General features: G+C 40.3%; 1 protein-coding gene, 1 long non-coding RNA gene and 1 pseudogene across 3 annotated transcripts; 2 read left to right on the top strand and 1 right to left on the bottom strand.

The window, feature by feature from the left end:
* Positions 1-21,623: 21,623 nt before the first annotated feature.
* Positions 21,624-202,239, bottom strand: NOTCH2 (notch receptor 2). The gene is made up of 34 exons (XM_082368744.1): positions 201,939-202,239; positions 146,206-146,287; positions 117,876-118,135; positions 113,732-114,067; positions 103,666-103,788; positions 82,593-82,826; positions 81,094-81,249; positions 80,370-80,558; positions 79,315-79,428; positions 78,392-78,505; positions 76,474-76,707; positions 72,632-72,742; positions 66,310-66,502; positions 64,809-64,954; positions 63,113-63,226; positions 52,885-53,004; positions 52,030-52,182; positions 49,099-49,327; positions 48,102-48,303; positions 46,505-46,658; positions 45,938-46,122; positions 44,206-44,338; positions 39,733-39,969; positions 36,909-37,021; positions 35,448-35,953; positions 33,737-34,084; positions 32,752-32,894; positions 32,339-32,549; positions 31,794-31,890; positions 30,144-30,312; positions 29,245-29,546; positions 28,300-28,447; positions 27,205-27,302; positions 21,624-26,272 (listed from the first exon to the last, which is right to left on the bottom strand). The coding sequence occupies exons 1-34, from the start codon at positions 202,009-202,011 to the stop codon at positions 24,884-24,886; spliced, it is 7,416 nt and encodes a 2,471-aa protein (XP_082224870.1). The 5' UTR covers positions 202,012-202,239; the 3' UTR covers positions 21,624-24,883.
* LOC309617479 (ubiquitin-conjugating enzyme E2 D3 pseudogene) lies at positions 87,914-100,728 on the top strand (annotated as a pseudogene). Its single transcript has one exon. The product of its transcript is annotated as a ubiquitin-conjugating enzyme E2 D3 pseudogene (transcript).
* Positions 202,240-202,378: 139 nt separating the features above from the next.
* Positions 202,379-224,707, top strand: LOC309617575. Its single transcript, XR_014238057.1, has 2 exons — positions 202,379-202,689; positions 204,311-224,707. It is a non-coding gene; the product is annotated as an uncharacterized lncRNA (long non-coding RNA).
* Positions 224,708-247,442: the final 22,735 nt, after the last annotated feature.

The following is a 247,442-nucleotide window of genomic DNA, read 5'->3' as shown; positions in this document are numbered from 1 at the left end:
ATAGTGGCTGCACTAATTTACATTCCCACCAACAGTGTATAAAATTTCCCTTTTCTTCACATCTTCACCAACACTTGTTATTTGTAGACATTTTGATAATAGCCATTCTGATAGGTGTGAGGTGATATCTTGTTGTTTTGAATTGCATTTCTATAATAATTAGCAACATTGAGTCTCTTTTCATGTGCCTGTGCACTTACCAAGGTCTGATGTGCTGTCTGTGCAGGTTTCTACAGCTCTGTTCGGACAAAACCCAAGATCGAGTCTTTTCCCCTGTTGTGGTCTTCCCAGATTTAGTGCAAGGTTGTGGCATGAAGTGGGCAGGGTTGGAGCATTTCTTCACCCGGGCCTGGGATCCCAGTGTTGTGGCTGTGGGAATGGAAGCAGCTGGGTTGCTGTCAGAAGTCGGGGCTGCTTCTATGGCACTGTTTGAGAAAGCACCAACAACGGCTGCTGCCATCACAACTGGACATCTCCCTGGGCCTGTGGGTCTCCTCTGTGTCTTTTAGATGGAGTCTTTTCCCAGGACCTTGTTGTCCCAGATCCAGTGCCAAGCCGTGACTTGGAGTGAGCGGGTCCAACGTGTTCCCTCAGCTCAGACTGGAGGGCCCAGAGAGGGGGCAGTCCCTAGGGCAGACCTCTCTCCGCCCAGTCTGGTCGCAAGCCAGCACCTGCACACTCCTCCCGAGTGGAGTCTAGGCTCCTCCAGCCTTTCTACCTGTCCCAGCAGTTCTCCAAGTAGCCAAGGGGGCTTGTCTCCTCCCTGGAGTACGCCAGGACTGAGATGCCCAGTCTATGGCTCAACCCACTCACTCCCCAGGGTGAATGCCTGCCCCTGTGGTCTCCCTTTTCCTCTTAGTCCCTTCCCAAGGGCACAAGTCTCAACCCAATGCAGTGCTTTTCTTCCACCTGATTACATGGGAATTTTTCTTGCAGCCTTGGTCATATAGGAGGTCTTCTGCCAGTTTCCAGTTAGTTTTCCATTAGAATTGTTCCACATGTATATATATTTTTGGTGTGTTGCTTGGGGAAGGCGAGCTCCATGTCCTCTTACTCTGCCATCTTCATTCCCCCACTCTGTAACAACCTATTTTAAACCGATAACAACTCAAATTCAATCGCATGTAATAAAATTATATACAATCTTAGAGGAAAAATACTTTGTAAATTAATCAAGGAGGTAAGTTTGACAGGCTTAAATGTAATTCGGGTGTTCTCTCTCTCTCCTTTGCTGTATGGAGTAGCTGAAGTGGTGCCTTCCCCAGCTCAGGTTCCCTTTCATCTCAGAGCTCTGCTCAGATAAAGTCTGTCTCTGTAAAAGGAATCTTGGTGTGAGCAGCTAAGCCACTTCTCCTGCCCCCATGTTACTAAATATAAATGGAAGAAAAAATCATACGTAAGCACTCTACTCTTTTACATCCCTACCCCCTCTCACTTTATCTTATTTATGACACAAATTACCTCTTTTTATATTGCTTATCCTTAACAAAAATTTATAATTGTTTTAAAGAAAATTCTATACCAGACTTACAAGTTGTTAACTCACCTATATCACAATACTATGGCACTCTTTATTTGTCTAAATATTTACCTTTGTCAGAGAATTATATATGGTTGTATGTTTTTGTATTGCTATTTATTATCCTTTCACTTCAACTTGTGGAACGCCTTTCAGAATTTTTTTAAGATACGTCTAGTGGTGCTGAACTCCCTCAGGTTTTGCTTATCTGGGAAAGTCTTAATTTCTCCTCTGTTTTTAAGGATATTTTGGGCAGGTGTAATGTTCATGGTGACACTTTTTTCTTTCAGTAACTTTAATATATCATCCCACTCTCTATATCTGAGAGATTTCTGCTGAGAGATCTGCTGACCAATCTAATGGGAGCTCCCTTGTATGTAACACTCACTTTTCTCCCTCTGCTTTCAAGAGTCCCTCTTGATACGCGACTTTTGACAGTTTGATGATCATATATCTTAATGTAGGTCTCTTTAGATATATCCACATTAGAGTTTATTGAGCTTCTTAAATTTGTATGTCTCTTTCTCTCCTCAGATTTGGGACACCATTGGCCATTTTTTCTTCAGTTTCTCTGTCCCTTCCTCTGTTCCTCACTTTCTGGGATTCCCATTTGTATATGTTGTTTCAGTGGATCGTATCCCTTAAGTCCCTTAGACTCTCTTCATTTTTCTTCATTCTTCTGACTTTTTCTTCCTCTGGTTCACTAATGATGAAAGGCCTATCTTTTAATTTGCTGATTTTTTCTTCTGCCTGGGTGAGCCCCTCCAGTGAACTTTTCAAATAAAGTATTGTATTCCTCATTTCCAGAATTTCCGTTTGGTTCTTCCTCATGGTTTCTATCTCTTTGTTGATATTCTCGTTTGTTCATGCATCATTTCCCTGATTTTGTATAGTTGTCTATCTGTGCTCTCGGTTAATTCGTTGATCTGTAAGTTTGAGTTTTTGTCTGGCAATTCATATATCTCCCTTTCTTTAGGTTTATTATCTAGAGATGAAATTGGTTCCTTAAACATGTCATGGTTGCCTGTCTCTTTGTATGTCTTGTTTTGTTGCTGTTGTTGTTGTTCTATTTTGGATTTTGGCATCTAAAGCATCAGTCAACTCTCCCAGACTGGTGTCATACAGGGCGGTTTTTCTCCACACAGCCAGGCAAGACAGTCTGGAGACCTCTCAAGTCTTTTCTGTGTGTGTGTGTGTGTGTGTGTGTGTGTGTGTATGTGTGTGTGTGTTTAATGTATAATGTCTATGTATCCTTTCTGGGCTTGTTTATGCAATTTTTTTGAAGTGATTTGCCAGTTTCTATTCAGGAGCTCCCACTGCAAAGTTGAAGCTTATCTGCTGTTGTAGTAAATCACCATCCTGGGGCTCCACCTAGTTTCTGTCTGTAGTGCTGCACACCCTGGTACATGGTTTATATCTGTGCTCTGAAACCCCTCAACCTGCACCTTTGTTCCTGTCAGTACTGGAGTACAGGCAAGACAGACACTTGTCCCTTGGACTGTCCCCTGAAGGTCATTTGTACTTACATTCTACTCCTTTTGCTTCCCAAGGAGAAGATGGGAGTTGACTGTTTCCTCCCAAACATGCTGCATATGTGTGTTTGTGGATCAGGGGATGATGGAGAGGCTCTCTGGTGAGAGAAAGTGGATAGAGCTGCAAATTCTGTAGCCAACTTTCATGAAGATGGCTTCACGCTCATGTGGGGTGTGGTCGTCTTTTTACTGGTTTCTGGATTTCTCACAGAGGTATTTTGTTGGTTTGTACTAGTAGAGGAGTGTCAGGGCTTCCTAATCCACCATTTCGCTGATGTCTTTAGTCTGTTCAGTGGAACGTTTTGCAATGGTAGAGATGTTAATACAGCCCAATACTATAGCCACTAACCTTCTGCAGTTATTGACCTATTAAATGTGGCTATTGTGACAAGGCAACTGATTCTCAAACTTATTTTAATTACAGTTAATTTAAATTTAAGTAGCCACGTGTTGCTACTAGCGGCCATATTAGCCAGCACAGCTATAGAAGGCCCACTTTCCTATGTTTCTAGAAGTATTTAATATCCAACTCTTTAATATAGGCTTATTAGAAAAAGAAGATATAGCTCATTATTTAAAATGACCTTCTCTGATGATTAGTGAGACTGAACTTTATAGTAGCTTAATGCCAATCTACTCTTTAAATTATTTCTAAATTGAGATATAATTGACATATAATGTTATATAAGTTGTAGGTGCACCACCTAATGATTCTCTATGCAGTAGTCTCCCCTTACCTGTGGGGGATAGATTCCAAGACCAGCAGTGGATGCCTGAAACGAGAGATAGTACCAAGCCCTATATATACTATGCTTTTCCCTATACATACATACCTATGATAAATTTTAAGTCATGAATTAGGCACAATAAAAGATTAACCAAAACAACGAATATTAAAATACAATAATTACAACAATATACTGTTATGAAAGTTATGTGAATGTGGTCCTCTCTCTCTTTCAAAATATCTTACTGTCCTGTTCTCACCCTACTTCATCTCATGAACCTCTGAGATGATGCAATACCAATGCAATGAGATGAAGTGAGGTGAATGACGTAGGCACTCTGAAGGGAATTCTCCTTTACAGTTGACCCTTGAACAGGACGTGTTTGAACTATTGGCTAATACAAGATTTCTGCAAAATAAATACAGTACTACATGATCTGGTTGAATTGTGGTTGGTTGAATCCACAGGTGCAGAACCGAGGATCCAGAGAGCAGACTAACAGACATGAGCATCCAAGGCTTTGGGTGTCTGTGGTGGATCCTAGAAACAACCCCCCATGGATACCAAGGGACAACTGCAATATTTTTGGACTGCAGTTGGCTGCAGGCAACTAATAATATGGAAAGTGAAACTGTGAATAATGGAAGACTACTGTATTTATGTATTGCTAAATGATCACCACAATAAGTCAAACTAACATTCATGACTACACATAGTTATACTTTTTTTCCTACGGTGAAAACTTATAAGATTTACTGTCTTAGCCACTTTCAAATGTACAATACACTATTAAATTATTCTTACATTTGCCTCTTTGTATCCTTTGCCCATTCTTCTCTTACATGCTTTGCTCTGCTTTTCGATTTGTTGGCGCTACTAATATATTGCAAATTAATTTGGCCAATCTGTTATTTGTCACCTAATCTATACAGTGTCTTTCACCATACAGAATATTTAAAGGTCTTCTACCTTCTGGGTTTCATGCCATTCTTTCGTCTTTCCTTATCCTATGATTGTAAAAATGTCTGTCTAATATGTGCTTTAACAAATTTCTCTTAGTACATCTCTGATTTTTTTTTTTTTTTGGTATGGAACCCAATACTGTCTTCCAGGTGTGGTATGGTTCTGTTCTGTCTTATTATTGGATCAAGTACTGAATAATCCTATAACTGACAAAGGGCACTCTAAATGGTTTTAACAAACCAATTAGAAAAAGACAGATAATCTAATAGAAAAATGAGCAAAAGATTTCTACAGGCACATCACATAAGAGAAAATTCAGGTAGCCAATAAACAGATGGAAAGGTTTCAATCATATTATTAAACAGAATACTGCAAATTAAAGCTGCTATCTGATGCTATACCCATCAGGTTTAGCAATGATTCAAGAAATTAATAATATGAAGCTTTGGTGAGGATATAGAATGATAAGACCTCTCTTACACTTCAGTGGCAATAAATCAATAAAACGACTTTAGATACCTGTTTGACATTATCTCATATAGTTGAAAATAGGCTCTATGATCCAGGAATTCCATCCCCACCCTACAGAAATGTGTACATATGTACACTAGGATACATGGATGTAACAGTACTCCCCCAAACTGGAAAGAAGCCTAATTTCCATCAGTGGTGACTGCAGCAATGGAGCTAATGAATCTGAGTTATATGCAACAACATGGATATTACAAACAAAACACAAATGAACATATAAGTCAAAATCAGGCAAAACTGAACTTTATTTTTAGGTGTACGTGCATACTTGATAAAAATAAATCAAGGACATTATGAGCAGAACTGTCAGGAAAGTTGTTACTTCTGGGGTGAAGGGAAAGGGCTCTAATCAGGAAATAATGGGATAGGGGCAGGGTATGGTTCATGTAGCTTCCAGGGAGCTCTGGTGTTGGTAATACATTTCTTCAGCACTACTGTTTGCTGTACGTATTTGTTAAAACATTCCTAAGATTTCAAGATCTTTTGTGTATATATTATATTTCATGGTGAAAAAAAAGTTTTTGTAATGTAAATTTTTTGTCTCTTTCTGAGATGTGACAATTACATATGCTTTGTTATCATTAATCTTTAGGTTGACGGATTAGCATAGACTCATAAAGATATCGTTGAAGGGATAGTGCTGGTAGATTAAATATGGCTGGTATTTTTACTTACATTGAAAAAACTATATCACGGGTGCATTGTGTCTCTTCCTTTTTTTTTTTTCTCCTAAAAGATAAAAAAATAGTTTCAATTTTTTGAGATGGCCATTATGATTCATTACATCCCTTTTGCTAGTGAATTAATGAAATGGTTATTATATGGATTCTAAAATGCCTCTGCATTATTCATATTAAGATAAAGCTAAGCACAACAAAGAACAACATTTATTTCTCTTTAAAGTTACCTTCTGAATCTATCCGTTTGGGTTCAATCAGTAGAAAGAAACCCTACAGTAATTGAAACAGGAAAATGTAATATAAAAAAAATATTAGCTGTAACAAGAGAATGGAATAACTACAGATTGGCTATTAACATGTAAAGAGAACTCTAAAGAATATTGAAACAGTGGATATATAATAAAGCAGATATATGATACATGACATGATATATATGATAAAATATGATATGATATATGATATAGCCACCACTCCCAGGGGTGAATTAGAGCATCTGTGGCAGGAAGAGTTAACCTCCTCCTAGGGCTGAGATCCAGATCTCGTTGGATGGGACAGCCTTGGATCACTGAATGGCAGAGAAATCACTGAGGTACACTCTGGTAGGTCTTGCCAGAAATCCAACCTCTCATGTCCTGGGGTAAACTGTTCACAGGAATGTGTCTCACTGAGGCACTGCAGAGCACTGGAGAAAGTTGTTCATGGGGAGGTATGTCACCGGGGCACCCTAATACACTCTACTACAGAACCGCCTGGGGAAAAGTGGGTGCCTGGGATTGCTACTGGTTGCTGGGTGCCTCTGGCTGCCTACACTGCAGATGTGTGGCCCTAGAGAGGCTGCCTGCACTTCAGAAGTTTGGCCTGGGGAAGTTACTTCAACTGCAGGAGGAGCCTGTCTAGGGAGTCACTGGAACAAGAAAAGCAAATCTCTTACTCCTAAAATTTCTCTCCAGCACCCTCTACTGATAAAGCTTAACTTAGTGCCAGCTAACAAAGCTAAGATACTTAAGGGCCCAGATCCATTTGCACAGGCAGAAAGGGTGATTTTAGAGCTAACTGGTAATAAATTGATAATCTAGTAAGTCCACTATGAGGAACTAGATTTGCCAGTCAGGACAGGCAAGATCAAAGAATTCTAGTTAGAGCTCTATTTTCTCTCACCCAGATGTTTGAGGCTGGAACAAGGTGTGAGGATGGCACCCTTAAAGGATGATTCTTCCTGAGGCACAGATGGAATAGGCAAACCTGTTTTTTTTTCTCCACCAATGTTCTCCATTTGGTCAACAGAGGTCTTCCAACCCATACCCCTCAATTATCCAGTTTTTCTCGCTTGACTTGGGTAGATACACTTCTGAACCCTATGGCCAGAATACATGTAATTTCCTCCACAATTTGGTTGAATTCAACTAATCACTAATAGAAAAGGTTCCAATTTCTTTAATATGTTCTCTTGTCCTCTTTAATTGCAACAAGCTCTAAAAATTTATATTAGCCTTTGGACATTTTATGCATATAATTAGTTGGTCTACAAGCAATGACTGTGTTTTTTTTTTTTCTTTCCTTGCTAGAACTAGAACTTCCAGATCAACTTCAGATTGAGAATATATGAGAGCTGACATCTGCATTATTCTTAACTTTAAAGGAAATAAATTTATACGTTTATTATTAAGTATGATGTTTTCTATAAATTAGATACCCTTTATTAGTTTTAGGAATTTTCTCTCTATTTCTAACTGCTGTTATATTTCATAATTTTTATCATGAAGATTTAATTTTCCCAAATACTTTGTTGATTCTACCGAAATGATTGTATGAGTCTTCTTAAGGTGTGATATCTAGTAATTGATTCACTAAGTGTTAACCATCTTTTCTGAGGAAAAAATTATTAGTCATAGTGTATTTGTATTCATCATTATGAACTTGCTTCTAGTTTCAGTTTGGTGAAAATTGATTTACAATGTTTGCCTCTATGTTTCTAGGTAAGTTAGATCTATAATTTTCCTTACTTGTGTTATCCTTGTAGGGTTTTTCTATCAGAGTCAAATTAGATGCATATATTGAGTTGAGGAGTGTTTTATTTTTCATTCTCTGGAAGGTTTATGATAGGCTGTTCTTTTAAATTTCAATGTATTATTATAGCAGCTAGGCCTGATTTTTCCCAAACATATTAGAATAAATTCGTTTACATTCATAATTTTTTATCTACTGTATCTGCCAAAACATCCCACTTTTATTTCCCTAATACTTGTTAGTTGTGCCTTCTTTATATTTTTATTTAATTTAACTATCTTTATTACCTTCCTTCAGTTATTTCATTAATTTCTGCTTGTCTTGATTATTTCCTACTTTCTATTTCTTTGGATTTATTCCGTGGTTCTTTGTCTAATTTCTTAAACAAAATGCTATGCCAAAACAATCTTGAGAAAGAAGAACGGAGCTGGAGGAATCACGCTCCCTGACTTCACACTATACTGTGAAGCTACAGTAATCCAAACAGTATGGTATTGGCACAAAAACAGGCATATAGATCAATGGAACAGGATAGAAAACCAAGGATTATACCCATGCACTTATGGTCAATTAATCTATGACAAAGGAGGCAAGAAAGCTCAATGGAGAAAAGACAGTCTCTTCAATAAGTGGTGCTGGGAAAACTGGACAGCTACATGTGAAAGAATGAAATTACAACACTCTCTAACACTATATACAAAAATAAACTCAAAATGGATTAAAGACCTAAATGTAAGACCAGATACTATAAAACTCCTAGAGGAAAACATAGGCAGAACACTGTGACATAAATCATGGCAGTATGTTTTTGGATCCATCTCCTAGAGTAATGGAAATAAAAACAAAAATACACAAATGGGACCTGATTAAACTTAAAAGCTCTTGCACAGCAAAGAAAACCATAAACAAAACAAAAAGAAAACCTATGGGATGGGAGAAAATATTTACAAACGCTGCTATGGACAAGGGATTAAACTTTAAAATATACAGACAGCTCATACAGCTTAATATATATAAAAAAACAAGCAATCCAATCAAAAAATGGGCAGAAGACCTAAACAGACATTTCTCCAAAGAAGGCATACAGATGGCTAACAAGCACATGAAAAGATGCTCAATATCGCTAATTATTAGAGAAATGAAAATCAAAACTGCAATGAGGTATCACTTCACACCAGTCAGAATGGCTATCATTAAAAATTCTACAAATAATAAATGCTGGGAGGAGCTTCAAGATGGCGGAAGAGTAAGACGCGGCGATCACCATCCTCCCCACAAATACATCAGAAATACATCTACATGTGGAACAACTCCTACAGAACACCTATTGAACGCTGGCAGAAGACCTCAGACCTCCCAAAAGGCAAGAAACTCCCCACGTATCTGGGTAGGGCAAAAGAAAAAAGAAAAAACAGAGACAAAAGAATAGGGACGGGACCTGCACCAGTGGGAGGGAGCTGTGAAGGAGGAAAGGTTTCCACACACTAGGAAGCCCCTTCGCGGGCGGAGACTGCGGGTGGCGGAGGGGGGAAGCTTCGGAGCCACGGAGGAGAGTGCAGCCACAGGGGTGCGGAGGGCAAAGCGGAGAGATTCCCGCACAGAGGATCGGTGCCAAGTAGCACTCACCAGCCCGAGAGGCTTCTCTGCTCAGCCGCTGGGATGGATGGGGGTTGGGAGCTGAGGCTCGGGCTTCGGTCGGATCGCAGGGAGAGGACTGGGGTGGGTGGCGTGAACACAGCTTGAAGGGGACTAGTGCACCACAGCTAGCCGGGAGGGAGTCCGGGAAAAAGTCTGAAGCTGCTGAAGAGGCAAGAGACTTTTTCTTCCCTCTTTGGTTCCTGGTGCGCGAGGAGAGAGGATTAGGAGCGCTGCTTTAAGGAGCTCCAGAGACGGGCGCGAGCCGCAGCTATCAGCGCGGACCCCAGAGACGGGCATGAGACACTAAGACTGCTGCTGCGCCACCAAAAGCCTGTGTGCGAGCACAGGTCACTCTCCACACCGCCCCTCCCGGGAGCCTGTGCAGCCCGCCATTGCCAAGGTCCCGTGATCCAGAGACAACTTCCCCGGGAGAACACACGGCACACCTCAGGCTGGTGCAACATCATGATGGCCTCTGCCACCGCAGGCTCACCCCGCATCCATGCCCCTCCCTCCCCCAGGCCTGAGTGAGCCAGAGCCCCCGAATCAGCTGTTGCTTTAACCCCGTCCTGTCTGAGCGAAGAACAGATGCCCTCAGGCGACCTACATGCAGAGGCGGGTCCAAATCCAAAGCTGAACCCCAGGAGCTGTGGGAACACAGAAGAGAAAAGGAAATTTCTCCCAGCAGCCTCAGGAGCAGTGGATTAAATCTCCACAATCAACTTGATGTACACTGCATCTGTGGAATACCTAAATAGACAACGAATCATCCCAAATAGAGGAGATGGACTTTGGGAGCAACGATATATATATATTTTTTCCCTTTTTCTTTTTTTGTGAGTGTGTATGTGTATGCTTCTGTGTGTGATTTTGTCTGTATAGCTTTGCTTTTACCATTTGTCCTAGGGTTCTGTCTGTCCTTTTTTTTCTTTTTCTTTTTTTTTATTACTTAAAAAAAGTTTTTTTCTTAATTATTTTTATTTTAATAATTTTATTTTATTTTACTTTATTTTATTTTATCTTCTTCTTTCTTTCTTTCTTTCTTTTCTCCCTTTTATTCTGAGCCATGTGGATGACAGGCTCTTGGTACTCCAGCCAGGCATCAGGGCTGTGCCTCTGAGGTGGGAGAGCCAAGTTCAGGACACTGGTCCACAAGAGACCTCCCAGCTCCACATAATATCAAACAGCGAAAATCTCCCAGAGATCTCCATCTCAACGTTAAGACCCAGCTCCACTCAACGACCAGCAAACTACAGTGCAGGACACCCTATGCCAAACAACTAGCAAGACAGGAACACAACCCCACCCATTAGCAGAGAGGCTGCCTAAAATCAAAATAAGGCCACAGATACCCCAAAACACACCACCAGACATGGACCTACCCACCAGAAAGACAAGATCCAGCCTCATTCACCAGAACACAGGCACTAGTCCCCTCCACCAGGAAGCCTACACAACCCACTGAACCAACCTTAGCCACTGGGGACAGACACCAAAAACAACAGAAACTACGAACCTGCAGCCTGTGAAAAGGAGACACCAAACACAGTAAGTTAAGCAAAATGAGAAGACAGAGAAACACACAGCAGATGAAGCAGCAAGGCAAAAACCCACCAGACCTAACAAATGAAGAGGAAATAGGCAGTCTACCTGAAAAAGAATTCAGAATAATGATAGTAAAGATGATCCAAAATCTTGGAAATAGAATGGAGAAAATACAAGAAACGTTTAACAAGGACCTAGAAGAACTAAAGAGCAACAAACAGTGATGAACAACACAATAAATGAAATTAAAAATTCTCTAGAAGGGATCAAAAGCAGAATAACTGAGGCAGAAGAACGGATAAGTGACCTGGAAGATAAAATAGTGGAAATAACTACTGCAGAGCAGAATAAAGAAAAAAGAATGAAAAGAATTGAGGACAGTCTCAGAGACCTCTGGGACAATATTAAACACACCAACATTCGAATTATAGGGGTCCCAGAAGAAGAAGAGAAAAAGAAAGGGTCTGAGAAAATATTTGAAGAGATTATAGTTGAAAACTTCCCTAATATGGGAAAGGAAATAGTTAATCAAGTCCAGGAAGCACAGAGAGTCCCATACAGGATAAATCCAAGGAGAAACATGCCAAGACACATATTAATCAAACTACCAAAAATTAAATACAAAGAACAAATATTAAAAGCAGCAAGGGAAAAACAACAAATAACACATAAGGGATCCCCATAAGGTTAACAGCTGATCTTTCAGCAGAAACTCTGCAAGCCAGAAGGGAGTGGCAGGACACATTTAAAGTGATGAAGGAGAAAAACCTACAACCAAGATTACTCTATGCAACAAGGATCTCATTCAGATTTGATGGAGAAATTAAAAGCTTTACAGGCAAGCAAAAGCTGAGAGAATTCAGCACCACCAAACCAGTTTTACAACAAATGCTAAAGGAACTTCTCTAGGCAAGAAACACAAGAGAAGAAAAAGACCTACAATAATAAACCCAAAACAATTAAGAAAATGGTAAAAGGAACATACATATTGATAATTACCTTAAATATAAATGGATTAAATGCTCCAACCAAAAGACATAGACTGGTTGAATGGATATAAAAACAAGACCCATATATATGTTGTCTACAAGAGACCCATTTCAGACCTAGGGACACATACAGACTAAAAGTGAGGGGATGGAAAAAGATATTCCATGCAAATGGAAATCAAAAGAAAACTGGAGTAGCAATTCTCATATCAGACAAAATAGACTTTAAAATAGACACTATTACGAGACACAAAGAAGGACACTGCATAATGATCAAGGGATCAATCCAAGAAGAAGATATAACAATTGTAAATATTTATGCACCCAACGTAGGAGTACCTCAATACATAAGGCAAATACTAACAGCCATAAAAGGGAAAATCGACAGTAACACAATCACAGAAGGGGACTTTAACACCCCACTTTCACCAATGGACAGATCATCCAAAATGAAAATAAATAAGGAAACACAAGCTTTAAGTGACACATTAAACAAGACGGACTTAATTGATATTTATAGGACATTCCATCCCCAAACAACAGAATATACATTCTTCTCAAGTGCTCATGGAACATTCTCCAGGATAGATCATATCTTGGGTCACAAATCAAGCCTTGGTAAATTTAAGAAAATCGAAATCGTATCAAGTATCTTTTCCGACCACAACGCTATGAGACTGGATATCAATTACAGGAAAAAATCTGTAAGAAATACAAACACGAACTTCCCTGGTGGCGCAGTGGTTGAGAATCTGCCTGCTAGTGCAGGGGACACGTGTTCGAGCCCTGGTCTGGGAAGATCCCACATGCCACAGAGTGGCTGGGCCCGTGAGCCACAATTACTGAGCCTGCGCATCTGGAGCCTGTGCTCCGCAACAAGAGAGGCCGCAATAGTGTAAGGCCCGTTCACTGCGATGAAGAGTGGCCCCCACTTGCCACAACTGGGGAGAACCCTTGCACAGAAACGAAGACCAAACACAGACAAAAATAAATAAATAAAATTAAATTAAATATTAAAAAAAAGAAATACAAACACATGAAGGCTAAACAACACACTACTTAATAAACAAGAGATCACTGAAGAAATCAAAGAGGAAATAAAAAAAATACCTACAAACAAATGACAATGAAAACACAATGACCCAAAACCTATGGGATGCATCAAAAGCAGTTTTAAGAGGGAAGGTTATAGCAATACAATCCTACCTTAAGAAACAAGAAACATCTCAAATAAACAACCTAACCTTACATCTAAAGCAATTAAAGAAAGAAGAACAAAAAAACCCCAAAGTTAGCAGAAGGAAAGAAATCATAAAGATCAGATCAGAAATAAATGAAAAAGAAATGAAGGAAACGATAGCAAAGATCAATAAAACTAAAAGCTGGTCCTTTGAGAAGATAAACAAAATTAATAAACCATTAGCCAGACTTATGAAGAAAAAAAGGGAAAAGACTCAAATCAATAGAATTAGAAATGAAAAAGAAGTAACAACTGACACTGCAGAAATACAAAGGATCATGAGAGATTACTACAGGCAACTACATGCCAATAAAATGGAAAACCTGGAAGAAATGGACAAATTCTTAGAAATGCACAACTTTCCGAGACTGAACCAGGAAGAAATAGAAAATATGAACAGACCAATCACAAGCACTGAAATTGAAACTGTGATTAAAAATCTTCCAACAAACAAAAGCCCAGGACCAGATGGCTTCACAGGCAAATTCTATCAAACATTTAGAGAAGAGCTAACACCTATCCTCAAACTCTTCCAAAATATAGCAGAGGGAGGAACACTCCCAAACTCATTCTACGAGGCCACCATCACTCTGATACCAAAACCAGACAAAGATGTCACAAAGAAAGAAAACTACAGGCCAATATCACTGATGAACATAGATGCAAAAATCCTCAACAGAATACTAGCAAACAGAATCCAACAGCACATTAAAAGGATCATACACTATGGTCAAGTGGGGTTTATTCCAGGAAAGCAAGGATTCTTCAATATACTCAAATCAATCAATGTGATACACCATATTAACAAATTAAAGGAGAAAAACCATATGATCATCTCAATCGATGCAGAGAAAGCTTTCGACAAAATTCAACACCCATTTATGATAAAAACCCTCCAGAAAGTAGGCACAGAGGGAACTTTCCTCAACATAATAAAGGCCATATATGAGAAACCCACAGCCAACATCATCCTCAACAGTGAAAAACTGAAACCATTTCCACTAAGATCAGGAACAAGACAAGGTTGCCCACTCTCACCACTATTATTCAACATAGTTGTGGAAATTTTAGCCACAGCAATCAGAGAAGAAAAAGAAATAAAAGGAATCTAAATAGGAAAAGAAGAAGTAAAGCTGTCACTGTTTGCAGATGACATGATACTATACATAGGGAATCCTAAAGATGCTACCAGAAAACTACCAGAGCTAATCAATGAATTTGGTAAAGTAGCAGAATACAAAATTAATGCACAGAAATCTCTTGCATTCCTATACACTAATGATGAAAAATCTGAAAGTGAAATTAAGAAAACACTCCCATTTACCACTGCAACAAAAAGAATAAAATACCTAGGAATAAATCTATCTAAGGAGACAAAAGACCTGTATGCAGAAAATTATAAGACACTGATGAAAGAAATTAAAGATGATAAAAACAGATAGAGAGATACACCATGTTCTTGGATTGGAAGAATCAACATTGTGAAAATGACTCTCTTACCCAAAGCAATCTACAGATTCAATGCAATCCCTATCACACTACCACTGGCATTTTTCACAGAACTAGAACAAAAAATTTCACAATTTGTATGGAAACACAAAAGACCCCAAATAGCCAAAGCAATCTTGAGAACGAAAAATGGAGCTGGAGGAATCAGGCTCCCTGACTTCAGACTATATTACAAAGCTACAGTAATCAAGACAGTTTGGTACTGGCACAAAAACAGAAATATAGATCAATGGAACAGGATAGAAAGCCCAGGGATAAAACCATGCACATATGGTCACCTTATCTTTGATAAAGGAGGCAAGACTATACAGTGGAGAAAAGACAGCCTCTTCAATAAGTGGTGCTGGGAAAACTGGACAGCTACATGTAAAAGAATGAAATTAGAACACTCCCTAACACCATACACAAAAATAAACTCAAAATGGATTAGAGACCTAAATGTAAGGCCAGACACTATCAAACTCTTAGAGGAAAACATAGAACACTCTATGACATAAATCACAGCAAGATCCTTTTTGACCCACTTCCTAGGGAAATGGAAATAAAAACAAAAATAAACAAATGGGACCTAGTGAAACTTAAAAGCTTTTGCACGGCAAAGGAAACCATAAACAAGACGAAAAGACAACCCTCAAAATGGGAGAAGATATTTGCAAATGAAGCAACTGACAAAGGATTAATCTCCAAAACATACAAGCAACTCATGCAGCTCAATATCAAAAAAACAAACAACCCAGTCCAAAAATGGGCAGAAGACCTAAATAGACATTTCTCTAAAGAAGATATACAGATTGCCAACAAACACATGAAAGAATGCTCAACATCATTAATCATTAGAGAAATGCAAATCAAAACTACAATGAGGTATCACCTCACACCAGTCAGAATGGCCATCATCAAAAAATCTACAAACAATAAATGCTGGAGAGGGTGCGGAGAAAAGGGAACCCTCTTGCACTGTTGGTGGGAATATAAATTGATACAGCCACTATGGAGAACAGTATGGAGATTCCTTAAAACACTAAAAATAGAACTACCATACAACCCAGCAATCCCACTACTGGGCATATACCCTGAGAAAACCGTAATTCAAAAAGAGTCATGAACCACAATGTTCATTGCAGCTCTATTTATAATAGCCAGGACATGGAAGCAACCTGAGTGTCTATCGACAGATAAATGGATAAAGAAGATGTGGCAAATATATACAATGGAATATTACTCAGCCACAAAAAGGAACGAAACTGAGTTATTTGTAGTGAGGTGGATGGACCTAGAGACTGTCATACAGAGTGAAGTAAGTCAGAAAGAGGAAAACAAATACCGTACGCTAACACATATATATGGAATCTAAAAAAAAAAAAAAACAGAAAGAAAAAATAATGGTCAGAAGAACCTAGGGGCAAGACAGGAATAAAGATGCAGACCTACTACAGAATGGACTTGAGGATACGAGGAGGGGGAAGGGTAAACTGGGACAAAGTGAGAGAGTGGCATGGACATATATACACTACCAAACATAAAATAGATAGCTAGTGGGAAGCAGCCGCATAGCACAGGGAGATCAGCTCAGTGCTTTGTGACCACCTATAGGGGTGGGATAGGGAGGGTGGGAGGGAGGGAGATGCAAGAGGGAAGAGATATTGGGACATATGTATATGCATAAGTGATTCACTTTGTTATAAAGCAGAAACTAACACACCACTGTAAAGCAATTATACTCCAATAAAGATGTTAAAATAATAATAATAATAATAAATGCGGGATAGGGTGTTGGGAAATAGGAACCCTCCTACACTGATGGTGAGAATGTAAATTGGTACAGCCACTATTGAGAACAGTATGGAGGTTCCTTAAAAAACTAATAGATAGTTACCATATGATCCTGCAGTCCCACTCCTGGGCATGTATCTGGAGAAAACTCTAAAAGATAATGCACTGCAATGTTCATAGCAGCATTATTTATAATACCCAAGACATGGAAGCAACCTAAATGTCCAATGACTGTTGAATGGATACAGAAGATGTGGTATATATATACAATGGAATTTTACTCAGCCATAAAAAAGAATGAAATAATGCCATTTGCAGCATCATGGATGGACCTAGAGATTATCATACTAAGTGAAGTAGGCCAGACAGAGAAAGACAAATATCATATGATATGGCTTATATGTGGAATCTAAGAAAATGATACAGATGAACTTATTTACAAAATAGAAATAGACTCACAGACATAGAAAACAAACTTAAGGTTACCAAGGAGGAGAGAGGGGTGGGGGAGGATAAATTAGGAGTGTGGGATTAACATATACACACTACTAAATATAAAATAGATAAACAATAAGGACTTACTGTATAGCACAGGGAACTATATTCAATATCTTGTAATAACCTATAATTGAAAAGAATCTGAAAAAGAATATATATATGTATAACTGAATCACTTTGCTGTATACCTGAAACTAACACAATATTGTAAATTAACTATATTTCAATTAAAAATTTTTAAATGCTTATGTTATTGATTCAGTCTTTCTGCTGTGGCATAAATATTTAGATGAGAATTTTTCTACTTAAAAACTTTGGTTGCTGTCCATAGTTCTAATAATTACTATTTCAAAAATAGTGGTAGTATTTGATAAGAATTTTGGTATAGTTACTAAATATCTTCTAACATATTTTATTAATAACTGACATTTATACATTAAATTTTTTTCATAGATATAGGGGTGTTGGTTAGATTTTTTGTTTCTCATTTGATAGTGCCATGTTCAGAGATAACTGTCTATATGATACTGATTCTTTGAAACTACACTAAGATTTTAAGATGGCTTTACCTAGGTATAATTTTTATGAATCTTCCAGATATTCTTGGAAAATTCATTAACTGTTATTGTGACAGTCAGTGCTCTGTATATAATAGGGTGTTGAAAAGGTATTCTTCCTGTCTTGGAGTGTCAGCACAGGCCTCTTGATGTCCTTTAGTCAAACCACAAGGAGCACCCTGGTGAGTCAAACAAAGATAGATTCACTGATGCTTTTTGCTGCAGGGAAAATTACACACTAAGGGGAAATGTGGTATCTCAGTAAGTGAGTGTTAGGAAGGGCTTATTATGGGATTGTACTTGTGTTAGTTGATATTGAGAGAGGTTTAAAAAATTGAGTATCTTAATGAATATTATCAAAGTTGCAGGCATGATCAGACGAAATGTGCTCTTCTCTTTAATTACATCCCCAAACTGGATTTTGTTTATAACAAAGTTTTTGTATAAAGTAATTTTACATTGTTTTATTTACTGAAACCTAAGGTAGGTTTTTAGTATATTTTCTTGGGTTGTCCAGGTATATAGTCTTATTAATCTCAGATGAAGATATCTTCTCTTCCTCCTTTCCAATTCTTATATGTAAAATCCTGCAATAACTATAGTAACAAGATTCTGATGTAACATGATTACTGGTTGGTGACCATCGTCTGCCAGATCCTTATTCTGAAATCTTTTCCCGGAGTGAAGGGAAAGGGGTGATTGAGGAGAGGGAGAGAGAAAAATGAGACAATTCCATTACAGAAAGACACAAGCTGGGTTCTTACATTCCAGTATTTGCTAGCCTAAATTGTCTGAAATAGGCATAAGAAGCAGGTGATGATTTACAATGAGGAGCTTGCAAATCCCTGTCTAATTACAGAACCCAGACTCAATCCCAATATGTTTATGCTGAAGCAGCTAAGTGCCACCAGGTAGTACCAAATAGCAGCCAGGGCCCAGACAGGTATGGATTATCCAGCTGGACTCCAGAACTCCTACCCAGCTAGCCAATAGCTGGCTTGCCTTGTTCATTTAAGTAATTTTGCAATTCTGTGGTCTCAAAATTTATACAACTGAATTTGAAAATATATTTGCTTCATGGATCACCTATTGCAAATAGCAATGTTGTTAAGCATAAAATAATCTCCACAAATTAAATTTATGAAAGCAAATAACTGGAAAAGGAAGGAGGGAGGAAGGAAGGGAGGGAATGGAATTAGTGAGAGGATATAGGAGTCTCACCTATATTACCTCATTTTTGAACATCTGAAACAAATATGAAAAAATATTAATGTATTATAATTTTAAAATATAAAATTATACATAGTTATATACTACAGTATTTATAATATTAGGTGTTTATACATTTCTGTCAGTATTATAGATACATTTTATTGAAGTATAACTCACATTAGTAAAATTCACAAATCTGAAGTAAATTTTACATGAAATTTTATGTATACATTCATGAAATCACCACCAAAGTCAAGGTATTTTCTGTCTCCAAACAGATTTTTCTTGCAGTCTTCTCAGTCAAGACCCCTCTCCCCCAGAAGTACCCACTATTCAGATCTTTATTTATCAGCTGTTTGCTTTTCTGACTTACATAATGGAATCATACAGAATGCACTTTTTAGTGTCCGGCTTATTTTGCTCAACATTATGTCAATGACACCTCTTTATATTGTTGCATGTTATTTTTTTCATTTCTGGGTAGTATTCCACAGAGTGACAGCACCGTAATTTATCCATCCTCCTGCTGATATTGTCTTCAGTTTGGGTGCTCAAAGACAAGGTGGTGAAGAAACACACTAGTTGATCAGGAAAAGAAGTTAAGTCAGGATTATTAATACATAATTTCCCTGCCTTCACGTATCAATGGCAGGCTGTCAATAGAAGTTTTTTAGAAATATTATCATTGGAGGGAAAATGTTTTGGATAATGTTGTGTTTGCACCTTCCAGATCCACTCTCTTCCTTTCTCCACCAAGATTTCTCCTCCAGGAAGCTGACCTGTATCAATGGTTCAATTCCAACAGACTCCTTTATTTTCAGACTTCGACTTGGCTTCAGCAAATAGAAAGTCCAGGGTGGAAGTGTGGTGGGGAATGAGATGAGGGTGTTCATTTCTTGGCTTCCTTGCAGTGAGAGGGCCTGGGGCTCACCATGCCCCTGGCAGAAGTCACAGCTCTCCTTGAGTTAACTTGTTCTATAGGACTCCCTCCTTTCAGTTTCCAGTAACCTCTCCCAGCCTTCACGCCTTTGGACCGGGAAGTGGTAATACATGCTGATGCTAATCAGGACTTTCTGCACTACCCCCTAGGTTTCCCCTACACCCCACACGCATTTCATAATTAGTTTTGATAAATAAGCCCTTCTTGAATTATCCTTATTTGAATTTGCCCACACTTTGCAGTCAGGACTTGACGGGTGCAGATGTTTTAAATGTGTTTTCTTAAGGTCCGTTTCAAAAGAAGGAAAAGTTGTATTCACTCTGTTTCACACACATTCACACACCTACACACACACACACACACACACACACACACACACACACACTTCACACGCACCATGTCTCTCTTCGGGGCTTTTGCAAGCACCTGATTCATATTTCATTTTAAAAATACTATCACCAGGGAATTCCCTGGCAGTCCAGTGTTAGGACTCCGCGCTTTCACTGCCGCAGGCCCAGGTTTGATCCCTTGTCGGGGAACTAAGATCCCACAAGCCGCGTGGCACAGTCTAAAGAAAAAAACAATACTGTCACCAAATGAGGTGAATGACCTCAATATCATGCAGCAAGACTGAGGCAGTGTTTATTGTGAGAACTTGGAAGCAGAGGCAGTAACAAGCTTGTAGTTTGCCTGTTGCCCATCACATCATCACAGTGTGCAGACATTAAAGACGGTTGGTCTATTATCATATTCTGAGAAAAGAATTCACCCCCTCTCCTTGAGCTGTGGGGCCTCTTAGTTGCATGACAGGGAAGCCCAGTCCCTCCCCTGGTGTGACCATGGCCTGGGGTCCTAGTCTATTGTTCCAGCTGTGTGATATGGCAGCCCTTGGCCTCCAGTCCTGCTCTTCTTTCTTGCATTTCATGCCTAGCAAAGCCCTGATAGTCCCTGCACGATCAAGCACTAGGTTTCTACGCTTGCAGTTGCAGGAATAGGATGTGATGGACAGCCCAGATCCACTGAAGTAGGTTTCCATGAAGCAAATTTTCATTGCCACAGAATCTGAAAGGCTCTGAGAAGCCAGCCTGTAGAGAACCAGACTTGGGCGAGACATTCCTTAGCTCTCAAATTCATTTTCTCTTTACACCATTTCAAAACCCAACATGAGGACTCAAATGTGTTTTATATAAAATTATAACACTCAGGATAACCAGTATATGATACCAATTGTGTTTAAAATGCCATATATACCATCAATGTCAAGTATTTGTGTTCAAACATCTCACTGATTGACAAGTAAATGCATGAATGAACTTGGTAACATCTATATATGCAAAATAATATTATATAGCTGTATATTTTAACTCTATACAAAATTTAAAGAGGAATAATATTGGAAACTAATGGTTTAGTTAATAGCAGCATTGGTTTTATTAGTTATATCCCAAATCTCAATTCTGGCTTTAGCAAAATTCTACATTTCCACTGGAAGGCACTTTGTCCTGAGCCACTGCCCACTTGTCACCAGTTAGTGCACAGAGAAGTAACTCAATCTTGTGATGCTTCCTATCTGGCAGAAGCTTTCTCCTCAAAAGCATTTATTTATTCTCTGCCTGGTGAAAGAAAAAAAGACTAGTGCTAGGCTCCGTGGGATTCAGAATGAAAATGTTTTCCCTCTCAGCAAATTATGACATCAGAAGGTAAATCATTGCAAGACCAGTGATGCAAGAATGGAAAATAAAAACCGCAGTGCCCATTGAGCTTGACATGTAACGTTTTTTTATTTTGTGATAAAAATGCTTCCATATAAATTTCGTCTTAACTACTTTTAGAATGAAACTTTGAAAATTAAAAACAAATTGTGCATTTTCCTTACTATGTATAGTCAGGAATATGCAGTCATTTTACTGGTTATGGGTTTCTCATACAAACAGATATCGTATCACTTTTAAGAGAAATGTACACAAGGAAGAAGCCACAGTACCAAGCAGTTATGAATGGGAGCCTCAGGGCATATAAACTTGTCCTCTCAAACAGTCATTATACATTCAGTATATTAGTTAAGGCCAAAATCCCCAAACCACCTGCCAACAGAACATTACACCTTTGGTTCTTTTTTATGCAAGAATTATGAACTAGCAAATTTAATAATAAGATGATATAATGGACTTGCGCATCATAGCTGACTGCTTACATAAAATCTTTAGCTCTCAGTCTCTCTTTCCCTCAAACCTCTCCCTCCCTCACCAACATGTAAGTCAGAAAATGACGCTTAATATAAAAGAAACAAACAAATAAAAAACATATCCCCAAAGGCAGACAGAAGAGGAATCAAAGGAAGAATTTATAAAGATAAAACAAGACTGTGGGGGGCACAGAGGGTGACCTATACCTGGCATAAAAGTTGTATCCCATACAAACTTAGTCTCCAATTCAGCACCCATGTGAGAAAGTGATTCTCCATCTTACCTTCTCTTTTACTAGGTCCTATACAACTCAAGCGTTCTTACAATCTAAGCGATTGATAAATGCTTGAAAGGCAGTGTCTTCCTCCTCATCACTGAAGCCCGTTGTCTGTAATGGCAGCTTTCACATTCATCTCCCCAAAACCCAAAGAGGAACAAGCAAGTTAGGCCTACAGTGTGCTTGCAGATGGAGGAGGCTACAAGGGATCAAGCTACTGGATCAGAGGCTGACACTTTGAGGAAGAGGGGCTGGAACGGGATGACGGAGAAGTGCAGATGTGTGGGGTCCGTAGTGATCCATGTAGATAGGTTCTCCCCACCTGTGAATCAACAAATGGGTCCAAGGATAAAGAGTCACCGTTTAGAGTGATAAAATACTACACACTATGAACGGGGCTGGTAGAGTTGCCATGTGAGAGAATAAAATACAAATGAACAAACAATCTGCTTATGTCAGGGAAAAACAAAAATTTTTTTTAATTCAATGAACTTGGGCAGGACTGGGAAAATCCTTTGTACACTTCCATGCGAACAGACACACAGGGTTTCCATACGAAGTCACAGACAGATAAATCAGGTAAATGGGAAGAACTGATGAATACTCCCAGGCAAGGCAGGAATGAAAACTATCGAAACCAACACGGAGTAGGCAGTCCACCTATTAATATCTGCAAAACGTCCCCCGAAGAACTAATTTTCCATGTGTCATGACATCATAGCACCGGGCAGAAGTAACAGTGTGGAGACAGGACCAGTTGTTAGCTGACTCAGGGAGAAGAGGAAGAAAAGTATTTTTCTCCTCTTTCTAGTGTTGGCTAGAATGCTTCGTCCAACTTGACAGAGGGTCAAAAAAGTTGCCAACACCACAAATACAGGAAGCAGACTCAGGTGGGATACAATCACAATCCGAACATGAGGATGACAAGACAGTGAGTCTGTAATTGCCCATTATCATCTAGAAGGTGACTCTATGAAGGGAAAATATCCCTGATAAGTGTCCACATTAGTTCCCTAACAGAGAATCTCATGATTGCTGGAAAGGAAAAGAAATGGAGGCAAAAAATAGCAAAGGCTACCTCATAGTTCCTCCCCTTCCAACCTTCTTATAGGGCTGCTTAGGCCCTAGAAAACTAGCCAACATTCTATTTCCCACACTCAAACACAGAAAACCCACGTGTTCAGTGAGAACCTACTGGGTGCCCCAGTAATCAGATCCCACAGTATGGAGGGAAGCTAGGTGAAGGGGCCTGGAATCAGAAGGAACATCAGGAAGTAGAGACTACGGTCATCTGACTAGGGGAAGACGACTGTCACAGGGGGCCCTTGAGCGGAGGAAAGATATTTCACTTCTAAACAGCGAGGGAATATTGTTTGAGACATTTTCTTCTTGGAGATATGTGGAAGGGATGGCTCAACAGCTAAGATGATCTTCATCTGCTGGATGTGTGAGTGAAGCAGGCCGAGCGTTCTAATATCAGGGAACAAATGTGTTTCACACTGGCAGTCAATGGAATGCTTGGCAGGGACCGGTCAGCGGGTAACCACTCCTTCGTTGCATGAGTTAGCTTATCTCTTGGTCATTCCAACATTCCAAACCTTTGTCTGTTTGGGTTTTTTAAGGGCGCATATTACCTACACTGCCAAGGATAAACCTTCACACTTACTAGGCCCACAAATGGAAGAAACAACAGATTCTTACTCTTCTTCCTGGTAAGGTTTGTAGGAATCCTGCATGCAGGCAAGAGAATTCAGGGGCAGCCTCTTGAAGGGGGTTCTGGTCCCCTAAATGGGTTCAAAGAGAAATATTTTGTTCCCCTTCTTCTTTTAGGAATGATATTATGTAGGAGAATGCACTATGTCCATTTTCTAAAGAAACATACTTGAAAGTTTTCTGCTGAGAACCATAAAAGTAAACCCCGTGAGACTCCTAGGAACACTGGGAAAATAGGAGGGGAAAAGAAGGCTGCAGGTGCTTTCCAGAGCAGGAATGATTAAAAGCACAAAGGTCCTGCCCTATAACATGCAGGTGGGGTTCCAGCCACAGAGAGGTGCAACAATTACAGCACCAAGTGAAGTCAAAAGACTTTCCAAGGATGAGAATATAAGATAGGTCAACTCCGGCAGAATTCCAGGGCACAATTCCCAATAGGACTCTACTATAGAATCTTCTCATGGATATAGCAATAGCCCCCAAGGCTGGAAATACAGTCCAAGCTGCAAGAATGTCTGCAACAGGCATCAATCTTGTTGCCCACACTGAAGAGAGGAAACGCGGTCCCAAGTCTTGTATTCATCTTGCAATTCCATGAACCTGGGCTTGATGGGCAAGAGATTACAAGGAGCCTTGTCCCTCCCCTGCTCCCAAAACCCTGCAGATACACAGTGAAGCTAATAAAATTGCTTCCTTTGCATCATCTACAAGATAAGAGCATCTCCTCTCCCCTGCCTCCGGAAGCTGGTTCCAGAGATTTCTTCATTTCTGTCCCGGACGACCTTCATTTGCTCCTCAGCAGCATTTACGATAGGAGTTCTGTCCCTACGCTGGAGGCAGAGTGTTTCATGCGTAGACCTGCATGTTGCTGCGTGGTGGCTCAGACATGTGTGCCCCAGGTCCCCGCTGACCTCCTCCAGCACCCCCAGGAGTGGGGCTGGTGGTCACATCTGACCAGTCAGAAGCAGAGTGGGGGGATGAACTTGACCACTGGTCAGGAGACTCTGGGGATGGTGTCAGGTAGGGATGCTCACCCTGGAGGTGACCACTGTGACTGGGGGTTCTCTCAGCAGCATTGGAGGAAGCATAGCTATGCTGTGAAGGGGGCGTGGGATACTTGCCCACAGAGGCTGGAAAGGGATGGTAGGCTGGGAGAATGGTCTGAGCAACCTGCCCATCCTGCTGGGGCATCATGGCAGTGGGGAAAGCCATACTGGGCAAACGAGCCATTTCTGGAATCTGATACATGGTGGGCAGGGTGCCTGCAACAGCTGGAGGGCAGCTGGATGGAGGCTGGGCAGCCCCGGCTGGTTGGGCAATGCTGCCTTTGGGGATTAGCTGGAAAGTCACGATGGGGGGCAGGGGCTCTCGAGGGGCAGGTAAATGCTTCCCTTCAGGCGGCCTGCTCTGGGGAGTTATGCCAGGGTGAGTGCCCTCAGCTGGAGCCAGGACCATACCAAACATCTCGTTGTACTGGGTCTCACTGACCTCCACACGGTTCACCCAGTCCGCTGGGACACTGACTGGATGTAGCCTGCCCAAGCTCCCCGCACCGCCACCGCCCGGGGGAACGATGTGGTGGTGCGACAGCAGCTGGCTCACTGAGGGAAGCACAGTGCTGGCCCCGTGAGCCAAGGGCTGCATCTCATGAAGGTTAGAGAAAGACAGTGCATGCTGTGCATGGACTGGGGCAGGGGGGGCAGCAGTGGCCAACACAGGGTTGGGTGAGGCCTGTAAGATTCCGGGGGATGTAATCATCGGAGAGGATGTGGTATCAGAAACATATGTGTGGGGAGATTCTAGGGAATCGACGGGGGACAGAGTCACTGAGCTCTCAGACAACTGGCCCTTGTCACTCAGAGACTTCTTCCTCCTACTCCCCTTGGCATCCTTGGCCTCCTTGGCAAGGTTAGGGAGGCTAGAGGGCACAACACTCTTGGCATTGGGCCGTCTAGACTTCTTGCCCATCGGGGTGTGCTTCAGACTGAGAAAAGATCTGTTGGGTCCACAGATGACAGGTGAGAGAGCAGAAGTCAGCACGGTGCCTGGAGGGCTCGGGGTCACGTTGTACTCATCCAGCAGGCGCACAATGTCATGGTGCATGCGGTCCCGAGCCACGTCCCGGGGAAGACGATCCATGTGGTCTGTGATGTCCCGATTGGCAAAATGGTCTAACAGGATCTTGGCTGCTTCATAGCTCCCCTCCCGGGCAGCAAGAAACAGAGGGGTCTCTTCCTACAGAAAAGGTCCATACAGAGCACATTTTAATAACACTCTTGAGAATACAGCAGTGTTTCTCAATCTGTTTGTTATCATTCCTTCAGACATTTTTTCCTAACTTCCTTCCTGCATGAAATTTTAGTATCACAGATAAAGTGTATAACTACCTACGTACTGAATGGATATCTGTACTTTATACATAAAGAAAGTTAAGATTATTTTACCCCTCCCCAAGAACCAATTTTGCCCCATTGAGTGCTACATCTCCTTAGTGGGGAACATGTGAGATAAAGCATGTCCCCAAGCCAGAAATTCACTTAAAAGAGCACTGAGCTTATCCAAATAGGGTCCTAAAAGGAATAACAGGTAGAAATAAGAAAGGTATGCGGGGAAGAACCTAAAGCATGTATAGAACTGGGAAAAATAAGGGAAAGTAAAAGAAAGAAGAGACAAAACATCTGAGAGAAAGAACTAACATAAGGGAAAAGAGGAAATGAATGAGAGAAGATAAGATGAGCAAGAGAGGGGAAACATGACATAAAACTCAGAGGAAGAAAAGCAAACAGGAAAACATCATGGTGCCCAAGAACAGGGGGGAAAAAAGTATCAAGAAAACAAATAAGAACAAACAAGTGAAAAGTAAGTGAGTGTGGACAGAACGAAGACCAGGAGAAAGGGAAATGTCAAAGAAGAGAAAGGCAGAAAAGGCTACACCAAAGTTATTGACAGGAGAGCCTGATGCAGACTGAGTACTGAGTAGGCAGAGGGTCAATCCTGACACTTCCCTGGATAAGCCCAATACAAGCACTCCAGCTCTCTGGACCAAGTTCCAATCTGCTTCCATCTTTGTCTATCCTTATCACAAGAGGAGCTACAGGAGAAAAGCGAAGGCCTGATAATCTGAGGCCCTGCTATGCCTGCCCTCCAGCTCAGAGCCCAGACTGTACCTTGTTGTCCTGCATGTCTCGGTTGGCCCCATTTTTCAACAGCAAAAGGGTCGCCTCCACATTATTCACAGCAGCTGCCCAGTGAAGAGCAGATTTTCCTGCAGGAAAAAACATTTTTAGGGCTTCCCTGGTGGTGCACTAGTTAAGAATCCGCCTGCCAACACAGGGGACGAGGGTTCGAGCCCTGGTCTGGAAAGATCCCACATGCCGCAGAGCAACTAAGCCCGTGCGTCACAACTACTGAGCCTGCACTCTAGAGCCCGCGAGCCACAACTACTGAAGCCCGCCCGCCTAGAGCCCGTGCTCTGCAACAAGAGAAGCCACCGCAATGAGAAGCCCGCGCACCCGCTCGCTGCAACTAGAGAAAGCCCGCGCATAGCAACAAAGACTCAAAGCAGCCAAAAATAAAAATAAAAATAAAATAAATTTTTAAAAAAACAAAACATTTTTATAAGCAGACAGAGCAGAAAGGCATGTCCTACTCCTACTATCGGGAAGCATCAGGACTTGTACTAGGAAACCTTGAACTTCTCAGACAGCAGTAGGAAGCCAGTTCTCTCTGGGGCCCATAGGAAAAACCCAAGAATTATGTTCATTTTCCCCTATTCTAGAAATACTTCAGTACAGGCTGCCTAGCCTTCAGAAGATCTCTAAGTAAAAGGATCATCTGTCTATGGTACCACATCCCTCACATGGCAGAATCTACCCTGTCACACACTGAAGGCAATAACCTACTTATTTATTACATGCCAGAATGCATAGTTAGAGTATCTCACAACCCTCACCTCCACAATGAAGTTGGCTCTCACATCCTTATATCAAGAGTGGTGTGCCTGGGAACGTACACAGGGAAACCTTCCATAGACCTGCTTTGAGATCTGAGAACCCTCACTAAAAATCCCTTCCCAGCTTCATCTATGGACCTCCCGCTGTCTCAGATCTCTGAACTCAATATGGTAAAAGGAAGAATGAATGACTGAATGAATCTTCAGTGGATTCGGATCTGGGACAGCTCATTAAGGATCGTGCAACAATCTTCCTCCTTAGAGACTTGCTTTGCAGGTAGGAATCTGAATCCCTGCTTCTCATCCCTACCGTGGTCGTCCACTGCATTCACATCTGCTTGGCAGTTGATCAACTCTGCCACCATTCCCTCCACAGCTAGGCGGGCAGCCAGGATCAGGGGTGTAGTGCCATCATTCATCCTGGCATCTAGATCAGTTACTCGGTTGCGGATCAGTATCTAGAACACGAGAAAATACAGAAAAGAGAGTCACCTGGATACAAAAAATAATGAAGCTAAGATAAGAAATAACAGCATCAGAGCTGAGGCTACACTGTAAGTCCCTGGAGGACAGGGAATGTCTTGTTATCTTTGTGCCCATGGTTCTACCATAGTCAGTCAATAAATATTTGTTGAATGAATGAATGAAGGAATAAATGGATGAATGAAAATACAAATAGGTGCTCAAGCTTTACAATGGCTATGTAAACTAATGTACTTCTACTTTCTAAAGAAAGAAGAGGGATGTGGGAAAATACCACAACCTCAATTATGGTGTATAGGTTAAGATGATACAGCATGTTTCCAATTTCCTCATGAGGGTAGAATAACAGGGCATCAGGTATACATCATGAACTCATGTCGAGAAACCCACCAAGGAGCAGCTGGAAGCCCATATGGTCAGATAAATCTAGAGGGAGAAGCTGACACTAGTCAGAGGCTTCATAACAGGTATCACTCCCATCTGATCTTTTCATTTGGGAGGCATTTTGCCACATCAGAAATAAAACAAAGCTAAGCAGTGATTAACAATCAGAAGACTGGTGTTTTCTGCTATTGGCTCTATTATTTCCTGGCTGCAAACAGTCAAGTCTGTTTGCCTGCCTCCCTTTTCCTGCTTTCCCTTTTCCTTTCCAGCAAGCAGGACTCTATCATCTGCCTTATTCTCTCAAAGAATCATTGAACAAATGTAATGGGATATTAAGTGCCTTAATAAAGGGAAAATATACTAGATCCATAAGGAACCAACTCTTTACCTGGAAGACACCTTGGGCATCAGCTGCCACTGCAGCATGGAGAGGGCAGCGGCCCATGTTGTCCTGGGCGTTGGCATCTGCACCTGCATCCAGGAGGCGCTTGGCAGCATCGGCCCTCGAGTAGCGGGCTGCAAGATGCAGGGCCATCTCACCAGTCCGGTCTGTCTGGGCTTGGAGGCTGGCACCCTGGTAGACCAAGTCCGTGATGATGTTGGCGGAAGAGTCCTCTGCATCTTCATCTTCATCACTCATATCTGAGCTGCCTCCTCGGAGAGAAGCCAGCATCAGTGGGGTGCACCCATCTAGAGGAAGGGAAAATTCCAAAAAGTATTCGAGGAGGGGAAGGACATTAATGTTCAATTAACCCTATTGTTGTTCGACGTGAAGAAAATTATTCTTTTGTGAAGAAACTCTGTGATTCTTGTGGTAATTGGCAACTGACTTTTCCTTGATAACATCCTTTCTGTAAAGAGCAGCTATTCTCTACGTTAAATAAGCTTTCCTGTTCAAGTTCCTAAGTGCTATGTTATTTTAAATTGGACAACTTTTAAAAATATCCACTATTAATAAACTATGTGCACTAAGGTACGAACTAAACAAATTCTCTATCCCTCTGCTTTGGAATATTATTTTTTTGTCCTACTAAAATCTATCCCAAATAATCAACCTATTTGCTGTCGAGCATGGTGTATGTGAAGCAATGTGAAATCCTTCTCTCTTTTCTCATATAAGTTCATAATTTCTGCAAGCCTGTGTTCCTTAAACATTCATTTCCTCGAGCTGATTTCCAATCTGTGAAAGCAGAAGGGAGCATATCACCAAGTGGGACAAACACAGGGATAAGGTGGAAGCCGGGGCAGGCACGCGCAATGAAAAAGGGGAGGCTTGCAGGTGCTGACCTGGGCCGCGGACGTTCACATCCAGCACATCCACCTCCTGCTCTGCCTGCGGAGGAGTGAGAGCCAACGATGGCGTCCTACGGATATCTGCAGCTTCAAGGTGCTGCTGTGTCCATGGCCGCCGATCGATGGGATCATCTTCTTCTGAGAGTAAAGCCTCATCTTCAGCCTGAAAGGAGAAGACGACTCTCCCTATCAATCTGGCCCACGGCAGGAGCTGCAGACAAGGAGCTAGTCCGGAGTCTCCCATCACTTCTAATCTCCCACCCAGTTTTCTCTGTCCTCCTATCTAACCTTCCAGATTATTATCCATATTGGCTTCCCACTGCTCTCATGATGTGGTTCCCATCTACCTCTCCTGCATCGTCTGTACAACTCTCCTAACCTCCCCAAGCCCATACTCTAGGCTTCAGCCTTACTACGTCACCTATATTACCTACCTAACATGCCATCTATAGATCCCCAAAGCACCATTTTCCTGCTTCTGGGCTTTTTGCCTATGTTGTTCCTTCAGCCTGCCATGGTCTCTCCCAATTCTTTGTCTGACTAACTCCTGTCTACCCTTCAAATAGAAAGTAGACTCTAATTCCTCTTGTTGGTCCTCAAGGGCACCCTCTGCTCACTCTGCGTAACTGAGCATGTGTTAAGTACCTACATGGCACTACACGGCAGTTCCCACTGCTGCCTGAAAGGTTCCTCACAATAGGGAACAAGCCTTGCTCAGGGTTGTCTCCTTGCACCCCGTATTTAACCCAGTGCCCAGCACAGAGCAAGCATTCAGGAAGTATTTACTGAATAATAATATTATTATTATAATTTTAAAACCAGCTGCCCTTTATGAAGTATTTAGTATGTGACAGAAAATAGGTAAGGCAATTTACATGTAGTGCTGTATTTAATCCTCACAACAACTCATAGAGGAAAGAATTATTATTATTTTCCCTATCTTACAGATTAAGGTAATTAAATACAAAGAGGTTATAAGTAATGTGCCAGAGTTTTGGACTTGAATCCAGTTCTGACTATAGCTAAAGCAATGTTCTTAACCATCATGGTGTACTTCATGCCTGTATTCCTCAAGCATTTATTTCCTCAAGCTGATTTAGACTATCCTTGGGATACATGCATATCCTAGCCATGTATATCTATGGGTGAATGGTCTCCTTTTTCATGTCAGACTCAGCCCAATGTACCCCTTACTTCTATACGGCTTTAGTTTCCAGGGCTCAAGATTTGAAGCCTCCAAACTCAGTGGTCATTGGCTCTCTTCCACTGATTAGTTCCACCTTCCCTTCCAGAAGGAGAAGTACCCAGAGAGGATAAGGGAGAGATCTAGCCATGAAGGAAATTGCTATTTACACACAGTAGTCCTTATTCCAGTACCATCAGCATGACACTTGAGGAAGGAAGCATGTTTGTTTTATTATTTTTAAAGAGTTCCTTTTGAAAAACTTACATAGGTAACCCAAGGTCATCAGTGACCTAAAGATTCCTGCTTTTTCAGACAACCTAGGATAGCCTCTGCCTGGGCAATGTGTAAAGACTATCACCCTTTTCTCCCATTCTTGACACTCTAGATACCAAAGGACAGAAATATGAAATGCGAGCAGATAATGGATAACAATAGTGGTTCTACCATGGCTAGCTTACCTTGGCTTTCTTTGGCTGGGGCCCTTCATCGTCGACCCAATGTTCACTTGTTCCAGAACCAATCAGGTTAGCCTCTGAGACTTGCACTGAGAGATTTCTGATGTGACGGAATTATGAAGGTGTAAAATAAGAGCAGATGTTATATCATAAAAGAACATAGAAGTTTTCAATACTTTTTCTACCATCACACACTCTCATGGCTATAGTCAGACTCTCAGGGCCTTTGGCCCAGGAAAAATGGGCAATATTACATCCCACTGCCTGAGGAGATATCCTTTCCTTTCCCACTAATCAAGAGCTGACAACAAAAGTGTGCCTGCCTCATCACAGAAGCTGAGGACCACTGTGATTATATGTACAGAACTGAAGCATCCAGACTCTTGTTGTTTTAGAGTCACTCAGTAGGCATCCAGAATCATGGTCAAGTGTAATAACACAGCATGGCCAGAGCTCAGAATATAAAGTCATGATTCAACAGATCTGATTTTCCTCTCATCCATGCTCGTTATTACTGTGAATGGTAGCTTGGTGGCAGACCCCCTTACTTCAGCCCCACGGCATCCTGTCCCACCGGCTCACGACGTTTGTGATTGCTGGAGTCACGGCGAAGGGTGAAGCCTTCAGGCAGCCAGAGGGAGCCATGCTTACGCTTTCGTTTTGCCATGATAACCCCCAGCAGGATAATAAACAAGACAATAACAACAGCAACAGCAAGTAGATAGATAAGCTGGGTGCGTTTTGGGGTCAGGGATTCACCTGAAAGTGCAGAGAGACAGGGAAAAGTAATGAGTAAAACATCCACCCCTCAATATTCCCCCTACATTCCTTTAGAGAACAACTTTGACCTCACCAGCCCTGAGAAATAGAGAGCTGCACATTGTAAACTATGCCCTGTTCTTTCTGCCCCCAAGAGACACCTTTCTCCCCATACTTTCCCCTTAATTCCAGTGCTACTCACTGACAACAGACACAAGAGGGTACGACAGGGTCCCCTGGATGGCGTGAGACGCCAGAAGAGCTGCTGCTGCATCCGTATTCTTGAAGCACTGGTCTGAATCTTGAACACACTGGCGGTTGTCAATTTCCAGGAATACCTGAGAGCTGTGGGAAGCCGAGGGGAAAGAGGTAAAAGGGAAATGGTGAGAAAACGGAAGGGTGTCGTCCAGGAATCTGAGTTACAGAGGGTGACATGAGCCTTCTTCCTCACCCTCAGCCTCAGCCTCTCCACCTCTGGATGCTGCCTCCAGAAAGATCTCAGAAATTAAGATGTTGTCCATCTAGATCCTAAACACTAATTCTCACTTGGGGGATGTCTCGCTATCCTTGGTTTGGCTGAGTCTAAGCATTCTGACTTAGGCAACATGAGACAAAGTGAGAAAATGGAGTGAAGCTGTCTTTGGTGGGCTTCTCCTACCCGTTCCAACGTACTCAACGGTACATAGAGCCACTCTAAAAATACACCCCTGCCCCTTGTTTTTGTTCCTTACTCTCCTTTGTCTCTGCATCTGTACTTCAGCTAGCTATCGAGTTGAACACTGTGAGATATACTAACAATGTGGGGTGTGAATGACAGAACATATGCAGAACATCATCGTCAAAGAGACATAAATGGAGGGTCTTGAAAAGACGGCCAGGATTCATACAAAGATGAGTCATTACTAGAGGGATTTAAGGTAACTCTGGCAAATGGTTAGAGATTCTAGCACTTGAGGAGGCCGTCCTGACATCCTGCCCCCCGCTGGCTCCAGCCCACTTTTCAGGATCCCAAAATCAAGGCAAACCTTTAGCACTAACTGTGAATACTGGGATCATGGGCTTGTGTTACTTGGTTGGCTGTTCTTTTTCTGACCTTTCATTTTTTTAGGTGCAGTTATGACTTCTGCGTATCAAAGTGCTCAGCTTGATAAAATTAAGCTTTAAGAAGTTCAGAAGTTAAAACCTACCCAGCCACTTCCTGTTCTTGATCGCCAGGAAGGGACCTGCGCGTCAGTCTCTGCTTCTTCATGGCAGCTGACTTTTCACCATAATAGGGGTAGACCATGAGGTCCCCCTGGGCATCCCGTTTGATGCGTAGGTTGGTGTGGAGCAGGGTGCCCAGCGCCCGCAGGAAGCTGCGGGCATCCTGGAGCAGCTGTTCAGGTGGCATCAGCACCACAATTACCAGGGTGCCGTCTGCCAGGTTTTCTGGCCGGTCAGCAGCACAGTCCAGCCCATCCCAGCCACACTCCTCACTGTTGCATCCCTGGTCACAATGGTTGTCTTTGAAGTGGTCTGCACAGTACTTGTCGTATCTAGGCAGGGGGAGGCAGAGGAGGAAGAGAACAAGGTAAGGGTCTCAGACCAGAACGGAGCTCTAGTTGGTTTCCCCTTGGAACTAATGTGGATTTTCCTACCCATTTTCTATGGCTCAGATTAGATCCCGAATGCCCCATGAAGCCTTCTGTGACTCTCCTATCCCTGTCTTCTTAGAGCATATATAGTCTACACCCCTTAGTGTCAGTGAGTGCTCTCTGAATGAGAAACAAAACTGTACTCACTACACTCATGGGCCCCCAGGCAGCTCATAATCTTGTTAAATCAGATTTTTAAACAAATCTGGAACAAAAATCTACTTGGTTCATGCTTCCTTTATTTTTTTTTTAATCCATTGCCTCTAGGCTTTCAGAAGTAGAACATGACTCTAGAGAGTGCTTCCAGAAACTGGATCGTAGCCCTGTACCATCAAGAGATGCTGTACAGTGGACCATGTTGATGTGACCCAATTCTTTTCTAATCAAGATTGAATCCCAGCTCTGGAAGGTAGGTGGGGAGCAGTGTGTCCCACACAGGGTACCAGATCTAATTTGTACAGCATCTTTCAAACACTGGGAAAAGGAAATTGAATCCCAAAGCCCAGTGATGCAAAAATCATTTTATTTCCACTCTCCTCTCCTCCCCGACTCACATCCCTTGATGGTTCCACCACCTAGCACAACTTGTGCCACTCTAGCTCAATGAGGAGGTCAGGAGTAGCTGTATGTGCTTTGGCAAGTTCTTGAACCTCCTAGGTCTCAGTTCCCTCACCTGTGAAAGGCCATTAACAATACCTGTGCCTCACAAGGTTGGCGAAAATTAATCAGAGTTAAACTAAATGGGGTGACTAAATGGAAAGTCATTATGTAACCCGCAAAGCCCCGTATAACTGCAACAATGAAGACCTGGAGGGTTAAGCTGCCTAAGCTAGCTTATATGCTTCCTGATAAGCCTGATGGGGAAACCCTGTCTTAGGGAAAGGAATGGGGCAAATAGAGAGAGGTACAGACCTTTCCATCCATCCTGCAGGCAGGTTAAGTGAGAGGCTGCCTGAGAGTGGGTAACAACACTTCCAAAAGTTATTTCCCCCAGGAGACTGTGAGAGCAGCAGGCGAGGAAGCAGAGACAGGCAGAGAGAGGGCGGCTGTGCAGTGAGCGTTCCCGCACCTCCGGCAGCAAGGGGGAGCACAGGGCAGCGTGCGCTGGGACAAGGCTGACGCCAGGAAGAGGAGGGCCCCAGGGCACCAGTCCGAAAAGCAGAGGCAGCTTGGGCTGCAGCACTGGAGCGGTTAGGAGCAAGAACAAGAAACCAGGGCATGTTAGTGACAGCGTCCCTCAGTTCTGGGGGCCCTGGATGCTTACTTGCACGTCTTGCCATTCCTCTGGCACTCAAAGTTGTCGAACAGGCACTCGGCCGTGTTGCACAGCTCATCGCACTGGCTGTTGATGTAATCCCAGCAGGGAATCGGGGAGGAGCAGTTGGCCCAGGGGTTCTCCATGGTGAGGGAACAGTCACCCCCATCCCACTGGCAGGCATGGCTGTTGCAGGCCTCATCGCAGACGCCATCCCGAGCTTTGTCGGCACAATACTGGCTCAGACAGGTGGCAGGAGGGGTGCTGGTGGGAGCTGTGTAGAATTCACAGTGGCTGCCCCAGAACGGCGGAGAACACTTGCAAGAGTAATAAGGAGGCTGGCGCTGCGGGTAGCAGCTGCCCCCGTGCTGGCAGGGGCTACTGGCACAGCCTGAGTCGCAGTCCTGGGGGTTGGGGCAGAAGCAGCGGGGTCCTGAGGCTGTGTGCACACACTGCTCCCCTCTCCTACACTTCACTTGTCCACAGCTGCTCTGGCATCTCGCCCCAGAGAATCCCTGTGGAAATCAGGGAACAAATGAGGATGGCAGGCTGACTCTTGAGGGCATGCCCCATTTTCCCTCCCAATCCCCTCTCTGCCACACCTCTAGGGAGGTGAAGACTAGACCCTTGGCTAAGATTCCTCCGTGTAGCCTCCTGGACCAAGTTCTAGGAAGAGACCTCTTCAAGTCAATCTATAGGTGAGGGCTGGCGGTTCCATAGGATGAATATAGAATTTTCTCACTCTAAGAGCTCAGTTCTAGAAATGAAGTCAACAGTTCATGGTAGGATAAGAGTCAGGTGACACCGTATCTATTAGCACCTTTCCTAAGCGTCATTAGATCACTCATACAGTGACTTTATAGGGGGAAAAAACTCACTTCAGAGTATTAGGTGTCTAAAAAACTTTCCTATGCCATTTCGTTCTTGGCCTTCTTGCTCAGTCCAGGCCAAGGTTACTGGACAGGTTTCCTTTTGGTATCTCTCCACACATAGTGATCTGTGTTAGAGAGGTTTTAGCCTCTGGCAGTAGCAAAAGTGTTTGCAAAGCAAATGGCTAACGTTAGGCTTCCTTCTAGTTGAAGAAGCAGCCTGCTCTCAAATAGTCCCTGCCAAGGAATGTGAGCAGAGTGGCATTTCCAACCAACTCTGTCCCAATCTGGGCAGCAAGACTACCCTCCAGCACAAGACCCAGAAGCCAGAGACAGTAGCCCTGACTTCAAGGGAACGCTCCATTGCCCTTGGTGCTTCTGAAGATTGACAGTCACAAATCAGGGAGCTCACTGTTTCTGGAAGTATTTTAACAGTTCTAAGTGGAAAACTGAAGCACTTTCTCCTAAAGAGGCTATAATTAAGAAATGTCCCCACCAAGACAGTTCCCCACAGAGCTCGGAAACACCAGGTTTAATCTCAGCTTCGTCACAGACTGTGTGGAAGAGAGCATCCTCCTTCAACAGGCAACATGGCACTCACTGGGGGACAACGACAGATGAAACCATCAGGCATGTTGCTGGCCACAGCACAGGTCCCTCCATTCAGGCAAGGCATCTGGGGACACACATCGACGAAAGTTTCACAGTGACGACCTCAGAGTAGAAAATGAAAGGGTGTTTTAAAAGGCAGAAGTAGTAACTGCAAGTTACAGAACAGAACACTGCTGGGATGTGAGCCAGTCAAAGGATTAGAGGAGGGAGAGGTATGAGAATTAAGTTCTAAGCCTAAGGGAACAAAAGAGGATGAGGAAGGCACTCATTGGATCTCAACATGCGTGGCTCATCACCGACTCAGGGCAGTTCCCTCATCTGTCTTATCTACAGTAATAAGCACAAACGGCACACATACGCGCTTGAATCGACTCACAAAACAAGAATCGACTCACAAAACGAGACTCACAAAACAAGATTTTTTACAAAAAAAATGACTAATCCCTCCAAAAAAAAAAAAGGAAAATGACATCTAAGCTTTTTTTGAAGGCACTTTAGCTTTCATGAGTCAAAAGAAACATTTAGCAAAAGTGTTCACTGCATTTTAACACCGTCTATTTCATAAGAGAGGCTACACCAGACCAATACATCTAAATGGTGATTAACATATACACACTACTCTATATAAAATAGATAACTAATAAGGACCCTACTGTATAGCACAGGACACTCTACTCAATACTCTGTAATGACCTATATGGGAAAAGAATCTAAAAAAGAGTGTATATATGTATATATATAACTGATTCACTTTGCTGTGAATTCACTTTGCTGTTACTTTCACAGCAGGAAGTAACACAACATTGTAAATCAACTATACTACGATAAAAATTAAAAGAAAAAAACTAAGAAAAAGGGTGATTTGCAGTTTATAGCGAATTTTCATCAGTGACCTCTCTTTTCAATCATTTTCTAGCCTTTCTGTAACCCGATTGGCACTGTTTCAAAACACAGCTTAATATTCCCAGAGTTAATGATCTCTAGGCACAGTTCTAAAACAGAAGGTATCCTGAGCGCACTGTTCCATGACAAACTGAACTAAGCAAATGAAATTATGCGGGGTACATGGGGCAATGCTGGGGCCTTTTGGCAAATAGCAGGATTCAGGCCCCATCTGGCCTTCAGGCACTTGGAAGGGAAGAGATGGCTTTAAAAATTAAAATGAAATGAAAATAGCAATAATTTTGGCCAACCAGAATTATGGGGCAGGAGTTACAAATGTTTGTTTCTTCAAATCATAGCAGCAGACAATAAGCAAGAGCAGCCTCCACATTTGCACGGGGCTCAGGGACTGATGGTCCCTTGATGTTCATCTCAGCATCAGCACCCCACCATAATCGCAATCAAAGGATTTTTTATTCACAAGTGTAGAAAATGTAGAAACACCACTTCCTAACTAGGGGACAAAGGATTTTTTATTCACAAGTGTAGAAAATGTAGAAACACCACTTCCTAACTAGGGGACCCCAATTCAAGGTGGCCTCCATTCCTTCCTTCATCTATTTCCTTCTTTCTTTGTAAGTGCTTATCATTGTTTCCAGATAAAGGAAGCCTCAGAGGTAATGAAAGGAACAGGAGTCAGTTCTGCTCTTCCGGCTTCTCAAGCACATCATGACCAATACGAGACTACAGACAGATTGTTCATATTCTTTCTGTCCAGTGTTGCCTCGAAGGCATGATGTTCATAATGGATTGTTTCTCTTTTGAGAAATGTACGTAGGCATCTTCTATATTTCAAAATCCATCCCATTTTTAATAAAATTCCCAAGTTCTTAAAGGTAGCACATCTTCAAAATTGGAAGGAAGAATGTCTGGATATAATAGGCTCAGAATGTAGCAGAGTCCAACTTGCCAAACTATTAGTAAGTAGACTACTGCAGACTCTCGTCTGACTCCCAAGGAATACTTCTACAGCATAAGATTCGGATGGACCCCAGAAATGCAAAACAGATTTCTGAGTATCTGATGATACTGCCATATTTAGACATAAACAACTATTTTAGCTCCCCAAAGTCACCAAGCTGCCCTCCTACAGAAATAATTAGTAAGTGTCTATGATAAAGTCCCTATTCTGAGGCAGGACTTGGTCATCTTTATAATCTGTGATGAACACAGCCAAGTCTTAAGACTGCAGGTCATACTTGTGACTTCTGAAGTTTTCCTTTTCAAACCCTCATCAACCAATTTTGGTTAAACACACCCCAATTTGGATCTACTCCCTTTAAGTGTCCTAGAAGACCCTAAGCCTCTCTGGATTCCCACAGAGGTGGAAAGGTCACAGTGGCAGCGACTACCCAGTAACTCAAGTCACTACGTGCCAAAGGAGGCAGGGTGATGAAACCAGAGTTAGATGTAAGGTTCCTGAAAACAAGATGTTATTTTGCTCAGATGAAGAGTTCTGGAGATGGATGGTGGTGATGGTAGCGTAACAGTGTAAATGTCCTCAACACCACTGAACTGTATACTTAAAAATGGTAAAGATGGTAGTAAACTTTATGTTATGTGTATTTTACCTCAATTTAAAAATGTTATTTTGCTCAACCACTCCCAACATTCTATTTCTTTTTTTTTTATATTTCTGCTACAATATGATATAATGAATGTATAACAAGAGAGATAGCGTCTCTCAGGAATAGCAAACATCGATGGAGCACAGACCTAAGAAAAAATTGGGCCCTTGAATTAAGCTGGTCTAGTTTTCCACATATGAGAAAAGCTTCACTCGGGTCTGGGATTTGTCATACAGGGCCCAGTTTCCTCACTAAAATCCCCCTCCGAGGCAGAGTGGCCGGGGAGGCTGGAAAGTCGCTCACCGGTAAAGGCACTGCGGCAGACACACAGGTAGTCGTTGGTAAGCTGTATGCAGTCTAGGCTGCCCTCAGAGCTGCAGGGGTTGGAGAGACACTCGTTGATGTCCCCCTCACACCGCTCTCCAGCAAAGCCAGGCAAGCAGCGACAACTGTAGCCCCCAATCCTATCCACACACTGACCGCCATTAAGGCAGTGGGGACCCCTGGCACAGTCATCAATGTTCTCTTCACAAAGCAGGCCTGGAGGAAAGAGAGGAGAGAGAGAAAATCATGACAATCCTTGGAACGCTGCTTTCCAGCAAGGGAGAACCACCCTTGTTGGCACTTTCACAATTAGTCAGGTTACATTCCTCAGTCTGCAGTGGGAACTTTTAGGTCAGGCAGGGCAAAACACACTCTTGATCCAGGACAGCTGCCATCCTCTCGGTCACCAGTAAGGAAAGAATGTACTCAGGGCTTCACATGTACTCTCCCGCACAACCCAAAGAAGCAGCTCATTAGGGAGTAGCTAGCATTATTTTCATTAATTTATTCATTTTCATTCAAAATATAAAAAGTTAAAAAATTAACTAAATAAATAGATTACAAGTAAGAATTGGAAGAATTCTTGGTAAGAATTGGAAGTACATTTTGAGTGACATAATTGACTTTTCCTGTAAAATAGTATAAGTGCACTAATATCTTATATTGAAAAAACAGAGGGGAAATATCCTGTTGAGAGCTCAAAGGTTATTCCATTTAAAACAGAACTCATTTAATGTGCTGTAGTTGTAAATGAGCCATCAAGCATGAGTATCCGTAAATATTTTTGAGAAAGAAACAAAAGAAATCAATGACTATTCTAGAAATGATTTCATGATTAATTCAAAAAATTACAAAAGAAAGGAAAGCAGTTCTCTATTCCTACCACTTGTAATAGCAAGACTATTGGAAAGAAAAGAAAAATGTAAGAAAAGACCTCATTTTCAATAGCAACAGCAAAAGATAAAATACCTAAGAATAATCTCAACAAGAAATGTGCTACACCTACATGAAGACTTTAAAATAGACCTGAAAGACTCAAAAGGAAACTTGAATAAATAGAAAGACACTATGGTTTGGTTAGGAAGACTCCTCATCATAAAGATGTCAGTCTTCTTTACATAAATTCATAAATTTAATGTGACTCCAATAAAAATACTAACAGGATTTTTAATAGACAATCTGATTCTAAAATTATATAGAAAAATAAACTATAACCACAGCCTGGAAAACCCTGAAAAAGAAGATCCTTAATATTTAAAGCAGAGAGGCATTGATAAATTAATAGAATAATAGAACAAAAAAGAAAGCCCAGAAAACACCCAAATACACATGGGAATTTAGAATTTGATAAAGGTGCCATCTCAAATCACTGTATGAAAGATCAAATATTCAGTAAATTGTGTTGGGACAAATCAGTAGCCATATGGAAAAAGTTCTCCAGTATTCTAGTATTTGAAGAAAATATGTGAAAATTCCTTTATAATCTTACAATGTGAACAGTGTTGCTGACTAGGATTCAAAATACAGAAACCATAAAAAAAAAACTGATAAATTCAACCTGATTAAAAATAAAAATCTCTGCATGAAAAATCTCCATAAAGAAAATTTAAAAACAAAAGGCAATACATTGGGAATATACTTATATTTTGTTTCATAGACATCTGTTCTCTGTAAAATATTAAGATAAACAACATAACAGGAAAAAAGGATACAGATATGAACAGAGAAACCATAGAAAAAAGAAAACCAAATGACTCTTAAATGAGAGTATGTCCATTCACATTGAGGAGAAGCCCATAGGTTTGCTCATACACTGCTATTCAGTAATATCAACCAAAATTACAAATGCACATATTCTCTAATCCAGCAATTCCATTTCTGAAAATTTATTCTACAAATACACTTACACACATGCTAGACAATTCACATTTCTATCATTAGGGCACTGGTTAAGTAAAATATGGTATGCACATAAAAGGGACTGCAGAATAAAAAAGATTAAGGAGGTTCTATATTTTGATATAGAAACATCTCCAACTAAGTAAAAAAAAAAAACAAGTGCAAAATACTGTGTCTAATCTATCTTCAGAGTAAGAAGTGGGTATTAAAAATATCTTTGTCCTTGGCTTCTATATACATAAAGAAACTCTGAAGGATACATTAAAAAAACAAACTCAAGAAAGATATACAAAAGACTAAAGAAAAGTGGTGTTTACTTGTTTGTGAGAGAAGGAGAACTAGGTATATGGGAAGGAGATTTTTTCACTGTATGCTCTTTCTACGTGTGTGTGTGTGTCTGTCTGTGTGTGTGTGTGTGTTGGGGCAGGGGGTTGTATAAAATTGTGGACCATGTGCATACATTACCTATTAACAAACAAAATCAAAAATTGCAAAGTAAAAGCAAACCGGTATGTGCTCCCACTCTCATAGAATATTTGGTATTCTATGGACTGCTAGTAAAATGAACACAGATGCTTATCCTCCCATCAGGATAGAACCAGCAGTCATGAACAGACCTATCAAGTAAAAAAGAGGTCAACCTCAGCCTGAGGCAGAAGAACTGTTACAGTTAGCTCTTGACGTGGGGGTCTGGAGGCAACCCAGGCCAAGATCCAAAGCTCAGGAGTATAGAAAGAAAAGCAATAGTGGTAACTCTAGCAATGAGGCTGTGGGACTTGAGAGTCCTCTGGAATGTTCACCAATGGCCAGAGAAGTCAAGCCAGGAGAAATAAATACCACTCCACATATCCAACCAAACACAACAGTATAATAACTCAACGAGTTCTAAGTATGACAAACTCAAAGAGATCCACACCTACACACATCATAAAAGACAAAGAGAGAATTTTGAAAGCACCAAGAGAGAAGCGACTCATCATGTACAGGGATCCTCAATAAGGTTAACAGCTAATTTCTCATTTAAAAAAATGGAGGTCAAATCACATGGGATGGGATGACACATTCAAAGTGCCAGAAGAAAAAGACTGTTAATAATAATAGCAAAACTATTATTTCAGCCATCCTTAACAAATGGTTAGAAGAGAGAAATTTTGTTGCCTTATGAAACGATCCATTCTAGGACTGATATCTCTAATTAATAAAAAGTTAACGGTTAAAAAAAAAAAAAGTAAGTTAATGGTATAGCAGAGATTTTAGTGTAGATGAATATCCATGTGCTTGCCTACATTTCCCAGTCTCCCTTGAAGTCAGGTTGAGACCATTTTACTACTTCTGGCCAGTATACTGTGAGCAGTAGTGATGGGTGTCACTTCCAGACTGAGGTATTGAAAGCTGCTGCATGACCCTATAAGTCTGTCCCTCTTCTCCTGCTGTGGAGGTCTTGGAGGCCCTGTGCTGCAAGCCACATTTCTAAAATATAAAGAGAGGTAGCCCAACACACTCAGACTTGATTTGAGTGACAAAAAAAAAAAATTGTTGTGTTAAGCCACTGAGATTTGAGGTTTAATTTGCTACTACCAGAATCACACCTTGTCCCATACAGTACAAGTATTCAAAGGACCAAGCTAACAACAAGTCAAAATTAACTTCTACTTCTTTTCAAGTACTGAGCAGAGAACTCAGTACTTTTACAGGACAAATCTTCAAATATTCAAAGGCTGTTTCTCCCTAATTTTTTCTTCCCCGTTAACCTCGTTGCTCAATAACTAGCCTACTAGTGGGGTACTCTTCCATTTTAATTTAGCCAAACTCTGAACTCAAGAAGGGTAAATTATCAAAATTCACTGACACAAAGGTCTAAGACAGTATAAATATTTCTCTAACATTCTATTCTCTTTGACAATGAGAATCGATTTCCCACCATTGTGGATGGCCTCTTACTTTTTATTTTTTTCACAAGCTGCTCAGGGCAGGTACCATTATAACTACATCTCTTCTAAAAAACAATACTCTAAGCTCTTTCCAAGAGATTGTTTGGAGGCAGGGGAATGCCCCTGGCAAAATGATGGCTCCATCATCCACCATCTAAGGTTGTATCTCATTAGGTCTTACTGCAATTCTTTGTTACAGTCTTGGGCCATCAGTGCTCTCCCCTGGGCTTATGAAAATAGGCAAATGTTTTCATGTCATTCATTTCCCCACTTCATGGAGGCAAAACTTGGCAAGTTTAAAAAAATACATGAGCTGGTAAATATGAATTATTTTTTCAAGAGGCCACTAGTTGTCTTCCTTTGAAGCACCAAGAAATCTTGCTAACCAGATTAACTTAGTTGCAACCTTATGTCATTTTCACATTCTGTGTTTCATGGATTCCAACAACAACCAGACAGAATTGGAGTCAGAACATCAGAGCTAGGCAAGAGATGAATGAAATGGCTTGAATTAGCAGAATTCAGAACAATGTTTGATTTTTAAAAACCCACTCAACACTAAAAATGCATTTATAACTTAGAGAATGCCCTGGATGGAAGACAGGTAAGGCTGATTTCATACCCCGAGTGCCTGGTGGGCAGGAGCACTTGAAATGGTTCACAAGGTCGATACAGGTACCTCCGTTCTGGCATGGCTGGTTCTGGCACTCATCCACTTCATACTCGCAGTTGACACCCTGATATCCTGGGACACACTGACAAGAGCAAGCAAAACGAACAAGAAATATTGGCCCACTGTAGGACACAGACCATGAGAGCAAATGAGATCTGGTAAGTTACTGTGACCCTCTTCCCCCAACCCCTACCCAGCCCTTGTACGCTTCTCTGGCATCATCACACTCTCTACTAACCACCTCGTGCAGAGTTAGCTCACATCTTACTGGCATTTATCACTTCCAGCCGAAAGTGATAAAAAGCCACTTGAAGGGGAAGGCAAGGACTGAATATTCTGAGCGATATTTCAGATGATGCCTGTGCAAAACTTTTGTCCCTCCTGTATGCAGGCTTCCCCTAAAATATGCATTCCTGTGTATGTGATGAGGAACCTGTGACTCACTCAAATGGTATGTGTGGATGGTAGTAAAGATATCACATGTATTGATCTCCAGGTTCAGGAAACTACATGTTTAAGTGTGAGAAACTGACTGGTATGGGGTGAGGGCCCGGAGAGGTGGGCTAGCTACCTGGGCTAGAGGTAGGGGTTCCAGGGCTTTTAGGGCTGATCAAGAAAGAAGATACTGACCATGAAGTGGCTCTATTTGAGAAATGCTTTGAGTCCCTCACAGCATAAGATCATCCAGAGGGAGAAAGAGGGTAAGGAGAGGAGGGCAGATGAACTTGGAGGGAAGGGGGTTACAGAGATGGGGCTGACGTGTTTGGTGATATCACTCAGCAGCCAGGCCAGGGTCTCTGGATCAGAGAGCTCTGAAGGGCAGCTGTGGCTTGGTATCTTCATGTCCTGGGGCTTATCTTACCTATGGCTAGCAGTGTCTGGTGCAGGTTTGCAGAATATACAAAGCAGGCAGGCTCTAAGTGGCTAAATTCTACTTATTAAAGCTATGTTTAAAACAACTGGATGTGTAAAAATTTGAGTTTGGTTCCAGTGGTTTTTGAGCTAACAGGTCTCAGCCTGCTGTGAAGAAATAAACAACTTAGGGACCAATATACAGATGCCGTCTTTGGCTCATTTATGATAAGTGGACAAGCAAAGCTTTTCTCAGTGTTGCTTGGTGGTCTAAATTGGGATCAAATCCATGTCTCTGGTCTTTAGTTAAAATCTTGATCTAGCCATTACCAGCCCAGACATTAAGAAGACATGACATGTCCCTTAAAAGACACACACATCCTCAGGTATACACATGTAACAGTATGACAGTACACAGAACAGGCTAAGCAACACTTTTTTGAGAGAATTATTAGTTGGTTGATCAATGACTGTATACAAAGATGACATGGGTCAAAGGGACACGCCTCAAAGTGGCTTCTCCTATCTCAACTGCTATTCAGGGAAGTACCAGGGGCCGCTGGGCTGTGTGGGGCTGTGAAATGCACTCCAGCCAGCGAATGTTGGCTTTGAATCCTGGAAGCAACCCTGTGGAAGTAAGATGGTTCCAGACCTCTGTAAAAATATCTTACCAGAGCTATTTTAACTTATTGCACAGGGGGACTGAAAAAAAAAAAATCTATAAATTGTGAAAATAAGACATAAGCAGCTAAACTCAATATGCTAATGTTCGTAGGAGTTGTGCCATCTTCTGGGAGGTCTCTGACCTCTCCCTGCTCATCTTACTCACCTCACATCTGTATCCACCGATGAAGTCCCTGCAGGTGGCTCCGTGCTGGCAGGGATTGGACGAGCACTCATCAAGCTGATCCTCACAGTAGCTCCCGGTGTAGCCCAGGGGGCACTGGCAGTGATGCGAGTTGCCGGCACTGATGCAGATGCCTGAGTGCTGGCACAAGCGGTCAACGGGCACCCCTGGGAAACCCAGTGGAGGAAGAGACATCATGGAAGAGCATACAACACGTCAGGTTCAGACCAACTAATCTCAGCCGGTTGACACATCAAATTTTATTCTTGTCTAGTTCACAGTCCTCGGTACCAGTTTTATATTAAAAATAAACAAGCCCTGAAAGTGGAATATGCCTTCATTTCACTTCAAGTACCTTTCTTTTTGGAATCTCTAGAGCTGTTCCTCTGCTCTTTCACCTTCTGTTTCAGACCCTTTCTCCAGAGTCTTGCCCATCCACTCCTGTCTTCCCTTCCCTCTCCTCCCACGATAACAACATTTGGCCTAAAATGCTACTGGTCAGTCGATACTTTGTGGACTGACCCTGGAGTCTGAGGGGGCACAGCTCACCTCTGTGGGAGGCCGCCACCTCACAGGAGACATTGGGCACGTCACAGTAAGCACCAGCCCATCCAGATGGACACAGGCACCGGGACTGTGCTTTTTCCTGAATGCAAGTCCCTTTGTTTTTACATGGAGACCGACTACAGAGGTTCACCAGGGTCTGAAACAGGGGCATACACATACATCAACATTCAGACACCAGAAACGAAAAAAAAGTTACACTGCATTTTAAGAAATCAAAGGAAAGCATACTAATTAATAATTTAAAAAAAGAGCCCTCACCCAAGCCTTAAACTTAGATCCACTGTCCCCAGATAATCTAATCATTTTATATAGTTTAATTCCTTTTAGCTCTGCTATTTAAAAATTCTTACCACATAAGTTTAAGAATTTGAGGAAGCCCAATAGGTTAAGTTATCTCCTACGTCACACTTATGTCTAGAAACATGGCCACCCTATGGGGCTACGAAGAAAGAGAGAGTTAAAGCTGTCAGACAGCTCCTATGTGCTATTCCTGAGTGAGAAATCCACGTGGGGCTTGATCAAATCTGTCTGTGGTGAATATGAGTGAAAGGACTTAAAGCCTATTAACAAACCTAAAAACTGTCAAAGAGCTTATCTGATGGGAGAAACTCAGGCTTATGAAAAGCATGAGACAGAGACTGTAAGTGAACTAGCACCTTCTCCAAAACTCACATGTGGTGGCCTGGCCCCCGGGGAGAGGAAGGCCATACTCAACAATACAGACCTTTTGTGAAAGAAAGGGGGAAGGGCAGAGCGCTCCACTAGCACTTGTAGTCTACACTGTGAGAACAAGTAGGAGCCCCGTGAAGAATATCCTCCTAATCCACAGAATCAGCAACAAGCTCTTTAATAGGCAGAGGTGCTTATAGCACCTCTGCTTACAGCAAAGCCTTATTGAAGTGTACTCTGTAAGTCTAGTTAAACTTGGCCATTTATTCCTAAATTCTTTGGACTGCTGTTATTCTATCATGTACCATTGTTTGAGAGGTAAAGCTACAGAAAATTAAACACAATGTTGTTTGGTATGCAACCTTGGAAAAGTCACTTTGCCCCTCTGGGGCTCAGTTTCTTCTTCCATGAAATGAAAGGCTAGACCAGTCAGCTCTGAGGGGTCCTTCCCTTATAAGAGTCTATGAAAACATATATTATTATAAATAGTTGAATTTAAAAGACATGTGAATAGCCTGGTTTTGAGACTGTTACAATATTGCAAGACATGATAATTCTCATTATCCCCTTAGATGTTGTACCTGAATTTTAAAAATCGTATTTTGATTGTTCTTTATTTCCCTTTTTGTATTTCCTAAATGATATCTATGTGCTTATTTCCCACATGCATTTTCTGCAGTTCTTGGTTAGCCTGTTGTAACAATTTTATATTTGTTAATCTATATAATCTTGCCAGTGTCACCATTTTGGAATCTACCAGCTATTAAGCAGCTCTCCAGATTTACCTCAGGGACATCCCTAAGACCCAGAACTTTCTCTTTTGGGTGGGGCTTATTCTGCCTAGAGAAGGAATAGGTGTAATATTCAACTATTCTGAGGGAGCTGAATGAATGGGATGGAGTCTAAGTACCTGACAGTTTTTCCCAGTGTAGCCCAATGGGCAGATGCAGCGGTAGGTACCCAGGCCATCAACACATACTCCTTCATTCAGGCATGGATGAGAGTTGCATTCATTGATCTCATGGAGGCAGAAGGGGCCAGTGAAGCCCACAGGGCACAAGCAAGAGAAGGAGTTAATCCCATCGATACATGTGCCACCGTTGAAACAGGAGCTGAGAAGCAAACAGGGAGAACAACAGTAGCTATGTAATCTGGTTCCTCTGACCTGCTAGTTAAAAACTAAGGTTCCTGGAATCTAAGATATTACAGAGGCAAATACTCCTGAGCACCCAAAACTCCTATATCCAGTAAACTTTACCTTTTTCCAAACTAGAATGGGCGCCAGTCAGCCTGAGTCTCAGCTTCCTTTGCACAGCCAAAAAGATTAGGGGAGTATTTAAAAGTCTGAGCTTATTAGAGGCTCCTAAAGAAAGTGAAGGTTTCCAAGTTTTACCCAGTGCTTCTGCAGCTTTCCATGTATCAAATTTCATTTTATCCCTAAGTCAATTTAATTTATAAGGGAAGTGTTAAATAAATAGCTCTCGACTCTAGATTTCTTTATGGAAGAGAAACAGAACAAATTTGTTGATAATAAAAAAAAGGAAACAAACCTCCCAGAACTTACTTAAGAGGGATGACAAATCTGCAAAGAAATAGGAATCTTTTAATTGTCAACTAAAATGAACAAGAGACCCAAAGGATATGGAATAGAATTATAGCTCTTTCTGTTCCCTATGCAAGCAACAAATGATGATCCATCTCACTAAGTTTTTCAACCTCTAACCTTTGAGCTTGTAACTAGATGTCTACAAGGAATCAGGAACTAGGAAATAAAGAGGTGACTATGGGGTGGGATCCAAGTGGAGGCCTTATGCCTGTCCCTTGATCCCAGTACTGTGCTCTGTAGTTTCCTCCTGTTTCTCCCTTTGCCCCTAAGACACTGGTGCCTGAGGACACGGGCTGCTCACCTCTCAGTGCACTCGTCAATGTTGTTCTCACAGTGGACTCCGTCAAATCCAGCCTGGCACTTGCAGGTGTAACTGTTGACGTAGTCAGAGCAGGTCCCTCCGTTCTTACAGGGTTCACTCAGACACTCCTCCATGTCTGTCTGACACCTGTCCCCAGTGAAGCCCGGAAGGCACAGGCAGGAGAAAGTATTCACTCCGTCTACACAGGAACCTCCATTCTGGCAAGGATCTAAGCCATTGCACACAAGAATTAGAACTCTGAACAGCAGCATCAAGCTAATCTTAGACTCATACAGGTGAGTACCCTGAACTGAGTCACACAAAGAACAGAAACAATTCTGACTTTTCTTTGCTTCTATTTTGCCCTGACTCCTCCATTTATGAAAATGAATGCAGTAACACTTCCCTGAGATTCTTAATAATAAGAATCTGTTTAATACCTGGAATGAACTCTACATATACCACTAACAGTTTTGCAAACTTAATAGTCATAAAACTTGTATGTGTCCCACAAACTTGCATTTGTAAATCAAATATATGCCCCAATACACAGAATCTCAGAAATATCAATAAAGATTTTCAAAAGGTATACGTGGTGGTGGAGTGGGTGGGGTAGGATGGAATAGATATTAATCAGCCCCCTGCGCTAATCTATCTTTGCTTTCTTTTCCCTCACTCCCTTCCTTTCTTCCCCCATTTCATTTTTCAAATGCACACAGAACATTTACCAAAACAGACCATACACTGGGCCATATGACATGCTTTAATAAATTTAAAGTAATTCAAATCATGTGAAGTATGTTCACTGATCACAATGGAATTAAACTAGAAATCAGTAACAAAAGCTACCTGGAAGGAATCAGCAACAAAAGATATTTGGAAACTAAAGAACACACTTCTAAATAACTTATGAGTCACAGAACAAATCCAAATGGAAACCTGAAAGTATTTTGAGCTGAACGAAAAGAACATGACACATCAAAATTTGTGAAATACAGCTAAAGCAGTGTTTTGAGGGAAAATATATAGCATTAAATGCTTATTTTAGAAGTAGTAGAATGAAATAAAATCTAAACTTCCATCTTAAGAAACTAGAAAAAGAAGGGCAAACTAAAACCAAAGTAGGCAATGAAAAGACTAAAGAGCAGAAGTCAATGAAATAGGAAACAGTAAAACAACTGAGAAAAATCATGAAACTAAAACTGGGTTCATTAAAAAGATTATAAATAAATACATACCTACATACCTACCTACATAAGTACACATACACATAATACATAAAGAGATAGATAGATTACTAAAACCAATAATGCTCTACCAAGGGCAACCAGATGAAAAAAGAGAGAAGATATAAATAACCAATATCTGAAATAAGAGAAGGGAAATAACCCCATTTTAAAATAAACATTAAAAGTACAATAAAGGAATATCATGAAAGACTCAATGCCAACAATTCTGACAACTTAGATAAAGTAAAACTCATTCCTTGAAAGATGCAAATCACCAAAGCTCAATGAAAAAGAAATAGATACCCTGAACACCTACTAAAGGAATTAAATTTATAATTAAAAACCTTCCCAGAAAGAAAATTCCAGGCCTACATGTTTAGAAGAAATGATACTAATTCTACTCAAAGTCTTACAGAAAATAGAAAGAGAACACTTCCTGATTTGTTCTATGAGGCCAGCATCACCCTCTTATCAAAACTATACAAATGTAGTATAAGAAAATTAGAGAACAATATGCCCCATGAACACAGATACAAAAATCCTTAGCAAAATTTGGGTAAATAATATCTAACAATATATGAGAGAGAGAACACATCATGACCAAGTAGAATTTATCCCAGAAATTTAAGGTTAGTTCAACATTTGAAAATCAATTAACATAATTCACTTACATTAAAAGACCTTAAAAAACAGTATTACCACCTCAAGAGATACTGAAAAATCATTTGAAAGAAAAGTAACCCTCATTCATTATTAAAAGGAAGAAAATTCTCAGCAAACTGAAGGTAAATTGCAAAATTCTCACCAAATTGAGATAAACTGAGGTAAATTCCTCAATTTGATGCTTTTCCCTTAGAATCAAGAACAAGGCAAGACTGGCTTCTCTCACCACTTCTATTTTGCATTTACTGAAGTCAGTGCAATAATGCAAGAAAAATAAATAAAATGCATACAGATTTAGAAATAAAAGAATACAGAAAAGAAATAAAAGGTATAACAGTTGTATTTGTTTAGAAATAACATAGTTTATTATCTCTATAAAAAAATCCTAGGACTCTAAACTAAACCAGAAGCTATACTAATCTAGAATTAATGATAAGTGAGTTTAGCAAGATTACAAAACAGAATTACTCTTTAAAACCTTTAAAACTCATATTCCTTCTCTTCAAAAAAGAGTTTTCATTATATGATTCTATTTATATAAAACTGTAAAAAATTCACACAAATCTATAGTGACAGAGATAGATCCCTGGTTGCCTGGGAAAGGAAAGTGGAAAGGAGAGTTAAGTTACAAAAGAGATGAGAATACTTCCAGGGGGGTGGACATGTTCAATATCTTGAGTATTGGTTTCAGTTGTCATACGTCAAAACTTATTGACTGGCACATTTAAATACTGGCAGTGTATTGTGTGTTAATTATACTTCAAGAGATGTGCTTTTTAAAAAAAGCTTTCATAGCATTGTTCCCACTTTGTCAATGTACAAAAATCAGTAAGGCAATACTTAGACGTGACTACCCTGCCTTAACTCCTAAAGCCAATAACTTCAAAATGAAGGTTTTTAAAGTACAAAGATTAAAGACACGTGGTCAACTATTGGACGGCCAGCCTCAGCACTGAGAGGCAAGTGCCTCCACTGAGCTCTCCTCTGCCCCCTGTGTCCTCCTCTCGCTGGGGGCTTGGGAGCAGGCTGGCATACTCACTGGCAAGGCAGTCATCGACGTCCTCCTCACAGTCCATACCACTGAAGCCTGGAGGACACTCGCACATGTAGCTGCCCTGGGTGTTATGGCAGAGACCGTGGTTCATGCAGGGCTTGGAGACGCACTCATCAATGTCAACTGTACACCGCTGACCTGGAAACACAGGCGCAATGAATGGTCCAGTCTTTGGAAGCTGATTCCCACAGAAATTTATGTGGGGCCTGAGCTTCAGCTGGGGTAGGTGGGGCTACTCCAAGGATATGCCGGTTGGTCTTCTGCTTTTGGAAGTCCCTTAAGGTTTCTGTGCCCCTAGCAGTTGATGCTAGAATCCCCTGTAGAACATCATGGTTTCAGACTCTGGTTGGAGTCCTCTAGCCCCAGAGACATGCAAAATGGAAAGGCTTTCTAAAACATCCCAGTTAGCAGCTTCTATACAAGGCCTCCGTTCCTTTTTTTTTTTTTAAAAGATTGATTGATTGCTATGTTGGGTCTTCGTTTCTGTGCTAGGGCTTTCTCTAGTTGTGGCAAGTGGGGGCCACTCTTCATCGTGGTGCGCGGGCCTCTCACTACCGCGGCCTCTCTTGTTGCGGAGCACAGGCTCCAGACGCGCAGGCTCAGTAGTTGTGGCTCACGGGCCTAGTTGCTCCGCCGCATGTGGGATCTTCCCAGACCAGGGCTCGAACCTGTGTCCCCTGCATTAGCAGGCAGATTCTCAACCACTGCGCCTCCAGGGAAGCCCCAGGCCTCCGTTCTTAACAAAAAAGGGCAAGCCTCAAAAGACCAGGTCCTCCATGTCATCAGATAACCTGACCATTTTGTTTAAGGCTCTTGGTTTCCCCATTCCCATGTTGTTACCTTGCCAGCCGGGAGCACACAGGCAGGTGTAACTCTCAAAATTTGGTGCCTCTTTGCAAACACCAGCATTCTCACAAGGGTTTGGGGAACAGGGAGCTAATACAGTCTGACAGTTCTTGCCTGTAAATCAAATGACAGAGTTTATTATAGAGAAAAATTCCAAGGAAACTGAAACTCCCCCCCACCCCCACCAAATTCTATACTAAAGGATGATCTCTGAATTCAGGTCTAATGTAATGGATAAGAGCTTTGGAATCTGAGAGACCTATGGACTTTTGTGTCTTGGCTCTGATGTGATTACTAACAGTGTGATCTCATGCAAGTTATCTTCTCTCCACATAAATAAGATGGGAATTAGGATGGTATATAACTCATAGAGGCTTTTTGTGGATTAAATGAAAAAATGCTTACAAAGTCCATATTAGCATAGGGCCCAGTACATAGAGTAAGTACTCAACAACTGTTGGGCTGCTGTCATCTTCATATGATTATCACGAGTGGTTACATGGATTTGGAAACCTGCATCAATCAGGGGTGATAGTTTCTGCATCTTCATAGCTAAGATTCAGCTACTCAGAAGCTTAGCTACACAGATCTACCTTCACATAAGCAGGGAAGAAGTAACACAGTAACTCCTATTCCTCAAAACCTCTGCTGGCCTGTTCCAGAAGGCAATGGGGTTGATGAGAAGGCCATCAGAGGTGGAAAACAGTGAAGTAATACTGAATGCCTAGTAACATCTCTCCTTATATCAACATCAACAACATGACATTGATAGTTGCCCATTAACATTTCCTATCTTAGTATACTGAATATAAGACTCCAGAAAAAAATTAAAAGAATGCATTTATTAAAGGGGAGATAGGCTTTTTCCAAGATGGCAGAGGAGTAGAAGGACATGGACTTCACCTCTCCCCACAAATGCACTGGGAATACATCTACAAGTGGAACAATTCTCATAGAGCACCTGCTGAACACTAGCAGAGGACCTTGGACACCTAAAAGGACAAGAAAGATCCCCACATAACCAAGTAGGATGAAAGAAAGAAGAAGGGAAAAGGAAGAGGAGAGGAAGCAGGATGGGACCTGTACCCCTGGCAGGGAGATGAAGGTGAGGAGAGGTTGCCACATCTGGGGAAGCTTCCTCACCAGCAGGGAGATCAGCTGGGACAGAAGGGGAGACTTGGAGACTCAGAGGAGAGCCCGGCAACTGGTCTGTGGCAGGCAGGACACAGTGAGACCTATGCAGATGGTCCGTGCCACAGCCCTGTGGGCCCCAGCCTGAGACGGGTGCCTGCAGGTGCACACGGGGGCTGAGTGCCAGAACGTGGGGTTTGGAGAGCAGACCTGGGGAGGGGACTGCTGTTGGCTGTGAGGAGACAGCCTGAGGGGAGTGAGGAGCTCCACAACCAGGAATGCTTGTGGAGGAAGCCCAGACCGCCACAGAAGTGAAGCGCCACGTGCAAAGGGCGGGGTCGCCATTGTGCAGCCTCTCTCCTCGTGAGGCGGCCCCTGCCTCCACGGGCACGAGGGAGGGCTCCGGCTGGAGGCGGTTTGCGCACCCCTGCCATCGCTTCCTCTGCCCCCATCCCCCCCCACCCCAGCCTGGGCAGCATGCTGGCCCCCGTAGCCACCTGGGCTCCTTCCAGCCTGACGAGCTCGTGTGCTCCGGCCACCTCTGGAGCAGACTCCGGTGACAGGAACACACACAGAGGTGGGGCTGAAACCACAGCTGAGCCCCAGGGGCCGTGTGACTAAGAAAGAAGAGCTTAAACCTCTCCTCGCAGCTACACGAACCCAGAGTTACACCTCCTCTGATGGCTTCCTAAATTCAGCGCCTGCGAGACATCCAAAAGGACAACAAGTGCTCTTGCAGCTGGGATGGGTCTGACTTTAGCAGCTGTAGGCTTTGTGGGCACATACACAGAGGTTGGGCCAGGTCAGAATCTGAGCTGCCGCCACAGCTCCCACAGTGGGTCCAGGTTCATTACTACTGCAGTCCTGGGACCTGACTTCAGTGGATCTGCGCCAGTGGCCTGGTGAAGACAATGCCTGAGAGTCACCAGGGCCAACTGCCAGCATACCCACAGTTAAAGTGGGACCAAGAGCAATGCCAAGAACAGTGTACTTTGTGAGCCTGCACAATGGGCAAAAGGGGACACAAAAGAGCACATTCACAGGTGAACAGCTCCAAAGGAGGAATACTCAGTGACTCCTCTCCCAGTGGGAGCACTCCAATCCCACCTACCTTGCACTGCAGATGAGGGGGCCTCTACTCCAACAACTAGGGATCAGGCCCCGCCTGATCAGGCCCCGCCCCTGACAGGACAGTGACAACCACAGAGCAAAGAGGAGGCCCTGCTCAATATCCAGGACCAGCTCTGGTCACCACAACACCAATCAAACTCCCTATCAAGGGGATAATGGTACAAGCCTCTGGACCAACCTCACCCACCAGGGGGCAGACACAAGAAGCAAGAGGAACTACAATCCTGCAGCCTGTGGAAAGGAGAACACAAACACAGTAAGTGTGACAAAATGAGAAGTAAAAGAAATATATTGCAGACGAAGGAGCGAGATAAAAACCTATAAGAACAACTAAATGAAGAGGAGATAGGCAATCTACCTGAAAAAGAATTCAGAGTAATAATAGTAAAGATGATCCAAGATCTCGGAAAAAGAATGGAGGCACGGATCGAGAAGATATAGGAAATGTTTAACAAAGACCTAGAAGAACTAAAAAACAAACAAACAGAGATAAACAATACAGTAACTGAAATTAAAAATACACTAGAAGGAATCAATGGCAGAATAACTGAGGCAGAACAACAGATAAGTGACCTGAAAGGCAAAATGGTAGAAATCTCTGTGGTGGAACAGAATAAAGAAAAAAAGATTGAAAAGAAACGCAGACAGTCTCAGAGACCTCTGGGATAACATCAAATGCACCAACATTCGAATTATAGGAGTCCCAGAAGAAAAAGAGAAAGGGCCTGAGAAAATATTTGAAGAGATTATAGTCAAAAACTTCCCTAACATGGGAAAGGAAATAGTCACCCAAGTCCAGGAAGTACAGAGAGTCCCACACAGGATAAACCCAAGGAGGAACGTGCCCAGACACACATTAATCAAACTAACAATAATTAAATACAAAGAAAAAATATTAAAAGCAACAAGGGAAAAGCAAGAACTAACATACAAGGGAATCCCCCATAAGGTTATCAGCTGATTTTTCAGCAGAAACTCTGCAGACCAGAAGGGAGTGGCATGATATATTTAAAGTGATGAAAGGGAAAAACCTACAACCAAGAATACTCTACACAGTAAAGCTCTCATTCAGATTTGATGGAGAAATCAAAAGCTTTACAGAGAAGCAAAAGCTTTACAGAGAAGTAAAAGCTAAGAGAATTCAGCACCACCAAACCAGCTTTACAACAAATGCTAAAGGAACTTCTCTAGGCAGGAAACACAAGAGAAAAGAACAAAAGAGGAAAGGAAGAAAAAAGGATCTACAAAAACAAACCCAAAACAATTAAGAAAATGCCAACAGGCACATACGTATCAATACTTACCTTAAATATAAATGGATTAAATGTTTCAACCAAAAGACACAGACTGGCCGAATGGATACAAAAATAAGACCCATATATATGCTGCCTACAAGAGACCCACTTCAGACCTAGGTACACATACAGACTGAAAGTGAGGGGATGGAGAAAGATATTCCATGCAAATGGAAATCAAAAGAAAGCTGGAGTAGCAATACTCATATCAGACAAGATAGACTTTAAAATAAAGACTGTTACAAGAGACAAGGAAGGACACTACATAATGATCAAGGGATCAGTGCAAGAAAAAGATACAACAATTGTAAATATATATGCACCCAACATAGGAGCACCTCAGTATATAAGGCAAATGCAAACAGTCATAAAAGGGGAAATTGACAGTTAACACAATAATAGTGGGGGACTTTAACACCCTACTTACACCAATGGACAGATCATCCAGACAGAAAATTAATAAGAAAACACAAGCCTTAAGTGACACATTAGACTTAGATAGACTTAATTGATACTTATAGCACATTACATCCGAAAGCAGCAGAATACACTTTCTTCTCAAGTGCACATGGAACATTCTCCAGGATAGATCACATCTTGGGTCACAAATCAAGCCTCAGTAAATTTAAGAAAATTGATATCATATCAAGCATCTTTTCTGACCACAACACTATGAGATTAGAAATCAATTACAGGAAAAAAACCTGTAAAAAACACAAACACATGGAGGCTAAACAATATGTTACTAAATAACCAAGGGATCACTGAAGAAATCAAAGAGGAGATCAAAAAATACCTAGAGACAAATGACCACGAAAACATGATCATCTAAAACCTATGGGATGCAGCAAAAGCAGTTCTAAGAGGGAATTTTATAGCAATACAATCCTACCTCAAGAAACAAGAAAAATCTCAAACGAACAATCTAACCTTACACCTAAAGCAACTAGAGAAAGAAGAACAAACAAAACCCAAAGTTAGTAGAAGGAAAGAAATCATAAAGATCAGAGCAGAAATAAATGAAATAGAGACAAAGAAAACAATAGCAAAGATCAAGGAAACTAAAAGCTCGTTCTTTGAGAAGATAAACAAAATTGATAAACCTTTAGCCAGACTCCTCAAGAAAAAGAGGGAGAGGACTCAAATCAATAAAATTGAAATGAAAAAGAAGTTACAATGAATACCACAGAAATACAAAGGATCATAAGAGACTACTACAAGCAGCAGTATGCCAATAAAACAGACAACCTGGAAGAAATGGACAAATTCTTAGAAAGGTACAATCTCCCAAGACTGAACCAGGAAGAAATAGAGAATATGAACAGACCAATCACAAGTACTGAAATCGAAACTGGGATTAAAATTCTTCCAACAAACGAAAGTCCAGGACCAGATGGCTTCACGGGCAAATTCTATCAAACATTTAGAGAAGAGTTAACACCTGCCCTTCTGAAACTCTTCCAAAAAATTGCAGAGCATGGAACACTCCCAAGCTCATTCTATGAGGCCACCATCCCCCTGATACCAAAACCAGGCAAAGATATCACAAAAAAAGAAAATTACAGGCCAATATCACTGATGAACACAGATGTAAAAATCCTCAACAAAATACTAGCAAACCAAATACAACAACACATTAAAAGGCTAATACACCATGATCAAGTGGGATATATTCCAGGGATGCAAGGATTTTTCAGGATCCTCAAATCAATCAATGTGATACACCACATCAACAAATTGAAGAATAAAAACCATATGATCATCTCAATAGATACATAAAAAGCTTTTGACAAAATTCAACACCCATGTACGACAAAAACTCTCCAGAAAGTGGGCATACAGGGAACCCACCTCAACATAATAAAAGCTATATATGACAAACCCACAGAAAACATCATTCTCAATGGTGAAAAACTGAAAGTTTTTCCTCTAAGATCAGGAACAAGACAAGGATGTCCACTCTCACCACTATTATTCAACATGGTTTTGGAAGTCCTAGCCATGGCAATCAGAGAAGAAGAAGAAATTAAAGGAATCCAAATTGGAAAAGAAGAAGTAAAACTGTCACTGTTTGCAGATGACATGATACTATACATAGAAAACCCTAAAAATGCTACTGAAAAACTACTAGAGCTCATCAATGAATTTGGTAAAGTTGCAGGACACAAAATTAATACACAGAAATCTCTTGCATTTCTATACACTAACAACAAAAGATCAGAAAGAGAAATCGAGGAAACAATCTCATTTACCATCACATCGAAAAGAATAAAATACCTAGGAAGAAACCTACCTAAGGAGGCAAAAGACCTGTACTCAGAAAACTATAAGATACTGATGAAAGAAATCAAAGATGACATAAACAGATGGAGAGATGATACCATGTTCTTGGATTGGAAGAATGAATATTGTGAAAATGACTATACTACCCAAAGCAATCTACAGATTCAATGCAATTCTATCAAATTACCAATGGCATTTTTCACAGAACTAGAACAAAAAATTTCACAATTTGTATGGAAACACAAAAGACCCCAAAAAGCCAAAGAAATCTTGAAAAATAAAATCAGAGCTGGAGGAATCAGGCTCCCTGACTTCAGACTATACTACAAAGCTACAGTAATCAAGACAGTATGGTACTGGCACAAAAACAGAAATATAGATCAATGGAACAGGATAGAAAGTCCAGAGACAAACCCACGCACCTATGGTCACCTAATCTATGACAAAGGAGGCAAGAATATACAACGGAGAAAAAGACAGTCTCTGCAAAAAGTGGTACTTGGAAAACTGGACAGCTACATGTAAACGAGTGAAATCAGAACACTCTCTAACACTGTACACAAAAATAAACTCTAAATGGGTTAAAGACCTAAGTGTAAGGCTGTATACTATAAAACTCTTAGAGGAAAACATGGGCAAAATGCTCTTTGACATAAATCACAGCAAGATCTTTTTCAATTAACCTCCTAGAGTAATGGAAATAAAAACAAAAACAAACAAATGGGACCTAATGAAACTTAAAAGCTTTTGCATAGCAAAAGAAACCATAAACAAGATAAAAAGACAACCCTGAGAATGGGAGAGAATATTTGCAAATGAAGCAACTGACAGGGGATTAATCTCCAAAATATACAAATAGCTCATGCAGCTCAATTAAAAGAAAACCAAAAAACAATCCAATCAAAAAATGGGCTGAAGATCTAAATAGACATTTCTCCAAAGAAGACATACAGATGGCTAAAAAGCACGTGAAAAGATGCACAACATCACTAATTATTAGAGAAATGCAAGTCAAAACGATAATGAGATATCACTTCACACCAGTCAGAAGGGCCATCATCAAAAACTCGACAAACAATAAATGCTAGAGGGGGTGTGGAGAAAATGGAACCCTCCTACACTGTTGGTAGGAATGTAAATTGATACAACCACTATGGAGAACAGTATGTAGGTTCCTTAAAAAACTAAAAATAGAACTACCATACGACCCAGCAATCCCACTCCTGGGCATATATCTGGAGAAAACCATAATTCGAAAAGATACATGCACCCTAATGTTCACTGCAGCACTATTTACAATAGCCAGGACATGGAAGCAACCTAAATGTCCATCAACAGAGGAGTGGATGAAGAAGATGTGGTACATACATATGATGGAATATTACTCAGCCATAAAAAGAACGAAATAATGCCATTTGCAGCAACATGGATGGCCCTAGAGATTGTCATACTGAGTAAAATAAGTCAGACAAAGACAAATATCATATGATATCACTTATCTGTGGAATCTAAAAAAAGGGGCCAAATGAACTTATTTACAAAACAGAAATAGAACCACAGATGTAGAAAACAAACTTATGGTTACCAGGGTGTAAGTGGGGGGGAGGATAAATTGGAAGATTGGGATTGACATATACACACTAATATATACAAAATAGATAACTAATAAGGACCTACCGTATAGCACAGGGAACTCTACTCAATACTCTGTAATGGCCTATATGGGAAAAGAATCTAAAAAAGAGTGGATATAGGTATATGTATAACTGTTTTACTTTGCTGTACACCTGAAACTAACACAACATTGTAAATCAACTATACTCCAATAAACTTTTTTTAAAAAGGGAGATAAAGTTGTTTTTAAAGTCAAGTTACAACACACCCCTGTCAGAATGACTATCATCAAAAAGTCTACAAATAAAAAATGTTGGTGAAGATGTGGAGAAAAGGAAACCCTTGTACACTGTTGGTGGGAAGGTAAATTGGTACAGCCACTATTGAAAACCGTATGGAGGTTCCTCAAAAAACTAAAAACAGAACTACCATATGATCCAGAAATTGCACTCCTGGGTATATATCTGAAGAAAATAAATACACTAATTCAAAAAGATACATACACCTCAATGTTCAAAGCAGCCTTATTTATAATAGCCAAGATATGGAAGCAACCTAGGTATCCATCAATAGATGAATGGATAAAGATGTGATATGTGATACACACACACACACACACACACACACACACACACACACACACACACACACACAGGAATATTACGCAGCCATAAAAAAGAACTAAATTCTACCATTTGCAACAACATGGATGGACTTAGAGGATATTATACTTAGTGAAATGAGTCAGACAGAGAAAGACAAATACTGTATGTTATCACTTATATGTGGAATCTAAAAAACAAGACAAACAAATGAATATAACAAAATCAAAACAGACTCACAGATATAGAGAACAAACTAGTGGTTACTAGTGGGGAGAGGGAAGGGGAGTAGGGCAAGATAGGGGTAGGGGATTAAGAGATACATACTACTACGTATAAAATAGATAAGCTACATAGATATAATGTACAGCACCAGGAATATAGCCATTATTTTGCAGTAACTTTAAATGGAGTATAATCTTTAAATATACTGAATCACTATAGTGTATACCTGAAACAAATATAATATTGTAAATCAATTATACTTCAACAAAATAAAGTCAAATTACAACTAACTCAATTTAAAATTTTATCCTAAAATTTTGTATTCAGAAAGAAAAAAATATTACCACAAATTTTCATCAATATCCCTAACCAGTTTTTAATGTGTCTGGTCAGAATAATGGCTCACAAGGAAAGGCAACGTTGCCTAGTTCCCTTCACGCTGGCCAAATTCAATGACACTTAGAACACTTAGTGACACTTAGCACTGAAATTTTAATCTGCATAGGTTTCCAGTCTAATATAATTTCTCAAAATTCACAAGTAGCAAATTCTTTTAATAAGATCCTAATACACAGAAAAAGCAACAGCCAGCATTTAGTCAAATATTCTTATAGTATCTGAATAGCAAGAAGACAAATATTTTCAAGATGACCTGTGCACCTTAGTCATATTCAGGTAAGTCTATAATGTGCCTGAGCATAGTGACACCTGCTTATATCTCCCTACAGCCATCAATTCTCAGTCTTTATGGTTGTGAGACCATCTGCTCAGTACCAACAAATGTGATCAGCACTATCCCTGTGAAATGGCATTATTTAGACTGTCTGCCTGGGGATAGCTAGGGATCTCCGATAACTTTGATTTTATCAGTCAGGCTGGCTAAATGCACTTTCCCTGCATGAACGTTTCTTCTAAAGAGGTGGCAAAGATAACAATGTAGTATCAAGTCTTTCAGGTAACAGAGGCGTGCTTCTGGCCACTCTGCCGCTCCAAACAGCCTAGAGTCACTGGCAACAGCTATAATCAACAGCCTAAGACTCCAGGGGAGCAAGAACTCAGCCACGCTCCTGCCTGCATGCTATGCACTGGAGAAACATGCAAAGTCATTGCCCATGTTTCTGTTTTGTTCCCCACAGATGAAGAAAAAGCGAGCCACACAAATACAACCAATCACAAGATGGCAGTAACGAGGCAGGAGACTACAAAGAAACGTCCAAGCACACTCCTAGAATACTACCTGAAACAAGGAACACCTGATATGCAATGAAGTCACACCCATGTCTTCTGCGTGTGCGATCGCCATCCAAGGGGTAGTGCCTCTCTGAATAAGATGCAGTGGCAATGAACGGGAGGAGAAGAATGACAGGAGGACAAGCTTTGGATTCAGAGAGACTTAGGGACAAATCCTAGATCTACCACTTACCTATGTGACCTTCAGCAAGTAACCTCTCTTTGCCTCAGCTTCCACATGTATAAAATGGTGATAGGAACTTCTAAATACTTTGTAGAATTATTGTGAGCACTAGATCAAATAACCCAAAGTATGTAACGTGTCCGGCACATAGTAAACGACCAATAAGTGGTAGTTGTTGTGTTAGCAAAACTCAGACTAAGAGCACAGGCCACAGAGACTCTGGGTCCATTCAAATAATGACTAGACCATCAGCTATGTGTCAATTCCAGCCATATATAATTTAAAAAAATTTTCAAACCCTAAAAAATAAAGGCAGCAAATGAGTTTCCCCACCACTTGCAACTAGAGAGGCCACATTTTTTTTTTCAGAGCTGAAGACCCAGTCAGTGAGGGCAGGAAGGGTGACGAGGGAGTGATTCCTCAGAGCGGCGTCACTGCCCCACAGACCCCATCTCTGAGACCCAGAGGTTTGGAATGACAAGGCAAGACCAAGCAACCCTTCTGGCCCTTGCACTTGCAGGACTCACCTGTGTATGGCAGCACACAGTGGCAGGTATAACCACTTATATCATCAAAGCAGGTTCCTTGGTTCAGACATGGATTCGAAGCACATTCATCAATATTCACCAGACAGTTATAGCCTGTAGACAGAAAAGGGGAAACACCAAAGACAGTGAAACTTTGTTACCCTCCTCATTATCTCATTTACTAAGCAATCCTCTCAGTGGTAAACGTTAAACACCTCAGAAATTGCATTAACTTCTTCAGGCCACTGGAACGCCTGTTCATTCATTTCAGTGTCAAGTCCCTGACATAGTCAGTCAGTAAAAAGTGCTTAATCCATCAAAAAATGAATGGAAGAACAGTATATTCTAATAGCTTGAAAGTCTAATGCACCTCCAAACATAACTAATTTCTCCATTATGGACCATGAAGTTCATTAGGGTAAAGACCTACTGCTATATCTAAATAGAAGCTCTTTCTATACAGAGTATCTGGTCAGGGCTTAAAAACAGCCTGTAAGTTATCAAGGGATAAAATAATCGAATACTTAATCAAAGCCTCTGATTTATGCCCACTCTTTCAAATGCACAGTCTCTACCATCGATGTGGTAGGGCTTCCTGAAGTCACAAAGCTGTTTCCCCTGATCCAAGACACGAAATCTACTCCCACTATGAAAAAGAGAAAAGTAAGGAAGCATTCATGGGGACAGGACTGTACCAAATGCCACACGCCTTTGTACCTTCAGTAGGGCCTGACACAGAGCCTTAAAACTGAGGAACTACAGCACTGTACAAAAGAAAATGATGGTCTAGGAGTACAGAGGTCTGGGTTCAAACTGTACTCTGCTACTCAGTAGCTGTACAACTTTGGACTTTACATTTTGATTTTTATTTTGTTGATCATCAGCAAGTCTCAATGAGACAAAGGAATAAAAGTGTTTTTTAATCTATAAGTTTCTTTGCAGATGTAATATATCTGAATGTCAGAAAATTACTGACTAAAATATGGTCTCAGAAAATTTTCAAGTAATCAAATAAAGTGACACTGAAACATACTGATGTATTACAGTAACCTGGCACAATTTTTGAGAGGTGAAATCAGTGACCATATGGATAGCGAAGTACACATGTGGATGATTTACCCACAGGTTTCTCTCTCTTGAGTATCTAAGAAAAAAGCGATGGGAGAAATACAACAGAGACAACTCAAAACGTGATTTCACACAATACCCACTATTATGCATTTTTCCAGAAGGCCATAGGTGACTATGTATCATCTAAGAATATCTTAATGTGTAAGAGAATTTGTTGGAAAGGTTTTAAATACATGGATTCTTCCATGATATTATTGCTACAATTACAGTAAAACAAAATTTTCATTCTACTACCAATATCTCTTTTGAATTATCATAGAATCAAGCCTACACTGGAGCTTATAATTATAACACCTGTCCAAAGTTGTGTAGGTGGAGTTCTAGCTGTTCACCTTAAATGGTACTGTTTCAATAACTCACCTCTCTGCTAGTCTGAAAATAGAATCCATGTATAAATCTATTTATGTTTTTATTCCCCAACTGCCCTATAAATATTAAGTACTCAAATTATGTTTGCTATATGAATGAGTAGGAAAAAAGGGAAAGGAAGAAGTGAGTCAAGCCATATGCACCAACAGAAAGGCAGAGAGAGAAGGGAGATAAAAATATGCACTTCTGCTTTCACCTTTAAAGCCCTTCTTGCAAGTGCACCTGTATCCATTCACCAGATTGTCACAAGTTCCTCCGTTCTGGCATGGATTAGAAAGGCATTCATTTCTGTCCACTTCACAGTTGATGCCAACCCAGCCTGCGTCACAGAGGCACTTGTATCTGAAAGAAGACAGAATTATTTACTGTTGGGGGATGAATGTACAATTGAGTCATAGTTGAAATACACCATTCTGAAAAAATGAAGGACCAAGGAACTCTTGGGTAAGCTAATCTCATTTCTGATCCTCTATGGACCTATACTTGGGTCACCATGTGAATCATGTGGGCCCATCTGGAGTATTCAGTAAACACACCTTCCTGGCCCACAAAGATGCTAGAGAAACTAAGTAAGTATAGGGAGTTTTCATATGTAAACAGTGGTTGGTACAACAAATCAGGACAAATTGAAAGACACATTAACACAGATAAATCTGCAGTTTCTTTTCTTCTATATAAACTAAAAGTAACGCAAGCCTTAGGATCACTTGTTTCTGGTGTAAAACAGACACCCAGGAAGTAGGGTAGTTATCAGAGACACTAAGCCACTCTGAAGAGCTCCTGGGATGTCTGACTTCTGAGACATGCTTTGTTCTGACCTGAATCCCTGCCCCCAGAAAGCACTGAGGGTACTGAGCAGGAAAAGGAACAAAAATGAAGGTATTTGAAATATATGCACATTGTTCACAATCTGAACATCATTAGCACTTAGAATGTGGTATCAGGAGATAATAGCCTGCTAGTCTGGAGATCCTTTAAAAAAAAGTAGATGGGTTGGGATTCTTTGAAGGCTGCTATACTCTGAAACAGGAATACTGGGTTAATTCATCTTGGAAATAACTTGATTTCCTATTTACCTCTAAATACACTCTTCGTTCTTTCACCTGTTGTAAGCATGGCAAATGGTAATGCCCAGAGTCCTGTCCTCTGACAAGCACAGCAAGAGTACACGACTATCTCATGGAACCTAACATCACACTCTGTGATTCTAGAAAATTACTTACCAACACATTATACAACTCTCAGGGGCTTGCGAACTGTGAACATTTCATCAGGGCCATGTCTAAAGTTAGCTGAGACCAGATCTACTTCAGTGGCACCCACTGGTACCGTGATAGAACAGAGTTGGGCTTTTTTTTTAAGCAGGAGGGAAAATCAAATAGAACATCCCTCAGAACTCAATCTTGCAATAAGTACTAAAAGTGCAATTGCCAAAGACTCATAAAATTACCCTGGATTCCTCCCATGTGCTGACTACCCACATGAGGAAAGAGACATTCCTCCTTATTTTCCACCTACTCAGTCACAGAAGGTAGAGAAGAAGTGGCGATTCGGAAGACTATGACGCAGACTACCGAAATCTTCAGCGAAGTCTCAGCTCAAGTCCTGACTGACTTCTACAGGGTATGGCCAATACTAAAACTCAACTGGCTTGACACAAGTCAATAAGAAACTGTTAATACATGACAGCTACTCACCCACTGAGGCCCCCAGTACAGTTTCCATGGACACAGGGATTGCTCAGGCACTCGTTCACCTGTGAGTAGCAGCTGGGATGATGGGGCCCCTCAGGGCATATACAGCGGAAACCGTTCACATCGTTGATACATGTTGCACCCTTGCGACAGGGATTGGAGGCACACTCATCAATGTCAATGTTACATCTCTGCCCTGTAGAGAAGGGAGACAGTTTTTGTCAAATACAAAATGCTTAGGGAATAGACACAGAACTATGAGATCTATTGTGTTGATACCTTCATCTTCATAGGCTATAAGATGCCTTGGGCACCGCATGTCAAGACTTAAGGAATAAGACATCCAACAGCACTTAGTGCCATGCAAGGAAGGAGCAAAGGGCACTGTGCTTTGATAATAAAGCTAACAAAATGCTGGAACAGTGTTGTAGTGTTTTGACATGCATTTCTTCACTCCATCTTAGAAATGGGGAAACTTTACAAGGATTCAAAGAGAACATCAAATGTTACCAAGGTTGGCCGCTCCTCTTGTTGCTGTTTGGAGTATTCTCAAAGGAGCTTTCCTTATCACTGCTTTCAGCTGGTTTACTGCATTCATTTTTTCAGTTAGTCAATCTCTTACATTTCCATATATGGTAAATCTCAATTAACAGGAATGTTTCGTGAGTAGACTATTAATTTAATGGTTAAATTGGTTAAAAAGAAAAGCCATTTTACTTTCACTTTTAGAGTTGTATTAATCCATCTTCTGTCTCAGGAAGAAGAGTATTCTAAGCATAATTTTATTGTTCTCTGATCATTGAGAAAACCATCCAGGGTCTCTCAATCTAGACCAGTGGTTCTCAAACTTTAATGTGCAAAAAGAGTTGCTAAAAGTACTTGTTTTAAAAGGAGATCCTTAGAGCCCCAAAACCACATTTTAAATAATGTAGGTGATTCAAATACTACATTTTGAGAAACTCTGATGTAGATAATTATTAGTAGTTTATCATCAAATAATAATGTAAATGTTCAGAATATATGAAATTGAACTGAATACGTTCTTCCTCTAAAATATATCCAAGACTGCACTTTGAAAAGATGTCTGCTATAACCTTCACATTTATTTCTTTAAGTGGAATAAAGTATGCCAGTTACGTAAGAGTTTTGCTTTGTTAAGTTTTGAATAAATGAGATTTAACTATATATTCCAAAATGATATAAAATTTTAAAATAACCCATAATTCTGTAAATGAGTGGCAACAAGCAACTGCTATGAAGGAATTTATAAATTTCTAAGAAGACAATTTTCTCATTTAGATAAAAACAGGCATTTTCATTTAAGAAAGAGCAACCCTGCATTTAGAACAGGAAATTCCAAATGAAATAGATACACACCCCTTTAAAGTATGGGTATTAACATTTTTTCACCCTCCACTGCTCTCTAAACCATTATTGGTGGTTCTTGAGGTAAAAACCCATAATCTGGTAGTAGTTGCTATTTTCCTCTTAAGTGTTTTATTAATAACTTATTTTAAAATACTACTTTCTTAGCTTCAACCTCTGGTTTTTTTTTTGATGTTTGCCACTGGCACCAAGATAAGAGCCAGAACTCTTCAAGTGTAGCACTATCCTCAGCCTGCAATCCAGTGGAGAATGAGAGGAAAAAGCCTTTTCATTTTCTGTCCTTTTTTTGGGAAGAATCTTCTCAGAAGCCACTCCTCTCACATTTCCTTCATTTGCTTTTAAAGCTCTTTGCAGAATCAATTTTCAAGTCATCTTTAGCTGAGAGGGTTAAGTACCTCTTTGTGCAGTCTACTTGGTGGACCGACAGCTGCTTCACTCTCAAGGTCCCATGCTTAAAGTAGCGTTAGAAACCCCAGCATCAGAAACACCCAGCACAAGGCTATGTGCCTTGTTGGGCTCAGTAACTACTGAATGAGAAATTAGCCAATGTTTCTTATCTTGTAGGTAGGTGCCCAAAAAATTAGTATTTAATGAATGAAAGCATGGTATAGTCCAGACTCGAGAGTCTGGTGTTGGATGTCAGAAGTTCCGTATGTGATTCTGGTCATTCATTCAGCAACATTTTCTAGGTGTTCCCTCTGTGCTAGACACTGTTTTAGAAAATGTTGGCTAAAAAGATAATTAGGGAGGTCCCTGCCTTCTGGGAACTCACAGTCCTAGCAGTGTGACTCACTAGCTAAGACCATGGACACATCAAGCTCTATCTTTCAGTTGCCCTATTTGTTAAATGAGGATAATAAAACTTCCCTATCTGCTTTCTTTGTTTTGTTAATTTTTAAATTAAGACATAACTGACATATAACATTGTGTAAGTTTAAGGTAGACAATGTGCTAGTTTGATATATTTTATATATTGCAATATGATTACCACCACAGAGTTAGCTAACACCTCTATCACTTCACATAACTATCATTTCTTTTTGGGGTGAAAACAGTTAATATCTACTCTCTTAGCAATTTTGAAGTTTATAATGCAGTACTGTTGACTGTAATCACTATGCTATGCATTCTATCTCCAGAACTTATTTATCTAGTAGTTGCAAATTTGTACCCTTAAACAATATCCCCCCAATCCCTTATCCCCAAGTCCAGACCCTGGTAAACAGCATTCTACTCTCTGGTTTTATGAGTTTGGCTTTTTTATATTCTGCATATAAGAGATATCATATAGTATTTGTCTTTCTCTGTCTGACTTATCTCACTTAACATAATGTCCTCAAATTCCATTCATGTTGTCACAAATGTCAGGATTTCCTTCCCTCTCACGACTGAATAATATCGCATTGTATATACACAACATATCTTCTTTATCCGCTCATCCATTGATTTACACTTAAGTTGTCTCACTACCTTGGCTACTGTGAATAATGTTGCTATGAACATGAGTGTGCAGATACCGCTTTGAAATACTGATTTCAGTTCCTTCAGATATATACTCAAGTGTGGGATTCCTGGATCATATGGTAATTCAATTTTTAATTTTTTGATAACTGCCATATTGTTTTTCCATAATAACTGTACCATTTTACATTTCCATCAACAGTGTATAAGAATTTCCTTTTTTCCACATCCTTGCCAACACTTGTTCTCTCTTCTCTTTTGAGAACAGCCATTCTTTCAGGTGTGAGGTGATTATCTCACTATGGTTTTTTCATTTCCCTGATGATTAGTGACATTGAGCATCTTTTCAGGTACCTGTTGGCCATCTGTATGTCTTCTTTGGAAACAGAAGGTCCTTTGCCCATTTTTCCCCCTATTCTAAACATTTGTTTTCCTTCATCATTTATACATTTTTTGAATGTTTCTGATGAATGCAGTCTGGATTCCAGATCATACTCTAAATCTTTTTAAAGGCATGATCTCATTTTCTACCACCTTTGCCACAACTCAGTGCTCCTCACTCTCCTCGTGCTTAGCAGGGTGCCTGTTCAGGATACGCCATTATTCGCTTGACTAAGGGCTGGAGAACCAAAAGCAATTGCATGTTCAACATTTATAAATTTATAATTTATAAACATTTATACACCTTACTCCTGATTAGAAAATACTGTAAGAGATTTAGAGAGAGACAAGACTGTAAACCTCGTATCTATTTTTCAAATTGTATTTTGGTGATTTTATATAGTTGTATAATGACATTGTAATGAGGATTAGCTATATTGGTAGCTACTCATGATTAGCCTTTCAAATGTTATTTGAAAATCACTAGGGTTTGGTAGATTGTAAAGCTTTCAGAACCTCACCTGTTTCAGATGATACTGGATTTCAAAATACAAATAATGATTTACAAGTTAAAAATACAATCAGTCTGTGGCTAAATCATGTAGCTCTGAGAATTAGAGTGAACATTGCCAATATCCTCTATCTGGAAATTATTGGGTATTTTCCAATAATATTTTCCAAAACTGGGTATAGCTACTCCTGACTAATGTGTTTTCATTTTTAATTGAGGTATAATTGACATAGAACATTATATTAGTTGCAGGTGTACAACATAATGATTTGATATTTGCATATATTGAAAAATGATCACCACAATAAGTCTAGTTAACATCTGTCACCATACATAGTTACAGAATTCTTTTTCTTGTTATTTGCCCAATTTTTAATTGGATTATTTGCTTCTTTACTATTGAGTTGTATGAGTTCTTTGTATATTTTGGATATTAACCCCTTATCAGATACATTGTTTGCATATATTTTCTCCCACTCTGTAGGTTGCCTTTTCAACTTATTGTTTCCTTTGTTGTGCAGAAGCTCATTAGCTTAATGTAGTCCCATTTGTTTATTTTAGTTTTTGCTACCTGTGCTTTTGGTTTCATATCCAACCTATGGACTTTCATGGACTGTTATAAAAAGTCAGCAAAATAATGGACATCAAGGTGAAACTGAAAAAGTAATTTATAAAACTGGAAAGTATTCTACAGAAGTACCACATGATTTCTTACTTTTCCTATTCAATCATTTAGTATAAAGAGGTCTGCAGAGAACAGAGAATTTAGTCTTAAAAAAAAAAAAAACCTCCCTTAAATCTGTTCAAGCTGTTATTAAAATTGTAATTAAAAAATAGTAGTATTAAAATAAAACAAAGGCAAGACTAAAACAGCTCATATTTACAGGTCATGAGTATATATCACAGTTGTCTCTGATATTTTCAGCAACTGACTTAAAAAAACAAATAGGAAAAACAGCTGTAGAAAACTGTTCCAAGAACAGGGTACCACCCAGTAACCAAAACATTCCATTTCTTGGTTATGCAGTTTCATGCTACACCTTAAGTTTATTTTAGAATATTTTTAGCCTATGTCCTCCCTCTTTGACCTTCCTGATTTGCTAAATGTTAAAAAGAGAGAGCATATGATTCACTGACATTTCCAAAAAATTTAAGACCAGTCTAAGGCTTACAAATGTAAAAAGAAACCACAGCAGGCACCTACTTAGGCTGTCCAGTGAGGTGAGAATGAGTATGGACTCTAGAGTAGGACCCCCTGGGGTGGAATGCTGGCCACAGTGCACTAGTACTGTTACTTAAGCTCTCTTGAGCTCTGGGTTTCTCATCAATACTGCAGAAATAATAATAGCAGTGACAATTCAATGAGGGTAGGCACTTAATTTAATGCCTAGCTCAAAATAAAGCCTTGAAAAATGCATATGTCATTCTATCTAGCAGGAATTTTTGTGTATTCAGTTGGCTGTCACTTAATGTTGGAGTAACATGTTTCAGGACACAGAAGTACGTCTGGCTATACCAGCAGTGCCGGGCACTAGATATAAGAGCTTTCACCACACCTGTCTTCTGAGTTATCTTCCATTGAACAGAGATTACGGTGACCCCTGTGGGCCATAAACATTCCTCTCTCATGTCCACAATCACACCAAGCAGTGCAAAGGCTTGTGAAATACAGAGAGAGGTAAGTTTCCGGCAAGCAAGAGGTATCTCTTCACTTGGCTCTGATGGCCTTTTGACATCATAGTTTAAAGAACTCCATGGGAAGTTTCTCACATTGGTTGCAAATGACCACATGGTATTTATTAAATGGTAACATCATTATGTAAGTGCCTGCTTCTATGTGGCACTGTCTAGAAAGAATGGGACAGGCACATTATATGCTCTCTGATGGTGCCATTAACAAACGGATGTGTCAGTAAAAGCCTTCAGTAGAGGCTCAGTAACCTCTAGCACTTTTTGATCAGGAGGGTAAAAGATAAAGGTAATCTTATTAGCAACAAAAGAGGTAAAAGAGAAGATGCATGTGAGTTTGTGTGTGTGCACACATGGTGTGTGTATAAATGTTCTAGCTGCTTATAATTTAAGAAGAATTATAACCAATTTTATTTTAGTCACTTACCTTCTTCCTCCGAGAGAGGAAAAAAAGCCTCTCTGTGCTAGCCAAAAATAGTTTGATCCTCCCAAGTTTTGGCCTTACCCAACAATCCTCCATAAGAGGAAGTACTCAGAAAAAAGCATTTAGTGTTTTCATAGAATTTTACCTTGGCCTTGCCTTTACAGAAAGTATTCATTACTAAGTGTAGAAAAATAAGGGTGGCTTTGAAAGCTATATAATTCAAGCCTGAAAAGAAATTCTTTTCAGGTAGTTATAAACACATGGCTTAAAAACCCTAACTAATGAAAAGTTTCATGTTACAGTTTAGGGAAGCCCTGTAAGTAGAAAACTGGGCCAGAGAAGCAAGAAACAAACTTCTAATTTTCCAAGAGACAAAGAAATAGGAAATATTTGAAAAGTAATTTTCCTTTAGATGCCCTTTTCCCAAAGTGATGGGGCTGATGGAGGAGTCACCCAACAAAAAGGAGCATTACCTGTGAATCCTGGTGAGCAGACGCAGCTATAACGATTAACGCCATCCATACAGACTCCGTGGACACAAGGGCTACTTGCACAGTCATCAAAATTGATTTCACAATTAACACCTGCAAAGATGAAAGCAAAGAGAAACCATGCAATATTAGCACAGAAAATACCAATGATCTCTGCTTGTGATGCTAGGTGTTAAGAAATATGAAGAGTATCCAGCCAACCCTGAATACAGGAAAGTAGCAGTTCTCAAAGCGCAGTCCTCCAGACCCCATCAGGGGCATCATGAGGTCAAAATGATTATATTAACCATACTAAGCCACTATTTGTTGTTTTCACTGTGTTGGAATTTGCACTAATGATGCAAAAGCAATGGGGGTAGGACTGCTGGCATCTTAACAGGAATCAAGGCAGTGGCACCAAATTGTACTAGTGGTCTTTTTATTCTTCACCTCCATGTACTCAGTTAAAACAAAACAAAAAGACAGTTTCACTTAAGAATGACTTTGGTGAAGCCGTCAAAATTATTAACTTTATAATTTGATTATACCTTGACCCTTGAGTATACCTCTACTGTTCTGTGTGATGAAACGGAAAATAAACATAAAGTAATTCTGTGGCATGCCAACGTTCAGAGCTGTCTCCAGGAAAAGCAGTTGTGTGATTGAGTACTGAACTGAAACAGTTGTTTTTTTCACAGAATCCCATTTTAATTGAAAGAACAACTGACAGACAAACCAGGGCTATTCAGACCTAAGTATGTAGCAAACATTAAGTGAGAGAAATAAACCTGCCATTTCAAGGAAAACAACTGTGACAGTACTGTGCTCCAAAGATAAAATTTAAGCTTTCACATGAAAATTAGAATTTTGGAACTTGTATCTACTACTGTAAGCTTGATACTGACTGTCCCTGTGATGGGCTAAAGTTCAGGATAAAGAGTCTGGTAACTCCCTCCTGGGGTATGCTGCCTTCCTCCTGGTCTGTTCCTCAGATGAATGGTAGAGTTTGGCTCTGTTTAGGAAGGTTTAATTGTAGATATGGGTAACTAAATAGTAGAGATACACCAATCACTATTGTTACCATTATTCTCTAAAACTACTCATGACATTTCATTATTTATTTAACATGAATTTCGTGATGTGTTTGGGTATCATAGTAGAAGAATATCTTGGTAGTTTAAAAAGTCTAAAAATAAAGGCTGATAATTAGGATATAAACTAATAAACGAAACTTCCACAACAAAATGCCCTAGCTTTTATTCACTCACACTTTACATTAATATTTATTGATAATAATTATTATATTAACAATTTGTTGAGCCATTATCATGAGCCAAGTACTCTGCCTCCTACATTCTATAACTTTATTCTCCTCACTCCACTGCCAAATCAAGTTGTGTTACATCCATTTTATCACGAACTTGCACAACTGCGTCAGCACAGTTAGGATGTGAACACAGCTCTCTGGATTCCATAAACTTCACCACACCATACTGGTCATTCTGTGATTAATGAGGCTATACTGCCTTACTAGCCACAGATGAGGCAAGGCTTCAATATTCCTTGATTACAAATGGATACCTTTAGGAGATGTGTCTAGCCCTTGTTGGACAACCCCCGTTTACTCACAATGGACCACGACAGGACCCAAACAGCCATGGAGGTCCAATGTGACTCTGCCCCCAAATCCATGTTTCATTCTAGCAGGAAGAGACACCCAGCTCAAGCTGGGCCAATGAGATTATCTCACTGAGACGTTGCAACATGAACTGGGTGACCTATGGTCTGCATGTGGCCCTTACTTCCTGCTCATCCCCCCAAAGCCTCATTGTTCGATTCTCACTTGGCATCTGTGAGATACTTCTGTGTGCTTTCACAAAATTCTTTCTGCTTGTCTGTTTTGTAGTTGTTGTTTGCTTGTTTGTTGATGATTCTTTTAGCTAGTAAAGGTGGTTTCTGTGACTTGAAACCCAAAAAAACTTACTTAAGATCACAGGTATCAAAGGCATCAAAAGTGATCAAAAGGCATCAAAAGTGATTCTGGGTAGTGTATTGCACTTTAAGTACTTAGTGAGTGAGAAACCACAATTATAACCAGCAAATTGTAAAGCATCCCTCTATCCACACACTCATCCAAACCCCAACCTACCAACTCAGACTATATTATGAATGGGTTGTGGATTCTTATTCTAGAACTTGAGAGTCTATTCATAATGATTGATTGAATGAATCCTTTCACCCAGGCTCCTGGTACATGCCAGGTCTTTCTCCACCCATTACAGGCCAAGATCTCTTTATGCTGCCTGCATCTCTTTGCTTTAATTCTCCAAACAGCCACAGGAATGGATTTGGCAGTTTTCTGAGAGAACCAGGGCCTTCCTTCTCTATGCTGCCTGCACACCACTGATATTCACTGCTTGCCTTTCTCACTGACAGCTACTTTCACCTTGACTTCTCTGTCCTCCCCAGGGAACACACCTGACCCAACCCGGCGTAATGATACAGTCCCAGAGAAAACAAAGTGCTTGCCAGCCCACCACTCACCCAGGTGTCCAGTACATTTGTTGTAACGGGAACGACAGCAAAGCCTAAAACAGCCCCACCATTCTAAAGGCATCCATTCAATTGCTTGTAAATCTCTCAAATTTCTTTTCGTACTGCAATTTCTCATGTCGGGGGACCAGCCCGGAAGCAAATTGCTTTTGGAAGGTTTCACAAAGATCTATTCAGCTCTTTTAGTGAGTTATCTAAACGTGGGGAGGGGGAAGGCATTTTCAACTGGGAAGGCATGGGATGTTTCTCGTATGCTTGAGCAACTCAAAAAGGACTTTGTTTTCAAACTTGGCATGTACGAGTTCCTGGATGAAGACCAGGCCTTTGACAAGTTTGAAGAAATGGATTTGGAAATAACAAGATGAAATGAGGGCAGCTAACCTCCTCCCCCACCTCTGCCCCCTACACAGGCCATTTTCCTTAAATGGAGAATGAGTTCTCAATAAATCACTCCTCGTATTGGCAGGTTCCCTTCTAACAAAGGCACACACTAGTTAATCTTCCACGAATACATTTTCCTTTGATCGGGGACACAGAACTTCTCTGTCCATTAACCACAGTTGTGACCATAATTATTCCTCGAATAAATAAAACAGGATCTACTGAAACCTGTGAGATGCTGCTGCCTGAGAAAACAATTCAACATTTCCCCAGCAAGGAGCAGCATGCCCTCACGACTAACAAGCAGTCATTCAACTGGAGTCAGGAAACAGCAAGGAACTTGGGATGGGAAATGGCAGCTCTGCATTCTAACTGACAATGGAACGTGTTGCAAAGTCTCTCCTCTCCTTTAGCTTCCCCCCCCACCGCCAAATGGCCAAGGCCCACCAGAGAAAAATATCAGGAGAAAAGTGTCACATGAAAGATACTGGACTCTGAAACAGAGGAAAAACTATTGGAAGAACTGGAGGGAAGGAGGGAGGGAGGGAGGACCAACTTCATTAACCTGATTGAGGTGGAGGTTAAAGAAAAAAAGACAATCAAATCAAGCCACAAAGGCAAGATGGTTTTCAATTTTAAATAATAATTTCAATTTTTTGAAGTGGTGTGCCTCCTTTTAATGAAAAATACATACACAAAATCATCAGCTTTGCAAAGCTATTGTCTCTAATTTCTCTACTGGCTAGAGCCATCTGCCTCTGAGACGTTTCTGGCTGTGGCTTTGGCTGAGCTTCTCAGAATCAGAACTATTTTTTAGGTATCTAAGCATATGCCAAGAAAGTCTGAGACATCTGCGTAAATTGTTTCTGAAAAACAGTGAAAACTCCAAAGGAAGTACAGCGTGGGCTTACCTGATGTGCCTGGCTGGCAGTTGCACTGGTAACCATTTACCAGGTCGATGCAGCGACCCTCATTCAAGCAAGGGCTGCTGTAACATTCATCTATCTGGTCGCTGCAGATGGCGCCCATGTACCCTGGATTGCACACGCAGGTGTAGGAGTCAATCCCATCCTGACACTGGCCATGGTGGCAAGGATCAGGGTCACAGTTGTCGATGTTCTCCTCACACAACACACCAGTGAATCCTTGGAAGAAAGTGTACCAAAGATGCTTAAAAACCAAGGCAGACATTGCATACCTGAACATAAATGTAGCCGGCATCCACTTATCCTACACATCCCAAGTCTTAAACAATTCATACTGCAGGCAATGAGCAGTTGGAACTGAGTATTTGCATTGATTTATAAGGCAAGCCTAGAGAGTTTTGCTTAAAATAAAGTTTTTCAAGTCAGATTTGTAGAATTCAAATCGCTTTTTCTAAATAATCAATAATTTCATTGCAGAGACACTTTGCATCTTCATTTCATATTGGACTTCAGTGAGGAATAGCTCTCAATATTTTTCCTTAATATATTTACCTCTATATTCCTTTCCTCCCAAACCCAACTGCATATACAGGTACTATATTAATGGTTTCATGTACCTTATCTTCCCAATTCTGACCTGAGACGACAGAGAACTTTTCTCTGTTCCTCTCTACCTCCCAGGGATCTATGCATATACAGTAAGTTTTTAATAAATACTTGTTAAATAAAATGAATGAACAAGTTATGACAGTTAAAAGAAAAGGGACAAATAAAAGTTCCTTTATTCAACATTAAATCCTTTTAAAAGACTCTAAGAGGACTCTCCTCCCATTTAAACATGAGTTCAAGGTTTGTAAATTCTCTCCAGTGAAGGTTATTCTCCACAAGCATAATCTGGCCAGAGGAAGACAAAACCTGAAACCTCACAACCAGAGACAAACGTTCGTGAAAAGAGAAGAAAATTAAGTGGATCATCTGACAGGGCCCTCTCTAAGTAGGCCTAATAACTGGTAATATTCCAATACTACTGAAATAGTAATTCTCTGTGTTTATTGTTATGACTTAGTTTGCTTTTCTGTGATCACAAAAAAAAATCATGCACATGATGCTTAAAATCCTTTAAGAATCCATCTTCTAAAATAAGAAAAAATATCTTGAATTATATTCATAACTCCTCTCTTCAACAGTCAGATGAAAAAAGAAACTGGGAATTCACCTTTTCTACTAATTTCTAGTCCTTTTCTACACAATGATGGTCTGTGCAGAAGCAAATGTGTAATAAGGGACATGTGGCTTATTCAAATCCACTCCCAAATTAGAAATGTCGCCACAGATCAGAAATGTAGAATATTTGTAAACATTCTTTTTGACCCTAGTAGCAGAAGTCAGGAAAGAGGATCCAAACTTTCCCAGACAGAGCTCCCTCCCCTGTTCAAATACACATCCAACTCTCAAAGCATCAGTCATCTTTTATGCAGAAAACCTCTGCACTTGCACACCACTGCCCCCAGATTTCTGGGCCTTTGTTCGATCACTTGCCTCAAGAAACACAGAGACAGGTCTCCTGCTGAGAAGCCCCAGTGAAAAATAGCTTTCAACTGGAACTCTTCCCTTTTCCAAAGGAGTAGGTCAAGCCAGCTGGAAACTCACCGTTGCCAAAACCTGCCCCAGAAAGACAGGGGCACCTAATGGAAATGTCCAGGCCAGGCCACGATTGTGGTGAAGGAGGCGGGTGTCGTAGAGGAAACAGTGAGAGCAGCAAGAAAGAGGCTTGGAAGAAGCTCTTTCTAAATCCAGAGCAGCCCATGTTAATGGACTGGCCTGGCAGGGCAGCTGGAAGAGGACGGTCTCCTGTTTTGTTCAGGCAGACCTACCAGGGGAATAAGAAGTGAAAAATTCTTACCTGTGGCGCACTGGCATTCATAACCATTTGGGTGATCTATACACTTTGCCCCGTTCAGACATGGGGTACTGGAACAGTCGTCAATATCGATCTGGCAAACTGGCCCAGTGAAACCTGAAAAGGGTACAGCGATGACACAGGTCAAAGGATTATCCTATGTCTTCCTTACTATGAGAATGATGCCCAAAGAGAACTGGGTTGTTATTGGCAGGGGTTATACCCGTGCGTCAGCAAATGTAGAATTATTCTCCCCAACAGGTAACTAGGATAACTTAGGGTGAGGCTCAGGGCATCAGAGGTACCTGTGTGTCTCTCTACCTTTTTCTTCCCAGCACAGATTTCACTTCTCGTTGAAGTAGGGACTGAATGGTTATAGGCAGAGCCCCCTAACAAGTGAATGTGGCTTCAGAGGAACTGGGACCTCCTCTCTAGAGAAACAAGAGAGGCTATAGACTCTGGCAGAAAATTTAGCATGTCTTCAACAACAGCTTTGGGGAGCAAAAGGAGAGACACAGCGTTCTCTGGAAAGAATTGCCTTGTGCTGTTTCTGTACCCATGGGTGAAATGTCTAAAAATAATCATCTCACAGAAAGGTTTCAAGAATATGACCCACAAGAAAAAATAAAATCCTGAATAACCTAGAACTAAGGCTTCCGTGAGGTATGAACTTTCCCAAATGTACACACAGACAGAGAGGTCATGGGCCATTCAGAATAGACTTGGACTTCTGGCCACAAAGGATTTGGAAGATACACTAGCTGAAACAAATCCCCCATTTCTGTACACACACACTCCTATCCTGAAGCACTCACTTTAATGACTTCCTCATGTACAGCCCACACACGTTCTCTCCCTCCTCCCTTCCCTGTGGTCAGTCAGCTTTGTGCTTTCAAAGAAAACAGGGGCAGGTGGTGGGCACTTACCAGGCGGACACAGACACTGGAAGCGATTGACTTTATCCACACACTGTCCATTGTTCACGCAAGGGTTGCTCTGACATTCATTTATCTCCAGTTCACAATGCACACCTTTGAAACCTGAACAAAATGGACCACACAAGTGGCTTAGAAAAAGACAAAGGCGTGTTCTAGCCAAGAAAGCACAAAGTTGCAAAGATGACTATATCCTCTATGAGTATGAACATTTCTGCAGAGGGAAAAGAGGACTCTGCTATGATTGGAAACAGTCACTGTGAGCATCAGCCAGACAGGGGAATATTCTGGGATATCCATGTCTCTGTGGAGAGGGGGAAGAGGTCACCTCCAAAGACCTTGGTAAGACCTAGCATGCAAACAAAGACTGAACCACATTCTCTGATCAGTCCAGGCTTTGCTTTCAGGACAGTGCCAGGTCCACAGGGTCCCCAGTCCAAGTTCCTAAAGACCAGCTGCGTCAGAGATGCTGTTCCTCTCAGGGTGCAAGTCAAGGTCAGGAAGGCCCGCCAAGGCCAGAGAGGCCAGCACCCTCAAGCAGGCAAAGCAGCCACTGGCAGCCGTCATTTTTAAGCTGGGTTTAGCTGTGCTGTCTGAGGATTCAGGCAATGGTCTCTGCAGAAGAGTTCCAGAGTATAACAAAGCATGTGTATCTCACTATGAGATAAATGGCAAGTTCCTATACAACTATGGGTAAAATTATTTTCTATAAATGGAATGGTATGCTATTTGTAACATATCAGGGGATAAGGAAAGCTTGCTATTTAAAGAATTTTTATGATAAATCCTTTATTAAATCGAAGTATACTTGCATTTTAAAAATCTTCTGAATTTTTCTCTCACATGTATCTGGGTTTTGACATAATGGGATTGCTTTCCATAGATCTAAGAATTCTAAGATGGCCTTACTCCTTAAGGGTCCCCTTAGCGGGGGATTAAATGGTAACAGAGCTTATGGAATTGCCACACTATACTGAGTGCTCTGCCTAAAAGAAGCACAGTGCAGTGCCTCCTGTCTAGATCCCACACACTGATGGCCCACGTACCTGGCATGCACAGACATGTGAAGCCTCCAATCTTATCCAGACAGGTGGCATCATTCTTGCAGGGGTCTGAATGGCACTCGTTGATGTCCATCTCGCAACGAGGCCCTGCATAGCCCTTCAGACACTCACAGTGGAAGGCACCATCTGTGTTCACACATTTTCCCGCATGCTCACAAGGATTGCTATTGGCTGGAAGACACAAGCACCAATCACCAGGATCAGAGCACTTGATGGAGTGTCCACAAATGTGGACTACAGAAGTGGGTCAGATTATTAGCATTAGGGCCAGGTCTTTAATAATCTGGTTCTCAATTTCCTATTTTCTTCTAATCAATCAATCAATAAGAAAGTAAGTAAATAAATAAACAAGATGAAGGAAGGAAGGAGGGAGGGAGGGAAGGAAGGAAGGGAGGAAGGGAGGAAATAAGGAAAGAAAGACAAACTAGGACAACCTCAACTCTTGTGAGTCTCTACTGTTCTTATGCCCAAACTGTCACTAAGGTAGGGCTTTATGTTAAGAGTCAAGTACAAACCTTCTATATATTTCAATTCCCAGAATAGAATACATGGTTACACTGAAAGGTTAGCTGTGAACAGTGGGCACATAACAGGTGAGATACGAGGTTTGGGTGAAACATGCTCGTAGAGTACAATGCGCTTCAGCTTAAATGCTTGCTGAGCTCGACAGACACCATGAGGAATCGGAAAGGTTCTGTGTACTCACCCATGGCACACTCATCCACATCTTCTGTACAGTCACCCCCTTTGTAGCCTTGTGGACAGGTGCAAATATACTGCCCATTCAGAGGGTTGGTATCACACAGTGCCCCCTTGTGGCAGGGGTTGCTGATGCATGCATCATCCAGATGACATAAGAGACCTGTCACAGGGTGGGGTAAGGAGAAGAAAGAGAAAATGTCCCTTACTTGGGGAACAATTTTCTCTTTCATGGAAGAGGGAAAACCTTATGATTGGCACATCAAAATCCAATATGAAGATTTAGAGGCAATTTCCTGGCCCTATCTCAGGGACATGCTGCAGCCAGCAGCAAAGCAAGGAGCTTCTGCAGACAACCCTGATACTCTGACCCTGAGCCCTTAGCTGGACCCCTCCCCAAGGGTAGATAAAGTGAGGCCATAAAGTGAGATGGTTAGATGATGGAGACAGGAAAAGGGAGATATACTTCCCATTGTGCTGTCACGTTTAACAAATAAAAACAGAGGACCCCCAGTTCAATTTGAATTTCAGAGAAACAACAAATAATTATTTACTATATGTCCCAAACATAACATACATCCTATGTTTTATTAGGCAACCTATTTTCCCAAGATCATGCTACCTGATGATCTTGGGGCCACCTGCATTTCACTAGCCTCAGAAGAAAAAACCAGCTGAACGTCATCAGCCTATACTCGGGCAGCTTTTTAATAGTGTCAACATGCCTGGCTCAAGTGCCCTCAGGACTCTGAAGATATTACTAGGCCCCATGTTCTGCATAGTTCACATGGGAACTGGAATTTCCAGTCTGAAATTAGCTTAAGAAGAGGTGACTAAGGCTTCTTCTACAAAGCTGGAGGTGGGGCTTTTGGAAAGGCAGAGATATAAGAACATTTCAAAACTGCTAGGCACAAAGTTCTCTCACTAAGCAATCTCCTTCCATCACATTCCTCCCTTCATCGCTCTATTCCTAGAACCAGAAGCTGTTAAACTGAAAGGCTAGAGCAATGTTAACTTTGGAGTTGGTAAAAACCTTCCCTTAGAGGACAATATGGAGAGCTGGAATGCACTTAATTGTTTCCCTCTTGCCAACTTTTTCTGAGTAAATGGATTATTTCTTCTTAAAATTAACTGCCTACATCCATTTGTGAGTAATTTTGCCTTAATTTCTGAGAAATTCATCTTAATTTCGGAGTTGCCTTTCAGCTTAAAATCTTAAGGAGGGCTATAGATGTTCCCAAGGCAATAGTTGCTAACTTTCATTTTGGGGGGATGAAAAACTGAGGTACACAGAGTTGAGAGCCAAAAGTCCTAAGGAAGAAGACTAACTTCACAGCACTTTGGCTGGCAATTACATTTCCAGAAGAACATCTTTGAGAGGCATGTTCCTACAGATGGAAATTAAAAGGACATACCCCGATAGGGATGAAAGAGAAGGAGGCAGAAATCCCGACTGCTCACCAGCCCTCTCCCGCATTTCCAGCTCTGTTCTTCCGCTGGCCTTACCTGCCTTTCCTTCTGGGCACATGCAAGAGAAGGAGGCCACACGATCAATGCAGGTGGAGCCTGGAGTGCAGGAGGCGAAGGCGCAGTCGTCAATGTTCTCACTGCAGTCATCTCCACTCCAGCCATTAACACACACACAGCCATAGCCCCCATTGCGGTTGGTACAGGTGCCCCCGTTCTGACAGGCATTGGGTTGCAGCAGGCACTCATCCACATCCTCTGTGCAGAACTGTCCTTTGGGGGGAAAAGTGCCTTTGATTAGGGCTCTTAAGTCTCAGAGGATTAGTACCATACCAGCCCCCACACACTCTTCACCCTCATGTGACCTGCCTGAAATTGAGGCAAGATTAACTCACAGCACACCAGGTCCTCACATGAATTTTAAGGCCACCTTGAGACAGCCATATAGTTATTCCAGGCAAATAATTTAGAGAATGCAAGTTGCCATCCCTAGAAACTCTGACACCATGAAATCTAGCCAACCTATCAAAGAGAAAATTGAGTCTTATAAGATCCTTAAATCTGATTTGGTTAAATCCCTGGGACAATGAATACATAAGTGAGAAGAGCAAGGAGAGAAGGGTCTAAGAGATGAGTACGGACAAGAATAATGAGAAGCAACTTAAAAATCAAAGCTTTAGGGCTACTGTTCTATATCTTGACCGTATCAATGTCAACATCCTGTTTATGATGCTGGATAGTAGTTTTGCAAAGTGATGTCACCATTGGGGAAGACTTGGTTAAGGGTAAACAGTATCTCTCTGTTAATTCTTATAATTTTGTGTGAAACTATAATTATCTCAAAATAAAAGGTTTAACTAAAAATAATGGTAAGGGCAAGCAAGGGTAGAGAGAAGAAATTAAGGAACTAAGGACAATAAGAGCCATGGTAAAATATGAATGTGAAAGGCAAAGCCAAGATGATGAGACTGGAGCAAATACTGGATTAGTGGAATAACATGTGGGAAGCCGACCTTATGTAATAGAAGATGGAAAAGGATTAGTTTGTTCTGCCTGAAAAAGCAAACAGAAGGATGATAATAAGACCACTTCTGAATGGACTGCAGGTCACTACGAGAGCAAAGGATGGGGGACTATGGCAAAGGCTCTTAGGCCCAGTGACAATCGACTTATAAGCACGGAATTTGTGATTAGCAAGCATTTAGTGCCAGGCCACCTGAGTTGTAAAACAAACTGATGAATCTTTCTTATCAGAGGTCTTTTAATACCAGTTTAGGGAGCTACCAAAGGGCATGAATATTCAGATCATATGAATTCTCTAAAACAGAACATGACAAGTGGCTAAAACCCAAAAAACCTCAAGGTGTCCTTAATTCTTTCTCTGTAAAAATCTCACTGAATGACTCAAAAAGGCACTCTGATGAAGAGGCCTCTTAATGACAAAGCACAGGACTTTTATACTCAGAAAATGCCAAGGCTAGACCTAGTCCCCAGATAACAATTCAACTTGGCTCAAGTATTTTCAGAGTCTGCAAAGTGCCCAACTGTGTAGCCATCAACTGCTAACAGAAGCTAGTTGTGTCTGATCCAACCTAACTGACCACCTATTCTTTACTCCTATCTAACCGATGCATCCATTATTACAGAACCAACATCATTCGACTGCACTTCTTTGATTGCACAGCAATCTCCCATCACTTGGCTGCAAGCAACCTCAGTTCAGGAATATTTTTTGTATTCCCAGCTAAGATCCCTCTACCTAAGACGGCAGAATGGGTGTGTGGGCATCTCTGGAACTCTGTGCTCAGGACCCTGCTTCTGTGCTGCTCTCCTCACCCCACTTCATCCATATAATTCTTGAAGGAGCCACCATGTCTTTACATGATCATGCATGCCTTCCTGGTCACAGCTGACTGATCCAGGATGGGCATCTTATACAAACTGTCACTGTGTCTCTTTTCCAAACTTTTGGACTAGAGACCCTCTACCACATGGACCAAAAGAATAACATGACCAGTCTACACACAAAATGGTAACAGTGAATCAGAAGTACACAGAAAAGAAAAATAGAACCTGGTGGCATTCAAGTTACTGATTCCAATTGTTCCCAAAGACCGACTCTTCATAAGTCCATTCAAGAGCACAGCCATTCTGAGAGATGTCCCTTCCAACAGGTTTCCCTAATTTCAGATGGGGATCTGTCAACTGCAACCTGCAGTATTAACTAACACAAAGTGAGTGAGCGAGTGAGTGAGTGAGTGCAGGAGCAATCATTTCCCCAGGGTAGACGATGTCATTTAGTATAGAAAGCTTTGCTCCCCTACTTCACTGGCAGAAATGCTACCTCAGATTAAAGACAGGTGTGTAATTAAGATGCAGGTGGGATTTAGAAATGAAAACATAACCAAGAAGCAGGTGAAGAGTTTCTGTAACCTGGAAATTACTGAGAGTCTTGTCTCTTACACTTATGACTCAAATACTGTGCTATCGTCAAACCAAACTGACTTGCTGAATGTGAGAAATTTGGATGTTATTTTTCTTTCTTATTGGCTCTGTGATAATTCTGAGTATAAGACACTGTGATTTTAAAACATCTCATATGTATTTCGTATGCATTATAATACCCAGACACTTAAATATTGTAATAAGACACACTAGGTTAATGAAACAATGCTTGGAATGGAAATTTTGTTCTCTTGGGAAAGGAAACCAAGAGTCACTGATTGCATACTATGAACCAGGCATTGTGCTTGAGTTGTCACAATCATTATCTCATTTATAGTTGAGGAAACGGGCTCAGAGAAGTAAAATAACTTGCCGGTTGTGAGGCAGGGAGTGCAGGAGAGCTGGGATTTAAACTAGAGCTGCTGACTCTCAAATTCGTAACAAAGACTTGAGGTGTGAATCTCACCATATCAAAACAATCTCTGTGCATCTCAGTTTTCCCAAGCACACAAAGGCATGGGGAAGGAGACAGGACAGGAAAGGTGAAGATTAAAATCATGACTCGCACCATCAAATTACTGGGAAAAATTATGACTTCAAATTACTGTCCAAAAATCAAATGTATTTTTTGAGTACAGTTGACTGTTTTTCTAATGAGGTTGATTTTTGAAGGTTAGATACCTTCATCAAATACCTTAGGTGTCTGGTGTTAGATACTGTTAGAGAAATCAAATCTACAGAGTCAAGAGAATACTGGCTTATAAATAATCTGTTATAGAATGGATCATTTTTCTCTAAGGTTCAGGCACATTTCTCCAGAACAAAACCCTTCCCAGGCATACTTATGCCATACTTTTTTCCTCATTCCAATTCTAGCAACCAGTCATTACATTCAGAATATAAAAACAGGAACCAGGGTGCCACTAAATGCTTGTTCCAAAATTCCCAGTGGAAAGTCTGCCAACATACTGCACTTCCTTCATGTCACCACCCCTCTTGGCAAAGGAGGAAACCAATGCAGAAGCCTAAAAATAAGAAACGTGAGGCTCAGAAAGGTTAGGTAACCACCAACCCCACCATCCCTGCCCAGAGTCATAAACTGGTATGTCAGAGCACTATCATTCAAACTCAGATCAATTTGACTCTAAAACTACTGTTCTTTCTACTGCAGCACAGTTAACTATCCAGCCCTGGGTTTGATCCACAAGATCTACAGACTAAGTCCCTGATCCTAGGGTCTTACAGCACACAGAGAAGGCATGGAAGCATGAGACAATAAAAGAAGACCCTTGGTAGAAATGAATAAAGACAAAAAGTCACTAAGTATTGAAATAGGAAAGTTTCTTGGAGATCTACTAGAAGGGCTGGGTCCATTGTCTGAGGTCATTTAGCTTTTCCCACTACTCCATGGCAAGAAAGCGTCAGCCTGGGCTGGAGGAAGAAGGCTTACTCAGGTTGGTAGGGTTAGGTCTTGAAGACATCAAAGTGACTGGAGTCTATTCTTAGTTGGGGTTTGAAATGAGAAAAGGCTGGAGACCATTTGAGGCTTTGAATTCTAATATGAATTCTGAACTTGATACAACAAGCAAAGGGAAGTCATTGTAGGCTCTCAGGTGGGGGAAGGTATGATCAAAGTTGCGTGTGAACATTGGTCTGCCAGTAGAATACAGGAGGGACTAAAAGCAAATAACTTTCTTTTGGTAGGGAGAGAAGGAGAAAGCACTAAGTTAGGAGCTACCTAGCATATAAAAGCCTCTGGTGAAAGGGGAGAGCTGCGTCTTTCCACGCCCTACCTAGCTACTACACCTTCAATCCAAACAAGTCTCAGCATGGGTCAGCACACAAACTCTGCTGGTGGACTCCCAAAATACGTTGCACAAAGCTCGGTTAGGCAAGTTTTTGAGGGCATCAATTATCCCTCTTACTAATTTCACCTGCCAGGTATTGCAGGCTACTGGCATCTGACATTGGGACTAAGGCAGTGGGCTATTAGACTTTTCCCATCTCCTATTAGAAAGGAAACCACTTGTTTCTAGAAACTACTTTCTCTATTGCCACTATGAGTCTGTGCTAACTTGGTATGAAATGCTACACTACCAAAGCCTTGGCTGACACCTTAAACACTTAGAGCCACATGCATATACTGATAATTCTCTGGGTGATGGCTTTTGTTTCATAAATATATCTCAAATCTCTATCTTTCCTTCATATATTTTACTCTATAGCCACAATGGTTTACTGTTGGCTCCTTAAGCATTAAATTCTTTCCTACCTCAGAGCCTCTGCATATCCTGTTCTCTTCACCTCAAATATCCTTCCCCCTCTTATTCATATGGCTAATTAATATTTCATACCTTGACCTTCCTTATAATTTAAGCAGACCTCCAAGCTCACACTCCTCATTTTTCTCCTTCATTGCACCTACTCCATTCAGTCTGTCTTGTCATTTATCAAACGGTGTAATTTTATATTCATTTGTGTTTTGCAGTCTCTGTCTCTGTTAGACTATAAGCTCCATGAGAGCAAGGACTTTGTTGGCCATTCACCTCGGTTTACATGTCAGGCACTGTACCAGACACTTAGCGTCAGTGGTGAAACAGACCTTAGATTCAACCTAATGTGCTCATTTTACAGACAAAACTAGGACCAGAGAGGTACAGTGACTTGTCCACATTTACACAGCTAGTTGGAAGAAGAATTAGAAATAGACAAAATTAAAAACGGAAATCAAGTGCTGAAAAGGACATTGGGGTGTGAGATCACAACACTTCAAGTTAGTCTTCAAAATGACTGTTGAGGGAAAGGGCAGGGTTGAGAAACATACGGGAAGAGCAAGATGCCTAAGCAGTGCTACAAATGAAGACAATACAACTAAGAACAAGTATGCTATTTTATATATAGTAGTGTATATATGTTAATCCAGCCTCCTAATTTATCCCTCCCCCCCCACCCCCCTTTCCCTTTGGTAACCTTAAGTTTGTTTTCTATGTCTGTTTTGTAAATAAGTTCATTTCTATCTTTTTTTAGATCCTACATATAATTGATATCATATGATATTTGTCTTTCTCTGTCTGACTTACTTCACTTAGTACGATAATCTCTAGGTCCATCCATGTTGCTGCAAATGGCATTATTTCATTGTTTTCTATGGTTGAGTAATATCCCACTGTATATATGTACCACATCTTCTTTATCCATTCATCTGTCGATGGACACTTAAGTTGCTTCCATGTCTTGGCTGTTGTAAATAGTGCTGCAGTGAACATTGGGGTGCATGTATCTTTTCGAATTACGGTTTTCTCTGGATATATGGCCAGGAGTGGATTGCAGGATCATATGGTAGCTCTATTTTTAGTTTTTTAAGGAACCTTCATACTATTCTCCACGGTGGCTGTACCAATTTACGTTCCCACCAACAGTGCAGGAGGGTTCCTTTTTCTCCATACCCTCCCCAGCATTTATTATATGCAGACTTTTTCATGACAGCCATTCTGACTGGTGTGAGGTGGTACCTCACTGTTGTTTTGACTTGCATTCCTCTAATAATTAGCGATGTCAAGAAGGACCTAATGTATGGCACAAAGAACTGTACTCAATATTTTGTAATAACCTATAAGGGAAGAGAATCTGAAGAAGAATATATATATATATATATATATATATATATATATAAAACTGAATCACTGTGTTGTACGCCTGAAACTAAAACAATATTGCAAATCAACTATACTTTGATTAAAAATAAATAAATACAATATGACACAAATGAACCTATCTACAAAACAGAAACACACTCACACACAGAGAACAGACTTGTGGTTGCCAAGGGGGAGCGGGGTGGGGAAGGGAGTCTGCGGTTAGCAGATGCAAACTATTATATATAGGATGGATAAAAAACAAGGTCCTACTGTATAGCACAGGGAACTATATTCAATTATCCTATGATAAACCATAATGGAAAAGAATTTTAAAAAGAATGTATACATATGTATAACTGAATCACTTTGCTGTACAGCAGAAATTAACACAACACTGTAAATCTACTATACTTCAATAAAAAATAAATTTATTAAAAAAAAGAAAAACAAGAAAAATAAGTATGTGGTATTGATTTTGTAGGAGTGGGGTCACTTTCATAATGATCTTTTCTTATTGCACCGTCCTATGGTCTTAAAAGCAAAGGATGAATAAGTAAGACTATGGGCAGTGCCTGTGTCAGAAAATATAACAGAGTGAACCCAACAGGACTGTACTGAAATGGAAACTATGACCTGGGCCTCACGAGCATCAAGTTCTAGCCATGTGAGCTGAGGACCACTAAACAGACACCATTTTATGAGCTGCAAGACATCGGGATACAAACAGCTCATTATGGTTTTCTCAGGACACCACAAACAAACCATCAATCTGACTTGGAGTTACAAGTGACTGGGAAACGAGAGGAGGAAGGGGAAAAAAGGAAAGGAAAGAAATGGTCGCTGAGCCTTGCACTTCTGGAAGAAGCCCTCCCCTCCTAGTCGCCTCTCAACTTGGCGGGGGGAAACCTTTCACCACATCAATGGCCCTGCTAAGGGGCAACTCTCATTAGCAACAACAATCACCACGTGAGGAACATGTAAAAATGAGCTTGGCTGACCCCTGCCCTGACCCTGCTACCTCCTCTTCTTTGGTTAAGTCAAGAGAATTTGGTCTCCAATACACGCTTCCAGCCAGCAGTCACCTGGGCTCCTGAGTTGGGGAGTTTCATCTTTTCATATCATAGCAGGGCATTCTTGTAACCTGTGTCCTATAAACCTTCTCCTCTACACAAAGGAGAGTTTCCATTCTACTCCTGAAGTGAAAGGGCAGAGGACAAGCCTGACTATTCTACAACTTCCCAGGACGAAAGATGGTTGAAACATTTTGCACAAACACTGGAGTCTACAGGGTCTGCCTAATGAGAGGCTGTGTGCATGCACTAACGTACAAGCACACACATGTATATATGAGGCTAGGGTTACAGTGGCTAAGGGGATCCTGTAGGTGTGCGGGATACACATGCAGATAAACGCAAGAATCTCAGTGAACGTTCCCATGAATCCTAGACACCATCATCTTTTTCACACTTCCTCAAAAGCCTGGTTTCCCTGCATCCTGATCAGTTATTTTTTTCTAAAGAGTCCCCAACTTAATCTCATCATGTACAGTGGATTGTGCCATTTGCCTGTTCAAGCCCTTTGATGCCTTCCATTACACTTAGGATAAAATTCTAAATCCTATCTACATTTTCTGCCTACCTCTCCAGTCTCTCCCCTTGAAATACCACTCGTGCCAGGCACTCTGGCTTTTTATTTTTATCCTTTCTCAACATGATCACAATCTCTCCCCCCTACGGGTCTTTGCACAAGCTGTTCCCTGTACCTGGAGCACTCTTAGGCTCAACCATCCCCTAATAATTCATACCCACTGTCCATAGCTGAAAGAGACAGTACATACCTACCCCAAACCCAACTAGTTCTACCTGTTAATATGCTCTCTAATAACCTCTACTTTTCCCACTAGGTATTTATTATAGTTCAAAATCTTACAGATAATATACTTTATGTCTGTGTTATAGACTGTAAGTTCCATGGAGAAATGGGTGGTACCATTTACTTCATCAGTGAATCCCTAGCACTTAGCACAGTGCCCAGCTAATAATATTTCTTGAGAAGTAATCAAAAATATTTGTTAAACAAAATTGATCTGCTCTTGTCTTCTCTCACTTAAGTCATTCTAACCTCAAAATAATAATCACCTTTCAACTCATCTCCCTCACACCTTTAGGGTGTCTCTATCCTATTCATACTCCCAGACTTTCCATCACCCCCTTATTTACATCCCCCCATCAATACACATGCCTCTCATTCCATCCTCTTCCTTAGCTGCTGAACTCCATCTCATTTATTCCACACCAAATTCACCCTGCCTTTTGACCTGAATCCTTCAACTGTGTCTCAAGGGTGACTCTATATTGTGGGGTACCTTACTTCTTCAATTGAAACCCAAGATTTCCCTAAAGACTACATTCCATCAGCGGGCAGTCCTCCTCAGCCCTCCTCTTCCAGTTGCCTCCATCTGCATGAAGGTAAATAGGCAAAGAATCACTCTTTCCTTTATTTCCTAATGGTGCTACTGACTTCAAATAGTAAAAATAGACTTATTCAGCTATTTCTAGGTACTAGACACTGTGATGAGTGCTTACACTGATTGTCAAATGTAATACTATCATATAAAATTAGTCCAGATTTACAGACATAGTACAGGCCCGGTCCACACTGAAGAAAGATACTAAAGTATCTCAGGGAAGTAAGGAGAAGAGACTCTGACAGCACCCAATAATAGCCCTGAATTTGGAGGCATGAAATTAGGCCAGGAACAAACTGGAAAACTTAATGCTCCATTCATTCATTCATTCAACAAATATGTATATACTATATGCCAGGCTTGACCTGAGACTAAAATGGTAAACAAAAGAATTGTGGATTCTACCCAGAATGTACAGAAAAGTAAGGGTTTTACAACTAAATAAACAGTTATAATAGTGGGTAAGAAGTGCTCTAATAGATACATATTGCCTTAGAAGCACAGAGCAGAAGAGAGAAGAACTATGTTCTGCAGGTCCAGTGGGGGATGCTATGTTTCATTGGCAAGCCAAGATTATGGCCTAATGGCAGCCTGTACCAATGCAGTGTGGGGTTTTTTGACAATTCACTTTCCTACAGACCACACCTTCAAACCACCTAAGGTTGCATTTACAACAAAAATTTATCATCCAAATATTAATAGTAATGGCAGCATATGTCTCGATATTCTAAGATCACAATAGTCTCCTGCTTTAACTATTTCTGAGGTTCTTTTATCCATTTGTTCACTGCTGTGTGTTCCAAACCCAGAATGATGCCCTCGTGCCAGAGAGTGCACAGATCTATAAAACAGACGGAGATAAGTACAACAGTAATCTCATGAATGGACTCAAAAGTATGCCACGTGATGCTACTTTAAAGTCAGAATACGTGCATTACAGCTGAATAAATTGTAAATTACTGTTAAGAAAGAGAGAGAGAGGAGAGAGAGAGAGAAAGAGAGACTTTATATGTTAATCAGGTTGTGTAAGAATGTGTACGTATGTGAGAAGTTGTGTAGAAAGGGGGATGGTGGGGAGGGTACTTCAGGCAGAAGGAGGTGTATGTGTACAGGTTTGAACAGAAGGCAAAATGTGACTTATTTGAGGCAATGAAAAAAAACACTGTGGTTCAATTACAAGGCATGCATCAGTGGAGATAAGGCTGGAGAGGGAGTTATACTCAGAGCCTTGGAACTGTATCCAAAGACAAGGGGGACCTACTGAATCACTTTAGGCAAAGAAACAGCACAATCCAATTTGTGTTTCAGAAAGCCCACCATGCTGCTACAGGGAGAATGGACTGAACTCCATCCCATCCTTCCAGGTCAACAGCAATTTAAAGCACTGAGGAGTCCCAGGGCTCCTGTGGCCGCTATAGCAATAAGAAAGTCTGTGGTGCTTCTGGGGCAAATTCCGGATGCAACAGCACCGAAGAGCATCCAGGCTCAGCCACTATATGGGAGTGATGGATGCTGTGTCAATGCCGGGTATTCAGAAAGCTGATGCTGGCACAGAGGCTTCTCCACACAGAGAAGAAAATGGTGCCACACTTCTGTCTCTCTGCTAGGAGGTCCACACTCTCGCTCTTACACTTCCTTGGGCTGCCGGGCTGTTAAACAGTTTACATAAAGAGCCCCTCACTTCCCTGGAAGAAAAAACTAACTGTAGCAGGGGTTCCAAAGAGAATCAACCTACTCTATTTATGGGCAAGCCATTACTAATGAGCAGAATGAGTAAAACAAACAAACAAAAAACAACCTGGAGTCCATTAGAACATTTTTCAATATAAAAGATGTAGAGGTACCACTTAAGATGTAGATGAAAAGCATACTTGTGAAAAATCTGCACTTCCAGAAACTAGTACATTATAGAAAGAATTGGTTCTGTAGTCTCAAGAATTTTATACACATGTAGGTTTTCAAAAAAATGAAAATATAGGGCATCATACTCTGATGAAATGGGGTGGGCTGAGAGAAAGGCAGAAATAGAGAGGACCTAGATGCAATGAGTAAATACTATAAGAATATAAGAATGTAGGGCTTCCCTGGTGGTGCAGTGGTTGAGAATCTGCCTGCCAATGCAGGGGACGTGGGTTCGAGCCCTGGTCCGGGAAGATCCCACATGCCGTGGAGCAACTAGACCCGTGAGCCACAACTACTGAGCCTGCGCATCTGGAGCTTGTGCCCGGCAACAAGAGAGGCCGCAGCAGTGAAAGGCCCGCGCACCGCGATGAAGAGTGGCCCCCCCTTGCCACAACTAGAAAAAGCCCTTGCACAGAAACGAAGACCCAACACAGCCAAAAATAAATAAATAAAATTTAAAAAAAAGAATATAAGAATGTAAATCAACTATACTCCAATAAAAATTTTTTTAAAAAAATATAAGAATGCCGTTCAAATACAAATCAGAATTGAAAATGATAAAGGACAGAACTGACAATGAAGAAAAATCAGGTATGAAGGAAAAACTTAGGAAGCTCTTGTGAAATGCAAAGGAAAAAACAAGCAGATTAAAATATAGGGAGAAAAGATTTTAGCTATGAGGAAGAATGAAGACCTAGTGTAAAGGTAATAGGTGTTCCTGAAGACACAAAAACAAATGAGAAACATAATCTTTTCTGAGGTGAGAATAGACCTAAGTCTGCAGATCCAAAGGGCTCGAAAAGACTAGGAAAAAATAATAGGAAATATACCTATACCAATATTGGTTAAAGTTCTGATTTTAAAGAGGGAGGAGAGAGGTGAAAGGAGAGACAGAAAGACAGAGAGGGAGAGAGAGAATGACTGAGCAGACACTGGACTTCCCTATAATACTCATTACAAGAAGCAAAGGAACAATGTCTAGGAACTTCATAACAATGTAATTTGTGACCCAAGAATTCAGTATCTATAGAAGATGCCATTTGTGTATGAAGGCAACTAAACTAAAAAAATATTTTTCATATATACAAGAGCTCTGAAGACATGCCAACATGTCGCTTTTCTGTAAAAAAATTCTCAAAGATATACTCATTTGACTGAAAAAGTAAGTGAAAATAAAAAACTCAGGAATGAGACGGTTGTGATATAAATGTACTGGTAGTTAGCATAGAACAACTTATACAGAGAACTAAGTCTAAAGTGTTATAAATTGGATTTTAAAACAGTATACATAGCAATAATTTTTAAAGAACAAGGGTAAGACTAAATTTCAGTAATAATAATACTATAATATAAATTTTAAAATCCCAGATCACACGAACAAAATCTGGAGAGTGAAGAGAAGATTAAGAGAAGTATGCTCATTCCTTACCTCACAGAAAAGGATATACTTTCATTTTTGACAGAAAAAAGTAGAGAGATGAATGCAAATCCAAATTATTCTAAACATGTATATCTTTTAAAATTTTAAAAACACTAAACACTAAATATAATTTAAACCATTTCACCTCTATCTATTGTCCTCATGGACTAACGTCCACTTCCTTGAATTACTTAAGCACATGGTTTATGTTCCTCTCATTCTTTGCTCTCCCATCTCCCATGAAATCAACATCTGGGTTGAGGACCAATGAGGTCATCTGAGCCAAGAGTTCTTAGTTTTCTCAACTCAACAGACCTCCACATCCACTCATTATCACAAACAGACTCACATTCTGGATCTCATTATAAGACACTCATTGTTCCAACTCCAAGATCTCAAACTGGTACTTCCACTCTCTGAATATAACTTCCAATCTCCCTTCTCTCCCATTCCCAACAACCATTTCACTTAATTTTTCCCCACTAAAACTTGAAAGAGTAAACCACTCCTAAATAACCCAGTTCACTAACCAACCCTTTTCCAGCTGCCTTAACTCTTTGTCTAGCCAAGGTTCTATGGTCGGTCACATGAATGAAGTTTCTGTCCCTAAAGCTACTGCCCTGCTGCCCCGTCTCTCTCTCTCTCTCTGTCTCCCCATTTTTTACCTGTACAAAATCTTGAATAAGGGATTTATTCCTACTCCTCCTTTTACTCCTCCCTCAATATCCACTTTTCTCTTTAACCTCTTGCAATCTGGCTTTCTTCTCTCCTTTATAGAGAAACTCCATTTTAGAAGATTTCCAATGACCTCAAAAATTCTGACTAACTCTCTGCAATTATTATTTGCATTTGAGTCTCCAGGTTGTCATTCATTCAATAACCATCATTCGTTAAAATTGGTCCTGGGAATGCCAAAATAAGTAAGGCTAGTTCCCAATTCCCCAGAGGCTGAGAGTGTATTAGGTGAGGTAATAAGCATATCAAACAGTAAGAGCAGTATAATATTGCAGGCGCTATAACAGGGGCATGTAGAGTTGAGTCAAAGGTACAATCTTAAAATGCATCCCCTGACTCAGTGATGCTATAATGGCAGAGCTTCTTCCGAACTCTTACACATCCCCTTCTCTCACCTTCATTCCCTGGATCCCTTTCCTCATCAATCTTCTTAAGTGTAGACTTAAGATCCAGACCCTCTGGCCTTCTCAGTCCACACACGTTCCTTACAGACTTGAACATTTCCAAGGCAACCAAAAATAAGACTCAAAATCTGAGTCTCTAGCCCCTACCTCCATTTTGACCTCCTAGGTCTTACTGCTGAATGTTTTCACTTGGAAAACTCACCTCAAACTCACCACCATCTCTAGCCTATTTCTTTATCTCTGTCAACAGTCCCCACATTCTCCCACTACTCAGATTTTAAAATAGAAGTTAACTCTTCTCAATCTCCTCCCTCGCCCAAACAAGGGCTTAGATCAGTGGTCCCCAACCTTTTTGGCACCAGGGACCGGTTTCTTGAAAGACAAATTTTCTAAGGACCGGAGGGCGGGGGAATGGTTTTGGGATGACCCAAGCACCTTATATTTATTGTGCACTTTATTTCTATTATTATTGCATTGCAATATATAATGAAATAATTATATAACTCACTATAATGCAGAATCAGTGGGAGCCCTGAGCTTGTTTTCCTGCAACTAGATGGTCCCATCTGGGGGTGATGGGAGACAGTGACACCCGAAGTGTGTTGCTTATGTCCAGTCTACTCCATAAGATGCAGCTTCATTGTCACTTGCCACTCACTGATAGGGTTTTGATATGAGTGTGCAAGCAACTGATTTATCATGGTCTCTGTGCAGTCACACCTCTCTGCTAATGATAATCTGTATTTGCAGCCGCTCCCCAGTGCTGGCATCACCGCCTCGGCTCCACCTCCGATCATCGGGCATTAGATTCTCATAAGGAGCGTGCAACCTAGATCCCTCGCATGCGCAGTGCACAGTAGGGTTCGTGCTCCTATGAGAATCTAATGCCGCCGCTGATCTGACAGGAGGCGGAACTCAGGTGGTAATGAGAGTGATGCGGAGCGGCTGTAAATACAGATGAAGCTTCGCTCGCTCACCCGACACTCACCTCCTGCCATGCGGTCCGGTTCCTAACAGAACATGGACCAGTATCGGTCCCTGGCCTGGGGGTTGGGGACCCCTGACTTAGATGGTCCCCAATTCCTATCCATGCTTCTTTCAAACTCATGATCATTCCTACTTTTCAACTCCTACTGTGGTTATGTGTTGACTTTCTTATTTCTTCCTAGTGAATTTGACCATTCTTCAAAGATCAGGAATTGATATATTTCTTCTTTGTGTCTCTTATAGCATCGAGCATAGTACGTAACTGTAAGTTAATCAGTAAATATCTGTTATTGAAGCTACATTACAAACATTCTCTGAGGGCTTGAAAAGTCATGAAATGAAACTGGATCTTTCCTGGGATGCAGCAAAAGCCAGACATTGAGTCATGGACCACGAGGGCAGAAAAGATCCCTCAGTCTCACCTCCTGCATTTATTGGGCCACACTAACCACTCACTCCTGTTCCCACCAACACAACCACTAATTAGCTCTGAGACCTCTGGGATGACAGTGCTTTAGGTTAGCACTCCGGCAGTCTGCCCAAATGATAGTAAACTGAGGTTGGGTTGGGGGCAGGGGAGCAGAATTCAAAAAAACAGGCTTATTTTCAAATCCCCACAATCAAGTTGACAGCAGAGAAATTGAAACGGGAGATGCATTTTTCCATTCCTCCATGCAGACTACAAATGAAAAGACTTTTGCAGTCCCAGATATACTTAGTTTCCACTCTCACCAAAAAGCTCCATTTCTATAGTATTAAAAATACAGAAAAGTGATTTTGAGAAAAGCCTCATTCTAGAGAACAACTTGTACCAACTAGAGGCAAGTCTGAAATAGGAGCACTGAGTTCAAAATCAAAATACCACCATGAAAAGACTCTGTTCCCAGAGAGCACCCCTGGCAGTATGTACTTGGTGATTTGTGCCAAAAATTTTTGCTAAAGTTGGAGCAATTGACAGCAAAGGGAATCTTAACTAACACTTTAGGTTCATCATGCTATAAAGGAGAGCTGAGAGAAAATGTGATTGGTTTTATTTGACTCATGTCCACCTAACTTCCATTGTTCACTTCTGCTTAGTGTCCCAAAGCACTATTCCAAGCCCAAGCTGAAATTACATTTCTGGGTTCTGCACAGGAAAATAAATCATGTCTGCCCTAGGAGTGAACCCAAAACCAAAAGCTGCCAGAGAGGAATTTGTGAGTTGAGTTTAGAGTCAACTTTAATTCTGAAGGAAATGAACCTTTAAAAGGAAAATTCAAATAACAACCTATGTAGACAAAACATTAATCTACACTGCTTCAATTAATTTGGGGACCTTTTATAACTTTTTTTCTTAAGTGGATATCTGCCAGAGCAGACCTTCTCTCATAAGATGGCTTGGAGCCAAATACAGTAATAGTCAAGATATTTGTGCTCAGGCTTCCTCAAATCCTAAGGTATACATACATATCCTAAAGGAACATCCAACTACCGACTTATCTCTATAACAAGATTCCTATTTAAAAAAAAAAGTAAACCATTTGCCCAACTCCCAACACCGATTTCTTTCTTCCATCCGGGCTTTAGTTTGTTCAGAAGAGTGGTAGCCTTTGAAGGCACAAATTAGTACTATTCTAGACAACCATGTCAGGTAAAACCACTCTGCACTGGGCTAGGACACAGTTCTGTCCACAACTGATGTGGAAACCACACTAGAACAAGGTCAACATACTTTCCTCTAGTGAGGCCAACACAAGGGCACCTCGAGGATAGCTGCACATCCAGCCCTCTACCACCCAGGATCAAAGAGGATGCTTCTACACAGTACATCTTTGCATCTAAAGTAGGGTTGTCCACTCTATGACATAAATCACAGCAAGATCCTTTTGACCCACCCCCTAGAGAAATGGAAATAAAAACAAAAATAACCAAATGGGACCTAATGAAACTTAAAAGCTTTTGCACAGCAAAGGAAAACATAAACAAGACGAAAAGACAACCCTCAGAATGGGAGAAAATATTTGCAAATGAAGCAATTGACAAAGGATTAATCTCCAAAATTTACAAGCAGCTCATGCAGCTCAATATCAAAAAAACAAACAACCCAATCCAAAAATGGGCAGAAGACCTAAATAGACATTTCTCCAAAGAAGATATACAGATTGCCAACAAACACAAGGAAGGATGCTCAACATCACTAATCATTAGAGAAATGCAAATCAAAACTACAATGAGGTATCATCTCACACCAGTCAGAATGGCCATCACCAAAAAATCTACAAACAATAAATGCTGGAGAGGGTGTGGAGAAAAGGGAACCCTCTTGCACTGCTGGTGGGAATGTAAATTGATACAGCCACTATGGAGAACAGTATGGAGGTTCCTTAAAAAACTAAAAATAGAACTACCATACGACCCAGCAATCCCACTACTGGGCATATACCTTGAGAAAACCGTAATTCAAAAAGAGTCATGTACCACAGTGTTCATTGCAGCTCTATTTACAGTAGCCAGGACATGGAAGCAACCTGAGTGTCCATCGACAGATGAATGGATAAAGAAGATGTGGCACATATATACAATGGAATATTAGCCATAAAAAGAAATGAAATTGAGTTATTTGTAGTGAGGTGGATGGACAGAAAGACTGTCATACAGAGTGAAGTAAATCAGAAAGAGAAAAATAAATAACGTATGTTAACGTATATATGTGGAATCTAAAAATTAAAAAAAAAAGGTTCTGAAGAACCTAGGGGCAGGACAGGAGACAGGAATAAAGACGCAGACGTAGAGAATGGACTTGAGGACACGGGGAGGGGGAAGGTTAAGCTGGGACGAAGTGAGAGAGTGGCATGGACTTATATATACTACCAAATGTAAAATAGATACCTAGTGGGAAGCAGCTGCATAACACAGGGAGATCAGCTTGGTGCTTTGTGACCAGCTAGAGGGGTGGGATAGGGAGGGTGGGAGGGAGATACAAGAGGGAGGAGATATGGGGATATATGTATATGTATAGCTGATTCACTTTGTTATAAAGCAGAAACTAATACAACATTGTAAAGCAATTATACTCCAATAAAGATGTTATAAAAATAAAAAATAAAAAAAATAAAGTAGTGTTGTCCAATAGAACTATCATGAGAGATACAGTTGTCATTTAAAATTCTCTGATAGCACTTTAAAAAAGGAAAAAGAAACTGGTGAAATTAACATATTTTATTTAACTCGATGTATTCAATACATTATCATTTTATCATCTAATCAATATTTAAAACATTATTAGTGAGACATTTTACTTTTTTTTCATACTGAGTCTTCAAAATCAGGTATTTTACAGTTGAGGCACATCTCAGTTCGGACCAGTCACATATCAGATGCTCGAGAGCAAGATGTGCCTAGTGGCTACCATATCAAACAGCATGGACCTAAAATGTTTTACATGATAACTGTTTGCTAAATAAATGAAAAGCTCAAAAAGTTTTCTACTGCACCATTTATTCTCCCAATAAGAGGTATCAGTTCTGTGAATAGCAAATAAAACCTTCCGAAGAAAGGGAAGCTGACTCATTTATCCCAAATCAAACCATGAGTAGACTTGGAAAAAATTTCTGGTCATCTTGAAGTCCAGAACTTGCTGCAAAAGATCAAGCCTTCTACGTAGGTGTACTTAGAAAACAACATGGTACCTATCAGGCTCTTCTCATTAAAAATGTGGCCAATTCCCAAATCTCCATTTACTGCAAATTGATACCTAGGTTTTTTTAGCTATATAATCCCACCCATTTTTTTTCAGATAGCTGGCAACTTCATTTCCTCTCCTAGTAGCCTGCTCAAACCCTTCCTTCTCTATTTTGTCAAAAGCCAGACCAAACAGTTCATGCTTCGAATGCTTCAACTCTGCAGCTGAAAATTGTAAAGGGAATTCTGAACAAAGTTGCAATAAGGCTCTTAGGTATAGTGAAAAAACCACCAGACTGAATATAAAACACTTACTTAATATTAACTTCTAATCTCAAAGTAACCAGGAACATGAACACACACCCACACACATACACGCACACACAAAGAATAAGTCACCATGTCCTAGAATAATAAAACTATAATTTGAACATTCAATCTGCTAAAAAATAAAGTCCTTAATAAATAAAAAAATTTTTAAAGATAACCCATAGAGTCAATTTGTATAAAAAAAGAAGACCACAGATTTGTGCAGACTTGTAGTTCAGCAAGCCTAGATTCAAACCCTAATCCAACCACTATGTGCCTTGAGTAAATTGTTTAACCCTTCTGAATATCCATTATCATCTGTAAAAGTAATATTAAAAAAAAACTCTACCCCTCATACAGTTATTGCGAAGATTACATAAAATAAAACACTGTAATTAGCTCATTATTTGGGTGCTAATAAACATGAGTTAACTCTCAGCTCCCAGCCCCATTCATTTCTTTAATTTGTATAAGGCAGAAAATACTAATGTGACTTTGTTTACAGCTCTAATGTCAGTATCAATAGGAACACTACAACCCCAAATTTTCTTTCTATTCTTCTCAGAATGAGGTTGGGGCTGGGATCAGGAACAAGCTCAGCTATACGCTACTGACAACAAAGGTCTGTAAGCGCTCTGTAACTGACATCATCAACAGTTCAGTGACCCCATTCCCTCACCTCAAGCATATAATAATGCTAATATTAATGTGGTGAGCATTATCACAGAGGAATGTATGGGGTAGTTAGGGAGCCCAGAGGGTAACACTTAGCTCAGCCTAGAGAGAGAGGGCATGGGGGGGCTTCCTGAAGGTGGTACCCACTTGATCTGAGCCAGGCAGGCAAAAATGGTGAGGACTATAGGGAGAGGAGTGGAGAAGGGAAATCCAGAGAAAAGAAATGGTGTGAACAAGGACATAGGACGTGGCTGATACAGGAAGCCGTTCTTATTGCCGAAGAAGCAGATGGGGCTGAGGCCAGGGAGGACTTCACATAATGAAGGAAGGACCTTGGACTTTATCCTGTTGGTCATCGGGACAGTAAAAAAAAAAAAAAACAAGGCCGTCACTGGAAGTCAAAGATTGGCATCAGTGAAAAAGAGGAAGGAAACCTGTGGTGGGAAACCAAAGACTGAGGGTATTTTAAATGACAGCAGATCAAAAGAAATAAATACTGACACATTGAACTTATCTATCGTTTCTGCCATCCCCTCTAGAAAAAATACAAAAGCACGTGGAAAAAGAAACATCTTCTAAGGGCTTTCATAGAAAAAAGGTATTTACTAAACACCCTGGGGTAAGAAATTTTGGTAAAATATCATTTTACTGGGAAACTTTCCCCCAAGACTGGACCTTCCTAATTAATATCAAAGCAGGAAACTGAGTGTGCTATCAAAGAAAAATCAGCAGTGAAATCACAATTATCATTTAATCTTCATTGGCATCAGGAGCCTTGGTACCACACAGAGCCACTCTCTCCCACAGGGCAAGGGAGAGATTAGAATGGGGTCAAGTTCCTAACAAGTATCTCATCCTGCCCAATACCACTGTGAGGATCATTAAAAAGTGAAAAATTCAAATCTTTCCAGTTACTATTTGTCACATAATTAACTTTACAGTAATCTTTTTAAGTTGGAAAAAAAAATGGCCTATGAAAAAAATCACCAGAGAAATGGCAAAAGCTAAAGAGAACAGAGACTATGACAGAAAGAGCAGAGGGTTGGGAGTAAAGTCCTAGGATCAAGAAATCAAGAAGAAATTCTAGGGGAAGTCCAATTTTAGGTAAACCCAGTGGGAAAGTATCTTAAAAAAAAAAAAAAAAGACAGTTTGGGGATTAAAAGCAGAAATGTGTGCCCTTCCAGGAAATCGTATTATTGAAGTTTTAAAGCCTTTTAATCTTTTTCTATTCCTAAGTCTACAGCTCTAAAGAGTACTCTAAATAATTTGCTGCAGATGAGGGAAGGCAATTCGGAGACTCTAAGGAATACCAGGTAGTAACAACAGCAATCCAATTTCAAGACTTCTTTGCTGGGCACAATCCTTCACTGGTATTGGAGTTTCTTCCTTATAACATTAACTTATTCTTGGGTTTCCACATTAAATCAATCAACTTCTCTCAAAAAGGCTCAGTTTTAATCACTTAATCAGTTCTTACTTGTCTCCACTTTCAGTCAGATAAATAGATATAAACAGAAACTGGAACCAAATGTCTGCATAAACTCACTTAATTTCAAAAATAAGAGGAAAATCTGCTTAAGACAACATTAGAAACTTCCAAGAGGTTGTAAATTTAAGCAAGACTACTCTTCTAATGTCAGAGGCAGAAAAATCTGTGTGCAAAAAGGGATACAAAAAAGGAAAAAATAGCAATGTAGATGGGTGTCGTAAAAATAATGTCATCAAGAGGACCTGCCCAACCCTTTGCATAATTATAGGACATGACAATAAGATGAGATAGATTTCTGTCTGTGAACAAACAATAAGCTCTGAACTCTCGCAGCCTGCATAATTTATTTTCATTTTTTTTTCAGTTGGAAGAAGGAAGAGCATTTTAATAACCTTTTCATATAATTATGAATATTCTTTGATACTATACCAAAACTTGACAAGTTGTAGCTTCTTCTTCTTTTCCAGCTTTATTGAGCTATATTTAACATAACATTTGTGTAAGTTTAAGGAGTACAACATGATGATTTGATATACATATGTATTGTGAAATGATTACCACGATAAGATCAGTTAACACATCCATTACTTCACACAGTTACCATTTTTTGTGTGTATATGGTAAGAACATTTATATTTTTGCATTTAAGTACGTTCCTTTCCTCTCAAATACTTAATAAGCATCTACTATGTTCCAGGCAATGTGCTGTTTTACCAGATAATAACCTCAGAGTCTTTCAATAATGTTCTTTCTCATATCTCCCACAGCACCTGGCATGGTGCTGAGTTCACATCAGCTGCCCAATAAATACCCGTGAAAATATTTCTTCCTTTAAGTGAACATGGGGGAACATATGGGGTTCGCACTATACCCAATGATGTAGCACAGAGACCCTTGTAAAAGATGCCCACTTCAGTAACAGACTGCCTCTGGTTACCAACTTATGCCCCATTCTGACTGATCTGTCACACCGTACATACCTGTCCACTGAGGGGGGCAGCGGCAGTTGTAAGTGTTGACCCCATCCACACAAACCCCTCCATTCTGACACTTGTGATTAGGACAGTCATCAATATTCCGCTCACAGGTGACCCCTTCAAAACCTAGTAAGACAAGAACAGAGAAAATGATAAATTCTCATACCGATGGTGTGATCTGCTCTTCTCCACAGGGCATGGTCATCAGAACAGACTGACTTCATTATTTCAATTCAGTAGCCAGCAGCTGGTCAACCCAAGACTCACCATATAAAAATCCCCCAATCTCCTGTCTTCTCTTGCCTCAAGCAGAGTCAGACACTTAAAATGACTCATTATGCCAATGACATGCCTTCATAGTTACCTCACAAGTATTTTAAACTGTTTTCATGAAATAAAATCCCAGTGAAGATAAATGTCTACTCAGAACAGCTATTTTACTCGTTCTAAAAAAACAAGGGTATTAGATTTTCCCCAGCTCCATGCTAGGTTAATGGGAAGAACAGATAAAAGATTACCTAATTAAATTTAAATTCCTTTTTTTTTTTTTCCTTGGGAAAATCAGCGTGGTGGGAGGGACATAAGAAAAAAAATTGAACTTAAAAGTCTGTAGATACAGGTCAAGTTCCAACCTCACTGCTTATAAGCTATTTAATACATGGTAAATTACAAACTCTGAAGTAGCTTCCTCATCTGTAAAATGAGGCTGACTGCACCTGCCCAGCCTGCCTTTCTAGGTTGTTATAAGTGCCACATCATGAGTCAGGTAGAAATAAATATAAAAAGCTATCTGAATATGGGGTGGCATTATTACTAACTAAACTTGCTAACTATTATTACTAACTAACCAACCCTTCAAATTCTTCATCCTCCTCTTCACATTAACAGCATTGCTTCCTTCCGCTTGATTTCTCCCTTTCATGAAAAATGAAACTAGCACACCAAACTTCACCCTAACTGCCCATAGAATGTTCCTCTATAATTTATACATTGGGCTTTTTCTTGCTCTCTCCTTGCTACCAAATCTCTTAGCTATTAAAATAGAAGACTACCAGCTTTAAAACAAGAGAGAAAGTTCACTGATCATCCTCTTATTTGAAATACATGTGACTAAGTATTTGCCCTCTTCAAAATGTCCCTTAAGTTTCTCTCTCTTACTCAAAACACTTATTGGGTCTTATACTAGGCACTGGTATAGGTGAGTAAAAGAAAGAGTCCCTGCTTTGGGGGCATTACAGTCTGGTGAGTGGGACAGACATCAATCACACCTTGCTTTATTCATTCCTTACCACAAGCTACTGTGGTATTCGACATCTGCTCTGTTACACTGGAACATGGCTGGTTTCTCTGAATACAGTAGCAGTCATGTAAATGAGTATGAACCAAGTAACCAAAAAAATTACCCAGAGAGCAAAGGAAATCACTTTGTAGAAGATGGAGATAATTGAGAGCTTGACTGAAGAGAATTCTGTTTCTCTAGGTGTTTGGTACTCAGTCCATTCAAGCAGATGAGTCATTAAGTAAGCTGTAAGCTTGAGAAAGGCTATGAAAAATTTTATAGACTCAGATTTTTTAAAAACTTAATCATATTACTCCTATATCTGTTTAATCACATGAAAGTCTTACAAATGGACTAATGAGTCAGTAAATGTTGAACTGTTTAAGCCGACCCATAATTATGATAAAGTGAGGGCAAATCTACAGATCCAGAAAGTACAGTCCTTGAACAATAACTGAGGTCTGTGTTTCTAGTCTAGTGCTCTTAAATGGAAACATTCTTCAGAAAAGTCATAGATAGTTTTAGAGTGTAGGAGGGAAATAAGGGGTCCTGGCCCACCGCCGTTAGAACCTGTGTGGTCTGGTGGTGTTCCAGAACTGCTATTGGTCATCGTCCCCCTAACTTGATCTCCCTGGTGACTAAATATGGTTGACTAGGGTGTCAAGGAGGTGATGAAGACTTTGTAGCCAAACTATAAGGACTTGAACTGACCTTGAATTTATATTTGCCAGTGCTACAACTAACTGAATTCACCAACCACAGACAAATTAAGAAAGCAGAAGCATTTCAACATAACCACAATATATAAGAAATAAAATGTCTTCTTTTTATGACTGACTAACTATTTTAGTTCTTACCTGTCACTATGTAGGTAGGTGAGAAGACAAGTAGGTGAAAGAGTTAATTCATGGTTGAAGCATGGCCTCTGGGGTCAAACTGCCTAGATTCAATTCTCACCCTTGCCATGCAGTAGCTGAGTGAACATGGGCAAGATACTTAAACTTTCTTTCCTCTCTGGGGTAATTAACAGGACCTACCTGAAAGGTTGTTTTAAAGATTAAATGAGTCAGATATAAAAAACACTTAATTCAGTAAATTGTGTTGGAACAACTGAATATCTAGATGCAAAAGAATAAAGTTGGACCCCTTCCTCATCCCATACACAAAAATGAACTCAAAACGTAAGAGTTAAAATTACAAGACTCTTAGAATAAAACATAGGAGTAAATCTCTGTGATGTGGGCTAAGCAGAGATTTCTTAAATATGACCAAAAGCACAAGCAACAAAAGAAAAAATTGATAGTTTGGAATTCATCAAAATTAAAAACATCTGGGCTTCAAAGGATACCATCAAGAAAGTAAAAAGACAGCCCACAGAATGGGAGAAAATACTTGCAAATCATGTATCTGTTAAGAGACTTATATCTAGGTTATATAAAGAATTCTTACAACAAAAATTAAAATACAATATACATAATATAATAATACAAATAGCCCAGTTATAAAATGGATAACAAATCTAAATAGACATTTCTCCAAAGAAGATATATAAGTGGCCAATAAGCACATGAAACGATGCTCAACACCAGCCATGAAGGAAATGCAAATCACAACCACAGTAAGCTATCACTTCACACCCACTAGGATGGCTATAATTAAAAAGACAGATAACAACAAGTGTTGGTAAGGATATGGAGAAATTGGGAATCCTCATACACTGCTGGTTGGAATGTAAAATAGTGCAGCCACTATGGGATATAGTGTGGCAGTCACGAAGAGATTAGGGTTACCATATCACCCAGCAATTCCTCTCATAAGTATATACCCAAAAGAAATGAAAACGTATGTCCACTCAAAAACTTGTACAAGAATGTTCACAGCAGCATTATTCAAAATAGCCAAAAAAATAGGAAGCAGCCCAAATGTCAATTCCCTGGTGAATGGATAAATATGGATACAAAGTGGTAAATCCATACAATGGAATATGATTCAGCCATAAAAAGGAATGAAGTACTGATACCTCCTGCAACACAGATGAATTGTGAAAACATTAAGTGAAAGAAGCCAATCACGAATGACCACATACTGTGTGTTCCCATTTATATGAAATGTCCAGAATAGGCAGCTCTATAGAGAAAGTAGATTAGGAATTGCCTAGTGCTGGGAGGGAGTTAGGGGGAGGTTAGGGAATGACTGCTAATGAATACTAAGTTTCTTTTGAAGTGATAAAAATGAGCTAAAATTTATTGTGGTGTTGGTTACATATATCTGTAAATATACTAAAAACCACTGAATTGTACACTTTAAAAGAGAAAATTACATGGTATGCAAATTATATCTCAATAAAGCTGTTATATTAGAAGGAAAAGCACTTAAAACAATGCCTGATGCACAGGAAGTGTTTTACACATATTAGCTAATGCTATTGGCTTGGCCAAAAAGTTCACTTGGGTTTTGCCGTAAGATGTTACAGAAAAACCCAAACGAACTTTCTGGCCAACCCAATATTATATACCAATGGGATCAAAGCATCCCTAAGAGGTTATCTACTCTGATCCTTCTAAGTTACAGATGAAGAAGGTAAAGGCCACGTGGTTGACCTACCCAAGTTTAAATGCCTAGTAGGTAGGAGTCAGTACTGAACCAGAAATTTTATTCAGTTTCAATCAGTATGATCTCTGGGACCCCAGAGTTACCTTTCATTAATCTGAAAAACTGATCTTGGGTCAAAAGTTCCCATGTCTGAGAAAACCCTAACCAAATCAGTTCTCCTCCAAAGTTAAGACAGGATTTATGCTTTAAAAATAGAGTTACAGTACTCTTTTTGGAAATAGCTAGCAAATTCTTATAAGAAAGTCTACCCAAGGGCGAGGGGAGTAGGGAGGGAGGGTAAGGCTTAAATGAATAAGTTATAGTGGAATCACTTCTTAAAAATGTTTTAAGGTTTTAAGGGAAAGGGAAACAGACAAGTCTCCAGACCTGTGGGTGGGATGGGTGTAACAGACTTACAGAAAGGCTCACATGACTGTACTAAAAGGAGTCCACTGCTTAAAGCCAATTCACATCCTTAAAAGGCCAAAAAGAAAGAAATTAAACTCAGAAGGAACATTTTAAGACTGTGCTGTTATAAAACCATGGGCCACGTAACTGATAAATGATGACAGTGAGGGTGGGGAGCAGAAAAGTGTCTTTCGAACTTGTCATCCCACATAGAGAACAGCATCTCTCAAGAGAGCTTCCATATCTTTCCATTTTCAGCCCCCGGGAGGTGTGAGGGTGGAAAGGCTTGGTACAGAGGCACAAAGAAGACAGCAGAAAGGGGAAGCTGAGATGACACAACCAGGATTCTCCCAGGCCAGGCTGAAGGTCCTCAGGAAGAGCTTCTGTGCACAGGGATGAAAGAGTGAGGAAAACCCAGGGATGCCTGGAACTGGACAAAGGCACAGAAGTAAACAGCTATGTGCTACCTCCTCCCCCGCCTCTGGGAAGAAACCTGTCACAAGAGCAAGTGGGCCTCACCTCTGTCCCACTGGTTTCCTCGGCACACTGCATCCGTCGTCCTCTGAATGGGCCCCAGTGAGCTCACCGACCCCATGACTGGCCCCTGGATGCCTGCCCCGCCACCCACCCAGGTGGTTGCTCTACCTGCCTCCCTCTGTAGCTCCCAAATCATCTCCACTTCCCTTTCTAACTTTACCTCCAAAGAAGTCAGAGAAATGAATACAGGGGTTCCAAAGAAATAAATTCAGAGCATTTTTAAAAATTATAGAATATAGGAATTCTCTTCTCTATCACACTCAATTCATTCATTTGTCAAATATTCATTAAGTCTCAATTTTGTACCAGGCAGTAAGCTGGATACTGGGGGCGGAAATTAAAATGAGGGTGTCTACTGGCAAGGATGAACAGTCAGTTTGACAAGTGCTGTGCTAGATGTATACAGGTTGCGAAAGACCTCAGAAGGTCTCTAGTCCCCACGGGGTAGGGGGTATGGAAGGCATTTCAGTGAAGTAGGTGCCTTTGACACATCATAAGGAATAAGTTCTATATAAAAAGGCAGGGTGGGTGGGGGAGGTAAGTGACAGAAGGCTGAGGAGGTAGCATGGGCAAAACTGCCAAGCATGGCAGAACAGGAAAAACTTCCAGGAACATCAAGTAAAACTAAATGCAGGGCCCAGGTTAGAGGAGCTAAAATAATGCGCCTGGCAAAATGGTACGACAATTTCTGCATCTGCTCCAGTGAAACCTGCCAGAATATGATTAGTATAATACCCAAGAGAACATCACATGCCCGCGCATATGAGAATGCAAGAGTTTCTAACAGTTTTTAAGCTCAGCAACTGCAGAGCAGACACAAAAGCCACAAAATGTGGTTAAGCTTTATTTTAATGATATAGGGATATTACATATAATCAGCCTGTAAAGTACAGAGGTGATTTACAAAGGATAAACCTTCCTTGTTTGGAGAGGATGGATCAGACAGCTTTCTATGAAGTTTAAAAATCATAAAGGAATAAGGAGGTACAGGAGAGAAAGAAAAAGGGAAAGTCCATCAGGGACTGTCCTATTCCAACTGTGAACTCACAGGTACAGCCAGGAGATACAAACAACCCACTGCTTTCTGATTACCTGTGCCGCTTCTTAAAATATCCACAAACATAAAACCAGTTCAACTCATGCTCTCCCCACTAACCCAAAAAAATTGGGAATCAGTGATTCAAGAATTTATTTTCTATTTTGTTCTTTTGTTAAAGTTATTCTGGTTGAGTGCTCCTCCTCAGGGCTTCTGCTAAAAACTTTACCTAATGGTAGTTCATAAGGATCTGGATTGTTAACAGTTGCTGATCCAAGAAGATGAAATACAGTTCCTTGGTTTGATTCTATCAGTTCCCTTTTGAATATATTCCTTTCTTCTTCCCTCGATGGAGAAACACCTCTTTCTTTATTACACAGGATGAGTCATTCTTGCAGTTTTAATTCCCTCCCCATCAGTCTTAAAATAATTCTAAAATCAACTCAGTAACTACAGTGCCCTTTGCAGGAAAAGAACTATATCTTAACCATTCAAAAATAATCACTAACTTTTGTGGGGTTCACTGACTTTCAGAGTTGAAAAGAACTCCAATTCTTTTTACTCAGTACTAGTATAAACAAGTACAGAAGGAGAAGCTAGACTAAGTCTAGGGTGCACGTTACCAGGAAGAAAATGAAAAGACCAAAGTTACGTTCTCAATACTACCATATTATACTAAACTCAATCTGTCAATCAATAGGTGTGTGCCTATTATACACCTGGCATGGTTTCTAGGTGCTTGGGACATATCACTAAATAAAAACAAAGATCCTAGTTTTCACTCTGGAGAGGGGAAGAGGCAGCAGAATTTAGAAAAGACAGACAATAAACAATAGACATAATGGGGTAAATTATATAGCACAAATTATATAGTAAGATGATGACAAGTGTTACAAAAAAAGAAAAGAAAAGAAAAGAAAAAGTAGACCCGGGTCAGTAATGAAGGGGGAAGGGAATGGTTACAACCTGAAATAGGGTGATCAGGGTAGGCCTCAGTTAAAACTGCAAAGACTTGAAATGTGGTGGGAAGCAGCCATCTGAGAATTGCAGAACCTGGACAAAAGCTACTGTGCCTCTCGCTGACTTGGTTTCCCCACCTTTAGAACTGAAATAATGATTCTCTTCAAATAATGGTATTGTTTACATTGAGATAGTAATTATTATTTTAAGTAACATTTTAGTCTCTTGGACAGTGTGGAGGGCATTGGGGGAGGGACAAGGAGAATGGTACTGCATTATGAAAAGGACTCTGTAAAAGAAAATCATCTCCAGGCATTATTTCCCCATGTGGAAATAAAGTTAATACTTTGCAAACTCCACCTGGGACATAAAAACAATGAGTGTAAAATCTTATACAGGGGCTTCCCTGGTGGCGCAGTGGTTGAGAATCTGCCTGCCAATGCAGGGGACACGGGTTCGAGCCCTGGTCTGGGAAGATCCCACATGCCGTGGAGCGACTGGGCCTGTGAACCACAACTACTGAGCCTGCGCGTCTGGAGCCTGTGCTCCGCAACAAGAGAGGCTGCGACAGTGAGAGGCCCGCGCACCGCGATGAAGAGTGGCCCCCGCTTGCCACAACTGGAGAAAGCCCTCGCACAGAAACGAAGACCCAACACAGCCATAAATAAATAAATAAAATAAAGAATTAAAAAAAAAAATCTTATACACTGTATAAATATATATTTGTTCACAGTGTTATTGCACTATCGTTTTGAATTCTTTTTTAATTTCCTTCTATACATGGTCCAAGCTGACGTGATCTGTTTTAGATCATGCGACCCTGAAAGGCAAGAACTAGCCTACTTAACTGTTTTTAAATATCTGCAATATATGTATGTATGTAACAAATACTGTCTGATCATAATTAGAAGTATCTCCTTTTTCTTTTAACATGAACCTACATTCTTTTAACCCAAACACCTCTAAGCATTTAACAAAAAGTCTTACACATTTCAAAGCACCCTCAGGGGCAGACAAGTAGTACAGTGTCATGGAACAAGATGTACAAAGCACAGGCTTTGGAAATAACCTGCTTGGATTTCAGGACTCAGCCTAACCACATGTCAGCTGTGCAACTTTGAGTAAATCACTTAACATCTCCAAACTTGAGTTGCTTCACCTGGGAAACTAGAAAAACAATACCTATCCCCAAGGTTTTTGTGTAATGGAGCTAATGGAAGCAGAAGTACCTGGCACAGTGCCTGACTCATAAAAGGCATTAAATACATGTTAGTAAACTCTTTGCCAAATCTTCTGCCCCCAACGCTGCACCCCCCCATCCTGATCCCAAACACACACATACACACACACACTTCGTCAGTGTGTAAAAAAATGTCTTGCTTTAAACTATAAGGAGAGTGTAAGAGACAGCCAGGATCTCCTTACTCCATCCCACTAGCCCTGGCAACCTCTCAGCTGTGGAATCCTTGGTTATTTCCTTTCTCAAGGAGGAGATACTATTCTGGTTTGACAGATCCTTTCCTGGACACACTCTCAGAATTCCCTAAGGCTGTTATCGTGGCTAGTGGATAACAATGCAGAGGCTATGGGAGTGAATAATCACTCTCTCCCTGCTAAAAACTTCCTTTATTGACTTCTCTAACTTCCCGTTAGTACTTTGCTGCCAAATCAACCTCTTGTTCTAGGCAACTATTAGAAGTAATTTTCTTGAAACTAAAAAACACATTTAGTCTTCAACAATAAATTGCACTAACCTCAATTACTAGCCACTTAGGCTATTAGAATATTAGACTATTAGAAAATTTGCAAAATTAAATCGTTTACATTTCTATTTCCTTCTTTTAACCCTTAAAATGCAAACAAAAACAGGAGTGAAGAAAGATATCTTTTAGTTATTCCTTCTACAAGATAATGTGGATGACAGTAATATTAGGTAAATAAATATTTAGTGTCTAAAATGACAGCATTATCTATTCTTCATTGAAAGAGAAACTGAAAGCAATGCAATTAAATAGATCGTTCTTGTGGCTTAGAGTTAAATGGTATCCTTTTCTATTATGTGGCAGTCTTGTATTGCTGTATCTCAAGCACAAAGCACCGTGCCTAGAACATAGCTGGCAGCCAGTAAATTTTAACTGAGTGAAATGAATAAATTACCATTTGCTTTTATCCCAAGGACCAACATATGACCTTTAATCCCCAAAAGATAAAACAAACGATCCCATTATATGTGAACCATATCCACAACACCAGAATCTAAGATTCCTACTCCAAAAGAGTGGCTAAAACAACTTCTGTTTGAGGCAATTCTGCTTACTTAGCACATTATTCCCCTCTACAGTTTTCCTTCTTTTGTTTTTGCACTAAGGTTATTTGTATAAAAAGCAGAATCTTTGTTGCCTAGTAATTCATCTGCTCCAGCTGCTTGTGTTCTGTTCCCAATCAAAATTCTCGGTTTTCAGCCTCCTCATCTTTTTTATAAGGAGATCAGTGAATCCGCCAGCCTGGCTCCTTTTTCCATCCTACAGAACGCTGGGCCCCAAGCTCCCATACACTGCTCCTCTTTTTGCTTCTACCTTGGGGTTATGTATGGCTGTGCCATACATAATCTATCAGCGCTCATCAAAAAGTGTCCACTGGTTAACAGAGCACCACTGCCACCCCAGTTCCAAAATTCTCCAACTGCAAGTCTGGGCAGGGCTACCCCAAGGTCAGAGAGACTACATGGAGAGGGTTCTAAAGACCAGAAGCTCAGTGAAAATCACAGAAGGGTAGGTGGGTACAATTAGGTAGACAGTAAAATAATCCATTATTCTATCAGAGGTAGAAATATATAGGAAAGTTGATCATCTATTAGTATTGTCAATTCAGTTTAAAGCATTTTATTAATCATACATACACATTTTTCAATGTCTAATTCTCATTGTGTTCCTTTCCATTCCATAGACTTGTCTATCCTTTTCCCAGAGCTCTGTGTCTCTTATTTCTCACTGTTCCTCCAAAAAGGACAATAAACAATTTCCAAGCCACTCATCATCATAAACCCTGACATGTTAAATTACCCCCTGCTCAGTTTATGGACCACATGGGCCCATAAAACTCCTCTCTCACCAGCAAACCACCCCATACAAAATTCTCACTTCCCCTTTTCCCTCCTGGGAAGGATACTTCTTAAAGGAACAACTGAACCACACCCATCCCCTTCCTTCCTGCTGGAGGTGCATCCCCCAACCCAGGACACTAGGGGGACTCCTTACCTGGAAGGCAGTTGCACTCAAAGGTGAAGTCACCAGTCTGCCGGCAGGTGCCTCCATTGACACAGGGGGAGGGTGCACAGGGCACGTAGGGACTGTCACAGTGCTGGCCTGTGAAGCCCTGGGGGCACTGGCACTGGTAGGAACCCGGGAGGTTGAGGCAGGTGCCACCGTGCTGGCACTGTCCTGGAACGTCACACTCATTGACATCACTCGCACACTTCTGCCCTGTGAAGCCCGCGAGGCATGTGCAGGAGAACTGGTTGGCCACAGTGGTGCAGGTACTTCCATTTGCACAGGGCTGAGACAGACAGGTATCAGTCCATTGGCACAGTTTACCTAGAGGAAAGATAACAGAACTCAGTACTGCCCACAGAAATGAGGGTCAGCCCCATCCCACCACCCCACATCTCCCACCCAAAGGGTGACATAAGGGAGCCACTGCATGGAGAATCCCTAAGCTCTTTGAATTTTACAGGAAGCCCATATCAGAGCTTCCTCAAGTTCACCTGACAGGGGCACTCTCCAGGGCCCTCAGCTGAGACACAAACACTCAGTGGCTCACATGGGAGGGGGAGGGACAGTAGGTTAGTCACGGGAAGCCTACATTAATCTCTGCAGCACAGGATCCAGAAGGGTCTGGATCCACCTACTGTCTCACACCTCCTTGTCTTTGCATAAGCTGCTCCTCTGTTTGGAAGGCCATCTTCCTTTGTGGTTACATAAGGGGCTTCAACTTATCTTGACAGCTCTACTCATAAGTCACCACTGCTGTAAAGTCATCCTTAATGCTCCCCTCAGCTCCCCAAATCCCTACCCCCTCTCCCTCACAGACACACACCCCTGCACATGCAAACATATACCCCAAGTTGTCACACTGGCAGGGGTCAGATCCCTGTAGTAGGCTCTCAAATCATGTCTTTTGAATGAATAAAATGTACTGATATTTTCCACAATACATTATGACTAAATAGACCTCTTAGATGATAGAAACAAGTCAATATGACTTCCATTTCCCTTAAACACAACACACATGCACACGCATTCTGGGAAACATTTTGTTGATTGCGGTCTTGACAAAAATATTGCTGGATGTGTTTGAAGGAGATAAAGACTCTCTGGTTTCCTATATATGGAAATAACTAGAAGCTGTCATGAGAATAAAGGTCTAGAAAGGTAATTCTTGTGGACTCTCTCAGGTAGGAAAGTACTAGAAAGAAGCAGGAAGAAAGTACTGGATCTCAAGGCATAACTCAAAGGAATCAAAGCAGATTCTTTGAGGTAGAAAGAGAGAGAAAAAAAATACTCCCATGCTACTAGTAAATTTGGTATTCACGTGGTTTTTTGTTTTCATTCGTTTAAGCTTTTTTCAAAACTAAAGATACGAGAACCCCCTGAATTTGTTAGTACTCCAATTGGTTGTCTAGGTAAACATCCAAATCTTTGACCCCCAGAGAAAAGCAAATGACAGTCATGACAGCTTCTCTAAAAGGGAGAGAGAGGTGACAATTGAGCACACAGAAGTGCTCTCTGCCTATCAGGAATATCAAATCGAAGGGAAAAGGTGCAATAAAAATTTGGGTACAGCATGTATATCTCAGAGTGCTAAGCAGAGAGAAAATGAAGGAACCTCAATTTTTCTTCCTATTTTTTCTTCTGAGAGGTACTTACTTACAATGGAGAACACATAAAAATGGTTACTTTTGACAACTGTGTATATCAGAGTATTTGCCTACAACTGAAACAAGAAGGTCTCTGACCTTGGTTTCCCATATATGTTTTGTACAAGCACTAACTTCCTGCCTCTGTTTCTTTATCTGTGAGTGAGGTGAGCTCATATGGTCTGACGAGGTGGTATAGTGAGCTATCCCAAAACCAAAAGGGTGAGCTTGACCTGTGGCAGTTCCTAAAGTGACAGACAAAAGTGGCAGATGTGTAAAGATGATCAGAACCCTGCAGACCACCAAGAAGAGTTTGTTTTAATGGCAAAGGAATACATTTTAATTTGAGGGTTATTTCAGAGTAACATTTTAGTTATGAAGAAGGCACTACTGCCATTTCCACTAGTCAGGATTAAAATGTGTTAAATGGATATGCCTTCCCTTTGCCTTGTGGAGCCAAACAACTCGAAACCGACAATCATGAAAAAATTATTCCCTTAACCACCAAATCTCTTCAATGACTCACAGTATCAATGCTGTCATAGTCATGATGGAGATAATGGAGCATCCTAATTATCTTCTACCCGTAACAACACCTTTTAATGAAAAACCAGTAGAACAAGTATTCCAAACTAAATGATCCAGTCTTGTTTTCTGAATATGCTTTTCATTTTTTATTAGATTTACAGAATTGTTGATATAGTGGGGGACAAAATGATGGATAGTTCTCCTTTTCTCGTCTAACTTAGTAAACACGTGTGGTTCATTCTGAATCAAGCTCAGACCCAGCTTTGAAGAACCCACAATATAGTCAGATGAGAGACATGTAAAAATTAATTACAATAAAATGTGACACATAAAATAACAGAACATAGAGACTAACTGTGTAAAGGAATCATGAAAGGGTCACTAAGAGTTTACAATAACATTGGGCAATCCCCAATTGTAGAAAAGGGCGTTCCAGGCAAAGGGGTGTGCAAAAGCATGGAGGCAACAGGAAGCATGACATTTTCAGGAAATGATGAGAACGCTGGCGTCACTAGAGCTAGATGCGTGTGGGGAAGTGAGGCTATAAGAAGACGTAAGGCCTAGACTGTAAGGGCTATGCAAGCCACGTAAAAGAGTTTGTACTCTGCAGAAGATGAAAACTCACTAGGCTGGTAAGCAGGTGAGTTTGTGAGAAGATCTGGATTTATGTTAAAGATCCGTGGTAATGTGACAGGTGAACAAGAGGGGGAGAAAGTAAAGGCAAGGAAACCAGTTAGGAAACAACTGCAGGAGTCCAGGTGAGAGATGACCTGCACCTCACCTACAGAGCAGAAGAGGAAATGGAGAGGAGTAGACAGGTGAGAGGTATTTCAGAGATTAGACTGGGTGACTGAGTCTAAGTGGGGTACAGATAAGTGAGAGGGAGTTTCTAGTTTGGAGTATTTGGAGTGTACACTGGTGCCACTATTATATCAACATGTTGAGTTTGAGGTACCTGTTGAATTTCTAAGGATAATATGCAACGGAGAGTTAGAAATATGAGCCTGAATGTCAGGGTTGGGGTGGAGCTAAAAGGATGACCATGAGAGGCATCAGCAAGGGATGAAGATGGTGAGAGTTGAAGCAACTGGAGATAGCGAGATTCCCTGGGGAAAGCTGTGCTATGACTCAAAACAGGGCTCAAAACAGAATTCCAAAGAACACAAAAATTAAATGCATGAGGACAAGGATAAGGCAATGTAGAAGCAAATGGAACAATCAGTTTAGAAAGCTCGAAAAGCCAATGCCCTGAATGTCTGGGGAGAGGAGATTTCAAGGACTAAGTTATCAGTAACACAAACAACTTTTCTTCTGGTGACAGTGAAGTAAATTTTTTTTTTTTTTTAAATTTGGACACAAAGGCAGACAGACATTTGCGTTTTTTTTTTTTTTAATTAATAGCTACTCTATTTATTTGTTTGTTTGTTTTAGCTGTGTTGGGTCTTCGTTTCGTGCGAGGGCCTTCTCTAGCCGCGGCAAGCGGGGGCCACTCTTCATCGCGGTGCGCGGGCCTCTCACCATCGCGGCCCCTCCCGCTGCGGGGCACAGGCTCCAGACGCGCAGGCTCAGCAGTTGTGGCTCACGGGCCCGGTTGCTCCGCGGCATGTGGGATCTTCCCAGACCAGGGCTCGAACCCGTGTCCCCTGCATTGGCAGGCAGATTCTCAACCACTGCGCCACCAGGGAAGCCCCGACAGTGAAGTAATTCTGATCCCCAATCCTGATATGTATTCTTCAGGCAGTCAACACTTCTGAGTATCTGACCCTTTTTCTTTCTCTTTCTCCCCTTTCAAAAGGAATTTAAGGATAGTTGATTGGAACATTCCAGTTCCTTACCATAATGTTAAACATGTACCAGAGTTGGGGGACCCTAAAGAACCAGATGACAGTATCTAAAAGATGCTAAATTAAAGTACCTGCTGAGAATGGGAAAGTACGGCCCTGAGTCCCATTTGTTACCTGTAAAACCAACTTGGCAGGTGCACTCATAGGTATCCCGGCTAAGCACATGGCAGGTGCCTCCATTCAGGCAAGGATGAGACACAAAGCAGGGGTGAGTGGTCGAGTACTGGCAGTCCTCGCCTGTGAAGCCCGGGGCACATCGGCATGTGGCTTTCCCCAACATAGCATGGGCCACACACGTCCCACCATTCTGGCAGCGGTTCTTCTCACAGGGGTCTCGATGTTGACAATATTCTCCCAAGAATCCCTCTGGGCATCTGTATGGAAAAGCGAGGAGTCCATGAAAACACTTGACTTCTTATAAGTCCCAAAACTTACAAGATAACACAGTCCATTCAAGAAAACACTAGACTGTAAATTGAGAAACCCAAAGGTACAACTGTAAAACTGACTCACTTTAGGAGAAGAAGTGTTTAGAGTACTTAACTGCATACTCTCATGTCTTTTTGAGTTTTGGCAGGTGACAGAATATCAGGTGGGTGACCCAGCATGGTCTGCCATGGCCAGTGAGCATGACCCTTATTCAGAGGCAAAATACAGCCATAGCTTTTTTCATGTAGGTGCAGGCTGGTATGTTGTAACAGCACCTTTTTGTGCAGCACTGTTGATACTTGTCTTTAAATTCATTAACTTTCTCATTTTGACTAAGTCAGTTGATAGAATTAAGACAGTCACATGATAATGTATGGACTGAGCCTCTTATCCTCTCCAATTTAAAATATATAAAATATCTCTCAAGCATTGAGAAATAATAAGTTCTACTTTTCTTGTTTCCACTGAGACATCAGTTGGCCTATACCTAGACTTCTGGGTTATGTTAAAGGGGTTGAGACTGTGATAAAGAAAAAGGAGGTACAGGAATGGCGAAGGGTTCAAAGGGGCTTTTCAGAAACTTAAATCTGTTAAGATATTAGTAGCAGGCAGCTTTCCTAACCAAAAAAAAGCACAGAATTAAAATAACATTTAAAATATCTAAGGTACCATACAAACACCAAAGTGGAGAAGGGAAAACAACTCAAGAATAACATTCTGTAACATTTTCCACACACTGTGTTGAGGAATCTTTTTATATGCCATCCATTGGTTCATAAGATACACAACCATCCCAAATTGTGTGTAATATTTACGACAGTTTTCTCTAAACACCATAAAAAGGCATGGAAAGTCTCCATTTTCATAATGAAGAGGTTGTTCAAATGGGACCTCTAAGAAGCATTTAAATGAACCACAAAGTCTTTGATTCTAACTATAAATCTTGCCGTTTGGCTGTAACCCAGATATTTGGTTCAACCTCTTTCTCCATTTTACTTTTTGGAGGATAGAAAACTAACTGCAAGGCTGTTCCACCATTACCTCGAAGACAACACATTTAAACCAATGTGTTTAAATCCTATCACATCTTCCGATGCTCAATCACTATGTTCTGACCCTCCCAATCACCCAGACTTGAAGCACTGGGGTCCTGTCTCACTCCTTCTCACCTTTGCCAACCATATCCATGATGTTTTATTAGCCACTGGTTGACCAGGTGAGGCCTTTAGAGGTCACAGTTTTGAGAAAAGGAGAACCAGATATTTGGGAACTAAGACAGTACATACCCAGACGAATTACACAGTAGCTAAAGTGGCTGGAGGAGGAAACAGAGCTAGTAAGTAGCTACAGTGGCAGTGATGCATCTGACCCCAGCCTCCTCACCTTCTCCCAGAGCTCTGAACAGTAAGCGTGGCGGAGCCAGGAGCAGCTAGAGCTCTGCGTGTCCTCGTGAACAGGTGAAGCTAGAGAATAAGAGGCCGTGAGGAGAGGGCACAGCACTGAAACCAAAGACTGGCTGAAGTCTCCAGTGAGGAGTCTGCACCTCATGCGGTGAGGAGGCCCATTTGGAGTCCTGGTGCTACGACCTTGGACAAGTTACTGGGTTGGCCAAAAGGTTCGTTCAGTTTTTTCCATAAGATGACTCTAGTAGCGCTTAGTTGTCTTTAACTTCATTCGAAACAATTTTGTTAGACTGTATGGTGACAGCTGTCATATCAGTGTACATTTTTAAAAAAATTATTAAAATTGGTGAATTTTTGTGTAGCCATTTTAATACTGAAGATGGAAGAAAAAAGCAACATTTTCGGCATATTATGCTTTATTATTTCAAGAAAGGTAAAAACACAACAGAAACACAAAAGAAAAAGAAGATTTGTGCAGTGTATGGAGAAGGTGCTGTGACTGACCGAACCTGTCAAAAGTGGTTTGCAAAGTTTCGTGCTGGAGATTTCCCGCTGGACGATGCCCCATGGTCAGGTAGACTAGTTGAAGTTCATAGTGATCAAATAGAGACATTAATTGAGACCAATCAACGTTCTACCATGCAGGAGATAGCCGACATACTCAAAATATCCAAATCAAGTGTTGAAAATCATTTGCACCAGCTTGGTTATGTGAATCGCTTTGATGTTTGGGTCCCAAGTAAGTTAAGCGAAAAAAAAATCTTCTTGACGGTATTTCCACATGTGATTCTCTACTTAAACGTAATGAAAACATTCCGTTTTTAAAACAAATTGTGACGGGCGATGAAAAGTGGATACTGTACAATAATGTGGAACGGAAGAGATCGTGGGGCAAGCGAAATGAACCACCACCAACCACACCAAAGGCCAGTCTTCATCCAAAGAAGGTAGTGTTGTGTATATGGTGGGATTGGAAGGAAGTCCTCTATTATGAGCTCCTTCCAGAAAACCAAATGATTAATTCCAACAAGTACTGCTCTCAATCAGACCAACTGAAAGCAGCACTCAACAAAAAGCATCCCGAATTCATCAACAGAAAATGCATAATCTTCCATCAGGATAACGCAAGGCTGCCTACTTCTTTGATGACCAGGCAAAAACTGTTACAGCTTGTCTGGGAAGTTCTGATTCATCCACTGTGTTCACCAGACATTGCACCTTTGGATTTCCAATTATTTCCGTCTTTACAAAATTCTCTTAATTGAAAAAATTTCAATTCCCTGGAAGACTATAAAAGGCACCTGGAACAGTTCTTTGCTCAAAAAGATAAAAAGTTTTGGGAAAATGGAATTATGAAGTTGCCTGAAAAACGGCAGAAGGTAGTGGAACAAAACGGTGAATATGCTGTTCAATAAAGTTCTTGGTGAAAATAAAAAATGTGTCTTTTATTTTTACTTAAAAACCGAAGGAACTTTTTGACCAACCCAATACTTAACTTCACTATCAGCTCTCTCACATTTTAAATAGTTAATAAAGCTACCTGCATCGTGATGCTGTTGTAAGAATTGAACAAAATCAAGTATGTGAACAACTTTACAAATATGTAAAAGTTTTGCAGATGAAAAACATTTTTTCTCTCTTTGCACTTATGAGGAAAAATATAATGCTTTATTCAAATCACAGCTTGATTTTATAATAGAATAGGTTATTTGCTGATTATTTTTTAAGTAAAGGAGCAAAAATTGCCAACGTAGCATAGGTAAAATTAACCCTGAGCTATATTATTAAAATCATTTGCAACTTATTCAAGAAATCTGTTATGGATGATGTTAGAAACTGCGACACAATTCTCATTCACAGTGACAGTCCTCTGGGCATTAAGCCTGGCTAACACCTCTTGATTCTCCCACACGGAAATTCTTTGCCTTGTAAATAATGGCAAAGTTTTAAACCTGGGTGGGCTTTGCCCAGCTTTGCTTCCACCACCTCCCCAACACTATCATATGGCATCTGCTCGGAGAATGCAAACTCATTCAAAAATGAGCTTCATAAACATGTAATGAAAACGTAAGGTTCCCAGGAAAACAAAAATGAAAACAATATGCAAGATTCTGAAGCCAAACAAACAAATGTATTCCTGAATTATCTATTACTAAGGTTTAATCTACATTGTTGCTTCCTACCAGTATGAAAAAATAAGTTTCAACTAAGGTATGTTTAAGAAACCAGTAAAAATAGAGGTGGTAACTACAGCTTGTGGGTCTACTCTGACCCACTGCCTGTATTTTATGGCTGGAGAGCTAAGAATGGTTTTTACATTTTTTAAATGGTTGAGGGAAAAAAATTTAAAAGAACAATAATATTTTACGACATTTGAAAATTATGTACAATTCAAATTTCAGGGTCCATACATAAAGTCTTATTGGAACACAACCATACTCATTCATGGAGGGATTGTCTATGGCTACTTTCGCACTACAATAACACGGTTGAGTAGTTGTGATGAAACGATATGGCTCGATAAAGTGTTTACTATCCGGTGCTTTATAGAAAAAGTTTGCCAACTCCTGACTGATAGAAATATCTGAAGCCTAATTCTATGTATAGCATCCAACATGCTTATTAATAATGATGCTGATGATGAAGAAGAACATTCTCATATCAGTTTCCACAAAGAATGTTACACTCATTCATCCATGCAACAAACATTTACGAAGTGCCTATTAAGTGCCAGGCATTGTTCTAATGCTAGGAAAATCCTTGAACTCGTGGAGTTTAAATTCTAGTAGGAGAAGACAAAAAGCAAAATTAATAAGTAAAATACATAATTTGTTATGTGGCATTAAGTGCTATGTAAAACAATAAAACAAGAAAGGGGCACAGGAAGGGAATGAACTGGGGAAAATGGAGGTGGATAAGTGAGGTATTTCAGTTACAAATATGAAAAGCAGAAAAGGCCTCACTGAAAGGCACATTTGAGTCAAAACCTGAATGAGGTGAGGGACTAGCCATGCAGGTATCTAGGGAAAGCATGTTCAAGGCAGACAGAACAGCAAACGCAAAGGCCCTTAAATAGGAAACCGTCCTGGCATGTTTGAGGAATAGCCAGGAGACCTCTGTGGCTCCACCAAAGGGATTAAGAAAAAAAAGTAGCAGAAAATATATTACAGCTATAACTGGGAGGCAGATCATGAGGGGTCTTCAGGCCACTGCAAAGAAGGATTTAGGGTTTTACTCTAAATCAGATAATACTTAGATATGATGTACAACTGATTTATTCTCCTGAAGTCCATGTACAGAAACACGTCTTATTTTTATGGGAAACTAGACCCATTGTTGGTATAGTAATAAAGACTTTCTTATTTAAAATGTTCTAGAAGGCTAGACCATCAGCCTATTCCTTTACCTTGAAACATGTACAAGTCTCTTTTAACGTACATTTTTCACTAAGCCTCATTTCCCTTTCCAAATTCTTCCTTCACAAACAAACTTCTATAACTGTAGCCTAATTTTACAGCTATTTTCCCTTTCTTTTCCATTTTCTTATTTGTTCCTTTGCAGTAAAACTTTCATTCTACTTATTGCCCAGAAACCATGTCCTAAGAGCAATGACTTTCCTCTTGTCCAGTTCAATGGTCTCATCTGAGATTTCTTCATAAGGAAACTCTCTCCCTTATAGGAGGTACTGCTGACCATGCCTCCATCACTCTACTTGTTTTACATTTGGCTTTTATGACTCCCTCTGTATCTCAAAGCTTGGTAAATTCTTAGTCTAGATTGCTGAATCCTCTTCTCCTTCTTCCCCATCAATTTATGGCCACTTGAAGCTTAAGTCTGGGCTGGACTACTCTTTTCTCTCTTAGGCATTTGTTAGTTTTGTTATTGTTCATTTTGTTTTAAGCAACTACCTTCATGTATACAGCTCCAGTTCCATATGTTCAGTTTACTAAAAGTCATCTACTTACCCTAATATATCCTGCCAATACTTGAAACTAAACATTTCAAAAGTAGGATTATATTTCCATGAAACTTTAATTCCTCCATTTTTCTAAGGCTTCTATTCACAATCTCAAAAGTCATTTTTGGTTAATCCTTTTACATTATATATAACTTATGAACATCTTCTGATGTCTTGTTAACTGAATTCCTACAGTACTCATCATTCACACTCACTGTTCCCTTTCTGATAAAAAATTCTGATCATCTTAAAAGCCTCAGGCCAGACATCCTGTTGCTGTCTTTTTCCCCACTTCCATCCATCCTTGTAATAACAGAACCTTGGGATTAAAGACACCCTAAGGTAATTTCTACCCAAAGAGATAATTCTTTCTAAAATATCCCTAAAAGACAACCACAGCCTCTACTTGAATAAAAGTAGTTAAGCATGGTGTCTGAGAAATAGAATTTAATAAATACTTGAAGTTATTTTGTTCCTACTATTAAAAGCACAGACACTAGAACCAGATCACCTGGATTTCAATCCCATGTACTCTATGAGTGATCTTGAGCAAGTTACTAAACCTCCTTGTTGTAAAATAAATTTAATAATAGTGCCTACCTTGTAGGGTTTTAAATAACTGTAAAGCACTTAGAACAGTATGTAGCACATAGTAAACGCCATGTATTTGTTAAGTAAAATAAAATTACTGGCTCACTACTTTAACAATAGAACTCTCTTCAGTGTGGGTGGATCCCCATGTCAGGAAGCTCTTTCTTTCTGATGTCTTCAAATTCTACCTTTCCTTCCTAGGTATGTATATACCAAGAGGGATAAAACATAAGTCCATGCAAAAATCTGTAAAGAATGTTCAGAGCAGTATTATTCATAATAACAAAAAGTAGAAACAGCCCAAATGTCCATAGCTGATGAATGGATAAATAACATGTGGTATATCCATACAATGAAATATCATTTGCCATAAAAAGGAATGAAGATTTGATACATGCTGTGACACAGATGAACCTTGAAAATACCATGCTAAGTGAAAGAAGCTAGACACAAAAGGCCACATATTGTATGATTTCATTTTTGTGAAATGTCTAGAATAGGCAAATCTATACAGATAGAAAGTAGACTAGTGTTGCCAGGGGCTGGGAAGAGGGGGAACTGAAGAGGGACTACTAAGGAGTAGAGAGTTCTTTTGGAAGGTAATGAAAATGTTTTAAAATTAGATAATGTTGATGGTTACACTTAACTGTGAATATACTAAAAACCACTGAATTGTACACTTCAAAAGGGTGAATTTAATAGTATGTGAATTACTGTTGGTGGGAATGTAAATTGGTGCAGCCACTATGGAAAACAGTATGGAAGTTCCCTAAAAAAACTAAAAATAGAGTTACCATATGATACAGCAATCCCACTCCTGGGCATATATCAATATCTAGACAAAACTCTTTTATTTGAAAAGATACATACACCCCAATGTTCACAGCAGCACTGTTTACAATAGCCAAGACATGCAAGCAACCTGTCCATGCCCATCAACAGATGAATGGATAAAGAAGATGTGATATATATGTATATACCCATACACACACACACACACACACACACACACACACACTGGAATATTACTCAGTCATAAAAAAGAATGAAATAATGCCATTTTGCAGCAACATGGATGGACCTAGAGATTATCCTACTAAGTGAAGTAAGTCAGAAAGAGAAAGACAAATACCATATGATATCACTTATATGTGGAATCTAAAATGCGATACAAATGAACTTATTTACAAAACAGAAACAGACTCACAGACATAGAAAACAAACTTATGGTTACCAAAGGGGGAAGGGAATGGGCAAAGGATAAATTAGGAGTATAGGATTAACAGATACAAACTACTGTATATAAAATAGATAAACAGTAAGGTCCTACTGTGTAGCACAGGGAACTATATTCAATATCCTGTAATAAACCATAATGTAAAAGTATATATATGTGTGGGTATTTGTGTATATATATATATATATATATATATATATATATATATATATATAAACCTGAATCACTTTGCTGTACACCAGAAACTAACACAACATTGCAAGTCAACTATACTTCAATAAAAATTTTTTAATTAAAAAATTTTTAAATAGTATGTGAGTTATATCTTATTTAAGAAAAATAATTCTGCCTCCCTATAATTTCCACCTGCTGGCTATGCCTGTCTTCTAGAACGAAACGGAACAAGCCTTCCACTTCTCTTACAGGTGGCCCTTCAAGAATTTAAAGATCGGACTTCCCTGGTGGCACAGTGGTTAAGAATCTGCCTGCCAATGCAGGGGACACGGGTTCGAGCCCTGGTCTGGGAAGATCCCACATGCCGCAGAGCAACTAAGCCCGTGCGCCACAACTACTGAGACTATGCTCTAGAGCCCGTGAGCCACAACTACTGAGGCCACGTGCCACAACTACTGAATCCCGCATGCCTAGAGCCCATGCTCCGCAACAAGAGAAGCCACCACAATGAGAAGCTCACGCACCACAACGAAGAGTAGCCCCCACTCGCCGCAACTAGAAAAAGCCCGTGCACAGCAACAAAGACCCAACGCAGCCAAAAATAAATAAATTTATTTTTTTAAAAAAAGAATTTAAAGATAGCTATGTTGACTCTTTGTTTTCTTTTTTCCAGGATTCAATGCTTTGGACTAGTCCAGACTTCCTCACCATTTTAGTGGCTCTCTGATGCTTAAGATAACAACAGTAATAATAATAACAGTGACCAACATTTTTGAAGCACTTACTATGTATTATGTATTTGCTAAGCATTTTATTTTTATTACTCCCTATAACAGTTATGTTATATTATGATCTCCATTCTGTATACAAGGACCTTGAAGCTTAGAAAGATGAAGATTTCAGAGCTACAAGATATCAGAAGCAGGATTCAAATCCAGGTATGACTCCAGAGCCCACGTACTTCAAAACTGGGCTATCCTGCCTAGCCCCAACTAGATGATTCTAGTTCATCAAAAACCTCTTTAAAAGGTAGGGCCCAAAATGGAAAAAAAACACCTGATACATATGTTCTTACCACTACAGCATAGAGCTGGACCATCACCTCCTGTGATCTGGACCCTGTTGTTTCTAATATTGCAGCCTAAAGCGGTGTTCACTTTTTTAGAAGTCACAAAATCCAGTCAGTTAAAAAGTCCCTATTTTGTTTCACATGAACTATTTTTATGCCATATTCCTCCCACCCTATATTAGTACAACTTGTTTTTTGAACCCAATAATTGGACCTGTAATTTCTTTCTTTTAAATTCACCATGTTGAATCTTTACCCCAAGTTTCCTTGATTGAGATAACTTTTACACTTTATTCATATAACCACAGAATGTCAGCACTGCACCAAACCTCAAAAGTCAACTGGTCTGAACCCCTATTGCACTGATAAGGACACCAAAGCTAACTGACCTGCCCCAAGTTTGTCTGCAAATGTAGAAATTTCCACGAGTTTTGCATCATCTACAACTGTATTTCTATCTTTACCTAGATCCTTTATCAAAACATAGAATGTCACTTAACTGAAAGTATTCTACGAAGTCTTGCCCCAAGACCGGTAGCCATTCAGTCAGCTCTGTCATCTCAATTACCCCAGCATCCTGTCCACACCTCTCCATTAACGGTAGCCAGAAAATTGCTCACTGAAAGAATGATCCTTCTCAAGTATAATTTTGATCATGTCACTCTTCTGCTCAGAAACTAGCTTTAGGGCCCAGCCCCTCAAATCCTTAGAATCTATGACCTACTTGTCTGCCCCACTCCTACCACCCATCTTACTCCTCAGAGATCCATAACTTAAGCACTCCAGATTATTTCCACATTCATGTCTACTCTTCCCTATATAAAGATCTTCTTTCTAATCTCCAGTGAGAAATATCACATTTTCCCATCTGATAATGTCTCTAATTTATTTTCCTTTCGTCGACCCTTGCTTCAGAGACCTGCTCAAAACCTATGTCCATTATTAAGCTTTCTCCACACCATCTCACCCATCTCTGATCTAATAGTAGTTGCATTTCATGTTACATGCTACATAATTTCTAACAGTGTGGCTCTTCTTCTTTTAAGCCATAATTAGGTCTTTCCTGTGCCTCTCTCAAACTCCCATTTGATATTTTTTTGTGAGAAAGGGCATATCTTCAGACCCTGGTGCAGGTGCCTTGAATACCACGAACACCTATGTTGCAAAATCCCCTCCCAACCTCACACTATGCTCTGCCTGGTAGAACACAGGCCAAGGCCACCGTAAGAATCATTCTGAGGTATAAGATTATCTCTCACACCCCAGGAGGCTAAGCAGAATTATGAACATGGGAAGAAAGGGGAGAAATGGGTGAGACAGCCAGAAATAAAGGACCCCTGTTTCCTAAAGCAGGAGACCTCTCAACTTTGCAAATCCCTGTTCAACTGTAATACAAGTACACCATATACCCTGTTAGTCTGAGTGGGAATTAAGACTCTCCACTGAAAACAGGAGCTTAAATAGCCCTCTTCTTGAGATGGCTCAAGTTGAGTTTATCATCCAAGTTCCCTTATAAATCTTTAGTTCTATTAAGTTATTAGAACTTCTATTAAGTTCTATTAAGTACAATTTTTGGAAAATAGCCTAAATCTTGAACTAAAGGTGTATATAAAAAATTTCTAAAAGATAATCAAAAAACTCTAACAGCTGCCTTTTGTTCCCAAAACAATATGAATGCCCCCACTCTCTGGAGGGAATTTATCACTTATTTAAGTAGTATTCTCAGTGACTTCCTCCTAGTCTCTTCCTTTCTCTGGCTTTGGATCTCTGAAAGAATATAGCTCACAGAGGAGGCTGTGAGTACAGGGAAAGTTTTGGGGGGTTTTTTCCCTGTAAAATAATTTCACAAACTAATCTGAATACTTATCAGCTCCATACAGATATATGCATGCCTTTTTCGGAAAAAGTCTGCCATTTCTGACACAAAGAGGTCCACTCTTTCATTGTTACTGTTCAGACACACACATGGCGAATGAGGTGAAGGGGAGGGATGGAGGAAAGAAAAGAGAGAGGAAAACAAGGGATTCCTCCTAATGGAACTAGAAAACATTCCAACTGAATGGATGCCCATACAGTCCCCCCTCAATAAAACAGATGAAAACCAGACCCCAACTCTCACATGTCACCAGCAGCCTGGATTCGTTTACATGTAGCCACTTTACAGACTTCAACGAAGCTGGTATTTGAATAGCAATTCCAATCTATCTGGCAATGGCTGCAGTTCAGGATCAGTCTCCCTAGTAATACAGGACAGAAAAATTTGTTCTTTCAAGTTTCCTAAGTGAATAGCCACTCGTCTAGAGAAAAGCTTAAAACACTGCAGCAGCTTGTGTCAGCTCCAAGATGACTGAAGTCTGAGCAGGAAATAAGCCCCTTTTCCAAATAAAAGCCAGTGTTCTCTCTCCTTGTTTTCTCCACCGAATGTTCTGTATCAGCAGGGTGAGCCCAAATGGCACGCAGGGCTTCGCTGCAGCTCTGGCTTTAGCTTTTTTTAGCGAGGATTTGGTCATTAAAAAAATAAAACAACAACGCAAAACGCCACCACATACAAGAAGAAGAAAAAGAGAGGCGTGCTTTACGAAACAGCTATTTCAAAATCATGATTTTTAAAAAACTATACAGAATGTGGAACGGAGGGGAAAAAAAATGTCTCATGTGGGTTGCGTCGGCCCTGCAGCTGCTCCTCATTAAAGCTCCTCTTTACTCCCTCTGGGCTGGTTTCCAGCAGAAAATTCTTTAAACAGAACTCCGCTTTCAACCCACTTTCTTCTTGCTCTGGGCCTCTCGGCCCCCCAATCCGCAGTGGCAGCCTGCCCTAGCTGAGCTCTAGAGGGGGAGCTGTCGTTAAGGGAAATGAGGTAAGGGCAGAGGGAAAAAATAAGAAACCAAATTAAGCATTGGTCAGTAACAAAGGTCTGCAGTTTGAAAAGGCCCCAAATCAGTCTGTTCTTTCCTGTGACCATAATGCCAGCTTAGTTTCCTGCCCCCTCCCCCAGGCCCCCGTTAAAGTAGATAAAAAATAATTGCTAACAGCCAAGGCTAACTGTAACCAGTTAAAGTTCCTATATAACACTTAATTCCCAAGGCTCTGGCTTACAAACTCCTAGATGCCCCAGAGCCTACAGAATCAAGTCTAAACGCTTGGTTGGCATTCAAGAGGCCCAACCTACTAATCCAACCTCACCGTCCCCCTCCTCTCAGTACCACCAGTTTGACATCTCATCAGACTGTCAACTTTTTAATTCTATAACTCTGCGTAAAGGTAACCAACTGGGTTATGCTAATTACTGACTTTGTTTAAAAAAAAACACACAACAAAAGAACAAAACAAACAAAACAAAATAGTACTTGAAGACTTCTTGTTAACTTCCTGGTAAAGAGGGGAAAAGGGAAGAGCTCTGTGATGCTAACTTCTTCTTGCCATTCCCACTGCCACTGTCACCTCCCCTCCCCCCAAAAAAGAAAGAAAAAAAAAAAAGGAAATACTATAGCTTACTCAGCAAGAAGGAAAAAGAAAAAGAACTAAAAAAAGTATTCATGAAATGGTACAGATGAACCAGTTTGCACGGCAGAAATAGAGACACAGATGTAAAGAACAAACGTATGGACACCAACGGGGGAAGCGGCGGGGGGCTGGTGGTGGTGGGATGAATTGGGAGATTGAGATTGACATGTATACACTGATGTGTATAAAATAGATAACTAATAAGAACCTGCTGTATAAAAAATAAAATAAAATTTTAAAATTTAAGAAACAAAAGTATTCATGTATAGAGTTAGGGCCCAGTGCTGGGCTGTTTGTGGTAAAACACACTTTCTAGGGCTTTGCTGGTTTGATGTAAAGGAAACAAAGACAAATATACAATCAATTTCTCTCTCTCTCTCTCTCTCACTCATGCACTCACACACACACACACACACACACACACACACCTTTTTTTTTTACCACAACTAATAAACAAAGACTACCAAATACTGCAGGACAGCCCATTTTTCTACTATGTAAATTCAGCTTCCTGAACAGAACATTTCTGCTTTTCTTGTAGAAGTAGTTCAGAAAATGTTAATCTTGGTTCCCACATTAGGCTGAACGCTTCCAAATTAAAAGTTTCCCACAGGAAAAGGATTTCATGGGGAGTTGTGAGGCTGGGAATTGTCTTCTGAAACTCCACCTCGCTGGGTTTCCACGTGTTCAGCTTTTTCAACCACCCCCCGCCCCCCGCATCTGAATAAAGCAATAAACACACACCGATTTTAATAAATCCAAACCAACCAGAAGTTGCCGTGGTATATGCTTTAAAACTGTTAATTCATAGTATTGTTCGTCTTCATCAGAGACTATGAAATCAGTAACCACTGCAATAGGAAACCATGCTTTATTTACGTAAGAATTTGCAAACACCCTTATCTTCCAGTTTATAGTCTGGGCTCATTTATCAGAACTCAAAAGCTGAACTGAGTGCCTAACCTCTTCAATCATCACTTGAAAGATTGGGCAAGGGCACACAAACAGCACTGAAAGAGTTCTGTTGCTGCTATAACAGAAGATGGTCTTTCCTCTGTCTTCTAGCACACAATCAGTACCTTACCATATTTCACTGCACTGGACCCTGAGAAAATATCTACTTGTGATTAAAACATGGCAAACATACTCTAAACACATAAGTTTACAAAAAGCACCCTTCACAGTAATAGGCAAAAATGAATGAGCTAAGCCAGTTTGTTCCCAAGCTATGCACTGTACAGTTGCTGCAAGGAGTCTGTAAACGCTTATAAAACACTCTCTAGACTACTAAATAATGTCCTGTCCATATTAAATGGACTGTAAATGCTGTTACAATTATTAAAATTTTGAGGTATTATGAAGGGTGATTGAATTCTGAGTAGATTTTGACATGATGCATTGTATTCAAGCAAGAGACCGTGAAGTGGCTTCATCTCAAGATCATCTCTCCTTTATGCCTTACACTCTCGTGAGGCTCAGCTTCTTTAGCTCCTAGAACATGTTACAGTGCGCTTCCAGACCTCTGTACATGCTGTTCACTCAGCCCAAAACACTTTTCCCCTCCCTCTTCTTAAGCCCTAAAATTCCTTTAAGCTTCAGCTCAAATTTTATTTCCTTTGAGAAACAGGCTTGATGCCCCCTGCTGTATATTCCCATAACCCTAACATATATCACTCATTGCCTTGTATTATGATTATTTGTCTGCCCAACAGACTAAGAATTATTCATCACCATACTCCCAGTGCCTAATACAGTAACTGGCATATAGAAGGCATTCAACTATTCAGGGCTTATATTCTTAACAGAAGCCAAAAGGCAAAATGCAAGGGTCCATGGAGTCTTTACACCTTCAAAAGACTTTAATTATACTCAAAGTTTGGGAACCACTAGGTTGAGCTATTTACCCAAAGGATTATCAATACTAATTAAGATTCCTGATATATAGAGGACTTAACCTTCACTTACCCCTAAATCATTTAAAGTGGGCAAGCCAAATCTATACGGAGTAGATTTTTTAAATCACATATTCCCCCAAAATATGAAGTTAACACACACACACACACACACACACACACACATACACACAGAGTCTGCATTTTCTCTTATACTTTTATTAATCTTTAATAAAACACTGACTACATGAAGCACCAGGATCCTGAGTGACAGAACATCCTGCAAAGTGGCCTCGGTAACATAAACTGCTACACTCTTTTTAGAAACTTAGCAGTAAAAATTAAACAAAATTTCAGAGAAAAAAATTGAGTGTGGGTGCTTGCTTTCTGTTCTCCAACATGAGTAGGTGACCACTTGTAAAATTCTGAAGTCTAAAAAATATTTGAAAACAGAAAGTTCCAAAAGCTTATGGTTTGGTCTGAAAGGATTCCTAGTTCAAAAATAATTGTACTCAAATCATATCAAACCAAACCTGAATGTGAGAGTAGACTGGAGAAAAACCTGCATTTCTCCAAACTTTAAGAGGGTAAAAAATATTTCTTTGTAGATTCTGAATACATCATTCTCGAAAAAAAAGTAATAATCACATGTATAGGTATGCAAAACCATTCAATGAATAATTGGAAAATACAATTTCAAAATGCCCTGAAACACTACAAAATCCCATTTAAATGGCCTTAATTAGAACCAGAAATAATAAAAATAGTGGGCATCATGGGAAAAATAAGTAACAGTGCCTTGAACCCCATTTCAAGACAAAAACCACTACTTCCCATAAAAGATAGAACCATGGCCCAAAGGGTTAAATAAATGGTTCTTGGGGGTAAAAAAAAAAACTTAGATATTACAATGGTTTGTGAACTTCCAAAGGGCCACAGTAGATAAACTGATATACAATATATCTATGGTATTAAAATTGCATGGGGCAGGGGTGGAGAGATTAGGTAAAAACTCTAAAAAGGCTCCTTTGGGGCAAGGGGTGATAATGATAAAAAGGTTGAGAAACAATGAGATAGCATATCCAAATAAAGTAATTTTTAGCTTAGTATCTGGCACTCATAACACTCATAAATGTTAGCTGAATTAAACAGAAAAGTTTCCTACAAATGTTGCCTATAATCGTATATATTCAAACTCACATGTCTTCAAAAAAGTGTTCCTCAGCTTTGGAAATTCCTTCACCTATGCCTGATCTGCTGTATGAAATCAAATTCTATGCCTCCATAGGGTCAAAGTGAAAATCTTGCAAAGCTAAACAGTGGTCTAATGAGAAAATTTATCTAACATACATGCAGATACCATACAGATTACTTCTTTTAAAAATACAATGCTATCATTATTTTATGTACTCTTGCATTCTTATAACAAAAACAGCAAAACCTTCAAACCCTCATTGTATGGACAATGCTTGTAGCGCACGTGAAAGTCTTAGCCTACTGGTATCTATACTAGGAAGCATGCTCTATCATCAACTACACGGCTGGGACTGGATTTGGTTTGTTTAACTTTTTCCCTCTAGATTATAAGCTTTTGAGAACAAACATAATTATTAAAATCATCACCATCACAATAATCACCCAAAAAACTCTTCCACACAAAGGATAACTTTCGTGAAGTTAATGACATCTCACAACATTTATTACTTTTATGACAATAAGGGAACAGTTACCGTCAAAGAAAAAAATGTAATGTTTTTATTCATTTTATTGAAAACACTCATTAATTTAGCAGGATCTCAGCTTTAGTGCAGACCTCCAGCATAGGTCATCTCAACTAGAAAAGTGGCATCAACCAAAAATTGATAAAGGAAGATTCAGATATAATTCTTTGTTCTAATTTCAGCAACATCTGCTTTAAGAATTTCTTTTGTATATTAAAAAAAAAAAAGCTTAGCCCAAAAATGGCTCTTCCAGTCTATACCGCATGCCCTCCAAGGACATGAAGCATTTCAAGTGGTTATTATGCTCTAAGGTAAAGGTCAAGAAATATTGCCCTGGGCAAAATCCATGGGCCACCTGTTTTTATACCTCCAGTCCAGAAGCTAAAGCTGGTTTTTACATTTTTTTAATGGTTATGCTTTAAAGAGGTATATAAGTACCTACATTATATCCTCAATTTGCTTCTTAGCCAGCAAAGCTTAAAACCTTTACCATCTGGCACTTGAAGAAAAAAGTCTGCTGATCCCTGCTCTAAGGCCAGGACAGCATTAAAGTACACATAGGCTAAAAACACATTCAAAACATGTGCTTACAATTTAGGTAACTTTTTTTGTTTACTAGAAGTCAGGGCACTTTAGGAGCACTTGTTATGAACTGCGTTTAATTTCAGAAAGGCAATCCAATGGTCAAAGAATCATCATTGTCAATTGTCATACCTCTGCATAATTAGAACCAAAGATAATAAAAATAACGAACATCAAGGAAAAAAATTATGGTGTATAACTTTAATGTGGTTACTCAAGACAAAAACCGCTACTTCCTTTAAAAGATGGGCTGCTACTTCCTTTAAAAGATGGCACCATGGCCCAAAGGGTCAAAAAAATCTAAGATATTACAATGATTTGTGGCCTTCCAAACCAAAGAAACTGAATATCAAGCAAGAATCCTGAAAGTATGCACTCAAGTTCACACAAAGTGAAGATAAATGCATCCTGAGAGGCACTTCACTTACTAAACTGAGTCAAGGCAAAGCCATGCCTGATGTGGCTACATTCTCCTGCACCATTCTGCTTAAAAAACCCATGTCTACTGGTAGGTGAGACGTACTTACGGCATACCTAAGGATGGATAGATAGCTAGCTAGCTAGCTAGCTAGCTATGTAGTTATTTTTAGTTTGTTTTTTATCTGAATAAGAATAAAAATATATTGGGCTTCCCTGGTGGTGCAGTGGTTGGGAATCCGCCTGCCAATGCAGGGGACACAGGTTTGAGTCCTGGTCTGGGAAGATCTCACATGCCACGGAATAACTAAGCCCATGTGCCACAACTACTGAGCCTGCACACTAGAGCCCGCGAGCCACAACTACGGAGCCAAACCCGCGCGCCTGAAGCCCGTGCTCCGCAACAAGAGAAGCCACTGCAATGAGAAGCCCGCGTGCAGCAACAAAGACCCAACACAGCCATAAATAAATAAATAAATAAATTTATTTTTAAAAAAAGAATAAAAATATAACTAGTATATTGTTTTACAGAAACTCTCACCCAAGACTTTAGCATGTTCTCAGAGCTTTTGATTGAGCAGCTCCCCACAGACCTTTCCTCTAGATCAGCCCTGGCTCTTCCACCAGATGTGAACCTTGAATTAGCCACTTTACTTCTCTGAGCCTCAGCCTCCTCATGTATTAAAACAAGATGCTAGGCCAAATAATCTCTAATATTCCCTTTAACTCTAAAATTATATGATTCCATTAGGTATGTTCTACAGCCCCCTTGGACATTAATATCCTTTAGGAGGATTAAATACCTCCTTTAGAAGGAACGCAAAAGAATTTCCACATTGTTTTTGTTTCATGGAATGTTAAAAAATAAAATGTATAGCTAGAGTTAAAATCCTTGGTCTTTCAAACTGCCTCATAAAAGCCCTAAATTGTTTATTTTTAATTCTGCTTTTCTCTCTCCTTCTCTCCTCCCCTTCTCCCTATATATTCACCCTGTTCCTCGAGGGTTGGTACCAAAAATGAAAAGAAATAGCGCTGAATCTTTAGGTCACCTAATGGGGACTGAGAAACAGCTTTTAGTCCCACTCTACATTCTAATCAGTTATGTAATACAGGATAAGTCACTTGAACATATTAAGCCTTGGGTTCCTCATATATAAAACAAGATGAGTGGGAAAGGTGATCGACAAAATCCCTTCCACGTCCTAAGTATGATGACTCTACAATTTTGGCTGTTGAATTCCCTCAGCAATACTGCCCGAGAATGTAATGATGTTTGCTGATGGTAATGCTTGGGGTCAGTGGTTGTGTATGTCTTAACCATCAACCCACTCCAAGCAGGGGCTCCCTGGGGCAAGAATTGTGCCTGTGTCTCTTCTTTTATATCCTTCACACTGCCCAACTATCATCCTTCTAAGCGCACAGAGAGTTCAATACATACTTGTGTAAATGAACTGTTGTACAACTCACACTTTCAGCTAATCCCTCACAGGAAGCATAAGGAAGCAAAGAATAAGCAAAAGAGAAAGAGTGATGTATTTAAACAAGATATGGAGAATAACGAGGAGCCCTGAGCCTAACTGGGAAAGAAAGTCCTTACCATCTTCCCCAAGACATCTGGCCAACATGAGAGCCTGTTTTCTTCAGCACAGAATGGTGGTAGACATTGCAGTCCCTTTATGGAATCTGATCTACTGAAAAATTTCACAAGACTAAAAATGACCGATGTGTGTGTCTGGGAAGAGATGCACCAAATTTAAACTTGCAGGGAATCAATCACTTAATTAAAGTCATGTAGGACCTTTTTCCAGATACAATTTTTATATATCCTCTCAACACAGCATAAGTACCTGTCTTACTCATTTCCCCAGCTCAAGATGCTCTCATTAATTCTTATAAAATTTAGGAAAGAATAGGTGATATCCCATAATTAGAGAGTATGCTTCTCTGAAGACTAATTATAAACTCTGATTGTCAGTCTCAACCTTTGCCTGGAAGGAAATGAGTCAACTTTTCATTAGTAATCAAGCTCTGTCCACTTTTTTAAGAGTGACCCAGAAATTCAAGGCCATTGAGTTTTAACAACATGAGACAGAGAATCAGACACCACAATATTATATACAAATGGGACTAAGACAGAAAAATTAAAGTCAAAGAGGCTTCTGAGGTACTTTTCAGGCTGAGTGAGGTTTCAGAAGGGGCAAGTTACCCAGTAAAATAACTACCCAAGGAGATGTCTCTGGCTTACACAATAAGAACCCCAGCATTTCAAAACTTTAAAGGGACAGGTGGTTAAATGGCTAAGGCACTACCATGGTCAAGGCAAAAAATCATAACCACTGTCAAATGTTTTCCACATAGAATAGGCCTCCCTGGTTTATTCTGGATAATTGAGGGTTTGGATATGTACTATATAATCAGAGGAAACAAGCAGTAAAGGACATGAGCTAATTTGGGGTAACCAGAGACGTGGCTAACAGATGCTTGCTTACTCTGGATCCCTGAACTGAACTGGATCAGGCCAATGATATGCTGGACAGAAGAGATCTGAGGTGGGAACACCTAAATTCTCAGCTACGAGAATGCACTATGCCTTATGTGAAGACCGATCCTGTTCCTGGTGTCTCTGTTTTTCCATCACTCCTCCTATCCCAACCCATTGTTTTTCTTGCCTCAGAGATTCTTGAATTCTGAGTTTCCCTGCAAATGGTGTCCACAAGCCTATCTGGTCACTCTGCTCTGGAAGCAGCACAAGACTCAACAGTCAAGGCCAAAAAGGGGAGGGGAGGACAGGTGACTGCTCCCAGCTGCCCTCTCTTCTTGTCCCCGGTCTCCCCACTCACCCCTAACTCTAGACAGTCTATCTTCTAGCATTCAAGCCAGCATGTGCTAAAGGAATGATTTTTTAAATCAGCTATCTATCACTGTGAAACAGATTAATCCACATACCAGTTTAGTAAAACCTCACACAAACTGAAGTATAGACAGAAGGGAACACCCAAGATGTAGAAAAGTTTTAAAACTATGTCATTAAGGAAAAAAATGATGAAGATATTGGTAACAATTATTCCAGTTAATAATAGCTCTCTAGTCCCCTCAGTCTCTCTACTTCCGGCCTTCTACCTATCCATCTCTTAAGACACAGTCAATATTCTCAGATTTATTCTCAGATTCTAAGTGAACCACAAAAAAATCCTCTGATTGTAGTCTTCTGTCCCATAGTAGTCGTTCCCTTGTCTGAATCTCCATAGTTCTTATCATCTGTGCTGCTCCATTGGGCAGTTATAGACTGTATGTGTGTATATATATATATGTATATGTGTGTGTGTGTGTGTATATATATGTATATATGTGTGTGTATACACACACACACACACACACACACATATATATGTCTCATCTCCCCAACAAGATGGCAAGACATCAGAGGACTGCCACCATGTCTTACACAGGAAAAGCACAACGTTCATTAGCAGACACTCCCAGTACAGGTACTTTTGAATAAGAAAGTCAGACAGCACAGGCCTCCTCTCGGCCTTTATGGCTGTTCACAACACCCAGCACAGTGCTCAATCATAGTAGCCAGCTCAATAAACACCAGTTTGATGACTATTAAACTTTCCTTTGAAGAGTGCTATGGACTGAGTGTGCCCCCTCAAAATTCTTATGTTGAAACCTACATCCCCAATGTGATGACATTTGGAGCTGAGGCCTTTGGGAAATAATTAGGTAGTTGAAGTCATGAGGGTGGGGTCCTCGTGATGGGATTAGTGCCCTTAAAAGGAGACAAGGGACCAGAGCTTTTTTTCCCTACCATGTGAGGATATAGTGAGAAGGTGGCCATCTACAAAGCAGGAAGCAGGTCCTCACAGGGAACCAAGTAAGCCAGCTCCTTGATCTTGGACTTCCCAGCCTCCAGAACTGTGAAAATAAATGTCTGTTGGTTAAGCCACCTGGTCTGTGCAGACCAAGACAAAGAGTGAGGATCCTAAAGTGCCTCAGAGTCTTACTTTCAGAGTTCAGGATACAGGACTATACATATAGTAACTGCAGGAAAGTTACTGAATCTATACAGACTCAAGTACCCTAAATGCTACTATTCTACATAAGGTCTAATCAGGCTCTTTTCTTATTAACACCTACCTTCTCCTCATACTTATATGAAGAAAAAAAATGGATATAATGTTCCATCTGGATGTGTTTCCTGAGTAATACCACCTGTTACTTAAATAATGCCTTTATTAGTCTTTGCTTTCACTTTCTTTTCATAAAGGTCTTTTCATAAATGTCCAAGTAGGAGATTGTTTAGAAGAAGAACATTTTAAACAGAAGATAACTGCATTAATAAGGGAAGGCTGAAGGCATCAGTATAAGAGTCAGTAATACATTTTTGGACACAGAGGATGAAGTGCTAGTGAAGATTATTGATGATGGATAAATAGGATATAGAAAACTTTGGGAAGCCCCAGACAAATTGTAAATTACCTTACATTGAGATGTAAAATAAAACACAACTAAGACAAATATGAAAACAAAACACTCACATAACACACACAAACACACACAAACAAAACACAAAACACACACACTCTCACATGATGGGGTGGAAGAAACACTAAACTTCATTTCTACCTACAAAATTCCTAGCAACAGGATGTTGTGAAGAGGACTTAATGAAAACCCCCATCACGCCCACACATTTATGCTAGCTTAACAGAGAAAAAAGCACTTGGAAATTTTTAGATAATTACATTTTTATCACATTCTGACTTCTTCAACCCCTTTGTATTCAATCTTGCTAGCCTTGATGAAAGACAGATAGCCAAATTTTAAATGAAGGATTTAATTAATTACTCCAGATCGAGAAAGAGAAATGTTTCTCATCCTGCTTAGTCACAAGAAAAAAGGGGATAAAGGAATTACTATACGAAATGAATGGTGCTGACATGCCACAATGGAACAATGAGAAAGAAACTTCACTTAGGATTATGGTTAACCTGGGGATGGTGTTGAAAGAAGCCTAGCTAAACTCCTATCTATTCATGCCAGGTTTGCAGGCCAAAATTAGTTGATTTAACTTACTGGCAGTGACCCAAGACAGGCAAAAGGATACAGGCAGAGCCTAAGAACCACCTTCTCCTACTTCTCTACCTAACACTGAAGTTTATAAAGTTTCCAACCTAAAGAATAAAAATCAGCTGAAAAGAACATGAGAATTCTGTTGTTATATATTGATAAGAAGTTATTCATCAAGACTTCCTTTATGAAAAATTCCTCAGGGACACAACATATTTGTTAAAGGAGTTTTCAAGGACATAAGTGTTAATAAGAAGAATAGCTTAGAAATGGTACTGTTAAAGGGTCCAGACCCCATGTCCTAAACAAGGAAAGCCTCACAGGACATTCATCTATCTATACATCTATAACTCGCAATGCAAGTATAAGGCACTATGTTTAACAACTTGTGACTTCTGTGCTGGCAGCACCATTTATCAGAAGTTGTAGAATTTAACCTGTCTCAGTTTCACAGGTGCATAAAATCTGCCTGGACTTGCTCATCTTCCATTAGGAAAAAGAAGGGAGACGTTTCAAGTTTTTAAGTTTAGTTTTCTCTACTAAAAAGCATTTTAGTACACAATATCCTCTACCCCCACCTTCACTGCTCTCTTCTTATATTTCATCTGCATTAATTGCACTGAACTTTCAAGTGCAAGGCCACTTCTCAGAATTGCAGCATTAGCCAAGCCTGGTCCACGTACACTCATGTAGCTACAAGCAAGTTCAATACTCTAGTATTATGTAGTATTATGAGCTGCCCAGGCCTACCTATGTCTCTACTTTAAAATCAGAAACTATATATAGAGTTTTAATCATAATCCTGATCTGAAAAGCTACCTTTTATATACTTTCAAATGTTCCACACTTCCTTTTCAGAAGGTCCTGTTTGAGATACCACTTTAAAATAGGTAATTTTGTCCCATTTTACTAATAAGCAAACTGAGACTCAGAGCAAAAGCACATTTTCAAAGAGCACATCTCAGGTCAGATACTTAAGAGTTATGTGATCTTGGGCAAATTATTAATCTCTCTGAGTTTCCATATACTCATTGGTAAAACAGGGATATCAAGATTCTCTACCTTACATGAGGACTAAAATAATACCTGTAAAGAGCTTAATTGAGCACACAGCCTAGTATGTAATAAGTGCTCAATAAATATTAGCTAGCATAATATTCTTCAGCTTGCCAAAAGATCCAATTACTGACAGGATTTAGGGCTCAAATTCAAGTCTATCTAGCATAGAAACCTGTCCTCTCCATGTCACCAAGCAGGGCTCTTCCAGATGCCTTAATCCACTCACCAGTTCCAGAATGAACCATACAGGAGCCTGGCACAAAAGAAAAAAATCAGCAGTACTGATTTTATCTTTTTAAAAAATTTGGATATTTTTAATCATAATTTTTGCATTAATTTTGATTTTTGAACTATTGCCTTAAAGTATTATTTATCTCAACTGAAGGAACCTTGCCGGCAGAACCAGTTTCAGCAGAAAAAGAGAAAGTGATTTAACAGCTGATATTTTTCCCAGTGCATTTCTTTGATCTGCCCTTGAACAGCACTCACCAAAAAGGTGAGTGAAAGGGGAAAATGCTGAGTCAGCCATGACTTTTGAAAATGCCTTTCTAGGGCAGTACGGCCACAACACAAACATTGATAACGCATCCTCTACTATAAGCAAGGCTCTGGAAGATTCTGAGTAATTGTATTCTCTCACAACTATACAGAAACTTATCAAGAGGACAAAGAAGGCAATGGCTCCAGTTTTGTTGGATGGCTTTTGGAGGCCTGGACCACCAACACTACTCTCTAATCCTGGCAAGGAAAATTGTTAGTTGTTAAAGTTTAATGTTTCTTATAGCTAATAGATAAATTTTAGGTAAAATGTGACACGGTTATATTTTATAACATTTTCTATTTATAATAATTTACTTTAAAATGTAGTTTCTAGTTAGATACTTTGGCAAAAAGTAGAGATTCTCAAATGCAATCACCCATCCACAGGAACCTATATAGCTCATGGTGACTTTCCATTGTTTAACAAATATTGTGCTAGTTACCTCCTAAGTGGTATGTAGAAAACTTTGAAAGACTCCTTTAAAATTATAATTCTTACCATTAAAAATAATGGCAAAGTAACTTAGATCAACTCTCCCGTTCATAATAATTATAAACTCCAGACAAAATATTAAAGGTACCAGAGAGCAATCAAAGCGGGCAGAAATTAGAAGGGATATGAGCCTCGAAGGAAAAAACAAACTACGTATACGAAACATGCATTTATACACCTTGTTCCCTGAAGGTATTCCCCAGTTCATGAAGCACAAGAGAAACAGAAAGCAAGCAGAGAATGGAAGTTTTACTGAGCTAAAGAGTCAAAGATGTCTAGAATTGTCAAAGTAGCTGAAATTTGAGGAGGAGAAATCCTGGAAAAAACAGAACCACAGAGGAGGTAGCCCTAAAATATGTAATATAACTCCACAACAAGATGATATTTAGGAACACAATGGAAAGCAAGAGCTGGAAGGCTGAAAAACTGAGCATGACTCTGGGGAGTCAGAGGTTTTACTTTAAATCCTACCAAATTAGAGGGGCTTGGGATACACCCCAGAATATGGTAAAAACCTCACGCTTTCCACTGAACCCACTGAGGGGTCATACCTTGGGAGTAAGGATTATATCTAGAGCCCAAGTCTAGACCAAGACGCACCATCAGACTAAGAGCAAAACAGACCCCCCCATAGCAGAGCCCAAATAGCATCAAGGTGATCTTCCAGTAACATTCTTTAGTAGAAGATAAAGTTTAAAATGCATCACTCACAATGTCCAGAAAACAATAAAAACTACCATAAACATGAAGTAAAGGGAAACTGTACCCACAGTCGAGTGAAAGAGCTGTTGATGGAAACACATCCAAAGACAAGCCAGATGTTAAAGAACTGGCAAACAAGGACTTTAAATAACTATGAGAGATGCGTCCTTAAAAATACACATTTTGTGAATTTTACAAATCATAACCTCACCCACCCCCAACATTCTAGTGAACCTGAGTTGCCCACGATTTTTAATCAAAGTGGGATTTGGAATGGTTTATATTTGAAAGCCTGAGAAAACAACTTGAAAGTGATTAATGACAGCCAAATTTAATTATGTATTTACACCTCCCAGTAGGACAAGCGAGAGAATGAAATGCCTTATCTCTCTGTAGTGAGAGGGCTTTATTAAGATATGACAACAACTATTTAGGAGCAATAATTGAGTTTTATGCAAGATTACACCGGTTCTCCTTGTCTGGCTCCCAATCTAATCACAGACTGATAGAGTACTTAGACTCTTAACAGTTAGAAAAAACAGTTGAGCTGTGTACAAAACTAACCTTTAAAAGTACTTATTCTCATCTGTCTATGTGATCTTATCAAGGATTTCTGTAACTTCCATAAACAACCATTATAATTTAGCTGAATCAATAACATTATGCTCTTTAAAGAGACAGTCAGACACCTTCTACTTTAAAATATTTTCCATTAACTCCTACCCACCCACCCCAGTAAAAAAAATTTGGCCTCAGCTTTCTTTTCTTAATCCAGTAAGCAATCTCATGAATAAAAAGACAATCATATGTCCTGCATATCTGATGTAATTTTTATAAACCTTCTAAGTGTTCTAATATTTATTACCATTTTGTGAAAATAGTATTTACTGAGCAAGCTGGAGTAACTTCTTTCCCCAGGGAAAAAAAGCAAAGCCGGTGAAGATATACTGAAAGGTCTGCTAAATAAATGTTATTTTTACTTAAATTTTGCTTAACGTTCTGTGGAGGTTGGCTGGCATGGCACTGTGGAATGACTGATTTGGCTTCCCTGATATTGTTCTTGCTTTTCCTGTGTCCACTTATGTTGACACTGATACTCCTGAAGATGCTAACATTACTTTTATTGAAGTAGAGAAACATTCTCTTTTTACAAGTTTTGTTGTTCACATCGGTCTCCCGAAAAGATCGCCTTGCCCATTTTATTCCCTTACTCTCCTTTTCTCTAGAAGCTTCTTTCCCTCACAACAGGGTTGGAAGACATCTGAGGGATGTCCAGGACTATATTCAGAACTATATCCATAAGCAACCCACCCCATCAATAATTAACAAGTATCCAGGGACAGAATTCAGGCAGCTCCATTTTTGTAAATCACAAAGTGAGTTCCCTGTTTCCTAGCAACGCTTCTTCCAAAACCTAGGGTCAACTTTGTCTCTCTCACCTTGGCTGCAGAGTCTGAGACTAACAGCTCACACATCTGTTTTCTCCCCAAAATGACCCTTAGTGTCCATTCCTGGTAAGTGCTCAGAGATTGGTCTCCTCTACAGCCCTCTTTCCCCATGTCAGACCACAAATATGTAGGCCAACACTTAGAACGTATTTGAAATTCTCCCTACATAAGTCACCAAGTTGAATTATCTCTAAATAGAACTAAATTGCCTCTCTGTATAGTACTACCATCCTGAATGCTACATGAAGCCAACAAAATTCTCAGAGGAAAGGACCAGTTTCTACTTACTTAAGACAAACAGATTTAAAGACATGTGAATGATATCTACTGAGCAGTTTTGGTTCAAGAAACATATCGTTGAGTGCTAGCTACATACCAGGCGCTGTACTAGGCATTAACTGTGCAAAAGCACACAAGACCAGGACTTCACACTCTAGTGGGAGAAACAAACACATCAACAAATGATCATAGTATAATGGGTTAACTACCACGAGAGAGATAAATAATAGAATAAAGCAAGTAACTAAGACACCAGATGCCAAAAAGAGATTAACAAGATTTCAGTGGCCAATTCTAAGGTACTAAGTTCCTTTCCTTATTATCTCCAGTTGTGTTTCCATTCTTAGAGAAGACTACATCACATGTTTTTGGTTGGATTTTTTTCCCAGCTAGAAAAACTAAGTGAACAGCCCATAATCAGTTACATAAAAAATTTCATTTCCAGTGTTATATTTATTCCAATCCAAACAACCTATTGTTAAGCTTTACTGTCATCACAGCTTAAAATATTTTCACTTTGGTGAAGAAAATTTTTTCTGACTAGGAAAATTCTTGCTCATAACATTAAAGAACTTAGATCCTGTTGTCAGAATAGACTTGATTGGAAAAATGTCATTATTATAGTTATGTTTTTCAGTTAAATATCCAGAAAAGAAACAAAACCATGTTGGATAAACTCACTTCAAATGCTTATCAAGGGCTTCCCTGGTGGCACAGTGGTTAAGAATCTGCCTGCCAATGCAGGGGACACAGGTTTGAGCCCTGTGTCTGGGAAGATCCCACATGCTGCGGAGCAACTAAGCCTGTGCGCCACAACTACTGAGCCTGCGCTCTAGAGCCCGTGAGCCACAACTACTGAGCCTACGTGCTACAACTACTGAAGCCCACGTGCCTAGAGCCTGTGCTCCACAAGAGAAGCCCCCGCACCACAACGAAGAGTAGCCCCCGCTCGCCGCAACTAGAGAAAGCCTGTGCGCAGCAACAAAGACCCAATGCAGCCCAAAATTAATTAATTAATTTTTAAAAAATGCTTATCAAGCAAATACTTCTACCAAAGCAAAGAACAAACATATCCCATAAAAGTGTTAAAGAAGATAAATGTCATATTACCAAATCTTATTTTCCATTAAAGAAACAGAATGGAAACATGTTCCTAACAAAAATTTTCAATTGAGGTTGAAGGGGGAAAAAAATTATCCATAGGCAACCTAGAGAAGCAATTTATGAGATTACCTCACAGGTTTCCTCAAACAAAAAGTATGGCTACACTAGAGGATGATCAGAGAGAAAGAAAAGAAATGCTCTTGAGGACTAGCCTAAACCCCCTAGTCCTATCTACTCCTCATCCTTATTCTTTTAAACCTATATAATGACGTTCAGCCACAGCCCCTGCTCCCCACCCCATCCCTACAAGCATGTGTGCATCTTCTCTCACAGTCTCTCTTTCAGAATTGATTTTTTATATTAGATTTAAAAGTTTCACATGGCTGTAGTATTTACTTACAGTAGGCAGAATTAAAGTTAACATCTATTTGGTCTGACTTAAAAACATGATCACGGCTAACACGTTGAGAAGCGATTCTGAGGCTTTGCCTTAAACTGAAAAATGTAAAAGAATGTACTCACTATATTTAACTAGCTACTCACTGAAAGTCTTTTTCATGATGAAAAAGATAAGACAGTAAGTTCTTATTAACCATTTATCTGACATCCACATCCTCATCCCCCACAAAAACTACATCAGAAAAGTTAGAGAACCAGTAACATTTCACAGAAGTATTAAAAATAGAATAGTATTACCATATCTTGTCCAATTTCCTATTGAGGAAAAATAAAATACATAAAGAAGGAAAAAAACAGAGAAAAACTTACTTGCAGTACCCTGTACCATTGTGGTAGGTAACACATATTCCTTCATTTACACAGGGCTCATAGCCGTCCCGACATTGCAATGCTAGAAACGAAAACAAATACACATTAGAAATAAGTCACTAATCATAACCCTCAGATATCAAAGAAACATCATCCAATCCAGGTCAACATTCATTCCCATATCCAACTCGATTTAGGTTTCCCTTTAGAGTTTTAATCATCTTTTTATCTTTTGGCTCCTGCGGTCACAGAAGTACAGAAGCTCATCCCAAGAGTCTCTTCCCACGATAACTGTTCTGTGGTCCCGAATGATACTCTTAATTCTCTGTGCCTCTATCTCTCTGGCTGTTATATCCCTATTTCCCAATGATACTAAGAAAATTAAAGCTATACTATCCATGATATGCCATGAGCATCTTGGGATTTGGATACTTCAGATGAGCAATGTAAGGATTCATCAATGAATATTTAGGAAGACCTGGGTAGATACTAGGTCACCATGATATTAATGAATTACTTAAGCCTCAGGTGAAGTTTCAAAACAGGCCACTTCAAGAAATAATCAGAAACATCAATAATATTCATTCAACAAACTATATTTGAGAGCCTAGTGTGTACCAGACACTACATTAAGATCCAGAGGAAAAAGGGGAAATGGAATTCATAGAGAAATGAATAAAACATAATCTCTAACTTTAAGGGGCTCACACAAAGATGGGGAGTAGACTATAAATAGAGATTGTAGAGGAGGGGGGATAAAAGCAAAGAAAATGAAAAGTTAATTATATATATATAAATAAAACAATAATTCTCAAATTCTTGAACCCTAGTCCCTTTAATAAAAAGGTACTTCATCATCCTAATCCCTCCCAAAAGCAGACTATCCAGAAATAAACAGCAATAGTAGAAACTTTCATTGATTTCAGCCAGAAGAGGAGGAAGGCTACCCAAAGCCTCATTTGCTGGATAATTACAGTACCTTGATTGTTTAGCTTTTAGAGTTGGAATTTTCATCACCAAAATGCTTATCAAGAATACTAATAACAATTGGAAGGGCAAGACAGAAAGAAACCTTGTCAAACAATGAAAATCAAAATTGAAGTCCATGAACTTTTTCTGGAAGATTATTAAGCTCTTCATCTCCTAGGATGGTTCATGTATAAATACCTGAAAGCAAAACCGAGAAGTCTCCACTTTTGAGTTTCCTCTGTGCGTACCACTCTGTGAATAAACTGCAATATCAGAGGCTCTAGGTCTGCCCTTCCGGGGCACCAAAACCAGCTTCTTCTCACAGCAGGGCCCAGGCACAAGCTAGATGTTAGAACAGATCCTCCATTAACAATTACTGCATAGGAGCCTTCTATTTGCCCAGTACTGTTATCAAGTGATGAAACCCTTTGAGAACATGTTTACAAAAATCTCAGCTCTTGAGGTAATAATATTTTTAAAAACTAGTGATAACAATAGCAGCTAACACATAGCACTTACTAAATACCAGGTATTGTTCTAAGCCCTTTACACAAACTAATTCAGTCTTCCCAACAACCCTATGAAGTAGTTAATTTCATTAAACCCATCCCACAGAAAGGATAAGTGACCTGCCTATTGTCACAACAGTGAGTGAAAGAACCAGAATTTGAACCTAGGGAGTCTGGATCTCATGAGAGAGTCTGTGCTCTTAACTACAGTAATACAGTGCTTCCCACCATCTGACATTTTTCTTCTCAAGAGGGGCAAAATAGGTATTATTATATCCACGTATTAGAAAGTGAAGGCCAAGGAGGTTAAGAGGCCTCCTCATGGGGCATTCCTCCATAGCACTAGCTGTGACACTGCTGGGCCTTACTGAGTCCAGCCCCGTCTCCATGACAGCTATTGGTATCACACAAGCAGTCACTAGGCTGCAGCCCGAGCAGGCATATTCAGGAAGAGGGTCATCTTCTTGTCCATATCCCACTTCCCTGTAGGGCTCAAATGCTCCCTCTTCCCACACTGATAAGCCCAATGCAACAACTATAATTAAAACAGTTAATGTCAGGTTATTTCCTCCATACCAAAGTTCTCAAACTGATTTTTTTATTCTCTTTAGACACTTTTATTAGTTTCAATGAGAACTTCCTGACTTTTTTTCTATTTGCTTTTTTCTTTAAATAGGAAAGGAATGTCCCGCAGGCCCAGAGCAAGCCAGAGTTCTGTCCTCCCCCTGCAGCCCAGAGCAAGCCACAGCTCTGGCCTCCCCCCTGCAGGAATCCTGGGGCAGTGGAGGGAGTCAGGAGTCCTGAAACCCTGGCTCTACCACAAACTAGCTGCACTACTGCAAGAAAAGCACAACCTCATGGGGGCTCAATTTCCCAACCTGTAAACCAAACTGGGGTAAACTAAATGCTGCTGAAGGATTCCCTGTGATCCAACAGTGACAACTCCCTCATTAAAAGTAGATGAATGGCATGCCTGGTACCTAGAGAAATCTACCCAGAAGGACAAAAGGAGCCAGCCACCCATGACTCAGAAAGCCATGGGTGCAAAAAAAAAAAAAAAAAAAAAAATCACAGTCTGTTCCTATTAAGCATCCTGGCAAATCATTACAGTGACAGGTGCAGAGAAATACAAACAACCTAAAGTCAATATGTGGCAATCAATCTAGAAAATAACTTCACAGCCTAGCCTTAGTGAACCAATCAAATTCAGGGACCAAAAAGGAGGTAGGCTCACAAGGCTAATAATTAATGCCATCTGGCTGATCCGTAGGATCATGCTACCTTGAACCTTTAACATTTACTGAGCCACGGTTCTCAGACTTTAGTGTGTATCAGAATCATCTGGAGGGCTTGTTAAAACACAGATTGCTGGACTCCACCCCCCCAGTTTCTGAGTGAGTCAGTCTAAAGGGGGCCTGGGAATGTGCATGCCTAACAAGCTCCCAGGTGATGTTGATGCCGCTGCTCTGAGGGGCCACACTTGCAGACAACACCTGTACTAAGGCATGATGGGCCACTTTAAGGAATCCCCTAAGACTATATAATCCACCAGAAGTCTTGGATGATCTAGACGACAATATATTGCCTGGATGAATAACAACAACAACAAAAAAAAAAGTAAAATTTGAGACTCACAACTTTGCTCAGAGGCTATTTCTAAATGAATACTGTAATTATTTGTCATAAATATAGAAGTTAAAACTTTGATAACTAAAAACCATGACAGTGAGTGAGGCTGGAAAAGATCTCATTTCAAAATTCAATTTACTTTATTCTCCAACATAAAACACTTAAATTTAACAATAAAATTAAAAACAGCTTTATATTTGTAAAGTAAAAAGTGAAATGTTCCATCGTATCAGTTAGACATTAAACTGTTTTAATAGACTCAGAGAAACCGGTCACTCACAAAAGGAGTGACTTTTTCCCGAATTTTCATCTTAAGCTACAAGGGTTACTCAATAAATGCTGGCTGACGAATATCAATCTCATACATATGCGTGCCCCCTGCCCCCAAAAGGGGCAAAAACAAAAAGAAGCAGTGGATTCCAATTTCATCACTCCATCACTTGGCAATGTGACACAATATCTAGAATATTTCCAATTTTCACACATTTTCTGTACTGCATATTTGGGGACTAGTCTTCCAATACTCAGAAACATACTTACAGACGGAATTCCCTGGAGGTCCAGGGGTTAGGACTCCACACTTTCACTGCGGAGGGCATGGGTTCAATCCCTGGTCGGGGAACTAAGATCCCACAAGCCTCAGGGAGCAGCCAAATTCATTTAAAAAAAAAAAAAAAAAAGTACTTACAGAGCGTCTACTATGTGAGGTGCAGGCCCTGATGTCAGCGAAACCATGGTTAACAGAATAAAGTCCCTGTCCTCATGAACCTTATTTCTACTAGGGAAGGACAGATAATGAATAAGTAAATTTATTTATTATCTCACAGTGGTAAGTGATAGATTCTATTGGAAACAGAACCCAGTTATGGGATACAACGTAATCAGGAAGGCTGGAGGTGTAGGGACCTACTTTAGATAAAGTGACTAGGAAAGGCCTCTCTCAGGTGGTTTCCTTTGAGCTAAGACTTAAATGAACAAGAATCATGAAGATATGGGGAAACAGTGATCCCAAGCAGAGGAAACAGCAAGCGTAAAGGCCTGGAGATGGAATGAGACTGGTATTCCATGTCTGTATGGCTAGAAATTATTAAACAACGGGGAGGGTAATAGGAAACAGCAAGGAAGGCAGGCAGGGGTTAGATTACAGCTTCTACTCTAAGGGTGAGCGTGAACTCCTGGGCAGCTCTAAGCAAGGAAAGCAACACAACCAGATCTGTGTTTGAAAAAAGTCAAGACTGTTAAATGTTCCAGTGTGTGAAGGCTTTTCTTCCTTTCTTATATAAGCTTATGCAAGTCACCCCATTTTAGACTAGGCCGAAGCCACTCATTTTCTCAGCTCCCCCACAAATGGTAAGGATTTTATTCTAATCCCATCTAACCTTCCAGAATGACAATGTTACAAGTGTCAGTCCACCACTCGCTCATCTGCAGTGGCTTTCAGTTCTTAGTTTTCAGAACTTATTCTCAGCTTGGCTTCAGAAGAACCAGTTGAGAGGTGGATGCAGTACCTTCGGTAGGTACAGAGCCAAGCTTGGCACTTTTTCTTCCAGGGATGAGTCATTCCTTCCTTCTTCCAGTCGAAGCCCTCACCCTGGCCTTCAAGATCGCAGCCTACATTATGCGCCCAGCATTTCACCTCGAACCGCTTTGAATGCAGCCTCTTGCTTGAACAGACCACTGTGAACTCAGTTCCTTGCCTCCACTAGCATCTCAGCTTCCTCTGATTGCCACTTCCACTTTACAATCTAAATTCTGCTCTGTCCTCCTAGGTCCAGCTCACCTTCTGCCTGGCCCACAAAGCTTCCCCTGGACGTTTCTGTCCTCACAGGCCAACCCCTACCCTTGTAACACTCATAACTCACAATTTAGCATTTAATTCTGTACTGTCTCCTAACTCTCTCGGCTTTTACACTTTTAAGTTCCTAGATGATAGAAACCATTTCTTCTCTTCTGTATATTTGAGGCAATATAGTTTAGTGATTGAAAGCGTAAATGCTGAAATCAGGATCTCAGTTGGAATTCCAGCCCCACCATTTACTATCTATCTCTGTATCCTCTTTGTACTTTCATTTCTTCATGTACAAAATAATCTCTCTCAGAGCCCTGGCAAGAATGAACTAAATTAATACATTTAAAGAGCCTAGAACAATGCCTGACACATAGTAAGAGCTCAAAAAAGGACTGCTCACATAGTAGGTACTTAAATTCTTTGTTATTGACTCCATGATAAATGGTGGCTTTAGAGGAACTTGTTATATCAATCAAACCCCAGTTTAACAAACTGAGAAATCTGGAAAAATAGAAGAGCCCTAAGCAATTTAGGACATAATATCAATAAATGGAATAAATTCTTCCCAGTTGCCACCAATAAAGGTCTAGTAAAAGATATCCTGAACTACTACAAAAAGCAGTCACTCACTGCTCAAAAAAAAAAAAAGGTATACCACTGCAAGCACAGGGAGAAGTAATTCATGAAAGGTAAAATAACACTATATATGAGCAAAAATGTCATTCAGTTTTCATATGGTGCTTTTACTATTTGTTGAACAACTACTCTGAGTGTGGCCCTCTACTAAGCACTGCATGAAAATCAAACAGGGATCAAACAATTCCTATTCTCATGGTGCACACAATCTAGGGAAGTTAGGAATAGGGACAGATAGAAAATGACCTACCCAAATGACTCTAAGATAAATAGGAGTAAAATAAAAATTGTTTTTACTGTATACCTTTAGCAGACTCTCTCAATATCAATTTCAGAATCACTCCAGACAGAACCTTTAAGAAATACAACACAAACCTTTGTTGTTTAGCACTAAGTATAACTCAGTCCAGACAAGGTTCTAGTAAAGTTTATCAGCCTCATTTGTATATAAATACTGCAAACAACAGAATAAACTGTCATTGATTTTTACCAGTTCCAGTGCCTAAGGAATTTGCCCATTTAGGGACAGGCCCAAGATATCCAGACTTAATGGAATTGTCCTTAAAACTTCCTCTAGGCATTTACCTAGGTTTTCCAGGGCTTTTCAGTATCATGCCAGCTACATATGACTGGTTTAAAAGCCTCCCTTTGTTTTAGAAATCTCTAACATGAGTAATTAAGTCTGCACCCCAGCCGGTGTAATCTGAGCAGCCTTCAAATGTGTTTCACTTGTTGCATTAACATGTAATCGTTTTAAATTGGCATTACTTGTTGCTTTGTAGCCTCTTCAAATAAGCCTCTGTCGTCTATCTCACATGATTTTTTTCATATCCTGCTCCCTCTGTCTGCAGGATGGCATCTGTTTGTGCTTTTACATCCACTGATGACTCAAAAGACATTTTAATGCCTTGAATGGCTGGGGTTCCTAAAATATGTGAAGAGGAGGCATAGAAGGCCCTTTTAATTTTCTTTTCAACGTTTATGCAAATTTCAAGTAGCAGCATTTGAGAAAGATGAAGTCTGAGTTTATGCCCTAGGACCTTGGCTGTGGCTGGCTGCTATTGCTTCAGGCACATGGTGCTGGAAGAGGCTCAGTAAAATGAACACAGCAAAGTTTTCTAAAATGACTGCTTGCATTATTACCAAAAATAGGAGAATTGAGGGCAGACAGGGAGACATCAGGGATTTGCAATAAGTCTCTCAGCACCCTGCAATTTCAAACAACAAAGCTTTCGCTAAATTTTTTATTCCATTTTTTGGGATTAAGCCATGAAAAAAAAAAAAAAAAAATCCAAACAAACAGAAGAAGTGCAGAAGCTTCAAATCCCAAGTAGTACATTGAAAGAAAAACAAAATGGAGAAACATCTGTCTTCCTCCTTGAAATCTGCCTTGATTAAAAGGCACATAAATGAAACAAGGGAGATATTAATTTTATTTTCCTGATAGCATTCCGAGGATTTCTATGCCCCTTAAAGGTATCATCTAATAGAACATTTGTTTTCTACTTAAGAGATGATGATACCAGACCCACAGAAATTAAGGCTTAAGCTATAAGATTCATAGCAAAATATTACTACTTTTCAAAAGCAGGTATGCCTTGATTTAAGAAAATATAACCAACAAAAAACTGAATTTATACATAAGGGTATTTTTTAAATTATTAATAGCATTTTTGTTTTATAAAGATATTCATCCCAGTGAGTTGGTGAATCTATAATAATCTTTCATTTTAAAAATTCCAATTTTTGTCCTATTTTATAATGTTGGATTTATTGCAAAAAACAAAATTTGGCACACTTGCTGTACTATGTTAACATATATTACGCACTGTGTTTTTTTTCTTTTTCTTTTATTTTGCTGTATTTTTAAAGACTGCAGAAAAAATTTACTTATGAGTTAAATTTTAATTTCTTAGTTTTGGGGATGAAAATGGACTTCCTCTTCCATATGAAATGCAAGATATGAAAAATACACATATACTTATAAATCATATGTGAACAATTTGTTAATAATCATCTCTACACACACATACATTCTTCCACCTGGAAAATAGTTCCCCTCCCTTTCTTCCTTCTCCATCTTGCTAACTCCTACTTATATTTCAAATCACGAAGAAAGCATTACCTTCCTTAAGAAGCCCTCAGAGACCCTCCAATCTGATTTAAATGTCCCTCCTCTGTACTCCCCTTACATCTTGGGCAGATGCATTATAAATACAGGCTCATCAATTTCTCTCCACCTCTGAGCAAATTCTCTAAAGGTAGTGACCATGATTGGATCATCTTTGTATAACCAGGACCTAGAACAGTGCCTGGAACGCAGCAGGTATACTCAATATTCATAAAATATTCAATGAACTAACTATCTCTAACTTTGACAAAACCCTTTAACAAACTCAACAATCGGTTTATGTGTTTAAAATATTCCAAGGCTCCAATTTTAATAAGCACGGGGATACCCAAATGTGACTGTGCCTAATAATTCTGATTTCATATTGTGTAAGGAGTAGAAAAGTAAAATAAGGAGGAAAAAATGGTGCAAATTTCCTGGCCTTTAACAGGGATGGACAGTTGAGAAAGTGGAACCATACTTTTTAATCTTCACAAAACTAAAACATCTTTGGAAGTTCCTATCTTAAAATTTGCATGAATAAAGAAACACCCTCCCCCGTGAATCTTAAGCCATGTGTATTATGGTAAGAATTGATTTAAATGGTTTGAACGGAAACCAAATAATTTACATCTAAACGGCAAATGCAGAAAACATAGGTATAAAAATTCCAAGTGAATGCTAAGCTAAGATAGTATGTTTTTTTTTTAAACATCTTTATTGGAGTATAATTGCTTTACAATGGTGTGTTAGTTTCTGCTTTATAACAAAGTGAATCAGCTATACACATACATATATCCCCATATCTCTTCCCTCTTGCGTCACCCTCCCTATCCCACCTCTCTAGGTGGTCACAAAGCACAGAGCTGATCTCCCTGTGTTATGCGGCTGCTTCCCACTAGCTATCGGTTTTACATTTGGTAGTGTATATATGTCCATGCCACTCTCTCACTTTGTCCCAGCTTACCCTTCCCCCTCCCCGTGTCCTCAAGTCCATTCTCTACACCTGCATCTTTATTCCCATCCTGCCCCTAGGTTCTTCATGACCTTTTTTTCTTTTTTTTTTAGATTCCATATATATGTGTTAGCATACGGTATTTGTTTTTCTCTTTCTGATTTTACTTCACTCTGTATGACAGACTCTAGGTCCATCCACCTCACTACAAATAATGCAATTTCGTTTCTTTTTATGGCTGAGTAATATTCCCTTGTATATATGTGCCACATCTTCTTTATCCATTCATCTGTTGATGGACACTTAGGTTGCTTCCATGTCCTGGCTATTGTACATAGAGCTGCAATGAACATTGTGGTACATGACTCTTTTGGAATTATGGTTTTCTCAGGGTATATGCCCAGTAGTGGGATTGCTGGGTCGTATGGTAGTTCTATTTTTAGTTTTTTAAGGAACCTCCATACTGTTCTCCATAGTGGCTGTAACAATTTACGTTCCCATCAACAGTGCAACAGGGTTCCCTTTTCTCCACACCCTCTCCAGCATTTATTGTTTGTAGATATTTTGATGATGGCCATTCTGACTGGTGTGAGGTGATACCTCATTGTAGTTTTGATTTGTGTTTCTCTAATGATTAATGATGTTGAGCATTCTTTCATGTGTTTGTTGGCAATCTGTATATCTTCTTTGGAGAGATGTCTAGTTAGGTCTTCTGCCCATTTTTGGATTGGGTTTTTTTTTGATATTGAGCTGCATGAGCTGCTTGTAAATTTTGGAGATTAATCCTTTGTCAATTGCTTCATTTGCACATATTTTCTCCCATTCTGAGGGTTGTCTTTTCATCTTATTTATGGTTTCCTTTGCTGTGCAAAAGCTTTTAAGTTTCATTAGTCCCATTTGTTCATTTTTGTTTTTATTTCCACTTCTCTAGGAGCTGGGTCAAAAAGGATCTTGCTGTGATTTATGTCATAGAGTGTTCTGCCTATGTTTTCCTCTAAGAGTTTTATAGTGTCTGGCCTTACATTTAGGTCTTTAATCCATTTTGAGTTTATTTTTGTGTATGGTGTTAGGGAGTGTTCTCATTTCATTCTTTTACATGTAGCTGTTCAGTTTTCCCAGCACCACTTATTGAAGAGGCTGTCTTTTCTCCATTGTGTATTCTTGCCTCCTTCATCAAAAATAAGGTGACCATATGTGCATGGGTTTATCTTTGGGCTTTCTATCCTGTTTCATTGATCTATATTTCTGTTTTTTTGTGCCAGTACCATACTGTCTTGATTACTGTAGCTTTGTAGTATAGTCTGAAGTCAGGGAGCCTGATTCCTCCAGCTCTGTTTTTCTTTCTCAAGATTACTTTGGCTATTCGGGGTCTTTTGTGTTTCCATACAAATTGTGAAATTTTTTGTTCTAGTTCTGTGAAAAATGCCATTGGTAGTTTGATAGGGATTGCACTGAATCTGTAGATTGCTTTGGATAGTATAGTCATTTTCACAATGTTGATTCTTCCAATCCAAGAACATGGTATATCTCTCCATCTGTTTGTATCATTTTTAATTTCTTTCATCAGTGTCTTAGAGTGATAGTATGCTTTTATTGTACAGTACTATTTTCCCCGTGGGTATATACACTGATACACATCTACAAAACAATAAGCACCAATATGGTCCAAAATAGCTCCAATGTATTTCTTCACTGTAAGTACCTAATCCTTTGTAAAATGACTCTGACCAAAACAGTTACAAGGTTTTCATGTCCAAAAGGGTCAGGATCTTAGTGTAATAAAACACAACAGAGGGTAAGAAGTTATATCATATTTGGAGTTAAATTATTCTCCACACAAAGGACTATATATTTCTGTATTGCTTAGTGGTCATAAAAGTCCAATCTGAGGTATTATTCCATTGTCTTATATATTCTATTATCTGTTCTGTTCTATGGTCTCTATCTGTTCTCTTATCAGAGACAAACTCTGCCTACCAATTTCCTGTGCTTTTAGTAAACGCTCCCTTTGTAAAATTTTTAAAAGACTATTTTGTTAAGCACAGCTCCATTTTTCAAAAAACCTTTAATTTCAAATACATGCTTTTAAGTACCCTTGCCGGAAAAGAATTTTATAAATATATATAATTTTCTTGATACCCACCCAAAAGAAACAAAGTGTTCTTTTAGCTTAAATTGTTCAGAATGCTTTTTAAATGGAGTAGACAATTTCTACTGTTTGTTAATTTAGAGGTAGACCCTAAACAGAAAGAATAAGGGACAAAATTATGTCAAAAATGAAAATGGAAAAATCTATATTGTTATATGTTATTATATAAGGTCATGGAAACTTCCCAAAACCAAATGGGGAAAACCCAGGGAACGACTTCAGATTTCCCCATGGGCATCCTTCCCCACAGGAAGGATTTTTTTAAATCCTTGGTTGGTAGCAGTAAATGTTACTCCCAAGAATCAAGTCACTGGAACACCATAATCAGTGTACTACGCTAATGGATGACAGAAGGTCTGAATCTTTATACAAAGTCGCACTAAATGTTCTGAAGTCAGGGTTTGCACAGGCTAAGTTCCTAACATTTGGGTCATGTCTATATTATTATCTGGGTCACTGAGGTTCTATATCTTCAGCCAAAAGTAAACCCTATTCACCTGTGGACAATATTCAATTCAAAATTCCTTCACACATCACTGAGAACTGTCTAAACCCAAGAGCTCAAAAGGTTCTAAACTGTAGGCTCATACCCAGAATATCCCAGCTAAGCAAAGAAACCAGCACTGTGAGGAAAATACCTAAATCTGGAGATGGTAAATGCATATCATTCCCATTTCCAGAGAACATGCCTGGGGCAACAACCTTGGAACAGAGGAAGGTAACAGAAGGAAAATAATCTTTATTAAATATCAAGGGTAAAAGAAAACATGAAATACAGCCCCAAACTTCCATTTTTATGTAGTTTTGTTTTCAATCCCTCCCTTCTTTTGTTTCTTCAGACACACATCTATGCCAACTCACGCAAACAAAACTTTGGCCCCATGGTCGACAGAAAAGAATAATAATAATGCATGTTTAAAAATATTTGATGAAGAGCTGATAATTTCAATGTTCAATCAATCCCTCTGAAAAACTCTAGTCCTCCAACTCCATAAAACTTTCAACTACTCACATTCTTTCTTTACTGTGCATGTAAGCAAGAATTTATCTCTAAGACTACTTAGATTTCTGTGGAGTTAACACCACTCATTTGAATAAAAACAGCCCAGCATACTAACAGTCACAATTTGGCCTGCAAATGCTCATGTCCATTCCTGCTCATCTAACTGTTGCTGGATGAGCCAAGAAAGACAGCAAACAGAAAATCTTGTATACAGGCTTATCTCATTTTACTGCATTTTGTTTTATTGCATTTTTACAAATTAAAGGTTTGTGGCAACCCTGCATGGAACCAATCTGTCGTGCCATTTTTCCAACAGCTATTCCTCGCTTCATGTCTCTGTGTCACATTTTGGTAATTTTCACATTTGTGAAATTTTCACAAAATTTCAAATTTTTTCATTATCATTGTATTTGTTATGATAATCTGTGATCAGTGATTGTTGATGGTTCTACTTTAATTGTTTTGGGGTGCCATGAACTGTGTCCGTGTAAGACAGTGAACTTAATAAATGTGTGTGTTCTGACCACTCCACCAACCAGCCATTCTCCTATCTTTCTCCCTCTCCTCAGGCTTCTATAGTCCCTGAGACACAACAAAAGTGAAATTAGGTCAGTTAATAACTCTACAATGACCTCTAAGTGTTCAAGTGAAAGGAAGAGTCACACGTCTCTCACTTTATATCAAAAGCTAAAAATGATTAAGCTTAGTGAGGAAGGCATGTTGAAAGCCGAAATAGGCCGAAAGCTGGGCCTCCTGCACCAAACACTTAGCCAAGTTGTGAATGCAAAAGAAAAGTTCTTGAAGGAAATTAAAAGTGCTTCTCCAGTGAACACACAAATAATAAGAAAGTGAAACAACCTTACTGCTGATATGGAGAAAGTTTTAGTGGTCTGGATAGAAGAACAAACCAGCCACAATATTCCCTTAAGTCAAACCTAATCCAGAGCAAGGCTCCAACTCTCTTCATTTCTATGAAGGCTGAGAGAAGTGATGAAGCTGCAGAAAAAAGTCTGAAGCTAGCAGAGGTTGGTTCATGAGGTTTAAGGAAAAAAGTCATCTCCTTAACATAAAAGCAGAAGGTGAAACAGCAAGTGCTAAGCAGAAGTTGCAGCAACTTATCCAGAAGACTTAGCTAAGATAATTAGTGAAGGTGCTACACCAAACAACAGGTTTTCAGTATAGATGAAACATCCTTGTATTGGAAGAAGATGCCATCCAGGACTTTCATAGCTAGAGAGAAGTCAACGCCTGGCTTCAGAGCTTCAAAAAACAGGCTCTTTTGTTAGGGGTTAATATAGCTGGTAACTTAAAGTTGAAGCCAATGCTTATTTACTGAATACTACTCCAAAAATCCTAGGGCCCCTAAGAATTATGCTAAATCTACTCTGCCTGTGCTCCATAAACGGACCGACACAGCCTAGGTAAGAGTACACCCATTTACAACATGGCTTACTGAATGTTCTAAGCCCGCCATTGAGACCTACTACTCAGAAAAATAGAGTCCTTTCAAAATTTTACTGCTCAATAACAATGCACCTAGTTACCCAAGAGCTCTGATGGACATGTACTATGAGATTAATGTTGTTTTCATTGCTACTAACACAACATCCTTTCTGCAGCCCATGGATCAATAAGTAATTTTGACTTTCAAGTCTTATTATTTAAGAAATACATTTTGTAAGGCTATAGCTGCCATAGACAGAGATTTCTCTGATGGATCTGGGCAAGGAAATTGAAAACCTCCATTTAGAAAGTATTCACCATTCTAAATATTATTGAGCTCATTTGTGATTCGTGGGAAGAGGTCAAAATATCAGCATTAACAGGAGCTTAGAAGAAGTTGATTCAAACCCTCTTGGATGACTTTGAAGGGTTCAAGACTTCAGTGGAAGCCCTGCCCTCCAGGAGGCTAGCACCATCCCCAAAGCCCCCTCAAGCCAAACAGTCAATTGCATGGGAAGCCTACCCTTCCCTCTAGCTGGCTCACAGCTACTGCATGAGACATGGCCTTGCAGTCAACCAGGCCAGGAACCAGCCCCACTTATCAGCATGCACACAGGAGTTATCCCTGCCACAACAGTAGGGTGCACAGAGCCCACATAGGAGATACCCCCAGAACATATAGCTCTGGTAATCACAGTGGAGCATGTTGCTGGGCCTTATCACACATCTCCTACATAAGGCCACTTCTCCAATAACGGGAAACATAACTGACCTACCTAACACATAGAAATAAACATGGAGAATTGGGCAAAATGAGGAGATGGAGGATATGTTCCAAAGGATGGAGCAAGACAAAATCTCAGTAAAAGAACTAAACAAAGTGGAGATAAGCAATCTGCCCAATAAAGAGTTCAAGGTAATGATCATAAAGATGCTCAACAAGCTCAGGAGAAGAATGGATGAACACAGTGAGAATTTTACCAAAGAGTTACAAAATATAAAGAAGAACCAAACAGAGCGGAAGAATACAATAACTGAAATAACAAAATACAATAGAAGGAATCAACAGTGGATTAGATGATACAGAGGAACAGATCAACAATCTGAAAGACAGAGTAGTGGAAATCACTGAAGCTAAACAGAAAAAAAGAAAAACAACTTTTAAAAATGAGGACCATTTAGGAGACCTCTGGGACAATATCAAGAATACTGATTTTGCATGACAGGAGTCCCAGAAAAAACAGAGAGAGAGAAAGGAGCAGAGAACTTACCTGAAGATTAATAGCTGAAAAATTCCCTAAACTGGGGGTGGAAACAGACATCCAAGTCCAGGAAGCAAAGAGAGTCCCAAACAAAATGAACCCAAAGAGGTCCACACCAAGAGACACTATAATTAAAATGGCAAAAATTAAAAATAAAGACAGAATCTTAAAAGCAGGAAGAAAAAAGCAACAAGTTCAAGGAAACTCCCATAATACTATCAGCTGACTTTTCATCAGAAACTTTACAGGCCAGAAGAGAGTGGCACAATATATTCAAAGTGATAAAAGGGAAAAACCTACAACAAAGAACAGTCTACCCAAAAAGTTTATCACTCAGAGTTGAAGGAGAGATAAAAAGAGTTTTACAGACAAGCAAAAGCTGAAAGAGTTCAGCACCACTAAACAGGCTTTACAAGAAATGTTAAAGGGATTTCTTTAAGCAGAAAAAAAGGCCACAACTAGAAATATGAAAATTATGTAAGAAAAAATCTCACTGGTAAAGGTAAAAATACAGTAAAGGTAGTAGATCAAAAACTTATAAAGCTAATAGGAAGTTTAAAAGACAAAAGTAGTGAAATATATAGATGTTTATGTTGTTATATATGAGACTCAGGGTAACCACAAACCAAAAATCTGTGATACACAAACAAAAGAGAAAGGAATCAAAATACAACACAAGAGATAGCCATCAAATCACAAGGGAAGAGAGCAAAAGAATAAGAAAGAACAAAAAAGAAATAAAAAGAACAACCAGAAAACAATTAACAAAATGGCAATAAGGGGTTTCCCTGGTGGCGCAGTGGTTGAGAGTCTGCCTGCCAATGCAGGAGACATGGGTTCGAGCCCTGCTCTGGGAGTATCCCGCATGCCGCGGAGCGGCTGGGCCCATGAGCCACAATTGCTGAGCCTGCGCATCTGGAGCCTGTGCTCCACAACAAGAGAGGCCGCGATGGTGAGAGGCCCGCGCACCGCGATGAAGAGTGGCCCCCGGTCTCCACAACTGGAGAAAGCCCTAGCACAGAAACGAAGACCCAACACAGCCAAAAATAAAATAAATACATAAATTAATTTAAAAAAAAAGCTTTATCTTAACTCCATCTCCTCCTGTAGTTACCTTACCTTTAAAAAAAATGGCAATAAGTACATATCTATCAATAATTACTTTAAATGTAAATAGACTATATATTCTAATCAAAAGACAGAGAGTGGCTGAATGGATGCAAAAACAAGACCCATATATATGCTGCCTACAAGAAATTCACTTCAGATCTAAAGACACACACAGACTGAAAGTGAGAGAATGGAAAAAGATATTCCATACAAATATAAATGAAAAGAAAGCTAGGGTAGCAATATTTATATCAGACAAAATAGACTTTAAAACAAAGACTGTAATGAGACAAAGAAGGACATTACATAATGACAAAAGGATTGATCTAAGAAGAAGGTATAACAATTGTAAATTTATGTGCACCCAGCATAGGAGCACCTACATACATAAAGCAAATATTAACAAATGTAAAGGGAGAAATGGACAGTAACAGAATAATAGGGGACTTTTAACATCCCACTTACATCAATGCACAGATCATTGAGAGAGAAAATCAATTAGGAAACACTGGCCTTAAATGACACATTAGACCAAATGGATTTAATAGATATATATAAAACACTTCCTCCAAAAAAAAGCAGAATACTCATTCTTTTCAAGTGCCCATGGAACATTCTCCAAGATAGATCACATGCTAGGCCACAAAACAAGTCTCAATAAATTTAAGACTGAAATCATATCAAGCATCTTTTCTGACCACAACAGTATGAGACTAGAAATCAATTACAAGAAAAAAACTGCAAAAAAAAACCAAAAAACATACACACATGGAGTCTAAACAACATGCTACTAAATAATCAATTGAAAAAATCAAAAAGAAAAATCAAAAAATACCTAGAGACAAATGAAAATGGAAACACAACGACCAAAATCTATGGGATACAGCCTAAGCAGTTCTAAAAGGGAAGTTTATAGCAATACAAGTTTACCTCAGAAAACAAGAAAAATCTTAAATAAACAATCTAACCTTACACTGAAAGGAACTAGAAAAAGAAGAATAAACAAAACACAAAGTTAGTTGAAGGAAAGAAAAAAGATCAGAGTGGAAATAAATGAAATAGAGACTAAAAACAATAGAAAAGATCAACGATACTAAGAGCTGGTTCTTTGAAAAGACAAACAAAATGGATAAATCTTTAGCCAGAGTCATCAAGAAAAAAAGAGAGAGTACTGAAACCAATAAAATCAGAAATGAAAGAGAACTTACAACAAACACCACAGAAATACAAAGAACATAAGAGATTGCTACAAACAGTTATGTCAATAAAATGGACAACCTAGAAAAAAATCGATAAGTTCTTAGAAATGGACAATTTCCCAAGATTGAATCGGAAAGAAGTAGAAAATACGAACAGACTCATTATCAGAATTGAAACTGAATCAGTAATTTTAAAACTCCCAACAAACAAAATTGAAGAATAGAAATCATATGATCATCTCAATAGATGCAGACAAAATTCAACATCCATTTATGATAAAAACTCTCAATAAGTGAGTACAGAAGGCATACCTCAACATAATAAAGGCCATATATGACAAACCCTCAGCTTAATGGTGAAAAGCTGAAAGCATTTACTCCAAGATTAGGAACAAGACAAGGATGCCCACTCTTGCCACTTTTATTCAACATAGTAGCAGCAGTTCTAGCCAGAGCAATTGGACAAGAAAAAGAAATAAAAGGAATTCAAATTGGAAAGGAAGAAGTAAAACTGTCACTGTTTGCAGATGACATGATACTATCTGTAGAAAATCTAAAGATGCTATAAAAAAAACTATTAGAATAAATAAATTCAGTAAAGTTGCAGATGCAAAATACAGAAAACTGTTGCATTTCTATACACTAATAATAATCAGAAAGAGAAATTAAGAAAACTATCTCATTTATAATTGTATCAAAAAGAATAAAATACCAAGGAATAAACCTAAAAGGTAAAAGATTTGTACTGGGAAAACTATATGACATTAATGAAAGGAACAAAAGATGACACAAACAAATGAACAGATATACCATGCTCATGGATTAGAAGAAGGAATACTGTTTAAACGTCCTAACTACACAAAGCAATCTAAGATTCAAGAAAATCCCTATCAAAATATCAGTGGTATTTTTCACAGAACCAGAACAAATAATCTTAAAATTTGTATGAAACCTCAAAAGACCCTCAACAGCCAAAGCAATCTTGAGAAAGAACAAAGCTGGAGGTATCATGCTCCCAAACTGAAACTATACTACAAAGCTATAGTAATCAAAACAGTATGACATGGCACAAAAACAGATACATTGATCAACGGAACAGAATAGACAGCCCAGAAGTAAACCCAGGTTTATATGGCCAATTAATCTACAACAAAGGAGGCAAGAATATACAATGGGGGAAAGACAGCCTCTTCAGTAAATGGTGCTGGGAAAAACTAGACAGTTGCATGCAAAAGAATCAAACTGGACTACTTTCTCACACCATATACAAAAATAAATTCAAAATGGATAAAGACTTAAATGCAAGACTTAAAACCATGAAACTCCTGGAAGAAAACATAGGCAGTACGATCTTTGATACTGATCTTAGCAATATTTTTTTTTGGATCTATCTCTTCAGGCAAGGGAAACAAAAGCAAAAATAAACAAATGGGACTACATCAAACTAAAAAGCTTTTGCACAGCAAAGGAAACTATCAACAAAACAAAAAGGCAGACTACTGAATGGGAGAAGATATTTGCAAATGATATATCTGATAAGGGGTAAATATCCAAAATGTACAAAGAACTCATATAAATCAACATCAAAAAAACAAACAACCCTATCAAAAATTGGGCCGAGAACCTGAATAGACATTTTTCTGAAGAAGACATACATATGGCCAATAGACACATGAAAAGATGCCCAACATCACTAATCATTAGGGAAATGCAAATCTAAACCACGAGATGTCTCCTCACACCTGTCAGAATGGCTATCATCAAAAAGACAACAAATAACAAGTGCTGGTGAGCATGTTTAGAAAAGGGAACCCTCCTAAAATGTTGATGGGAATATAAATTGGTGCAACCACTATGGAAAATAATATGGTGGCTCCTCAAAAAGGCTAAAAATAGAATTGCCATATGATTCAGTAATTTCTGGGTATTTACCCAAAGAAAACAAAAACACTAATTTGAAAAGATACATGCACCCCAATGTTCATAGCAGCATTATTAACAATAGCCAAGATATGGAAGCAACCTAAGTGTCCATCAATAGAAGAATAAAGAAGATAAAGAAGATGTGGTGTATATAAACATATAACAGAATATTACTCAGCCATAAAAAAAAAATCTTTCCATTTGCAACAACATGGATGACTCTAGAGAGCATTATGCCAAGTGAAATAAGTCAGACAGAGAGAGACAAATACCATATGATCTCACTTTATATGTGGAATCTAAAACACAAAACAAAAAAAGCCAAAATGAAAACATATTCACAGATACAGAGAACAAATGGGTGGTTGCCAGAGGGGAGAGAGTGGGGTGAGGCAAAATAGGTGAAGGGGATTAAGACGTACGAACATTCAGTTATAGAATAAAAAAGGCACAGGAATGTAATATAAGGAATAGGGTCAATAATACTGTAATAACTTTGTATGGGACAGATGGTTACTAGACTTATCATGGTGAACATTTCATAATGTATGCAAATGTCAAATCTCTATCTGGTACACATGAATCTAACGTAATATTGTACATCAACTATATTTCAATTTTTAAAAAAAGGCCTCAGTGGACAAAATAACTGCAGATGTGGTGGAAATACCAAGAGAACTTTAATTAGAAGCAGACCCTGAAGATGTGACTGAATTGCTCAATCTCATGATAAAACTTTAACAGATAAGGATACGCTTCTTATGGATGAGCAAAGAAAGTGGCTTCTTGAGATGGAATCTACTCCTAGTGAAAATGCTGTGAAGACTGTTGAAATGACAACATAGTATTTAGAATATTTTATTAAACTTAGTTGACAAAGCAGCATCAGAGGTTGAGAAGACTGACTCCAATTTTGAAAAAAGTTCTACTGTGGGTAAAATGCTATCAAACAGCACTGCACGCTACAGAGAAATCATTCACAAAAGTAAGAGTCAATCGATGCAGCAAACTTCACTGTTGTCTTATTTTAAGAAATTGCCACAGCCCCCCCCCAATCTTCAGCAACCACCACCTGATCGGTCAGCAGCCACCAATATCGAGGCAAGACCCTCCACCAGCAAAAAGATTACCATTTGATGACGGCTCAAATGATGGTCAGCATTTTTAGCAACAAAGTATTTTTAATTAAGATATGTACCTTGTTTTTTTACATATAATGCTATTATACATGTAACAGACTACAATACAGTGTAAACATAACTTTTATATGCACTGGGAAACCAAAAAATTCATGTAACTTGCTTTATTGTGACATTCACTTTATTGCAGTGGTCTGGTACTGAACCCACAATATCTCCAAGGTACGCCTGTACGTCAATAAGTGACCATATAGAAATTTGTCTTCCATGTTTGTGTCTTCAAACAAGGGAAGGAAATCTAGGTTTCTCTATTTGCAGCAACACCTGATCTGGCAAAAGTTACATTGCCTTTCACAAAGGTTTTTTTGGTTCTAGAGAGGCCAAAAGACTTCCCTTGTCCCAGCTTCAGTCCAGAGTTCTCAGAAAGAGCAAAAGCAATGATCTAAACTCCAATATATTAGATTAAAATTTGGGGGGTAAATCCAGTAAGGGGTGTTGACTTTCTGGAGCTCAGTGCTTCCCCTACTCTCATAAATGAGTCATAAATTCCTAGAAAAAAATTTTTTAAGCAGATGCCCTGGCCTACCACTCATTTCTTCTGCTTTGTTACCACTCCTCCTGCCTGACAGCCCAAGGGAGTTCCAGCAAAAGAGAGACTCTGGACTGGGCAACACCTACACCATGTCTGCTCTACCCAGCTTCAACCCAGCTAAGATGCCAGGCACAGGGGAAATGCTTGGAAAATGTTTGCCAAGCCAAACTGTTGAAGGAACAGGCCAGTCGTTTTCTATCTCTCTTGAAGAGAACATAAACAAGTCCTTAATTTCCCACAAAAGAAGACAAAAATAAAATCTGCAAAATGATAGTTTATTCTAGCTTTCTAAGGTCACAGTGACCTGACAGAGGAGATATTTGAATCTCTTTTGTTTATCACTCTTAAAATACTCTCCCCAATAAAAATTCATTCCACTTTGGGGAAATGGGAGTGACACTCATGTTGAACAAGAGGGATTTACAAAGGGAGTTTTACCAGTTATACCACTCCAGGCTCAGTGGGAATGTCCTTCTCACTATCACTTCATCACATTAACGGGATTAAGCCCTCTGGAAAACCGGTGTTAAAGCAAGTAACCCTCAGTTCAAGCGAAGGGACAAAGGATTCAGTGAATGTGGTTATTAGTGTATTAGTATTTGCTGGTGATTAAATAACATCTCTCCTCCTCCCCACCAAAGCACACATCATCTCATCAAAAACATTAAAACCAAGGCATTGTAATCACTTTGGCACTAAGCCTGATTATAAGTTACCATAGAAAGTCTCAAATACTCTAAGTTTTATATTAAAAACATCACGTGAATCAAGTATTCTCTCCCTCAATGTAATCTGGCTTTAGAATAGCTAAGTAGAACATGTTTATAAATTTCAGCACAGTGAGCTTCCATCTCCACAGAAAATAACCCCAAAGCATCAACCTTCCAAAGACACAGTACCTTACCCCTCAAGGGGTAACTCTAAAGATGTGAATTTCAGAAATTGGCCAGTCATATCCGAAGTTAGATGGCTGGTCAGTGTCCTCCCAGTAAAATGAGAGTAATAAGCACCTACAGATGGAGTTGGTATTGACTTGGCAACATGTACCCAGGATTAACATCCCAGCTTCTAAAGGGCAGGAATTTTCAGCTTATTTCTACCTATGTTCCCCCACCCAAACCTATAAGTATTCTAAGACCAATGTGAACACTATGGCCAAGCAAATCAGAAAGTCAGTTCACACCCTCAATTTCTCAGCCCTGAGAAGGCTGAAATACCCAGATCAACTGGCCAAAGATAACACTATGACAAAAGCACCTCCATACTTTACAAAACATTTTCATACAAACGATCTCATTTGATCCCCACAACAATCTTGTAAGCATGCAAATTGGTATTAGCACCATTTTAAAGAGGAAACTGCAATTCAAAGAAATAAGGGACTTGTCCAAAGTTATTCAAGTCAAGATGGCCAAACCAGGACTAAAACACAATTCTCTGACCTACTAGTCCAGCGTCCTTTCACTCACTACTCTGCTGAGATGCAGTCAGAACAACCTGATATCCACCAAAACCTGCAAACCTCTTTAATATACATTTGTGACTCTAACATTTTCATGTAGCTAAGCACCCACATACCAGCTGTGTACACAAAAAAAACACCTATGCCAAAGATCAGCTAATGACCACACTCTTGTCAAAAACAAAGGCAATACTGAGTTCCCAGGATAAGAACCACTCTTCATGCACATGCCCTAACAAGGACTGACATCCATTCATTAGTACCACTCCTACCTCTACAACAAAAGAACCCCACTTTTGAAAAGTTGCCAACCCTAGGATTCAATACACTACTATGTATTATCAATATTTCTTAGGAAAAAGACAAAAACAAACTGCTCTATGAGATAAAAGACCAGGTGAAATTGTACAGAGTTCTTCCTTTGTGAAATTGTAACTAGATACCATTTCTTCTCAACAATAGAGTAGCATCACAGAAGCAAAAGGAAATTATGGAACCAGATCATAAGAATGATGACACCTTATCTTGACAAGATTTTACTCTTACAAATGATGACCCTATTAAAAGCAGGCAATCTATCATCATTTGATTAAGCTACCCACAATTCAACTGATTAGAAATAAATCCCTTCAAAGAACACATCTGTAGTTAAGTTAATGAAAACTGAACCACTACACAGGAAAAGTGTGGTCTGCTGCTCAGAGAAGGTGGGTAATAACTAATGTGGTAAACCGAGAATCCGTAAAAGAATATTTTCCTCATCTGGTCTGCTTCTCTCCAATTGAAGGAATCCACCGAGAGGGAAAAAAGACAAAAACTCACCTTCCCAAACCAAGAAATAAACTATCCAGACACATACCCATAATGATACTGGATCCCACTCAAGAAAACCTCAGACAGCTCAGAACACTGTTTTTCCACAGGCTGAGAATACAAGACTCGTCTCTTCCAAAGTCAAAAGGATAAATTTCATTACTACATTTTGGTATATTGTTCCATAAAATACTACCTTACTTCATGTCCACGCCACTAAAGAACTGTAGAAAATAATGACTTGTTAAAATAGATTACTGTTCTGTTTCCCTTACAACATTTTTTAAAGGATCTCTGACACCATATACCAACCTGGGTCCATAAATTTGTGGAGAAATTCAAAATAAAGTTTCAAATTATAATTGGTCTATAACAAATAATATATTCTCTATAAATAAGTATTCCATCAAAATTCAGGAAATCTGATAACAGAAATGTAAGGAGAAAATGGGTTTTTGAAAAGGCTCAGGCAAAAAGAAAACTAAATGGCTATAATTGAGAAAAGAAATGGGCATGGTTTTTTTTTTGCATCTAAGCCCCACTTCTGAAACAACAGCTCTTTGCTCAGCTGGAGGAAAACCACAGGACTTGGAATAAGTCACTTAATATACTGTCCCTCCTTACATTAAAATGACACTGTTGACTCACCCTCAGTAGGATATGTGCTTGGTTTAACTCGTTTTTCCAGTAACAGTAGTGAACTGAGCTGCTCTAATATTGAAATGATTTGCATCCTCACGAATGACAAAAGTATGTATTGGAAATACATATACATAATACATGTATATATATAATATACATTTCTATTATGTATATTTCATATATTTCATAATACATAATATATATGTATTTATGTATATATATATCATAGAGTATATTTATATACTCTATGATATACTATATATAACATATATAATATACTCTATAAGTATACTAAAATAGAGTATATTTACATACTCTATTTCACACATACATAATAAACATGTATATACATAATACGTGTCCCTGAGTTTCTCTGGCTCTGCTGTGTAGCCAGTGACTTTTATCCCTCTCTTTAATTTGCCCTCCATAGTCTCTCCACAAATGATGGCCATGTTATTCCTTTTTATTTTACTACAAAAATGGAATTTCTTATTACCAAAATTAATTTTCATTGCATTTACTCAGTGTATCTTTGTCTTAGCTAATCCTCATAGTCCTGGGCTTCCAAACCCTGAAATGAAACGAACGAATTTATTTTCATTACTTCTGATTACAAGTCTTGCTCAACTTTGAGTAATACTGCAGAAGGCCTAAAACAAATTAAACAACCCTTTCACACTACCAGTAGTATTCAACAGCATTCCATAGGAAAGCGTGGTATATTCTCCATCCTGCTTCTCTGTCATCTCTAATTTGCTCTCTAGTTAAGGCTGAAAGTATTTTTTTTTTAAATCAGCAAACATTTACCAAGCCCTAATATGGATTATGAAGCAGGTTAATCACTATAGAAGTGGGGAGGGAAGACTTAATGACATCAAACAAGGGTTTTGCACCAACACAGACCATAAAAGGGAACGTTGTTCATTCTCCTTAGATCAAAAACAGCATTCTTTCTTAAGGAGAAATTCAACCTAATTCATATACATCCTCCATCCTTATCTCTTCCACTCTGGAAAGACAGCTTTTTAATTCAAAACCTCAAAAAATACTTTGCAGAGGGACATTCAAATTATTGGGATTAAAAAGTAATCTATCTAATGAAAGAGCCAATAGCTTTGACATTAAACTGTTCAATTTTCAGTCTGGACCAGTGGTCTGCAAAATCAGATGTGTGTATCCCAGAGGTAGAGGGGTTCAAGAACATCCACTGGGGAACCAGAAGAACTTTTAGAATGTCTACATATTTACAGTCTAAAAAACATATAATTGAACTTTACTAAGAGTTAACATATGCACATATGGTATAGTAGTTGTACAGGTACATAATTTATAAATATTTATTTACTTACTTGGAGGAGAGGGTCCATGCTCAAAAAAAAGTTTTCCTTGGGGCATACATTTGTTTAAAGTTTGGAGGTTCCTTTACCCCGGCATTTCACAAACTAGGACACACATAGCCCTGGGGAGCCGGGGGGCGGGGCGGCGGGTCACAGCATTTGGGGGAAAATGCAAAGAAATTGAATAAACCTGGTACATGTTCCTGGTGCCTCTGTTTCATTCACGCTAGGGTAAGGGAGAGTCACTCTTTTCTGTAATCAGGTGCTTTGGAAGACAACTCCAGTAAACATGTCTTAGGATGGAAGGGGCCACAGAATGATGACCTAGGTTCCATGCCTGGCTCTCTATCACCTAGCCGCCACCTGACCGAAGGCCAATCACTTCACTCTTCCAGGCCTTTTAGGCTCCTTCTAATTCAAATTTTATGATTCACAATTGAAAGTTTTCACCCCATCCTTACTTGCTTCTACATATTCTTCTAACTGGAACGTGCAAGCCTCCCCTCCCCACGAGGGGAGGCCTTGACTTTTCATTCCCTCAGCTTCCATGCATTATTTGCATAATGCTAAAGGGCACTTGCTGGAAGGGTTTGTAAGCATTCTCAAGTTATTTCCAAGTGTCCCCCAGTTCTCTTGGACAGACTGTAGTAAGCTCCTTCGTGTATAGGGTTGGGGCAGCATTCTGCATGAGGGAACCAACGTACACCATCACCTATTCATGCTGACAATCTACAGCCCTGGCCCTGACGCAGATCAGCAATGTACTAATTTAAGGGGAAAGGGAACAGGAACCTAAATTACCCACCTAACAAAGGTGGATGTTCTGAAACAAGAAAATAAAGCTGAGACCATGTTCAGGTAAGCCAGGCTATGAGAAAAAATAGCTCTGAACTCAGCAGGAACAAAATGAGGAACTGGAGACAGCACAGAGGAGTGTTAGCGCATGCTGGTAGGACGCCCCCTCTCACTCAAAACAGCCGTTCACAACCCAGCCATGGCCACCCTGTCAAAATAATTGGTACTTAAATGAGTTAGTATATGAAACATGCTTGCAGCCTGGCACTGTTAGTTAATATTATCCTCATTCCATCGAGTACACCAGCATTAGCAGAAGAAATGTTAGAGCTTTATCTGTAGACTTTGGGGGCTCCATGGCAGAAATTTCACCTACCCAGAGCAGGCTGATTCAACTTCCCTTTTCAGGTTTTGTCAACATCTGTAAAGGTTCCATGGCATATTTCCTATCACATGAAAAGATAAGACTCAATTCCCAGGCAATACAGTGCACTTTTAAGGAAGCAGCATGGTGTGAGGGATAAAGCAGTGGGCCAGGGGCTGAAAAGTCAGACATCTTGTCTTTGTACTGCCACTAATTTTTCTGCTCTTGAAAAATTACTTACTTTCCTAAGACCTAAATTTTCTAATCTGTATTTTAAAATGATTAGATGACCTAAAGTCCCATAGTCAAGAAGGCAGTAGCTTACAAACATTTTTACTGTGATCTACTGTAACAAATAGTCACATATATATGTACACAGCCAAAACAAAAATTTCAAGAAACAATGATTATCCCTACCTTGTGATTTTTCTATTCGATTTGATTTTTTCCCCAAAAAGTGCAGTTTGAGACCTACCAAATTGGTTTCATGACCCACTAGTGGTCACAATCTGCAGTTTAAAAAGCATGGTAGTAAAGAGTGTGGTCTTGCAGTCAAACAGACCTAGCACCACCGTTAACTAGCTGCATCATCTTGGGTAAGTTACCAACCTTTTTAAAGTTCATCTTTTAGATCGAGATGAAAACACAAGGGTTGTTCTAAAGATTAAATGCAATAATGAATGTAAAGCACTTAGCTACACAGTATGTGACACAGAATAAACACTCAATAAAAAGTTATGGTGATGATTAATAATATCAATGTCATTATTACTAAATTCAAAGATTCCAAAAGAAAGTAAAAATAAGTAGAAGGAAGCTAGGAAAAGAAACAGGCTCACCTGCAAGCACTGATAACCAGAAGGACTGATAGTCAGGTTAATCCTGGCCTATGCTCATGGAAGTTTCACAAATGGAGGCATTTTTGTAGGCTTTCTTCACAGTATCCCCTAACAACTGAAATGCTCACGTGTTTGCTGAATGAATTAATACACCTGGAAACTCACCTCTACACACTGCAGGAACTATAAGAAGACCCCAACTAAGCTTACATAGCTCCCCAAACTTAAACACCTGAGGATGCTCTAAGTCAATGGTTCTTAAAGTGTTGTTCCCAAAATATTAGCAGTATCACCTGAGAACTTGTCAGAAATGTGAATGATCAGGTCCCACACCAGGCCTACAGAATCAGAAACTCTGGGGGTGGGCTCAGCAATCTGTGTTCTAACAAACCCTCCAAAACTTGATGCACATTCAAGCTGGAATACTACTATTCCAAACAGTGATGACTTGGAACCCAATAGCAATCCCAGGGAGCTATACATACAAGCAAAGGGACTCCTGCAAAGTTTGCTTGTCCTAGGACTAGTTACTCGGCTAGCTCAACAAAGACTCTTCACAGCCACCTATAACCTCCAAGGAAGTTCTCAAGAATTGTTTCTCCTCTTCTTCTCCTTAGCTCACCAATAGAAGCCTAAACTAGACAAAGAAGCACAAGGCCTCATTCTTAGAAGCAATGCAAAGCCTATTTCTTAATGGTCTCTTACCTAAGCACATTCCCTGGGCTCACAATGTCCCATACCAGGACTTCTGTACCACAGCTCAGAGTGCTTCCTGAAACTCTGCATCAGCTCTCAAATAATGAGCTGGGTCTCACAACCAGTAAGCACACAGCAACCCTGGCACTGAAGTTACACAGCACTTCTCTACCCATACTCACCTTGCATTTTACCACTTGCCAAATTAATGAGAACTTATTAAGCATCCATTGTGTGTACAGGTATATATATGCTCCAAAAAGAAGGTAATCAAATATTCAAACTCCAAAATCAAAGTCTGTAATCTGTTGCTAAATCAAAGAATATATTTGTATCACTAGATTTAGTCTACTCCTTTAGAAAATCATGGAAAAGCTCGTTAATTTCTATAAAACCTAGAGAGGGCAGACAGCAGGAGCAAGAAGAACTACAATCCTGCAGCCTGTGGAACAAAAACCACATTCACAGAAAGATAGACAAGATGAAAAGGCAGAGGGCTATGTACCAGATGAAGGAACAAGAAAAAACCCCAGAAAAACAACTAAATGAAATGGAGATAGGTAATCTTCCAGAAAAACAATTCAGAATAATGATAGTGAAGGTGATCCAGGGCCTCGGAAAGAGAATGGAGGCAAAGATCGAGAAGATGCAAGAATGTTTAACAAAGATCTAGAAGAATTAGAGAACAAACAAACAGAGATGAACAATACATTAACTGAAATGAAAAATACACTAGGAGGAATCAATAGCAGAATAACTGAGGCAGAAGAACGGATAAGTGACCTGGAAGACAGAATGGTGGAATTCACTGCTGTGGAAAAAATACAGAAAAAAGAATGAAAAGAAATGAAGACAGCCTAAGAGACCTCTGGGACAACATTAAATGCAACAACATTAGCATTATAGGGGTCCCAGAAGGAGGAGAGAGAGAGAGAAAGGACCCAAGAAAATATTTGAAGAGATTATAGTCAAAAACTTCCCTAACATGGGAAAGGAAATAGCCACCCAAGTCCAGGAAGCACAGAGAGTCCCATACAGGATAAACCCAAGGAGAAACATGCCGAGACATAGTAATCAAATTGGCAAAAATTAAAGACAAAGAAAAATTATTGAAAGCAGCAAGGGAAAAATGACAAATAACGTACATGGGAACTCCCATAAGGTTAACAGCTGATTTCTCAGCAGAAACTCTACAAGCCAGAAGGGAGGGGCATGATATACTTAAAGTGATGAAAGGGAAGAACCTACAACCAAGATTACTCTACCCGGCAAGGATCTCATTCAGATTCGATGGAGAAATCAAAAGCTTTACAAACAAGCAAAAGCTAAGAGAATTCAGCACCACCAAACCAGCTCTACAACAAGTGCTAAAGGAACTTCTCTAAGTGGGAAACACAAGAGAAGAAAAGGACCTACAAAAACAAACCCCAAAAAATTAAGAAAATGGTAATAGGAACATACATATCAATAAATACCTTAAATGTGAATGGATTAAATGCTCCAACAAAAGGCACAGGCTTGCTGAATGGATACAAAAACAAGACCCATATATATGCTGCCTACAAGAGACCCACTTCAGACCTAGGGACACATACAGATTGAAAGTGAGGGGATGGAAAAAGATATTCCATGCAAATGGAAATCAAAAGTAAGCTGGAGTAGCAATACACAGATAAAAGAGACGTTAAAATAAAGAATGTTACAAGAGACAAGGAAGGACACTACATAATGATCAAGGGATCAATCCAAGAAGAAGATATAACAATTATAAATATATATGCACCCAACATAGGAGCACCTCAATACATAAGGCAACTGCTAACAGCTCTAAAAGACGATAGTAACACAATAATAGTGGGGGACTTTAACACCTCACTTAAACCAATGGACAGATCATCCAAACAGAAAATTAATAAGGAAACACAAGCTTTAAATGACACAACAGGCCAGTTAGATTTAATCGATATTTATAGGACATTCCATCCAAAACCAACAGATTACGCTTTCTTCTCAAATGCGCACGGAACATTCTCCAGGATACATCACATCTTGGGTCACAAATCAAGCCTCAGTAAATATTAAAAAACTGAAATCCTATCAAGCATCTTTTCTGACCACAACACTATGAGATTAGAAATCAATTACAGGGACAGTTACAGAAAGATAGAGAAGATGAAAAGGCAGAGGGCTATGTACCAGATGAAGGAACAAGAAAAAACCCCAGAAAAACAACTAAATGAAGTGGAGATAGGCAACCTTCCAGAAAAAGAATTCAGAATAATGATAGTGAAGATGATCCAGGACCTCGGAATAAGAATGGAGGCAAAGATTGAGAAGATGCAAGAAATGATTAACAAAGACCTAGAAGAATTAAAGAACAAACAAACAGAGATGACCAATACAATAACTGAAATGAAAACTACACTAGAAGGAATCAATAGCAGAATAACTGAGGCAGAAGAACGGATAAGTGACCTGGAAGACAGAATGGTGGAATTCACTGCTGCGGAACAGACTAAAGAAAAAAGAATGAAAAGAAATGAAGACAGCCTAAGAGACCTCTGGGACAACATTAAACACAACTACATTCGCATTATAGGGGTCCCAGAAGGAGAAGAGAGAGAGAAAGGACCAGAGAAAATATTTGAAGAGATTATAGTCAAAAACTTCCCTAACATGGGAAAGGAAATAGCCACCCAAGTCCAGGAAGCGCAGAGAGTCCCATACAGAATAAACCCAAGGAGAAACACGCTGAGACACATAGTAATCAAAGTGGCAAAAATTAAAGACAAAGAAAAATTATTGAAAGCAGCAAGGGAAAAACGACAAATAACATACAAGGGAACTCCCATAAGGTTAACAGCTGATTTCTCAGCAGAAACTCTGCAAGCCAGAAGGGAGTGGCATGATATACTTAAAGTGATGAAAGGGAAGAACCTACAACCAAGATTACTCTACCCGGCAAGGATCTCATTTAGATTTGATGGAGAAATCAAAAGCTTTACAGACAAGCAAAAGCTAAGAGAATTCAGCACCACCAAACCAGCTCTACAACAAATGCTAAAGGAACTTCTCTAAGTGGGAAACACAAGAGAAGAAAAGGACCTACAAAAACAAACCCAAAACAATTAAGAAAATGGTCATAGGAACATACATATCGATAATTACCTTAAACGTGAATGGATTAAATGCCCCAACCAAAAGACATAGACTGGCTGAATGGATACAAAAACAAGACCCATATATATGCTGTCTACAAGAGACCCACTTTAGACCTAGGGACACATACAGACTGAAAGTGAGGGGATGGAAAAAGATATTCCATGCAAATGGAAATCAAAAGAAAGCTGGAGTAGCTATACTCATATCAGATAAAATAGACTTTAAAATAAAGAATGTTACAAGAGACAAGGAAGGACACTACATAATGATCCAGGGATCAATCCAAGAAGAAGATATAACAATTATAAATATATATGCACCCAACATAGGAGCACCTCAATACATAAGGCAACTGCTAACAGCTATGAAAGAGGAAATCGACAGTAACACAATAATAGTGGGGGACTTTAACACCTCACTTACACCAATGGACAGATCATCCAAAATGAAAATAAATAAGGAAACAGAAGCTTTAAATGACACAATAGACCAGATAGATTTAATTGGTATATATAGGACATTCCATCCAAAAACAGCAGATTACACGTTCTTCTCAAGTGCGCACGGAACATTCTCCAAGATAGATCACATCTTGGGTCACAAATCAAGCCTCAGTAAATTTAAGAAAATTGAAATCATATCAAGCATCTTTTCTGACCACAACGCTATGAGATTAGAAATGAATTACAGGGAAAAAAACGTAAAAAAGACAAACACATGGAGGCTAAACAATACGTTACTAAATAACCAAGAGATCACTGAAGAAATCAAAGAGGAAATCAAAAAATACCTAGAGACAAATGACAATGAAAACACGACGATCCAAAACCTATGGGATGCAGCAAAAGCGGTTCTAAGAGGGAAGTTTATAGCTATACAAGCCTACCTAAAGAAACAAGAAAAATCTCAAGTAAACAATCTAACCTTACACCTAAAGAAACTAGAGAAAGAAGAACAAACAAAACCCAAAGTTAGCAGAAGGAAAGAAATCATAAAGATCAGAGCAGAAATAAATGAAATAGAAACAAAGAAATCAATAGCAAAGATCAATAAAAAAAAAAAAAAGAAATCAGTTACAGGGAAAAAAACGTAAAAAAGACAAACACATGGAGGCTAAACAATATGTTACTAAATAACCAAGAGATCACTAAAGAAATCAAAGAGGAAATCAGAAAAAAACTAGAGACAAATGAAAATGAAAACACGACAATCCAAAACCTATAGGATGCAGCAAAAGCAACTCTAAGAGGGAAGTTTATAGCTATACAAGCCTATCTCAAGAAACAAGAAAAATCCCAAATAAACAATCTACCGTTACACCTAAAGGAACTAGAGAAATAAGAACAAACAAAACCCAAAGTTAGCAGAAGGAAAGAAATCATAAAGATCAGAGCAGAAATAAATAAAATAGAAACAAAGAAAACAATAGCAAAGATCAATAAAACTAAAAGCTGGTTCTTTGAGAAAACAAACAAAATTGATAAACCATTAGCCAGACTCATCAATAAGAAGAGGGAGAGGACTCAAATCAATAAAATTAGAAATGAAAAAGGAGAAGTTACAACAGACACCGCAGAAATACAAAGCATCCTAAGAGACTACTACAAGCAACTCTATGCCAATAAAATGGACAACCTGGAAGAAATGGACAAATTCTTAGAAAGGTATAACCTTCAAAGACTGAACCAGGAAGAAACAGAAAATATGAACAGACCAATCACAAGTAATGAAATTGAAACTGTGATGAAAAATCTTCCAACAAACAAAAGTCCAGGACAAGATGGCTTCACAGGTGAATTCTATCAAACATTTAGAGAAGAGCTAACACCCATCCTTCTCAAACTCTTCCAAAAAATTGCAGAGAAAGGAAAACTCCCAAACTCATTCTATGAGGCCACCATCACCCTGATACCAAAACCAGACAAAGATATCACAAAAAAAGAAAATTACAGACCAACATCACTGATGAATATAGATGCAAAAATCCTCAACAAAATACTAGCAAACAGAATCCAACAACACATTAAACGGATCATACACCATGATCAAGTGGGATTTATCCCAGAGAGGCAAGGATTCTTCAATATACACAAATCAATCAATGTGATACACCATATTAACAAACTGAAGCAGAAAAACCATATCATCTCAATAGATGCAGAAAAAGCTTTTGACAAAATTCAACACCCATTTATGATAAAAACTCTCCAGAAAGTGGGCATAGAGGGAACCTACTTCAACATAATAAAGGCCATATATGACAAACCCACAGCAAACACCATTCTCAATGGTGAAAAACTGAAAGCATTTCCTCTAAGATCAGGAACAAGACAAGGATGTCCACTCTCACCACTATTATTCAACATAGTTTTGGAAGTCTAGCCACAGCAATCAGAGAAGAAAAAGAAATAAAAGGAATACAAATCGGTAAAGAAGAAGTAAAACTGTCACTGTTTGCAGATGACATGATACTATACATAGAGAATCCTAAAGATGCCATCAGAAAACTACTAGAGCTCATCAATGAATTTGGTAAAGTTGTGGCATACAAAGTTAATGCACAGAAATCTCTTGCATTCCTATACACTAATGATGAAAAATCTGAAAGAGAAATTAAGGAAACACTCCCATTTACCATTGCAACAAAAAGAATAAAAAACCTGGGAATAAACCTACCTAGGGAGACAAAAGACCTGTATGCAGAAAACTATAAGACACTGATGAAAGAAATTAAAGATGATACCAACTGATGGAGAGATATACCATGTTCTTGGACTGGAAGAATCAATATTGTGAAAATGTCTATACTACCCAAAGCAATCTACAGATTCAATGCAATCCCTATCAAACTACCAATGCCATTTATTACAGAACTAGAACAAAAAATCTTAAAATTTGTATGGAGATACAAAAGACCCCAAATAGCCAAAGCAGTCTTGAGGGAAAAAAACAGAGCTGGAGGAATCAGGCTCCCTGACTTCAGACTATACTACAAAGCTACAGTAATCAAGACAATATGGTACTAGCACAGAAACAGAAACACAGATCAATGGAACAGGATAGAAAGCCCAGAGATAAACCCACGCACCTATGGTCAACTAATCTATGACAAAGGAGGCAAGGATATATAATGGAGAAAAGACAGTCTTTTCAATAAGTGGTGCTGGGAAAACTGGACAGCTACACGTAAAAGAATGAAATTAGAACACTCCCTAACACCATACACAAAAATAAACTCAAAATGGATTAAAGACCTAAATGTAAGACTGGACACTATAAAAGTCTTAGAGGAAAACATAGGAAGAACACTCTATGACATAAATCACAGCAGGATCTTTTTTGATCCACCTCCTAGAGTAATGGAAATAAAAACAAAAATGAACAAATGGGACCTAATGAAACTTAAAAGCTTTTGCACAGCAAAGGAAACCATAAACAAGACGAAAAGACAACCCTCAGAATGGAAGAAAATATTTGCAAATGAAGCAACTGACAAAGGATTAATCTCCAAAATTTACAAGCAGCTCATGCAACTCAATATTAAAAAAACAAACAACCCAATCCAAAAATGGGCAGAAGACCTAAATAGACATTTCATCATAGAAGACATACAGACGGCCAAGAAGCACATGAAAAGCTGCTCAACATCACTAATTATTAGAGAAATGCAAATCAAAACTACAATGAGGTATCACCTCACACCAGTCAGAATGGGCATCATCAGAAAATCTACAAACAACAAATGCTGGGGAGGGTGTGGAGAAAAGGGAACCCTCTTGCACTGTTGGTGGGAATGTAATCTGATACAGCCACTATGGAGAACAGTATGGAGGTTCCTTAAAGAACTAAAAATAGAATTACCATATGACCCAGCAATCCCACTACTGGGCATATACCCAGACAAAACCATAATTCAAAAAGACACATGCACCCCAGTGTTCACTGCAACACTATTTACAATAGCCAGGTCATGGAAGCAACCTAAATGCCCATCGACAGATGAATGGATAAAGAAGATGTGGTACATATATACAATGGAATATTACTCAGCCATAAAAAGGAACGAAATTGGGTCATTTGTAGAGACGTGGATGCATCTAGAGACTGTCATACAGAGTGAAGCAAGTCAGAAAGAGAAAAACAAAGATCATATATTAACGCATATATGTGGAACCTAGAAAATGGTACAGATGAACCGGTTTGCAGGGCAGAAATTGAGACACAGAAGTAGAGACCAAACGTATGGACACCAAGGGGGGAAAGCGGCGGGGGCTGGGGGTGGTGGTGTGATGAATTGGGAGATTGGGATTGACACGTATACACTGATGTGTATAAAATTGATGACTGATAAGAAAATAAATAAATAAATAAATAAAAATAAAAATAAAAAATTTCTGTAAAACCTTACTTTTCCAAAAGGCACCTTAGTCAGAAGCCCTGCAGTGCTACAAGATTCTAGTTAGAAACAAAAAAATTTAGAGAAAAAACAATGATTTTTATCAAAAAGCAGAAAAATACAACTGCTGTCTTTCCACTCTGGAAAGAACTGCTAAATAGCTTTCAAAGGCAAAAGGGTACCTTTTAAAAACAGAAAGATCCCAAATTTTTGTCAATAAAATGATGATCCAGTTATACACCAAGGAACAGACAGAACACCTGGCTTCGGTTCTCCAACTATCCCTGGTACCTACAGCGTGACTTTGGATTTGGTCTCACAGGGTGTCTGCCTCAGTCTCCACAAATGAACACATGATCTTATAAAAGATATAATGCACATGAAAGTGCTTTGCCATCTATTAGATATTATCTTCTCAACATGTCAATTTATTCCTGTGAACTGATTCCTTCCCTCCAACTCACAGTGACCAAAATGATTTATTTTAGAAAGTGCTCATAAGTGGTTTGACAGCAGGTGTAACAAAGGTGTAAGCTAGAAAAGATACTGAATACTTTCATACACTTAAAGCAGCATGAAGCCATGGACATGAACAGTTATGACAAAGAAATGGGTTAGAAAAATGACCCACAGTACATTGCCTTTCCTGGTTCCGGCAAAAATTTGAGCTGGAAAGACACGGTATCTAAAAAGGAAAACTAATGACAAACAAGAAATAAAGTGAACTATTTCAAAACCTCACAAAACGGTAGTTTGAGAGCAAGGGGTCAGGGAGGGCTATGTTTTTGTTAGGTCTGACTTGCCCTTAGCTATGGGTGCACTGTCTTTTCATGTGGCCCCAAAGAAATAGCTGAGCCATTATTGTTGTTGATAATGATGAGCAGATGCTGATGGGATGATTGCACATCAACAGTTCTCAGACTCAGGTCTTGTGTAATTGGGTGTGTCGATCTATGTCACTCCACAGATGGTTATTAAACCAGTTACAACTTCCCTAAATCTTTTCACTAGACGTGAACAACACTCTGGATAGTTACTCTCTGGTGCCAACTGAGAATAGGCACTATCATAAAACATTTTTTTAAAACAGTTTCAAGGTTTATCCGTCCTCCTCCCAACACACAAACACACACACACACGCACGCACACACGCACACTCTTAAAGTAGGGATGTTTGTTTAATTCAAAAATCCAAATTATCAAATTTGAAATTTAAATACCATAAATACTTCTCTACTACAGTGACTATAACAAGTCTATTAATTTCAACCTGGCATGAATAAAAAAATATAATCAGCTCCCAATTTTCTATCAACAAATGATATGCATTTTAGATAATCTTTGTGCCTCAGGAACAATAAAAATCCTGCTATCAAAGCTCCCCTCAGGTTGATGGAACACAGGGATTCCCAGCTCTCATGACACAGAATCGCCAAATTCTTCCTACTGAGAGAGGTGCAGCCCCACCCCCGATGCAGCTAGATGACAGTGACCTTTATCGAGGAAGCTCTCAGCTGACCACAGGGCATGGCCAAATGTCCAACTGGACTGCCCCAGGAGACAAAATGATCCATTTGGCAGTCTGTTGATACTGAGGTGTCAAACCTTCAACTAATTGGCCGCTCTTTGCAGTAAGCTTTCCTACACTGTACACCTGAAAGAACACTTGTTGAGACGGCTCCGTTGAATGAGAAACACAACTTTTGAAACGCACTCTTGTGGAAAGGCCAGCATACTTTCATATACAAATAGGTGTAACAAGCCACAGGCTCATATGTTTTTAGCCTCAGAATTAGTAAGCTAAACTGAAGTGCAATACGTGAATTTCATCATTTTTCTTTCTTTCCCCATGACCATTTGGCAGAGTTAAAATTTTAGCTATCATGCATTTTCTTCCCTAAAATGTATCAGTTACAGTTCCCACAGAAGCTAGCTATGCATTTCCTTGTGGGTGTATGCGTAAAACTACCATAACAAAACATTTTCTATTTCCTCATTTTGATCAAAAGGAAAGAAGAAATGCTAAAGTGCACTTACATAAGGGACAGTGCAAAACTGACATGCCTATCTGTATAAACAATTTATATTCTGTTTAAATTTAAAGTTATGATGATTAAGGAGAGAAATGCCAAGAGCTATGAAATAAAATTACATTAAGGGTAGCCCATGCTGCATGCTCTTGAGAGACTTAAGAGAAACTTTAAGGAACAGCAAAGTCACTTCAGGCCACTCAGGAAGAACTAAGGCTTGAGACAGTAAAAACAGCTGGGGAAAAATACTAAGAAACAGACACCAGAACACATAAAATGCTTGTAAATGAACACAACATTATGGACCCATTGGCAGAACATGTGGAAGTTGTGATGGGTTAAGGTGAGTCAGCCACACTCTCCAGCCTATTTCACTTTGGATCAACAGCAGCAGGGACAATTAGTTACTGCAGGCACAGAACAGCTTTAAGAAAAGCTAACCTACCCATCTAGAGAAAGACTCCTCAACCTCTGCTTCATTACTGTCATGCTCTAACTGACACAACTAATCAAACAAAAGGAAAGAGAATCCTTTCAAATCATGGGGAACAGAACTCAGATTTAGGGACATTATGGAGCAAGCAATGTGATATAATGAAACAAGAACTGCCCTAGAAATTAGACCTGGATTCTAATCATGGCTTTGCCATATACTCACCATGCAATCTAGAGGAATTCCCTTAAGCTATTTGAGACTTACTGTTCTCACCTGTAAAACTGAAATATCACCAGCCCTCCTTCCTTAGCAGATGTCATTTGTGGCTCAAATAAGATCATGTTTATAAAAGTGATTATAAACCAGGAAGCACTATTTAATGTAAAATATTATTGTATGTAAAATTTCCAATCCAAAATTCTGTGAAACAGAAAAACTTCACCATCTAGCCCCCAAATGATAAACTATTACATGACTCAAATTAGATCACATACATCTATATTATGAGACCAGCCTAAATGGGGATGGTAGGTATTATGTGTGTTAGGCTGGTGTAACCAACTTCAACCATTTTTTAAAATATTTCCCCACTGCTCTCCTAGTGTCTCAAAAATGCTCAGGAATTACAAGCAAGAGCGATAATCTCCTCAACCTCCCCTAGCCTTCTCTGGCACAGAAATCTGACATAGGCCACTTCACATGCCTGATTAGATAAGCCTTCCCAATGCTGAAAGCCAACTGCTTCTAACATTTCAAACCTGATTTCCATGAAGACTCAGGGGTGAAAGATGGAAACAAATAAGCCAACCAAGTAGATCCTCCTTATTGAAAGAGTTCTCCAGCTTTGATTTGAAGTACTAAATAATTTTTTTCTATGAACCAATTGCTTCTGAGGTCATAGGTGCAAGTTGCTGCAAACAGAGCAGACAAAAGTGTTAGAAAGGCTTTTAACTTACACACAATCCTGCAAACTTTAAATTACTAAAATGATAGTGCTTTAGTCTGTTCTTTAGGTGATCCACAATCCTGCCTTGGCAATGGAGCAGAGTCTAAAGGGAATCATTAAAAGATATTAAAACAAGAAGTCCAGAGACAAGTATTCCCAGACTACATCTTCCAAAGGAGGAATTGCCATGAGACTAATGAAGTTTAAACTTTGGGGCCCCCTGCACTTGAGCGCCTATTCTGTGCCCAGAACCATGCAGTTTCCAATATTTACAAACAATCCTGCAAGTTAGGTATTACTATTATTCCAATTATATAAATCAGGGAATTGAGAATTAGAGAAGCTAAGTGGCTTGCCCAATACCCTTAGCCAAGAATCGGAGCCAGGCCTAGCTGGTTCCAAAACTCACCAGCTACGCTAAAGTAAACATCAAAATGTATTTGGAAGGGTATCTAAAAGTCATAAATAATCAGCCTTTACTGTCATTTATCTCTCATTATGCTTCATATCCCTGGGCATTCTCTCCTTCACCATTCAACTGGCAGCTGAACACAACTAAACCTGAAGGAGAAAGTCCAGTATGTCTGAAAGGACCCACATGTCTGATCATGCATGTTTAGACTGTATTTTAAAACAGAGGGGATTATCTGGGATTCTGTTGATGTCAAACATACTTCTCTCATCTATTAGTATTGATGACCATCAATTTTCAGTGACAAAGGAGATAATAAGGAAAATGTTCACAGAAAAGAAGAAAAGCCAAGGTTATCCCCATGCTTTTTCTGTAACACTATGTGTAGAAATGCTACACACAGTTAATTTCAAAGTTCCCAGGCCTAGATAGGTTAGTCCTGGGCAGTTTTAGTATTGGCTATGTCCACTTTCATATGCTGAGGCATTCCAATCATTTTACATGGTCTTTTATATCCCTTTCAGAAAGATACAATAAGAATACAAGCACACAGTCAAGAAAAGCTGTCTGCAATTTAAAAGGCTGGCACAAATAGGACTCTGGATTGCCATTTTCAGACTATCAAAATGTTTTTTATTCTTTTAAAAAAGCTACACATTCATTCCTAGTCTTAATCTACTAAAGAATTTCTTTTAAGATCAAGAAGTAATAGAGAGAGAAATGCTAAACAACTTTCCTTGGATTACAACAAATATAAATCTATCCTTCCCATTTTCAAAGTGATTTAGAAAGAACTGCAACTCATCAAAATGGAATTTTTTAAAAAATTTATTTATTTATTTATTCATTTATTTCATTTTTGGCTGCATTGGGTCTTTGCTGCTGCACACGGGTTTTCTATAGTTGCTGAGAGCGGGGGCTACTGTTTCTTGTGGTGCACGGGCTTCTCATTGCGGTGGCTTCTCATTGCGGAGCACGGGCTCTAGAGTGCAGGCTTCAGTAGTTGTGGTGCACAGGCTTAGTTGCTCCACGGCATGTGGGATCTTCCCGGACCAGGGCTCGAACCCGTGTCCCCTGCATTGGCAGGCGGATTCTTAACCACTGAGCCACCAGGGAAGCCCCTGGAATTTTGACATTTAAATAATTTCCACATTATGCAAATGTTCATTCAGAAGTAAGATGTTAAGAAGAGTAAAACTTAAGTCAATTTAATACAGAAAATATTACTAAATCCAAAGTTACACTATCTGTAGGGCTACAGGACTCCACCAAATGACAAAGGCATCACTTAACAGTGGGTAAATGTGTGAGCTCTGGAGTCAGGCAAGGGGGGTTCCAGCTCCTGGTCTATACCAGCTCCTGGTCTTTATCACTAACTGGGTGACCTGGATGACCAAGCCTTAATCTTCCAGTAAGTAGGAATTATAACACCTACTGTGAGGAGTAAAGCAAACACATAAAGCACTTTTTCCCCAGGCATCTGTCACGTAATAAACCCTCAGTATATGGAAGCTATTGTTACTTCTTATAAGCTCCAGGAGGATAGTTTTTTTGTCTGTTTCGTTCACTCTATTAATAAAGAAGCATGCCCCGGTCAGCTTTCATGCAAACACAGTTCCTCCAAAGTGACATTCACATTTATCTACATTAATTACATTCAAATGCTGCTACCCTTAGTATATACCTCCTCTCTTTTACTGTAAGTGGCTGCAGCTGCCTTTGCAGGATGATTTAAATTACTGGAAAATATTTTAAGTGTTTTAAGGGTATCTGAGTTAACATATGCACCACTTACATTTTCAGTGTGCTTACACATAATTATAAATATCTCAGACCACAAAAGAAAACTTTTCATAGTACTCCTACAACTGAAAAACAAAGTCTTAGAAATAATTACAGAGGGAGCAGAAGGGAGTGGTAGGTAGAATACAGTTTACTAAATTGGCAAAATAAAATTTGGAGTTTTGTCTTAAAACAAAACAAAACAAAAAACCTGACAACCATTTGTTCAAGGCTGCCAAAACTTGAGAATAAGCAAACTGTCATGGGAAAGAAATGTTAAAATACAAAACCCTTTTCTGAGAAAGTTACTCCACCAGTCCTGGCTAATCCAATTCTGAATCACTAACGACTCCAGTCCTGCTGGGTTGTCTTAACCACTACAAAGAAGTCCAAAGGGACAGGCAGGGTCTCACAGGCAAATATTTTCTCTGCTGTCACTGACATTTACAATATAGCCACACTTCTCCCCTCCCCCACCCTTCCCACTCCTTCACTGTTCCCTTTTCAGATTTCAAAAATCAGAGGGTCAACATACTGATATATCATTCGACTAAGGAGTATAGAGGGGAGATCACTTGACTAGAAAACGAGAGCTTGGATTCTGGCCCCAACCTTGACCTAGCTCTGGGCCCTCTGGCCAGTCACTTGGGCTTTGCTTTCCTCATCTGTAAAACAAGGATGGACTAGATGAGTGGTTCCCAGCCCGAGATCCCAAAATCTCCAGGAACCCCTAAAGTAATAACAGATCATGAGGTATTTCTATTATTCCAAAGAGATTCCATTAAGTGCTATAAGGCTAATTAAAACATCAAATGCATGGTGACACCAGATGGCACATGATGATGTTTATCATATCATAGGAAAGGGGGGAACAAGAGTGTTGGACCTGATATTGTCCTCAAAGCTACACCTCAGAAAAATCATAGTTTCTGTACTAAACATAATCCAACCACAAATGTCTGGTGAATAAATAAGGGGGAAATGATTTAGTACCTATCAATACAATTTGTATAGTAGACAAATTCTCCAAATTGAAGATACACCCCATTAAGGGAACAGACTCAAATATAATACCCTTAAATATTTACAGGTTCATGGGAAACCAGTGAATAATCTACATGCTGCAAACATGAAGCTCCTATTTCTCACCAAGGATCTGAATCACTCATCCACTTTTGATTAAAGTGAAAGCAACAAAAAGCCAGTCTAAACTGCAACATAAAATAACACCAACAACAATAACTACTATTCACTGCACTCTTACTATGTGCCAGGAACCATACTACAAATATAACACTGATTAACTTATTTAATCCTCATAACAACCCTAGCACTTACATGCTACTATTACCTTCATTTTATAAATAATGAAATTTAGGCATAGAGTGCTTAAGAAACAGGGACACAGGGCTAGTCAGTTAAAAGCCCTGGGTATCCCCACCCTTTCTCCCTCTAAGCTGACAACTCCTTCTCAAAGAGAAGTCTCTCAAAACACAAACAGAAATGTCCCCAAGCAGAGCCCTTAGGAGTTGGGCCATTGCTCTTGAGAGCAGGCTTCTGAAAAGCTCATAGCTGTGGCCCATTCTGGCTTAAAGACATCCTTAATGGGAACTCCGCTCTTCTCAACCCAAATTCAGTCTGCTTGTCCTGATGATAGAAATCAACTGAGAGAAGCCCAGGGCCATTAGTCAACTAAAATCAACCCATTTATTCAAAAAATACAAATGATTCCTAACAGCTGGCTCCTACATTCAGAGAACCTATGAGGAAAAACATGCATTTTCAGTGTACTAGAATGAGTAAGGGTTATGGAGACAAATAAACCAAAACAATCAGTCAATCAATCAATTCCAAACCTGCCACTTACTAACTGCATTATCCTGAGCATGTTACAGGTCTCAGTTTCCCCTACTCCCCATCTCAAAGGGTTGTTGTGAGGTGTAATCGTGTGAATGTACAGAAAGTGCCACGGCTGACTGCAGAGGCCCTAGAGCCAGAGGTCTGAATCCTGGCTCCATCCCTCACTAACCACATGATTGGCCCCAACACCCAAAGCTGTGAATCTAAGCTCCTATTTCTTTACCTGTAATATAGCTAATTACTGTCTACCCCAAAGGATAGCCACGCGAATTAAATGAGGAAATATATGTAAAGCCCCTAGGAGAAGGACTGACACATAGTAAGAATTAAGCAATTTTTTTAAAAGAGCTGAGGTTTTAAAAGTCAAACCACAAGTTTAAGTCCCAGCTCTGTCACTTATTATCTAGGGCTAAACAATGGTATACAAGCCAACTAACCCCTCAGAGGCTCAGTTTCAACCAAGATTTTGTAAAGATTAAAGGAGGCAGTTGTGTAAGAGTGTTCTGTAAACTCTGCATTGCTATGTAAATGTTAGGGTTGTTTTACGTTTTATGTTAATTGTATCGAGTGGTCCTTTCAAATACTATCTTCATCTTTAAAATGGAAAAACTGAGGCAGAGAAATTTTAAGCCATAGAGGGAAGGCTGATAATCCCAAAAGTAGGATGGAGAAAAGGATTGGGCCAAAATAAATTCAGATCATGACAAAGCAGAAAAGTAATAAGCCTTCAAGAGGAAAGATGAGAATAAACATCCATTAACCTATGTTTTTAATCAGCAACTTCACCTGCTGATTAAGCCTCTCAGTGCACAGTCCAGGCGTAAGAATTCTCTAATTTCCTCCCAGAAACAGTATTAGACTTCAGGGTGAGAAAGAGCTTCACTATCAAGCCTCTTTCCCATCCGTAAGTTAATTTTGTGGCTGGGGCCAAGACCAGGGGACACAAACTGGAATCTCACTCTAACTGGCTTTCTCTTAACCACACCTTAAAAAAAAAAAAAAGAAGTTGCAATCTTTCAGAGAGGTTTCCTTCTTTGGTTGGTCAGAAATGTCCTTGTTCCCCAGGTCTCCTCATGCTAAATATGGTAATAGCTGGCAAACAAACAGCCCAGTAAATTCCAATGATACTTAAGAAAGCATTAATATTGCCTGAAATTACTCTGAATCAAACACTTAAGACCTACAGGGCTGCCACATAGAGCAGTTCAGCTGGAACTCTTATGCCAAAAGCAGCAGGATGCCTTAAGAACATACAAGCTTGAAAAAAAAAAGCAATCTACTCTTCTTTATTGCAACATTCTTCAGCAACAACACTGATCTCCTACCCACTGTGCACACAGCACTGCACTAGGGCAGTGGGAGGCTGGAGGGAGAAATCTAAGAAACAGGTGGTGTTCGTGGGGTGCCAAAACAACAGGTTGATTCAGTCAGTTCTGTCCCACAACTAATCAATTTGGTGAAGGGAGAAGGGAAGGAATCTTAGTCATCCTGTTGGCCGACCAAACTGACTGGCTAGACCATTGCACAATTATCAATTAGGCCAAAATGTCAGATTTAATAGTGCATATTAGCCCTGCCTAATGGGATGTTACACACTTCCAAGATCTTGGATATCTCAGAAAACAACACAGAAGCAGATTACCCTCTACCCACCCAAAATCACATATCAGGCTCCAGAATACACTGTTTTTTTTTCCAGTATCTTTTTATAAGGTATTAAAGTAAATGTGCATTTTCTGGGCACATACAACTGACAGCTTGTTGATTTATGATACAGTCAGATTAGAATTTTAAAGTAATTACAGAAAATACCAGTTAACAAATACATAGAAAACTGACCGAGCACATTAGAAATCAAAGGATTTTTTAAAAAACTATCAAATAAATTTTTGATATCAATATTGATAGCAATTTGATATTATGTAGTTTAACGTGTCCATACATGTTTTGACACATTTAAGATAGACAAAGAGATAATACCTTTAATATTTAAAGAAATATTTTAAATCAGTAACCAAAAACTAAATACCTTGATGAATAAAAGACACAATATACCAAAATAAATAAATAAAAAGAAAAGGCAATACAAATGGCCACTGACCATATGAAAAACATTCAACATCATTACAAGCAGAGAGACCAATTAAGATGAGGTAGCATTTACCACTTATCCAACTGGTAAGGAGTTGTAAAAATAAAAACTAGTGTTGACAATGGCTGGAAACACTGAGAGTCTCATATTCTGCTGATAGAAGTATAACTTGGTCAAACTGTATGGAAGGAAATTTGGCAGTGTGTATCAAAAGCCACACAAAGATCCATGCTCTTTAATACAATAATTTGACTTCTTGGAATTTATGTTAAGAAAATAAATATTCCTATCAAGATTTACATATAAGAATGTTCAGGGCTTCCCTGGTGGCGCAGTGGTTGAGAATCTGCCTACTAATGCAGGGGACACGGGTTCGAGCCCTGGTCTGGGAAGATCCCACATGCCGCGGAGCAACTAGGCTCGTGAGCCACAACTACTGAGCCTGCGCGTCTGGAGCCTGTGCTCCGCAACAAGAGAGGCCACGATAGTGAGAGGCCCGCGCACCGCGATGAAGAGTGGCCCCTGCTTGCTGCAACTAGAGAAAGCCCTCGCACAGAAACGAAGACCCAACATAGCAATCAATCAGTCAATCAATTAAAAAAAAAAAAAGACTCCTCATTTCCTCCTCTTCCCCTTAAAAAAAAAAAAAAAGTTCATCACAGCATTATTTACAAATTATGAAAATTGGAAACTAAGAATAGATTTCAGTTTAAATAAAATATAACAGAATCTTCAGATAGAACAACATGCAGCCTTTAAAACCATGTTCTTAAAAAAATACTTATACACAAGAAGTATATTCAACATCTTGTAATAAACTATAATGGAAAAGAATCTGAAAACAGATTTTATATACATATATATATATATATATTCTTTTTGAATCACTTTGCTGTACGCCAGAAACTAACACAATATTGTAAATCTACTATACTCAATGAAAAGGAAGAAAGAAAAAAAAGAAAGAAAGAAATATTTATATATGGGAAAATGTTCACAATATTTTAAGTGGCGCAGAAGTATATGGTAAAACTGTAATATGTTAAAGTCCTAATTATAGTAAGAGACACAGAAAAAAAACTGTATGAAATGTAACAAAATATTAAGTGTGGGTTTTGATTGGAGGTGATAGGATTATTGGAGATTTTAATTTTCTCTAATGTTTTTCTGTTTAAAAAATTCTATTTCCCAATTTTTAAAAATCACTCTCGTTGGGCTTCCCTGGTGGCGCAGTGGTTGAGAATCTGCCTGCCAATGCAGGGGACATGGGTTCGAGCCCTGGTCTGGGAAGATCCCACATGCCGCGGAGCAACTAGGCCCGTGAGCCACAACTACTGAGCCTGCACGTCTGGAGCCTGTGCTCCGCAACAAGAGAGGCCGTGATAGTGAGAGGCCCGCGCACCGCGATGAAGAGTGGCCCCCGCTTGCCACAAATAGAGAAAGCCCTCGCACAGAAACGAAGACCCAACACAGCCATAAATAATTAAATAAATAAAAATTAAACTTAAAAAAAAAAAAAAATCACTCTCTTTGAGATAGTAATTTCTCTTCTGGAAATCTAGCTTAATGGAAAAAACCTAAAGAAGGAAATTTTTGTATAAAGAAGATCAGTGTCATTTATATAGAAAAAAAAAAAAAAGATGGAGTCAAATATGCAACCAAAGCAAAGGAGAAATCACCAAAGAAAGGCAGAACAGAAAATTGTATATACGTTATAAATATACAATTTTTAAAACTAAGAGTAGATAAAAAGACCAAATGATGTACACCAAAATATTAACAGTGGCTAAGGCTGTGGATTTTTCTTACACTTTTCTAGACTTTTCAAAGGTCCTTAACTACCTTTAAATGTAATTACTTTAAAAACAACCCCCCCCAAAAAAAATCTTATAAAGGTGCCAGAGAAAATCAACAAAGTATAAATATGAGTTAATTACATGTAAACATAAGGAATAATTCTGTTGCTATGCAACCCTACGTTAAAATGTAACAATGTTTGTTTTCAGTTACAACCATTTTCCTTAAATCTCTTAGAAAGTTTATGTCACAGGAGCCATGACATATTGTTACTTACTTTATATAGTAACATCCAAAACTTGCATGATTTACAAATATGTTTTTTTCTCTAATAATCCTCATAAAGATTATAAAGTGCTTTAGATGTTATAATAAAGTAAATATCCTTCATGTTTCCAATTTAAAAAGATATAGCAAATAAATAAAGGCACATTCTCTGCAAAGAAAACATAGTAAAAAGTAATAATCAAAACATACATGTCCTCAAACTTCAATGAGTCTCCACACTTTAGAGACAAACAAAAGCATGTGAAAGCAGAGAATTAAACAAAAGTTTCTTTGCAGCATACCACATTAACCATTTAGAGAAGTTAACAAATTAGCACTATCTAGTTTTCTTACTATTCATAAACTCAACAGAACATATTAGTGTATAAATAGTTCTCAATTTTTCTTATTTGAATGTTGGATAAGTATGCCAACATAGCAACCTCTCCGTGTTAGGTACTAGTTAAAATAGTTTAATCTTTGAGACTTAAAAGCCTCCCAGAATCTCCTCACAAAAGAGAGATGAGAGTAAAAAGAGATGAAAAAGAAGCAAAGAACAATTTAAAAAGGCACCTGCCTCTGAACAAGGTAGTATACTTTAGAATGTAACCACAGCTTCTTGTACAACACTTTAGTCGGCAAGCAAAACTGTATTTTAAAGGGATACTATTTGTTAAAAGACAACAGAGTATTAGGGAGACAATATCTGACTGCAATCAAAATATTATCATCATGTTTTCCTTACCTCACAACATACACACACACTTTCTTCATATGAATAAATATATGAGGGTGGGAGCGCTACCCTTAACCCAGAAACAGGTTCTGCAACACCCGTAGATGCAACCTGTCTTTGTGAGATGATGAGTCCACCTTGGCACGATGTTTGGCTGAGGCATTCAAAGAAGCAGAGTCACTGCCAATATCCTGCAGAAGGAACTGACTTGAAGACCAGAAACTGCCCTAGAGGCCTCTGGGGAAGGTGCTCCAGTCCACTGGGAAGAGAGACACAGGCCCCTCACCGCCTGACCAGGAGAGCAAGGGCACCAGAACTGGACCATGGTAACCCGCCTGCAGTTCAAGAGTGGCAAGGGACAGTAAAATGACCCCCCAAGAGTTTGTCCAATCATCCAGTAAACCCCAAACTTTGAGGGGCTAGTAGGACAGGGTTTTGCCAAGACAAGCACAAGAGGGTGAGGGAGATGTCAGCATGATTAATCAATGCCACCTGAGGCAGCAACTTGGGGTGTGTCCACACTACACCTCAGTCATTGCCTGACTGTGATGAGAAGTTCCTTCAGCTACTGCCACTGAGAACTCGATCTTCCAAAGGAGCTCCTTCCACCTTAACTTGTCCTAGATCAGGCTCAGTCAGCATCCAAGACTGAGAACACAGCCTTCTCTCTTGCCAGAAACCCACTAAGACACCACAGCAGGTGCCAAATTTATATTTACACCCCCACCAAACAAGGGGGCTTTGTCTTTTCCCCAAGTCAAGTTTTGATACTTCTGAATTCCAACAGAGAAAGAGGAGAACAGCAGACAAGCCTAGCAGGGGTGAGCTGGGGGTCGCCGTGCCCTGGTGGTCCTAGAGTTTCCTCCCTCAGACCCTACAGCTCTTAGTCACCCTGACTACAGGAAACTGCTCTCAGAGAGTGTAGATAAGTTACTAAATAACTGTACTTCATGTCCCTAATTTTGTGTGCTCATCTGTCTTGTCTCCCTGATGATGTCAGCTCCTTGGGGGCAGGACTCTATCTTCCATTTGGTCAGTGATTCCCACACAGCTAGAAAAGTAAAATACCCTGTACTCCCTACCACATGATACTAAGGAAAACACACAAATTAAGGATGACAACACACCACAGTCCTCCCTAACACACCACTAAGACAGGAGAGCTACGCAGGTAATAAATCTTAGAGCCCATATAGCTAGGGCTCCTACTAGAGTATTATATAGAAACTTATATATTTACATATATAAGTAAATTAATACAATAATTGCTTTGCTTTGCTCATTCCTAGCTATGGCTTTTCATCCCGCCTTCTTGGCTTTACTATTCTTTTTAAAGTCACAATGTATTTTCTGCCACAAAGCTCGTCCTCCTTTCAAAAGGGAGAGGAGAAAAGAAAGAACAGACCTACAGCCAACTTCCTACCGCTGCCAACGAACGCTGCTGTTTGTCCCATCCAGAGGCCATGAGCATATCCTTTCAGATCTGAAGCCACTTCCTTCTTCCTATCAAGAACAGCAAGACCAAGTGTCTTTGTCAGAGGAGCACTCCTGGGCCCCTTCTTGCAGACTGCTCAGTTCTGCTCAAGAGGTCCTCCATTCCTCCTTTATTCTCCCCTCCTTATTCCATTTCCTGCAGCAGCCCAGACACCCCCCCAAAGCAGGACTGCCTGAAATGAGTGACCTTTATATCTTTTTGCACTAACATATCTGAGGGAAATCCCTGCACCAGACATGTGTTCATAGGTTAACAAAACAGACATCCTCAAAGACAGCATCATTCACAAGGGCTGAGGACAGAATTCCTTAATGGACACCAAAAAGTCTGTGGAACTTTTAAGTATTCTGGTATCTCAGGTAACATTCTGATGGAGGGATAAGGAGGCTTCCACCAAAGTCATACATGACACACACATGGCAGTCCTAAGACTTTGGATAGATCACAAAAAACCTTTTTTTTTTTTTTTTTTTTTTTTTTACAACAAAACAACTTTACTAGCCTTATGGGGACACCAGAGCAGCTTCCTTCTCCCTGGTGAGCTAGGCATTCCGTAAGAAGCAGGGGAAGAAAATGACCACAGGACGCAAAGCAACCCACCTCTAGCACTATCAAAGAATAAACAAACAAAACAAAACAAAACAAAAAGCCCTTGGCTTCCCTAGATTCACTCTGCAGTGATTCCAAAACTTCCCTAGTATAAGAATTACCTGGGGGCTTCCCTGGTGGCGCAGTGGTTGAGAATCTGCCTGCTAATGCAGGGGACACGGGTTCGAGTCCTGGTCTGGGAAGATCCCACATGCCGCGGAGCAACTGGGCCCGTGAGCCACAACTACTGAGCCTGCGCGTCTGGAGCCTGTGCTCCGCAACAAGAGAGGCCGCGATAGTGAGAGGCCCGCGCACCGCGATGAAGAGTGGCCCCCACTTGCTGCAACTAGAGAAAGCCCTCACACAGAAACGAAGACCCAACACAGCCATACATAAATTAATTAATTAATTAATTAATTAATTTAAAAAAAAAAAAAAGAAAAACTCATAGCTAACATCAAAAAAAAAAAAAAAAAAATTACCTGGCTATTTCTTAAATATACAAATTCCCAGACACTATTCCATACTCACTGAATCAGAATCTCCAGGAGAAGACCCCAGGTATTCCTACCATAAGAGAGGTTAGGGAAACACTGCTCAACAAATGCTTCCCTCCCACAAGTGCCCCTCTGGGCAGGGAAGTATAAAACACATAGGGCTAAGGTGATTAACCCAAGCAATCACCCCAGACAGGATCATCTTCATGCTCCTCACTGAGTTTAACTCCTTCTGCGGAGGGGTGGGTGTCAGTTCAGTAAAGGGTACCTTTGGATCCCTGTCACCCACAAAGGGCTCAGGACTCTTTGAGACAAATGCCTGAGAAGAATGCCAATGGGGGCAAGTCATAAGGAGGCAGATTACAACTGAATATAAAAAGATCTTTCTAAGAATTACAGCTGTCCAAATCTAGACTCATCTGCCTCCGAAGGCAGGGAGCTGTCTGTCACAAAAGGTGTTCAAGGAGAAAAAAGGTAGGCTACATCTCAACCAGGATGTTGTAAGAGGATCAGAATCAGCACGGGAAAGACAGGACAAGGTGAACTTTTTAAAGTTCCTCCCAATACATAAGTCAATAAAGAGGAAAATGTCAGCTACCCATTAATTACTAAAAAGAGATAGCATAAAAGTCTGTAGGTGGGGTCAGCCTTCAACTGATCTTTTCTCTTCAAAGGAGAAAGGAGTATAAGGACACACCCCTGACTCACCACTGCTCTCTTCCAGAATGTCCCAAAGCTGGGGAGGACAGAGCAGGAGTGCCAGGTGCTCTAACCAGACCTGCTGCCCAGCTGACTCTGCATGCTGGGCACAGGTCAGAGAAGGGATGTGTGTGACATGGTCCCTGCCCTCAAGGAACAAATCTCATTTTGGAGATAGCTCACACTCTATGATTCTCTCAAAAATGTATCTATTATGTCTCACCGTTAGAGTTTTTTGTCGGTGGTGGTGGTTTTCAAGGGAACCCTCTTGGTGGGAAAAAACAAATACACTGAATGTAAATATCCTCTCAGTCTAGTACAAGTTTGCAATATCCAGCTCAGGATGAAAAAAAACTCAAAATAATCATCTAAACAAACTTAGTTAATTCTAAGTTTGGGATTGACATGTACACACTACTATATTTAAAATAGATAACCCACAGGGGCCTACTGTATAGCACAGGGAACTCAGCTCAATATTCTGTAATAATCTAAATGGGAAAAGAATCTGAAAAAGAAAGGATACTTGGATGGGTATAACTGAATCACTTTGCTGTACACCTGTAATTAACACATCATTGTTAATCAACTATACTCCAATATAAAATAAAAAAAATTTTTTTAATTCTAATTTTAAGAACACTATATTCCAAGAGTCCCCAAAATGTCCAAATTACAGTAAGGTGTGGCAACTCTGGACAAAATAATAGAAATTGCTGCCATAGTAATATAGTAATACAGGAAGCAGTAGAAGCAACTCAAGTGAGAGGCTGGGGATGGATGCCAGCACCTTTGAGGTTAAATTCCAAAGTAAAAGTGACCTTTATGAATTGCAGAAGTGATCAGAAAAAAAAAAGAAAGAAAGAGAGAGAGAAGAAACTACACACACACACACACACACACACACACACACACACACACACACACCCCAAGAGGGAAATTCAAAATGGCAAATTTAAATAAAACATCTGGGGAAGGGAAAAATTTGGTTTTTCCCCCAAATGTAAGGTAAACAATAACGCTTGCAAATACTGTCTTTTAAAAAACTGACTTGAAGTACCACAGGAGTCCAGAATAAGAAAATGACTAAAAGTAATTGTTCAATTAAACAAATATTTATTGAGTGCCAATTAGATGCCAAGGCACCATACTAGGTACAAGGGGGGGCATTAGAATAAACACAACTGAAAAGACACAATTCTTTTCCTCAAGAGGCACACATTAACAATAAGCACTTGAGGAAGTTCTAAGTATTTTTGTGTACATGAGCTCATTTGTACAAGAGATGGAAGTGGTGTGGAGAATGGACGAGGCACTAGGCTGAGGACCAGAAGAGAGAAATTCTAGTCTCAACTCTATAATTGGCTCAGTGATTACGAACAAAGTGCCTGAGCAAACGGAGGACCAAAGCAGTGCCCCTCCAGCAACAGCACAAGACTAATTAATAACTGACCTGGAGGAGAATTCTGGTCTTCTGGCTTCTAGTCCAGTGATCTGCCCAAAATATAACGCATATGGTAGCCCGATAAGAAGGAAAAGTAGAGGAAAAGAAAACCCTTTGGTTTCAAGTCATTTGCAGAGAAAGGAAAGAAGAGAGAAGGAGAATAAGAAAAGGGTGGGAGTAAAATAAAAGGTTCAAGTTGCGGCATCCAGATAGAGACGTCAAGAAAAGAAGCACCTAAATAAGAACTGTACACACAGTATAAGGATAATGTAAAATCTCTGATTATATTCTCATTCAAATCATGGCTTAGAATTTTTCACTCTAAAACCGTTAAGGACCAATAGACAAACTGTCTAAAAATGATACATATGAACGAAGCTTGAAGAAAAAGAGATAAGAGAGAAGAAAGGGAGGAGGCAGTTTATAATAATATCCTGCAAATATATGAAGCCCTTCTAAAGAGACACTGTGGACCCATTGTGCCCAGATGAACAAGAAGAAATAGTATTATACTCTATAGCTTTTATGCTGGCAATTTTAAAAATCTTTGGGAGTCGGAAGGGTTAAATACTGGAATGGCTGATTAAGGTTCAGTCCATTCTGGAAATTATTAAAATTAAAAAGGAAAGACCCCATATATACACCTGAAGGCAGAATAATGAAATATCATTGAGCTCCAACCAAGTTACTGTATCAGAATCACCTATAAACCTTGAAAAATACAGAATCTCAGATCTACTGTACCAAAAGCACCCCAGCTGATTTTGATGCAGCCAGGATGTGGAGCTTTGTTCTACTGCAGTCGACAGGGTAAGGAGGAAGACCACTAGGAATGGCATCGGAGAGTGGGAACTAGATCAATGCAAATTTTGTGGGCAAAATAGAATTTCTGCGGGTGTGATATTTTTAAAATGTATTGTAAGGCTGGTCTGAAGCGTCCAAGCATATCCCACCGAATTTAAACATTTTCTAAGGGTCCTGAAGTCAGCAACTACAGTTCAGGTGAACCGAAAGTTACTCCTCTATGCTATAAGAAGCCCACAGAAGAGGCAGTAGAGTGGGAATGGCACAGGGAGATGCCAAAAAGATGCGGTAAATATTTTTTAAAATCAAAAAATCAGGAAAAAGAAAAGAGAGACTAAAAAAAAAAATCACTCTCCTTCATCCCTCCTCCCCAAAAAGAAATAATATCAATACAGAGAGAACAGGAAGAAAAAGGAAAACAGTTTTAGGGTAAGTTTTATCTCCATCTGAAAGAAAAAACAATTTGTGATTTTTTTAAAAGCAAGAGAAGAATTCAACTGAGAAATCATCTAGCAGGCAGCAAAACCAGGAGTCACTTCCCATTGCAAAGCAAAAGAAAACAAGGAGCAAGGGGTGGTCTTCGATAGCTGTTTAGACAATCAGACAGATGGGTTGACAGCTCCTTGCCTTAGGAACTCAGTGATGTTTAAATTAACAATTGGCCACTAGCTAAATACAGGAACACTCAAAAGTTTGGAAGGGTGTGGTATAATTGGTACCTTGGCAAAACACAATGATAATAAATTGAGAAGATTCAAGAAGCTTTCACTGTTAGACTCTGAAAAGATTCAAGATTTGTACCAATAAACAGGTTTTTTAATCCCTTCTATTTTTGTGTAGTTTAGCATCTGAAGAACACCTGTCTAAAAATCAAAATACCTAAATCCTGTCCTTTGAGCTAACACTAACACTCGACTTGTCCACCTAAAAGCTAGCTAGTAGGAGCAATACCTCATCAGTGCAGAAGTATAGGTCCTAGAATGAGAGAAACTTTGTGTGTCAGAGTAATCCTATTTCTGACATCAGTCTCATCATTAAACACTTAATGTAGCAACTCGCTTTGCAAACATATTTATTATTCCCTCCAACTCTCTAAAGTAAGTGATCTCTGGTTCTCTTCCATAGATGAGGAGACAACAGACCATGAAGGTTATTTACTAAAACAAGCTAATGGTAGACCAAGGATTATAACCCCAGACTAGCCCATTGTTTATACTCCTCTCTATCCTAAATTTACACTTATACTAGAGTTTTCACTCAAAGAAAAAGGAAAGGCAAAAATACTATCATATGTGTTTTGTTAAACGCTTCTGAAACAAGAGCTTTGGTTCATCATCACACAGCATCCTAGCCCACTTCTGAAATTCTGAGGGACCCAGAGGTGTATGGAATTTGAACTTTCCAAGAAAGATCTGGTTGGTGTTGAACAACCCAGCACTGTGATCAATAACCTTGATGTCTTTTAAACATCTGTGATTGGCATGTCGACTGTCTGTTAACAATGAACAAAGAGCAAAGATTTCTGAAGCTCATCTTCATAACTCTCTCTTTGCAAAGAGACATAGATCATGTACCAGTTTTCTTGATAAGGGTAAAAATCTTCCTTCAGATTAGGCTAGGAAAAGAAGGGGCCCCTTTCAGTTCAACAAACATGCACAAGCCACCATCCCACTGGAAGCAGAGAGTTCAAAAAAATAAATAAAACACAGCCCTGCCCTGAAAGGACTTTCTGAATACCTTTTGACTGCCATGGGTTTAATATACATTCTCTTAATTAATCCTATTAGCTGGGTAATTTCATTCCCATTTTATTGGTGAGTTCATACAACAGAGCTGGATTTGAACCCAGGATTAAAGAGCAGAGCTCCAAAGCCCAAGCTCTTTCCACTAAACAGTCTGAAGAAATCTGCAATCTAAGAGTGTGGGTGGGATGGGTAAGATATGATTCGATTTCCTTTCCTTGATCCAACCCTGTTCAGAAAGACTGTTGCAAATATCCAACCATAAAGAAGCTTTCGAAGGCACCACTTTGAATTAACGTATCCACTGTTCCTCACCCGCCCCCGCCCCACCTCCAACCATGCCAAAAGAACAGCAAAAGCTGCTGCCAGGTTGGAGGAGTTGGTGATCGTCACACCACATTCCTGGGGCTGGACACAGACTCTGAAACAGCGCCCGAGCTCTGCGCCTCGGAAAGAATAACAGCAGTGGAGATTTTTAAATCATGTGGCTCAGCATGCAGCCACACCAGTTTTCCTACTGCTCCTGCCTCCACCTTTCAAAGACTCGAGCAAAACTTTACACCGGATTCATGGGGACCGTGGATTCAGAGTGTCAGAACTCAGGCGCGCCGTAAAACCCTGTCCCCATCCAAACCAAACCCACCCACTCAGACTGTGGGCCTCCTCTTAGCAAAGCTAAGTCTGGCTGTGAAGGTGTAAGCCGTTGGCCTTGGAGGCCCTGCCCCCGCTCCCTCCACGCCAGGGTCGGGCATTCCTCCGCTCAGACCATCTGCGCTCCGCGGCCGGCGATGGTTGTCCCGGGCAGCCCGCCCTTGGCTCTCCCTCGACCCCAGGAAACGCGGAGCCAGTGGGCAAAACTGCCCAACTCCCCGAACTCAAGCGCTCCAGGAAGGGAGTTTCTGAGACTTGCTGCCCGCCTCCGGCCGAGGAGGCGTGCGTGCGGCCACCGGCAGAGGGGAGCAGGAGGCGGCGAGGAGCGCGGGGGAGGGGGCGCGCCCAGGGAGGGGGAGCGATGATGTCCAAACTTTAGGAACTAAGTGGCCTCACTCCACGCCGACGGCGAGCCCGGCCTTCTCGCAGAGTGGAGGACTGAAGGGTGGGAAGGGTCGCCCCAGGTGGCCGGCCGGGCCGGAGGGGCGTGGGCCGGAGCGCAGGGGACAGCACCCCACGCCCCGATACTCACCACGCGCGGGGGCCGCGCGGCACAGCCACAGTGCCAGCAGCGCCCACAGCGGAGCGGGGCGCAGGGCGGGCATCTTCTCGGTCGCCTCCTCCTCCGCCGCCGCCGCCTGGGCAGATCCACATGGGGAGGGGGTCCCGACAGAGGAGCCCCCACTTTTTCCTCCTCTCCTCCTGCTTCTGCCGCTCACGGCCTAGCGCTGCGCCCCGAAACTCGGGCTTCCGTGCCTCCACTCCCTGCACCCCAAGTCCGCCGTTCTTGGGCCGCCGCCTCAGCCGCCGCCCGAAGTTTGGCTGAAACTTTCTTGGGTGTGCAGCGAAGCAACCTCGTGTGTCCTTCCGCCTCGGCCTCCTCCTCCCACCGCAAACCCCGCCCCGCTGTCGCCGCGGCCAGGCCCCGCCGCCTTCAGCACCCAGGGGTTTCCCGCAGGAAGAAGCGCCGGCCCGGGCTGCGCGCGGAGGGATCTACTATGAGTCCTCAGACACCACTTCCAGCCTCGCCAACCCGCGTCGGGTCCCGACGCGCCTTAACTCGATCGGCGCTGGAGCGTCTCTCGGGGCCCGGCCTCAGCCGAAGGGGTGGGTGTTAGGACCCTGAACTTGAATCACTAGGGTTGTCGAGATCCTGAACTTGCCGGAGCGACAGACATCATCCACTGAGATAGGAATCGCCCCCACACACCCACACGTCCATCCACACACTCCCGGGCCAGCAAGAGGAATGCGGTAGAGAGGGACCAGTGCTGTCAAAGAAGGTAACGGGCCAAGACGCCAAAGTCCATTTAAAATGAACAGAGCCATCAACTGGGTTGTGTTGCACCCTTCATTCATTCATTCATTCATTCATGCAGTCAGTCAGTCAGTCATCTAGCAAATATTTCTTAAGCGCCTTACTTTGCGTAGCGGTGTGCCCGGCACAATGGACTGTTACTAAAGACGCATGATGCACAAGCTAGTTTTGAGGACTGAGACATTGCTGCTGCGGGCTGCAGGATTCAGGGAAGGCTTTCATGAAGGAGCTGGGATGAGACCAGGATCTTGAAAGGTTAGTAAAATTGGCATAGGACAAGGAGATCAGCTAAGGATATCCCATTGTAAGATGTTGATAATAGCTAAAAATCGGAAACAACCTAAATGCCCACCCACAGAGGAATGGATGAATAACGTATGGTATATTTATAAAATGAAACACAATACAGCAATTGAAAAGACTGTATTCGTATATGTCATTAGAGATAAGTCTTAAAAATAAAAAGATAGTAAAAAAACTAATTGCAGAAGGAACTATAAAGTATACCATTTCTGTATATTTAAATGTTTTCCAAACAATACTGTATATTATTTATGAATACATAATACACAGTATATGGTAGAAGACTATAACCAGAATAATGGTTACTTCCCCGGCAGGAGAGTGGAGAATGTGACCAGGTATGGGTACAAGTGAGCTTGCTATTTGTAAGAGAAGAGCTGAAATAATCAAAAAGTTCATGTGAGCATAACATTCCAGGGGAAAGCCATCATCAAAAGCAAATAAGATAAGGAAATCAGTAGATGAGTTCTGGCACTATTAGCAACGACCCACCGGAGTCAAGGCGGGAAAGGAGGTTGGGAGCAGATTATGCAGTACCTTGAATGACAGGCAGGGGATGGGGGGGTACAGTTATCTCTCAGGTCATAGAAAACCATTGAAGGTTTCTGAACAGGAGTGAGACTTGATGGAAAGGAAAGTTGCTCTGATAATCCTCTGCAGAATTGATTGTCAGGAGCAAAAGGTGAACTGGAGTCCAAGGACCAGTCAGGAGTCTGTGAAACAGTCCAGGCATGGGGTGATGAAGGCCTGCAGTAATGAGGTAAATTCCAGAATGGCAAGGAAGGAATGGATCTGAGACAATCTTGAAGAAAAAAAAGGGGGGGTGGGAGGTGGGAGGTGGGAGGGAAGGCAAACCTATGTGACTAGTTGGATGTGGGAGTTTATGATCCTGTTGGGAAGGGGAATCCTACCCACAGAGCCTCTCCCTGTGACTCGTGCAGGATAAAATCCAAACTTCTACAAATGGTAAACATAAGGCCTTTCCTTCACTGGGCTCCAAATCTTGTCCTCTCTGCCCCACACTGTGAACTTAACACAATAACGGTATTGAATGACTTGAGATTCCCCTGAACATATCTTCTTGCTTCAGTCTCTGCACCTTCTGTCCCCTGATTTGGAACTCTTGTAGTCCCCTTCTCTCTTCCTCTTGGTGAACTTCTAATCACTCATCCTTCAGTCCTGAGAAGGCTCTACGGAAACTGTAACGAATTTCCATCCCTCACTGACAGTCCCTCCACTGTACTGCTTCTTTATCTTACACTCTTATCTATTTTTTCACACAGGACCGTTTGTATTTCTATCTTCTCAACCAGATTAAGAGGGCCGTACGGGCAAGGACCATGGCCTTATTCATTCCCAGTATCTATCACATAGGAACTAGAATGTAAAACAACACCAAACAAGTGCAGGTCAGTATGATCATAGGCCTATGAATTTCCAAACTGAATTTTAATAAGCACTTTATAATAGAGAAGCAAGTACTATTATTGAAAGTAGTCAGCTTGGGATGCTAAAAACTCTTTTCAAAAATAACATAATTAGTCAAAATAGTTTTGGAATTTCCCTTGAACAAATGTGTTCAGAAAAAGATGATTAAATTACTTTTTAGGTGTTGACCCGTGGGGTTACCAGCTTGATCATTCACCTTACTCACTAAATATAGTTCACAATGACTTGGCTGTATACAAATTTTTGAAATCACCTGCAAAGATTTGATTTGTCATTATTAATAGATCCAGAAGAATGTAAAAGTAATGACCCCCAAAGAGCAGCTCCAGAAATGACTGTGGCTATAACACCATTATTAATACATGTATGTGATTTCTCAAGGTGACTGTCTCAAGGAAAGCAATTATTTTGTTCACATGTAAGTTTTGTTGGATTCGTTATTATGTTAAATTTATGGCATACATCCCCATAAGGACAAAAGTAATAAAGAATAAATGTCATGAATGGAAGTAGGGGAAGGCTATGACGGAAGAGGTATTTGAAAGGACGTGTTTTGAAGGAAGCTATGCATATAAATTGGTAAAAATGAAACAAAAAGGGAGCTGAAAATCAAGGGAAGAAATTGGAATCAGCAAAGACTGAGAGATGAGAGCAAGTAAGTCCAACCCATCAACTGGCATTCTGGTGAATATTTACCATGGTCCAGATCCTGTATGAGGAGTTGAGGGATAAAGAAAGAGAGAGACAAGTAACAGACAATTAATATCCAGTGCGACAAGTAGAATGTTCACAGCTGAACATTCACAGCTGAGGGACTGTGTGTCATGTCCCAGCGCAGGGGTGGTCAGGGAAGGCTTCCTGGAAGACCTCAACAGCCAGACTAAGAATTGGAGGACCAGAAGATTAATGAGGTAAAGAAGAGGCGATTTCGCATGGTTAGAGGTCTAAGCTGTCTCAAGCACAGGGAATGAGTATAGAGGCAGGTGAACAATAGAGATGAGAGATTGTTCCCTACAGTGGGAAGATAAGAAGTTAGGCAGGGGCTGTGGGCGTGCAGAAAAGATGGGCATTGGCTCCTAAGACTCGTAACTGCTTAGGTGAGAGGGGAAAGGTAGACCAAGGAGTCAGCAATGACCTCAGTATCTTGAGGTATGATGAGCTATTACCGGATACAGGAAATACAGAAGGAAAAGGAGGTTTGGTGGAATAGATAAGCAGGCAAAAGAGCAATGTAGCTGAAGTGGAAAAACTGTGTTTAGCAGTAGCAGCCAGGGCTGTTGACTGCTTTAAGGAGAGCTGGGAGGAGCCTGACTGATTAGCAGGATGGAATTGCACTGAAATATGTTTTCTACTATGGGTCTCTCTCCAAAGTTAAACCTAAATTCCACTGCGTGCATTTAGATGACTGTTTCCCTGATCCCTATCAGAAGCCGGGGGTCCAGTGGTGGTGTCTCAAAACATGAGTAGCATCTGAGGACATAAGATGCCAGTATCTACCTGGCGATGTCAACCCAAAATGTACTCAGCAGTTTAATTACTCAACTAGATTGGGGGATGGCCTTCCCCAAGGACAGTGCTTTTAGTCAAAGCAAATTCTACTGTATAGGAGAAATTGGCAGGAAAACATTCAGGCGATCCTATAACTAAGCAGAGCTATTGCTATTCCTTAAAGTTCTATAGCTTGACTGATACAAAGGAAAGTGAGATCCCACAAACTTTCATCTGGGGAAAAAGAAATCAGTCTCCAAGACCAAATTAAAGTCTATAGACCATTAGCAGTAGAAAAACATGAATAAAAGCCACCACTAGTTTTGGTTTTGTCAAAACTAAAAATATACATATATGTCTTTACTAATTATAACTCACACATAAAATTGCTTCCCAAGACAAATGCAGAATTAGGCACTTACTTGTTCTCATGTCTATTCTCTCAAACCCAATAAGCTGAAAAAACCCTCAGTGCCAGAGATCCTGTGTTGTCTATTTTGCCCCAGTTGTAGCACAGTAGTTAGTGCACATGAGTGTCAACAATACATGTTTTAAATAAATGTGGAATGAGGAACATATATATCTATATGAATCGGCGAGAGGTGCAATATTGACAGAAAGTTTAGGTGTTTTGGAAAATCCAGTGCTAAATCAGCTAAACACTATATATGTTGAAGAAGAGATTCTGGAGTTCTTATCAAGCATAGGTTGATGTATCAAGGCACTTCATAGCTTGACATATAAAACTACTCCATACATCTCACCATATAACCCAGGGATGCGTAATGAAATGTTTGTGGAACAGGAATTAAAAGGAAGATTTCTTTGCAGAATAATGCCTTGCATTTGTGCAGTGCTTTAGGCTTTCCAAAACACTTTAAAGTGTATTACCTCATTTGATCCTCAAAGCAGTTGTGGGGAATAGCCAAGCCAGTCATTATTATCCCCATTTCACAGATGAAGAAACTGAGATAGAACATACGCGTCTTGCCTAAGGTTAAATAAGTAATTGATGACAGAGCTGAGACAAAACCCCACTATTTCTGATTTCTTATTCAGTCACATTCCACTGTCCCTTCCTGCAACACTGTGAAGCATATCCAAGATGATATTTAGTGCGGGGACCTCTGGGCAGAGGTCTGGGCACAGCTTCTCATCACTTCCATTTCGGTACAGGACAAGCTGACCCACTTGTAACTAGGAAACCTAAGCAAGCGAAGGCATTCTTTTATTTAAAAGCATTTTTTGAGAGCCTACCCTCTGCAAAGCATGTCCTTGACTCTGTGGCAGTACAGACAGGAATCAGACCCAGCCCCTGTTCTCCAGAGATCACAGTGCAGTGTGGGAGGCCAACATACAAACAGCATAACTACAACAGTGATAAAGCACAGGACTATGGGAAAGTAGAGAGCACTGTGATTAATTCTAAGGCCACTTTCATTTCACCCTGTCTCCAGCTAGCAATATATAAATGACCTGAGGTGGCCTATACAACCGGAGTGTAAGCAGTATAAACACAAGAACCATTTCTTATTCATATTTATAATCCCACAGTAGTTAGTTCTATGTCTTGCATGGAATAAGTGTCCAATAAAGACTCACATTCTGAGAGGTCTGCAAGTTCAGCCAAACAGGGGACAAGTTCCAGAAGGCAGGAGTTAATCTCAAGATTCAAACTAGCTCTGAGAATTAGGAGCCAGTCAGACCCTTCAACTGAACATAGACCCAAATGAGTAATATAAGAAATCTTAATGTGAGCTTCTTGGCATATGTTTGCCCTTTTAGGAATGTGATTATCTCAATTTAATTGATGTCAAGGCGTGGAAAATTTAAGATTGTCCTTTTATAATTAAATCTTCCTCATATGCATGTGCTCTGTATACTATATGGCAATGTCACCTATAAAACTTAACTAGGAATCCAAAATTCTCTGCTACCCATGAGATAAGCAGGAAAGTTATATAAAGTGAGTATAGGAATGCTCACTTTAGTACTACCTGACTTAAAATTTTCTTTTAAGTATTTTATGCTTCAATTCCTAAGTGGGTGTGTACTTTTTATACGTAATGATGTAAAAGAGAATTGACCTGTATGTACCAGGATGTCACCCCAACTCAAGAACAGCATAAATCCACAACTGTGTAATTATCAAACCACAATATTATTGGATGAGCTGCAGCATTTCAGTCACTAAAATGGTTATGTAACTCCAGATATTTGTAAAGTGTTAAGGTTTTTATTCTCAGAAAGTATTCAGTTGTTTCCACCCAACATTCTTATTTTCTTCCCTCACAATTAGCCAAGAAATTCTTGAGCAGTGAGGTCCAGGCATACAGAAAGTTTCCACCTTAAAGTTTGGCAAAATGTTTAAACTATCTGAGTGCAGATCACATCTAAGTCCACTTATGTGGAATTCAAAATAGTTAACTAAGTGTGAGGACGGGGGCATCGAGAGTAAGGAAGAGAAATCCCACTTTTAAAAGTAAGCATTAAAAAAAACTTCTAAAGTAATTCATCAGGAGATAATTAATGGGTGGCAACAGGTATTTACAATGGAAGTGTACATGGCCTTAACAACGGGGTTTGCTCTGAAGACATTCTAATTAAAAAGGGAAAGAGTAATTTTGTAGGAAAGTACAAATCAGTGGTGTGTATGCATGCTAATGTGTACAGAGACAGAGGTGGTAATTGCTGGGCTCAGAACAGGTACCTGTTGCTGAAGATAATGACCTTGTAAATATACCAATAGGGTTTCCAACAAAGCTGAGAGTATATCATTATTATTTGCAAATGTGGAAAGGAATGTGAACTTGGAATTCAGCAGGTGAATCTGCTGGATACAAACTTATTTTTGTTTTTAATTATTCTGATTTCTGTTGAGAACAGTATAAGATGAATACTTGTTCTCTTGCTCAGACCAAAGACCTGGTCATTTTTCTTTCAAACCGTTGACTCCCTCCCTCGTATCACACTTCCTGAAAGTCTAAGCGAGAAAAGAAGAACAGATGCTAGCAAGACAGAGAATGTTCTGCACATTACGATCTACATCTGAGTCCAGGAAAGTACACCTCATCGCTGAGAAGAGCCCTGTGGACAGTTCACATCTCTGTTGGTTTCTTTTGCAAGATATAGTTACCTCAAAAGAGCCTTCCTTAATTGAACTCTTATGGTCTGGAATACTTGCCTGTCTACTGATGACTGTCATTTAAGAGTATTTACTCAAGACAATGGTTAGGGGTATAGATATATTTGTAAGTAAGTGAAGGAGTGGATAGGGTGAACACAGACTGATTTCTGTAAGCTCCAAGTGCTGAAATCAGTAGACAAACTTCAAGTTTTGAAAAGGCCAACTTGGAACATGCAAAATATAGTATAGTTCCTTGCTCATCCACCACTTGGGGTTTTGAGAAGAAAAGGGAAGTAAGAAGAGTTGAAGAGAAGAAAAACAGAAGAGTGGGAGAGGAAGGTGAAAGGGTGCTCTGGAGTAATATGCACCTGTTTAGAAGTGGGGAAGTAGCATGAACACTAGCAAAAGAAGAACCAATGTGGAGTTCCTCCTTGCACAGCTCCCTCTTCCCTCCTGAAGGCTTGGGGTGAACCCACCGCATTATTCTAGAGGTAAAAGAGAACCTCACTCAGGACACCTCCCTGAATTCCCTCCAAATAACTCAGAGTACCCCTACTCTAAATCAGTTCCCTATATCATAAATATTTATGAGTAATAATATCAATAACAACAATCATTAAAAATGGTAATGGCAAGGGCTTCCCGGGCTTCCCTGGTGGCGCAGTGGTTAAGAATCTGCCTGCCAATGCAGGGGACACGGGTTCGAGCCCTGGTGTGGGAAGATCCCACATGCCGCGGAGCAACTAGGCCCGTGAGCCACAACTACTGAGCCTGCGCGTCTGGAGCCTGTGCTCCACAACGGGAGAGGCCGCGACAGTGAGAGGCCCGCGCACCGCGATGAAGAGTGGCCCCCGCTCGCCGCAACTAGAGAAAGCCCTCGCACAGAAACGAAGACCCAACACAGCCATAAATAAATAAATAAATAAATTTATAAAATAAAAAAAAATAAATAATAATAATGGCAGTTAACTCTTCTGGACAGCTTACTGTGTGTCAGGCACTGTATTAAGCGCTTTACCCACTTCATTGTTTATAATGCTCCAGCCAGCTTATGAGTAGCTATTAGTATTCCCACGTTACAGAGAAAGTGGAGCCTGAGAAGTTGCCCAGGATCACACACCTGCTAAGCCGTGGCACAGCCCAGGTAGCTGACCACCTCCAGTGGCACATGGTTGACCTCTGCGTGGTATATATGCCTGCCCACAGGTCTCTGCCTGAGAGATCCAATCCCATCCATTGTTCAGACCATCCACTTGAGCACCGTATAAGCTGTTCTCTTGTCATTTGTTTTAAGCCTGGTCTCCCAAACTTTTTGTGAGACAGGGCTTGATCACATACCCCCTTTGTGCTCCCCTACAGCGTGACGCCCAGTATCTGGCTTGTCAGCCTCCAACCCTGGGGCATCTCGAGGACTTCACTTCCCTGCTTCTGCCCCCGAGATAAGAGAAGGTCAGACAATTCTGCCAGTTGGTTCTACACTACAATTTTTTATTCTGAAATACTGCCTTCTATGTGTACCTAATGAAAGAAAACGCCAGTAGAGAAAGAACCAATTCTATTTATTGCCATATCATTGTTTAAATTATAAACAATATACATGTATATATATATATTATATATTTAAAAAATATATATATATATATTTAAAAATTAAAGGAAAATCACCTGTAATACCACCACTGATAGCATTTTGGTATATTTTATTCAGTTGTTCCTTCATATGCACATTTCAAATAGTTATAATCAATCCTGCTTTCTCAGCTAATTTACATAGCATAAATCTTGTCCTGTGTTGCTACACAGGCTACATAGTTATCATGTGTAAAGTAACATGGTTATTGTCTGCACTATATTACAGCATTGATGACACAGAGAGCTAGAGTGCTTTCCACATAGGTGTTGGGATCTGTACCCAGAGTTGTCCATCCTATTGCAGAAACAGCCTCTGCAGACAATCCACCTATACTGCTTCCATTGCCAAAGCCAGTGGGATGAATGGGTGGGCCCTTCAGCAGCTGAAATGAATCAGCCCCAAAGAATCCCCTGCTGCTGCTCTCTAACCTCAGTCCTTCCCCCCAGCCCCTTACCACACCTCCACAGCTTTTACAAACCTTTCCCACTGTCCTCTAGCCTCTTTCTGTTCCCTGTTTCCTTCCCAGCAAAAGGCCTTACTTCCCACTTCACTTAAAGAGATCTCCTAGCTCAAACATCACCTCCCCCGTAACCTTCCCTAGCCCTCCCCATTTCTATACTGGCAGGCCATCTAAAATCTCCCCAACCTCTTTCCCTTCAACCTCACAACTTATCTCTTATGCACCCACCTTTACTTCGTTTTCTTGGATCTCAGAGAAAGGCCTTTCCTCCATTCCAATGCTAATATCCTTCTGCACTGGCCATTGATTTCATCCCTTTCTGCCTTTTCCAAAACCATGTTGCCATTCATTATCCATCTGCCTCCACTGTCACTCTCATTCATCTCTCCCTCTCTGCTGGCTTAATCCTCTCAGCCAACAATTTTCTTCAGCCTTAACTCACACTTGCACAAGTACTTTCTATTGTAGGCTCAGGCACATATCTCTTTCCTTGCACTTCCCAACCTCTTCAAAGCGTAGCTTGTCCCTTTTGTTCTTACTTCTTCAACCCACGACAACTTCCTCTCCCAACATTTGTTGAGCATCTACTACGTGAAAACAGTGGGGAAATAGAGATGAACAAGGCAGTCCCTACTCCTGAGGGGCTTCCAGCTAGTGGGGAAGACAGATAGTAAAGCAAACAGCACAATACAATAAAACAAGTCACATAATAGTAATGTGTGCAAAAAAGTATCTGTAGAAAGGCTGCCTGGGGAATATTGGGAAGACTTCTGAGGGAGGTGACACTTGAGTTAAGCCTTGCAGAATGAATTCCATATCACCGGGCAGAGACTATATATGTACATATATTGCATTGGGGAGAGCACACAACTGACAGAAGAAACGGCTTATGCAGAGGGCGGAGAAACCATAAGAGTAACAATTCTTTAGGGAATAGCAGACAGGTCAGTCATTGGAAGGGTAAGGTTCCTAGTAAGGAATACTTAGAGAAGAGATGGAGAAAGATTTGTTTAGGCCACTGGTTCTCAAGCTTTCACATGTTCAGAATCACCCAGAGGGCATTTGAAAACAAATTTCTGGACTCCAGCTCCAGAGTTTTAGGGTGGGGTCTGGGTGGGGCTGGGCAATTTGCATATCCAGCAAGTTCCCAGGTGATATTGACGTGTTGGTCTGGAGACCACACTTTGAAAACCCTTGGCTTAGTAACCTGACTTCTGCTTGAATTGTTCCAGTGAAATTACTTTTAGGTGTCACCAGAGACCTTCAACTGCCAAATCCAGTGAACTCCTTCTCAGTCTCATTCTCCTTGACCATTTTGCAGCACTTGACACAATTGATTTCTTAATTGGTCTCCCAGCTTCCAGTCTCACCTTCTTTCAGTCCATTCACTACACTGATGCCCACAGGACTATCCAAAATGCAAGTAAAATCCTATCACTCTGTACTTAAAACCCACCAGTGGCTCCCCATTCATTGTGGTTAGAACCCAAACTCCACAGGCTGGAACAGAAAACCCTGGCATTCTGGCCATACTTACCTCCTCTCCTGCTGTTACCCCATATGGCACAGCCCATATTCTAGGTACATCAACCTACCAGCCAGTTCCCAGACATGCTGTGGGCCCATGTACTCCTCATATCTGCTCCTGCACTTTCCTTTGCCTGACATGCCCTTCCTCCCTCCCCTCGTCCACCCCATCTTCCCCTCGACCTGTGGAATCCTAGCTCAAGGACTAGCTCAAATGTCATCTCCTCTGCGAAGCCTTCTTCAGCTTTGTTGCACCTTTCCCCAAGCCCCTCTGCAGCTGCTTTCGGTATATTATACCTACCACTTACCAGTTAGTTGAATATATGACTACTATATTGGGACCTACTTGAGTGCACAGTCTGAGTCTATCTTATTATTTTGTTATTCTCATAGAAGGTGTTCAATGTAGGTGTGTTGTGTTGTGTGAATGGATGTTGGTTACGTAGTACTCACTGAATAAATAGTGATTGGGGTAGACACTCACTGCCTACCCGGTGGAACCCAGCAGTAGGCAGGCAGACAAATAGGAGGAGTAGGAGGACATACAGAGATACTCTGTTAATGAGCAAGAGTCAAATGTGCCACCTCACCGCCACCTGACTCCCTGACTGGGAGGTTGAACCACAGGCTTTTATTTCCCATGACTCTCTCTTTCTTTGATGACACACTGGTTTGTCAGCTCCATGGGCCAGGAGGTTATGCAGCTGCCTTTCTTGCTTTCAGCAAAATGCTCTCCAGGGGACTTATCCAGACTAAGGAACAACATCTGTGGAGACTGAGCAGGAAACACTTCGGTTGTTTGGCTTGGTGAGCACACCACCAGCAGGCAGCCATTTCTTTTCATTCTTGTCCCACTGCTGACGGAATGCTAGAGATTCTTTGCCTTTGAAAAGTACATATTCCCCATTTTCTCTCTCTGTCTCTCCCTGTCTCTCTCTCTCTCTCTCTCTTCCTCACCCCCTCCCTTACTCCTGCGCATTCTGATTGTGGGGTGACCAGATCCTGCAGAAATAAAACAGGCCTGGATTTCCATGGGGCCAGGATACGTTCTCCTCATTCTCTAATGATACCATAAGTTTAGGAAACCATTGAGCAGCTAATGGGCTCAGAACACCCATGCTTTTTGTCACCTAGCCTCTTCTCATCTCTGCACAGATATTCCTATGAGAGCAGCCATGTATTTAGTGACTCCTATATACTAGGTGTTTTATATACATGATCTCATCAGATCCTTACAACATTCCCACAAGGCAGATATCTTTATCTCCATTTAACAGACAAAGACACTGAGGCTCAAAGAATTTAAATAACTTGTCCAAACGCAACAAGCTAATAAGTGGTAAGGGTAGGATTTGAACACGCGTTGTAATAATTCCAACACCTGTGTGTTTTCCATTAGTCATATATCTTGGAGAACCAAAAAGGCTGAAAGTTACAGAGTCAGCCAATGTCACAGCAGGGATTAAATTCAAGGTGTCCTGATTTCTAGGTCAGCCTACAAATATCCACTATATTGAAAGAACTGTTTGAATGGGTAAATATGATGTTCCAAGAATTTACAAAACTTAAAAAATGTATTGAGGCTGCAATGTGAAAATGACCCAGAATGGGAAAAGCTGTCTAATTACTTACCAGTGTCCCTCATCTCTATTCTCCTGTGGTCAATGGCCCCTCTCAGTTGGGTACACCCGAGCAGAGATGCTTCCCTATCCCCTAAAGTGATACCCTTTTCTGTGGCACAAACCACCCCCCCCCCCCACTCAAAGCAGTGTTTTAAAAATCTCCCTTCTCCTGTTTTCCATCCTCTGAAGTACGAAGTCTGACCAGGAAGAAGGAATAAAACTGTGACTACATGCACAAGTAGTTTGACAAAATATAAATGATTGTTTATTTCTACAACAATGCCAAATTCAATAAAACAATGATGTTTTTTCTTTTCTGGTCAACTCGACACTTAACGAGTATGTTTTCCTGAAGATTTCCCTGTTCAACTGGTGCTCTTGGCATTGTGAATAAACAGAACTGATGATAACATCCATCAGAGTTAAGCACACAGAGTGGGTGATAAAGTCAACACAAGAAGCTGAAGGCAAGATTTACCCCCGATAAGCTGCCAAGAGTTGGCTATGGATTCTCAGCGGACACTGTGACTCATTCATCTTCCCCCTTCAGCCTTCCACCACTGCCATCATCCCTGCTTCAGCACTCAGGACAAAAGCAGGAAAGCAGGAGAGAAGGAAAGCTCAGGAGTCAAGTACATGAGATGAATACATAGCAGAGATGATCTGACTAGGATAAAAGGCGAAGACTCAGTGGTAGATTCTTAATGCATGCCATAAGAGAACAAAGAAGGGCACTTTAAAAGTCAAAGCAAACAACCAAATAAAGGTCACACTCTAGAAGAGCAAGCAGACACCAGTGATTACTAGGCTTCCTTTAAGCACCCTTCCGTTTTCTTGTCCTAGCCTCCTCTAGCCCAGCCAAGGAGTTCCAGAGTCTGTCCATTGTTCCAAGACTTGAAATTGTTTGCCTTGGATTATTCCCACTCCTGTATTTTCCTTGCCTCTCTTTTCAAAAGTAGGTTAAGGATGTTCAGGTTTCCCTCAAGCATCTTAATGAGTTAGTCATGATTACAATTGCGTCTTTTAAATTGCCCAACCCATTGAAAGGCTGCCATGAAAGGAGCTTCTACAAACACAAGCTGGGCTGTGTTTTTCATTTTATGATGTTGCAAAATGTGAATGAGGAGTTACCTCCAAGTGTGTAATTAGCATAAAAGCTACCCAAGCAGAGAAGAGAGAGGTGGGCTACTGTCTCAGTGGAAAACATTGCTATTGTTCCCACAAGGGGCATGTCCATTGAGACTAAAATAAAGAGAAGCTTTTTGCTAACAAATGTGAAAGTGTTTCACACAGCTCATGGCTCATAATACTAAATGCTCAAAATGTGTTTGCTAGATTGGAATCTTCTCCATGATCTACTTCTCAGTCAAGTAACTAACCATGGTCACCTCCATTTCCTCACCATCCACTCTTCTTGTACTCCTCTAGGCGCTTGAATTTGTTTCTCAACATTTCTCCTATGATTGCCCTCCTAAGGAGCCTTTTTAGACATTTTTAATTGCTCCCCCCACAATATTTTAATACCACAGATATATTGTTACATCAGTTTAAGTTCTGTATTTATATCTGTACTGTACATTAAAAAATTATTTTTCATCCCCCAAGAACTATTCTCGCACTCCTGTTGAGAATGCATGACCTACCAAGCCAGAGCAGACTGATCTAGGACATAACAGAAACAGATCACAGAACTAAATGCTGGATGAAATCGATTTGGGGGAAAATCCAGGCAGGTGGCAGGCATAAGAATTTGTCTAAATCAGGCTTGAAATGGGTCAAGAGAGACAGCTGGCCATAAAGGTTAGCCAAGCAGGATGTAGGTTGGAGAAAGCAGCTTTGGTGGAAGACAGGAGAGCAAGGTTCAAGGCAGGCAGAGGCGTGGAGAATACTGGTCCGTTGGGTCAGATAATACCTCATATAGAGAAATCCCAATATCCAGAAAAGCTCCATGGAAGAGAAATTGCTCCCAGCTCTGAAGCCAGATTAGACATTTGCCTTTGATCCTAAAGAGCCCCTTGACTACCAGGCTGACTATACCCCATTGATGAAAATCTCTGGTTATTATAGGGGAACACGTCAAGTTGGTCCCCGCATTCCCTGAGAACCAACATCTCCCAGTACTTTGAACCTTCTGTATCAGATGAAAGAACCAAGCCTTCTAACCTGACTTGGAGCTTTGCTGTGGCGTTCATGTCCTCAGGCATTCAAACAGGCTGGTCAGATAAAAAGTCTGGCTTTCCTCTTCCTCAAGTCATCTACCTTCTGGAGAACCTTCCTCTCCTGATCTAAAAACAGGAGTGGACCCAGGGCCCTGACTGAGCACACCCAAAGCTGCGCTTCCTAAAGCCATTAGAATCTCTTAAAGGTCAACTCCAGCAGCCATTCTCACTGATTTCCCAGGTCAGTGTCTCAATGACATTTGGTACTGCTGCTCACACTCTCCTCCTTAATTAATGGTCAGGCCCTCTACCTAGGGTCTTCATCACACTCTACTTCCTTGGTCCTCTGAACACTCACCTTCTCAGTCTCCTTATTCCTCCTTACCTTCCTCAAGGGCATCCTTTATCTTTGGTTCCTTCCCATTGCCCTCCATGCTCATCCCCACCATGCTGATCTGTTCATATGTTCAATTTAATTTCATAAACATGGTTGAGCACTTGCTATATGCCTAGCATGGGTGTAAACAAGATATGGTCCTTGCACACTCTTATGGGGGAACAGATATGTACATAACCAAGCAAAACACAATGTGAGGTATGTAATACAGATATGTAGAAAATATCTTAGCACCCCAATGAGGAAGTGATGAATTGTGTATTGAAGAGACTGTAACAGGCATGAATTTTCCCAGAGGGAAAATTTTTGATTTGTGCCTTGAAGAATGAATAGAGATTCATAAAATAGAAAAGGTGGAGGAAGAGCATGACAGATAGAGAGATGAGGATGGGAAAGGCACGGCCTGATCAAGAAGGGTTAGAAAGCCCTTGTGACTTGAGGGGAAGTAGGTGTGAAAGTGGGCAGGGTTGGGGGAGGAGTGATAGGAGAGGAGGCTGGAAAGTCGGGGACACACTTCAATCACCATTTAAATTTACGTTTCTAGGTAACATGAAATGGATCAGCACATTGCCCAGCATATTTTAAAAAATAACTAAATTTAGCTCATATTTACTATATGCTGTGTACTGTGCTAGGTGCTGGTGATACAAAGATAAATAAGCTGCCCTCTTGGGAGCTCCTAGTAGAGAGATAGACACGTCTAAAAAATTAATATATGCAATACAAGCTAATCCAGCAGTGATGGTAGCTTGTACATGACACAAAATAGAGAGGGACTGGCTTTGAGTGGAAGGATTAGCAGAGGATATTTCAGAGAAAAAGTGATGTGTGAGCTGAGCTTTAAGAGATCAGCTGGAGTTAGATGGTGTGGTAGACAGAATAATGGCTCCCCAAAGATGTCCATGTCCTAAACCTGTGAATATGTTAAGTATCATAGCAATGGGGACTTTGAAGATGTGATTAAATTCAGGGATGATAGAAAGATTATAGATTATCCAGATGGGCCCATTGTAATCATGAGGGCCCTTATATAAAAGGGGACGGGAGTGTCAAAGCCAGAGAAGGAGATGTGGCAATGGAAGCAGCGTTTGGAATGATGTGGCCATGAGCCAAAAAAGCATGGGCAGTCTCTAGAAGCTGGAAAAGACAAAGAATAGATTCTCTCCTAGAACCTCCAGAAGGTATGCTGCTCTGCTGACACTTTGATTTTAGCCCCACAAGACTCACTTCAGACTTACGATTTGCAAAAAAGCAAGATAATAAATTTGTGTCATTTTTAAGCCACTAAGTTTGTGGTAATTGCTACAGCAGCAAAAGAACACTGATACATATGGAGCAGTAGACAGGCTGTGGGATGGAGAGACTTCCAGACAAAAGGAATAGCATCGGCAAAGGCATAGAGGCACAAACTAGCATGGCACACCCTGGGGCGGGGCTTACAAGTAGTTTAGTGTTGCTGAGGCTCAAGGATCACCAGGTAAGGAACAAAGAAAAGGCTGGAGTGTGAGGCAAGTGCCAGATGATAGAAGGCCTTGTAAGCTCCTACCAAGGAGTTTAGGTATAGTTTAAGCTTAGAAAGTAAATCAGGGGGATTTAACGGTTTTAAACAAAAAAGTCTAAGTACCAGATTTTCAATTTGAAAGGAAGGTTGAATGGGGAAGAGCCTGGGGCAGGGAGACTACTTAAGAAACTATTGCAAATGTCCTGGAGAGAGACGCTGCAGCTTGAACTACAGGAGCGTAAGACAAGTCAGAATAAAGAGATATTTAGGACACAGAGAGTGACAGACTGCTGGGGGCAAAAACAAAGGGAAGAGTCAAGGATGACTCCAGAGTTCTGAACTGGACCTTAGGGGATGGCCATGCTGCCAGCTGAGAAGGGAAAAACTGGAGGTTACCCTCAATAATTCTTAGATTCATATTTTCTTTATTCCTGTGTCCACTAGGCTGATTAGTCCCATCAACCTATATTTAAACTGTCTTTAAATTCTCCTGCTAACCTTTCCTCTCCTCAATCTATTCTCTATGTTGTAGTTAGAACAATTAACTCCATATATAACAGATTCTTACTTAGTGCCTACCATATGCCAGATACTGTTATAGACCCTGGGCGTATTGTAATGAACAAAATAACTTAAAAAATAAGCTAGCTTACATTTAATCTAGAAGGTCTTCTTAGAAGGTAATTTTGGACATTTCCATCACCAGTTCACATCTTCTACTCTGAATTCCAATTTCCTCTCATTTTATAGCTAAATTTTTGGGATGTGCTGAAGCTCTCTGTCAACTAACTTGTCTCAAACTATTAGAAATCTTAACTTACAAATGGGCTGTGATCTGAATCTGTGCTTCTCAAGCTATCTGGGGACGGGGTGGTGGGGTAGTTGTATGGGTGGCTTTTTTTTTTTTTTTTTTTTTAGTTTTTTAAAAATTTCCAAACTACTGTTGTCTGCTACCTGGTCCTCCTACATAAGACTAGTGCACAGGTCATGCCCCATGTGACTTACTGTGTGAATTCCACAACACCAAAACTCATCCATACCCTGCTCAGTGACACAAGCCCACTGATGACCTGTTTGTATGTCACAGAATTCTTGATTTGCTCTGAAAATTTCGAAGTGCTTCCTCTTAATTTCTGTACCCTCAAGTTCAACACTGTCCATAGAACACATGTTGAATCCCCACATTTACCAAGTCCCTTAATAAAACAGTTTTGAGGAATTTGAAACAAATTATATGGTGATTGCATTTTTTCTGGCCCACTGAAGCCTATATCGGCCATGCTAGCTTATAGTTTTCCTATAAATAGACCCTAGACTATGTGCAGGCAGGAGAATAAAGACCTCTAGGACAGCTGCTTGGCAGATCACCTTTTTAAAGAGTAAACACTTCTTATTTCCCCCTCTTTTTCATGTTTTTTAAACTTCTTTAGTCAGCTACCTCCTTAACCCAATCCCAATTGACACAAATGAAGAAGAAAATTAATGTGAGAGTCCTTCAATTCTTTATCAAGTCCTTGCCAGAGATAATCCAACAACCTCAGTTTCACTAGCTCTAAATAGATGAAGCTATTTAGCATAAACCATAGTTTAAGTCAACCTCAGGCTTATGGGCTGGATGGGTCTAGGAAATAAAAGGAGCCTTTGTCTCTGATTCATTGGCCCAACGCTGGGGCTGGCTTATCCTGGACTTCCTCCAGCCCCCAATGAGTATGTTTGCAGCCTTATATTACAGTTCTTCTAGAACTTTTTTTCAATCCTCATCATCCTTGTCCTTTCTTTGCTTTTGACACCATTAACTCTTTCTTTTCGGTGAATAAGCTCTCTTATTCGATGGCTTCCATGACTCCACATTGGATTTGTTCCTACGTTTTTGTTTCATCCAATTTAGTCTATGTGATCTCATCTTCCTTTCTCTCCTCCTTTGCCAAGGGGCTTATCCTAGACCTTCTTCCCTCACTCTCACATGATGCTCTCACACTCCAGATGCTCTCATCCTCTCCTATGGACTCAGTTATCGTCTAGATATTCTCATGACCTAAACTCTTTCCTGAGCATGATACACATAATTCCAACCATTCTCAACATCTTCATCTAAGTATCTTACAAGCATCACAAATTCAACTTAATGTTACTTCTCAAAAACCTCTCCTTCCTGCATTTCATATCAGGACACTGCCATCCACTTAAACATTCAAGATCAATGCTTGGAATCATTCACGACTCCTCCCTTTTCCTCATCTTCAGTCAGTCATCACTCATCATTCCACCACTGCTGTGTTTCTTCAATCATTCTCTTTTTCTCCACCTCCACTCCCTGACATCATGCTCTCATCACTTCTCACCAAGACCATTCTCAGTTCTCTGAACCCTCAGTTCTCCACAACCCTCAGTGCTGGAGGGTGGGTCTTCCCAGGACTCAGAGCCCCCAGTCCCGTCCATCTCTAGAGCAGCCTCTGTTCAGTTGCTGCATTGCCCTTTCTTTTGACAGGAGAATCCAATCATTCATACTCTTGAATACTGACTTTCACAGCTCTTCTTTCTTTAACTTCTTATAATACAATCAAATATTTTTTTCTTTTAATGGATTACCAGGACTTTCACACATAGGCCTTGACTGACTTTTATAGACTCTTCTAGTTTAACGACAACAAAAACCCAAAATTTATCAAACCTGCCACCATTTCTCAGACCTCTGCATTCTATTCTTGCCACCAAGTATGAGCCAATGCCTGCCGTCTGCCTAGATGGGTTACTCATCGTCTAAAACTTGGTGCATATGCTTTATCTTCTGGGGCACTCCTCCAAGCACTGATCACTGCTCCTTCCATTGTGTTGCCATAGCACTTTGTAAGGGCCTTGATGGGCAGTTCATTCAATGGAGTTTTATGAGCAAGTTGCTGAGTTATACTCTAAAGGTACAAAGAAGATGGTACTGCCATCAAGGAGCTTACCTTCAATTAACAGAGAAAGACATGAGTGTAAATAGCAAATACGCTTATTTATTTTTAAGAAATCCACATTACAAAGTACTACAGGTGCTGTAGGAGAAGTATAGGCAGGACACGGTGGACAATAAAAAAGGAGGGAGTGTCCACTTCTACCTGTGAGGCTGGAGATTGGAGGAGAGAAACCTAATGAAATATGTTACAAAAAAAGATAACCCTCCTAGCAGATGATGAAAAGAGGGCATTCCGGGCAGAGGAGAGCATACGCAAAGGCCTGGCAGGATGAAGCAGCAGGTCATGTTTCAGGAAAAGCAACTGGTTCTCTATGGCTAAACTGGGGCATCAGCATAGATGCAGTAAGACAGGAGGTCAGAGAACAAAGGGAAAGATTTACCTTATAGGCAATGAGGAGGCACTGCAGGATTTTAAGCAGAGACAGATAGGATGTTCCAATTTGTATTTTTAGAAAAATCATTCTAGCAATAGTGTACAGAATATAACATAAAGCTTTTTTGGCAGGGGGAGGGAAATCTGTCAAAATATCTATTTTCCCTGTTAGATCTTGAGCTCCTTGATATCAAGTACTATATCTCTTACATTTTTATCTTCCCGGTGCCTAACACACTCATTCATCAAGCAATAAGAGAGAGGCTTCATGATGTTTGTGCTGGAGTGTGGGTCTAAGGGTCAGGGGAACTGAGCTTTGGACCAGGCTTTGCCCCCAGCCCCCGTGAGGCATCAACAAGTCACTCTCTGCTTCAGTTTCTTCATCTATAAAATGGTGGTTTATTCAAGATCATCTTTCAGTTCTCTTTTGCTCTAACATTCTGTAATTCTATAAGGGAGTTTCCTTTTTTCAAAGATTGCAGTCAATATTTGGTAATACAAAAACCAAATCTGTCTCCAGCTTATAGAGGTGAGTGTCAAGAGCTTAGTGCACCATGAAGCACAAGTTGACCCAAAGGTTATATAAACCATTCTCTGAATAGTGAGCTCTGATTCTGCTTAAACTATTCACACGGTAAAAGGATGTGTTCTTTGTGCTGAAGGGGTATAGAATTTTCTCTTCAAATGTTTATTCCTTTTTTAAGGAAAATACACAGAACTTAGGTTACTGTTACTATAAGCCTTTAAGTGATAAGACAAATACATTTTGAAAATATTAGAAGCTTGAGAGACCCATCAGTTTTATCCATCTTGAATTAGTTCTCTACTTATCAGCTCAGCAGAATACACAGAGTTCTATCAGGTTTTCCATGGTCCTTTCATAATTTTAATACATCTTTGACTTGGTAGAATATCCTCTGACATTGCTGCTTCATCAGTGTAATACTGACCTGATTCCCAGAATTTAAATTTCAGGATCTCTAGCAACAAAGCTAATTTGTATTGACTGCACCAACAAAGGCTTTTCTTAGCCTTCATACTATTTGATCTTTATCTTCACAAGCCTATAACCTTCAACTCTCTTCAACTTTCTTTTTTGGCTGATGATGTGATTTTACTATCTTTTACCTAGAGGTTTTTCTTAGTTTAAAACAAGCTTCCTCAGTGTACTTCTCTACTATGGTCTTTCTCCATTGATATTGGAATGTAATTATTTAAATTTAATTTATTGGAGATATTGTTTTTAAATTTTTAAATGTAATGTCTTATGAGCCTTTTCCTAAGAAATAATTTACTCTCTAGTACTGAGCTCAAATATATAAATTGTCTAACTTCTTAATATACTATCCATTCATTAAACAAAATTCTCACTTTGACCACATTCTCATAATAAACAATGTGCCTGGGTTTCTTTTTACTGTAAAACAGCTGATAAATTTGTTCCAGGGCATAACTTTACAGGGTGGCTTGTAAACCAGCCACAGTAATTTGAAGATGCTTCAACTGAGTTGTGCCTCCTTTATAGCAAACATTTAGACCAGGAAAGGAGGTTTGTTTATTAGATTGGTGGACACAAAGAGAAAGATAGTGGTGACACCACCCTTCCCTATTCTCTCACAGACATTCTCATGTCAGGTGGGCGAGTGCAGCCTGTGATGCTAGTAATCCCTTGGGCTTTGACTTAGCTGACCGTGGACCATGTTTTCAGTTGCTTGGCTCGTTCTTAGAGAATAAGCCAGCGGAGTGGATTTGGGGCTCAGTATATCATCCAAACAAACAAGATGTGTAGTGCAGCAGTTCCACCTCCAGAGAGGGGCTCACCCTCTTACGGTGCTCCTTTCTTGACCCCCTCAGCCCTCCTGTACATGAGAAGAAGCAGGACTGTCCCTGACTGGTCCATCTCCCTGAGGCTGTCATTTCAGAAAGGGCTTATTTTCATTGGCTCATTTACCCCTAAACCCATGAAGAGCATCTAATTTTCATTTGTTGAACTACATATGAAATATACTTGGGGGTGTAGGATTAATAATCTTGAGGAACAAAAAACATCTCCTGGCCAGGTCACCAAGCCACGATGAAAGTTCTAGAATTCACGGCATATTTTGAACCAAAACGCACTGTCTGAAACTTAAACAGTTTAGAGTGTAACTTTAGCTTCTCTTTTATCTCATGAAGAAGTTCAAAATAATGTTCTCTAGGAAAATCCCCAGTATACAGGCTGTACTCGCTTTTCCTTTCCTTATCACCAGAATGAGATTTTTAAACAGTTTTTAAAATATCCTATGCAAGAACTAATAATGGGAAGGAGAAATGTTGTCACTCCAGATGCGTTTCTCCTCCCCATTATAGTCCTAGCAGAAGCTGGAGAAAATAGCATGACAAGAGTTACTAAAATGCTAAAAATCATAAATTAACAAATAATAAGTCTGAACTCTTCCCCATCCACTTCTTTTTCCTGGTTTTTCCTTAAAGGTATCAGATGTGAAAAGGCTAGTCTTATATCAAACCTGGGAGGAATGAGAGGGAATTATGTACTGACAAGAAAAATAGCAAATAAGAAAAATGAAAGGTACTTTTTGTTATAAAGAAAGATTTTAATGCATATAAATAAGCAAATTTATAATCTTTTTCATTAGTATGTAGATTGCCTTTGCATACTGGCAACTGAAACCTGTTCAAAACAAGGTTCTGATTATGGAGAACAAACTAGTGGTGGTTACCAGTGGGGAGAGGGAAGCAGGGACGGGGCATGATAGGGGTAGGGGATTACGAGCTACAAACTACTATGTATAAAATAAAATAAAATACAATAAATAAAAGAAAAATAAGCTACAAGGATATATTTTATAGCACAGGGAATATAGCCAATATTTTATAATAACTTTTAATCTATAAAAATATGAATCACTATGTTGTACACCTGAAACTAACATAATGTTGTAAATCAGTTATACTTCAATAAAAACAAAAAACAAAAAACAAAAAGTTCTGGGATGCTGGCCCAACTCATGAAAGAATGGCCTTCTACCATTTGTCCTCACAAAAGTAACTCTACACTCATTTTGTTTCTTAAAAGTTTACTATCCAAACAACTACCTCTTGTGGAAAAGAAAGCAGCAAAAGATGGTTTAAAAAGCTAAGTGTGTTGGGACGAAGTGAGAGTAGCATCGATGTATATACACTACCGAATGTAAAATAGTTGGCTGGTGGGAAGAAGCCGCATAGCACAGGGAGATGTTGGGTGCTTTGTGACCACCTAGAGGGAGGATGGGAGGGAGGCTCAAGAGGGAGGGGATAAGGGGACATGTGTATGCATATGGCTGATTTTCTTTGTTGTACAACAGAAACTAACACAGTATTGTGAAGCAATTATACTCCAATAAAGCTCTATTAAAAAAAAAAAAAACTAAGCATGTTGCTTTTAGAAACAAAGTTAACAAATTTCAAAGGGTAATAGGTAATCATCCAACAAATGGGTGCCAAACATTTAAACATCTAAGAGTTGTTTTAATAAACCATTTACTTGGAGACGTGTACTGGGAAAACTAAATCTGCAGAGCTAAGGTAGTAGGGTGCCTGCCAGTGTGGCCTCAGGAATCAGACTGGGCGGGAATCCTGACTGTCACTCACTAGCTGTGAGATCTTGGACAAGTCACTTACTCTCTGTGCCTCAATTTCCTCCTAGGTAAAACTGAGTTTAATGAGATTTGAATGAGTTAATACATGTAAAATGATTAGAAAAGTGCCCGGCATAGATTAGGCCCTTAATAAATGTTAAGATTGAACTACACTGATTGATTCTGCTTTAAAATTCTTTGTAGGAATGAATGGCCTAAATTTTTAAGGGGGTATAGGTCTAAGACTAAAATAACACAGACCACAGATCTAGAAACTTTTAAAAGAAGCTCCTAAAATCTGTATCCCGGAATCCTCATTGTTTACAAAAGCAGAGATTAAAATCTTTTCAGTTAGAACCCATACCTATAATCATATATCCATAATTAAATATGGTTTTAAAGGGAACTTTCATTTTGGCTCCTCCTCTTGTTTCTTCTACTATTCTTTTCCCCTTTTTCTACTGGTATAAAAATATTTTTCAATTAATACAATTTGAGTTCCAGTTATAGAAAAGACAGTGGGCTACAGGCTGTATAAGAGTCTGCAGTCTGTATAGGAGAGAGAGAGAGAGAGAGAGAGAGAGAGTTTTAAATGGACTATTATAGAAATCTTACAAGTATGTACAACACTGTTACTAGGGAAAACACATTCCACAAAGGCAAATAATTGTTTGAGTGTTCATCTCCATTCTATTTAATAAGTCAAGAAACTAGGGTTGTTGACTACACCAGCTCTGTTTCTTCAATTCCCTTCTAGTAACTAAGAGGAATACTCTTACCATGGAAAATAGGAGTAATCTCGTAGGCCCACTTGCAGGCTGAGTGAAAGGGGGCAAACACCCTAACTTGGGAAGTTCATAGCCAGGTTGCCCTTATGAGTTAAGTGGTTACCAAATGTAGTACTTAAAGGGTTTGGAGGGGGGATCATCGCTCCAGATTATCTGCGCACTGACCTCTACCCTTGCAGTGATTTAAAATCCCTACACCCTACTGTGGCTTTCCCCTGTGATTTATGGTTTGGCCATATAATAAAGGGGTGATGGATCATGACCTTTCCCCTGTTTGCTGCTGCTTCTATTGAGTGATTTGAACTACACTTGTTTTCAGTGATTATTAAGCCCAGTAATTTAGGCACACTGCTGCATTTAGGACTGAAAATCAAAAGTCCCTCCCCTGCCCCCCACAAAAAATGTCATAACTGTATATCTAGAAATTACTCAAAGAAAGCATAAAGTAGTTGACTTGCTTATCAAACGTAAATAATATCAAGTTGAGCATAGAAAATAAACACAAATTCCCAGGACAATATAAATATTATATCAGCCAGACCTTGCTGTCCCCAACCTGATCTCTCTGCCCAAGTCACTGTCTACCTCTTGCAGATGCAGCCCTGCCCAGTCCTTGTGCCAGTGAGAGCCAGACGTCATTCCAATTCTTTCTCCAGAAAAGAGGGGAGAAATCAGGAAATAGTTTATTAGGAGCTTGATTCCCAGCACCTAGCCCAGCGCCTGGCACAGTGCCTGGCATATAAAGTGCACTCTGTAAATATTGATTGATTGAACAAATACACCGCCAACCCCCAGAGCCAGTATCCCGTGTGACTTGGGATGGATTTTGCCTTTTGATGCTTCTTGTACATATTACTTCTCAGTTTCCCTACCTGCCTCTCACCATGTGTGACTGACCATCCTTGCTGGCCCTTCTGATCCAGTCGTCTGCCCCTGGTTCCCCTTCCAAAACCCCTGGAAGGATCACAGCATATTCTGCAACACCAGCTGATGGACCAGGGGTGAGGGGGAAGGTGAGGTGGCCTGACCTTGTTACCTGGGTCCTACAGTTCCTTTTCCCAAACTAAGGCCTGTTTCAAGGGCCTCTTATGTTGCCCAGGAACCTCATGATTAACAACCCCTCGTCATACTGTTAAGATTCCCCTCTCCCCAAGGCTTTGCACTGCTTCCTGACTCATTCCTTGGACACTCTTGCCAGAGTCTTCTCCATGTTAGGACACAACTTTGACTCTTTTTGCCATAAGGTCTTTTACTCTCATCTGTTTTGCAGTTAAAATCCAATTATGAAATCCACATTAACTTTACTATAAATATGCTCAAAGCTGCAAGGGCTTACATTTACTTGATCTGTTCCTTTCTTTTTTTCTTCCTGAAATAAATTGAAGTTACCTTCCTCTTAGAAGAAATCCCCCTTTCCTCATTTGATTTTTATGGGCTACTTCTAGCAGTGCATTGAATTCTGTCTCCCATGTTTCTAATCAATCTTCACAGTTTCTTTCCTTTCCATCTCTTTTTTTTCTGTTCCCATTTCTACCGTATCAGTTAAGGCTTTTGTTAGCTCTTGCCTCAGCTTTAGCAATACCTCCTACACGGTCTTCATACTTACTATACTAGCTTATTCTGGCCTTGGCCCTTATTATCTGTGGGGCCTGGGGAAAGTTGCTTTTGCTCTAATCCCCAATTTCCTCATCTGTAAAATAGGCATATTATAGTATGTACCTTATAGGGTTATTATAAATGAAAGCACATATTCTAGGTTCCTCCAGGCTATAAATCCAGCTGCTAATTAAAATCTTAATGGTTCTCATCCTTACCCAAATTTGGGGGAAACTTACAAAATGGATGAACTCAGTGACTATTTATTTATTGAATACTCTGTGCCAGTCACTGAGCTAGACTCTGGGGACACAGCAATAAACACATAGACCTGGATGCTACTTTCATGGGTTTACATTCTAGAGTAGGAAAAAGACAATTTTTAAAAAAGAAGAAGAAATAAGAAAAACTATGGTACGTGAAATGGTGATAAATGCTGTGGAGAAAAAGTTGGCGTGGGTGGTACTAGGCAGGTGGGGCAGTGAGGATGTTCGGTTTTATACAGGGTGTGAAGGTGTTGTTTGTGCAGCACACAAGGTGGAAAAGGTATTGTTGAGTCATTAGTGAGCAGCTCTTACCTGTGTTCTTGAATCAGTTATGCCATCATTTGTTGTTACAGTTAACTTCACCTAACGCCATGACGCTGGCTCTGACAGCACCACGGTGAGCTAGAAGCCCACACCCATGCCTCATTGGGAGCCCTGCATTGTTCCCCTAGTCAACAATGCTTTTGAAAAACAGGAAGTAAGAGAGTCCATTTTTTTCAGCATTAATGCTCAAGGTAAAATGTTACCGAACTAACTGAAGTCTGCTACCGTTACCTTGCTGCGAATTAAAAAAAACTTTTTCTGCCACTACAACTGGCCCCGTGGTGCTAGTTTTGTGGGAAATTTAGGGCTGGATAGCTCCTGTGATGACTGTCAGCATCCTCTCTCAAAGTGAGAAAGGAAAGGCTCTTTTCCCGGATGCTACACTCAGTTACCCACCGGGTGATAGGCCCTAGGGCATTTCAGAGTTTCACAAAATGGCTCTTTCTGTTACACAGAGGCCATTCTTTGTTTTCTTCTGGAAAGACACACACGAGGAAGCTGAGTTAGGCCCTGCCACATAACAGCCAGACTGGCCATGGCCTTGCAGGACTAAAGCCCAGCCTTACCATTGCAGACTCCTTTCTCAACAGGCTGTGCTTTCTCTGGGGGCCCCACTATACCTGCCAGCCATGTCTACCTCTGGAACTACCCCCAGACATGGCTATGCACGAACAAAACCCTCCTAAAGCCAGAATTTGAGTTTTCCCCCAACAAACTCTTAGCCCCCTTGTAAATCAGTGGATGCTAATTATTGCTTGAGGGGAGGGGATATTGTCTTACTTGATGTCACAGACATATCTGTCTTAATTCTGGCCCAGCTGGGACTTTATATCACACAGTAAATAGAAACACTATTTATAAAGTGACTCGAACAGTTCTTCTGTTTAGCAGGTGCTCAAAAATGAGTAACTATCATAATTATGTAGGTAGTTGAATTATGGGGTATTATACATTTATTGCTTATAATTTTTATTTTTTCAAAATGTTTGACAAAATTATGTATTATACAATCAGAGCAAACTCTTAAAGTTAAAAAAAAAAACACAAATCTTGACATGTAGATGTTTCCTTCCCCTTCTTTTCATCTAAACTTCTCAGAAGAGTAGTCTATACTCACTATTTCCACTTCCTCAACCTGCTTCTATCTGGTTTCTACCCCAATCATTCCTCTAAAATTGCTCTCACTGAAGCCACCAACTATTTCTTAATGTCATGCCGTCAGGAATATGTTGGTGGGCTGGGAAGGGAAGGCACCCTCAAGCAAATGATAACTTGAAGCAGAGTGAATTTGAGTAGAAAGGAGGGGGCAAGGGCGCAAGATGTGAGGCCATTTCATCCAAGTTGAAAGCATGATCCAGAACCAAAGCTGAATCCAAACACTTACCTTGTCCAACAGTCAAGCAGTCTAGTTAGAAGCCAACTCACCTAAGTAGAAGAGAGTCCAGAAAGAGCCAACTGCAAACAGGTAAGAAGCTGACAAACCAAGGTAGTCCCAGAAGAAAGAGTGCAGAGATGGCAGGCCAAGAGGAATTCCATACTCAGCAAGTTACCAGCTGCATTTACCTGGGCATTCCTGGGAATGCCTGGTGAAAAGTTCTAACTTACAAAGTCACTTTTCAGAGATGAGAGATGGGCTCCCAGGAGCACTCCTATACTGGATATGTCAACAAAGTGCCTGCCACACCCAACTTCCTCTTCAAGATGAAACTGCCCCACCCACAGCCCCCTGCTCTGAGAAGCAGAGCTAGATTTTTCTTTACCCAGGGATGGCTCCTGATTGGACCAGGAATTGGGCCCTGACATTAGGGCTGCCCCTCCAAAAACCAGGGCTTGAATGGAAAAAGTGAGTTTGGTCAATCAGATTCTCTCCTTCTGGGATTTGAACTGGGAAACATGGAGATAATGGGGCAGTTAACCATGGAAACTGGAGTTGAAAGGATGCCATACAAAGGAGTGGTGGCCATGGAGGGTCATACTAAAGCCACTACTTTACTACTCTACTGATAGCCACTTTCCTGCCACCCAGATTTACTAGGGTTCCTGTGTTCTTCGTCAGGCCAACCCCAAATTCCTGTATTCTGTGCTAATATTTGTTGGTCACCTACTACTAGCTAGGCATGGTTCTAGGTGCTCAGAATCCATTAGTGAATGAAACAGGGAAGTAGTAGTTATAACAAACCCTTCATTACTTTGAGTAGGGTCTCTGTTTCAAAGGGCCAAATGAAAACTATTCCTCATGCCCTCACTCTTTCCCGTGGTCCAGTGGGTGAGGTCAGTCACAGTGTCATAATGAGTCTACTTCCTCTTGGGAATACAGTTCATGTTTATTTCCCCTCCTCGTTGGGGTTGTGGCTGGAGATTTAGGAGTAGAGAAAAGAATAGAAGGAGCTGGGAGGTTGGACATGGAGGAAGTTAGCTGATATATGACAATGAAAACAAGGTGGCTGAATGCCCAGGCTTTAAATTAACTGGGGTTTGAAATTTGGCTCTACCACTTACTCATTATGTGATCTTTGGCAAGTCAGTTTTCTCAGCTATAAATTAGAGGTAAAATAGTATCCTCTTTACGGCATTGTTGGGAGGATTAAGTGAGAAAATATATGCAAAGCATGTAGCACACTACCTGACCCATAGTAAGTGCTCAAGAAATGATAGATCTCTTTGCTGGTGGTGTTATTATTATCAGCAATCCTTAGCTTTCATATTAGATAGGTAGAATGAATGTGCTAGGGGAGAATGAGATGGCATCCCATGCTCAATCTTCCTCTCTGAAGGCTGCTGCCAGCAAAAACTTGGTATACTCATCAAAATTCCTTCAAGTTGGTGCATACCTTCCCAGGTACTCTCTAGCTGCAGGAGCATCAATAGTGCAAGGAAGAGGGGGTGCAAGAAAACGATAAGGATGCAAAATATTGTTGCACAGAAAAGCAGTTCTGAAAAGAGGGAAACAATAAATTCTGAAAGCAAATTCTGTGGCAGTGACACTAGACAGAGCAGTCAATTGTGTGTGTGCAGTAGAAGAATGCAGGTATTCCTTAAGCACTACTCTTGTCACCCGTTTAGGGGTAGCAGGCAGGTGGATGTGGACCTGATAGACCCAAGGGCTCTGGTTGGAAAGCAGTGCTTTGACAGACCATGGAAGTAGAAACTCTCTTTTACCCATCAGGGTATAAGGGGCTGGAGTGGATAAAGGAGCAGTGCAGGGAGGGAAGCATGCCTTCTTTATAAAGCTGTCACTGCCAGGACCGAGTAATGACTGGGCAAGAGAGGCAGACCAGAGATGGGAGTCCCATAGGTGGAGTCCTGGAGGTGTGTGAGGGTAAGAAGGAGCCACAGCTACTCTTTAGGAAACCCAGGTAATATCTGCTTGAGGTCCAGGTCTTGTTGTGGTAGTGTACCAGCACACATGATGTTGAAGAGGGCCACAGATTGTGTTTTGGTAGAGGAGCAGATGGGTGTCTGAGCTGAGGCTACATTCAGGTCTTCCTGGCAGGATGTGCACCACCCTACTCTCATAGACGTCCTCCTAGTATTTCATACCTCTCTGAGTTACACCCAAAAGGCTATGGATCTGGATTAGGAACACATGTAGATGACTGAAAGATAATTTGGGCTGAATGACTGTGAAATATTCAAGTCAGACTCTTCCAAGGTTAATGGCCTCTGCTGCCCCTTGTATTCAGGCTTACAACCTAGACCATCTGCCCTGTGGTTCTGTTGCTGGGTGTGTAGCTGATGGAGCACCCAAGGCTCATAAAATAAGGCAAGCCACCTTGCATAGCATGAGCTAAGCTTCCAGGTTTGTAGTGGATGCTTCAGGCTGCTGCAGACTGAGCTCACTATCATGCATTAGACCCTCTAGGCCTTGAAGACATCTTCACAGCAAGCCATTCTCCTTCCCAAATGGGGATAATGGAGGACAGAACAGGGGCCTCCTTGGTCAGGAGCACCAGTGTCAGCAACACCAGTCCCAACAGTGTTAGGCTGAACCAAGCTGGGTCCAGGCTACCTAGAGTTGGCACAAAGGTTAAGAGGACAGACTCTGGAGCTAGACTGACCACATTTGAATCCCAGTTTTTACTTCTTAGCAACTTTTTAACCGGTGTGACCTTAGAGGAATTACTTAATCTCTCTGTCTCAGTTTCCTCATCTGTAAAACAGCAGTGGTAACAGCATACACCTCATAGTGTTATTATAAGCATTGAATTTATTAATACAGGCAAAGTCCTGTATTAATAAATTCAATGTAGATGAGTTTCTGGCACATAGTAAGTGCCAGCTAGTGCTATAATGGGGCAAAGGTGAAGGGAGTCTTGATTTGCATGAAAAATATTGTCCAGCTCAGCACATCAGGCCAACTTCCCTCTCTTTTTAGGAGGTCATTACTAGGTCAGTTGCACAGAAAAGAACAAAATGCTATCAAGCCGAATTTGGAATGTCTGTGTCAACTGACCAGGGGCCTCTCACTCCAGAATCATAGACACCTGGCTACACCAAACTGGAGTTGTCTGGAGACGGTTTTGGAGGTGCTGATGCTTCAGGTAATCCAGGATTGCCGGACTGGAGAATTATATGAGGCATAGTTGGACAGGGTATGTGTGGAGGTGTTCAAGGGTATGTTAGGACATTGTCCAGGAAATGCAAAAACCATCCCCTGGACAGTCATGCAGGATACTGATCATTTGGTGCTGCCACAGATCAAGGATATCATGGTCTCTACAAACTGTCTAGACACTTCTAAAAAGCCATCTTTCCCTCTTTGTCTTCCAAATGCAGCTGATGGAAGGCAAACAAGGTTCTAGGCACTCAGGAGGTGTAATTTCATGGACCCCTGGAACTGCCCCAGGAGCATAGGGGACCAGACAGGATCAAGACCCCAGTAATCATAGCAGAGGCCCAGTTCTCTGCTTTTATTCTTCACAAAGTGCCCCAGTGCCTTCCTGGGAGAAGTGGAGACCAATGGATCCCAAGGCCTATGAATCCCTACTGAGTCTCAGGTAATGGGGGTTGTGGTGCCCATAGGATTGTCCAGTAAAATACAGGACACCTAGTTGAATTTGAATTTCAGATAAATAATGAATAATTTCTTAGTATAAGTATATCCCAAATGTTGTATAGCACATACTAAAAAAGTATTTGTTGTTTATCTGAAATTCAAGTTTAACTGGGTGTCCTGTATTGTTATTCAATAAATCTGGTAACCCTTGCTGGGGGGTTGTGGTCATAGAAAGGTGATGGATGTGTGCAGCATTCAACTGAACACAAAGAGCAGAGATGCTGGAGGATCCTAGAGCCCTTACCTCAGAGGGAACCCATAATACTGGTTCATTCAGTTCAAGCTGCTGCGAGTAGAGGAGATCTGAATACTCATCCACTCTAACGGTGAAGTTGGCCACTCCATGGACAAAGGGCTCTTACCGGTCAGTCATGGCTATGAAAAAGTCCCAGTGGTGCCCACAGTGTAGCCTTCCCAGCTATAGCTGAACAGCTGTTCAGCATCCTGCTTTCCCAGCAGACATGAAAAGTCCCATTTACATTAGTGTCCTCTTGTCCCCAGATATAACTCCCATAGCTCCATAAACTGCTGGAGCTAGATTAAAAAACATGGCAACTGGGAGGGCTCACCTGAAGACTGAGAGGCTGCCCTGACAAAAGGCATTGTAAGGCTTGGCAAGGTCTGACCAGCAACCTGTGATCTCAAAGCCAGAAGCCCTACTGTCAGTAATTTGCCACATCATACAGCAGCCACCATCTGAAACCACACTCCTCATTTCAATTCTGGGAGCTGAGTGGCAGAGAATTAGCAGGAGACACAGCCCTGTGGATTGAGGGACAGTGTCCGACCTTACTCCCTCAAGTTGGGAGTAGGTAGTAACCAAGAGTAGGCATGTGGTGTAAGGCTGGGTTTCCTAAGCAGAGAAAACAGGCCAGAACCTCAGACATGTACACACAGGTACAGAGTCCAAGAGCCGGGTCACCAAGACCCAGAAACAAAGACCCACTCAAACAGGTCAAAAAGTCAAGGCAGTCTCTGGAGGCAGAGTTCAAAGAGAATGAACCAGCAACAGGTTGGTGTTTACAAAGTCAGCATGTGACCAGCCACCTACAGTTGATATTTTACTCCTGGGGTTCTGGGTGGGGAATATAGCTGGTTATGGACACTGCTGTGAGGGTATAGGTATTTTCAGGGACTAGACCTAGCTGCCAACACCCATGGACCTTTCCCAGCCGTGCTCTTCAAGTACTCTGCAGTCGCTGCCTCTGTTAGACACTCTCTTTTCATTGTCACTCTCTACACACTTGGCTTCTGAGACTTTGCACTCTTCTGGTTTCCTCCTACTTGTTCCTTCTCTGTCTTCTTTAAGGGATCTTCTTCCTGATCCTTGAATATTCATATTCCTCAGAGTCCTACCCTTGACCCACTGTTCTTATCTTCTCTCTCTTTCTGTAGTGCCTGGATGTTCTCATTTGCTGTCATGGTTCCAACTAAGAGCATACTTCATTGAAATGTGGGTTGTGGAGGCAAACATTTGGGTCCTTTTTTGCAAATTCCTAGCTGTGAGACAGGCAAAGTTTTGTTTTGCTTTTTAAAGCTTCTTTAGATTTCATACCCTTATCTACACAGTAAGGATAAACAACATGGACCAGGGATATGATGAGAATTAAATACGAAAATGTATGTAAATTGCTTCTCACAGTGCCTGACATAGTAAGTGCTCAATAAATATAATCATAATAGCTATCACTTATGACTACTTATATGTGATTGAATCTCAGATCTTTGTCTCTAGCTCAGTACTCTCTTGGGAGCCACACTCATATAGTCATCTGTCTACTGAATATTTCTACATGGTTGTTCCAAAGACACCTCATGTTCATTGGGTCAAAAATAAAACTTGCCCCCCCAAAAAATGAGGAGAGGGTGAAAGAACCAATAAAGTGGGTTTTCAGGGGACAGCTGTAAGGAGCAATAAAGTTGTCTTCTCAATCTAAAACAAAAACAAACTTGCCCTTTCTCCTTCTAAACCTCCTCTCCTTCTCTGTTCTCTATCTCAATTGTCGACATTATCACTCATCAGTCCTGGAGTCCTAGAAGTCATCTTTGACTCTTGTCTTTTCCTTGACGTTTGCCATCCACCTCTGCTCCTCAACAAATCAATCACTAGAATCTGACAATTTTGCCTCTTCAACTCTTTCACTTTATATTCTTCCCCCATTTCTTGCTAAAAACTTCTTGAAAATGTAGTGATTCAAGGCCAAGGCCCTGGCTCTGAGGAAGTTCATGACTTTGGTGACAAAGACAGAGTCCTGTGGTAGATTATATTATTGTTCAGAATATTCACTACCCCTGCCTGTGGGGCCTGTAGGAAGAATATACATCTCTGCCCGATTGACATCTGGCTTGGCTATTGACTTGCATTGGCCAATGGAAGGTCAACGCAAGAAACAAATTGGTATATGGAACGTGTGCCTCTTCTGAGCAATTCTGAGCAGAAGCTATAAGAGTTATCATGTTGTTCCACCATCATTCTTTCCTCCTGCTATGATACCATCATGTCCCAAATAGGGCCTGCTCCTTTGGTCTAAATGATGAACGAACAGATGAAACAAGGCTGCAACCAATACATGATGAACACACAATATGAACAAGAAATAAATCTTTTTTGTGGTTAGGATATTGGGATCATTTGTTATTGCATCATAACCTAGCTTAAACTGACTGATACAACTCCTTTCAGGATTATTTATTGAGTATTTTAAGCTAATACACAATGATATGGAAATCAGTGAGTCACAGTGATGTGAGGCATAGTATTCTCCAACAAAGTAAGAAAGCTGGATGTCTGCCAAACATCACAGATATTTCACATATGAAGATTCTTCTTCTGGTCAAAGTTCTGTTTGGCAAAGTAAATTTTTACCTTTTTTTTTTTAAAATAAATTTATTTATTTATTTTTAGCTGTGTTGGGTCTTCGTTTCTGTGCGAGGGCTTTCTCTAGTTGCGGCGAGCGGGGGCCCCTCTTCATCGCGGTGCGCAGGCCTCTCTTGTTGCGGAGCACAGGTTCCAGACTCTCAGGCTCAGTAGTTGTGGCTCACGGGCCTAGTTGCTCCGCGGCATGTGGGATCTTCCCAGACCAGGGCTCAAACCTGTGTCACCTGCATTGGCAGGCAGATTCTCAACCACTGCGCCACCAGGGAAGCCCCGAAATGTTTACCATTTTGAAGATGTTAGTAGCTATAGGACTTTCCAAAAGAGGCCAACAAAATCAGACTTAAAAAAAAATCTGTTTGGTGTATGCATAATGGGAAGGGGGACAAAAGAAGAGCTGACTGAACTGAGAGATATCAGGGATTCACAGAACTGCATGTTAAAAGGAAATGGCATTGCTGTGAGTTTATTTATGACCTATTTCAACATATTGGAAGAAATGTCAGCAATTTGGAGGATGGTAACGTAATTTGACAGAAAAAGAGCTTCAGTTTTCTAACTCTACCACAAACCCCAAATCGGCTTGATCATTTCTAGGGCACACATCTTTGCTTGGCAACAACAACAGTAACAACAGCAATAGTAATAACAAATATTGCATAGATTGAACTGTGTCAGCATATCAAGAGATGTTAAACAGAACATTACTTTGTTGTTCTGTGTGACAAGTTTGTGTATTAACAGGGCTCTTCAAGACTAAAGTGGTCTTACTAAATACTCAATATTTAGTATTTAGTCAATAATAAATGCTCAATATTAAAGCAATTTCTAAACCTCAGCATATTGACACTGGGGCCAGATGATTCTTTAATGCAGGGACGGTTGTGTGCATTATAGGATGTTCAGCGGCACCCCTGGCCTTACCCATTAGATGCCAGTAGCACTCCCACATCTGTGACAACCAAAGATGTCTCTAGACATTGCCAAACGTTCCCGAAGTGTCTTCCTGTTCTAAAGGAATGACGCTGGTGGTGGCAAATGAGAAACCATGGCATACTAAACTGAAGATACTTCCTAGTGGACAGGCCTTTGGTTTATCTAATTAGTTCAGGCAGTTAGCTCTTCACTTTGCTTATAAATCAAGCCACACCTGCCCCAATACCTAGTAACAGCTATTGACTGAGTACCTTATTGTAGGCAGTAATCATAATTTGCATAGTCAGTATAACATGGAGATTAAGCACTTGGCTTTGGTGTCAGACAGCCTGGGTGAGAATCCTGGCTCTGCTACTTGTTTGCTGTGTGACCTGGGGTAAGTCTCTTTACCGCTGCCATTGTTTCCTCATCTATGAAGTGAAATAACATAGCACATATGAACTAACCTAGGGCTGTTGTGAGAATTCAGTGAGTCAGTGCACATGAGGTGCTTAGAACTGAGCTGGGGGTACGGAAAATAGTCAGTAGATGTTTACTGTTATTCTTAATCCTTACAGAAGCCTCCACAACTTAAGCCACATCATCTCCATTTTACACATGTGGAAGCGAATATTCAAGAAAATCAAATCCAAAATCACACAGCTGCTAAATTACTTGGCTGGCAAGAAGGGGAATCGGGATTCAAACTCCAAGACTGAAGTGTTTCTCGCTACACCACAGGCTGGGTGGAAAACAGGTTAAACCCAGGAGGAGGAGTTTTCTTTCAGAGATAAAAATTGGAACTTGTCCACTTGGCTTGTTGTGTTTGCGCATAGTAATGGAAAGACCCACCAAACAGGCCGTGAAAAAACGGCTTTTACCACTGACTAGCTGTGAGAACTTGGGCAAGTCTCTCAAACATCCTGAGGCTGTTTACTCATCTGCAAAATGGACACAAAAACACCTGCTCTGTGTTCTTCACGGGTGGTGGTCAGAGTGATGTGAGAAAAAGTATGCAACAGAGTACTGTAAAACTGTCAAGTGCTCGACGGCTGTCGGGTTGGATTTGTGCCGTGGGGTAGGCACACCTAAGACCCGCCTTTCCTTGGTCCCGTCCAGCAGCTCCGCCAAAGCGAGTTTTTCGCCCCCCCTTCCCGCCCCCGCCACGGTCATTGGGCCTCAGCCTCAGCAGACGGCCCTGGAGGCCCTGTGGTTCCCCACCCCCCAGTGGGCAGAGGTTGGCCCTTCTCCGCCTGGTTCCAGGGTGGGCAATCTGCATCCAATGTGGATGCAGCAGCTGCTGCTTATCTGTAGTTAGTCAGCAACCCGGACAGATGAGGTGTCCGTGGCGACCTTCCTGCCTCAGTGAGTGTGGGAACTCGGGGCTTCCCAGGGCCGAGGGGTGGGAATGTAAACGAAATGGTCCCTGCTGAAGGCTGGCCTCGTGCCCTCCCCCTGCTGCCCTAAGGAGGCATGAGAGATGTGGAGGCTCCTGCACCAGAGTGCAGAGGGGAAAAAGCCAGGGCTTTAGGGTGCCAGGGTTGCTCTACCTCTTGGCCCGATCCTGACTCCCCCAGAGGTGGACACTTCCTGTCAAAAGTCCCACTACCGCCACTGTTTGCTGTCAACAAGGCAGAGTCAGAAATACCTCACCCTGGTGGAAACTCTCCTTCCCTCCCTCTTCCCCTCTGTATTCTGTAGTCAGTCATCTGTAGAGAGCAGGAGTCCTGATCGCTTTCTAGCAAAAGGCAGCCAACAAGAGGCTGAGAAGTGTCTTGTTCTCAGCCCCCTTTCATTCGTCTGCCGAAGATTGGGCCTGGGATGGGCTCTTCCCCGTGTTTGTTACTCTGTACTTTGATTTGCTGCTCCATGCCTTTCTTGTATGTTGGAGTCTTTCCTTCAGTTCCTTCCAGTTGCCCACTCTACATTTCCTCACTCCTCCAATAGAGGATTGTATCTATCTGTGGCTCAGCGTGTATCTGTGGCAAAATGGTAACACATTTTAAGTTCTGGTTGGTGTCTTCTCACTTTTTTCTTAATCTTCTTCCTCTCCATCTTTATATTGGCCAGCACCTGCTCTGCATTTAACAAATGTGCCAGACACCATAAAGGTGCTGGGGATACATCAGCCAGCAAGCAGGATAAAGTTGATGATTTCTCACTGCTTACATTCCAGCTGGGGAGAGATATTGGACGAGTATTCTCACAAGAAGGCATTCAGGGTGCTGTGGGTCCCTGTATCAGTAGGTGAAAACCTAGACCAGGCTCAGGAAAGCCTCCATGAATAGCTGAGCCTGGAAGCCTGGAGCATTATTCAGGTGAAAGATCGGGGAGAGGAGGGAAGGCAGGTGGGAAAGAGGACAATATATGTGAAGGTGCTGAGGGAAGACAGCATTTGCAGAACCAAAAATGAATAGCAAGGCCGCTTGTGGTACATGGCCTGGGCCTTGTGTCTCCCCCTCCCCCCCCCACCCCTTGAGCAGTGCTTTATCTCTAAACACTTCTGGCTACTCAGCCACCATAAAACTGTCAGGAATGCTCTTCCTCTGAGGCTCTGCTTTTTTCCTTCCATGATTGCAGTGTCAACTGATAATTTCCTAAAATGGGCTTGGAGTCTGGAGACTTAGATTCTTAACTGAATTCCACCACTTAACTGTACAACCTGAACAAGTAACTTAGCATCTCTGAGCTGTGGGTCCTCATCAGTAATATGGGCCAGTCATGTACTAATAGTAACATTTAATACTGTTTGCTCTGTGCCAGCCCCCAATGCTAAGTAGTTTATTGCATTTAATCCTCACAAATTTAATCCTCATGAAGTAGGTAATATTTTTATCCCTTTCTACCGTCTCAAAGGGAAGTCTGAGTGTGACACTAATCATGGACGTGCTTTGTAAACATTAAGGGTTAATGCAAAAATGACATAATATTACCACGGTGTTCACAAGTGCATGTGCAATGAATAAATTCATTTGTTAAATGCCACAACAGTTCTGGGCTATACATAATTAAATAAGGATCAAAATCTTTTGTGTCTGACTCCTAAGCAAACCAAACAAAAAGCGGCAGCAAGAATGAAGTGTTGTCATCACCGAAGAGATAATTGCATGTAGTGCCAAACCACTGAAGGGAGAATTCCACAGATGTGATCCCGAACCTCTGAAGTTTACAGTCTGATGACCACCACTGCCCGGAACACATATGTAGACAACAGTGAAAGCTCAGAATCAGCTCATGAAGAGACACTGAGGTGTCAAACCTATTGCCCACCAAGGGTAAGGGCCTTTCGAGGAGGCTGAATGAGCTGGGAGAAATTCATAAGCTTATAGCAGAATTCAAGGATGGAGCTGAAGCCAGAAGGGTCTAAGTTTCTTGATATTCTCCTTAGTACGTATCCCTCCACTTTCTATCACTTTATCATAGCATTTTTCACTCCAAAGCCCAATTCTGGGAAATTATTTGTACATGATATATGCACTGTCATAATATTATAACGACAAACTTTTAAATTGTCAGGTTCTGAAACCATGGATCTGTGTACAAAGTAATATGAATATATGTGTGTGCGCGTGCGTGTGTTGATGAGTGTGGGCCTTTGTGTGCTTGCTTGTGAGTGTGTGAGCATGGCTTCCTACACTTACACTCCTCCACTTGGCAAGAAGTGGTGCTGGCTGGCCCTGAAAGCAGCCAGTGTGGGAGGAGAACTGACACCAAAAACAAATGAGGTGAAAGAGGATAACTGTGGTTTGATACTCTCAGATCCACATGAAAAGCAATGAATAAGAAAGTCAATGAGCTGAAAATGACTTGAGTACAGGCACCTCCTTGGGATTATAAACCCTCTGAATGATTGTAATAAACATTTGCTTAAACTCCTTTAAAGTGCTTTGAAACTTTACTATCCATTTCTCCCATCAAAATATAGGTAGTCTATCTTGGAGGTTAAGAGTACATTCTGTGCTCAAGTCCAATGTCTATTAGATTCTGCCACTTACTAGCTGAATGATATTGGGCAAGTCACAATTCTCTAAGCCTCTATTTCTTCACCTCTAATATGGGAAGAGTACTATCTACCTTGGGGAGTTCTTGTGAGGATAAAGGAAAATAAAATGTGGGGAGTGTTTTTGATGACATTTTATAGGTTACAAAACAGATGCGCAGAGAGGTTAACTTCCTCTTCTGGGGCCCCCCAGCTAGTTAGTGGCAGGGCTGGGGAAGCAGTCAGGCATCCCGTCTCTGGCCCAGGGCTCTTTCTACTCAACCACGTGGAGCACCAACCCCACACTGAAATAATTTTCAGGTCACAAGTGATTTTTTATGCATAACCTTTTTAGTTTGCACTTCTCTGCCAAATCCACACACTAGCAAGCTTGGAGCCCTGAAGAGAAAGGTTATGTAGGACCTTCTGGAAAATTAGTCTAGGTCTGAGGTGACCAGAGGAGACCTAAAGAACTATAAGTGAGAGAAGAAAAAAGACACCCTCTCACACTCCCTTCCATTGTGGACATGTAGATTATTTACTCTGTGGATTGATGTAATGCAATCTTTAATCCCATGTTGGCTACGCTCTACCACTTCCCTCCACCATCAGGGGGTGTGTGCTCAAGCAATGTAAACTCAGGAAAGTAATGCAAAACCGGGGAAGTAAATCTGCTTTTTACACCTTTCACCCCACTTCAGCCTCCTCCTCTCTTTTTATTTCATCCCTCTCAAGCTTTAGAAAACCAGGGATAAATGTGTTTTCTATTATCTTTGCTCAACTCCCATTATGGAAATGATAGAAAGACAGCTGGACTAGGAGTCAGGAAGCCAGGGGCTTTAGTCCAGGGATGACATTGGTTAATCAGGCAAGTTAGATCAATTTTTCAGGCTTTGGTTCCTCATCTGTAAAATAAAAGGAAGAAATGAGCATTTACAGGGTGCCCACTCTTTGCCAAGTGCCTTCAATTATGTCACTTTATTTAGTCCTTTTAAAAAACACTGCTTGATAAAAATTTTGATCTGCATTATGCAAATGAGAAAATAAAGGGGCAGAGAAGCTAAGTAAATTGCCCCAGGTCCAGGTGGCAAAGAGAATCTGAGCGAAAATTGAACCTAGGACCATCTGATTCCAAATTTTATGCTTGTGCCAGTAATCCAATACAATCTACGATGTTCCTTCCTATTCTAATATTATGCTGCTCTGTGAGCACGGTTAATCAATAGTTGTCTGAGTTTGTCACAGTGAGTCATTCCTGCATGTCTTGAGGTCTTATTCTGAGTGGGCAGAGGACCTGAGGAGATTTACTACCACCCTTATTTGATCAGCTGTATACCTTAATATTATAAGAAGTAGTTTTATCACCATCAATGGAAGTTTGATACTTACCTTCATCTTAAATGCTTCTCCCAATAAGGAAAACATTTCCTTAGAAGTCCTTCCCTTCCTTGGAAGCTTAATATTTATATAATTGACATTACCCTCAATTATTGAAGAGTGTTCATTAAGAAACCAAAGATATTTCACATTTATCTATTTAAAAACCTCTAACCCATATAGAATCAGGGAGTAGTATGAAAGGTACTGGATTCCTGAGATGGGGGAAGATGAGAATATTGGTGAGGAGCACAGGATGTGGAGGTCCCAGCTACTCACCATTGTAAGGAGATCTGTCCTTCTCCCTCCTCTTCTCAGGTGCCTCTGAAGTTGGACTCAAAGAAGAACTTAACACGTCTAAACTGTAACTTCACTGCCTGATGGCTGGGAGAGTGAAGTACTATAGTGCAGTGTACTTCACTCTACAGGAGGAGAGACAGGTATACTAAGTGTTACCTATTCCTTTTGTAGTCAGCCAGGTATATCATCAAGCCTAGTACTTTCACACTGTAGTTATGCTTTCTAAAGGTAAGGATGACGTCTATTTGTTGTTGCACCCTAAGGCTAGCCCAGTGCCTAGCACACAGTCAATAAATATGTGTTAAAAAATGAACTGGACAAGGCAGGCCAATAGGGAAGATAATTAGGGTAACCTAGGTCATCACTGGACTAAGTGTTAGTTAGCAATTTAAATCTACCTAAATCATGTGTTAGTAGCTCCTTGAGAGCAGTGACCATATATTACTCATCTTTGTGTTCCCCAGAATTTAGCCTTGTATAATAGGGGTTCAAATGTTTCTATGGAATTAAATCATCTTTAGGGACTCCTATGACAGTGTAGTAAAAGCACCCTAGAAGACGAGATGGGGGAGGGATGAAAAAAGATTAAGTGATTTGAAGGTGGTAATGATAAGGACAATAACAATGATCACATAATCAAACTTGGTGCTGGTGGACGACCAAGCGCTCCTGGAAAGGAATGATGCTAGTGCTGGTGAAACTGCAGCAAACGTTGTCCAGGGAAGGGTTGTGGTGTCTGAGTCCTTTCTCTGCTGCTCCAGGGGTGCCAAAGTAGGGTCCATCCACATTGGTACTTTAGGGAAAGGGATTCCTCAACATTCCACTCCATTTTTCCCCCATAATATTGTAACTCTCACTGATCAGGTTGTTTTTTCTTTTTTCCTGGTCTCATATACAGCCACTTCGTGGATACATGATCCAGGATGAATTCCAGTGTCTGCCATCCTGGACCCACTACCACATCCCTCTTTCTCTCTAATGACAACTTTTCACCAAAGGGTGGGGTGGGGGATTTCATTATACCCATGACTCCTCTCCTTGCCCTATCTCTCTAAAGATAACCATGCTTAGTGATTCCAAGGTGATTCCCTATTCTACACTGTGACTGACAACTTCTACTAAAGAGGAAAAAACCATATTTTTAAATCTTTACTGGGACAGCTCTGGTTAAGAGGGCATCTTGTTATGTAAGAAACCCAGGATGGGAGAATAGAGGATGTAATGATGCTTCATAGACTTTTGGTTGTGGGGTCAATGTAGGAATTGACTCAAATCCCATTTACCATTGCAACAAAAAGAATAAAATACCTAGGAACAAACCTACCTAAGGAGGCAAGAGACCTGTACTCAGAAAACTATAAGATACTGATAAAAGAACTCAAAGACAACAAAAACAGATGGAGAGATATACCATGTTCTTGGATTGGAAGAATCAACATTGTGAAAAAGACTATACTACCCAAAGCAATCTACAGATTCAATGCAATCCCTATCAAATTACCAATGGCATTTTTCACAGAACTAGAACAAAAAATTTCACAATTTGTATGGAAACACAAAAGACCCCGAATAGCCAAAGCAATCTTGAGAAAGAAAAACAGCTGGAGGAATAAGGCTCCCTGACTTCAGACTATACTACAAAGCTACAGTAATCAGGATAGTACGGTACTGGCACAAAAAAAGAAATATAGATCAATGGAACAGGATAGAATGCCCAGAGGTAAACTCACACATCTATGGTCACCTAATCTATGACAAAGGAGGCAAGTATACACAATGGAGAAAAGACAGCCTCTTCAATAAGTGGTGCTGGGAAAACTGGACAACTACATGTAAAAGAATGAAATTAGAACACTCCCTAACACCATACACAAAAATAAACTCAAAATGGATTAAAGACATGAATGTAAGACTGGACACTATAAAACTCTTAGAGGAAAACATAGGAAGAACACTCTTTGACATAAATCACAGCAAGATCTTTTTTGACCCACCTTCTAGAGTAATGAAAAAAAAACAAAAATAAACAAATGGGACCTAATGAAACTTAAGTTTTTGCATAGCAGAGGAAACCATAAACAAGATGAAAAGATAACCCTCAGATTGGGAGAAAATATTTGCAAACAAAGCAACTGACAAGGGATTAATCTCCAAAATATACAAACAGCTCATGCAGCTCAATATGAAAAAAACAAACAACCCAATCAAAAAATGGGCAGAAGACCTAAATAGACATTTCTCCAAAGAAGACATACAGATGGCCAAGAGGCACATGAAAAGATGCTCAACACTGCTAATTATTAGAGAAATGCAAATCAAAACTGCAATGAGGTATCACCTCACACCAGTCAGAATGGCCACCATCAAAAACCCCACAAACCATAAATGCTGGAGAGGGTGTGGAGAAAAGGGAACCCTTTTGCACTGTTGGTGGGAATGTAAATTGATACAGCCGCTATGGAGAATGGTATGGAGGTTCCTTAAAAAACTAAAAGTAGAACTACCATATGACCCAGCAATCACACTGCTGGGCATATACCCTGAGAAAACCATAATCCAAAAAGACACATGCACCCCAATATTCATTGCAGCACTATTTACAATAGCCAGCACATGGAAGCAACCTAAATGTCCATCTACAGATGAATGGATACATACGATGTGATTCATATATACAATGGACTATTACTCAGTCATAAAAAGGAACGAAATTGGGTCATTTGTAGAGACGTGGATGGAGATTGTCATACAGAGTGAAGTAAGTCAGAAAGAGAAAAACAAATATTGTATATTAACGCATATATGTGGAATCTAGAAAAATGGTACAGGTGAACCTATTTGTAAAGCAGAGATAGAGGCACAGACATAGAGAACAAATGTACGGACACCAAGGGGGGGAAGGGGAGGGTGGGATGAACTGGGAGATTGGGACTGACATGTATACACTCTTATGTATAAAATAAATAACTAATGAGAGCCTGCGGTATAGCACAGGGAACTCTGTGGTGACCTAAATGGGAAGGAAACCCCAAAAGGAGGGGATATGTGTATACGTATAGCTGATTCACTTTGCTGTACAGCAGAAACTAACACAACATTATAAAGCAGCTATACCCCAATTAAAAAAAAAAATATGTTGTGAACTTTTTCTCTGTTCAATAAATATGAAAATTCTGTTGTTAAAAAAAAAATCTGGCATAAATGGGAATAAATTAATGCCTTTGGTGGAGGGTGAGTAAGACTGCTTTAAAGTCTGGAGGGAGCAGTGTCCTACATAGATTAATAAGACAGGAAATATTCTTAAATGGAGCAAGAATGTTGGAAACATTTGGATGAGAAAACTGAGATGAATAAAGAAATGCAGAGAGTTTTAAAGTCCACACTGAAGGTTTTGGAAGATAATAATAACTAACATCCACCTAGCACTCCTCTAAGCTCTTTACATATACTACTCTATTAAATCTTCACAACAAGTCCAGGAGGTAGATATTAGTTTTATCCCCATTTTACAGAAGAGGAAACCAAGGTACCAACCTATGGAGTAACTTACCCAAGGCTACATACAACTAAGTGATAAAGAAAGCTGGAATTTGAAGCTTAAGCTGTATCTGGATCTAACATTTATTCAGCACTATGTACTAGGTAGTATGCTTTAGTCTACATCTGGGGTGACCCCAGGAGACCTAAAGCGCTATGAGTGAGAGGGGGAAAAAAAATTCCCGTCACACTTCCTGCAATTGTCAACATGTAGATTATTTACTTTGTGAACTGATATGACACAGTCTTTAATCCCACATTTTTTATACACATCCTTCCCGTACACGCTGTAAGTGTGTATACGTTGTGGTATTTATATATTCAAATACAATTTACCACCAGTCTTCAAGATCACAAGATCATGCTTCATTATTACCTCTAGTTTTTAGTATGGTTTCCATTAGCTGTTCCTGGGGGGAAACGAGCCAGTCCTTCCATTTTACAGATGGTGAAAGTGGTTTGGAGGAGGTCAATGGCTGGAGCAAGGTCACGAATCAAGTTAGCAGCATTTGGCTTAAATCAGGATCAATAACCTCTGTCTCTCCAGCCTGATCCTCAGAGGGTCTGCCTGTCCTGGGGCCTGGGCCACATTCCAAATTGGGTAATCTGGTGCACGTTGCCTGTCTGAAATTCCCCTTGTGGTTTTGCTCACATCTGGTGTTTTTCACTTCTCTTTCTAAACACGTGCTTTGATCCTATTGCTGCTACAGCAGAAAGATGTCCATAGTTCCAAGGAGCATAGTTAATTTAGTGAGAGGTGAAAGATACTCCTCTCAACAGGACTTCTAAAAATAAACAGTATCAGGGCCTCACCATGTCATGCTTGAAGCACTTCCCGGAAACCTCCACACTTGGTAACTTCTTCACAGTGTCTCTATGGCCCCCAAACCTCTAATGTGCCTGGACTCCTAGCTCTCCAGCTCTTCTCAAACGCCAGGCAGGTCTGAAGTCTTGTGTTGTTCTTCCTTTTGTTCATTCTCAAAGTAGACAGGCTGACGTGTGGTTAACTGTCTTCCATAAGAGTTCTGTGGTCATATTTCTCCATTGGTTCACATACACTGAGCTGAGAGCTATGTATATTTACTTCCAG

The sequence above is a fragment of the Balaenoptera borealis genome, assembly GCF_965194805.1.
Source record: "Balaenoptera borealis genome assembly, chromosome: 1".
In the NCBI taxonomy this organism is placed as follows: domain Eukaryota; kingdom Metazoa; phylum Chordata; class Mammalia; order Artiodactyla; family Balaenopteridae; genus Balaenoptera; species Balaenoptera borealis.
Note: the sequence above shows the minus strand (reverse complement) of the source record. Positions and strands in the feature narration are given on the sequence as shown.

What these genes read in the sequence shown, in the direction of transcription:
- NOTCH2 (XM_082368744.1), bottom strand. Translation starts at nt 202,011, where the DNA reads ATGCCCGCCCTGCGCCCCGCTCCGCTGTGGGCGCTGCTGGCACTGTGG. An exon ending in TCGGTGGATACAGATGTGAG is followed by an intron (nt 44,339 to 45,937) that starts GTGAGTAAGATG and finishes TGCTCTTGTCAG; the next exon opens with TGTGTCCCAGGATATCAGGG. An exon ending in AGGAATGGCAAGACGTGCAA is followed by an intron (nt 34,085 to 35,447) that starts GTAAGCATCCAG and finishes CCCCCTGCCTAG; the next exon opens with ATACGACAAGTACTGTGCAG.